Below are 275,350 nucleotides of genomic sequence, written 5' to 3'. Positions count from 1 at the left end.
GCCGCGCCGCGCTGAGCAGAGCCCGCAGCCCGCCCCGGCCGCCCTCCGCCATGGAGCTGGGCAAGGTGGTAAGTGCGCGGCCGCGGGGATCCCCGCACCCCACCACGGGGACACCCCCCCGTCCCCCGAGGACATCCCCCCTCCCCCCCGGCACCCACCTCGGCATCCAGGTTCGTCTCTGGAATAAGGGTTTGCATCCAGCGAAACTCCTTCTTGGGGCAGTTTGGGAGCCATCGGTGTCCCCGGGTGTAAAATCCGGGGGGAGCGGGGGCTGGGTTTGGGGTGGCAGCGGGAGGCGGGAGCCCCCTCCTTCGGTTACCGGGGGACTCATCCTCCCGGTTACCGCCGATCCCCCCCGGTGCCGCTGTAGCCGGGGCCGGGGTTCGCTCCCCCCCCCCCCCCCCCGTTTCACTTGCTTTCCCCACCGGGCTGGGCTCAGGTGGTGCCACGAGCACCCGTGTCCCCGCATGCCGGTGTCCGCACGTGGGCGAATCCCTCACCTGGATAATAGGGATGGAAACAAGTTTGGGGTGAAAAGTGGAGTTTTTAGGGTCCGTTCCTGCAGTTCATCCCCTGCACTGCTCACCTGGGCAGAGGGATTTTGCTGCTCACAGTGCTCCGGCAGAGCCGGGTTCGGGATGGGGAGGTCCCAGGGGTGCAGCGTGGGGCCCGTGGGGTCCTGCCTCTCCTCAACTCCATTGCAGGATCCAGACATCCCGGAGGGAAAAGGGGTGAGGGGCCCCCTGACCTGCTGGTGGGAGCTGCCTCTCGGCAGGAGGCGTTGCATGGAAGGATTTCCACCAAAGCTACCTTGGCTCCGCATCCCCGGGGCATCCCTGCTCCACAAAATTCGGGAGCATCCCGCTAGTGCGATACCCTGCCGGGGTGACACTTTGGTCCTGGGATGGCGGTTGGTCACCCGAATGCGTGTCTGGAGATGAGCTCCTGGGGTCTGCTCCCCACATCCTCCAGCCTCGCTCCTTTATTTCCTCCTGTTCCAAAAAATGCCCGAATATTTGTATTTGCTGGGAAGCAGAAGACTGCAGTCGGGACCATTTGGAACGTTATCAGGACTTTCCTGAGCCACTGACCCTGGAAAACACAGCCATCCTGCCCCCCCCCCCAGACAGGAATCACCGCTGCTGAAAGAGATTATCTTCACATAAAATCCCCACTTAAAATTAAAAGCCTGGCTAACGGGACAGCCTGCAGGAAAGGCTCCGGCTGTGGCCGATCCAGCTGGGCAATGTGGGGCGGGAGTGATGGAGTGCCCGTAGCAATTATTAAAATAGAATAGTAACAAGTGTTTTTTGTAGGGAGCAGGCGTGGAGGGGTGCAGGGGTCCTGGGGAGCCTCCTGGTTTTCTGCCTCTCCTCGGCTCCAGCCACCTGTGCCAGGGGCTGCCACTGCAGGGGGTCCCTGGTTGCAGCAGGTCAGAAGTGTCCGGCAGCAGGAGCTGGGGCCCGTGCTGGCCCTTCATGGTGCTGGAGGTGGCCAAAGCATTCCCCAAGCTCTTCTGCAGCCTCAGTTGACTGCTCTTATGACTGTTGTTTCAGCTGGAGGCTTCAAAGGGATCCGACTTCTGTGTTGTCAGCTTCCCCAGTGGTCATTGGTGAGGTTTGGCTTCTTCTGTAGCCTCTCTTTTTGCCCCGTTCTCCCCAAAATCAGTTTTCTTGCTGCCCTTTTTTTTCCAAAAGGTGTATCTGTGTATTGGAGAAGTCCAGATTCCTTAGACTGGATTTAAAAAATACATGTCCAAGTAGTTAATCTGTATCAATCGTTTATGGCACTGGAGAGATCCAGTGGCCCAACACTTTGGGTACTGGTCCCCTGATGCGTGTGATGTGTTCAATGTAGCAGCCTCTCATCTCTGGCACTGGTGGAACCAAACCCTTCCAGCTGCTGGTGACCAGCCCGAGTCCTTGTCTCACTGGACTCCTTGTTACCCACCAGAAGTCAGTTGGCTGATTGTCTTCATTCTTTGCCTGCTTCAAAGTTGGAGGAGGGATGGTGTTGGCACTGTCTCATCCTGCTCCAGCTCTTGTGATGAAAGGCCAGGAGGAACAGTGGGTTAAGTCCATGCGCATGCAGCTCAAGGGCCCATCATCCTGTGGATCTCAACCTCTGCTTTGATGCCATCCTGCTGCCCTCAGGAGGAGCTGGGAGCTAGTGGGGTGCTCTGTTCAGGTACACTCTAAACGTGTATCCTTCAACTTATTTTCATTTTTCTACCATGGTAATGGTACTGCAGCTCACGAGGCAAAGGCCTTGGTGGGAGTTGGATGGCAGCTGCCATCCTTTTGTGTCTCCTTGTGGGGTGGAGACCTCTGAACATCACATCACCCCTCCCTGGCCTGGCCCAGGTGGTTTCTCCCTTGGAAGCACCATGTGTGCTGGAAGAGCTTCTCCATAACGCTCACATCAAACTTCACCATGCACCAGAGAGCACTGACGGTGGTTAGACCAAGCACGATGTCAGTCTGAAGTCATCATCCTCCCTGAAGTCATCAACCTCAGGCGAGCAGACCCGGAGACACCAATCCCAGGGCAGGTGTCTGCCAAGAAGAGCCTGGTGGCGATGGTGTTGGCTTCCAACATTGCTCACAGATTCTGTGGCTCTCTTCCTGGTGACTCCAGTTTGGGATGTCCCATATGCCATAGGGTGATGGGGGTCCAGCAGGGCAGGATGTGGGGCAAGGTGTCCCCAGACATCCCCCCATGCTGGTGTCCCTTGGCATTCAGCGCTGTCTCTGGTACACCTTGGTCCTCCTTCTCCTGCTGTCATCCGAACTGGTGTCATCAGCATCTCCTAGAGAGGTACCTCTCAAGCCACCATGACTGGGACCAAACCCTGGTGGATGCAGTGAGATTTCAAAGTTTTTAACGTTGGAGGCCAATGTTAGTGTGGGGGAAATGTGATTGTTTTTATGGCCCAAGCAAAGGGAGATGTGAGATCTGTGTCATTTTGGGGATTATTTCTCATCTGGTGGGAGCAGGAGGTGAGAAGGGCAGCAGCGCCTTCAGGTGCTCGCAGGGCTCTGGTGCAGGTGCTTTGTCTGTGTGTGTAGCTTGGTGGGCGAGGAGCACTTTCTAAACTCATGGAGCAGCAGATGCAGCCAAACAGGCGTGATCCAGCTGGCTTCACTTCGGCATTTTGCCGGAGAAAAACCTTTTTCTGAGCCCTGGCGAGGTTGTGGTTTGCTTTTAGCTGCTGTTGGTGAGCGATGTTTAAAGAGAGACCTCTGCCCTCTGAAAAGCTCACCCACACCCCTGTGTCCTGCACACCTCCAGGCCGGAGCGAAGACTTGCTACGCTGGGATTTGTGTTTTAATTAAGCTCACAGATATTTTTTTCCAGGCTTAAAGTCAGGTCTCCCTGCTGCTTGCTTTCCCCGGAGCCCCTGTGTCTGCAGGGCTCAGTTGCGAGCGGTTTTCCGGAGGTATGGTTCATCCCAGCTCTCCATTTATAGAAAGGAATTAAGGAGAAATGAGGGAGCATTACTAAGAGGATTTGCACTGTGACTTACTCAGTTTCTCCAAATAATTTGCAATGGCTCTGGATTCTTTAATCAACACTCATTTCCTTTTGGAAATAAGCGGGAAGGTGCCGTGCAGGTCCTGAGGGGAGCCGGGCTTTTCACTGCCAGACGGGAGATTTGCGATTCAGAGGAGCCTGAGAGCGTAATTTGGGGAGATCTGGTGGGGGGGGTGAGGGGGTGCACGTTTACATGTGCAAGAGAGGAGTGTTTCTGGGTGCTCAGAAAGCCTCTGTCACTCTGTCCCGCCTCTGTCCATGCAGTTTGGAGCACGTTCACACGCCCAGGGAGGTGTTTAAGTTGGTGTGAGCCACGGCTGTGGGGTTCACCCTGGTGTGGAGCTGTTGGCAGCTCCATTCTGGTGTTGCATCTCCCCGTGAGAGTCCCTGGGGGGGGTCCTGCAGGATGTGGTTCAGCTTGCTTCTTGCCAGCAGGATTCCCAGAGTCCCACAGGAACAGCGTGAAATCCCCCTGGGACAGGGATGTGGTGGCTTATCCAGCTACAGGAGAAGAAGCCACCGCTCGGGCAGGTCCCACTGCTCCGGGGCAGAGATACTCAGTTGGATAGTCCCTGGTCTGCATTACCTGACTCTGCTCCTGCTCTGAATGGTCTGAGCCTTTCTCTGCTCATGGCAGTGGGGTGTCCTCGTCCCGCTTGAGAGACGCTTGAAACGCTAACGATGCTCTCAGCGTTCCCGGTGCCCGCAGTGTTCCCGGTGCTGCTTGCCCAGCCTGGGCCGAGCACTCATGGCCAGCGCTGCCCCGCTGCTGCCCCACTGAGTTCTGCCCCCAACCCCAGCCCCATGGCCCTGCCGGGGGGAAGCCGACATGGTGGTGTAACCCCCTTGCAGCTCTCCTTGTCAGAGAGGGTCCTCCCGACCTCTTCTCTCGCTTCCCTCCCAGCCCCGCTGCCGGCAGCGTTGCACAAGAGGAAACCCCAGGGTTTCCTTTCCCAGCAGAGGTGTCAGGGCTGTGGGGCTGGAGGAAGGGCCTGGCTGCTCTACGGAGGCTCCCTGCACCCACCGAGGTCCCCTGCCCGGCTCCCAGCACCTGGGGGGGGCAGCAGGAGAGGAGCCCTTTGGGCACCCACCTGGGTGCGGGGGCTGGGGGCCAGCATCCCTCCATCGGCAAGAAACCGGAGCTGGGCCAGTGGTGCTGCCAAGGATGCGCTCGTGGGCTGGCACGTTAGAAACAGCCCTTGTGGTGTACGAGCTCATAATTAAATTAAAATTAAAATCCCATCAGCTGGATAGAGTTGGGAGGCAGCGCCTGTGAAAGGTTGGGGTGAAAGGCCCTCTCTGTGGCAAAGAAATTTGAGCTTTCTTTCAAGGGAGCCCCAAATTTCGCAGCCAAAACTCATGGGCAGGAGCCTATGCTGCTGTCCCCCTCCCCGACCCCACTTGTCCCTTGGAGGTGACACTTGCAGCCTTGATCCCTCGCTGCTGCCCTGCTCTCCTCCAGTTTGCTTGTGCGGGTGCTGCCGGGGCCACCGGCCGGTGGAGCGCTGGTTTGGGCATCTCCCGAACCCCAGTGCCTGACCCGACCGGCTCCGGGCAGGGGGAGACTGTGCCCTGCCCTCTCCGGGGATGCAGCAGGGGAGGGAGAGGTGTTCCCATGGCACCCGCAAGGACAGAAACGTGGGATCTGGCTTTTCCTTGGAAAACCTTTTTGCCATCCACATGGACATCACCTGTGCTTCAAATGGAGCTGGGGGCTTGGGGATGGAGGGTCCTGGAGGCCACCACCCATCACCCTCCCACTGTGTCTCCCCACTCTGGGGGATCACTGGGGGCCTCTTTGGTTGGAAAAACATGTCCTTGCTTTACCAGGAAAGGCCAGCAGGAAACAGCACTTAAACTGGGAGCTTCATTTCCAGCTTTCCCAGGGATGTGGCAGTCCCTGGCACTGCTTCCCTCCGGATACCACCCCTGTCTGGTCTTTCAAGGACAGCGGGAGCGGACATGTGCCACGGTGAAGCCACCAGCTTCGGGAGAATGGTGGCCCCATCCTGCCTCCAGCTCTGAGCTTCCACTCGCCAGCTTCAGCTTTGCACTTGGCTCGTTGCTTGTTGTCCAGGACTCCCATTTCAAGGCAGGATGTGTTTAAACACCGATCCTTGTGCTCCTCGCCTTGCTGGGTGGCTCGCTGTGACCGTCCTGCCTGTCTGTGGCTGCAGACTGGGATTTTGGAAGTGGACAAGCTGCACTTGGAGCTGGATCCATGGCACATGTCACCAGTGGCTGCTGGGGCGTGAGCATCAATCTCCAGGCTGCCGCCGCTGGCCAAGAGGCACCTTCCTGAGGATTTTGTTGGGATTTTTAGAGAGGAAAACGCTGAATTTTATTTTATGGTTTCATAAGGGAGCCATGGCCACAGGGCTGGGCAGAGCTGCAGAGGTGGCTCCCACCCTTGGTCCTCCTGTGTTGGGAACCTGCTTGTCTCTATTCATGCCCTCGAGAAGGGACATCTGATGGGGTCAGGTTTCTCCACCGCCAGTGTTTCTTTCAGCTCTTCTTAAAACCATGCTATGTTGCAGGTACTGGTCCGTGTCCAGCCCACCACTGGACTGGGATGCTCATGCCTCGCAACTGGTGATCTGCATCCCATGCTACCCTGAAATGAGCTTCTTGCATCTTACTTATGACGTCCATGGTCCTTACTGGTTACCTCCATGGTCACCAGTACGCAGGGACCTGGTGGTGAGCGTGGTGAGCAGCTCGGCACGGCTGGAAACCTACCGTAGTCCCCAGCAGAGCCAGCACCGAAGGGACGGGGCTGCAAATGCCACGGGGCCACATGGACCGGCCCTGCTCGAGAGCAGCCAGCACAGCAGCGTCCCTGCAGCAGAACTGGTTCATACTGGGACACCCCATGTTTCAGTCAAGGGGGTGGGGGTGCTGTTGGCAGCAGAGGGTGAGATCAGAAGCTGTCTCAGCCCTTCAGCACGTTGTCCCCTCTCCAGCTGGCTGATGCTTTGGTGGCAGAGGGACATTCTGGGGACATGGGTTGGGCTCAACGCTGGGGTGCCCGTGGCCATGCCCAGGCATACGTGGGGTGCCCGTGGCTGGTGCCTGTGGCCCCCCAGCCCCGCTCAGCACAGAATCATCGGGGTCGGCCACACTGAAGCCATAACGGGGCAGCCTCGGAGAGGGTGAGCAAGCAGTGGGGCAAGAAGGTTTGCAGTGAGGAAGGCGCTGGGATTAATCCCACTGGTTTAATTGGTTTATATCAGTAATTAGCTACTTCCAGCAGTACTGAGCCAGACGGTTTCTTCCCTCAGCAGTGGGATCCTTGTGGAGCAGGTGCCAGGCTGCCAGGAGTGATGCAGGAGCTTGGGGAGAGAGCGGCCCTGTGCCGGCATCACCCTGCTCCCCACAAACCGTGGCCAAGTAGGAGCAGCCACAGTATCTTCCCACTGCCGGCACAGCTCCCCAGGGGGCAGGAATGGTGTAGGGTTAAAAATCCGGCCCGGCAAACACTTCCAGGGGCTGCCGCTGCCTCTCGGGAGGCTGAATGGCGCACTGGCTCTGCCCAGGCTCCTCAGTGTGGGCTTCCTCCGGTCCCCAGTATCTGCTTCACGAGTCTTGCCTGTCCTGGCTGGGAGCAAAAGGGCAGCTTGTGGGCAGGGTTGTGCCAGGGAGAGGCTGCCAGCCCCTCGGGAGGGTTGTGGCGAGCTGTGGGCGGTGGGGAGTGGTGGTGCCATGGCTGTTGTGCCTAGTGGCAGTGGGGCGGCAGCGGGTGCCAGCCAGGGCAGCTGCCTGCACTGTGAGCAGCAGGTCCATCTCCTGCCCCGCCATGGCTGGGGCCACGTCCTTCACTGCCAGAGCTCTACTCTGTCCTCCGCAGCACACAGTGCTCTCGCTGTCCTGCTACCGGATTCCCTGTGCCCCCCAAAATGCCCTCTCCACTCAGTTCCCCCTGAAAGCGGAGCAGAACCCACCGGCTGCTGCCCATGATCCAGAGGGATTTGCCTTCCCACTGCCCATCCCACGGCTCTGAGGGCAGGAGAGGGTCCTTTGTGGTCACTGCTTTAATTGCGGCGTTATTATGCTGAGTAAATGAGTCCTGGCAGCAGCTGAACTTGGCGGATGCCAACCACATCCCAGAAAGGCATCCGGCAACGGGCAGCATCCAGCTGGCACGAGCAGGGGCTGGGGACCTGGATGGGACCCAGCCACCCACAGGTGCCGGCAGAGTCAGGGGGTCCCAGCGGGTGAGGGGGGACGAAGAGGGGAGCCCAAACCCTTCCCATCTCATCCCCTTCCACCGCTTCTCTTTTGCAGACTGTCAGCATCAATAAGGCTATTAATGCGCAGGAAGTGGCTGTCAAGGAGAAACACGCCAGAAATATCCTTCCCAAAGTTGGCAGTGGGACAAGCGAGCGTGGGAGCGGGGCCGGGGCTGCCCAGAAAAGGGGCAGCGGCGAGGCAGCGCATGGGAAGAGGTGCTGGCACCGCTGGGCCAGCACGGCAAGCTGGCTGCTGGGGTGCTGGGGGCAGCTGGATGGGACCCTGGGGGGCTCTCAATGATGGTTGGGGTTTTTTCAGCACATCACAGGGTCCCTGCTCAAGCTGGAGCGGCATTTGCTCATCAGTGGATGCCCAGCCTTGTGCTCCTGGCTCCACCATCCCATAGGAGGGCAGGAGGAACAGATGCCCACAGCAGGTTATCTGCCTGGGGTGAGGATGCTTAATCCCCAAAGGTGCTTGTGAGCATGCTGCCACTGAAAGCGGATCTCCAGCATCCCGGCAGGGCAGCCGGGAAGGCTCGGGGGAGGCACAGCCCCAGCCCTGAGCATGCCACAGTGCTCCTGGATCGGTGATATAGGGCTGGATCGGAGGATGTAGGGGACAATGTATGCCACCCTTAAGGACAGTGTGTACCCAGGCTTGGCAGTTTATCAGCTCCCCGCGGTGGCCTGGCTCCTCTCGGCTCTGTGGGTACCAGCTGCTTCGGGGTGGCCACTCTCCATCACCGCCAAGATGGAGAAGAGTGTTTCCTTGACCGGCCGCCACCATGCATCCTGGGCACACACCACGAGAAGGGGGCGCAGACCTTCTGGTCGGTGGTGAACCGGCTGCCGCTGTCGGGCAACGCCGTGCTTTGCTGGAAGTTCTGCCACGTCTTCCACAAACTCCTCCGGGACGGACACTCAAACGTGAGTGCCACCAGCTCGGCTCAGCAGCCGCCCCGGGCCCAATTCCTTTCCACAGTGGGGCAGCTTGGGGCGGTGGGAGATGCTGGCGGGTTAGTGCCCTCCTGGGTGGTGATGGGCGCAGGGACCCCTCCCTGCTCGCTCTGCCAGAGCCTTCCCAGCACTGCTCTGCCCACAGCCCCCCTGCGCTGCAGCCCCCAGCGCCGGAGGAAACCACAGGGCATCAACATCAGTGCAGGAGCCATCAGCAAGGAGCCTCCTGCCCCATGTGTGGATGGGGAAACTGAGGCACACTGGGACTGGCAGTAGTGACACCACCAGCAAGCTGCAGGGTTGGGAACACGTCAAGGCCTCCCATTCCTGACCCCAGTTGCCAGCGCCAAGTTTGGCACCACCTTGGTGGTGCTCTGCCTGCTGCCCATGGTGCCTGCTTATGTTCATCGTTCTTCCTCCAGGTGCTGAAAGACTCGGTGAGATACAAGAACGAGCTGAGCGACATGAGCAGGATGTGGGTAAGCAGCTGATCCCACCAGCCGTTGTGGTGGGGACACCCTGGGGGTCCCTTGGCGGCACCCGGTGCCCCGGCTGGGCCAGGGGGGTGCTGGCTTGGACAGTGATCTTGCCCAGGACGAGCCAGGCTCTGAGGGCTGAGCAGATGGTCAGCCGTGCCTGAGCCGTGACGACCAGGACCTCCCTGGGCTGGGTTTGCTGGTTGTGTTTGATATCCCATCAAAATCAAATGCCTCCTTCCTATTTTATAGCAAAACCCAGTAAAACTCAGCTCTGGTGGTCAAACGCAGCATTGAAATCTGTAGAGAAGGTGATGAGAAGGTCTTGACCAAATCCTTTTGGCACATTTGCTGCAAGCCAGCCTGCAGCCTGTGCGTCAGCAAGGAAGGTTTTGGCTGTGGTTTTGGGGGAGATAAGGGAGGGGTGACTCATGCTGCAAGGGGAGAGGGCTTTTCCACAGCCTGCCCCAGGTCTCCACAGCTTTTTGGTGTCCCCAGGGCCACTTGAGCGAGGGCTACGGACAGCTCTGCAGCATCTACCTCAAACTGCTGAGAACCAAGATGGAGTTTCACACCAAGGTGAGCATTTCCTGTCCCCGCGACCACAGCAAGGGGTGGGTGATGGCGCACTGGGGCAAAAGCAGTGGCAGTGCTACGGTGCAGGACAGGGGCTGGCAGAGCCCTCCCGGAGCTCTCACCCCTGAGGGTCCTCTCCTCTGTCATGGCCAATCTGCCACCTCATGCAATATGTCCTAGGCTGCCAGGGTCCATCCTTAGCCTGGATAAAAGGTGGCCCAAGGATCAGTGCCTCAGGGATGGACAGTTTCATGGTGGATCAGGGCTCCTTGGAGGCACCTAGGCCGGGCTGGGAGTTGGAGGGCTACAAGAAGCAGTAAGAGACACTCAGAGTTGGGGTGTCCATCCATTCCCAGGTATCCTAAATGGGCAGAGGTGGAAGAGGCCATGGAGTTCTGGAGTGGGGAGGGCTTGTTGGGGCCATGCCATGCCGCACCATAGGAGACAGCACAGGCAGGGCAGGTGTAAATCACCCCTAAAACCCTGCAGCAGAGCTTGGCTTTTCTGTGTCACCATGAATTGAGGGAGGGAAGCTGGGGATTTGGGCTGGGGGGATGTCCCCGTTGGTGCATGGAGAAGGATGAGCGGCAACCCCTGCTCCGAATGGTGTGCAAGTGTGGAGGATTATTTGCCATGGTCAGCAAAGGAGAAATGAAATAGATGTGTATGGAAGTGTACCTTTGATTGAGACTGAAGTTTGGATGTAAGGCACTAATGCTTTCTGAAACAGGTTTTTATAAGGGCAGGAAAAATGGAGTGGGAGTGACAAGTCAGCCTCAAAATTCAAGAATGGTGGGGAAATAATGATTAACTTAACCTGAGCGCCACTGAGCCTGCACAACTTAATTCTTCTCAGCAGAACTTTAACAGAGTCACAGGTTTAAGGTTTCTTCATGAGCACCCAGTTCATCGCAGACCATAAATCTCACCTAAGATTTACCAGGAAAATCAGGATGAGGTAGCACAGAACAAACCTCTTGGTCCCCAGCAGCCTCAGTGCTCCCAGGGCTTCTGCCCTCCGTCGCCTGCCCCACTTGGTAAACTTCACTGTGCACGGGATGCTGCAGGCTCAGTCCTGGATGGAGTCAGCATGGTGTCCCATCCTGTCCCACTCAGTGCTGTCCCCAGCTTGAAGTAATCAGTGCTGGTCACCGAAATCCATTTTTAATCTCCTCCCTTTGGGCTCTTGGGCCATGGGTGCTCCTGGGCACAAGAGCACCCTGGGGAAATCCCATGGCACCATCCTGGATTGGGTTTTTTCCCCATCATCAGGAGCTTGTTTCCAGCCTCCCGAGCAGCGATGCTGGGCAAGTTCCTTCTTTGGGCTGGCCAAAGGATGCCCCGGCTCCAGGTCTGCTCCATGCTGTGCTGGCTGCCAGGGGTCACGGGGAGCATGTGTGATAGAAAGGGAAAAGTGCCCTCTCCTGCCTCAGGAAGCCATGCTCACATCGACAGAGCTTAGTATTTCGGCAGATGGAATAGAATAGAATAGAATAGAATAGAATAGAATAGAATAGAATAGAATAGAATAGAATAGAATCTCCTGCCAAGAGGAGAATGGGAAGTCACGGTGGGCTTGGAAGCCCTGCATGGCTTCGAGCACCCTCTTCCTTGTGGTAACCGCTGTGGCAGGTTTGGTCCCTGCGGTGTTTCCTTCCTTTCCGAGCTCAGCTGGCAAGAGGTGTTTTCTGAAGGCAGGCTGTACCCATCACCCCGGTTTGGTTTGGAGCCATGATGTGACTTTCCCCGAAACACCTGGGCAGCATGAAGAGGCTTTGCCCCCCGGAGCAGATACTGGCTCTTTCCCACCCCCCAGCTCTCGGTGATGCCATGCACAAGCTGGTGGCCCTGTCTCCTCCCTGCTCAGCAGGTTTCTAAGCCCAGGGAGAACTGGCTTTTCTTGCTGGGGAGAACACAGGCACCATGGACTGGGGATGCTGCAGTCACCCAGGGCTCATGTTAGCCCCCTTTCCTCCCCTCATCACTCCCTTGGCACATCCAAAGTGCCGTCCCAGTCTCTTGTGCTGAAGCCACCAGCTAGATGGGCAACCCTGGTGCTCCCAGTGCCCTGGCCAGAGCAGGAGATCCTCTGGAACCCTTTCCCAACTCTTGTTTCCCCACACAGAATCCCCGCTTCCCTGGCAACCTTCAGATGTCCGACCGGCAGCTTGACGAGGCCGGGGAGAACGATGTCAATAATTTGTGAGTGCGGGGCAGGGGCGGGAGGTGAGAGAGTGGGGCAGATGCAGGCAGAGTGGCAGCAGCGTGGCCGAGCCAGGGATAGGACCCTGCACCTTCTCCCCAGCCCTGCCAGGGAGCCGGGCAGACCCCTGGGCAAGGCTTGTCCCTCTGAGGTGGCACCTGGCACGGGTTGAGGTATCCATAAGGATGCTCCCCAACAATCCTCATCCCTTCTCCTAGTTTCCAGCTGACGGTGGAGATGTTTGACTACCTGGAGTGTGAGCTGAACCTCTTCCAGACGGGTAAGCCCCTGTGCTGCCCTGCCAGCAGTCAGGGTGGGGGTCCACGGGGGCTGAGCCAGCTCCGGGCGGGATGTTGCGGGGAGTCGTTGTGTCTCATCTCTTCTTCCGGGCGCTTCACCTGCGTTATTATTAGCTGCAGTCCCTGCGTGCCAGAGTGGTGCTGCCTTGTGGCAGCCCTTTGGCAGCGCCACAGGGCTGGCTGCACCGCACCACCCACTCCCACCTCTGCAACACCCCTTCCACTGCACCGGCTTTGGGCTCTCCTGCTCCAGCAGCCTCCCTGGGCTGAATTTCTTCTGGTCTTAACTGGTGGGCTCACGACAGGTTTTGACTTTTATTAGCAGTGAGCTCAGGCTGCTGCGAGTGTTTGCGGTGGTGCTGGAGCTGGGGGACACATGGGGCACCCCATCATGCTCCTGCACAAGTGGGCAGGAGGGTAAAAAGAAGCCAGTCTCAACCCTCAGCGCTGTCACACACCTCTGCAGGCTCGAGCAGGACTGGGGTTGGGGTACATTACAGCAATTCTGGGGGGAGCCTTCATCTGCAGCAAGCCATGGGCGCTGGTGGGACAGGGTTGTTTGGAGGGAGCTGGAGCAGCACCCTTGTCTTGGGGCTGTGTGCTGGCACAGCAGGATGGGGCTGTGCCGAGAGCCGAGATGCCACGGCCCCATCCCCAGAGCTCACCTGGGAGCTCTCGCTGCTCTGCCCGTTGGAGGGGAGTTGCTGGATGGAGGGAGGTGGAGCTGCCACCTCCAGCTGCCCTGCCAGGCCGCCTGCTGCCCGAGCATGCGCTGAGGGCAGGTGGCCCACAGCTTGTGGCAGACCTGCAAAGCTGGACCATGAAGTGGTCACTGGACACATCGCCAGCAGCCTGGCATCCCATGCTGCAGGCTGCTCCAGCCCTGCCAGAAATGCCTTCGTGCCCTGGTGTTGTGGGGCACATCCTGCACCCCCGGTATGAGATACAGTTCACCGTCACCTGGACAGAGGAGGCTGTGAGGCGCTCCCACCTGCTTCCGGCCCTTTCTGGAGCATCTCCCCACTGGCACACACGGTGCACCCGAATGCCAGTGGGATGGCAGTGGTGGGCACAGCACAGGGGCTGCTCCTCTGGGGCCGGAGCTCTGCCTGGGGACCCAGCAAAGGCTCAGGACCAGGCACCTCCAGCCCATAGTGCCAGGCTGAAGTGTTCCCAGGCTTGTGTGGGAGTCCTGGGTGGGAATTTGCCCTCCCACTGGGCCAGTAAATGACTATGGGGTGGCGGGCTGGGTCCCTGAGGGCCAGCAGGTGTCTTGCTCCGGGTGAATGGCTCTCACTCCAGGTGAAGTTTGCGGACACAACCAACGCAGCGTGGCACCCTGCGGTGCTGCCGGAGCCTGATCCCGTGCTCGTTCCCCACAGTGTTCAGCTCCCTGGACATGTCACGCTCGGTGTCGGTGACGGCAGCGGGGCAGTGCCGCCTGGCCCCACTCATCCAGGTGATCCTGGACTGCAGCCACCTCTACGACTACACTGTCAAGCTGCTCTTCAAGCTCCACTCCTGTGAGTGTCCCCAGCGCCAACTCGGGCTTGGGGGGGATACAGAAGGGGACACGGGGGTACCTACCCTGCTCGGGCTGGGCCGTTTGCCCCTCAGCTCCTTCTCAGCCTTTCTTTGGGGAGCAGAGGGAGTCAGCAGGGCAGGAGACAAGGAGGTGCAAGCTCTGGGAGACTGAGCTGTCCCAGGAAGCCTGCCCTGCTGAACACCCCTTGGCCATGGGGACGGTGCCCACCAGGAGCTCCCCTGGATTTGGACAGGCACTGGTTGCAAAACCTACATCGCCCAGGACCTTGAGTTGTGGTGGAAGCTGCCTGAAGGCCAGCTCACTGCCTTTGCCTGCTCTGGGCAGGGGATGTGATCCTGTCCTGCAGCCGGACCCTGAGCCCGAAGCATTCATACCCTGGGAGAAGGGTGGCCATCTCTGGGAAAAACCCATCCCCATATGGCCATTCCAATTGGGACACCCTGATCCGTGCTTCTTTCCTAGTGTGGAGACACCTGGTGACGTTTCTGCTTGTTGCTTCTTCCAGGTCTGCCGGCAGATACACTGCAGGGCCACCGGGATCGCTTCCTGGAGCAGTTCAGAAAGTAAGTGCCCAGACGCGGGGCTCTGGCTCTCCCCACTGCCAGCGATGCTCCAGGGGCTCCTGGGGCAGAGGGAGCACGGAGGGACACTGGAGACCCCGTGCTGGGACTCAGTGGCCAAGCCATGGAGACGGAGGAAGGGCAGGAGTCAGTCTTGCTTGGGGCTCTGAAATCCAGCCTGCTTCAACCTCTTGGCTTTCCCTGGGGCTTCCTCCAGGACAGCCGCTCCGCTTGACTAATCCACAGCTATTGAATTACTAGATAACGGCATTATTAATTCTAGCGAGGCATTCGGTCGCTGACAGCACATCCGACGATTTAGAACCCTCAAACCCTTTAATTGCGATTTTAAATGCAATTTGCAGTTGACATGCTGAGATGAAACTTTGGGCAGGGGCTGAGAAGCTGAGTGTGGGGCTGCTGGTGGGGACACCTTGGGGACACCTCGGGCTGGGTGTCGCATGAGCAGGGTGCTCAGCACCCTGAGCAGCGATTTCTGCTTGCGATGGGGCTGTTGGCTCCATCAGGAGAGGGATGCTTTGGTAGGAGAAATGGGGGAGGAGGATGCAAGCAGCATATGGAGACACAAGCCCCGGGGGGGACTCAGTCATGGTGCTGGGGGCATAGGACAGGGAAAAGAGATTTTCCTCCCAATTCTGTTGAAATTTTTAAAAAATGCCAGTTTCACAAACCCAAGGGAACTTGTTAAAAGGGGCAGTCAAAGGATAAAACCTTTGGGTGTTGCAAAGCTGAGGAGGGGTCCATGAAGAGCCTTGCAGAGAGCCTGGGTGCCAGGGATGCTGCTGGGTGGTGCAGTGGAGCAGAGGTGGCTTTTGGGTGGGAAAAGCCATCCTTGGGTGAGGAAAGATACAAATGGTAAAGTTCATTTCACCAGTGTCCACATGTCTGTCCCAAATTAAAATACCAATATGAGATTTTAAAGGCAGGAGATATAAGGTGTAGGAGGAGAAAGCCAGAACTGAGTCGTGGTCACCCAGTTACCCATGACCTTGGACACAAGGGTGGCTGTGATGCTGCTGGAGTATTGCCAGTGCCCAGGGCTGAGAAGTGGTGTGGAGCTGGTTGATAAAAAGGGCTTCAGGGAGAGGGGAGGGAGGCAGCGGAGGGGCTGACCCAGCACCTGGCACTGCAGGGAAATGAGGAGTGGGAGATGGTCTTCATGAAAAAGACAGCATGGGATGGGGTGGGTGCTGCTGTGTGGAAGGGCGTTGGGTTCGTGGGAGGCCATGAGCTGCTGAAGGGTGATACTCAGTGGGAGCAAGGACATTTATTTCCAAAAGCTCTGGACAAAAATGCAACTGTCCTGTGAAATGTGGGTGACACCAAGTTGAGAGGGGCAGTCAATACACTGGAGGGAAAGAGTGGCATCCAGAGGGACCTGGACAGGCTGGAGGAGTGGGTCCATATGAACCTCATGAAGCTCAACCAAGCCAAGCACAAGGTCCTGCACCCAGGTCAGGCAATCCCCAGTACCAGCACATACTGTGGGAGGGAGGGAGGGATGGATGGATGGATGGATGGATGGATGGATGGATGGACAGACGGATTGAGAACACCCTGTGTAAAAAGGACTGGGGCATACTGGTAGGTGACAAATGGGACACAAGCTGGCAATGTACGCTTGCAGCCCAGAAAGCCAAGCATCTCCTGCGCTCCATCCCCAGCAGCGTGGCCAGCAGGACAACAGAGGGGATGCTCCCCCTCTGCTCCGCTCTCCTCACACCCCCTGGAGCACTGCCTCCAGCTCCAGCGTCCCCACCACAAGGCAGACGTGGACCTGGTAGAGCCGCTCCACAGGAGGCCACCAACATGGTCCGAGGGCTGGGACACCTCTGCTGCGGACAAAGGCTGAGAGAGTTGGGGTTGTGCAGCCGGGAGAAGAGAGGGCTCCGGAGAGACCTTCCTGCGGCCGCTCAGTACTTAAAGGGGCTTATAGGAAAGAGGGAGAGAGACTTTTGACCAGGGCCTGCAGTGACAGGACAAGGGGCAGCGGTTTTAAACTGAACGAGGGTGGGCTTAGGTTGGACATAGGGAAGAAATGTTGTACCCTGAGGGTGGTGAGAGCCTGGCCCAGGTTGCCCAGAGAAGCTGTGGCTGCCCCATCCCTGGAGGGGTTCAAGGCCAGGTTGGACGGGGCTTGGAGCAACCTGGTCTGGTGGGAGGTGTCCCTGCCCCCTGAAGGTCCCTTTCAACCCAAACCACTCTGTGAGTCCATGGTCCTGACAGATGTGAGGGCAGGTCTCCCCTGGATTAGTAACTGCACAAAGGAGAGGAGACAAATACCAGCAAGTGTCTCGGGGTGATCCCAGCGACGGTGCTAGAACCAGTCCTCTCGCTGTATTTTAAATGAGATCGAAAAAGAGCAAGCAGTGAAGTTCTGTGGCCTCTGGTACACAATTATTTAGGGTAGTCAAAATGAAAACTGGCCACCAAGAGCAGTGGGATGGTGCCACAGCACTGAGGGACAGTTTGATTCAAGGTCACAAACTGCAAACTAGCGCCTGTGGGAAAAACACTAGGCAGGGACGTCAGCAGATGGCAGGGCTGTCCGTGGGCTCTGACCGCCCAAGGCAGGGACCTTGGGGTGGGTATTGACAGCCGCTGAGATACCAGTTGGGATGCCAGGGTGGCTGGAAGCAGGGGGGAGCCACAAGCGGCACATCCAGAAGCTGCCGCTTCTCCCCAAAACTGGAAATTCTGAAGAAGGGTAGCCCTGCTCCTGGGGGAGATGTTCCTGCGGGGAGCTGAGGGATGCTGCAGAGATGCTGCAGATGTGGCCTCCAGACTGAAAGCCCCCAACCCACTCATGGCCAGGACCATAGTGGGTGCAGTGGTGATGTTTTTCAGCTGTCCCTTCAAGCTTTGGCCATGGTGAGGACAGCACAGAGAGGTGGCTCTACCTCGGTGCGACCCAGTGCAGCAATTCTGCTGTGGTTCGTGGTTTCATAGACTCAGAGTGGTTTGGGTTGGATTACCATGTAGTCCAGCCCCTCTGCCATGGGCAGGGACATCTTCCACTAGATTAGATTCCTCAAGATTCCTTCTCTCTGCTTATCAGATCCTGGGTTTATGGCAGGAAGCCTCCAGCAGGCAGTTCTTGCCCAAGGTGGGAGGCTGGCAATGGAGTCTTCTCAGGATCTGCCATGGGTTTAGTGGCAGCACAAACCAACATCCCCTCCGGCACAGCACAGTGGCCTAGTGACACCCTCCTGGAGCCAGGCGATGGGTTGGAGTTACCCTCATTTGGGGTGGGGTGTCTTGTTTGGTCAAGAGCTGTCCCTAACCATTCCCTGCCCCTTGCAGGCTGAAGGACCTCTTCTACCGCTCCAGCAACCTGCAGTACTTCAAGCGGCTGATTCAGATCCCACAGCTGCCGGAGGTGAGAGCCCACAGTCCCTGGTCCCCACACTCGCTGTCCCTGTGGCTGAGGTTGATGGCAGTAGGAAATGTGTGTCCAAAAAGAGTCGCAGGCCACCTTACACAGCTTCCAGGCGCCAGTGGCAATGCAGGGCTTGTGAGCCTGAGGCTCATCCCTGCATCCCTCCCTGCATGGGGTCCTGCAGGATGGAGCTGCCCCTCCAGCCCGGGGCTGGGATCCCCTCGCTCACCAACCCTCAGCCCTTGCCAGGATCCATCCTCATAGGTCCTGGCTCCAGCCCTGTTGGTCCTGCCTCCCTTCCCACGGGTCTGGGCAAACACTGGGGCAGGATTTTGTCCAACTGTGCCCAAACTCTGCAGCAGTGCCAGTTCCCCCCCAGCCAGCCATGCTCCCCTCCCTCCCCAGAACCCTCCCAATTTCCTGCGTGCCTCAGCGCTGTCAGAGCACATCAGCCCCGTGGTGGTCATCCCTGCTGAGGCATCCTCACCCGACAGCGAGCCCATCACAGACCTGGTGGAGATGGACACAGCATCGCAGGTGAGCCACCGCAGCACTGCTCGTGCCCCTTGGGCTGCAGAGAGGGCGGTGGGTGCCCTTTCAACTCCAAGACTAGGGTTATTTCTCCAAAACCATGCCATGGTGGGGGATGAGACAAGAGGATGGCCTTGGACTGGGGAGCAACTTGGAAGCTGGGGAGCATCGCTGGGGGGAAGGTGTGGGTGCTGTGTGTCACATGTGGATGCTGCTAGATCTGAGCCAGAAGAATCATAGAATGGTTTGGGTTGGAAGGGACCTTAGAGATCATCTAGTTCCCACCCCCTGCCCTGGGCAGGGACACCTCCCACTTGACCAGGTTGCTCCAAGCCCCGTCCAACCTGGCCTTGAACCCCTCCAGGGATGGGGCAGCCACAGCTTCTCTGGGCAACCTGGGCCAGTGTGACAGCAAAGAATTTCTTCCTGAGATCTCGTCTAAATCTCCCCTCTTTCAGTTTAAAACTGTTCCCCCTTGTCCTATCACTTCATCTCACGCTGCTTCCATTAGTGGTTTGCTGCCCTCCAGTGATGGTTGGCTGGAGATGTTTGCCTTCCCAGCATCGCCCCTCAGCTCTGTGTGCTTGTGTTAGGTCTTCACTCCCCCTTTCCACCAAGGGTTGCCCTAGGCACTGGGCATCTCGGAAGGGGAAGGGGCATGTGATGGCATGGCTTTGGGGATCTTCCCCTCCACCTCAGGAATTAGGTGGGGATGGACCAGATGTGCTGCATGTTCAACATGTTCAGTGCTCTGGGAGCAGCAAGGGGGATCCAGCCCTGGTGTCCAGGCAGCACGAGCAGGCAGAGCCCTGCTGGCATGTGGGCTGGCTCACCAGGGACATGGAGGGGATGAGGGCTCCCGAGCGGTGGTGGGTTCACTCCAGGTCCGTGCTCCTTTCCCTGCAGAGCCTGTTTGACAATAAGTTTGACGACATCTTCGGCAGCTCTTTCAGCAACGACCCCTTCAACTTCAACAGCCAGAACGGGATGAACAAGGATGACAAGTGAGCAGACCCAGTGATGCCACAAAGGCGACTGGGGGCTCCCTCCCCAACCCAGCACCAAGGCCACCTGCCAGGCTGCCACAGCACAGCAGCTGCGGTGGCACAGGGGATGCACCCTCTCCCAGGATGTGTCCCCACTGCACCAACACAGCTGGTGGCACTGAGGATAGTACTCCATGTCTCCTTCCCAGGGACCGGTTAATTGAGCAGCTTTATGGGGAGATTGCAGCCCTAAAGGAGGAGCTGGAGAACTTCAAGGCCGAGGTAGGTGACAACCATCCAGTGGTGTCACACAGTGAGCACCCGCGTGGCAGTCCAGGGGCAGGATGAGACCCAGCAGCTCACACTGGGAATGTGGCTGGTGGGGTGGTGGACGTGTCTCTGACTGGGCAAGGTGGTCTGTCTGCCTGTCCTACTCTGTTCCCGAGGGCTTCTGCATCCCTGGAACAGACCATATTGGGTGTCACCAGCAGTGCCAGGGGGAGTGTGTCCCATGCCAGCATTCTCAGTACTGCGTCCTGTTGCACTCGGGGCTCTGCGGGGTGCTACCCACGGGGTGGCCACCAGACGGTACCGGCAAGCATTGTCCAGTGCCGGCAGCCACCGAACGGCACCGGAGCTGCCCTGCCGTCCCCGCAGAGCGCCCGGGGCGCGGTGCAGCTGCGCGGCCGCGCCAGTGAGCTGGAGGCCGAGCTGGCCGAGCAGCGGCACCTGAAGCAGCAGGCGCAGGACGAGAGTGAGTTCCTGCGCACGGAGCTGGAGGAGCTGAAGAAGCAGCGGGAGGACACTGAGAAGGCGCAGAGGAGCCTGACAGAGATCGAAAGTGAGCGGGGAGAGCCGGCACCCAGCTTGGGGCGGGGGTGAGCCTTGGGGTGGGGGTCCCGGGTGCTCACCTCGGTGTCCCTGCGTGCATGGCAGGGCGCGCACAGGCCAACGAGCAGCGGTACAGCAAGCTGAAGGAGAAGTACAGTGAGCTGGTGCAGAACCACGCCGACCTGCTGCGGAAGGTGGGCTCTCCAAAAACCCTCCCAGCATCTGGTTTCCCAGCCATGCCCTCCAACACCGGGGGTTGCTGAGCTCCCTCTCTGCTGTCCCCAGAATGCGGAGGTGACCAAGCAGGTGACGGTGGCCAGGCAGGCCCAGGGGGACATGGAGCGGGAGAAGAAGGAGCTGGAGGACTCCTTCCAGCGGGTGAGCGAGCAGGCCCAGAGGAAGGTGAGTGGGGACATGGGGAACAATCCAGGCTGTCAGGGGGGCACTCCCCCATAGGGCACTGTCAATCTGTCTCCTTGCCCCCAGTCTCAGGAGCAGGCAGAGGTGCTAGACACACTGAAGCGGGAGCTGGCAGCCAGCAGACAGGAGCTGCAGGTTCTGCAGGGCACCCTGGAGTCCAGCGCGCAGGTGAGAGCCCGTGAGTGGCCCCCACCAATCCCACCACCGCCCTGGGCAAGGGGGAGGTCTGCCCACTGCCTTGCTGGATGGGCAATGCATGACCCATCCAGCTGTTACCCACCGTTGGCCTGATAACTAGCTCCCTGTCTTCTCCCTCACCACATCTAGATGGCTTTAGCAATCATACCAGGGGGTTTAACGTTCCTAGGTGCAAGAGCATGTGGAACAACAGCCTCCAGCAGCAGGGGTCGTTGAACAAAATCCCTGCACAGGCAGGCAGTGGGCATCTGCCCACTGTAAAACCCAGGCATGCCATCCCATCACAAGTCTTTGGGCTTGCTGCCCTACCAGAGAGTATCTGATGCTTGTGAAGCTGTAGAGGACAGCAGGCATTTCCAGACTTGTTGATGAAGGCAGAAGCTCGCAGGAAAATGGAGCTGCCCGTTCTTGGGGTGGGCAGACGTGCTGCAGCAGGATGGGCATGGGGCAGAGCTGTCTCCAGGGCCAGCAGCCAGCACCCTTCTTTTACTCCTCCATCAGGATAAAAAGAGTGATAATAAAAGTGAATTTTCGCTGATAAAAGTGAAAGGGCTCCCCAGGGAGCCTTGGCCAGCCTGAGCTGAGGCCATCAGTCCTGCAAGGGTGCTGCTGTGCAGCGGGTGATGCAGGGCATGGTCAGAGTGGCATGAGGCTGGACTGTGAGCCCCAAACTGTAGGGTTCTCCTTCAGCACAGCCCCGACTGCTGTTTTGTGCCCACTCAGGTGGGAGCAGAGCAGAGCACCCGCATCGCCGGCCTGGAGCAGGAGAGGGACAGCCTGAGCCGGGCAGCGGAGCGGCATGGGGAGGAGATGGCCACCCTGCGGGCCGAGCTGCAGCAGCTGCGGGACACGCTCAACCGTGAGCAGGAGAGCAGCAAGATGGAGCTGGAGACGCTGCAGACCCAGCTGAGAGAGAAGGTACCCAGGGGTCATCTCAGCGTCCGCCTCCCTGCCGAGCTGCGGGGGATCGGCAGAGCTGGGGGCAGCGGTGTTGGGGTGTGGGGGTGATTGCCAGCTGGTGTGGTGGGGGCCGTGACGCCTGCACTGGCTCGGCAGGAGAGCGAGGAGCAGGCGCTGCAGCAGCACCTGGCCGAGGAGCACTTGGCCCTGCTGCAGGGCACCGCGCGGGAGGCAGAGCGGATGGTGCAGGATGCCCTCGGTCGCCTGGAGGATCCCGCTCACATCGGCTGCACCGGCTCAGCAGGTGAGTTCCCCGGTGCTCGCCAAACCCAGCATTATCCCAGCCCACCGCCATGCAAAGCCTCGTTCCCTGCTGTCCTATGGGTGGCGGAGAGCAGCTCTGCTGCCGTGTTTGAGTCGTGCCTGCTCTCCGCCTGCAGATTGCCTCCTCTCCAGGACACTGGCAGCCTCTGAGTGCGTGGAGCGCCTGCGGGACGCACACAGCAAATACCTTTCCAATCGTGCAGGTGGGAGCCGGCAGCCCCAGGCGGGGGCTGGGCTGGGGGAAAGGGGCAGCTCGGGCACCCATGGGCTGGGTGGGCATTGCCCACTGGGGCTGAGGCTTGTGCCTGCTCTTCCACCACAGCCGTGGGCTCCCTGCTGCCCTGCCTGGCCCTCTTCGCCCATCTCGTCAGTGATACCCTCCTGCAGGGCAGTGCTACCTCCCACGTGGCCCCCATGGAGCCTGCTGACCGTGAGTGCTGCCCCACGGGGCGGGCAAGGGTCAGGGCAGGCAAGGGCTGGAATGGACAGGGTGATGGGGCAGGCAGGATGCCGGGGCAGACAGGGGCCAAGGTGGGCAGGATTCTGGCTGGGCAGGGACCAAGGCAGACGGTACTATTGATGTACTTTAAGGGGACAACTCTGGGGTGGGCAGGATTTTGGGGCGGGCAAGAGCCAGCACAGGCACAATGCTGGGGCAGGCAGGGGTCAAGGTGGGCAGGATGGTGGGGTAGGCAGGGGTCAGGGCAGGCAGGATTCTGGGGCAGGCAGGGGCTGGGGTAGGCAGTGGTTGTAGTGGGCAGGATGCTGGGGCAGGCAGGGGATGGGGGTCTCTGTCCCCATGTGCAGCACCCTCAGCCACTGGTGCTGCCCCGCAGGTCTGCTGGAGATGTGCAAGCAGTGCGGCAGCGAGGCCTTGAGCTACCTCAGCGCCCTGCAAGACCCGGGGACGGTCGAAGGCGCCGACTGCAGCCCGGTGACGACCTGCCTGGGCCGGATCAGCGCCATCGGGGAGGTGGGTGCCCCGGGAGGGCTGGCAGGACAGGGTTGGGCCTGTGGCAGGCACCACTGGAGGGGCTGTGCCACCCCTGGATGGTCCCTTCCATCCCATCCCCTCCCCAGGAGCTGCGGCCCAGGGGGCTGGACGTCAAGCAGGAGGAGCTGGGTGACCTGGTGGACAAGGAGATGGCAGCAACAGCGGCAGCCATTGAAACGGCGTCCGCCCGCATTGAGGTGAGGGTTGCCGTGTGCCATGTGGCACCCATGGGTGTCGTGCCTGCCGGGACCACCGCCATGAGGCCAGGACGGCACGCAGGGCTCAGCACAGCCTCTCCCCCCTCTACCAGGAGATGCTGAGCAAGGCACGGGCTGGTGACACTGGAGTCAAACTGGAAGTGAACGAGAGGTGAGCGGTGGCTGGAGTGAGCTGGGCAGGCGAGAGGGAGCCTGGCGCCACGGGCAGAGCGGCTGCCCCACACCTCTGGGGTCTCCCTGCCTCAAAAGTGGGGCTCAGTGGGGTTTGTCTCGCAGGATCCTGGGCTCCTGCACAGGTCTCATGCAGGCCATCCACATCCTGGTCCTGGCCTCCAAGGACCTCCAGAGAGAGATCGTGGAGAGCGGCCGGGTGAGCCAGGGGCAGGGCTGCAGGCAGGGTGCGGGCAGGGCATGGGGCAGCGGGTGCTTGGCAGCTGGGGGTCACCGCGCGCTGGCTGGGGACGTGCTGCTCTGAGACTTGGCCTGTTGGGGCATCAATGCTGGCTGGCAGGAGCTCCAGCCCCGGGGTCTCACCCTGGCTCTGGTCCCCGGGGTGTCACAGAGGTCCCTGATCTCCCCACATAGGGGACCCCATGACCCCCCGGGTTGAGTGTCCCCAGCTCCCACGCACATCCGAAATGAAACCCTGACTTACTCCGTTCCCCTGAGAGCAGGGGCTTGGGGGTCCCAGGCCCTGCCACTCCCGTCCCTGATGTGTGACTCTGCCTTTCCCACCGGCAGGGTGCAGCGTCTCCCAAGGAGTTTTACGCCAAGAATTCCCGCTGGACTGAGGGTCTCATCTCGGCCTCCAAGGCTGTGGGCTGGGGTGCCACCGTCATGGTGTAAGTGCCACCATCACCAGAGGGGGGAGAGGATGCCAGGGTCCTGCTGTCCCCACAGGGAGGGGACCGGGGGTGGCGGGAGGATGCTCCAGCCCTTTTCTGCCCTCTTGCAGTGATGCTGCCGACCTGGTGGTGCAAGGCAAGGGGACATTTGAGGAGCTGATGGTCTGTTCCCGGGAGATTGCAGCCAGCACGGCCCAGCTGGTGGCAGCCTCCAAGGTAGGAGCCTGACACCCTGGGAGGCTACATCCCCAAGCAGGCAGCAACGAGACTGCTCCCCTGGCTGTGGTTTGGGGCGACCCTGGGGCACCGCGTGGTCACCCTAAAGCAGGGGCTGGTCTTCTGCTCATGGTGCGGGGTGTAAGCACAGCCCTCTTCACTGCTCTGGCAGGTGAAGGCCGACAAAGACAGCGCCAACCTTTGCAAGCTCCAACAAGCCTCCCGCGGAGTCAACCAGGCAACAGCCAGCGTGGTGGCCTCTACCAAAGCCGGGAAGTCACAGGTGGAGGAGAAAGGTAAGCATGGGGCTGCAGGAACCCCGAAACCTCTGCTCTTCATGCTTACTGTCTTCGGTTGGCTCTGCACTGGTGGTCACTGCCTGTGGCTGCCCTTCACTGCCTGCGGGTCCCGTGGCAGTTGCTGGGGGTCCGAGCTGGAGAATGGAGGTTGAGGGGGGCTGGTGGTGTCTTTCTCCGCAGACAGCATGGACTTCTCCAGCATGACGCTCACCCAGATCAAGCGTCAGGAGATGGACTCGCAGGTAAGAAGTTCCCCTGTGTTTTGGGAAACACGCATGGTGGGTGGGGGCACCCCAGGCAGCACCAGCTGGTGGGGAAAGCCCAAGGTGTGAAGGCAACAGATGGATTTGCCCAGGAGCGGCATGCAGTTGGTCCTCGAGCCTTCCCCAATGCTGTCCCCGTCATGGCACAACAGCCCATGACCTCCCCCCTGCCCCTGCGTGCCTGCCCGGCTGCCCCACAGCACCCACCTCCACCTGGCACGGGGCGTTCACCTGCCTGCACAGGCAGTGCCCACCTGAGCTCAGTTCCCTCCCATCGGAGGCCTCCGAGGCCATCGGAGCACTTGTGGGATGTACCTCGGTGGTCTTTGGGCTTGATGTCAGGGAGGTAACAGGTGTGAGAGGGGGGTGCCCAGCCCAGTACAGCTCCATGCTAGCACCCAGGTGCTGTGCCAGCGTGCAGGGTGGCCATGGCATGCATGATGTCCTTCAGGTGCGGGTGCTGGAGCTGGAAAACCAGCTGCAGAAAGAGCGGCAGAAGCTGGGGGAGCTGCGCAAGAAGCACTACGAGCTGGCAGGAGTGGCGGAGGGCTGGGAGGAGGATGGTGAGTGCATTCCAGTCCTAGTCCAGCCAGGAAGCTGCACCAGGAGTGAGTGGGGCAGGGTGGGGAAGCTCTGCCTGCAGTCCAGGCAACGCACGGGCACGGGTTTCACTCCAGCTGGCACAAGTGAAGCCCGGGGATAGTCGGCACCCGTGGGCAAAACCACGGGGCTCTTGACCTGTGCCGGTGGCACCCACATTGCCCCTGGGCAGGGTGCTCGGGTGCTGCTGGGGCTCTGCCGCCCTGCAAAGCCCTGAGGTCCCAGTGGGATGGGGTGCTGGGGTGCACCGCATTTCCCTGCACCCTCTGACCCTCTCCCCTCTCCAGCTGCAGAGTAACCCGCGGCAGAAGCAGCCCGCAGGGGACACCCCCACGGCGGGCTGGGCCCCAGCTCAGTGCAGCCTTTTGGGAAGATCCACATTAAACTGGTGCAAAAGCCACTCCGAAGCACACGTCCTCCGCTTCCCCCCTGCCAAGAGCTGCCTCCAGCGCCGCAGCACCGAGAGCCACCTGGCAAGACCCTGGGGCTGGGGGCGAGGCCTTGCCGGCCTGACACCAGCCGCAAACCGCACGTGTATTTATTAGAGCTGCTTGGGGTTGGGGGGGTCTCCGGGAGGGGGGTCTTTAACCCTTTAGTTTTGTTTTTGCACAGATTTTCGGAACTCTTTGAGCCGGCTCTGGCTGAGCGAGAACGGTCAGGTTTCTTTCGCCTCTCGCTGCTTCTTCAGCCTTAACCTGGTCCCTGGCTCGGCGCAAACATCCCCCCCTGCGAAGGAGCCTGCCGTGGTGCCAAGGGCCCCGGGGGTGCCGCCGGGTTGGGAGCCAGCTTTTGGGGTGCTGCTGGGCTTGGTGCTAGGTGTGCTCCTCCCTCCTGGAGGGGCACCGAGTGCCTTTAGCTGCTGTAGGGTCGGGGGAAGCGTTCCTGTGGGACAATGCAGCCAGTGACACCGGGGTGCCAGCAGCAGCACTGGGAGCAGCCAGCAGTGAGGAGGGAGTGGGGCGGGTGGTGGGAGGGATGCTGCCATGAGCTCCTGTCCCCCATCCCGTGTCCCAAAATGCCCCCTGTCCCCAGAGCTGGCCTGCCCTGCCCCAACAGATCACTGTGTTCATGCCAGCAATAAACCCTCCACAAGGTGCTGGGCGTGGGTTTGGGCAACTGTGGTGCCACCACATAAGCCACCAGCTCCTGGGGACAGGCATGGCTCTAGGGCAGCAGCACAGAGGGTTTTGGGGGGCAGCCAGGGTGCCCTAAAACCAGAGCACCCCAAAGCTAGAGCGAGCAGCTCCTTGTGCCTGCTCACTCCGGGCTGGTGTCACCCATGGGTCCTCGCCACCCTCTTTGGTGCATGGGGGATTGGTGCTGGCATTGCCATGGGCAAGGGTGGCCATGGGGCTGGCACTGGCCGGGGAACCTTTGTGCCTTGGAGCAGGGGGCTCGGAGGGCAGGGGGGTGTCTGCCAGCTCTGGGCTCCCCAGCTCATCTTGCTGCAGTGGGGACGGTGGTGTCAGACCACACAGTAATGTCCCTGTCCCCAACAGCCGCCCCCATGGTCCTGCTGGTGCCCCTTGCAGGATCAGGGTGTCTTTCCCAGCCTGGCAGCGTCACTGCCTGCACCCTGCCTTCAGGCTGCCGCTTCCTGGGGAGGGAGACAGCCAGACCAGCCCCCTCAGAGTGCTGGGGGTGCAGGATTTGGCCTTTCTCCCTTTAGGAAGTGGTGGCATCGCCCAGAGTGGCTGGGCTGTCACCGCGTGCTTTCCCAGTGATGCCCGTTTGCCCTTGGCTGGCACTCAGAGCAGTGGGACCCGCCTGCATCCCCCTGTCCCACTGGCGCATCACCGTGGCCTCACGGCTGCCACCTCGGGTGCAACTGTCCACCATGCAGGGACCTGGTATCCCCATGTCCTCCAGCCAGCTCTGCTGCCAACGCACCCGCTCCGTGCCCCCAGCCTGCCGCAGGGACCTTGGGGACCTTGGGGCTGCCCCCCTGGGGCTCCCACTCTCTCCCCACGCCACGCCGTGGCCGTACTCTGACCCACGCCGGCTCCCCTCCAGATGCAATACCAACCATCCCCTTCCTGCAGGACATGGGGAGCCCCAAAACCCTCCCTGCTCTTTTGAGGGGGGAGGGTCTTGCCTGCACAGGGTACCCCCAACTACCTCAGGCCTCCAGGCTGGGTCGGGGCTGGGGGGGGGGAGAGGGGATTGCGGTGGCAGTGGGGGCTCGGGGATGGCGGTGGCACCACTTGGCCACTACCACTTCTTTTTGTATCTCGGCCGGGTGCTGGCAGGGAGAAATGTCCCCCACGCAGTCCCTGGCACTGGCAGCTGCTGACAGGGCCGGCGGGGGTGCCCCTCTACTGCAGGTTGGGTTGATTATTTTTTTTTTCATTGTATAATAATAATTACTATGTCATGTGTTTTCGATTTTTCAATAAAGCCTTCAGCCCAGCCCTGGTGGCTCCGGGGTGGCTGGCAGGGGACATGTGTCACCACAAGGGCTCTGGGACTCTGCCCTGTTGCTTTGTACCCCCAGAAAAATAGCTTGGGGAGATGCTGTCGAGGTGACCTGGGTGATATCCTGGTGGTGATGTCCCCCTCCCAGCTCTGTCCCTAGGGCTGCCCTGCATGTCACCTCTGGTTTTCCTTGGGAGTGGCCCAGGGCTTTGTCACTGCTCAGCTCCAAGGGGCAGGGATGGCTTTGGCCTCCTGACTGCCCCAGTCCCTTCCTCGGGAGGTGGCACTGTGGTGGGAGGGCCATGCAGAGCACCCTGCCTTCCCCGGCTGTGCTGTAAGGTCACCATGGCTGGGTGATGGCATGGAAGTCCTGCTGCTGCATGGACCATGGGGACCATGGGCAGAGAGATGCTCAGGGCAGTGTCCCCTCCCAGGCATGATGCTGCAGCCAGGATGTCACCCTCGTGGGGTACCCTCCCACTCTGGGCAGCACCCTGCTTCCCCCAGCTCTGCCAGGGCCATGTGGTCCCCCCTGGGCTGCAAAGTCCTGTGACAGCCTGTACCCACAGCTGTGTTCTGCATGGTCCATGTCATCATCCCTGCCATGGTCCCCTGCTCTGCAGGACACAGCAGGGCTGCAGAACCTGTATCCCCGTGTATCCTGGGGACGTAGTGTCACAGCCAGCCAGGGTCGCCGTTCCACGGTCCCCGGCTCTGCATAGGGTGACTCGTCCCCAGCCCTGCCCGGCAGAGCAGGCTGGTGGCAGGGGCAGCCTTCAGCCGAGGCAGAAGGGTAGGAGCCGGCCGTGCAGGTGACCGGGAAGAGGCGGGTGCCAGACAGTGCCCATGGGTGCCAGCAGCTTTGGGTCACACGTGGGCATGGATGGGGTCAGGATGGGGGACACAGCGGTGACTGTAGGGGCTGGTACGGGGGGACACAGGGGCTGGGAGGGTGCCGGGGGCTGCAGTGACAGGATGGCTACGGCGAGAGGAGGGACACATGGATCGGGATGGCAAGGGGGACACTGGCTTTGGAGTGGGGATGGGGAAATGGCATTCTGGGTGGGGGGGGGCGTGGGGACGGGGGGGCTGGGGATAGGAGGACCCAGTGGCGAGGACGGGAACAGGAAGGTCAGGATGGGGACACGGACACGTGGGCTGGGGCGCGGGGCTGCGGCTGGATATGGGGGACGCTGGTGAGGATGGGGGGGGGGGGCCGGGAGGACGCCGGGGTCCGGGTGGAGCCCCACGGGACGGCGACACGAGGGGACACCCGGGGACGGGGGCACGGCGGGGCGGGCGGCCTTGCGGAGGGCAAGCCCCGCCCCCGCGGTGGGCAGGCCCCGCCCCGCGGCGCGCAGTGCATGCCGGGCGGGCGGCGCGGCGATGGCGGGGGCCGTGCCGGGCGCGGGGCGCGGGCGGCGGCGGGGTGCGGCGGCCATGGCGGCGGCGGCGGCGCTGGCCCTGGCGCTGGCTCTGGCCTGCCTGCTGCTGCGGGGCGCGCTGCTGGGCGCGGCGGCGCTGGGCGCGGCGGGGGCCTGGTGCGCCATGAGGCCCGGCCCGCCCGCGCCGCGCCCGCCCGGTAAAGCCGCCGCTAACGGTGGCCCGGCTACCGCCTCGGGCCGGCCCGTCAGGGCCCCGCCGCGGCGCCTCGGCCTCGGGTAAGCGATGGGGAGGAGGGAGGGAAGGAGGGCGGCGCGGGGGAGAGCCCCGCGGGCCGGCTGCACTGACCCCTCTGTCTCCTCCCGCAGGAGCCCGCCGGCCGTTCCTCGCCGTCGGTACCCGCTGCCGCAGGCCCGCAGCGCGGTGCCGGTCGGCCTGCCCGCCGCTCGCTGGGGGGGCTACTCGCCGCGGAGCGCGCCCTGGTCTCGCCGGGCCGCCCCGCTCCGCAGCCCTGTCACAGTGAGGATCGCCCCGCCGGCCGCCGGCGTGGCCCGCTCCCCAGCGTGAGTACGGGAGTGGCGGCCGCTTCGGCCTCGCCTCGGGCGGGACGGGGTTGAATGGGGAGGGCGGGGGGAACCGGTTACCTGGCCATCAGCAGGTTGTGCTGCCCAGCGCGGTCCCGCGGGAAGAGCACAACGGTCCCGGGCTGACAGTGGTGGCTCCGTCCCTGTCCCGAGCCCTGCGGGGAGGAGTGTGGGATCTGAACCTTCTGGAGACCATAGAATGATAGAATCATTCAGGTTGGAAAAGACCCTTGGCACCATCGAGTCCAACCGTCAACTCCACTCTACAAAGTTCTCCCCTACACTATATCCCCTAATACCACATCTAGATCCTTCACAGGAGAGCCCTCTCCCCACTCCCGTGGGGGCAGCAGGAACACTGGGTGAGGGGTCTCGCTCTGGGGATCCCACCGTTGCCTAACGTCGTGCTTCACTTTGCCACACAGCCTGGAGCAGCTGATCTCGCCTGTGGCCTTCCCGGCCAGCAGCAGCCCGGACCCCTGCGCAAAAGAGACTGTGCTGAACGCCATCAGGGAGAGCAGGAAGAGGGCTGTGGAGGAGGAGGAGGAGGAGGACCAGGCTTTTGGGAACGATCAGGAGAGCAAGAGAAGGTAATAAGCCAGCAGTCCAGGTCGCTGCTAGTGTGTTGGAAACGTCGTAAATGGGGCTTGCGCTTTGGTGGTGACAAATGGGATGTGTCCCCAGAGAGTGTGCCAAGCCCGGTGTGACCAGAAGTGCTGTGGGAAGTGAACCGCAGAGGGGAAGCACAGCCCATCACCCGGCCCTCTGGGCTGTGTCGGAGAGTCCTCGGAGACTTCGTTTTGTCCTTGAGATCAAAGGGATGTGGCTTAGGTTTTTGTCTGGGCAACCTCCGGGTCAGGCGTGTTCCCCTGCCTTGCGGGGGTTGGGAGAGGCAGGGATGTGGGCTGGGGAAGCCTGGCAGGGCTCCCTGCCTGGGAAGTGGCTTCTGTCATCATGGGGGTTTGCAGACTGGGGATGCATGGTGGGAAACGCTGGTATCAGCTGCAGGGTCACCAGCTCTGTCCTTCAGTCAGCCCTAGGCTTCCAGGAGAGACGAGATCCCCAAATCTTACAGCCCCAGTGGAAGCATCACACTAAAAAAAAAACCTGTGTGCTTCCTTGGTGCACTCTAGCAAAAGGAGGTGAAGCACAAGGGTAAACAAGGGAGACTATCTTCTGCTTTCATTAGTCAAGGTCACTGATTTCCCGCTCTGAGCTTGAAGAAATGAGGGTGCAGTGTCTTTGCCAGCGCTCTGGGAAGGACAAGGCATAAATCCTGGGTGCTGAGGTCTGCTGAGGCCTTTTTAACTGCCTGGACACAGTGCTGCCTCCCCGTTCTTCCCTCCTGTTTTTCATCCTTCCCACCTGCCTACGTGGAGGCCGTTCATCACGTTCTCCTCTGCCCCTTGCGTGCTGGGGCTGCCTGCCTGGGCTTGAGCAGGAGCTGAGACCACAGAAGAGCAGTTTGGGCAGTGCCCAGGCGCTTTGTCCCATGTGCTGCGCTGGGGCTGCTGCTTGAGGTGGCCCGGAGAGTGCAGTGGGATGAGTGGCAGTTCACAGCGAGCCACTGGCTGCCTTCCTGCTGCAGCAGGGCATGCTGTCCCCTCTGCCATCGCTGATTTCCCTCAGTCTTTGAACCTTTGCCTCGGCTTGGTGAGTCTGAGCCCCTCAAGAGCCAAGCAGGACAACAACAGGATGGGTGCACAGACAGGATCGGCTTGGTTTTTTTTCTTTATTCTATTTTTTTTAATATGCCATACCCAGCTCTGCCATGAAAGCCAATTTTGAAGGCATTAAAGCCTGGCAAGCACGAAGAATGCTTGTAAGCAGAAATTCCTGTGACCTTTGAGGGAAGAAAGGAGCCTGCATCAGCTGGAGAGTGCTGGATCATCTGTGCAATGGGGTCAGCGTGCTTGAGCTCAGGGGAAGGTTTGGGCTAAGTGACAGGGCTGATCGTACACTTCGGGCTCTGCTTCGCAGCAGGGTTTGCTTTAAGACTTTGAGACTTCAGATCTCCATGAATCATCGTGGGAAGGGGGGGATTCGGTTTCTGAGTCAAACAGTCCAGAGCACTGGCTGGGAAGAGGTAGGAGACCTGAGTTTTGGAGCTCAGATCCATTTCAGAATTGAGCTGCTGAGACTCTCTGAAATATTTTGGCTTAGAATAATGGATTTTGACCTGAGATTTCATTACATCAAAACTACTCTGCCCAGCTTGGTGTGAGAGTCAGTGAGGACGGGACCAGGTAAAGAGAAAATCCCCAGCAGGATGTGGAAAACCTCTGTCCTTGGGTATTGGGTGACAAGAAAAAAGGAAGGTTTGTGCTTTCTCAGTGCTGAGCCCGCCTGGAAGGGGTCTTCTCCCGAGGGCAGCCCCTGTCTGCTGCCTCTGCGCTACCACAGGCTTCTGCCCTCTCTCCCACAGGCGCCACGATAGCAGTGGAAGTGGGCAATCGGCCTTTGAGCCCCTGGTAGCCAACGGTGCCCCTGCCTCTCTCATACCCAAGTAAGTGTCCGTTGGGCCAAAAGCAACTGCTGTGAGCTGGGAGGGGGGTCCGAAAGGCTGCGGGTTCTGGAAAAGGCACTTGGCTTTTGCTTGTGGAGCCCAGCTTCGGGGGACAGCAAGAGAGGCTGTGCCCGTGCCTTTGGGATGTCACCCTGAGCACAGCCTGGAGGCCATAAGGGCTGTGCTGCTGCTGAGGCCTCTTTCCAAGCCCTGTGTTGTGAGAAAGAGCAGGGTTGCTTTCCTCTACCCACCCTGCATTTAAAAGACCTGTGGGCAGAGTGATGGAGAGCTCATAAAATCTTCTTTGATCTCCTCTAGGCCTGGCTCTCTGAAGAGGAGCCTTGTCTCGCACTGCCCAGATGACTGCTCAAATAAGAGGTCACGCACCTCTTCCATGAGCTCCCTCAACAATACGTACGCTGGCGGGATCCCCAGCTCCATCCGCAATGCCATCACCAGCTCCTACAGCTCCAGCCGGGGCCTCTCACAGGTAGGAAACACCCTGCCAAAGGCAGCGCCAGAGCCCAGCGCTTGCGGCTCGACCCTGCACTGGCATCACCGTGTGTAACCCAAACCCTGGGCTCGGAAGGAGAGAGTGGTGTCGCTGGGTGCCTGCAGTGAGCACTGCAGGGAGCCCCAGTGCAGCTCCGCCAGGCAGTTCCATCTCCCCGTGGGTCAGGCAGGTGGCTGGGCAGGCAGCGATGTTACTTGTTCTTCGGTGCGTGCTGCTGGGGCAGTCCCCAGGCTGAGCTGTCCTGCTGCAGTGCTTGTTTTACACCAAAGCAAGAAGGAGGCTGTTTTCCCCTCCCTACTCAGCCTTGGCTGATCTGTGAGGGTGGATAGATCCAGGTGAAAGGAAGAAAAAAAAATCACTTTGCTGCACTGCCACCTTTTCAACTGGAGTCAGCAAGTATTGGAGCTGTGCACTCCTGCTTTGACCCAGGTCTCCTCAGCAGCGGAGCTGTGATGAAACACTGCTCACATCCTGGGTCAGGCTTGCAGATGTGATGGTGAGATGTAGTTGTGACTAATGGAGCTCTGTGGTCTGTGTGAGGAAAGGTTTCCTCTGGAATATACTGGTAGGGAAAGGTTTACTCTGGCTGGGGTGAGTCTAAAATCCTTGAGGTGGGATCCGTCTTCCCTGTGCTTCTGGTGAGGAGGTGGCCTGCTCCTGCCAGAGCAGCCCCACGCATGTGAGGGCGTCTGAGGCAGCCAGGCAGCCATGGTCTGTGCTGCTTGACGGGGAGAGCGAGCAGCATCATCCCTTCCCGTCCTCAGCCAGGCTGTAATGAGCCTGGAGGCCACTCGCTCCCAGAGCAGATTCATTTTGGGGTGGCCAGACTGTGCTCCAGGGAATGTGGAGGGGAGCTAAGCGATGCTGAAGCCAGAGAGACTCTGAACTCATTAGCCACCGCCCTGGGAGATGGGATTTAACCTGCAGGCCAGCAGGAGGATGGGAGGCTGTGCTCCCTGCCAGCCCCCGTACTGAGTTACTGCTGGTCTCTCTCTGCATTCCAGCTGTGGAAGAAAAGTGGTGTGAGTGTGTCCCCGCTGTCCAGCCCAGCGTCCTCCCGCCCCCAGACACCAGAATGGCCTCTCAAGAAAGCCAGGTAATTAGCCGCTCGCCCGGAGAGTGCCTTCTCATTGATGCCAGCCAGGAAGAGAGTAGTCGCCTTCCCAGACATCCCAGTGCCTGAGTCCCGCTCTCCACCAGAGCTGGGACAGCCCAGGCCCCTTTCTGAGACATGGCTGCTGGGTCCCCACTGGTGTGGAAACCCCCTTGTTGTGTTGATTGGCAGCCCTGCTGCCTGCTTACACTGCAGTCCCAGTGGCAGCGCTGAGCTGCACCGTCCCAGCCCTGCTCCCAGGCCTGGTTAGAGAGTTAAGGGCTCAGATTGCTGCAGAGGTGACATTGCCATGTGGCCTGGGTTGCTGGTTGCTGAAATGTTGGGAAGAGACAAGCCCTGATTTTTTTGCCATCTCCTCAAAATCAACTCATGGGAGCTACAGTAGGGCTGTATTTTAGCACTTGCCTTGGAGCACAAGGCTTTGTTCTCCTTTCTGGGCTCAGAGAAGGACCTGAGCTCATGTCAGTACTAAAACCGACACAACCACCCACTCTGGCAACAGGGTGGGTCCAAGCTAGGGACCTGTGAGGGGCAGCAGCTCCTGTCCAGGACCCCCGGCTGCCACCCTGAGGCTGACTTGTCCTGCAGAGGGTGTGCAGGGTCAGTGGCCTGGCTGAGCTAGGGTCTCAAGGAGGGGAGCAGCTCCGCTGCCTGGAGCTGTATTCAGGCTGGTGCTGTGAGGGTAGGGCTGTTGTTCTGAGGTCTGGTGTTTGGTGGAGGCAAAGAAACCCAACAGGATTGCTGGTGGGGGTGCTTGAAGCGTTTGGCCTCATCCTGCTCCCTGGGGATGGGGCCAAGCCTGGGGTTGACCCTAACTGGCTCTCCCCCACTTGCACAGGGAAGAGGAGTTGCATCGCTCCAACACTTCCACTCCAGTGAAATCGGACAAGGAGCCGCAGACAGAGAAAGGTGAGTGTAGGTGGGCCCCAGCTCTGTGCCCGGGTCGGATGGGCCACCGGTGCGAGCAAGTAGTGGTAGCTGAGGTCTGCAGGTGCGTTTGGCTTGAGATGTCACCTGGAAACTAGGAACGTGCTGGTCCCAAGGCAGTGGCATTTCTGCTGGCTTCAGTGACTGCAAAGCATTTCCAGGTGATAAGCAAGGGGTGCCGGCAGTGGTGGGGTGCTAGCAGGTTTCTGGGAGCTGGCTTGCAAGGGGAGCACCAGCTCCCAGCCCAGCATGGGTGCAGATGTCAGCCTTGGGGCAAGATCTGCTGTGGTACAATAGCACCCTGATCAAATTTCAGGCTGAGCTTATTCCAAGGCTTCCTTAGCTAAAATGGAGAGGAGTGCCCATCGCAGGTAGGGTCCTGTGGCACAGCGCTAGATGTGGCTCACGCAGTTTGTGTGGTTTGTGGGTCGGGTAGGCAGTGTGCGAGGACCACCCATGGAGGTGGGAAGGGACCGGTGGCCTGCGGAGCCCCAGCAGGCTCTTGTGACAACAGACTGCCCCGGGATGTGTTGCGGCTAACTGCTCTTCCAGGGCATTGCAGCCTTGTCCTCAACTTAAAGCCATGCCCCTGACTCTGCCCTCTGAGATGGGTCATCGAGAGGGGTCAGAAGGGACAACCCAGCCCTTTGTACAGGCCAAATGCCTCCTCCCTCCAGAGCTGGTCCTGACTTGTCTCCTCCTGTAGTTGTGGAGACGCCCGTGCGGAAGAAGCAGAATTCCCTGAGCCCACCGTCCGTGTCTGGGAGCAGCGGGAAGCGCAAGCGGAAGATCCCATTGCTGTCATCTCGCCCAGGGGACCAGCTGGCGCTGGTACGTCGCTGTCTCACAGCCCCTTTTGCCCTCCTCTGGCGATAGAATGTGCTCACTGCAATTTCTGCAGGGCTGGGGGGAGACTGACCTGCCTGCCCTCAGGAAGGAGGCCCCGTCCTTGGCCGAGTGGGAAGTGACGCTATCCCCAGCCCCAGTGTCTGGTGGGCTGTGCGTGATTGTGCTGCCTGCTGCCGGACCAGGTAATGGCCTGGGGAAGGCCTGCCGTGTGCCCTCAGCGCCAAGCCGGGGGCCAAAATGAATGGGAATCGGAGCTCCGCGGTAGCGTGCTGTGGCAGAACCACCTGCTTCACGGTCTTGCGACGGCCAGCCTTCACCACACGTTCAGAGAGGCTCTGCCGGCTTCCCTGAGAAGGAGCTAAGCTGCTGCTCTCTCTTGGCAGCCCCCACCGCCTCAGCTGGGCTACTCCATCACGTCGGAGGACCTGGATGCGGAGAAGAAGGCAGCGTTGCAGTGGTTCAACAAAGTCTTGGAGGATAAGGCTGGTAAGGATGGATGGGGACCATGGAGGGGACAGCAAGGAGTAGAAACCCAGGGCCAGGGCTGGCAGGGAAGTGGGGTGTCTGTGGTGCAGGCTGGGGAAGGTCTGGGGCCAGTCCTGCCTTGTCCTTGCATCTAGGGATGCTCTTAGTGCCTTCAGATTCAGGAGAGCTCGTGGGTGAGGTTCCCTAGGGCCGGAGCTGTGGGGTGTTGGTGCAGTTTCTGTACCCACTGGGGAGGCTTTGCTAAGGGATTTTCCCCCATAGCGAGCTGCGGAGCCTGATTTCTTGCTCCTTCCCTGTAGATGCAGTCCCCAGCACCACTGCAGAGACTGCACCCATGTCCAGGCCGCTGGCGTTCGCCGTGACCACACCAGGGCCTACGCCTGCCTCGACAGCTCCTGCCCCAGCCAGCAACAGCTCACTCCTGGACAGCCTGAAGAAGATGCAGAGCAGCCAGGCTGCACCCACACCAGCAGGTGAGGAGGAGGAGGGTTGGCACAGCTGGACTTTGGCAGAGCAAGGCAGGCACAGCAGGAGCTCTGCATTGCCTCTGTGAGAGGCAGGTCGCAAAACTCCTTGTTCAAATACTCTGTTGGCAGCAGAACTGGCAGGCAGGTCTTGGGGGGGTAAGTCTGGGGACACTGAGCCCTGTTGGGACCTGCAGGAAGCTTGGAGGGCTGGGTCTGTCTGGTACAGAACGGTGCTGCTCTGGGAGCCTTTGCAGCAGCAGGGTGGGTGCCTGGCAGAAGGGCTGGCCGTAGGTGACCCCCTAAGTAAGTTCTCTGCCCCTTTCCAGACTCCACTGGAGCTGTGGTAGCGTCCCAGCCACCTTCATCAGCCGCACAGCCACCTGCTCCTTCTGTATCACTGGAGTCAAGTTCTCTGCCTGCCACCTCTGCTGACACCAAGCCTGTGCCTGTGTTGAGCACACCTGCCCCTGCTGCCCCCCCTGACTTGGGGGTGCAGGCCCCCAGCAGCCTGGCATCTCCTGTATTCACAGAGCTGGGCCAGACCCCCAGCAAACCTCCCTCCTTTCCGAAGCCAAGCATCCTCCTTGGGATGCTGAACACCCCTCTAGCCAGCCAGTGTGCAACGACCCCAGCCACTGCTGTGCCCACCACGACCCCAGCCACTGCTGCGCCCACCACGACCCCTGCTGTGCCCACCACGACCCCGGTCTTCAAACCTATCTTTGGCGCTTTGCCAAAAAGTGAGAGCACAGCACCCTCTACAGTTGTCGGCTCCACCACAGTCACCGTGTCTGCGAGCTCAGGCCCTTCATCTACATCCTCTACCACCACTATGTTCAAGCCTGTCTTTGGCAGCATCACCACAGCTTCATCTCCAGGGAAGGCCTCTCCTTTTGCCTTCAAACCTGCGTCACAGCCGGCCCCGGGCGCAGATCTGCCAGCAGCCTCCACAACTACTCTGGCAGGCTTCACAGGTCTGCCTAATGTCATCTTCACCACTGCAGCTACGACTGCCACCACACAGAGTTCCTCCACAGATGCCACCATTAAACCCGTCTTCAGCTTTGGACTCAACCCGCCTGCCTCCACTGGCCCCAGCGCCAGCCTGACCGTCACCACTGCCACGTCCTCCAGCACGTCGCAGCCCTTCCTGTTTGGGGGCCCAGCCAGTTCAGCTCCCAGCACAGAAACCAACTTTGCCACCCCAGGGCCCGTGTTCCAGTTTGGAAAGCCACCTCCAGCCACAGTCGCTGCTACCCCCAGTGTCCCAGGAGGCCCTGCCTTTGGCCAAGCACCTTCAAACTCGACGGCTCCTACCACCACTGTGGGCTTCAGTATATTTGGGGGCGCCACGCTGACCTCTTCTACCCCAGCCACCACGGGTCAAGCAACGTTGACATTTGGCTCCGTTTCGGCTTTTGGCAGTTCCTTCAGCACAAGTGCGAAACCACTGCCACCGTATCCCAGTGCAGCAAGTCAGCCCGCCTTCAGTGCCACTGCTGCAGAGAGCCAGCCACCTGCCAGCAAACCCGCTGCCGGCCCCGTTAGCTTTGCCCCCCCGTTCAGCTTTGGAGCCCCCGCAGCCCAGTCTGCAGCTCAGCCAGCATTCGGCAGTGGTGCTCAGCCAGCCTTTGGCACAACCAGCGCCCAGGGCTCCTTTGGCACTGGCAGCACCCAGGCGGCCTTCGGGACCACCACATCTGTCTTCTCTTTTGGGACAGCCACCTCCACCACTGCCAGCTTTGGTTCCACCACCCAGACCACGAGCAGCAGTACCGGCTCTGCCGTCTTTGGCACCACCCCTTCTCCTTTCACCTTTGGGGTGAGCCCCCAGCCGGGCCCCTCCGCCAGCGCCTTCGGGATCGGTGCGCCAGCCCTGAGCACCGGCTCTCCCGCCGTTGCCTTCAGCTTCGGGGCTGGGCAGAGCGGGGCAGCCCCGGCAACGACGCCGTTCGGCTCTTCCCTGACGCAGAGCGCGCTGAGTGCACAGAGCCAGAGCACGCCCTTCGCCTTCACCGTGCCCAGCACACCCAACAACAAGCCTGTGTTCGGAGGTGAGTCGGGGAGGACAGACCTTCTTGGGGGGTGAAGGGCAGGGTGAGATTTAGGCAGCAGCTTTCCTGCCAGACCTTGTTGAACTCCCCGGGCTCAGCAGCCCGAGAGGGGCTGGCACTCATGCTGTGCAGAGCCTTGCCGTGCGCAGGTGCTTCCATCACTCACTGTCCAGGTCCCCAGCCCTCGGTGGTGGAGGGGAATTCTTAAATTCTGCTCCTTGGCCCCTCTGAATGCACCAGCCCCCTGGCTCCATGCGAGTGCTGAGCCCAGCCGGGTGCCCCGTATAAGCCAAGGTCTTGCCAGTGCTTAAAAGCAATCTGGAGCTTCTTGGCGAGTAGAGACGCTGCCAGCCAGCGATTGCAATCGCTTCTTGCTCGCTCTCTGAGGTTTTCCCTACCACTTTGCACCCTTGCTGGGCCAGCTCACCTCCCACAGAGCTGAAACCCACAACTACTTGATCTAGAAAGACAGAGGCCTTTGTTCCTCACTGGCCTCCAAATCCTCCCATGCTGCCCTGCTGGCAGGAGAGTGCAGGGATTACCATGAGAGCACAACTTTTTGCATTAAAAGGGTTTCTTGGGTGAAGAGGCTGGTTGAGGGGGACTGTGGTGCTTCAGCGCCTGGAGGCAGATTTGTGCCTCCTGCGGGTACCACCAGCTCCTGAAGGCCAGGTTCTTCCTCCTTTGCTGACCCCAGCTCATCATGGCATGTTGCTTTTCAGGAACTCCCACACCCACCTTCGGGCAAAGCACGCCCATCCCGGGAGCAGTGGGGAGTGGAAGCAGTAGCCTTTCCTTTGGGACACCCAGCACTCCTGCCTCAGGCTTCGGAGGAGTCGGCACTTCCTTCGGTAAGGAAGGAGTTGGTGCTTTGGCCTTGGGGAGCTGATGGGTCATGTTGCCCCCTCAGGTTGGGGACGGCAGAAGGGCCAGGCTGTGCTCTGGGAGCTGGCTCAGGTGGTACCTGCTGGGCTCTGGGGGATGCGAAACCTTCCATTTCCCCAGGGACGGGGATTATGCTACCCCCCCCATCAGCTCTGAGCGAGGCTGCAGAGACCTGAGCAACCTTTCTGCTTCCAGGTTCCTCCACCCCCGCCTTTTCCATCGGGGCAGGATCCAAGATGGGTGCTCGCCAGCGGCTGCAGGCACGGAGACAGCACATCCGCAAAAAGTAACTTCTGGTGGTGCAGGCCCACACCGCTGGCCTGTGCAGGGAGCCCCTGTGTCCTCCTGGGGGGCTCCGGGCCAGAGTGGTCCCCGTGGTGGAACCAGCGATGATGGGGCCAGAGCCCCGTCTGATGCCAGCTGGAGACCATGCTGGGTGGCAGCAACCAAGGTGGGATGGAATAAACCAAACTCTTGTTACTTGAACAGTTCCACAGCCAAGGCTGGACGGACCTCTGTACATATCCACAGCGTTTCCTCCCCGACTTTATTTTGCCATGTTTCATAATGTGTAAATTTTTCCCCATTTGCTGCTTCTAGCTGTTCCTGTGCACTCCCTCTCAGTCCTCCAGCGCTCAGCCTCCTGCCCCCGTGGCACGACAGCCAGCAGAGCCGCACGCTCCCGCTCAGAGCTCAGCCACCGGTCCCAGGCAGCTGAGGGGTGCCGTCTTCACCAGGTCCTGACATCTTTCCCCAATGTTGCATCCTGTGGCCTGGTGAACACGCTCCCTCCAGAGGGCTCTGCTTCGTTGCCGTCCCTGCAGAACACGAGCCAGGGTTAGTTCCAGCCTGGCGTGGGTGGCTCGGTGCCGTGGGTGACCAACCTGGCTTCTGCAGCTGGGTGATGACCCCTGCGCTGTGACTTAATCTCCCATCAGACCTCCAGCCGAGGATGTGCCGTAGCCTGGGACCTCGGCTGGAGGCACGGGGTGGGGATGGGGGTCCCTCCAGCCCTCTCCTGGCCACCAAGCCGCTCCCCGCCAGGCTGCGGGATCCCCCTGCCCTGCTCGTGTGAAGTCCCCTCTTTTGCTTTATTCGTGCTCCCGTTTCAATGCACTCATTGAATCGAGTTTGGAGGAAGAACTGAACCGTGTGCGTGGCGGCATGTTGGTTATGCCGGATTTGCTGTTTGGAGTTTCTTTTTTTGGGGGGGCTCCCGTCCCTTGGCGGGGGATGCGCCCTGGCTAATTGGGTGTTGACAGTAGCATCACTGCGTGGCTACTCACGCTGGGGGAGTTCTCCTGTCACCGTTGTGACTGAAAGGCAGCCGGGTGGGGGGCAATGGGGCCTGGACCCCCAGGTGCTGGGGGCTCCTGCCCTGGCAGTCTCTCCCCTCCCTTCCCCTCTCTCCTGGTGCCCCTTCCCCACCTCAGGGGGCTCTGGAGCCACTAAAGGAGTCCAGAGTGGATGGGTTTCCTTCCCCCTCCAAATCCAAATATTTTTTTTTTCATTTTTAGCTCATCCCCATCCTTTTTGGGTTTTACCAGCTCCCAGGAGCTATGGTGCTGCCTCCTCTCTCCCCATCCAGCCAGGAGCGGGGCCTGGGAGCTCCTATGGGAAGAGACTACCAGAGATCGGGGTTCACCCGAGAGCTGCCCCCCACCCTGCCCCAGGCGAGGGACAGGCACTTCTGCCCGCAGGCTCCCCACCACTTCCAGGAGTGTTTTGCTGCCGGGTTTTTTACTCTCCAAGCCGTGTGAGTGTGTGTGTCTGCTGAAGTCTAAATTAAAAAAAAAAAAAAAAAAAAAAAAAAAAAAAAAATTGCAAACATATTTAAACGTTTTTTAACAAAATAAAAATTTATTTTTATATTTAAGCTAAATTGCCTTTGAATTCCTTCAAGCTTGGTTCAGTGAGGTTGCCCGCCCCTGCAGCGCTGTTGGTAGAGTTGAGCTGTGCTGTCGGGCCCGGCCATGCCCCGGCTCTGCCCGCGGGACCCTGCTGTGCCGGGGAAAGGCAGCTCTGTCCCACGGGCTCTGCTGCTGCGTGCTCCCCCGGCTGCCACATCAGTTCCTTCGTTTTAAAATGTGGTGTATGTGGATGTGACTAAAACTTTTATTATTTTTTTTTTTTTTTAATTCTTTCTCTGGGGATGAGTGGCGGGAGCTCTTGCACATTACAGTGACAAGCGGTTTTCCAGGAAGGAGGCGTCTCTCCCAGCAGGCTGAAGGGGAGCAGGTGACCAGGCTCTGTGCTGCGCAGAGGGGACACAGCCCCTCAGTGAGGGGGGACAGAGGAGGTTCAGGCAGGCATTGGTGCTGGCAGGGGGTTTCTACCCTTCCCCTCCCAGCGGGCGGTTAGAGCAGGAGCCACCCTGGGCAAATGTATCCCTGGGTGTTTGAGAAAGCAGCTGAAAAGGTCCCCAGCCCTCATGGGTGGCAGTGACACAAGGCAGGACAGTGGCTCTGGGGGTGCTGGAGCCAGAGCTGAGGTCAGGCCAGGTCAGCTCCAGCAAGACCAGTCCAGCAGAGGGTGCTGGGGACAAGCAGAGGAAATGGTGAGGGCCCCCTGGGGAGCACTGGCTGTTGATGCTGCCCCATTTCAGTGCCAAGTGCCCAGCCCTGTGAGGCCCCAGGCTGTGTCCCCTCCCTGCCCAACAGCCCCCCTTGGGAGAGCACCCTGGGCCTGGGCTGCTGTGTGTGGCCGGGGAGGCTGGGTTTTAACTCAGACTGAAGACTTGGATCATTCCTGGTGTGGCTGATACGGATTTTAGTGTGAATGTGCAATTTTTTTTTTCCTTGCTTCTTATGTCCCTGGTTTAAAATAAAAAGACCGTGTTCATGTCTGCTGTCCCCGTGTTTGATTCCTGGGCCCATACTGGGGGTGCAGTACAGGACCTCCTTTTCCAACACCCTTTAGTTTGGGTGTTCTCCCCCCCATTCAAAGCCAGGTGCGTGGGGAAGATCCTTATTATTTCACTTCCCCCCTGCCTTTGCCTCAGCTGCGCGCAGTGGCAATTTCAGGGTAAGACTGCACAAACATGCTGGAAACAACCGAGAGAGAAAATTTAATCTGTTTCATCCCTACAGCCAAAAGGCTTTTCTGAAACCCCGCATCAGGTCAGGGTAAGGATTTTTAGGGAGGGGGAAACACAGTGAAATAACACCCTTAATCCAGCTGGAGCACTGCAGGGTGCAGGAATGGGGGTTGTGCTGAACGCTGGTGCTGTTTGCAGACTGCCCGAGGCTGCCCCAGCCCCAGTCTGGCTGTGAGGGGCAGCCCCAGGTGAGGGGTTCCCCCTCCCGGGCAGTAGGGCTGCCCCAGGAGTTGGCGTTCGGTCCCAGGGGAGCAGGGTGTCACAGAATACCACCACGGCTGCAGCTGGCACAAAAGCTTTACTTGTGTAAAAGGCCCCGCTGTCCTTGGGGCAAGCAGTGGCACTGGAGAAGTGTTCCCCGCCAGCCCCAGCTGGGCGCTACAGTCCTAAAACCGTTATTTCACTCCTTCACCCGCTGCTTTTTCCTCTTCCTCTTCTTGGGAGCTGCTCCCGGCGCCATTCCCTCGCTGTGCTGTGGGTTCTCCTCAGCTGCCACAGGCAAGGAGCTGCAGACAAGAGCCAAAAGCCTGAGCCACACACCCAAGGTCCCACTCGCCGCAATACTGCGGCTCCTGGCCTCTGCCCACACCCACCACAGCCAGACCCTTCCACCTCCCCCCAGCAGCCCTGAGCCTGGCCACGGCCCCCCCCAGGCAAGCTGCTGGGGGCAGGCAGAGCCCCCCAGGCCCTGCTCTCACCTGGGGGCAGCAGCCCCTTCCCCACACGGCTCCAGGACAGCCACAAAGAAGCCGTGGGTGAGCGTGTCTGCAGGAGAGGCGCGGAGGCAGCACTGGGCCCCAGGGAAGGCAGCGAGTCCTCGGCAGGGCCAGGAAGGGAAGGCGTTCACCAGCCTGTGACGTGGGACAAGGGTCAGTGCCGAGCCCCGCAGCGCTTCTGCCCCGTGCCCCCCGAGACGGCGCACCTGAAGGCCGAGCCCCGCTCCTGCAGCACGGCCTGCACCACATCCTCATTCTCCTCCCGGTGCAGCGAGCAGGTGGAGTAGACCAGGCGCTCGAGAGCCGGGAAGCGCAGGGCATGGCTCAAGGCCTTGCGCTGGAAGCCGGCCAGTGCCTGCAGCCGCTCAGCACTCGGGGCAGCCTCCTCCCTCGGCAGCCGGTTCACCATCCCTGCGGGGACAGCAAGCCGTTGCCCAGGGTCCCCGGACCCAGAGACAGCGCCAGGGGGAGCTGCTGGAGCCCCGCGTGTTACCTGAGCCACTGCAGGACGGGTCGAGGAGGATATGGGTCACCTTGCTGTACTTGGGGTCTCCGGGATCCACCGTCAGGAAGTCCTGCTGGGCCAGCTGGAAGCTGGTGACCCCAGCCCGCATCAGCATGGTGTTCATGGTGGCCAGGCGCTTGGTGTCCACATCGAAGGCGAAGATCTGGCTGAAGACAGAGCCCAGCACACAAGAGAGGCATGAACATCATGCCTGGCCCCAGGAACCACACTGACAGCAGCAGGCTGCCCCAGCAGACCCAAACACTGGCTGTCTGCCAACGGGGCAGAGCCTGGGAGCTGCTCGCCCAGGCAGGAGTCAGCCTCAGGCAGAGAGTGGGGACAGGGGCTGGGAAGTGAATCCCAACATGACCTCACGTCCCCTCAGGCCCTTCCAATGGCCCAGCACTATCAGAGCCCCCAACCCACCTAGGGAGAAGCAGGCATCAGCCTGAGTCAGCAGGGCAGGGTGACAGGCTCCTTCCTGCCACCTCCTTGTGCTCTCTGTGGGCTCAGGGGGACCAGGACCACTGCACCCCTTCCCTCCCCCCAGCACACAAACCTGCCCTCACCCCTTGTTCTTCAGGATGGCAGCCAGGTGGCTGGTCTTGTTCCCTGGGGCAGCGCAGGCATCAATGACATGGGAGCCATCGGCCGGGCCGAGGAGGAATGCAGGGAGGCAGCTGGCCTGCAAGAGGGCAAAGCCCCATGAAAGGAGCAGGCAGCAAGCACTCCAGGCCCCACCTTGACATGGGGACAAGTTCACCACCACGACCATCCACCACTGGAAGCCTCTGCCCGGCCCACAGCCCTGTGACCCTCCCAGCTGCAGGTCCCCAGCTCCTACGGGGCGTTTTTACAACCCAGTTCAGAGCAATTCATCCTGTACCTACGGGCTATGGAAGCAAAGCCGGAGGGGAACCCCACAGCTGCAGGCTGCGTTCACAATTTCTGCTTAGAGCTCAAGTGCTGGCCCAAGCCCAGGCCTTGGCAAGTAGGAAGGGGCCAACCCTCCACCCATGTCAGTGGTTTTCCCACCCCTGCGGCCTCCTGGTCCCCAGCTCCCCCACCTTGTCCTGCAGAATTATGTGTCCTGAAGTGTACAGTAGGTTGTCGTGGAAGTCAGTCTGCGGAGGAAAAACCAGCAGCTCCGGGAGATGAAGATCCAACGAGAATTTCTTCCCGGAGAGGGCCCTCAGTTCCTCCATGCTGCCCACAAGGCACAGGGAGGATGAACACAGAGTCCTGCTTCACTGTGCCCACACCAGCACCCAGGCAGAGAAACCCTTTTGTCCCAGGCCTCTTCTCCACTTTGGCACCAGGCAGCACCCAAAGAGGTGGAAAGTAAGAATGGAGAGTGACAGAGACCCCAACCTGCCCTCCACTAGCACCAAGACTAACAACCCTTCTACCCACAGGACCTTGTCCCAAGCCCTTGCTGCTTGCTGACATCCCAGATAAGGTGGGATGGCACAAGGAACCACTCACCTGGCTGCCTTGCCCAGGAAGGAGTAGCCCTGGCGCTTGAAGAAATCAATCACATCATCCACACAAGTCTTCAGGGTGTTGACTCGGACATAGCGCGGTACCTGGGAGGCTGGAGAATCTTGTCAGACACAACCTCTTGCTGCCATCAGCACTGGGCAAGCACCTGGCCCTGAGGCCCACTCACCTCCAGGGCTCGCTGCCTGCACCGGAGCCAGGAGGTCCTCGTTGCGGCTCACTTTCTGCTGCACCTTCAGGCGGGCCAGCTCGGCCTCCAGCCGGGCCCTGTGCCGCCGGGCCAGAGCCTTCCAGCGGCCCCCGCACTTTAGGCCCTTGCCGAAGAGCAGGTCATACACCAGCACCTGTGGGGACATAGGTGAGCCTGGCCCCGCCGTCACAGAGCCACCCCCGGCCCCCTCTTACCTTCGCCAGCTGCGGGGGGAGCTTCTTCTCGGCCTGCAGCAGCGCGGCGCCGGCCAGCAGCTTCTCCAGCACCGGGGAGTAGCGGAGGGTCTCGGACACCAGGGCGTACAGCTGCCGGACATGCTGTGGGGCGGTCAGGGGCTGCCAGGGACAGCAACAGGGCCCGCCACCGGCTCCCCCGGGCCCCCCCACCTCGGGTCTACCCCCTTCGGGCCCACCCTTCCTCGGGCCTACCCCCCCTCGGGTCTCCCCGCTTTGAGCCTCACCCCCCTCGGGCCGCCGCCCTTCCCCTCCCCGGCCCCGCGCCCCCGCACCGGGAAGCGGCTGTTGTACACCAGGCTCTTGATGCCGCCATCGCCGCGCTCCAGCCCCTCCAGGACGGCGGCGGCCGCGCTGTACAGCGCCATCTTCCCACGTGCGCCGCCGCCACTTCCGGCGGGGCCGCCTCCCGCCGACAGGGGGCGCGCGGGCCCGCGGCGGCCTGAGGTGGCGGTCGGGGTTACAGCGGCGCGGAGCGGCTATTAATGTTAATTAATATGTGCTAGTGACGCACTGCGGTGGGGTCGGGCAGTGGGGCTTTACTGGGGGCTCTGGCGTTGTTCATCCTGAGGTAAAGCAAGGTAAAGGGCGGCCCGGGCCTGGCGAAAAGGGCTTTGCTTTGGGGAAGCTCCGAGCTGCCGTGAGGGGTAAAGGATAGCCAGGTCCCCAGAGGTACCGCCGCTGTCCGGGCCTGCCTCCCGGGCCAGCCTCCCGGGCCTGCCTCCCGGGCCAGCCTCCCGGGCCTGCCTCCCGGGCCTCTGACACGTCTTGGAAACTCTCCCGGCATCCTCTGGCGTCCCAGGTGGGTGACTCCAGCCAGAGCGACTCCAGGGATGCCGGGATGAGCAGGCAGCAGCAGGAGCGCTGCAGACAGCATGCTGCTCGCTGAGGAAGTTCGCTCTTGATGCCAAACGGAGCAGGGAAATGGACACTTGGGAAGGGAGAGCCACCCTGCAGGAAGACCTGGATAGGCTGGAAGAGTGGGCTAACAAGAACCTTATGAAGTTCAACCTTATGAAGTTCAAGTGTAAAGTCTTGTACCTGGGAAAACATAATCCAGTTGTGCAGCACGGGCTGGGATCTGCCCAGCTGGGGAGCAGCTCTGTGGAAGGGACCTGGTGGACAACAAGCTCAATACGAGTGCACAGTGTGCTGCTGCAGCAAAGAAAGCCAACAAGATGCTGGGCTGCATCAACGAGGGCATCAGCGGCAGAGGTAAAGAAGTCATTATCCCACTCCACTTAGTGCTTGTGAGGCCACACCTGGAATACAGTGTCCAGTTTTGGTCCCCACTATCCAAAAAAGCTGTGGACAGGCTGCAGAGCATCCAGAGAAGGGCCACCCGATGACCCAAGGACTGGGAAGCCTGGAATGTGAGGAAAGGCTGAGAGAACTGGGTGTTTTCAGCCTTGAGAAAAGAAGGCTTAGGGGAGACCTGATCACCATGTTCCAGTATTTAAAGGGTGGCTACAAAGAAGATGGGGACTCCCTTTTTACAAGGAGTCACATGGGGTGATGGGTACAAGTTATTCCAGGGGAGGTTCCCATTGGACACTAGAAGAAAAATTTTTCACAATGTGAACTGTCAGCCACTGGAATAATCTCCCAGGGAAAGGGTGGATTCCCCAACATTGGACACTTTTAAGAATCAGCTGGACAGGGTGCTGGGCCATCTTGTCTGGACTGTGCTTTTGCCAAGAAAGGTTTTACCAGATTATCCCTGAGGTCTCTTCCAACTTGGGAGTCTATGATTCTGTGAAATACCATTCATTTGCAAAGTTTTACTGTGATTAATAATGGGTGGTGCAGGTGTTAGGGATGATCCAATTGTGTTGTACCCAAACGACTGAAGGGTGTAAGAACCCCATGTAAAACCACATTCAGGTGCCCCGATTTGGTGGTAATGCCTCATGTGCAGGAATAGTCATGGTATATTTTGTGTCCTAGCTTCTCCTCAATCAGCACAGGTCAGTTGTGCCTTTTGGTGAGAAGCCCTAGGAATGGGTCCCCAGTGACTCTGCGGTTAGTGGGAACACCGATGCACCGAGGGGCAGTGCGCAGGGTGGCCAAGCCAGTTGGGCCATGCTCCCCACAGTCTGCAGGTACCCAGCCCTGCTCCCCTCATGCTGCCTCAGCCCCTCACGCTGTCCCCAGATGCAGTGTCCAGGCTGTGGGCATGGTTCCCTGTGCCAGCTCGCATCCCTGAGCCGCTGGAAGAGGCGGTGCCCTGGGCAGGCAGTGTCCTCCTGCCAGAGGCCAAGGAGGCAAACCACGCTCTGCTGCTGCTTTTTTGGCTCCCGTTTTCCCCTCCCAGCAGCCCCTCCGCAGAGCACTGTGCCTGCCCGCTCAGCTCCGGCTGCAGTGGGTTCCTCAGAGGTGGTACCCGTGTTAGCCAGCAACCAGCTCACCTAACACAAACTCTATTTATTCAGAAGACAGACACATGAACAAAGACCCCTGGATGCTCACGGCTCATGCTTTTCAGGCAGGTGCTCCTTTCCATAGGGAGATCTTCGCAGGCCAGCTGTGATTTAGGCTTTTGGATCAGCCTGCCAGATTGGGGATGGGGATTCACAGGTCGAGGCTGACATTAAGCCTAAGGAGAGCCTTCAGCCTGCCATCTCACTTGAAGTGGGAGATGCTGTAAATACTGTAACAAAGGCATGGTCTTGCAGAGAGGGACCGAGATCCCCTGAGACAATAGGGGACAGAAGTGTATTTGGCACAAAACATGTTGGGGGATCAGTGGAGTGCCCCTCTAAGAAGGAGACACAGCCAGCAGACCGACTAAAGTGTCTCTACACCAACGCACGCAGCATGGGAAACAAACAGGAAGAGTTGGAAGCCATCCTGCTACAGGAAAGCTATGACATAGTAGCAATTACGGAAACTTGGTGGGACGAGTCCTACGACTGGAGTGTGGCCATTGATGGCTACAAACTATTCAGAAGGGACAGGAGAGGAAGAAGGGGTGGAGGTGTTGCCCTCTATGTGAAGAAATGGCTAGAGTGTGAAGAGTTGTTGCTAAAGAATAGCCATGAGCAGGTAGAAAGCTTGTGGGTAGGAATTAGAGATCGGGACAACAAAGGGAACCTTGTGGTAGGAGTCTACTACAGGCTTCCTGACCAGGCAGAGCCTGTGGACGATGCCTTCTTACTCCAGCTGGAAGAGGCATCACGATCACAGGCTCTCATCCTGCTGGGTGACTTTAACCACCCTGACATCTGTTGGAAAAGCAACACGGCTGGCTGCAGGCACTCCAGGAAGCTTCTAGAGTGCTTAGACGACAACTTCTTGAGACAAGAAATCACCAGCCCTACTCGAGGAGATGCATTGTTGGACTTGTTGGTCACAAATGCAAGTGAGGCCATCAGGGATATCAAAGTTGAAGGCAGTCTGGGCTGCAGTGATCATGCTCTAGTGCAGTTCACTCTCTTAAGAAGTTTGAAGCCCAAGAGGAACACCATCAGGACGCTAAATTTTAAGAAAGCGAACTTCCAACTCTTCAAGGAGTTAGTAAATAGGACCCCATGGGAAACTGCCCTTAGGGACAAGGGAGCAGAACAAAGCTGGCAGATCTTTAAGGATGCTCTCCATAGAGCACAAAAGATCTCAATCCCAACATGTAGGAAATTGGGTAAGGAAGGCAAGAAACCACCATGGTTGAGCCGGGACCTGCTGGTCAAACTAAGGGGTAAGATGGGGCTACACAGGAAATGGAAGAAGGGACAGGCAACCTGGGAAGAGTATAGGGATGTTGCCCGGCTGTGTAGGAATAAGGTCAGGGAGGCCAAGGCACAGCTAGAATTGGACTTGGCAAGGGACATAAAGAAAAACAAGAAAGGCTTCTACAAGTACATTAACCAGAAAAGGAAGGTTAAAGAAAATGTACCCCCCCTAAAGAGCAGCAATGGGGAACTTGTGTCAACGGAGGAAGAGAAGGCAGAAGTTCTCAATAATTTTTTTGCCTCAGTCTTCACTGGCAACCCCTCTCCTCCTAGCTCTTGTATTGATGGCCCACAAGTTGAGGATCCAGGTGACAAAGTCCATCCCACTATAACTGAAGGCATGGTACGTGATCACCTAAGGAATCTAAAGAACATACAAGTCCATGGGACCTGATGAAATCCATCCCAGAGTCCTGAAGGAACTGGCTGATGAAGTTGCAAAACCACTTTCCATGGTATTCGAAAAGTCATGGCAGTCAGGTGAAGTCCCTGCAGACTGGAAGAAAGGAAACATCACACCCATTTTTAAAAAGGGAAGAAAGGAGGACCCTGGGAACTACCGACCTGTCAGCCTCACCTCTGTGCCTGGGAAGATCATGGAGCAGATCCTTCTGGATGCCATGCTTGAGCACATGGAGGACAGGGGGATGATTCAGGACAGCCAACATGGCTTTACTAGGGGCAAGTCCTGCCTGACTAACCTAGTGGCCTTCTATGATAAAGTGACTAGGTCAGTAGACAAGGGGCGACCTATGGATGTAATCTATCTGGACTTCTGTAAGGCCTTTGACACAGTTCCTCACAACATTCTACTTGCTAAATTGGAGGGATACGGATTTGATGGGTGGACGGTTCGGTGGATAAGGAATTGGCTGAATGGTCGCACCCAGAGGGTGGTACTCAATGGCTTTAAGTCCAGATGGAGAGCAGTGACTAGTGGTGTCCCTCAAGGGTCCGTCCTGGGACCAGTACTGTTTAACATTTTTATCAAAGACATAGACAGAGGGATTGAGAGCACCATCAGCAAGTTTGCAGATGACACCAAGCTGTGTGGTGTTGTCGATACACCGGAGGGACGGGATGTCATTCAGGGGGACCTGGACAGGCTGGAGAGGTGGGCCCAGTTGAACCTCATGAGGTTCAACAAAAGCAAGTGCAGGATTCTGCACCTGGGAAGAAACAATCCTCAGTATAAATACAGCCTGGGGGATGAGGTATTAGAAAGCAGCCCTGAGGAAAGGGACTTGGGGGTGCTGATTGACGAGAAGCTGGACATGAGCAGGCAATGTGCTCTCGCAGCCCAAAAGGCCAATCACATCCTGGGCTGCATCAAAAGAAGTGTTGCCAGCAGATCCAGAGAGGTGATTCTGCCACTTTGCTCTGCTCTGGTGAGACCTCACCTGGAGCACTGTGTGCAGGTCTGGAGCCCTCAATATAGAAAGGACACGGACCTGATGGAGCGGGTCCAGAGGAGGGCCACCAAAATGATCAGGGGGCTGGAGCACCTCTGCTGTGAGGACAGACTGAGGGAGCTGGGGTTGTTTAGCTTGGAGAAAAGGAGGCTCCGGGGAGACCTCATAGCGGCCTTCCAGTACCTGAGGGGGGCTACAGGAAGGCTGGGGAGGGTCTGTTTACAAAGGCCTGCAGTGACAGGACGAGGGGCAATGGTTTTAAGTTGGAGAAGGGGAGATTTAGATTGGATATTAGGAAAAAATTCTTTACCATGAGGGTGGTGGAGCACTGGAACAGGTTGCCCAGGGAGGTGGTTGAGGCCCCTTCCCTTGAGATATTCAAGGTGAAGCTCGACGAGGCCCTGGGCAACCTGGTCTAGTTGGGGGTGTCCCTGCTGACTGCGGGGAGGTCGGACTAGATGACCTTTGGAGGTCCCTTCCGGCCTGGACCAATCTATGAATCTATGAATCTATGAATTTTATGCTCTTGGAGGAGAGGGGAAGGACCCTCCTGTGCTGCTGAAGCTCACTCTGCAGTACCACAGCTTCCACCAGAAGACAATCCTGCACGCAGCCTGACTCTTCTCTGCTGCAGGCCCTCAGGACTCAGCCACAGCCCTCCCCGGCCACAGCCTCATCCTGCCAGCTGGGCTATGGCTTCGTGGGTTCCTCTGGGGCAGGATGGTTGTATGGTGCCCAGGGATGCTGGCTCGCAGTGGGTGCAGGTAGGATGATGGGGGAGGAGTAAGGCCCTCTCTCCGGCCAGCACAGGTCCACGATGGGGTAGAGCTGGCCCTGGAACTCTGCCTGGAAGGTGTAGATGGGGCTGAGCTCATCGGGGTTGTCAGCATTGTAGAAGGTCAGCTCGCCCTTCTCGTAGTGCAGGTAGATGCCGATGCGCTGGGGCCGGGCGGTCAGCGGCAGGGTGGCCCGTGGGGTGCTGAAGGCCTCGTAGACCTTCCCTTCCTTCAGGCCGATGAGCCACACGCCGTTCTCGGGAGACTTGCTGAGCTTCCCTTTGCGGCTGACTGTGCCCTTGATGATGCCAATGCGCCAGTGGTTCCTGGTGCCCACAATCACCTCCCAGTAGTGCTGGCCACAGGAGAAGCCCTTGCAGGTGAGGATGCAGTTGCTGGAGTTGAAACGCTTTGGGTTGCTGTCCCGGCGCTGGTAGAGCCCGCACTGCACCACCGTGTCACCCTGGAAGAGCTCCAGGAGAGGATGCGCTGTCACCGGGTCCAGCTTCAGCGCCTCTGGAGCTAGAAGGAAAGCAGGAAGGCTCCAGGCACAGTAGCAGGCAGGGATCCAGCTCCAGGTGACCCTGGGGGCTGGCACAGCCGGACAAGCTGGCACTGCTGAGCTTTAAGCAGCTGGAGTGTTATGCCAGAGCAGGCTGCTACCGGCACAAGACACGGCCAGTCACTGCTCCAGGAGCTCTCCTGGGGACGAGGAGCACACAAGCAGAGAGCAAGACAGAGGCCAGGGCAGCGTGACACCGGCTGGGCAGCCTGTCCCACATGCCAGTGAGCCAGGGCACCCGGCGCGCTGCCAGTGGGGCAGGTTGGTACAGAATCACAGAATCTTCATGGTTGGAAAGGACCTCTGAGATCACCGAGTCCAACCATACACACACACAAAAGACCCCCACAATCTCGGGCACTAGAGCATGCTCTGAAGTGCCATGTCTACACGTTCCTTAAATACCTCCAGGGATGGTGACTCCACCACCTCCCTGGGCAGGCTGTTCCAGTGCCTGACCACTCTCTCAGTAAAGTAATTCTTCCTAATATCTAATCTAAACCTCCCCTGCCGCAACTTCAGACCATTTCCTCTGGTCCTGTCATTATTCCCTTGGGAGAAGAGGCCAACACCCACCTCTCTACACCCTCCTTTCAGGTAGCTGTAGAGGGCAATAAGGTCCCCCCTCAGCCTCCTCCAAACTAAACATGCCCAGTTCCCTCAGCCTCTCCTCGTATGACTTGTTCTCCAGACCCCTCACCAGCTTGGTGGCTCTCCTCTGGACACGCTCCAGCAGCTCAATGTCCTTCTTGTAGTGAGGGGCCCAGAACTGAACACAGCCCTCGAGGTGAGGCCTCACCAGTGCCCAGTACAGAGGCACCATCGCTGCCCTGCTCCTGCTGGCCACGCTGTTCCTGATACAGGCCAGGATGCCGTTGGCCTTCTTGGCCACTGGCACACTGCTGGCTCCTGTTAAGCCAGCTGTCCACCAACACCCCCAGGTCCTTTTCTGCTGGGCAGCTTTCCAGCCACTCTTCCCCAAGCCTTTAGCATTGCTTGGGGTGGTTGTGACCGAAATGCAGGACCCGGCACATGGTACCTGGCAGGACACGGCGGTGCAGGCGCTTCCACACAGTCATCTTGATGTCGTCTTGGTGGAAACATGGTTTGAAGGACACAGGGCTAAAGATGCCATCGCCTAGGTGCAGGCTGAGAAGCTCTGTCCTGGAAAGACATGGGAAGCTGTGACACAGGTGACGGCGACAGTGTGTGACCTGCTCTCACCTAGCTGCCATGTATGATAGAGCCACTGGTGTCTCACCAGCTGCTCTTGCCCTCTTCTGGGACTGAGTACATGGCCCTGGCTGTGGCAAACCATCACAACAGCAGTTTCCATACAAGGCTGCTCCAGCAATGCTGAGCTGCCCACTGGCCTGGAAATTCTAGCCCTGGTGCAGAGGCTCTGCCATCCATTGCTGCTGGGTCCCACCACTCACCTGAACTGGGAGGAGCCGTATTTCTGGAAAACACAAGAGAAAGAGAGAGTCAGTGGGTGGGAGACTGACAGAACAGCAGCTCCTCTGTGTGGTCACAGCTCCACACATCCGTGCCCTGAGCTGGACAGGGCTCTCCTGGGAGAGCTGCAGGCACTGCCTCTCGTGGACAGCAGGTCTCTCCCACCAAGGGAAGCTCTAGCAGGATAGAGGGCACCTACATCTCACTTCTGTGGTGTCCCAGCTGTGCTTGGTGAGAGTACCCACTGCCCAGGGCAGGGCCCAGGGCTGTGAGCAGCAGCCTCAGGGCTGGAGAGCCTGGCTGACCATTGCCGCCTTCACTAGCAACTGCACTCACCCGGATGAAATCAAGCTGTCTTTCATTGCCAAGGGCCTCCAGAGAACTCTGCATCTCCTTAAGCCTCTGCAGGGTGTCTGATGTCTGCTTGACCTGGAACTCGATGGAGGTGATGAGCTGGGCTGCCTTCCCCTCAATGCTCTCCAAGAAGGTGGCCTTCTCCTCATCGATGTACCTGTGCAGCTCTTGGAACTCCTTCCGGATCACCCACTTGAAGACATCTGCCTCGTTCTGTCGGGAGACAGCAAGCGGCTATGCAGGACTGCCTTGCTCTATCCCCTTCACCCAGTCCTTAGTTTCAGAGTTGACACCAGCAATGTCAACGTGTCCCACCAAGCCACCCTCCACCGGCTTTCCAAATAAAGAGCAGCTCTGTATATCAGGCTAGATGTTGTTTCATCCTGCTGTCCTCAGCAGCTCAGCACCACGGCATCCCTGCCTTACACCTCTCCTCCCCGAGACTTTGATTGCCTGATGTCGCAAGCAGCTTCATCAGGGCTTTGAAAGAGCTCTTGGATCCCTCTGCTCCCAGGGAACAACCTGTGTCCTGCGCTGAGGGGGAGAAAGTGCAGCTCCAGTTGCATTTGGGTTGAGCCCTTCTGAGGAGCCCCACTGGGAAGCTTTAGCCTCAGAAGGGATGCCACAAGGTCCCTTGGAGACGTCTACTGCCTGGGAAATGGACGCACAGCTAAACCAGGCATAAACTCAGTGTGAAGCCACTGGCATTGCTCTGATGGGAAGCCTGCTCCAAGTGGGGCCCTTCCCACCTGTTATCTCCCCACTTCCAAGGACATTCGGTCAAACCAGCTCCAAGTGCTGCTCCTGCCAGGGTGCTTGGGGAGGGTTACATCATCCTTCCGAAAACAGGGCTGTGTCACCAGAGAGGGCTATGTCACCCTTCCCGAAAACAGGTCTATGTTTAATCCTGAGTTTCGTGGAGAATACAAACCTCAGGGAACAGGATGGAAGGTAAGACCTGTTTGCTATCCCCAGGAAGGGGGAAGAGAAGGAGAGGAGTAGAGGAGTGATCTGGGGAGACCCAGGAGCAGAGGTTGCTCCAGGGGCTCTGTGGGACACAGAGGACTCAGGGACACAGGCTCCCTTGAGATGTGACACTCACTGCGATGCGGCTTTTGTTGTTGATGAGCTTGCTGAAGTGTTCATCCAGGTTTTTCTTGTACCGGTGGATGTCGGTCAGCAGCACAGACAGCTCCTCCTGAAAAGACAGCACCTCTGTAGGAGAGATCTCTGCGGCAGCCTCCTCTATTGCAAGCAGTGCTTGTCACCCCTGCGAGGAGCACATGGCCCTCAGAAGTCATGTTCTCCTAAGCTTTCTCTAAGCTTTCTGAGGCCCTGCACATCCTGCTATCTTTACTCTCTTGCTCTAGAGGACTTGGGGTTGCCAGAGGCAGGAGACTGCTCAGAGCATGGCCCCATAGAGTACTAAGTACTCTTGCCAGGAGCACCATGTCTCCACTCCCATTCCCAGCCCTCCATATCTCACACCCTATGGCAGTTCTGCACCAGGAGAGCAGCCACGAGGCAGCACCAGGCCGACAGCACCCTCCCAGTGCTGGGAGCCTGGCTGGGGCAGGAGTGTTTCTGGTGCCTCCTGCTCTTATCTCCCCGGTGTCAGGAGCAGAGGGGACGGGTGGCCCTGTGCTTTTCCATTCCTGGGGCTTTCATGTGGTGCCGGGCAGGGGACACCGGCTGTTTACTCTGCCTGGCTGGGGCTCCTGTTTCCCTGCCTCCCTGCTCTCCTGTGGCACCATGCCTCAGCCCTTATCTCCAGACTTTCTTTGATGGTATTTGGAAACAGTCCTGAAAGACCCCGCCGGCACTCCCCGACACCCAGCTCTCTCCACTGCAGTTCACCCACCAAAACCATGAGCTCACTCAGCCAGGGACATGCTCAGCCTGAGAAACAGCTGCCCCCCAGCCCAGGGACCCTGCCCCACATCTGGCTATGACATGGGACCATGCTCCCCACACTGGCATCGTTGAAGGATGTCCCCTGAGGAGACATTTGACCAGCAAGCATTGCAGGTGCCCTCACCCCCACCCCCGGGGCCCCAGCCAGCTCTGCCTGCCAACCTTCATCCGGCAGTATGCAGTAGAGATGGGGGTGATCTGGTGCTGGCGGTGGTTGCCAATGGTGCCACACAGCCCGCAGATCACCTCTTGGTCGGCCTCGCAGAAGAGGCTGAGGGGGTTTTGGTGCATCGAGCAGGACTCCGGGGTGGGTTCTGCCTCACCCCGGCTCTGCAGTGCCTCAATGACGCGGGCCAGCGTGACATTGGGTGGTGGGGCGCTGCAGTCCACGGTTTGGCGGCACACAGGGCACAGGAACTGCCCATCCAGCTCTCCAGAGAGTGACACTACGCAGGACTTGCAGTACGAATGCCCACACTGCAGCATCAGGGGCTCCTTGAAGACCTCCAAGCAGATGGGACAGAGGAGCTGGTCCTCCAGCTCATTGATGCTCATCCTCCGAGCCATCCTGCCCCTTCCCACGCAACAGCACAGACCTGACCTGGGAAACATGGGTGGGAGATCAGTTCTGTTCCAAGAGCAAGATAAGCAGAGATGGGTGAAGACAGAGAGAAAGTGAAATGAAGAGACACCTCCATCCCCCCAGAAGCAGCGCAGACAGTTGCAAACTCATCATTAGGCTCCAGGCAAAGTCTGAGATGCTTGTTTTACCCCGTGATGGAGACATGAGGCCACACCTGTTGGTGTGGTCCATGCCTGTTGGATCCTACAACACCAATCCAGCCACACCTTGGGCTTTTCCCTGGCAGGGGCATCAGACTGCAGCCCACTTCAGGGCAGACCTGCCTGTGTGTCAGGGCTGGAGACAGAGCCGAGAGGGATTTTCTGCTGAAAAATTCCAATATTGACCCTGACCTGTATGAATTCCTACACATCTCTTTGGGCTTATTGTCTGTCATGGACATCCTCAGAAGGACTGGCACTAGCTCAATGCATCTAAGCAAAAGCAGAAAGAAATTAAAAACCAGCACATTTATCTAGGAGACAGGGACAACCACCACACAGTAAACACCCATGAGGCTGGATTCCACCAATATGAGGGTTGGGAAGCTGAGGCACAGCAAGCAGGGCTGCGACTGCAGCTCACCCCCTTGAAACACACTGTGGTCTCTGGTCCTCCACACTCCAGGCCAGCACTCCCAAGAGACACAAGCCCAAATCCCCCCGGCCCTGGGGATGCACATGGCCAGCCTGTTCAACAGCTATAAGGTCCATGCACACACAGTGCTGTTCCCAGCGCTGTGGGATACAACTACCAAGATCCTGGGAAAATCAAAGGCATGACCTGAAGTTGAAGAAAATAAACCTTCAGTCAGAGACTTAGTAATTTCCCTGGGGAAAGGGAAGGCTGTGACCTGAGCTCAACATTTATCATACATTGCTATAGGAGCTTGGTGAATCAAGGAGAGGTTGAATGTCAGCCTGTGACCCATCAGACACCATAGAACCCTGTACAGGGGAACCAGCTTAGGCTGCTCCCTCTGCTCTCACAGAAACACCTCCTGGAGACCCAAATGACAGCCTCCCGCTTGCCACACCACTCACGTGTCCTGCACTGCTTCCTTCTGGACCTAGCTTGGGCTCTGCTTGTCCCAGTGCACCAAGTCTGACAGACGTCACTCGGCTTCTCCTGATCCAGCTGAAGATTTCCAACCTGTCAGAGGGGTGGATGAGGCAGGTAGTGGGACCGGTGGCCCCTTGGTGGGATGAGGAGCCAAGCCGCTCCCCTCCTGCAGTTTCAGCCCCGCCGCAGACGTCCCTGCCCGCCAGGAAGAGCCCAAGCAGCCTCTTGTCCCCCTCTCCTGCTCTGAGAAGGGCAGGACACACCCCCGTAAAGGGCTGCCCACTGCCCTGCTGCACGGGTATGGGCACACACATCATATGACTGGAGCCTTGATAAGAGCTGGTGGTGTTTGCTTCCTTGAGTGGCCATCTCCCCGAGTCCCGCTGGGGTTTCACCCATCCACACTACTTGGGTCAGCAGGAACGTTCTCAGCAAAAGCACAAATCCAGGCTGGGCAGAGAATGGCTGGAGAGCAGCCCTAAGGAGGACTTGGGGTAGATGAGAAGCTCAACACAACCCGGCAATGTGCACTGGCAGCCCAGAAAACCCCCTGCACCCTGGGCTGCATCCCCAGCAGCGTGGCCAGCAGGACGAGGGGGGGGGATTCTGCCCCTCTGCTCAGCTCTGGGGAGACACCCCACAGAGTGCTGCCTCCAGCTCTGGGGCCACCAACATCAGAAGGACATGGAGCTGTTGGAGCGGGGCCAGAGGAGGCCACGGAGATGCTGGGAGGGCTGGAGCCCCTCTGCTGTGAGGACAGGCTGAGAGAGTTGGGGAGGTTCAGCCTGGAGAAGAGAAGGTGTCAGGGAGACATTACAGCAGCCTTCCAAGTACCTGAAGGAGGCCTACAAGAAAGCTGAGGAGAGACTTTTTACAAGGGCATGTAGTGATAGGACAAGGGGTAATGGCTTCAAGCTGGAAGAGGGGAGATTCAGATGAGATCTCAGGAAGAAATTCTTTGCTGTGAGGGTGGTGAGAGCCTGGCCCAGGTTGCCCAGAGAAGCTGTGGCTGCCCCATCCCTGGAGGGGTTCAAGGCCAGGCTGGATGGGGCTTGGAGCAGCCTGGTCTGGTGGGAGGTGTCCCTGCCCAGGGCAGGGGGGTGGAGATAGGCAATCTTCAAGGTCCCTTCCAACCTAAACCATTCCATGATTGTATGAAAATACTTTCTTATCAACTAAAGCTCTTTTTTTGGTTGGAACAGTAGGGGTTTTTTTGTTGTTTGGAGAAAACCTTTCATTCTTTTGGACAAAGTCCAGAAGAAAACCCAACTCATCGCACCTCCCGCGTGGGGCAGAGCACACACATTTTTGTCGCACTCTGCACAACATGGTTTCTCCTGTAATTACTCTTGGTTCTCGATGTGGGGCCAGCCTGGAGCTTCCCTCTCAGCACCGCCCAGGGGAGCTGGGGCCGAGGAAGGCTTCTCACACGGGAGGGCCCGGCCCTGGGGAGGTCGCGGGGTGCGAGCCAGAGACAAAGGATCAGGGACTGGCCCCGGGCCCACCCAGCCCCGGTCTCAGGCTGCGGGCGCTGGCTTTTCGGGCGCTGTAAAGCGGGGGTGCAGCACCCGCTCCCCTGGGGGGCTGCCGGGAGCGGACGGGGACGTCCCTCCCTCGACGGGGCCTTTCCCGCTGCCGCTTTCCCGCTGCCCAGGGCCCCAGGCGCAGGCCCAGGTCGGGGGAGCGGGCCCAGGCTTGCGGGTGCGGTGCTGGGGCTGCTGCCGGCGGTCCGCGGGGAAAACCCGGCCCCGGCCTGCGAGCATCCATGCCCAGCAGGACCCTCGGGTGTCCCTGAGGGAAACAACGCTCGGAGGAGGGTGCTCAGCCCCACGGGCCCGGTGGAACGGGCGGGGCGGCGCGGCGCGGCACAGCCCGGGGCGGTGCGGACTACATCCCCCAGGATGCACTGCGCAGCCCCGTGAGACCCCCATTGGCCGGTGACTGCGCGGAAACGTGTCCTCCCCGAGCGGCGCAGGCGCGTGGCTCTTAAGTAGCATGTTGGGACGGGATCGCTCCGCGGAGCGTGATTGGCTGAACGCGCAGTGTGGGGTGAGCGGTGATTGGTGAAGAGGGCGCGGGGCATCACGCCGGGGGCGATGGCTGACGGCGGCAGCGGGAACATGGTGGGCGAGGCCCGGGCTAGGCCCGAGGGGAGGGCGCAGCCGGCAGAGCGGGCCGCGGCCGTGTCCCCCTTCCCGTGGCTGGCGCGGGCCCGCGACCTGAGCGGCGACGGCGGGGTGCGCAAGGAGGAGCTGCACCCTGGCTGCGGGCAGGCCGTGCCGCCAGGCGCCTCCGTGGCGGGTATTGTTCGGGCTGCAGGGCCTACGGTTCCGGGCAGACCCAGGGTCCGCTGCTCCCCCGTGGGCCGCAGGAGACCGGGTGGTAGTGGCTGCGCACCCCCCCGGTGACAGGGCCCAGCCTGGCTTTCGCACCTTGCATAGGGCCATGTGTCCGCCATGCCCTGCTGCCAGCCGGGTGTCGCACAGCAAGTGCTGTGTCAGCTCACAGCTCTGCTCCCCGGGGCTTTGGGCGCACTCGGCAGTGACAGCCCTGCTTTGTTGGGACGTGCCTGCAGGCTCCACTGACCATCTCCTGAGCAGCTTTCTTTATAAGTAGCAGTTGTTAAATTTAATCAGGACTAAGAAAACCTAAAATCCTTAGAAGTGTAGACTGAAGTCAGGGTCTCACACTGCTCTATATCATTTATGTCTCTGTGCAAGGTCCGTCCTTTGGTCTGTGTGGCTGGACCTGAAGTGTGAGCTGGGGGAAATGGAGAGGACAGAATCTGTTGTAAAAGATTCCCTGAATCTCTAATGTTGATGTGCTGGTGGCTGGCAAATCTGGGTGCTTTGGGCTTCAGCATGAGATCAGAACAAGAACTTAAAAGTGCTTATATTATACAGTAGTATGTCTTTCTGTTTCAGAGACTGCCCTCCCTTATCAGTGTTTTAGCACTTGGGATACTCTGTTTAACTTCTTGTGGCTGACAGATTAAATGAAAGGGCATCCTGACCTTGAGAAAAGCAGGATTTCCAGGTCCCACCTGTGTTCCGAGTACGGAGTTTGAAGCTGAAAGTACAGTTTGAGGCTGAAAGTGGTTCCTGAATTGCAAGGACCTCATGTCATGTCCAGGGAAGCCCATTACAGTGGGTTTTGTAACTGAGTGAGCACTGGAGTTACCCATACAGCTCTCCAGCGAGTGGCCAAGCTTGGAGGTGTACATTTTCCCTTTGTTTTTCTTTCTAGGGCTCCAGCTTAGATTGAGAAAGGCTTGATTGTGTATTTCTGCAGATAATTAGGGTGTTTTTAATTTCAACAGCTGAAGTTTCCATTCCAATTCTTAGAAACACCAAATCACATCCCTTGATTAGAAAGGCATTGAGACCGTGAAGGAGCTGTTTTATTTGGTGTTGATGTTAAACCATAGCAAACACCACTGGGCTACTTGGACGTGACCAGGTTTTTGGTACAAAGACAAGGTAGTTTCTGCTGCCTCTCTGGTTCTACAGCAGAAGGAAGGAAGAGAAGCAGGATAAAAGGGTGATGTTGCTGTTGCAGAACCAACTCCTGGTCTGCTTCCAATGTTACTGATACTGGATATGAAATCATACTCATGCTTTTCTGTCCTCTCTGTTCCTTGTGTTGGGCTGCAGTGAAGTACTCCGGGTACCTGGAACACTGCGATGAGCCCTTCTGCACAAACTGCTACAGCAAGTCTCCTAGGCTGATGAAACTTGGAAAAGGTAGGTTCCAGCCAAAAAGTTTGTCCTGGGACTGAGGGTTATACAGACCAGCCCATTAATGCATGTTAATTTAAGGGCTTTTTAGTATTTTTAGGTTAGTTGAAACCTTTAAAACTTGTTAATGGAGTCCAAAAGCCTCCTGCTTCATACAGGTGATGGTCAATCTGGAACTGATCACCCTCTGCCCCTCTTGACTGTGGGAGTGAGCAGCGGTTCCAATGCTGTTGGTGGCAGCGGGGGTACTTGCTGCCTACCTTGAGGCAAGCTGCTTGTCTTGGTGTTTTTTAAATCACGTGAGAGGAGATGTCACTGTTTACAGTGTGCTTGGTCCTAACAGCAGACTGCCTTGATAAACCATAACGGGGCAGTTGACCCTTTTCCTCCAGGCTTTTGCAGAAATTGTTGTTTGGAGCCTGAGGGGGTCTCCAGGTTTGTGATTCTCATGACCTTCCATTTCTTGTTGTGACAGACATTACGCTGCTGGGCCTGGAAATTGGCCTGCTGACGATGAAGAAGGGAGAGGCGGCAAGATTTGTCTTCATGCCAGATTACGCCTATGGGCGACAGGGCTGTCCTCCTCTCATCCCCCCAAATGCCACAGTCATGTTTGAAGTGGAGGTGCTGGACTTCCTAGACTCGGAAGAATCTGACGCATTCTTTGAGTTGACCACCGTGAGTTGCCTTAATAGGGTTTGAGACCTAAATCTGGAGGCCAGACCTTTGTTGTCTTTCTTCCAGTTGCTGTTGGTCATGTGTTACATATGCTTAGCTTAAACGCAGGTGCAGCTACCCAGACCCTGGGCTGCCAGCTCCCTGCTGATACAAATGTGTGCCCTCTAAGCTGCCCCTGCGCTTTGTGCTCTGTTTGCACTCCTGTGCAGATGGAGAAGGTGGGGGCTGCCTTTGTTTGCTCCCTTGTGCTGGAGTCAGTGGAACAACTTCCATTTATTTTTAGCTTTACAAGAAACTTCATGGTTTCACTAGAGGGCACAAGCCTCCAGGAATTTCTCTGAAGGAACAGTAACGAGCTGTCTGTAAAAAATCCTGTTCAGTACACAGTGTTCAAGTACCACCCCCCTTGCCCCCCACCCTTTGTCTTTGCTTCTTGGCTGCTCTCCCAAGTGCTCCTTCACTGTTCGCTTTCCTCCCTGGTGAGTTACAGTGTTATTGTTGATTCCCCCTTTTTATGTAAAGGGCTTTGGGCTGTGGTTGTGGGTCAGTGAGTAGGGCACAGGCAGCAGCGTTGGTAGAGGAGGCCTCTGCATTCTCTCCTGCTGCTGCACAGGCCACTTTGTCCGCACGTAGCCCTGTGAGCAAACCACACTTGTTGTAAGAGAGCTTAGTCCCCTTCTTGCCAGTTGCCTGCTGTCTCTGGCTAACTGACGTCTCTCTGTGAGCTGGTTCAAACTTGGAAATCCAGGAGAAAACCTGTCTGTGGATTTTTATCTTTTTTTATTATTATTGGTGGGGTTTTTGTTTGTTTTGCTGGGTTGATGTCCTGTGTGGGTGTCAGGATGGTCCCAGAACTGGCCTGAGGCAGCCACGCTGGGTGGTGCCGAGTCATTAGAGCAATAGAGCCTTTCAATCAGCTTCACCTTTTGTACTAGCAATAGCATTTGTGCAAACTGCTCTGTGCTAAGCAGGTGAGAGAGTTGGGCAGGATTTAAGAATGAATTTCTGCTTTTTTTTTTATCTTCTGCCCTGGAGTCCCTTTGGTCCTGGTGAGCTTCCTGACCTGGTTGGTAGCACTCTTCAGCAGGAGTTATCCGCACAAGAACGGTGGCATGTTTCAGCCTGGTGAAGGGAAATGCCACGTGGTGGTCGCCTGGCTGGACACTGCAGGGGTCTCGGACACAGCCTGGCTCCTCCTCTGCGAACAGAAGGGGACTGCAGGATTCTCCCACTGGAGCTCTCTGCTTGTTTGCTTTTGTTTGGGCTGAAGTTCAGGTATTTCTTTATACAGGAGCAGCAGGATACATTTCCGCTACAAAAGGTGCTGAAAGTGGCAGACACGGAGAGAGAGTTTGGCAACTACCTCTTCCGTAAGCAGCACTTCGAGAGTGCCAAAGACAGATACAAAAGGGTACGATACCAGAAAAAAAAAAAATGTGTTTTCTGTTGTGAAAAGCTCTGCAAGCAGTGATTATTAAGCTGTAGCTTACCATAACAGGTACAATTTAGAGATCAAATGACTTCATTACATTTTCCAGGCATAGTTTGTTATTTAAGAACAGAACTCAAACACCTGCTTTTGTGTGAGTGACAATGGTAAATGAAGGAGGAGAAGCGTTAGCCAAAATAGGCAGAACCCTTTTCTTTCAGGCTTGTTCCCTGTGGGCTGTAGCCGAGACAGAAGGGTACATCTCGGCGGCTGTGAGAGCCCTGAGTGGTTTGAGTGGCTGAGTGCTGCACTGGAGCCTTTCCGGTCACTTTCTGCCGGGAAATGTTATAATACAGCACGGCCTCATATCGCAGCAGCATGCTGGTTAATGCTTTGAGAAGTAGTCTAGAATCCCCATGATCTGGAAATGGGAATATAGCTGGCATCCTGGGCAATCTACTTTTAGCCTTGCAGTTGGGAGTCACACAGTACTTGAGGCTAGTGGGAACCCCTGGAGGTTGTTCCAGACCAGGCCCCCGCTAAAGGAAGGTCAGCTGCAGCAGGAGGCTTCGCAGGATTCTGTCTGTTCAGGTTTTGAGCATCTCCAAGGATGGAGATTCCACGGCCTCTCTAGGCAGGAAAATACTTGGCTATTCCCAAACTGGAAGGCATCTGCCTTTGTTTCAAAACTAGTGAGGTTTTGTGAGATTTTTCTTCCCTCCATTTAGGATTGCTTTTTTCTTGGTGTTTCTTGTAACAAAAATAATGTAAATTGCCCTCTTCTTAGGATTTATTTTCTGTCTTTGGCTTTAAAATCTGGGTGTAGTATTTCTATTCTGCTATTTTCTTCCTTGATAGGATCCTAAACCTGTAGGCTGAGCTGGCTAGTCATGCTGATAATGCCATGCAGTGTATTTAGATTTTTGGTTATTACTATTTTAAACTGACTTAGGTGAACAGGAACATGGGTGTAGCTGGCTGATGAGATGGATTTCTCACTTTCCATAACAGATTTGTTGTGCACTAGTTCTTTTTTCCTGTCTGCTCAGGCGTTCTCCATCCTCAGTCGCAGCCCTTCCAGTGAGGAGGAGCGGTGTCAGATCGATGCTTCCAAGTTGCTGGTGCTCCTCAATCTCTCTCTCTCTTACCTGAAACTGGAACGTCCTGCCCGAGCTTTGGCGTACGGGGAGAAGGCCTTGGAGATTGACCAGAGAAATGCCAAAGCACTGTTCAGGTGTGGCCAGGTGGGTGAAAATAAATTCCTCTGATAGCCACATCAAGGAATACCCTGGTCTGACTGTGGCTGTGGAGAGAGCCTCAAATGAACCGAGGAGAACAACCAAATTCTGGGCCAGGCCTCCTGAGCTGCTGCAGCAGTCAAGGCAGTTTGTCTGCATCTGACCTTTTGGAAAATCTGTCTCTCTGTAAATGTGTCACACAGATCTTTTCATGGGGGATTCCTGAGCTACCTGGATCTGTCTTGGAAATGTTTGTAGCTGCACATGTTTCAGTCCTGAAGGATGGCAGTGAGTCTATATTTATCTTGTGACACATCTGTCTTCTTTCAATGGCAGGCTTGTCTCTGCATGACAGAATATGAAAAAGCACGGGATTTCCTGGTCAGAGCTCAGCACATACAGCCATTTAACCACGATATTAACAATGAGCTGAAAAAGTTGGCAAGGTGAGAGAACTCCTTTCCACCCCTGTGGAAGAGAGAGTGCCTGGAACACCCGCTCAAAAAATATTTAAAATGTTAAAAAACAAAACAAAACTTTTGGGTTAGTAAGTGACTTGGGGAAAATACAGAAGGTTTCTCTTGGTGTGGACACAGCTGGTTCAAACACTTTGCAGACGCAGTGGTTGGTGAGATGCTAGATGGTAGGTGAGAAGCTGAGAGCACCCACTCTTCCCATACAGTTTCTCTGGGGGGATGTGTGTGTTCTGCCCCTTGTGAGGGGGTAGCTCAGGGTGATGGCAGGGAGAACGGGCTGCTGACATGCCTCAAACCCAATGAAATGCAGTAGGCTGGTGCTTGAGCTGGTAATGTTCTGGATTAATAAGTATGACTTTCATTCCCTTTAAGATGTGTTGGTTAATTACAGCAGCATTTTTGCACTGCAAGTGCTTCAGCGTACAATGCTACAAATACTAATGTTTGTTAAAAGTGAATCTTGTGCTGTCTTGGAGGTAACAAGTGAGCAATCCTGAAGGCAAACCTTCCCTGTGCCCACAGGCTTATACAGCACAGTCCTGCCAGCTTTAGTCATGCCCTGGCCCCACCAAAACACGACTAACACCAGTCTGCCCTCATTCTGCTCGACCCTTTGAAACTGGGAAAAGCACCACCTGGTTCCCCAAAGCATGTGCTGTCCTTCTGGTACCATTCACAGACAGAAGGTGATGCTGTCCCCAGCTTCAGAGATCACAAAGCAGCCCTTGAATATGAACCCTTTTTATTTTTTTGTGTGTCGCTGCTAGGCATTTGCAAAAAGGTTTGTAGGCAGCAGTAATGTCTCTTACTAGAGGAATTGGTGCAGCTGGAGGAGCTGGTCTTGTGAGCCGAGTGCCTTTGCCAGGTAGTGGTTTGGTAGAGGGTTGTCCTTGCACATCCGTGTCCTCCATATCCACATTGTCTTTAGTAGTCTGTGATAACACCAAGGCTTCAGACTTGTTCTGCTACTTCTGAAGTAAAAAGAACTTGAAGGCAGTATTAGCTGCTGGTCTGGAAGTCTGAAATAAACCACTTCTATTCATCCTGATCTGCCTCTGGGTCCGTAGCTACCAAATTGCTCGGTGAGCGCAAGTAGTTGTGAAATAGCTCTGGCTGCTCTCGGAGGTGTGGTGTGTGGGTAGCGTCAGAGAGCCCTGGCACAGTGCTAGAAATCCTGATTCTAGAAACCTCATATGTTCTCTTAGACTGGTTTGAAATACGTTGGCAGGTAAAAGAGGAATCTTGCTAATAATGTTGAGGTTGTGCTGCCAGGAAGCACGGAGGCATTGTGCCTCCAGGGGAGCAGCAGGCGGATTTGTCAGCTCTCTGGAGATAGCGGCTGGTACAGCTAACGCTCGTGTCAGTGAGCTGAGTGTGTGTTAAACCACTGTTGTCTTGGAGTTTTTGCTTCAGTGCAGGTTAAAAATGGTGTATTTCTTGCTTTTACTATGACAAAGAGTGGAACTAATATAAAATAGACAAAGGCAATGTTATCAGGTGGTGTTAATTATGCCATACCTCAGCCTAGATGCTGTAATGTTGCCAAACTGCCTTGCCTGAGAAAAACTCAATGTGATCTGGCAAATGCTTCAGAAACGGAATATGAATCAAAATCTTGTTCTTAGAGGCTTTTCACTTCCTTTCTGAGTATATTTATACTTTGCAAAAAGGACTGTTGTGTGTTAATCAACAGCTACCTCCTGCTATCTAAAACAAAACTTTGAAAAGCATCTCTTTAACAGCTGAACCGGGGTTGTGGCAAAATTCACTTCACTGGAGAACAACAGGCAGACTCCAGGGTGAGGATTTTGTGGGACACGTCTGTACTGGCTTTAGTGATCTTGTTGGTGCAAATTTTGCTGCTGAATTTGGCATTTTTATTTGAACGCTTGCATTGCATCAAATCCAGAACAAAATGGGATTGTTCCAACATCTGGCATGAATTTGTGCCTACAAATGAGGGGCTCATGGATTTCCTCTGTGGTAGGTGTGTGAGTGTGCTATCTGTAGTCTGGGTGGGAATCCCTCATCTGCTCCATGCGGACAGTTGTGGCAACATCTGTCTGAGACTTAAAAGACTTGCTGGCTGGGATTCCACTGAACAGTGAAATATTCGTGAAATGCAAAATTTCACACTTTGAGGTTCTGGACCCAAGGGTCTGATGGCAGAGGGCTGAGAGAGCATTAGCCAGTGTCACACTTGTGCTGATTCTGGTGTGTTGCAACAAAAACCTTTGCTTTTGCCCTTATATGGTAGCAGATGCAGGAAAGCCAACTGTGTGGGTGGCCATTGATCCCTGGGATGGTGCCCAAACTGAGTCACCCTCTGGTTCAGGGATTCCTCACCAGTGAGACCTTGGTGCCAGTGAGGTGAGAGCACAGGGTGCAGAGAACATTGTGCTTGGAGAAGCAGCAATTCAAAGGAAATGGTCAGGAAGCTGTTTACCCTGTGATGCTGGGAAGTAAGAATGGAGGAACCATTTATCCTGTATCTGGACACAAACCCCTGCTGTCTCCTACCCATTCTCTGCCCAGATCTGGTGTCAGTGGTAGATATCCTGGAGTAGGGCACTTGGACAATGTCTCTTGCTAGGTGCTGAAGGAGCTCACACAAGGAGTGCCACAAATGAGGAGACACGAAACTAGACTGTGGGATGCAGGTGGAGGTTCATCTGCACTGCCACATGCTTGTAAAACTGGTGCAGAAAGCATCTGGCTACCAAAAGTCGAATGAGCTGCTTAGCTAATCGTCACCAGTGGAGTAGAGACCCAAGGTCTGGGGATGAGGCCCAATGTTTCCAGCTTTCTTTCCCTGACTGGGCAGAAAGAAGGGCTTGGAGGAGCTGCTTCTTTGCTACCAGCACGCTTTTACGTTAGGCTAATGTAGTTATATAGAAAAAATAATATTTGTTTTCTGTTTATGGCAGTGATGGTTGGGTGGGAAGTCCACAGCCCGTGATGCCATGCTGTGCTCTAATTTGCAGCGGCTACAGGGACTACATGGAAAAGGAGAAAGAAATGTGCTGCCGAATGTTTGCCTGTCTCAACTCTTCTTCCGGCTAACCAGAAATAAAGGTAATCAAGTTGTGAAAAAGGCTGAGGTCTCTAAAAACCTCTGTTGTGCCTGAGCTGTGTTTTCAGGTGGGGAACCTCCTCCTCTTCTGCATGAGAGGGTTTTGGAGGCAAAATGTAAGGTAATGGGAGTGGGTGGAGGGGAAGAGGTGGGATGGTGGGGTGAAACTGCTGCGCTGTTGGCTTGGGGAATCTTTCCTGCGAGGCAAGCTGGGATGGGACAGGAACCTGAAACTGGCAGCACTTGAGTAAGTTTGGTTTTGTTGTTTCCTGTGCTGCTCATCCCAGCTATTCCTTGTCAGAGCCAGGGGGAGAAATAGCTGTATAGTCTTGTTTCTCTGCCAATTAAAAGAAACAAAAGAAATTGTTCCTGTCAAACTTAAGAATTGGATTTCCTCCTCCCCTCCAGTGCTCCTGTCTGGAGCTGTTGGAATGCCTCACTTCAGAAAAATCTAAATATTTTATTTCTGGGTTTTTTGAAATATTAAGAAACCTGTTTGTATAGAAAATTTCAAATAGATGTTTTGGACTCTTTAAAGCCTTAAATCTTCTAGCAAAATTGACGGGTTTATAAATGCACAAAGGCTCTTTGATCATTCTTTTTCTTTTTTTTTTTTTTTTTTTGTCAAAACCTTTGAGGGTGTAAGGGGGAGTGGAAATCTTTGCTGGTCTCTTGCCTCAGGGTAAGCCCTAGGGAAAGAGTTGCAGAAAATGACAGCAGCCTTCTGTCAGAAAGCATCACCGGCTCAGGCCCGTCAGAGGTTTCTCTCTCATGCAAAGCAGGCAGAACCTCTTCTACCTGTAGAAGATGAGTACTGGCAGCCTTTCCATCAGCAGCAGTGCAGGTGCAGGTCTGGTATTTTAAGGTGGGCTCTTTGGTCTGTGCTTGTGAGGAAGCTCAGGTGGTATTTGAGGAGGAGGTTTGGTTGAATGGCTGCTTCCTAAAGCAGCACACCCCTCTCCTGCCTGGAGCCTTTGCCCCTCTGCCCGCTCTGAGCCCAGCCTGGTGCTGAACTGCCTGGAGCAGAAATTCTTCTGCCCTGGATTCAGGATGAGACTGATCATGTCTGTTAGCAGGCATCTACCCCCCGGCAAGTAGCTGTGCAAGGGGATTTCAGACTGATGTGTGATCCTGCCAGCGCGGGCAGGAAGTCCGTGGCTACGGACTTGGCAAGGAGGCTCCAATTCTCCACTTGCTGAATTTCAGAGACTTGCAGTTTGGAAGCCTGTAGGACTTGGCTCTTGTGTCTGACAGTCATATGTAGCAGTGCCTGACCTGGGATGCATCTTGTGTTGACCTGGGCATCAGCTGGCCCGGCTTTATGGTGGGAAGTCTGAATGAATGTGGTGGTTTGCTGGTTCTCCAGACAGGTCCTCCACTGGTAAGGTGGTGTAGCCTCTTGTTTCTCAAGTAGCAACTTGCAGAGATGCTGATTTCCACACCGTTGGTGTAATGGCACATAGCTGCTGTTGTAAGTAAAACAGCGTCTTCAGTTAGTAGAGACTGAGAAGGGCAAAGAGGAAGGGAAAAACGGAAACCTCTACTGGAAGCAAGCTTAAAGATTGGGCTGAACTCTTCATCAGCCAGAGTTTCTCCACTGACTCCTACTGATGCACGTGTCCAGCGCTTTCCTGGAGTTCTCCTGCCTTACACAGCAGATGGACAGCTGTCAGTCAAAAAGATTTCTAACCTTCTTTGAAGATGATTTTAGTTACAGTATTAAAATAAACTAAGTGTTCCAGACAAACATAAATCACTGAGACCTACACAAGAATCTACTGTTAATTCATTGCAAGAAAAATCCCTTGCTGGAGGAGGCTCTCGCAGGGCAGAGCCTTGTGCTAGCTGGAGGTTGGTTTGCTGCTGCTGCGTCTTGCTTAAAAACTTCATTACATATTCTGAGAGGAGCAAAGCAGTTCCAACCGGAGCTCCTGCTCTCTATCAAAGGCACTGCTAATTAGTCAGGCTTGAGACAGAGCATTCTTTGGTGTTTTCTGACAACTTTGTACAAGTTCAGTTCAGGGCACAAGCTGTACTGGGTCAGTCTGGCAGCCCTGCTTCATCCTTTCTGTCTTAGGTGTTTAGTGAGTAGATGGCCTGTGTGGAGTAGATGGCTACTGCCTGTAGCTCATGTTTAATGATCCAGTGGAATCACAGCAGTTATGGAAAACTTTCCTATGTACCAGCTGGCAGGTGCTTTTTAAGCGTTGACCTGACCTGTTGTTCAGCTTAACCAGCGAAGTGACTGGGAACTGTAGTTGGGGCATTTTCTCTCTCCTGGCACTGCTACATCCATCCCCCTGCTTCAGAGCTCCTTCCCAGGCGGGTTTGCTGTTCCTTTTGGTGAGTCCTGCAGTGGTTGCTCAGTTACGGGGACAAATGCTTCCTTTCTCTGTACTGAATAATCCAGAGCTGTGTTGTATGTTTTGCATAATGACACTCAAACCCAGACACGCTTGAGTGTCTTCATTCTGCCTGGCACTTCTGTATCCCTCTCGCTTTAGATTCCAATTCTTCTAATTGCCACAAACAGTATCTTGCTCAGAACAAACTGACTTCCTTTTTAACGGAGTTTCAGGTCAGAATAAATCTTCTCTTTGGTGAAATGCAAGGCCACTTGTGATGTTTCCCAGAGGAATTCAGAGATACTCAGAGGTAGGAAATAGAAATGCAAACACTTTTTAAAATCCATCCTGCTCCAGTTCCTTGCAAACACAGTGGCTTGGGTCTTGGTTACCCCTCTTCAGGTTTGGGTTCCTCGTCTGCCTCTGTACACTTTGTGTAGTGCACACATGTCAAGCCAGGTTACCTGGGATGTGCATAGCTGAAAGTCCTCCTCAGTGTGCCCTAAAGTGCAGGATGGATGCACTGAGGACCACTGGCTTATTGGAGCTTTTTGTTCTTTCTTGTTTGAAAGACCTGGCAGAAATTTTAAAAGAAAAAAAAAAGGGGGGGAGGGAATTTCATTGTTGTATTGCTATGGTCCCTCATGACCAAGAGAACTTAATCAGGAGTTGGGGACAAATTCCCTAGAAATGCCTGGACTCTAGTTGAGGGTTCTTGGTGATAGTTTCATCCCAGAAAGATTACTCTCTGAGCTTTTTTTATTAAAGATAAGCCAAAGTTGAAAGCTTGCCTCTAATATGTATATCAGCTCAATACACAGGAGAAGTGGTCTCAGTAGTCGAGAGCACACAGGGACGTGTTCCAGTGAAAACAGACAATGCTGAAATTACAGCAGGAAACTATGACTCTGAGGTCAAACTTGAGATTGCTATGAATAGCAGGGTCTAGCAATTCTGAAGCCATTAATTGGTGAGAACTGGCTGCAGAACTGTGGCTGTGTCACCAGGTAGAAGTGACTATAATTGGGCTTAAAAATCAGCAGCAGTTGCCAGTTAAACTGACCTAATAAGCTGAGAGAGACTTGCAAATAAACTGAGAAATATGTGCATAATAGTCAAAACTCCTGCCTTGGGAAGGCTCCAGACTTTGATTCAACAGCAACTTGCTCCTTCCCCTCCTGCTCTCCCTTATTACTGAGCAAATCTAAAATGTGCCTACTGCTGATACTGTCCCCTACCCACTGCGTGAAGCCCAACAACAGAGAACTGGCAATTTCACTTCTTCCTTTAGAATATGCAAATTATCTTATCACCGAGATGTCCTGTGCTGCGAAGGAAATTGTTAAGTATCTGCTTTATGCTGAGCATTGCTGGAGCAAGGGGGAAGGCTTGAAGGATGACTTAATTAAGCATTCTCCTTGTTAAGCAGAGGAAGGAGAAAAGCTTTAATAAGGTTTGGTTGCGTGGGGTTTTTTTTGTTTGTTTTCCCTCAAGCACTCTCCTCTCCTAGCATCTTCTTTTTACTTTTTTTTTTTTTTTTTTTTTTTTTTTGTTAGGAGTTCATACCTCTCTGGAAGCTTGGTAGGTTCTGGTCTCTTGTAGACACTGTCAGTGGAGAAATGATGGCACCACCTCTGCTGAGGGATGCCCTGCCACATGCTTCCTGATCAGGTGTATAGGACACGTCCCTCATTTGAATGCACGAGGGGTGGCTTTTTCCAGACCAGGAGTTCCAGCCTGGGCTTAGAAGTAAAAAAATGATGTGAAATGGAATGGAGGGAGACCCATGCAATACCTCCGTGCCCTATCCTGCCCATCCTCCAAAGCGTTGGTGAGGCGAGGGTTTTCCAGCCTCATCAGAGCACTGCTGTGGGGCCCAGCCCAGGGACACCCTCTCTAGGACTTAGCAAGTGGCTAAAGCCTGGGGTTCCCATTTGTGTGCTCAAACATGAAGCTCCCAGATCAGGTAGGAGCAGGTTCCTGGCTGTATTTCTCCTCAAGCTCCTGTCTGCCTGCCTGAGGCCACCCAGCACACTTGCCCTGGAAAGGACAGGCTGAGCCCCCGGTGAATACCCTTGTGCAGGGTTTATTTCTCAGAGCTTTTGGCAGCAGCAGGAAGATAAACTACGCCACTGTTATAAATAAGCAGAGAGCGAAAAAGATGCTGGGCTCTTTTCCCATGATAATACTTGGTTTAACATGCAGGTAGAGTTTGAAAAGAACGGGCTGTGTGCAAGATGTGAATTTCTTTAAGAAGAGTTTTGCACAGCATTCAGAGTTACTGGCTGTCACTTTGAGCAGCAAGGAGACGCGTAGTTATTTTAAATATGATACTTCAGAGCAAACCTTAAAGTCTCCTTTCTTCACCCCTCGTGTTTCAGTTGTGATAACCTGTATGAAGTATAAGTAAAAATGTTTTGTTACCTTGATGGGTAAAAAGGCAAATTGGATAAACCTACACCCAAGTAGGTTGTGACCAAACCGATTTTGGGTGGGAGCCTGTTGCGTGTGCACGTGAGTCATGTGCCTGTGGTTCCAGCTTACTTGTGCGAGGAGCTGAGGCACACAAGTCCCTGGTGCCGCTTTTGGTCCTTGTGGCATTACAGTCGGTGGTAAGCAGCTCTCCCTGGGCTCCTGCCAAGCCAGGCAGAACTGGCGTGTCTGGCCACCAGTCCTGCTGGGCTGGGGTGCTCCAGACTTTCTTTCTGAACCAGCAGAAGAAATGTCTTTATCCTGTCTATTTCTCTTAGTCTTAAATTGGGGGATTTTAAAAGGTCATGCCTTGCACAGCAAAACAAAGGGCCCTTTTCCATACTTTGCTGTTGTGCACTTCTTCTAGTCCAGTTCCTCAGAGGAATGTTGAGTTTGGAGAACTGTAACTGTGTCTGTTTGAAGAATCGCATATCCTCTTGGGCTTGGAGGACATTGCCACCTCCAAAGAGTGAAGGATGTTTTTTACTGCCTCACTTCAGAGACATCTTATCCTGAGCAGACACGCTCAATGATTGAAGTCACTGTGCGTGGACGTGAGCCAGCTGTGACCTGGCTGGTGTGCCCACTTATCCTGCCTGCACTGGGGTCAGTGTCACTGAACGTGGGTGTCCCTGTGTCTTCAGTGTGGCACTGCACTGAGGACTCTGCTGCTGGGACCAGGTCTCAGAGCCAACAGCAGCATTTGGAGCAGAGGGGAGCTGGTGCACAGCAGAAGGTGACTTCAACACACAGTTGGGAAGAAAAAAACCTTCGATTATGATGGTGTGAACCATGCCCTCATGGTGGATTTTTCTGGGGTACCTTCCATGGGCTTTTTATGATTATTCCACTTTTTTTTTTTCAAATGAAACTACAAACTTTTAATGACTTGATACCCTAGACTTCAGGTGATCTCCTGATCATGAGAGGATGCTGGTGCTGGTCAGGGTCTTGTGAGCCCATCAGCCTTCTGCTCCAGCAGAGTGAGTGGTGAAACCCTGACAAACTTTGGAAGAGTTTAAAATGCTCTGACTGGACATTGCAGTAGCTGTGATGATACAGAGACAGCTGAGGTTACCAAAAAGAGTGCTAAGTGCTCTCAAAGAGTTCATTGTGGTTTTGGGAAATACTCCTCTGTGCTGCTTGTGAGGTACCCAGCGTTGTTGAATGGCTTTTTGCTTAAGATGCAGGGAGTGTCTCGGCACTGCTGAGAGCTGCTTTGCAGGGCCGCAGTTATTTCCAGCGAGGGTAGACGTGACCTTCACGTGCCTCTCCCACTACCCACCCAGCTTTACTGGGAACCTGTTGATTTGACAGAATGCTGAGTATTATTGACATGAAAGTTATCTGAGCTCTTGAAGGACTGGGAGCTGCTGTAAGGATCAGTTTCATCCCAGACTTGCTGGGTGAAGTCCTTTCTGAGTCAGAAGTGTGTGTTGAAGAGTTGATCCTTTCTTTCACCTTCCCATAATTGTCCCTCTTCTGAGACCTCCTGCTCTCCGAACAAGTTGTTTTGTTGCTTTGTCTGGGTGCTGTTCCAAGGGACTTTTTTTAGATATGCTTGGCAAAGAGCTTTGCTTTCTGTTTTTCCTTTTTGCTTTAGGTATCCTTGTCCTATCAGAGATCTGAGCAGACTTGACAGATCCATCTTCCATCACCTCAGGTTCAGGATGGTAGTGCATGTCATCGGCATTCAGGGTCTTTGGAGTCAAGACTTGTTAAAGATCTCTGGAGAATTCATCCTGCCACTGAGCTGTCTGTCTAGCGTACAGGCAGTGCTTGAAACTCTCTGTGGATCCTTTGCACAGCTGAGGATCATGACAAATTGACTTGCAAAAAAAAAAAACCAAACCCTGAGAAAAACGCATGTAAGTGCAGATCTGCAGATGGTTCATATAGCTTGGCTGTATAAATGAGGAGTAGTGCATCTGCTCCTTGCACCTCCATCTGAATTTGGATGCCTGGTGCACTGGTGACATCGGGTCAGAGCCTGTTCCAGCTTTCAGACACGGGGCATCTCTGCCAGACTGCGTGCTCGTGTGCTGCCGCACGCTGAGGAAAGGCTTCACAGCCGTCTTGGCTATAAAAGTGAGTCCACTTGAAGCACTAACAGCTGGACATCCCCAAACAACACAGCAGAGAGAGAAATGAGGGTATGGCTGACTGCAGAATTACCTCCATAGAGAGCAGATAAGCGGTACCTAATCAGGCAGTTTTCTGAAGGCTTGTCGCATGCTCAGAGATGGGCTCCCTGGGATGGCGAGACGTCGTGTTCCCTCTAATGGTTGTCCAGATAAAACTGACAGCCTGGCGTTGTAAATAGCTGTTTCATCTCCTGGTATCAGGGTGGATTGCCCAGCACATCTCATTATCGGCTCGCTGATAGCACCCTAGCTGTTGCTGGGCTTTCTTCCTGCTATTTGGGAGAGCTGGAGCCTCTCAGTAACCTCTCATGTTGTTCACATGGTGCATTTCAGAAGGAGCTTGTTCACCTCTCGGTAGTGGTGGTTTTTCTCCAAGCTGTCATTTCAAAGTGGCAGTTTCTTTTTGGACTTGTTGGGGTTGGAGTGAAGAGCACTTCTTGGGCAATTGCCGTTGGGAGCAGGGCAGCGATGGTGCCTCTGTACTGGGCGCTGGTGAGGCCTCACCTCGAGGGCTGTGTTCAGTTCTGGGCCCCTCACTACAGGAAGGCCATTGAGCTGCTGGAGCGTGTCCAGAGGAGAGCCACCAAGCTGGTGATGGGTCTGGAGAACAAGTCATACGAGGAGAGGCTGAGGGAACTGGGCATGTTTAGTTTGGAGAAGAGGAGGCTGAGGGGAGACCTCATTGCCCTCTACAGCTACCTGAAAGGAGGGTGTAGAGAGGTGGGTGTTGGCCTCTTCTCCCAAGGGAATAATGACAGGACCAGAAGAAATGGTCTGAAGTTGCGGCAGGGGAGGTTTAGGTTAGATATTAGGAAGAATTACTTTACTGAGAGGGTGGTCAGGCACTGGAACAGCCTGCCCAGGGAGGTGGTGGAGTCGCCATCCCTGGAGGTATTTAAGGAATGTGTAGACATGGCACTTCAGAGCATGCTCTAGTGCCCGAGATTGTTGTTTGTGTCTGTTTGTGGGTGGGTGTGGGGTGGGGTTGTAGGTGTTTGTTTTGGTTTGCTTTTGGTGTTGTGGTTTTTGTTTGGGGGATTTTTCTTTTTTTTGTTGGTTGGGACTCGATCTCAAAGGTCCCTTCCAACCAAGAAGATTCTGTGATTCTGTGATTCAAGAAGGTTTTAGCTCCTTTGCTGATCTGTGCTCCAAGTATCTCCACATAATGTCTCCTTTTCCAGTGTGCTGGTGTGGAGCTGTGGTGTAAGATGGACCATATCCTTCTGACTACCAAGTCAAAACTTTCCTTTCGTTCTTTTCCATGGTCAGTGAGAATCCTATTTAGATTTGAACAGAAGTGTTGAAAAGAAGGCATTCTGTCTCCCGTAAGAGACGTGTGGAGGCTACGTTTCCCTGAACATCCTTTAAAGACACTTCTCTGGGATGTAAAGGCCAGGCCGAGCCTTCCAGGCTGCCCTCCACAGAGCTGATGACTGGAATGCTTCTTGAGTGCTCTTCTCACTGGGGGTTATCTCAGCATCGCGTCAGAGCGTGGGTTTAATGAAGGCTGAACTGGCAGGACCTGCGCTTTTAGTGCACGCTTCTTAATTTCCAGCTTTCCCGAGCTTTGGCAAAAACCTTACCTGCTGCGTTTGGTGCCTACATGGCAATTCCCTGCAGCCCTGCTGGAGGTGGAGGCGGGAAAGGGGGAGCTGGGGAAGACACAGCAACCATTCTTTATGCAAGAAAGCAGCTTGAACAAATTTTAAAGCCTTAGTTAAACATTAACTGTTAATTATGGCTTTAATGCAGAGTAAAGGTGACTGTGATTATAAATGACCTGTGACCTGGTGTGTTGCTTACTGTGAATTGATGATCGGCTGCCTTGTCTTTCTGAAGCGTGAATTAATACAGTGGGTACCAACAGGCTTCTGTCTGAACTTCAAAGCGAGCATGTGCCTTGCTGGGTTTTGTGGCTGAGTTGCTGCCAACCTGCTGTTAAGGGAAGGAAACAAATATTGGAGTGGAGTCCTGGTTGGAACACGCTGTTCTTCTACCTGCAGGAGCAGCAAACGCTTTGAACGTGATCCAGCTCTCTGCGTCTTCAGGGCCGTGTGTTTCCCCTCCGCTTCTCTTTTGATTGTGTAGCCATTAGGTGGAAATGAAAGAGATGAACTGATCAAACACTCCTTGAAATGGCTTTAGGGTTTCAGTTTGAATATTTTTTTAATTAGCTCCATGTAAAGACTTTATTACTTCAAATAGCAGCCATGAAACCAGAAGACTCACGGTTTGATCCTTTGTTTTTATGGTGCACAAGAAGTCTCAGTAGCTGTAGGTTTTATACCCAGCTAGACACCCCAAACCACAACTAACAGCTGCTGGAAGCATCAAGTGATTATCTTTTAAGTATGCCTATCAGGGACACATTAAAGGAAGTGCTGTGTGAGGATAATATTAGACTGACAAGAAGCAGAGTAGAAGTCAGTTGCATTTTAGCAGGAGCAAAGATGCTTTTCTCTAATAATGCGCAGAACACTACAGCGCATCAAGCATAATGATCTCTTTTTCTTCTGTAGAAGCCTTTCTTTCCTCATTCTAGTTGCTAGAACTTTATGCTGTGAACTGGAGAAATGATTTAAGTATTTCTACCTCTGATTCATTTTTGAAGAGAAGAGATCAGCTGAAGTTCCTCCAGTAGTTTTCCTTCTTTAGAAGCTTCCTCTCCCCCTTCTCCTGGTCAGGGTAGGTATCAGAAGGCGCTGCCAGCCTGAAGCTGACTGGGAATATCTTGTATTACAATGAACCCCGTTAACCCCCAGGTTTGGAAGGTTTGGTGGCCTGTTAAATGAGCGTAACATGGGATTTTGTGAGCCTGGGTGAACCAGGACAGTGACTCCGCACTGACTTGTTGCTGTGAATCCTGGTTTGTGCTAGGCTAGAGAAGTCTTTACTTGTGTGCTTCTGGCAGTCTTTAAAGTTGCTTGACTGTTTTGTGCTTTTATTATCCCACACTTTAAATTGGGGGCAGCCCTTGAGAAAGGCACATTGTCCTGATTCAGACTCAGTTTTCTGGCAGGGTGGCAGTTGAGTCACGGGTTTTGTGTGGCTCTGAGCACAGACCGACTGAAACCCGGTGCTTCAGGGTCATCAGGGGAAGATGAGCAATGTGGTTGACCCCATAGCTGACCCTGCTCTGAGCAGGAGATTGGACTAGAGATCTACTGATGTTCCTTGCAGCCCTAATTATCCTGTGATCCTGTGGTGCCATTCAAGGATATAAAATGAATGAGGTGTGGATTTTGACCATCATGTGATGCTTCATCTCCTTATCCTCTAGTCTGTAAAGCGTCTGTTTTCCTCACAACTACCACTTTTTTTGCTTTCTGGTTAGCAGTCTGTAAAGCGATATCGTCTAAGGAGCAGGCTTCCCTGTTTTGCTGCTAGTAATTTGACTTATGTTCGCAGAGATTGCCCCTGTAGCCAAGCCTGCTGACCAAGCTGTAGTGGCCTTGGCTGCTGAAGGACTATCAAAAGTCGGTTTGGGCTCCTGGTATTCTTGAGCTGAGGAGATAGGGCATCTTTTGAACATACCTCCTTTGATCCTCAGAACTTCTGTAGGAGACAGATAATGAGTTATCTTGTGGAAAGGTTTCCAAGGATTTTTCTGATTCTTATTTTTTTTCCTTCTGCTGTTCATCCTATGGATGACGGAGGGAGGAGACTGATTCTTCAGCAGTGTTCTGGTACCATCTGCACTCTGACAAGTCAGGGAAATTCCCTTTGTATCAGTATTCCTCCAGGAGCTTCTCAGGCACCAGTTGTGGCAATGTTGTAAGCAGGCACATCAGAAAGCAGTGTGTGTGCTGAGTGTCTTTTATCCCAGGTGCTTAACGGCTTTGGGGACAAGAAAGAGCTCCACATTGCACTGGCATGTACTCGCAGCTCCACCACAAATCTTGCAGTGTTTGACCAGCACTTGAAAACCAACTCAAACAGCTTGTGAGGGCCAGGGAGGAGAAAGTGCTGGTTCTGTCTGCAGGTGGAGGGGCAGAGGGAAGGCATGAGTGGGAGAGGCACCAAAGGAGCAGGTGAGCTTTTGGCAGCAAGGTCAGTGTAGCCATGTAGAAGGTGAGGCAGGTGATCCAAGACAGGGTTGGAAAAGCACGAGTGATGGGTAGCATGGGTCACCCTGTACAGGAAGGAAGGTTGCCTGAAGGGCATTCTCAGGGTTTCTCTGAGGTGGACTTCCTAATTTTGAGTTCTTAAAATTGTAGAACAGTTAGAGTTGGAAGGGACCTTAAAGATCACCTAGTCCAACCCCCCTGCCCTGGGCAGGGACACCTCCCACCAGACCAGGTTGCTCAAAGCCCCGTCCGACCTGGCCTTGAACCCCTCCAGGGATGGGGCAGCCACAGCTTTTCTGGGCAACCTGGGCCAGGGTCTCACAACCCTCACAGCAAAGAATTTCTTCCTGAGGCTCTAAGGTCTCCCTGGAGCCTTTTGTTCTTCAGGCTGAACCCCCCAACTCTCTCAGCCTGTCCTCACAGCAGAGGGGCTCCAGCCCTCCCAGCATCTCCGTGGCCTCCTCTGGCCCCGCTCCAACAGGTCCATGTCCTTCTGATGTTGGTGGCCCCAGAGCTGGAGGCAGCACTGGGGGAGGTCTCCCCAGAGCCGAGCAGAGGGGCAGAATCCCCCCCTCGCCCTGCTGGCCACGCTGCTGGGGGTGCAGCCCAGGGTGTGGGGGGCTTTCTGGGCTGCCAGTGCACGTTGCCGGCTTGTGTTGAGCTTCTCATCCACCAACACCCCCAAGTCCTTCTCAGGGCTGCTCTCCATCCATTTGTGCTTGGGATTGCCCCAACCCACATGCAGAACTTGTGCTGTTTGAACTTCATGAGGTTGGCATGGTTCCACCTCTCCATCCTGTCCAGGTCCCTCTGGATGGCGTCCCTTCCCTCCAGTGTGTCGACCGCTCCACACAGCTTGGTGTCACTGGCAAACTTGCTGAGGGTGCCCTTGACCCCTCTGTCCATGTCACTGACAAAGATGTTAAACAGCACTAGTCCCAGTACTGACCCCTGAGGAACACCACTCGTTACTCAGTTTCCTCCAGGTCATGTGTGAGGAAGTTGAATGAGTTTACGGGGATTTCACAGCGCCTGTTCCACGTGTGCAGATCCACAAGATTCTGGGTGTTTCTTTTAGGACCACTGTAGATGTGTGCTAGTAATGATTGACCATTTAATGCTAAAATGGCATAAAATGTACAGGTGATCTCTGTGGGACACTGACTGTGGTATTTTGTTATCCTAGGATGTCACCAGCTGACAAAAAGAGCGGATCTTGGACAGGAGGGAGACCCACCTCTGGGCACACGGAGATCTTGGCATCGCATCTATGTTTTGGGAAAAGGGGCAAGAGCACTGTCTGGTTTTGAGAGTGTGAAGTGGAGATGCTGTGGTTATACACAACCTGATTTTCTTGAAGTTGGTTTTGTTTGCCATGTTGTGAGGCTGTTTCCAGAAGAATCAAGTCCTGCTGTAGGAGAGGAAGGTATTCCCCCTGTTCTCCCCTGCACACTTTGAAGAAAACTTTCCTGACACGCTTCCTCTTGCAGGTTCTGGGCTGCTTACAGGGAATCTGTAAGTGGCAGCAGGACGCCATGAAGTTTTGTATTGTTTATACGGGTTGTTCTTTAAAAAAAATTATGCTTGATATTTTTGTTCTGAGAAAATAAACCAACCTGAGAACCAACGCTGGCAGGACTTGTGCCAATTTATTGTGCAAGAGTCCTTTCAGTGTACGGAGCTGGAATTTAGAAATAGGGTCTGGTTTGTTGCTCTATAGCTAGCTCCCTTCTTGGGCAACAGCATGTTGCGCTCTTTGCTTTGGCTGAACATTCCTGTGAGTGTTGATACTCAATTTCAAATTAAGGATACCAGCTTTATCCCCTACAAATATTGCTGACCCCTCTACCTTCATTCAAGTTGGTTTCCTTTTGGAGCAAACTCCACTGTGTACTGCCCATGTCTCTCTGAATGTGCACCTTCCTGCTGTGGCTGGGATTTATTAAATGCACAATCAAGTGCTTCTAAGTGAGACCGTGGCAGGTAGATACAAAACTAGCAAGAAGCCATGAGCAACCTGGTAACATGAAACGATGTTTTCGTGGTATTTGTCCTGCCCCTGTTTGACTAAGATGGATAATGTCTTCTCAACATGATTCAGTGCCTTGTTGTTGACTTGCTGGGCAGGGCACCATGTGATCCAAGGCGGCCCCTTGCCAGGAGAGAAATGTCTGAAGCGTTCTTGTTCTGCCACCATCTTTATGGCTTTTGGATTCCTTACCACCATGCTCTGACAGAGTCTTAAAATAAAATGCCCTTGTGGTAGGATGGCCCAAAGAGGAGGGTGGGGGGAGGTTAGGAAAGCTTTGGGTCGGCAGCACCTTGCAAGCACACTTCTGGAGCCCGCTGCTTGTTCTGGGCCTCTGTGCTTTTGGAGAAAGGACAGCTTGGTCTCCGAGGGGAGGTCAAATCCTGCTGTGCCAATTAGTTTGAAGAAAAGAGACCTAAAGGGCAAGGAGGGTTTGGGTTTTGTCATCTGTCCCCTAAGAACAATCCAGTGATTAGGTTTTTCTGAGATCTGCTTTTTTCCAGAAGATTCCACAAGACTTCTTGATGATCAGAAAGGAAGAAATGGAGTTATATGCTACTAAATCTTAATCGTACACTGTGAGGCTTTGTCCTGATGAATAGCATGCAGTGATAATACGCACTTGAAATGCTTGTGTTCCATGGAAAGTTGTTGGTGAGACTTTCACCTGAACTGGGCTGGAAACTCAAATCACTGACTCTGATTTAAAAGATCCCAAGCATGGGCCCCTGTGTGTCTGCCAGCTGGGCTGCTTGGGCTTGGACTCCCACAGCCATCACAGCCAGGGCTTCCCAGCTGTCCTCCTGTCACAGGCAACCTTGTCCCGTCTGCTCAACATTGCTCTTTTCCAGGAGGGTGTTAAAACTGTCCCCCCAGCAGTCCTGGCTTGGCTGGTGGCAAGGGGAGGTGGGTGTCTTGCCGGGTCCTGTTTCCTGGGCTGACACTAGATGGCAATACCTCCCTCGTAATGGTTTGCTGAAGGCAAGTGGATCAGGGGTTTGTTTCTCATGGGCTTTAAATCTGGCTATTGGTCTTTTTCTGCGCAAATAGTTACAGTAACTTGCTTTGATCGGAAGCTGGTACCTCTTTTCTACAAGAAGCGGAGAACTTCTCAGCAGAATCCTGACCATTGGGATAAGATAGGTCTGAAGACATAAATGTGGCCGAGTTTTCCAGCAGGAGACAGCTGTGCCTTTCGTGGAGGCTCTGCTCTGATGTGGGGCGAGCTGGCATTTCTCTGGCAGCCTTCGGGTGCTTGGTTGAGCCAGCGCGGGCAGCTGGGTCTGCGAATGGAAACTTGGCGCATCCCTGTCTATCAATGACCTTGCAAAGGCTTTCCAAGCTGTAGGGACGACACTCATTGTGGAAGGCTAAATCTGAAATGTAGAAATGCATGTCGGTGGGGTGGCTCGCTGTGGCAGGGTAAGGAGCTTTGTGAGCCTCTGGAAGGTCTGCTCCTGCCGGCAGCTGGCAGCGGTGCAGGCTGCAGAATGGCAACTGCCCTCCCCTCAGCCCCGGCCAGTGACTCGTATTTGACCTAGAGGCTGTCTCCAGGTTGATGGCCAGTTTACTGCTGTGGGAGAGACTTCCTGTGGTTAAGTAGACTTTGTTCATGTGCGTTTTTCAATTTTTCTTTACCAGATAATGGTGAAAAATTACTTTCCTGATTATTTTTTTTTTTTTAATTTAAGAATGAAATGCAAACTTTCAGCCTCTGGGTAAAATCAAAGATGTGTTTGGATCTTGACTTGGCATTAAAAAAGAAATACAAGTCCTTGAGCAAAACAGACAAAAAAACTCTACAGGGAACTTTGCTTTCTGATTGTTAATGAGAAAAATGTGGACCTTTGAGAAGTTTGCTACTGGAATTTTTATTTTTGGCCAAAATGCTGCTTCTTCACCCCCCTCCCCCTCCATTAAATAGTTTGATAAACATCTTCAGTGTGTTCCCTGGAGAAACTGTTCCAAAGGTTGGTTGCAGCTCAAAAGTGGTCTTGTATTTCCAGTTTGGGTTTATCAAATGTCAACTTGCAGCTCCTGAGCTTTCTGAGCGTTCGCTCAATTAAACTATTATCTGCTATCATGTGATGTTTTCCTGGCATCAGTGTTTAAGCAAGAACCTGAGATGTTGTGTACCCTCAACCCATCCCTTCAGCTCCTTGGGCTGCAGGACAAAGATAAATCCTGTGTGAAGAGTGAATCATAACCCCTGTGTGTCACCTGTGGGTCAGGGCTGCCAGCTTGTTGCCCCCCTTGCATCTCTACTCCATGCTGGTGAGCCCCCAAGGGACATGGCGCAGGACATCCGTGTTTCATGGCTCTCCCCTCCAGTGGCAGCTGATGCAGGAACCCTGGAGAGCATTGATGAGTGCTGATGCCCCCACCATGTTGTGGGCTGTGCTCCTGGCGGGGAGGGCAGGCTGACGTCGGCAGGTAACCAAAATGTGGGATGGTAGAGCTAAAGATGGGGCAAGATCTCTAGGGCACATGGGAACCCCCCAGCGGGGTTGGGGATGCTGGAAGGTGCTCCAAGTCTTGGCACCTCTGCTTACAGTCTGATCTCTGCCTTGGGGGCTGGCCATGGGTCTCCTCCCCCAGCACAGGCTGTTGGGGTGGGAGATGCAGCTTCCCCTTCCCCCAACCTCCATGGGATGCGTAGGGCAGCTGAGCCTGGGACGGGACAGGGGACTCATGCCTTTTTATTTTGACGGCTGGCTCTGAAAGTCAGCGGAGCGGAAACCCCTCGGTGCCGGCAGCCGTGGCTGAGCCCAGCCGGGCACAAACGCGCTGGCTCGGGCATGCTCTGCTCCCCTGGCCCCTCGTTTGTGTTGGCACAGGCCGGCGAACGAAGCCAGTTTAATTGGCAGTTGTGCTTGTGGCCAGGGTGTTATGAAAAGGTTTTCTGTCTCCCTCTGTAAGTTACCCTGAATATGTTTTCACTCTTAATATAATATTCACTTCATTATTAGCTGAAAGAGGCTCTTTTCAGAGAGCGCTTTTTTTTTTTTTTTTTTCCCCTCTTCTTCCAAAAATATATTAAACAGCCCCTTCATGCAGTGCTGCACTGAGGGCAGGGATTGTCTGCCGGAGGGGAAGTGAGAAACCCGACGGTAAATGGGATTTACACAGAAATTCCTTTCTTCCCCAGCGTGCCGGCGGCCCGGCAGTGCCCAGCTGAGCGGCTGCGGGTGATGGAGGAGGCATCCATTGCTGAAAGGGTAACTGGGGGTGCACTTGCCTTCCCCCCCCCCCCCTTGCAGTGTGGTCACCAAGGGGCTTCCCCCCCCCCCAGCAGAGCAGAGGCTCCCCAGGGGCTCCTGGCACCTAGGGCTGGCATTTCCAGAGGCAAACCCATCCAGCAGAGTCAGGGAGCCCTGCCTGTGCTATGCCGGTTGCTCGGCTCCTGCCGACGTTCAGTAGCAAAGGTGTTTTCAGCATCTGCAAGGTTTTGGGAGTTTGTGCTCTGTTGGGTGGCTTTGGGGGCATCAGGTGCAGCTGGACCCTCACCTTGTCATCTCGCTGTGCCATTGCTCTTCTGGGCTCTGCAAAATCCATAAGGTTTTGTCTCCAGCTTTGGGAAAAACCCCGTGAGCTGCAGGAGCAGGGAGCTGCTTCTGGGGATAGTCTCGCACACAGAGCATCCAGCCTGGCTCAGCCTTTGTGCTGCTGGGGAAACAGCTCTGCTTCCCTCTGAGGAGCATCCACAGCCCGGGCAAGCCCTTTTTTTGGTTGTTTGACATATTTGGGTTTTGCACGGCCGCAGCCCCTGAGCTCTGTATGTGTGTGGGGTGGCAGGAAGCAGCCGTGCAGCCCCCGGTGTCCTCGCTCAGGTGTCCTCTGGGCCGGGCTGGGTCAGGCTGGTGCTGCCCTTGGGCTTGTGCCGTCCCCTCAGCCCCGGCTCCAGGAGCTGCTGTTTCTGGGGCTGCCCAAAGGCAGCTGGTCACAGCGTGGGGGTGACTGGCTGGGCTGGGGCAGAAGGGACTCCTGGGCTGGCACTTGCGCTGCTGCCAAGGGGTGCTGAGGTCCCTCGGGACCCTCTGTTCCCTGCTCCGTCCCTCACACATTTTCCTTTTCCCTGAAAGCAATGTAAATACAAATCCCTCCCTCAGCAAGGCAGGTGGCGGTGGGACGCCTTCCCCCTGCTCCACTGCCACCATTCCTGCCATCCTGCGAAACGCATTAGGGCTGGTGCCATGTGCTGATGAGTATTCAAGACCTGGCCCTAATTGGGAACAATTAGCAGTTGTTTCAGAAAACGTCCATAATGTATGTCTGTTTACTGTGGTTCCCTGGGGTCAAGCACTGTCTGATGGCTGACATAAGCTTCCCCATCCGCAGTGGGAACAGCAGCCAAGGGGATGCTCCCTATGGATGATGCAGCTCTCACTTAAAGATCCTCTTGGGAGGAGTCTGGCTTGTGCAAGTCTGAGCCCCCCCAGCCCCTCAGCCGGCCCTGCTTTCCCTCTCCAGTGTCTGTTCCCACTGCAGATTCCAGCAGGTCCCTGCTCCATGGCTTGCTCAGATCAGGCTGTCAAGGGAGGTCACGGAAACACTGGTGAAGCTGGATCTGGCTGATGCCACGCCGGAGCCTTGGCTCCTCTCCTCCCTCCCCTGTTCCTATCGTGGCTCTGCCCTGCGGGAGTTTAAGCTGCGCAGGATGCTGCTCTGAGTCAACCAGATGCCAAGGACCAGGCCCATAGCTGGAGGGGGACAACGGTGGTAGAGAGTGCTTTGGGTGGTGGGGATCTTGTGCCCCAGTCACCGACCTGTGCCCCAGTCTGTGGGGCAGCCCCCCAGCCCGGCACCCCCAACAGCTGGGGTCCTGTTCCCCTGCCATAGCACAGGGCTGCTCGCCCCAGCACTGGCAGGAAAGTGGGAGCTCTCTCATGTTCCTGGACTCCTTTTTTCCAGCTTTTGGGAAAAGGTAAATCAGACCTGAACTGTTTTTTCAGGGTCTTGCTGGTCTGTCCCCGCCCTTCCCATGCATACCTCATGTCCAGTGTACCCCAGTGTCTCCCCTGCCTCGTCCCCAGTAAGGAGCATCCTCTTGCATAAAGCCCGACAGGAACCATGCCCGGCAGAAGGTAGTAGAGAAGGTTGTGGAGTGGACAAAAGGAGACTCCAAATTTGCTTTAAAATAGGACTGTAAGCTGAGAGTGGGATCCTGACCCCGCTGGGGACGGAGAAGTGCTGGGTGTGCTGCCCAGCATGGTGCAGGGGGGGACGGTTCCCAGCTCTGCTCCCTGCAGCGAGGCCGGAGGGGGGAGATGCTGGTGCTTCCCTGGCCTCGCATGCACCAGAGGTGCTGCGTGCTGGTGCGGCTGGTCCTGAACGTGGAGGTCACGAAGGCTGGAGCCGATGTACCTACAAAGGACCCAGGCTTGGAGCGACACAGGGAAGGGTGGATGGGGAAACCACAGGGGCTTTGCCAGCAGCGCCAAGCCTTTGTTCATAGAATCTTAGAATGGTTTGGGTGGGAAGGGACCCTTAAAGGTTTCTCATCCAACCCCTCTGCCATGAGCGGGGACATCTTCAACTAGACCAGGTTGCTCAAAGCCCTGTCCAACCTGGCCTGGAATCTTTCCAGGGATGGGGCATTGACCATTACTCTCTGGGCAACCTGGGCCAGTGTCTCACCACTATCATTGTAAAGAATTTCTTCCTTGTATCTAGTCTAAATCTTCCCTCTTTTAGTTTAAAGCCATTACCCCTTGTCCTGTCGCTACAGGCCCTGCTAAAAAGTTTGCCCCCAGCTTTCTTATAAGCCCCCTTTAGGGACTGGAAGGGGCTTTAAGGTCTCCCCGGAGCCTTTTTTTCTCCAGGCTGAACCCCCCCCAACTCTCTCAGCCTGTCCTCACAGCAGAGGGGCTCCAGCCCTCCCAGCATTCCTGAGCACTGAGCACTCCCTCCCTTTGAGCTCTGGCTGCTCCACAAAACCCTCAGTGAGCCCCAAAACTCTCTTTCTGCAGCTTGGGGGGCTCAGGGTCCCCCCCCCGCTGCAGTGTTAGGGGGAGCAGGCATCCCGGCTGGGGTGGGACGCCAGAGATGCCAGGAGCTGGGCAACCTGTGGTCTGTGAGACGAAGGGGCTGAGGAGGAGGAAGGTGGTCCGGCTGCTGGGGAACGGCTTGGTTTTCCATGGCCTCACATTTTCCTGTGCTGGAGAGTTTACAGCGAGGGTGTGAAATGCAACATCCAGAAGGGGAGAGAGGGCGGAAGGGGAGTGGGGCTGGTGGGGAAGGGTTTGTTTGGCTGGGGTGTTTGAGACCTTACTTGCCTGCCACGGCAGGGTCTGTGCTCTGCTGGCAGGGGGGTGGGTGGAACATGGACCCACACCAAATCCCCATGGCTTTGTGGAGCTGCCTGTCCCAGGGAGGATCGGGGAGGGGGTTTGGTGGGAGGCAGGGCAGCACCACAGGCAGAGCCCTGCCTTCCCTTCCCGGCTCCCACAGGACAGGCTGGGAAAGCTTGGAGGGTGCCAGGGGACACCCCAGGCTAGGGAGGACAGGGCCGGGTGCAGGTTTGCTGCCATGCTGCAGCTCCCTGCTGTGCGCCTCAGCGAGGACATGCAGCCATCCCAAATCTCTTTTGCCACCCAAGGCCACCCATCTTGTCATGCAGACATTCCAAATCCCGCGTGGGCACCTTGTTGCTGCTGCTGGGGGGGTTCTAGCAAACTTGGCTTTACTGGGAGCCATGACCTGGGTGCAGAGTGGCTTGAACCCATCCGAGGGGGCACCGGCTTCTGCCCTTTGCACAGCCAGCAAGACGTGTGGGCAGCCACAGGAGTGTGATGGGACATGGTGGTCCCTCAGGCCAGTCTCTGCTGTGTACCTAGAGGCAGGTTTGTTTTCCAGTCCTGGTTCTCAGAAGTATTGAGGGCTGACGGGGCCTTCCGGCTCTGCCTGCCATCACCAGCTCCCTGCCCTTGGTTCTTTGCCCATTGGACGGGATTAGGGATGGAAAAGGGGAAAAAGATAACTCAGGGGAGATAGGGACAAGGCAGAGAGCAGGAACAGGGAGATTGAACATCAGGGGAAGAGACTCAGCTCAGTTTTCATCCTCTGCCACGAGGAGATGGACTCTTGTCTCAATCACAATCTTTCAGCAGTGCAAAGATGCCCTGCCCTGTCTTTAACCCTCTCATTCTTTCCTCTTCTCTCCTGTCCTGTCCCCACAGCCATCTCCGTCTCTTCCCTCCTGCAGGGCTATGGGCTCAGCTCAGCAGCAGCTCTTCTGCCTTCACCGTGTCCAGCAGAAGCAAGCATTTCATGCCAGTTTGGGGAAATCCAGCAGTACCTCAGGAGCTGGGACCCATGGTGTGGCACTGCTCTGGGACAAGGTGTCATCTCCAGATATTGACCTCCCCGATAAGAGCGAGTGAGCCCTTGCCCTTCCCCATCTCCAGCGACCCGGCACGTGCCCAGAGGGTTGGTGCCATTTGCAGGGGTAGGAGAGGGACCAGCTGGGGATGGGGATGGGGATGGGGATAGATCAGAGCCGTCCCACAGCCTACCCCTGGCACTGCTGGAGGAGCCTGGAGGGTGGGTGACCCACCTCACAGACTTGGTGACACATCAAAAAAGCACCTTTTCTTAGCTCAGGACTCCTGCCCAAATGGCAGGAGTTGCCAGCTGGGGCGAGAGCCTTTGCTGCGGTCGCCTGACCTTTAAAGAAAGGTGGTTGGAGAAATGGAGGGAGCAGAAATCCCTGAAAGATTATTTGTTTCTCATGAACTATATTTAGGCGCCATTGGCAAAACGCAAAAGTGCTGAGTTCTGCTAAATAAATACGGGAGCTTTGTGTTTTTTTCCCCCAGAGGAGAACAAGATTAGTAAGTGAACGGTAAATAGTATTTTTGTTTGACATACCTGAGGGTTTCCATTCCAAGTGCTGTCTTGAGCTCTCGATGCTGTGATGCCGATGATGGACCTAAAGCAGCACTGCCCCATCTTGTGAAAATATTTTTTGGAAAAGAAAAGGAGGCAGGCGTCTTACCCACCGTGCTGCTGCTTTTTTTGTGTGTGTTAATCTTTGCATTCTTGAGTATTTTCATAAAAGTTTGCATATTAGGATGTTTTTAGGCTAGAAGTAGGTCATGCTGGTGCCACTTCAGTAGCAAACTCCTTCCCCGGTGGGACTAACACCCCCAGGCTTCTGCCTGCCTGCACCCACCAGTGCTGCCCCGGAGGCACAGGGTGCCTGGGCAGCCACAAGGGTCAGGGTGGTCCTTGGCTGGTCTAAGTGGGGCTGCGGGGGATGGTGAGGAGGTCACCTCGCTTGTCTGGAACACACTTAGGTCATCTTGGGTTTAATTCTTCACTGTTTTGGATTCACCGAGCCTGAAGCCCATCTCCCCAAGGGGTCCCACTGGCCTCGGGTCTGGACCTCCCAGTGGAGGGTTTGCGGGTGGGCTGTGGGTGGGTGCCAGGCAGGTGAGGGGTGTTTGCTGATCACTCTGGGGTGTAAGAGCCCATCTAACTGGCCAGGTGTGCTGAGGAGCAGAGTGACTGACCAGGAAACACCCGTATAGACAAGAAGTCCAAAGCCCGCAGGCGGAGGGAGGCAGTGGGACAGAAGAGCTCCAGATTCATCTTGAACAGAGCAGAAAGTCTATTGCCCCAAAATTCAGCATTCCCTCCAGCTGGCTCTGCTGGAATATCAGTGTCTGTCCTGGGGTAATTCAGGTCCTTATTGCAGCAGCTCGTCTGCAGTAGCTTTTCTCCAGAGAGGGCCAAGTGGAGGTTGCGATGGAAATCGTTGCACAACAGCAACATCCTTGTAAGCATATTAGAGACGCGGCTGAAGAACTTCCCCCTGGAGCTGCTCCTCTGGCCAGGTTAGAGATGATGGTCTCATAGCGTGCTCCATGTGGAGATGAGAAGATGCAGGGACTCAAGGAGGAACCAGGTCAGGGAGGAGGATACTGATGGTTTGTCAAGAGCGAGAAGTGACCCAACCTTGGGTAGGAACCATCAGAAAGAGGACTGTGACCTGAACATGGACTGATTTGGGGCCTGGGAAGAGAAGAAGAAATGCAACACGGTGTTACCCAGCGCTGATGAACTCTGTCCAGTAACAGGGAAGAGGACAGTGAGATCTCAGGTATGTGCAAATACTCAACCAGACATTGCAAAGACGGGGGAGCTTCAGCCTGGGCTCCCCCAGCCTGCTCACTACTCTTGGTCCAAACCTTGCTGGAGAAGTTGAAACCAACCCAACCCAAAAGCACTGGAAATGCCGAAATTCTTCCTGGACCACCCTGATAAGTCCATGCAGCTTGGAGGAAGGCATCTGCATCCATCTACCGTGGCTGTGCTGGACCTTGTAGTGAGCACAAGGTTGACCACAGCACCAACGGTGTTGACAGCAAGTGGGGGCCAGCTAAAGGCCCCCTGTGGTGATGGGGGTACCCAAGGGAGGTGACAGTGCCTCGAGATTGCACTGGAGACCTTTGGTTTGATTTAGCAACCAAATGGGCAGCTTGGCCCACTCAGTAGTATGTTTAAACCCTTTCCAGCCAGTTCCAGTCCTCTGTCTCTGCTGCTGGGGCAGCACAGCGTGGGCTTGGGCTGGGCTCTGCAGGGATGCTCCTGCTCCCCAAGGGATGCTTTGCCTGTGTCCCTGCTGAGGTCCAGCCTGCGAGCCCACACCAGCATGAACCGCTGTGGATGTGCTTGGCCTGTGGCAGCAGAGCAACACGTGAGCCACACACAAGACCAGGCTGGGGACGCAGGAGCTTTCTGCCAGCCCATGTGCAGTGCTGGCCTTGGGGCTGGCAGGGCTCGAGGGTGCTCCCACACTTCCCAAATTGCATGGGAGAAGGTTTGTGTTCCAGCAAAGTAGTGGTGCTGGTGGCCAGGGTCCGTGCCTGGCACAGCAAGCCCCTTGTCGGGCACTTGCCGTGTCCCTGGGTTGCGGAGCTGCCTCCTGGATTGCGTTTGCTGGGATTTGGGCTGCACCTTGGAGAGACACAAGGGACTTGGCGCAGACCAGGGCAGCACAGATGTCCCAGGGGGCACAGCCACCCCGGGGCATCCCAGGACCCCCCCTACTCCCTCCTGGAGTGCTCCCAGCCCCGGTGCCACGGGACTCGGCCCGAGCCCACGTCCTGCCTGGCTCCAGGCTGCCCCATGGTTCTCTCCTTCGCCTCTGGATCGTATTTATTTATTTATACGGTGAATGTAATAAAACTCCAGCAGGAAGCGGAGGCGATTCCCTGCCATTCCCCGCAAGCCGGCCCTGGGCTGGGGTGAACAAGGAGGCGCATTGTGCAGCACAGACCTGCTGCCAGCTCCGAGTCGTGCGCGGGGCCGAGGGGCGAAGAAAGGGCCGTGTGTGTCTGTGCCTGCACCGGGACCCAGTGCCAACACCCTCAGCGGCACCACGGGATGGCGCGTCCTGGGGAAGAAGCTTCACTTTCGGGGGCCAGCGGGGCTGGGGATGAAAGGGCCCCTGTGCTGGCTTGGGATGTTGTCTGGGAGTGCCACAGAGCTGGCTTCCAGCACAGGGTGCCTCCTCTGCCCATCCTTGGGCTGCCAGGAAACAGGGGTGGGCACCGAAAGTCAACTGGGGGGCAGATGGTTGCCCCATGGCCCGGTCTGGCAGCTGTATGACCTGCTCTTCCCAGGGCTGGGCCAGCTGGGAGGGAGCTCCAGCCCTTCACCTACCTCTGTCAGGCAGCTGCTGCAAACTGCAGATGCTGCCATCAGTAGGGTCGAGAGTGAATGCCTGCTGCTGGACTCACCTGGGTCCTGTCCTCCCCCCAGAGGGGTCTGTAGGAGTGAGCGAGGTGGCTGGGGGCAGGACATGGCTCAGTCCAGCTTTCTCTCTGATGGGGAAGGGTACCCCACGGCCAGGGGCATGTGTCCCAGCCCCCTCAGAAGGCTGTAAGCAGCCCGTTGTGCTACCAGCTGTGATGCCAGCTGCGCTTGCCAGCTAAAATACTGCAGGGGAGATGGAGGGGGGGACTGCCAAATGTCTCCACTTGTTCCCTTGCTAACCAGCTCCCCACTGTGCTCCCAGGTGGGGCTCCCTCGGGACCCCCTGTTGCCCTCCTGCCCTGTCCCTTGAGACACATGGCTGCACCTGATCCCCATCCGTGTGCTGGTCCCTCGGGCTCCCAAGGCTCTTGGGGGGTTGGGAACATGCCCCGTGCCATGTGTCTCCTGCCTGCTTCATGTCAATGCTGTGTTGATGGCAGCGTCAAGGCCCAGGGACCCTATGGCGGTGGCCAAGAAGGTGGGCTGACCAGCAGCAGGACTGTCCCTCCATGCCACCCCCAGTTTGCACTGGCCACAGGGTGCCCATGGCTCCCCCCGCTGCAGGGTGATGAGGCTGCAGAGAGGATCTCTGGGGAACTCGTGTCACCCCATGTCCCTGAGCCTTGGCCACAGTGTCCCTACACTAGACGGAAGTTGTCGCTGCAAACACATGCATGGGACTCAAGGCCAGGCAGTGACCTGGGGAGCTCAGGACACGGTGCTGCCTGGGGGATACTGGTGTCACCCCCCACCCCAGGATGGCTGGGGGACCCCACCAGCCGGTCAGAGACCCCAGGAGGTGATGATGGGATGGTGGGGATAAGAAACTCTGAGCTTCTGGAGGAAATGTCTCCACAACCCCCTCAGCGGTGGGGCAGAGACGTGGGCGCTGCTGCCTGTGAGTGGGCAGGTTGTGCTGGGGACAGGCAGGGACATCGTCGCCAGGGCATTCAGGAGGTTTCCTTCCCCAGGATGGTGGGATTGGGTCAGGCCCTGGCAGAGGGTCATACTCTGCAGAGCCTTTGGTATGGCTGGGGATCATGCCAGCCCCTGCTGTGCCAGCCGGGACACTGGGAGCGCAGATGGCAGTGGGGTGAGAGACGGAGGGGACAGTCCTGTCCTTCAGGGGACATGTGCCAGGGTCTGGGTGTCTCAGCAGCAAGTAATGGGGTGTCAGTGCCTCTCTGGGGGCCAGCGGGAACCCCCAGGACACCAGGACATAAGGCCAGGGTGCTCAGTGCTGTGCCCATGGTGCCATCCCAGGAGTGGGTTCCCTGCTGGTGACACGCTGCAGAGCCCCATGAAGCCACCAAAATAGCTGCAGTTGAGTGTACAGTGAGTGAGGCTGGTGATTCTCCTCCACCAGGGTTCTTGCTGCTAAAATTAATGCCAGAATCAGGGAAGAAATGGCTTTTTCCTTATGTTGGCATTGGCTGGGGCTGGGCAGGAGCTGTGCTGCCTGTTCACCCGTCTCCTCCTACCAGCGTCAGGTTTCTCTGTTTGTTTTTTCAGCGTCTGTCCCCCCAAATCCCCATCTTCCCACCTATCTGCCACCTGCCTGTGGTGGGGAGCCTGGCAGGGCACAGAGCATCCCTTGCCCCATGGCATGTGCAGTCTGGTGCACACACGGGTGTGTCTGCATCAGATGGGACCATGCCCAGGGGTAGGAAGCACTGAGGCTTCGGGATCATTCCTGCTGATGCACAGGAAGGTGCCCCAGGGAGATGTCGGCCAGGGCAGGAGGCAGCGACCCCTCCGGCCGGGTGGGTGCCAGCCTGTGGCCCCACGGGATGCCTGGCGTGGGGTGCTCCCAGGATGGACCCCTCCACCTGCTCGCCAGCCCATCTGGCCCTGGCACTGGCATCCCTTTGAAATTAAACCCACAGGCCTTTCACACCAGCTATTCCTGTGAAATACTTCAGGAAGGGAAAATTATCCCCCCGGATCCCTGTGGTGCTGTGCCATCACCCTCCCTCTGGGCTGGCAAGGAGAGCCCAGGGTGCTGTGGAGCCCATGCTCGCTCCTGGGCACGGTCAATGGCCTGTCCTTGCTGTTTGGGCTCTTGCTCCCTGCCGCGGGCCCTGCCTGTGAGCCTGGTGCTGGGGGGAGCTGGGACCACCGAGGGTCTGCGGGCTCAGCAGGGCAGAGCCTGCTGGGCAGGGGGAGGGCAGCATGGTTGGCACCTGGCCCCTCACCTCCCCGCAGCAAGTCCTGCCTGCCCAGCAAAAGCTCAGTGGGATGGTCCCCTCCCCTGCTCCATCACCTTCTCCCCAGCCCCTTCTCCCCCCCCCCCCCCACTTCTATCACCCCCTCCTTGGCTCCATCGCCCTCTCACCAGCTCCATTGCCTCCTCCCCAACACCAGCCAGGGCTGTCCCCACCACTGGTGCCAAGGGGGATCCCCCAAACCCTGCGACCCTGGGAGGACCCATCCTTGGGGGGCCAAGAGTAGCATTGCTGCAGCCTCTCTTTACCCCAGGGCGGCAGCGGGGGCTTTTTCTCCAACTGTGGCCCTTTCTGCTCTCCTTCCCCCTCCCCTCGCTGAGCGCTTGCACAGGTTTGCAGGCGCTGTTGACGGGAAGAAAGGAAATGGGGCAAAGCTGCTGCCAGGAACCACAGGCTCCCAAGCTCCTGCGATATGGCCCCGCTCCGCCAGCCTGGCCGCTTCCCGGGCAGGAATTCTGTGAGCCCTTTCTTCCAGCTATTGATATTGGATTCCCAGCCCAGGGCTACTTCCAAGGCCGTAAATCTGCTGTGTTGCTCTACCTGGTGTTCTTGTTTTCACTGCGAGGCTTCCAGACCTGCTGGAGATCTCGGCTTCTGTGCATGGCCCCGATGTCCCCATCCCGGTGGTGAGCACCATGCTGTCCCCTCCCCGGCGTACCCCAGGGGTGTGCGCACAGGTGGGCAGATCACTTCCCAGCAGTGGTGCAATGAAAGGGCAAGATTTGGCCAAGGGGTGGGATGGTGGGGCACCCCCTGTTACCCTCCTGCTGTAGGTGGTATTGAAGTTCTGGGAAGGGCTCCATGGGTCTTTTGCTGTCCCCACTGCAGATCCCCAAGGTATGGGCAAGGCTTGGACATCCCATGAGGCGCCCAAGGAGGGTGCTGGGGTAGAGGGGAGCACCCCAGGGTGCCACCCCAGGGTGCGGGGCGGAGGTGAGGGGCAGCCGCTCCTCTACATTAAAAGGAGCCCCTTGACTCTGAAAATCCACGTGTTGCTCTTGGCCGGGCTGCAGCGACTCCTGCCAAGAGCAACAGCTTTACATATTAAAGCAAAATTAAATTAAAAGACATTTATTTGTGCGTTTGCCACTCCCCTATCCTCCCATCTCCCCCCCCCCCCCCCCCCCCCCCTTAACCCTTTGCAGCCCAGACAGCAGGGTTGGGAGGTACAAGGGCACCCACGGAGGCAGCCCAGGATAGTGGAGCTGGCAACCCGGGGTCCCATCCAGCCCCTGCCCATGGGCCCTGCCATGCCCCCCCCCACCCAGAGCCCTCGCTCGGCAGCCACAGCTGGATGCAGAGACATCTGGGTGCTTCCAGGTGCTGTTTCCAAGCTTTTCTTAGCAAATGGCTCCCTAAAGACTGGCAGGAGCTGGGCTTTACGGTACCCTGGAGTGATGGCAGTGCCACCCTCGGGTCTCTCACCCTGCACAGGACATGCATCCTGGGGCTGGGGAGGTGGATGGGATGAGAGACCCCAGGGAAAGTTCCCAGTACCTTGCGGTGCCACCTCCATCCCAGCATGGCTGCCGGCTCATCCATGGGTGATGATTTGCCCCCAAACCTGCACCACAGCACAAAATACCCCAAAGCAACCCATTTCTTAGAGTGCAAGAGGAGGAATGTGGCCTTAACCCAGGTGTGAAGCCCCCTGCAGATGGCTGCTGCTCCATGCCACCCGGGCATGTGTTTCTGAGATACCCTGGAGCTGGTGGGCAAGGGGACAAAACCCCCTCCAGCACCCAAAATAACCCCAAATAACCCTTTTCCCAGGGTCCTGGAGTCGGGTGAACAGTCGCCCTATGCTAGAGGGAAATTCCAGGGCAACGGCTTATCTCCCGCACCGTTACAATAACCGATAAGCGGCTCCCATGGAATTTCCTTATAGTGCCGAATTGGGGATGTTTAAATAATGTATGGCTGGGGTGTCAGTGTGTAGCCGGCGATTAGGAGCCGCGTTGACAGGTTGTTATGTTGTTACTAAATAAATCGCAGGGCTGTGGGAACGCCTGGGGATGGCGTGGCACCCGGACCCCCAGGCGCCAGCCTGTGCCTGCAGCCGGCAGGCGCCGGGTGCTGGTTCTCCGGACAGGACCCTGCCCGAATTGGCCCCGGGACGGCTGAGCTGCTGGTCCCCCCGCCCCGTCACAAGCAGGTGCTGGGGATGGCACAGAGCACCCTGCACCGATACCCCAGGGCCAAATGTGGGATTGGCAGCTCCTGGGCACGGGGGACAGGTGGTTGCATCCTGTGATGGTGGCATGGGCAGCAAAGCCTGTCCACAGGAATGCTGGCACCCCCAGCATGTCTTTAACGCTGGCCTGAGCACCCTTGGCTCCTCCAGCTGGGCACCCCAAGCCTCCCCGTGCCCCCAGCACGGGTGACCTGCCACCCTGCAAGTGGGGCACCAGATTTTGGGGACTGGCATCCCAGCTTGGTCATGCTGACTTGTGTCACCACCTGGGAGCTGCCCTGGCCTCACACATCACCAGTGCTGTGTGGCATTGCTGTCCCCCGCCCATGGGCACAGGGCACCCTGCCCTGCTGCCAGCCCTGGGTGACACCTGGGGACAGAGGGTGCCAGGCAGCGATGTGGCTCTCCCAGCCCATGCCGTGGGTGCTGGTGCTGAGCCACTGTCCCGACATGGCCCTCGAGCCCCATGGGCACCATCAACTGGGTGCGCACAGCTGCTCACCCCCGAAACGCCACTGTGCCACTGGGAGTGGGCCAAGGTCCCCTGATGGGGTTGGGAGACCATCAAGGCCACGCGTGTTCCTGTGCCCGGGCGTTGGGAGGTGCAGGGAGCGTGCACACGTGTGTGGGGTTGTGCACACGCGTGTGCCAATGCACACGGCTGGCCCCCTGGGCGTGTGGGGCCGCAGGGGGTGCCGAGCCTGGCTCTGTGCCTGCGTGTGCACGCGTGTGCACGTACCCCCCCGTGTGCCAGCAGGGCTAGGGGTGTGTGGGGGGGTCAGGTGCCGCGCTGGGGTGTTCACCGGCGGGTGCCCCCCGCCCGCGGTGCGGGGGTGGGTGCCGCCTGCGCTGCCGTCCAGCCGCAGCCGCGGGAAGGTTCCCGGTGCGTCGCTCTGTACTGGTCCCGAACGCGGGTCCCGTTCCCGGCGCACGTCCCGGCGCCGGTTCCAGGTGCGGGCTGCGGCTCGGTTCCGGCCCGGTGCGGCTCCCGGTGCCGGTCCGGTGGCGGCTCCCGCCACCGCCTCGCCCCTCCCCTCCCCCGGAGAGGCGTGTCCCCCCGGCCCCGCCCCGGGGGCGTGTCCCGGTGGGCGTGGCGGGGCGCGGCGGGGCCGTCCCGGGCGCTGCGCGGCGCGGCGCTGCCGGGGCTCGGCGGGCGCGGGGCGGTGCGGGGCCGCCGCCGCATGGCGCGCGGGGTGGCGCGGGCCGGGGCCGGGGCCGGGGCCGGGGGGAGCAGCCCCGGCGCGGCGCCGCCGCCGCAGCAGCAGCAGCGATCGGCCGGCCCGGGGGCGCGGGGGCGGCGGGGCCGGGCGATGGCGGCGGCGCTGTAGCCGCGGGGGCCGGGGCCGGGCGATGGCGGCGGCGCGGCTGCGGGTGGCCCTGTGGGTGCTGTGGCAGCTGGCGGTGGCCGGGCGCGGGCTGGAGCTGGGGGGGCTGGAGGGGCCGCGGGGGCGGGCGGCGCGGTGCCAGCCCGTCGACATCCCCATGTGCCGGGGCATCGGGTACAACCTGACCCGCATGCCCAACCTGCTGGGCCACGAGAGCCAGCGCGAGGCCGCCCTGAAGCTGCACGAGTTCGCCCCGCTGGTGGAGTACGGCTGCCACGTCCACCTCCGCTTCTTCCTCTGCTCCCTCTACGCGCCCATGTGCACCGACCAGGTGAGCGCCAGCATCCCCGCCTGCCGCCCCATGTGCGAGCAGGCCCGCCACAAGTGCGTCCCCATCATGGAGCAGTTCAATTTCGGCTGGCCCGAGTCGCTCGACTGCGGCAAGCTGCCCACCAAGAACGACCCCAACGCCCTCTGCATGGAGGCCCCCGAGAACGCCTCAGCTGCCGAGCCCCACAAGGGCCAGGGCATGCTGCCCGTGGCCCCCCGGCCCTGGCCGCCGGGCACTGCTGAGGGCCGGGGACCCAACGGCCTGGGGGCCTGCGACAACCCTGAGAAGTTCCAGTACGTGGAGAAGAGCCTCTCCTGCGCACCCAGGTGCTCCCCCGGGGTGGATGTCTACTGGTCCCGGGAGGACAAGGACTTCGCCTTCATCTGGATGGCCGTCTGGTCCACCCTCTGCTTCGTCTCCACCGCCTTCACTGTCCTCACCTTCCTGCTCGACCCCCACCGCTTTCAGTACCCCGAGAGGCCCATCATCTTCCTCTCCATGTGCTACAATGTCTACTCCGTGGCCTTCATCATCCGCTCGGTGGCAGGGGCCGAGAACATCGCCTGCGACCGGGAGAATGGCGAGCTCTACATCATCCAGGAAGGGCTGGAGAGCACGGGCTGCACAATCGTCTTCCTCATCCTCTACTACTTTGGCATGGCCAGCTCACTCTGGTGGGTTGTCCTCACCCTTACCTGGTTCCTGGCTGCCGGGAAGAAGTGGGGACACGAAGCCATCGAGGCCCACAGCAGCTACTTCCACATGGCCGCCTGGGGCATCCCAGCCATGAAGACCATTGTCATCCTCACTATGCGGAAGGTGGCGGGGGACGAGCTCACGGGGCTGTGCTACGTGGGGAGCATGGACGTCAGCGCTCTGACTGGCTTCGTCCTCATCCCCCTCTCCTGCTACCTGGTCATTGGCACCTCCTTCATCCTCACGGGCTTCGTTGCCCTCTTCCACATCCGGAAGATCATGAAGACGGGCGGAACCAACACGGAGAAGCTGGAGAAGCTGATGGTGAAGATCGGGGTCTTCTCTATTCTCTACACCGTCCCGGCCACCTGTGTCATCGTCTGCTACTTCTATGAGCGGCTGAACGTGGATTACTGGAACCTCAGGGCCCTGGAGCGCGGCTGCCTGCACCTCCCTGGCCGTCGCGCTGCCAACTGCTCCTTGGAGGCCTCGGTGCCCACCGTGGCCGTCTTTATGCTAAAGATTTTCATGTCGCTGGTGGTGGGCATCACCAGCGGGGTGTGGGTGTGGAGCTCCAAGACGCTGCAGACCTGGCAGAGCCTGTGCAACAGAAAGCTGGGTGTGAGGACGAGGGGCAAGCCCTGCAGCGGGGTGAGCTGCGGGGGGGTGCACTGCCACTACAAAGCCCCCACGGTCATGCTGCACATGACCAAGACGGACCCGTATCTGGACAACCCGACACACGTCTAGAGCGGGAGCTGCCCCCTCCCCGGGGACGGCGCGCCGGGGGAAGCCAGCCTCACGGGTAAGGGGCAAGGGGATGCCTGGGGGGACGAGGGCAGGGGCTGAGCGTCGGCAGGAGGGGGGACGCACACTGGTGGGGGACGGTGAGGCATGTGGGACCCTCCTGGCACCACTCGACCCTGACAAGTAGCTGCTTTTTCCTAGGGGTTTTGTTGTTGTTGCTGTTGCCAAATCCAGTGACTCTTCTAATGCTTTCTTTGGGAGGGGGGGGCAGCGGGGATGGGACAGGGAGGGAAATAATCCAGTCCGTGTTTATTTAATTCTGTAATTTATTTTAGACTTTTTTTTTTTTTTTTTTTTTTTTTTTTTTAATCATTAGCTGCGAGGAATGGAAAAAACAATAAACCCTGGATGTGCTATTTCAACCGAGCCTGGTGCTGTTTGGAGGAATTTGAGGGGCTTGCGAGCGGCCCTGCAGGACGCCCCCAAAGCTCAGCGGGTTGGGACTGTGCTCCCTGTGGCGGGTGCATGCGGGGCCCGAGGGGCTCTCCTGCCATCAGAAAGAGGGGCAGTGTGCTGGACCAGGGTGCCACCAGCTGCTGTGGGAGCGTGGTACCAGGGGAATTCCCCCCGTCCGGCTCCCCCCGGTGCTTCTCTGGTATGGGTTCTGTCACTCACTGCCTCCCGGCCGGGGAGGAAGGTTTTCCTGCGCTGTCACACTCATGAATCATCTTTTCTGTTCCGGGCTTTGTAGGTGATTTGTGCTGGTGCCATCAGTGCCGGGCTCGGGCAGGACAGGCCGGGAGCCAGGGTGATGGGCTGGGGGCGCGGGACCTTGGGGCAGAGAGGGCTCAGCTTTGATGTCCCATGCAGGACTCTGTGATGCGGGTAATGGAAACTTCTGGGCAGCTTTTTTTATCCCTTGCTCCGGTTACAATCCCAGCTCGCCTTCCCCATTGTCCGGAGGGAAACCCAAGCCTCAGCTGATCCTTGCCGGGGCCGGGGTGCCAGATGGGCAGTGAGTGCCACCATCCTCCTGGGCAGGGTGGCTCTGCAGGACTCAGCGGTGGGGGCTGCTGCCCACCCTGCCCCAGACACCTTGGTGGGGCGCGGGGGGGCAGCTCGTCTCTGCAGAGAGTGTGTGGGACTGGTTTGCACCCGGGGGTGTGTTTGGTGGGTGCCCAGTGCCAGGGTGGGGGGGGAGATGGGCTCTGCAGGCAGCATGCGACCTATGGCAGGCAGGGGGCTGGAGCAGGGACAGGGGGCAGCCCTAGTGATGCTGACTTGTCCATCATCTAATTGCCCATTAATTAGCCAGCGTGCAGGCTGGGGCAGTGCTGGGCCCCAGTAAGGGTCTCTGGGGCCCCTGTCCCTTTTACCCAGGCAGCAAGAAGCCGGCGAGGGACCGTCCTTTCAGCACGCAAATTAGCACCCGCTGCCCGCCTGCACCCACAGCCCCCGGTCCGCCCCCCCACGGTGAAGGCCTGGCAGCTCTGAGCCCCGGCAGGAGCCCAAGGAGAGTTGTGAGACCCCCCTCCCTGAAGTGATGGTGGCGGCAAGGGCTGGGTTCGGCAGCCCCTCGCCCTCCACCGGGGCTTTGTGCTGCCGTGATTGATGCGGCGAAGTCCTTTCATCCGCCCCCTGGCACCCCCGGGACGGCGGGGTGAAGCTGAGTGACTGATATGAGAAAAGCCTTTGCCTCCCCTGGGAGCCAGCACAGCAGCTGAGGTGCGAAGGTGCCGGTGGCAGGGCGGGGTGGGGGGACACCAAGGGGCTCACGCCTGATTTGGGGTGCTGGGAGGCAGGCATGCCCCTGGTTGATGGCAGTGGTGGTACCAGGGTAGGGACACACCCCCACCCCGGACCCCCACTGCTGGGGGGGGGTGTGTAGCAGCCTCATGGGCTCCCCCAGCTGCCACAAGAGAATTTGTTTGGGCAGATAAAAAGGCCATGACCTGGGGCAGGAGAGTCAATATTGGCTGTGGGACAGGCTCCAAAGTCCAGGGCGGGGAACAGGGCATGGTGCAGGGCTGGGGGTGCCCAGGGAGGGGGGCACGGCCCTGTCCCTCTGCCAGGGATACAGCCTGTGTGCCGGACTCCCCCCAAGGTTGCAGGCAGGCTGAGCCCTGAGCCAGCTCGGTGCACCTTTGGCTCGCAGGTCCAGCCTGCGGCACAGTGATGGTGCCGAGGTGTGTGCGTGTCGCAGCTCATGGCAGGGACAGCCCGCCCTTGAGCACCTTGGCTCCTGCCAACTGCCTCTCGGGCGCTGGCCCAGATCACCAGGCTCCCGCTATTGGGCTGTGGTGGAGCCACAGTGCCTGACCACCACTCACTGTCATCGCCGGTCGCCCGGCCGACTCTGCTGGAGGCATCCAGCCCCGAGACAGCTTTTCCATGGAGCCAGCCCCAAAGCAGAGCTGCCCCTTGAGAGGGCACTGTGCAGGGGACACCGCCTGTCCCCATGTCACAGCCGCTTTCAACCCTGTGCTGGGGAGGCTCAGCTCTCCCCTGTACCTCCCTACCCCAAGCTCATCCCTGCAGCTCGTCTCCATCCTACTCGGTGCAGCCCCACAGCAGCCGAGTCCCCGGCTCCAGCAGGGCTGGGACAGAAGGGCTCATCGCTGCCCCATCCCTGGGGGGGCAGCCCCACAGCTCGGGCACTGCTGCCTGCCCCCATTGCCAGCAGGAGGGATGGATGCAGAGGCTGAGCCGGAGCTTCCGCTGGGCCAGAGTGGGCTCAGGACACCCACAGCCCCGGGCCAGCTCAGGAGGGAGGGGGCCGAGCCTCATGCCCCCCAGCACTCCCTGAGCCGTGGCCATTATTCCCCCTTGCATCCTCCAGGTTTTGAGCTGCAGAAGGAAAGTCGCTGTGCTCTAGGGAAGTGCTACAACTCCCAAGTTAGCCAGACTATTAATTGGTTGATGGTAATGAGAAAGCCGATGGGGGACCAAGCTCAAGACTCCTGCCCGCTGCAGCCCCATGGCCTCCCCTGGGGCTGTGCTGGAGCCCCAGGTGCTCCCCAGGGAGTGTCACAGGCCAGCCGTGGTGACACAGTGGGTGCAGCCAGGCCAGTGAGTGTCCCCCAGTCCCTGGTGTCAGCAGGGCCACGGCTGCCCGCCAGCCCCGCACACCGCCTGCCAGGCGTGGGGACAGCTATTTATAGTCCCTGCACAGGACTCTAGTGCCATGCCGGCGCTGCTATAAAAAGCAAGGCTCCGAAAAGGTCTCGAAGCAGATGCTGGTGTGAGGTCTCCATGCTGAGGCCTGGAAACATCACAGTGTGTGTCACACCCCCATTGCCCCAGGTCCTGTTGCAGGCCCAGCCACCTCTTGTGGAGAGGGGATGCATCTTCTGTGGGGAAGCAGCACCCGTCCATCGCCGAGAGCCTTTGAGCCCTCAAAACTCATCAGGGGGTTCCCTCAGCCCAGCAGAGGTGGACCTGGCTGGAACACTCCCAGCTCAGTTTCTGAGCAAGGAGAACAATGAAGACACCCAGGAAACCATCACCCTCCAGGCAGTGCCAACAGAACTTTGGTCAACACCTTTGTTTCACAGCTGACGGGTTGTATATCAGCACCAGTCCATCGCCTCCTCAGCCCCTGCTGCCTTTGCAGCTCGGTCAGAGCACCCAGCGTGTCCCCGTTGGGCTGCTGGGGACCAGGATGGTGGGTGGGAGACACAGCAAGGTCCCTGCTGAGCTGCAGCTGTAAAACACACATGACCGAACCGAGGAAGGCACTTCTGACGGCTGTGCAGCCAGGCAATGCTGGGGTGAAGGAGCAGAGACATTTCGGCTCCACCATCACCCCCTTGTATTCACTTCAGGAAAGCTACCCAGTGCCACCCAGCATGCTGCAGTATGAGGACAAGCGTCACACTGGCAGCCTGCAGGAGACAAGGGACTGAAAGGGGTGACCAGCGCGTCCCGCAGCCAGTGAGCCTGGCCAGGGGCAGGAGGAGCAGAGCCCTGTCCCTGGATGAAGAGGGCCAGCCCCGAGCAGCCATGGCCAGGCCAGCAGAGCTGGGGAAGGGGGTGTGTGAGGGCAGCGGGAAGGGAAGCAGGACCCAGGGGCTGGTACAAAACCCCGGATCAGAGCACAGGCGAGCAGCCCTCCAGCCGCACTGACCTGGCCCAGACTCGCTGGTCCCAAGCCCTCAACTCCGTGTTCCCTCTGGAGGCAGCGGTTTGATGGGGACCCCGGGGAAGGCAGAGGCGAGACATCCCCGACGGTCCCGCACAAGCACAGGGGGCCTGCAAAGAACTCGCTGCAAGCCAGTTTTACAAACACAAGTACATAATGTTTATTTTTAAGCTTCCAATTTATTACAAGTACAGCCCTTAGCAGACCCCCCCCCCCCGCCCAATGACATTTATTTTTAAAAAACGTACAGTTCCAAAGGTTTCACCGTGTAGGACCTGCAGAAATTGTTCTCTATGAACAGGACAAAACGAAGCCTCTGAAGGGGACGTGCGAAATACAAAAGTCAGTGCTATTCTGTGGGGCAGGGAGCTGAGGCTGGGGAGAGGGGAAGAGGGAAGGGCCTGGAAACCTGCCTCCTCTCTGCAGCCATCAACAGTCCAGAACTGAAACAAATACCTGTTAAAAAAAAAAACAAACAACCCACCCACCCTAAAAAGTTCACAAAGCTCGGCTGCAATTTTTAATCGATGATTCTTTTCTTCTCAAATCACAGGAGCTGCAACAAGCTGCTTTTGCTTTTCTGTTACAAACCAGTATAGAGCAGCCCCACGGCTGGTTTGTTCCAAATTCAAGATTTCAATAATAAAAAGTTCAAGCCCTGATTGTATGATCAAAACCTGTCATGAGGGAGAGGGTGAGGTGATGAAAAAAAACCCACACCCTTTTCTCAGAGAAAAGGCAGCATCTCGGGCAGCAGGACCCTGCTGGGGCCGTGGCAGAGCAGCCTCCAGCAGGATGGGGCTGGTGGGCCGGTCCTCGCTGCGCTGGGGGAGTGCGAGGGAGGTGAGCCAGGGAAGGTATTACTATAAAACATGGTGATAGCGCGGCTGGAGAGGTACTGGGAGACCCCCCGGCCACAAGTCCCCCAGTGTAACTCCAGCTACTGTTAGGAAAATGAGCTTTAAGAGGGGGAAAAATATAAAGCAAACACGATTTCATATAAACTGTACATGTGCCAAAGCAAGACAACAGTATCTTACAGGTGTTCTTTGTACAAGATCACAGCTAGAAACAAGCCACTTTTAACTAGAAAATTAATTTAAAAAGTTACACAGACCATGTTTCTGCTGCTCCCCTTGCCCTGGAGCTCCGTACAGGGCCTGCAGAAAACCATGCTCTCCAGTATGCTTCTGGCACTCAGGTCATCCAATGGGCTACATGATTGTGTGCTGTTCAAGGTGAGCAGGGAAGCCAACCCACTCCTCTTCGCCACGTACACGTGAAGAGCTGTGCTCTTTGGAGTGCAACCTCTAGAGATCGCTCCCCGAGAAGAGAGAGAGGGGAAAAGCAGGAGCACCTCAAAGCCAATTTTGTAGGATGCTGGTGAAAGGCATATCTCCATAAATGTAAGTGCTCGCTCGCCCTATGCAGCCCTTCACTGGGGGCTCAAAATTAACACCATATAAATATATACATACAAGAACTAGCAGCCCATTGGCCTGATCGCAGCCAGTTCTTCCGTAGAGCAATATGATCCCTCCCTGTACTAGCTCAAGGCTGGTTTCACATCGCAGGCAGCAGACGCAGAGGTCCCACCGCGCTCCAGCTGCTCACAGAGGGGAGGAAGTGGCTCATCCCAAGGAAGCCGACAGCACCCAGGCTGGAGAAGGCTTCCTGCTCCCCTGCCCAGCCAGGCTTTGGCCAGGCCTTCCCCTCCCCTCCCACCTTCCCCTCCCAACAGGACAGACTCATTCAGAGCTTTGTGGATTTTGCAGGAAGCAGTAAATCGTCTCTGCTCACTCAATAGATAACAAAATACTTGAGGAAATTGCAGAAAAATTAAAAACTTGGACAGGCCAAAGGGAAGGCTGGATTAACAGAGAAGTGCCTGCTGCTTCCCAGCTCCCTTCGGACAACCCATCTTGCCGCCCAACAGCACCAGAAGGCCTGCTCCAGCTCTGGCTCTCCCCCCAGTCTCCCCATCCCTCATTTCTTCCTTTTCCGCCCCCGGGAATGTTCAAGGGGCTCTGACTCACTGTCCCCTTCTTGCTCCTCCAGTCCCTGGCACCTGACAGAGAGCTTCTTGCATTTCCTGCGTGCATATGTGTGGCCAGGCAGGTGTTTGTGCACCATGTCAATCAAACACTGTTCCGTCTTCTCCACACAGGACAGTACGTGACTCTTGTTCTGGTTGTAGCACTCGGCGTTGGAGAACACTTGCTTGATGTCGGAGAGGAACTCCTGCACCGAGCGGTAATTGCCACAAGAGCACTTGCTCTGCATAGTCTGGAAGTCCATAGGGTTGCTGATGACCTCAAAATAATCTTCGGCTTCCTCCGTGGCCACTGGCTCCCTGCCGAACAAAGAGCCACAAAGACAGGAGGAGAATGATGGCCCCGGCTGCACACTGTGCAGAGCCACAGAGGGGTGAGAATCACCCCCACCCCCTTTGCTGCACCCCCCCTGCATCCCCTTCCCCCCCGCCCCATAACAAACCCAAGCAGCACCTCAACAGCGCTACAGACGTGTCAGACCCACGGCAGCCATGGCACAGTGACGGGAAGGACAGCAGCGTGTCCTTCTGCCCAGAGAGCTGGCCCAGGCACTGGGACTGGCACGTAGCAGGTACGGCTGTGCCTGTCACTGCCCACATAGCGCCCTGCAAACCCTGGGGGCTGCAGAAAGCACCCACCCCGGCCTCCCCTCTTTGGCCCACAGCCTACCACCCTGCCACACCACCTCAGAAGGGCCCCACGTCTTCAGTCCAGCAGAGGACTGACAGCGTGTGGTGGTTTCTTCTGGAGCAGCCTCACTCCCTTTCTTCCCATCTATAACTTGCTTTTGAGCCCCCGGTTTGGCAGCCAGCACGCAGGTCCCGCAGGAGGACAGCATGGCCAACCCACACCAACCCACTGCCTGCGGCCAGTCCTGCGCCCACGGAAGCCACCTGCCCTCACCTGAAGGGCCAGCTGAAGCGGTACTTGATGAGCTTGCTGAGGATTTCCTCACACTTCTGCAACTCGAGGTTTTGGCGACGTGCCATCTTCTTTGTTTGAAGGACCTGCCCACACAAAGGATGCTGTTAAAAGAAGGGGAACCACTACAGGCTTTAGCGTTCAGCAAACAGTTTTGAGGCCAGAGAAGCTGGTTCTTAACAGAACCTTTCAGTCTTCTCACTTACAAGCTAGTGTCTCAAGGGGCAGGGATACATAGTACTGCTGCAGAAACAAAGTTCAAGTCTTTCAAATGCAGCCATCTTTCACAATAATCAAGAGGCAAACTACTCTGCTGTGGGACCTTTGATAGTAACAGCCAAGACATGCAGTGGCAGCTTGAGTTACAGAATGGGAGCCCCATCCAGAAGCTCCGATGGGAATAGCTCACACACAGCCTGCCTTTTCTCCGGGGGCGGTAAGCTTTTTCAAGATCAGTTCAACAACAGCACGGTCAAAACAAGCAGCCAAAGAATAAATGACAGCAAATGGAGAGTGTATACTCCCTCTCCCTGCCTCCTCGAGCCCTGGCAGACAGCACACGAGAGGCAGAGAGCACTGGTGCTGCTGTACTGACCCTGCAGAGCCAACCATGCCATTTTAAATACCAAAGAGCAGCTGATACCTCGAGCGCTGCTGTCCTGTACGCAGGCTGGACACAAGGTCAGCCATTTGCCGGGGACCCACAGCAGGTCAGCCACCAGCACAGGGACATCCCCGCAGCCCTGAGTGCTCGGCTCGCAAGGCATTGCTGCTGAGGGTACATCAGATGATGGGACGGCTCCACAACAAGGGCACTATTCCTGAGCCGGTGCCGGTCTCTTCCCAGGACAAACAGTAAGTGCAAGAGCCCCAGCACAGTCCTCTTCCCTAAGTCAGCATTTTGCAAAGACCCCGACCCAGCTGTTCCAGTGAGACTGTCCTCATTTGAATATCCCTCCAAGCCCATGCTGGGCTTGCTGGTTTGGTTGCTCTGCAATCTGTAACACAGACCAGCTTGAAGATCCACTAGCCAGTGCCTCCACACCCAGCATCAGAAGCAGTGAGCCCAAAGACCACGATCAAGAGTGCTCAGGAAGAGTGGCAGGACACACCAGCACTAGCAGTGCTGCTCAGTGGACAGATGGCAGATCTAGCAGGGGCTTGTGACGTGCCCATGGGGCTGGAGTATCCTCACGTATCCTCTGTGGTGTGTCCCTCCCCAGGACAAACAGCACAGCATGCTGCAGTTCCACCCTGCCTAGCAGGCACACACAGGATTGCTCTGTTCAGGAGCATAAGGTTTTATTCTTTAAATGTCAAGTGAAACTTAAACCACCCAAATTATGTCCTGGAAGTTGGGGAGTGACCATACGGACAACAACTGTCAGAAAACAGCCAAGGCTGGGGAGCAAGGGTCCAACATTGCTGGCATTCTCTGACCATCCAGGAACCCCTCAGTCTCCCCACCTCTCTGCAGAGACATGTGAAGACTATTTAAAACCCTTTTAACAAGCTGCAGGCTGCCTGCTACTCAAGGGGGACAATGTGTGAAAGCGGCTGGGGAAAGATGCCTGGCATATCTGTGCTCCGTTTGTACCGGGCCCTTAAGGATATGCCTCCTTTGTTAACCCGCTCCTAGCCCAGCCAGGGCTTCACAATATGATTCAGGGTATTTCTTTGGGAAGGGGAGGATGCATTACACCTGTTTCCTTTATAACTCCTGATGTGAGCAGCCTCGGGGGAGCAATTTGGCTCTTACCAGCTCATCAATGTCTGCTCCGTTGACAGGCGGAGCCCGCTGCCTTGGTCCCCTGGCAGGGTGCAGCGACTGCTTCTTCCTTTGGTGCCTTCCTTGCCTCGAGGAGTACATGGCTGTGCTCTGCTTGCCCCGGGCTGCCTTCCTGGGTCTCACTGAAACATATAAGCCATGGGCTTAGAGGAATGAATTAACCTGGAAGTGGAGATCACAAGCCCCTTGCCCAGCTGCATGCACCAGGCAGACCCTCGCTCCCAGCACAGAGGAGCCAGTGAGCACCCAGATACTGCAGCGATCCAGCTCCTCGTCAGCCCGTCCTCACCCAGCACACTCTCAAAGCAGCCACTGCCATCTGGCAACAGCTTTCTGCTGAAAGGTGGTCACACGCCACCCAACAGCACCAGCAGACTCTCCAGCTCTGAGGGAGACCTGGGAGTTCCCAGTCCCTCTGCTACAGGTAGGGCTTGCCCAGGGCTGTAAATGCAAGCCCCTCTGCCTGCAGAACCAAGCGCTGAGACCCTGACACACCAAGGCTGGAGGGAGGGCAGGGGAAGCAATGCAAGGACAGACAGTTGTCTCAAATGTAACTGCAACATCCTTTCTGAAAGACCTGGGAGCAGAAACTTGCTGTTTGCCTGGTTTCCTGCTGCCCCTTTGCTCCTCACCACTCTGGGAATGGGTGCTTTTACGAGCATTTACAAGAGCCCCACACAGCGGGATAAGCCAGTTGTTAAGCCCCCCTGAAAAGTGTCGAGTTTCTGCAGCCGGGAGCTGCTCCACGTGCTGCCAGTGGGAAACAATGGGATTTTATTCCCCGAGACCGGGGCTGCTGCATTACATCCCACAGAAAGGCACTTGCCTTAGTCTGCCTGTCAGAGCCTCACACTGATGGAAATGCAGGCGTGCTGACGCGCTCCCTCCTCTTAAGTTTCTCCCATGACCCCTCCGTATCAGGAGAATGTGTTGGTTTTCTTCCCCAGCCAAGCTCCTTCCACCTGGTCACACGTCCTTCAGCAAGCTGTATCCAGTGCTTCATCTGGGGCCTCTAATCCAGCCCTGGCCAATAAATCATCCTGCCGGGCCCCCCGCAGGAGGACTGTGTGTCGGGGCAGTGGGACGTCTGCCTGCTGTTGCTCTGCTTGTGTGTCAAGCGTGCGGCACGTGTTAAATGTCTGACAGTCCAACATTCTAGGTTATATCCCTCAGGATAAACGCCACGAGGATTAATGGGACTTCTCTATTAAAACAAAAGTTTTCCACAGTGACCTTTCCATGTTAATGCTCTTTAAAACCAGGGGTTGCATTTAGCGCTTTATTTTTAGTGACTGTAACCCTCCTTTGCTATTGTTTGGAAACCTTGGCTCAGCTCCTGACTTGGCCAAGCAACACAGGCTGAACACACTCCAAGTGTGGACATGGATACACCACAGAACAACAAGCAGCATACACAGCCAGGGTGTCAGTGAACATCCCTGAAACCAGAATAAAGCAGGGGAATCAGGACTGATTCTAACCATTCTATGATTCTGTGATAGACCTGGATGGAAACCCTTGAAAGAACAGGGGATAATCTTTTGGGTCCCACCATCTGCCCTGGTTAAGATACTCTGAAGTTAATTTTAAGTCAGTCAAGGGCATTTTGACAGAGCGCAAATGCTGGCAGTGTGCCATTCCAAGATTGATCCTTTCAGTGAATCAAGTTGCCCAGATGAGACTGAGTCAAATTCCCCTAAAAAAAAAAAGTGGATACACATACTAAGAAGTGGTTAAGCAGAGAAGCAGTCATTGAGAAGTCTAGAAAATGCTATTTTATTCACTAAGCTGCCCAGGAATGATCCAATTATGCATCCGGAGTGGTCTCTGTACACAGCCAAAGGGTGCTGGCAGCCCAGGCCACATTACACCTCGAGTACTGTCCCTTCCCACAGGAATGGGCAGAAAGTGCTAGTCCTACTACTGGAAAATGCCCCCTTGCCAAATCACTAGAAATCCTGCATTTAAGAGGTTATGAGCCAGTGGGAAGGGAAAAAGCAAGGAGAGGGAATTGTAGTTAAAGCTCCACAAGCATCTATTAGGCACCCAGTCTACCAACAAACCCTGTAGGCACAGAGACTGCCAATACCAGTAACTGAGAATGCTGTTGCCTCACCCTGCCCTGGCCGCCTTGCAGCACTCTTCATGGTCCCAGCAGCGTCCCCAGGGGAGCAAGTGGGCAGCGAGCAAGAGCTCACTGCGGTTTCAATCTTTGCTGGTGCTGACCCTACCACAAAGAAAAGAGAGTTCGCTCCAGCTCCCCAGGTAACGTACAGCACCACCACAGCCTTGCCCTATGACATCTTTTCAAGTAAGAACCCGCTCTGTGCGAGGAAAAGCACAAGTCCCACATAGTGTCCATCCTTTGGACACTGAAGGCAGAGTCGAAATATTTTCTGTTACTTTCCTGCATGGTCAAAGCCTTACATTTCAGTCCAGCAACTTCATAATCTTCTTCCTCTTCTTCTTCCTCCTCAGCATCTGGTTCATCAGAAGCTTCCTCACCTTCTCCATCTTCATCTTCAACAGAATCCTCTGCATAGTTCCTAGAGTAAGGCAGATAAACACATTTGTTGTACCAGAGCCTGGGCATCAGAGTCCCTGGGCCCTCTGTACCGTTTGTTCACAGGCAGAGACTTGCTGAGCACCTCCATGTAAAACAAACATCAGTCTCAAGCTGGAGCAGCTGCGGTACTTCAGATAGTATTGAGTTGTAGCTACAGTTAAAGGACACTTCCTTGCACATCTGGGCTGAAAATCCCCAGCAGCTGAATCTGTATATTTTTTTTTCCTGTTCTAGGCACCTTGGCCACGTGATAATGGATTTTAAGTTTGTCATTGCTATGCAGTGGACGTGCCCTGAGAGGACATGCTGCCATTTTACCCAGGTCTGCAGGCATGGCCTAAGGAGTTTCAAAAAGGGGGCTTTTTTGTTTCTGCTGGAATATTTTCCCATTATGTGTCACACCACTTGCATGTGCACTACAGGAAACTGATCTCATTTACTATTATTCACAGCTAAGCTTGTATTTATTAGTGAGCAGAGAGTCAGACATCTTCTGTGCTGATGTCAGAAGCCACAGAGACTCCCTGCCCAGGACAGTTCTGACTTGTCGCATGTGTCTGTTAAAGCGTTCAAACCATTACAAAAACAGGAAAACAAAACACCATGCATGGGCAAAAGGGGACAAAGGCAAAGCTGTTGTGGGAGTTTCAATCCTCTGGAGAAAGAGGATCTTGAGCAGTCAAAGGACTAAGCATAAGCTCCCACAGTACGGGGAGGGGGGGCAAAAGTGCTCCCAGACAGACATTTTTTTCCTGCCGCAGCTAGGACAAGAGCAGAGAACAGACAACAGGAAAGGTGTTACCCCACCTGATTACACCTGCTGCAAAGTCACTATGATCTCAGGCAAGAACAGCTGCATTGAAGCCCTGTCACACAAGCCTGATGACCAATGGTGCCAAGAGTTTAAGTAATACTTTTAAGGCCATACACCACCTGTATGTTACAAGCTAGTACACCTCTTCTTGTGCTGCTGCTCCGGAACGGAGCTTCTGTTGACTGCTTATGCTTCATACGCCATTTGATAGCCTCACCTCTCTGACAAGCAGGTACGTGCAGCACAGTCACCATCAGCAGAGGACATACATTGCTAACAGAAAAATATATCGCACGTACATTTAACTTCCAGCTTGCAATTCAAAAAACAGTTCAACCCCTTGCTGTCAGAGGAGGCAACTACTAATTTTTGCTGCACAGAACAACGTGGATTCCTCCTCCAATCACATTTCCTCTGTAGTCCTGCCTTAACAAGGCAAGAGTCCTTATCAGGTCCAGAAAGCCATCAGAGGGCATTCTGTAGCCCTATTTTTAATAGCATGGCAGGGGCTCAGCTGCAGCCTGCAGTAATGTCTGCTCTAACTTGACAAGAGCACAACAGTAACTTAGCCCAGTGGATACAGAGCTACAGTGCTACCAACTACATCCCTGTGAAAAAGCAACCCAACCAGCTGCTCAGTCAAAGAAAACAACAGCCCTTAGTGCATCCACTTTTGGCTGATGTTTTGTGTGTGTTTTCACTGCCAAACTGAAGTTAGTCATTAAAACCCCTGAAGTTGTCATGGGTCAGTGCAACACAGGTGTGTTAACATTACAGCCTGAAAAAATTGCTTTTCTATTGTTCCAGTGCCATTGAGTTAACTTGGCTATTTCAAACCTACAAAAAGGGGCTCTGTCTCAGTCTGTTTGTGTCATCTGGTGAGAGCAGGGCTAAAGCTGAGCCTCAGTGGCAGCGCAGAGGAATGGAGGGTCACTCACCTGTCCCGCGAGCTGCGCCTGGCAGTGGAAGGCTGGCACGCTGGGCACTGCCATTCACCATCGGGTATCTCGTAGAGCGCTGGTCGCAGACAGAAGAGGTGGAAGGCTTTGTTACACTCGTCACACAGGATCAGCTTGTCATCCTCACCTAAGAGAGGGCAATGCACTTGTAACTGAGTGCTGCAGCCTCGCTCAACCTGAGAAGCAGAAGCTGCTGCAGTGCTGGAGATCAGGACAAAGCAAGAGAAAGATGCAAAGTGCCCTCTGATGGCAGGGATCCTTCCTTCTCTGTTCCACCATTGCAGTGGAAGCCAAGCAGTGTTTAAAAACAAACAAAACAATGCCAAGTCCCATGCCCTGCAAAGATTTCATTTGAGGCAAAGTTAGAAACCTGCCTAATAGGTTCCACCCAGGCTAAATCTTGAGCCAAACACAGGGAAAGAGAAATTTGCTGCAAAAATGCCCAAGAGCCTAGCAAGAAGCTATAAACACAGCTATTCTTATTCTAGCCTCAATCTGGTCAACCTGCATGGCATCTTCTTTCTACTTAAGGTAGTAAGCTTACAAAGAAAATCAGTATGCAGCAGAACTAGCCTCTCTGTGCTTCTCACTGATGCAGGAAAACGGGGAGACAATCCTGAGCCAGCTATTTCATTTACTGAAGAGGAAAAAAAGCACAGCGCATAGAGCTTGCCAGCATGTCTCTAACATCCCAGTTCTTAAATTCTGTGAAACTACAATCTGTTAGTCTCAGGTGAGCCCTCTCTTACATCTGCCTAGAACCCCCTCTCAACAGCAGACAGGACAGGTATTGCATTGGTTTGGAATATCCCTGAGGCTCCACAGTGAAGAAGGATGTTGTACCAATTCAGTTCTTATTTCTTTGAAGAGGTGAATGGCATAGCCTTCTGGTAAACAAAAGTGGCCCAGCATTCCCCCCGAGGTCTGTCTGCCCTCATTTCCCACCACTGTTTCAGCAAATATAAAAAGTGAGACAAAAGCACATGATGAGTCAGAATGTACCACCAAGCTCTTTTCTCCAGGCTTCCATCCAAAAGCAGAGGTTATGGCAGAACAAATACTAGCACTCCATCACTGGTGACACCCCAGCTGCTTCCCCCTCCACCTGCAACACTCTAAAGCCCTTCATGCTATCATGCATACAAAGAAGGTGGTCCCTTGTCAGCTTTTGGTTACTTCCCCAGCCTTAAAAGAGCAGCAGCCAAAGGCATGTAGCTTCATTTCTCTGCTCGCACACGCGAGGCAAAGAGTTTGCTGCTTCCAGCTCAACAAGCCCACTCTCACCTCAAAGTTGCATCACCCCACCTCACTCCCATGTGGCTACAAAGGATAAAAACCTTCCCAACCTTCCCTTGCTTGTTCCTTCTGTAAAAGATTAACTGACAAGGCTCGGAGACCTGAAAACTCAAAAATGAAATCAGAGAATGGACAGTGGCACAAGTGTTCCCAGAAGGATTTGTAGATGACTTGTGTCCAAGTACCCTGGATATCCAGGGGATAGCAGCTCTGCAATGTTCTGCAAGACTGTGTACTGGTTTTGTAAGAACGGTTTATTGGAGTCAGGGTCAAATGCTTCTGTGAGATCAATGCTTCTGACTGTAAATCCTGACGTCCAAAACTCAAAATACAGCCAAAGACAGAGTGACAGACTACAAAGGCATGTTGCCTAAGCAGGGCATGGAGAGGTGACAGCGTCTGACTGTTACGCAGGCTCGGGGCAGGAATGCATACCTTTCTTGCGACACACTTTGCATCTGGCATTCTCTGCCGACATATCCCACTTGATACAGGCATCCAGCATCCCGAGCAGCACGTGCATACGGGAGAAGGTCTGGGCCTCACGGATTGCTGTCTTCCATTTCTCCATGGCTGAAGCAACCTGCAGACAGACCTAACAACTTACAACGAAGCACACAGACACAGCTTGCTACAGTCTGAAGATGTTTTTATATCCTTTAGCTGGGGCCCTTAATAACCAAAGCTCAACTCTGTATTTCTTTCCTTCTATATAGCCTCAGCAGTGCTATTTGTGGTTTATCCGTAACCAGCCTCGCTGGATCAGAGAGTTTGTTCGTAACTTTTGCAGTTCACAGCCAGGCTGAAACAACCTACGTGAACTCCACTAAATTCTTGCTCTGAAAGTCTAACCCAAATAATCATCAAGGCTAAGAAAATAAAAGGCAGAAATCTAGCACTGTAAAATGCAGGATGAAAGTTTGGAGACAGCTGGCAACACCCCCTGAGCGCGGGGGCTCAGAGCAGCCTGTGCTGCCCTCCAGTGGGTTCTGCAGACATGGAGAGCATCACCAAGACCCACCACACGCTTGGGCCTCCTGGTCCTCCTGCTGCTCGGCTGGCAGAGGGGACCAGGACATCAGCGACAATCAGGTTTGACAGGCAAAGTATTTGGAGCTCCAAATATGAAACTGGCCGCTTTCCTGAGACAAGATGACCTCAGCGCATGTGAAATCCCAGAATCAGCTGCAAGTGAAGATGAAAGCATTAAACCTGAGATTTGCACCGCTGGGCAACTGCTGGAGTCTGCACATAGCGAGCCGCATGCGGAATCTCCAACTCAGCTCCGGAGGTTTAGAAACAACACTGCAGTATATCGGAAATGCACCAGAACAGAGAAGTAATCCAGAGCCACCGCATGGTCAACTCCAACATTAATCCTTTGCTTTACAACAATGAGGTGATGGCCTAGACATGACAGGGACATAATAGGACTCAAGTGAATGTTCTTCTACCCCAGGAGAAAGAAAAAACAAATAGTGAAGTGTCAGATGGGAAAATCTAAACTCTGCAGCTGACAGCAATTTGGGAGCCAAACAAAACCCAGGATTTTTGCAGAGTTGCACATTCTCCTCCCACTGAATCTGAGGAAGCACAGCACATATTAGATGCTTGGAAAAACACACAAACTGTTCTAAAATGCCAACATCCTTGCTGCCATCGCTAGTGGAACCTGGAGCCCAAGACATTCAAGTTAAACGGAAACCTGAACAGCCCACTGTAGCAGATCACACAGCACTGGGCTATTTCTTTGCAGAACATTGTTGAGGTGCTTCACATACTGTGTAATTGATTTTCCAAGTAACTGTTCCATGGGTTTTGCTGTTAACATACTAGGTAACTGCTGGGCCAAGATAAATCTGCAAAAGCTGTTGGCAAGTTTTGCTTAGATTTTTCTCCCCAAGCCTGTGGAATTTAACAGATTTTTAGCCTTGCTTCCCAAGCATCATGAGACTATGGCATTTTAGCAGCACCATTACCAAGGGAGTTCAGACTGCCAACTAGGCAAAACAGGAGACTGAAAGAAATTACTCAAACACCCTCCTGACTGGGAAGGAGCAGTCCAGCAGGAAAAAAACAAACAAAAAAACCAACCCACAAAAATACTAAAGTCGTCATCCTCGGTCACATTTCAACTTCAGAGTGAGAGAAAACACCTGCTTTGGTAAAGGTGGACAAACCTCCAGCTAGAAATCTCTCATCCGGTATCCCACGATGGCAGAGGTAAATCCCTCTGACCAGCTGGAACTGTAATTGCTGGGTTGTGAAGCTGCTCTTTGAGGCTCTGTCTGCAGGTGAGGGCTGACCCCCCCAGCCTTTCCCTTGCAAATGCCCGAGAGCATATCGCAGGGGTGGGACCGCCACCCCCCCCCCCGCCACTGTGCTCAGGCTCTTGTGCTGCGTAGTCACACGAAGAGAGGTCAGATATTCCCTATCCTGTTCAGGGACAGTCCAGAGTGCTACTGCCACTGGAAATGGGAACACAAACACACACACAGAGGTACAGACTCGTTTTTGGAGCAGCCATAACCCTGTCTGCGCTGCAGGCTCTGGCCGCTTGGCAGCGCAGGCTCTGGCGGTGCCGCTGAGCCAGCGGGAACACTTCATGTAGACAATTATGTCAGCAAACGGGTGCCTATTAAGCCATAACTTGTTTCTCACAGGAAAAATGAGACATAACCATGCTGCAGGACTGCAGTTTCGCTCTTATAGTCTGTAAGTACATTAAGTGTGTTTTTCCAGGATGGCTATGCTGTATTTTACCTGCTATGTGCTCCCAGTGCAGTTCTGGCTCTGAAAGACTTCATAAATCTTGGCCTGTGCAGGAGGTTTGTCTTTAAAAGCCTAACAGCCAGGGTTTTTTATTGGATAACTATATCTAAGATCTGGGCTGCTCTTTCAAGGTCATCTAAAAAGGTTTTCTGCTTTGGAAAAATGAAAGCTCATTCCAGGTAAACTGAGGCAACACCCCCCTCACCCCTCTCCAACAAAACCCAAACCCAAACAAACCAACTCCAAAACCCAACAAAGAAGTTGAACATTGCTTGTACCACCACAAATGTCTATAAAACTCTAAGCCAGTTAAAGACGATGCTGCACTGCATAAATAAATGCTCCAGAGACATTAGCACACCACAAAGGCCAGTGCTCTGGGGGGAGCCCTGCAGGAGCAGACACCCGGACCGGCAGGACTGACACCTGCGCCCCTGCACCCACAGGGCTGAGCTCTAGCTCCGTATGGAGTCACATTAGACAAACTGGGTAATACTAGAAAAAAATTATTCAAAGTAACTTGTGATTACAAGTCCAGCAATATTCAGCAATCCTACTGTTCCAGCTGGTTTACAGAGACGAAAGTACAAATGGGGATGTTTCAGTCCCACAGAGCACTTGGTCTCACCAGGCTGCTGTAGCTGAGAGTTCTGCAATGGCTGGAATGAAGCCTGGCCTTGCTGTAACAATGTCCCTGAGTAAGAGAACAATGCTCTAAGGTAGAACAGGGGAGCTAACCAAACATTCATGATCAAATGGCTCAATTCTCAGGAAAAAAAAAAAAAAAAAAAAAAAAAAAGGCTTGGGTTTTAAATCTCATATAGCTTTGGCAATAACAGAAGTGACCAGGGCTCAAATGCAGAGCTTACGGTGCTGAATTACTGTTCATTTAGATATTGCAGTAAATCTGATGTTACCCTTAAAACATACCCTACAGGTATAACTCTTACGGTTACAGTTGTAAGACATACGAGAGTAAGGCACAATAAGGTGTTGCTGTAGATAGAGGAAATGTGATGATCCAGGTCTTTTTTGTCCCAGACAAGTGATTTTTACAGCTCTGCATTCTGCTTATAGCTTTTAGGGTAGGATAGCCTTTTATTCCCTTTGCACTAAAGACTGGAAGATTCAAAGTTAGCAAACTTTAAATACTTCAGGACACCTGAGGAATGTGAAAATTTCTAGTGCCTATCCAAATATCCTGCTAACGGCAATGCCACAGCACAGCAAAGACTTGATGTTCAAACAAGGGTTTGAACATACCACCATACAAGGGCTTGAAAACACCACCATACGCTGACAGGAGCTTTAACCAAAAAACCAGAAAAATAAAACCAAAACCACCCCAACACACCCCAGCAACAGTCAAGCACCTAATATTTCTTTTTTAAGTTGGGAATTTCAAATGCTTCTGTTGATCCAATTCTGATCTTGCTACTTCTGCAAAAGTCAGCGATCAATGAGGGCACAGCACTTTGAAAGAGGCAGTGGGGAAAGTCTTGTCATGAGCCACTAATGTCCCATTCAATTCAGTGCACAGAAATGACCCTAGAACACTACTGTCCCTCTTACTGGTACAGCTCAACTGCCTGTAGGATGCTACCAAATCCTCCATAGCTCTTCTCCATCTCTTCTGAGCTTTGATTTGGAACCCTATCCTCACAATACCACTTTTCTCCTGCAGGCATACACGGCTTGTTTGCCCAGATGTCCAGACAAGCTGCCTGCAACCTCCAGTTTGGCATCTTCTGTGGGTGTCCCCATGCATATGACGATATCTACCTAAACCTAACTCCCTTGCAGTCACCAAGACCTCACCATGGCTCTCCTCCTCTTTCCAAATCAAGGCATTAAGCCTTGATCCATCAGTCCTCTGATGGATATAACTCCCACTAAGTACTCTAAAAATGCCCCCTAATGCTTTTATTAAAGTATCGAACTTGTGTGAGGAACTACACAAAGGAAGTCAAATATTTGACTTGACCCATTTCCTGTTCATAGAGAGAAAATTAACTGTGATTCCACAGTATGATTTTCATTTGGCCAATACCTTTACTCTTCAAAATAACCAGGAAATTCTTGGACCCATAAATAACAAACTCATTGCACTCTGAACTTGGAATGGGGAGAAGCTGCTCAGGATTTAGTACCCAATAAAATGTGTTGTCCCTGCTCAAAGAGTTGTATTACAAGACTGAAACAGAGCCCTGAGTAAACAATACCTTAGCTTCTTCTGCCATTTTCTTATCTTCATCTATCTCCTCAGCCTTGGCAATGTAGTCTTCTCCTTGATGTTTCCTTCTCTTCTGCTTGGGGGCCATGAAACCTTGCAGAAACTTCTTAACAACACCAGCTTGGAGTGCAATCACACACTCTCCAAAATCCTTCAAGCTCTCTAGTGAGTAGACCTGTCAGGAAGAGCATATGATCACATAACGGTTGGAAGTGACTCTCTGGGCTGTTTTAAGCGGGTCTGTCCAGCAAACGGATACATGTGATACTTAATGTAGTGCTGTTATCTACCGTATTTGGTTATGGAACCAGTGTACTGCTGCTGCTTCTGCTAAAGTTCACACATAGCTGATGATCATGCATAGCACCCTTCAGAGCAAAGCATCATGCCTTGAAAAAACAACCAAAATATCAACCTCCCCCCCCAAACCCTAAATCCATGATGACCAAGCACAAAGCAAATTCTTCCACTCCTTTAGTGACTTCACTTTTCCTCTCCTCTTAACACTTACAGTCTCATCTACATGGGAAAGTCTCTGCAGTGACTCGGGACGCATCTTGAACCATTTCAAGCCAGACAATGTCATCCTTTGGTAGGAGGAGCCCGCACTAGTCACAGGAGATTTATCCCCTCCTAAAGACACTCAGTGCCCCAGTAACACTCACGTGAGTTAGGCCGAGTCAGCCAGAGCACTAATAATTCATACTTTAGTTCACTGCACAGTGCTACCTTGTGCTGACATACGCATGAACAGAATATCCTTTAGGTCCTGGAACTGGGACACAATCATTATCCCAACCCTAAGCTGGTCTGAATTTATGAAAAAAAACTCCAAAATGTACAACTGCTGTCTCAACAAGACATGCTTGCTTTGATGCAGAAGCTAAAAATCAGCTACAAAGAGTTCTGTTAATGCTCCATCAAGAACTCTGCTACCAGATGAAAGAAATAGGACAATTTAACAGCTGTGCAGGACACCTAGCTCCAACATTATGACCCACCTACACTAAAAGGACCTTGAGCCAGCAGCTATGTAATCTTGAAATAATAGTTTAGAAAGATAGGACATAGAAGACAACTGATTTTCCTGACCCTCTTGTCTGAGGAGAACAAAAGACTCAAGACCTTCCGCAGAAGGTATCAGCTCATGCTTGTCTGGCTCAGTACTACTTTGCCTGTTCACTCACTCTTGCTTCATATTCTGGTGTCACTTCAACATATCCCAGGCCTCCTTTTTGCAGCCGAGTTGCAACCTCAATTAGATCGCTTCGGAGGTAGTTCAGCAGTTCCTGGTTGCCATCACAGGATTTGAGGCCCAAGTTCTGTTTCCGAGCCAAATGGATAGAATGCGTGATGTCCTGATACCTGGAAAAATCAAAACCAACCTTTGAATACATGCAGGCCACTGCTCTGGGAGCTGTGGGTATCCATCGTGTTCTACGTGCTCCACCAGTGCAGAAAGTTCTTTGAAAGACACTTGAAAGCACATGGTAGCTCTGGCTCTGTAAGTGATACAGCACTGCCTTTGTTTCCAGTTGCAAGGAGCAATTTAAAGACTGACAGAACCTCTTCACAATTTAGAGCATTACTTGTCAAGAACTTGCAGTTACTGCCCAAGAAAAACAGCAATTTCTCATCCTCAGTATCTCTTGAGCACAGGCACGATCAAAGCAAAGCGCAGAATGCTGCCCCAGGAATGGAAAGGCTTGCTGTGACGAGGATTCGCTTTGACTTTGAGAAGGCACACAGAGAGGGAAAAAAAACCCCAAACCAACAAACCACAAAACAAAAAAGAGCAGGCTCACCTTTTCTCCAAACGCTCCTTTAGCTGGCTCTCTCTTACTCCTTGTGGGTGCAGGCAATCCAGCAGCTCATCCAAATCCTTCTGACTGTCACAGAGAAACCTGAAAGATATAACATGTACCAACATCAGCTCACGTACCTCTGTGGCAAGACAATTCCTTCTTCTAAATTTTTCAGAAGTATTAGTAGACAGGGATGACAGTAACCTATATCCCAACCCCATGGAGCAAGGTGAAAAACTTCCAAGTAATGCTGGCATAAGCATTCTGACTCAAACTGGCCTCGTTTCAAGGCCCCCAAATGTAGCCAATCCCATGGTAGGGAAAATAAAAACGAAATAAACACAGAAGTGATTTATACATTTTTCCCCATTAAGTTTATTAAAACATCAGCATTTGAATTTAGTCATCTACCCCAGGGATTAGATTCACTAAGCTGCAGCCAGTTTAAGTAATCTGAATGTCATTTTAGATGCACTAGGAAAGATTAACATGCTATGCACCGCATAGCATGGCAACCTGATCATTCTTTCTGCATAGCCTTCGACTTCTTTCATTAACCCAAGAAGTCCCTAGATTAACAAAGGGTATGTCCTAGCCTATACCACAACTGCTGATGATGGAGATTTGTGACTGTGAAGGCTATGCCCTCTGCAAGTGCAGAATTCCTCCTTTCTCAGAAGTTCGCCATAACTTGACAGCTCAAATGCTGTATGCAAAAACCATACTCATTAGCTCAAAACCCTTCTGCTCAGAAAGCCCTTCAGGACAGCAATGGTAATCGGCATTCAGCAGAATCTAAAAGGGGAAAACTTCTGCAGAGCTCTCTACACAAGGCATTCTCTCTGCAATTCCAAAGTTTTAATGCTGGGCTAAATCTAAATTAGCTTCAAGACAGCCTCAAGTTCTGCTCTTTTCCTTTTCTTTTCCCCAACTCTGTTCTAGGATGCCATGGAGCCCCCTCACCTGATGGGGGCGGGGATTCAATCTGAGCTTCAGAGCTCATTTACAGAAATAAGACTAATTACATATCTTCTAGAAAAGGATTGCTCCTTAGAAGAGGGAAGTGAGGAAATAGCAACATCAACCTTACATGGGAACAACTGAGAAGGACCACTGTGTGATCCTTACCAGCCGCAGGGAAGACTCCAGATCTAATTTTTCTTCTTGGGCACAAGCTCAGATAAACCAAGCAACAACTAGAGAAAGATGCTGTTCTGGCTCCCCTTGGAATTAGCGTATCTGCAATGCTTATTTTCTGGCAGAAACACTGACTATAGATCATCTCTGAAAATAAAATATTTCAGGGTTCTAGTATGCTTATATTAGGGGAATGGCCTCACAATTTGCATTCAGTTAGTAAATTAATTACTCTAATGAAACATAGGACTGATTGTTTAAAAATGAAAGAAAAATAGTTTCTTGCCAGTCAGCTGCTTCAGTATACTCTGACCCTGCAGAGCACCCTCACTTTGCACACCGAGATCAAGCCTTCTGGCCACTGCCATCCTCTGCACACCCTCCCTGCCAGAAACAGGATGAGCAACTACAAGTGTCATTCACCCAGAAGAGCCTGGCACAGGCACTTCAAAAGTAGTAGTGATTAAGGGCTGGTCATGGGATCCAACAGGCATTCACACAAACCTGTAACGATATAACTTGTGTCTTTTTCTTATAGATGCCACTTATGGTGGCTAATTAGCCTTCTGACGGTCACTGAAGGTCTACAGACAGACCAAGGACTAGCATTTCTATGTCTGTCTGGACTTCTGCTAACTAAAGATAAATTTCTCTAGACTATTTGGTATCAAACTGCTTCCAAACCCTTGGGGCAAATCTTGGGATTGGTCCTAAATTGTGTTTGAGCACAAAGAATCTGTCACAATTTGGGAATGGCATAAACCGAGCTTCAAAACAGTTACCCTGCAGATACCCAGCAGAGGACTATTTCTTAGGCACGTGGAGAAGGCTGCCTAGGTCATCATGAAACAACAACCAGTCACTGTTGGTGATACAACACAAGATCCAGTTGGAAAAATATCTGAGAAGATCATGCCCCGGCTTTCTCAGCTTTCCCCTGTGGCTGCAATTCTAAGGGGGAATTCCCTGCACAGTTTTGTCTTACTGTAAAAATGAGAGGGCACTGGAAACAGTTTGCATAAGACTGGAGAATCCGAGTGCCATATGTTGTTTGGTGAAAGACAACACAGGCTGCTGGCCAGCAGGAGAAAGCAGATATTCTTTTAACAAAGCTTGGGTTAAACCCTGGCACAACTTTGCTTCTGCTGAAAAGGAAATGGGACAGGGAAGGGAGAACATCTGCAACAGGTACTTGAGTCTTCCCAATTTGCCCTGAGGGTAAGAACTGGGATTTCTGGGAGAGGGAACTGTTCCATATCAACATGGAAATCAAATGTGCAAAAGATAAACATCTCAAAGAGGCACCTGTGTGAGTTTGTTTGGTGACACTGTGCTGCTCGGTGCAGCCACAGCTCCTGGTTCTCAGCCCAGCTTCATGCGCTCTCCACCACCCAAAGGAACCACCTACACCTCCAACTGGGCACCAGCCCTGGAGCACAGATATGGTAACACAGGGCTGGCATTTTAAACAGGGGAGGCAACAGGGCTATGAGCTTGTGACTCTTGGTAAGAGGGAGGGGAAGGCAATTGGTGCCCTTCATATGGCCTGACATATAGCTTCATAACACAATCCAGAGGGATGAGAAAGGTGCTTTTGGGAGAGTCAAGACCAGATGGAGGTCTTCAAACTGATCTGAAAGGGGGAAATCCTGATTGGGGTCATGGCTTCCCGTATCCCTAAATAACAGCCTAGATTCTCTTCTGGCATTTCTGCAGCACAGGCCAGCAGACTGGTCAGCAATCAAAACAGAAGGGACAAATGGCACAAGCATCAAGTCAAAAGGAGCTCTCAGTATTCACTCAGGCTGAATATTCCTACCCATTCTCAGGCTACGGGCTGCAAGGGACAGAGAAAGGTATAAAACCTGGACTGCAGACTAGGGAATGAAGAAATCAAGAGGACAACATCTAGAGGAGCCCAGGATCAGTACCTGCTCTGGAGGGTTGGTGGAAACAGGGGAACTCCATCTGTAGAATATAGGCGTGAGAATGGAGTCTGTCAGCACCCACTCACGGTTAACTCAAATTGTCTGCTGAGGGGACCCGCCATATCATGGTGTATTCCTAATAGATGAAGAACAACGGGAGTTACTCTGCAGAGATGCCACTGTTTCCAAAAATTCAACTGCTTTCTGACCAGGATGAGCAAGAAGTCTCCTGCATACTAAAATACTGCCAAGGTTGTCATTAACCCGTGGTTCTTGCAGGGAAGACTACTACATACACAGCTCACAAAGCACTATGGTACGGACAAAAGAATTCTTCAGGGACCACATGCCCAGAAGCTTTAAACAGGGAGATTTTTTAATAAGCATCAACATCAGTGAAAGTGGTGCACAATGTTAGAAATGGGACTGGCCCATCTGTCCGGAGAAGACAGACTAAGTGTTTATGATTCTGAGTGAGAACAATGTTTCAGCCACTGCACTTTTAGGACAGAACACTGGGCACTCTTCTTTTTGGGGACAAAGTATGGAAAGCAGAAACCACTTCCCTGAGATACTGTTTCTGTAGCTCTTGGCTATTGGAATATATTTCTCCCTTTATCTGTGCCCATCCAGCTCCCATCCTCAAGGATAAAAGGGGCAAGACTGTGAAATATTCACTGAGTTAATTTGGTGTTCATCTCCAAGTTCCATCAGTCTAGAGGATAAAAGGGTAAAGCTAAAGATGCCCTATGTGCACTGTGAGGCTACTCTGAATCCCACATTAGGTGTAACACTAGGAACAAGAGACAGATGGCAGGAGTTAAAGCAGAACACAAAGAATCAAAACTTCCTATGTACCACATGCTAACAGTATGAATTATAGCTCAACAAGTCCTTGTGTGCAAACAACAGGGGGTGTAGATATCCCAGGACTTCAGTATGGTCTCAGGGCTCCTCAGGGTGTGCAAGGACAAGGTGCAAAAAGCAGCCAAGGAGGAGACTCTTCCATAACCACCTATGGTTATGGGAGTCCTTGAGATTGGAGAGATCAATGGTGATGGCCACAGAAGAAAATGCAGTAATAGAAGTACAGATTTCCTCAGAGGGAAGTTCTAGTTCCTGGCTATCCCCTGAAATAACAGCTCTCAGGCTGTCACTTGTCTTTTTGTGGAAGCCTACCTGTAAATGGCAACAGCTGCCAGGTAAGTTCTTAGTCAACAGGCTTTTTGCAGTTCTACAGCTTTAAAGAAAAGTCTTTCAGCTGAGGAAGCTACTGCTTATCTGCAGAAATGGCTTTAGGTGGCCCTGTCAGTTAGGAGAAAGTCCTGCAGACAGCACAGAAGAATGCTAAGTTAGAAGTGGTTATGTTTTCTTTGAAAAGCCGCCATTGTGCCCCCTGCTCACTTCAAGGGCATGAAAGCCCACATGTGGCTCAGATCTTCCCTTTGCATTGCTTCAGCTCGACACCCCAACACCACCAACCTGCTCGGCAGAACAACGCACACAGGCACCATGCTCTCAGTAAAGTCAGCAAGTGCTGTGACTGTCAGCAGCCCTTCCTAGCAGGTACCAAAAGGGACAGAAATCAAAGACACTGTGGCATAAGAGCCAGGCCAAAAAATCACCCCACCCAGCTCAGTATCTTATTTCCGAGTGGCAAAAGGGCAGAGTAGGCATGCAGTGACATTTCTTTGACCTGACCCTACAGATTTTAGCATCTGCTGGTCCGAGGTCTTCCTTGTGTGCCAGGACAAGAATCTTTGTGCTTAATACTCTTCAATGAACTCCTCTTTCAGTGATTTGTCCAACTGGTGCTTTGAACGGGCACAAATGTGAAGATCCACAGCAGCTGGTAGCAGTGAGTTGCAGACATCAGCAGTATGGTCTCAGGTAGTGCTTTCCTATTTCAAAACTGCTATTTGCTCCTTTAATTTCCTGATCCCTTTTTTCTGTACCAAAAGAAAATCCTCTTTCTTTAGGAGACTTCCCCATTCTCCTCTAATATTACTCTCCATCTCCCCGCTGAACATACGAATTAGAGTATTTCTGTAATTTGCTTAGTATTTCTTAACCAATTATTCACTCATGAGAAGAGCTTCCCTCTTATCCTAAGGCAGGCCCTGTAACAACAGATCTTGTGAAGCAAGATTTTTCCCAGCAAGGAAAAGAAGAAAAGGAAAAAAGAAAGGAAGGAAAGAAGCAAGGAAAAAAGAAACTGTTTTCTTAGAATCATAGAATGGTTAGAGTTGGAAGGGACCTTAAAGATCACCTAGTCCAACCCCCCTGCCCTGGGCAGGGACACCTCCCACTAGAGCAGGTTGCTCAAAGCCCCATCCAGCCTGGCCTTGAACCCCTCCAGGGATGGGGCAGCCACAGCTTCTCTGGGCAACCTGGGCCAGGGTCTCACCACCCTCACAGTAAAGAATTTCCTCCTAATATCTAATCTAAATCTCCCCTCTTCCAATTTAAAACCATTACCCCTTGTCCTGTCACTACGTTTCCTGACAAAGAGTCCCTCTCCAGCGCTCCTGTAGGCTCCCTTCAGATATAGGAAGGCTGCTGTAAGGTCTCCCCGGAGCCTTCTCTTCTCCAGGCTGAACAACCCCAGCTCTCTCAGCCTGGCTTCATAGGGGAGGTGCTCCATCCCTCTGATCATCTTCGTGGCCCTCCGCTGGATCCGTTCCAAAAGGTCCATGTCCTAGGCTGAGGACTCCAGAGCTGGACACAGTACTCCAGGTGGGGTCTCACGAGCACAGAGTAGAGGGGTAGAATCACCTCCCATGACCTGCTGGCCACACTTCTCTTGATGCAGCCCAGGATGCGGTTGGCTTTCTGGGCTGCCAGTGCACCTTGCCAGCTCATGTTGAGCTTCTCATCCACCAACACCCCCAAGTCCTTCTCCTCAGGGCTGCTCTCCAGCCATTCTCCACCCAATCTGTATTTGTGCTTGGGATTGCCATGTCCCAGGTGCAGGACCCTGCACTTGGCCTGGCTGAACTTCAAGAGGTTTGCACGAGCCCACCTCTCAAGCCTGTCCAGGTCCCTCTGGATGGCATCCCTTCCCTCCAGCATGTCAACCACGCCACACAGCTTGGTGTCGTCGGCAAGCTTGCTGAGGGTGCACTCCATCCCACTGTCCATGTCTCTGACAAAGATGTTAAACAGCACTGGTCCCAGTACCCAGTACCGACCCCTGAGGAACACCATTCATCCTTGGCCACCACTTGGACATTGAGCCGTTGACCGCAACCCTTTGAGTGTAGTCATCCAGCCAGTTTCTTATCCACCAAGTGGTCCATCCATCAAATCCATGACTTTCCAATTTTGAGACCAGGGTGTCATGCGGGACAGTGTTGAACGCTTTGCGTAAATCCAGGTAGATGATGTCTGTTGCTCTGCCCTTGTCTACCAAGGCTGTGGCAATATTGTAAAAGGCCACCAAATTTGTCAGGCATGATTTGCCCTTGGTGAAGCCATGTTGGCTGTCACCAATCACCTCCTTATTTTCCATGTGCCTTAGCAGAGATTCCAGGAGGACCTGCTCCATGATCTTGCTAGGCACAGAGGTGAGACTGACTGGCCTGTAGTTCTGTGGGTCTTCCTTTGTTCCCTTTTTGAAGATGGAGGTTATGTTTCCCCTTTTCCAGTCAGCGGGAACTTCACCAGATTGCCCTTAGTCTGTACTTCAGTTTATCATCCTTTTCATTTCCTTCATTTAGACTCAATCACAGTTTTTAAGTAGGCCGCCTTTCTTTTAATAGCTTCCTTATCCTGATATGAACCATACTGAGAATGTTTTGTTATTGTTGCTGCTGTTTCGTTCCCAAGTTTCCTCAAGTCTTTTTTTCAAAGGTAAGAGGCAGCACTTGCTTTGACCATCTAGTATGGGAACTTTAGGACAATCTCTTTGAAAGCATTTCAGGCTTTTGGCTGCCATTTTAAGTTTTTTCTTTTTTCTCAAATAAGCTTTGTAAATCTTTTTGTTGCTCTCTTTTAAAAAAAGAACACTGCATATTATGGTCACTTCATACAAAACAGCTCTTCGTAACAGAATATGATTCAGTCCTGAGTATGCAGGACCTGGTTCAAAGAGCTATGTCTCCTGCACTGTAGCAGTGACTCTAGAAAGCTCTCCTGCCTTTGCAACCACTCTGATCTCCCTCAGCACGTCCTTGAGAGCTGCCAACCTCATTGAGCAATTCAACACTAATATCAAATACTATGCTTTTTCAAGTTCAGCCTGGAATTACAAGCTGCAGGGATTCTGTGTTACTTAACTCATCTGATTTAGCTCTACGTTGTCTTCAGTTTATAGTAATATGCACTACTAATTTAAGCTACTGTTTTCCTTATATAATTTGTCCTTCTACTGGAACACATCTTGCCATCTCTGCTAAACGAAGATCAAGCATTAGAAGAGGCAGCTGGAAAGAGCAGGGAGGACTTCCCTATGCATCATACTGTCTTCTACAACTTCAGTTTAGCACCCATGCCACAGGAAAGCCCAGTTGCTTCAGTTTTGGCCATGTGACAAGATGGACTAGACTGAGAAAGGGGTGGAGATTTGTCATGGCAGTATTTCACTGAATTTTTAGAGTTGAAAGGGACCATAAAGATCATCTAGTCCAACTCTGTATTGCACAGAGGAAACTCTGCCATCTCCTGTGACCTGCTAGCAATGAAAGAGGAGGGGGAGAGCAATAAAGAGTCAGCACTCAACGCTGATGGTTTAGATGAATCAAGACATCCACAATTTTCAGTCTCCCTGACGGGGGAGCAGGAACATCTTCAGTAAAGTAGTTCTGACTTGCAGCAGTGGAACTATGCTTTGGGGCTAAGCTCACAACTGGTGATACTTATCAAAGGTTGAGGAACCTCACTTTGTGTGTCAGCAGTGGAAAACTGGGGAAAAGCCACTGCCCCTGGGGAGCTGCAGGAGCAAGTACTTTGTGACAGTTACTTCTCAGGGTTATCAAAAAAAAAAAAAAAAAAAAAGCAGAGTCACAGGCAGTTTAGTAGGTAAAGCTGTAGCCAGTATTTTCTGGCTCGGGGACACTGCTAATCACTCCTTACCACACAGGGCAACAGGTGACATTGGAGATTTTCTTTAAAGATAAAAGACAATGGTAGGGCCAATTACTGGAGTAAGTCACAATCAAACAAACATTCTCAAAGGCAGAATGTTTAGATTTGATTCACTTAGAAGACATGTTGGTGGCTACTGCTTGGCGCTGGGAAGCACTGAAGGGATAACAGGCTGTCAACATGGAAGAATAGCTTTGCTAAGCTATAATTATCAATAGCAACAAAAAGCAATTCCATGATATGGTGCTATAGGAGAACAAATGGACACCAGCATAGCCCGCTGGGAAGAAGACACTGACAAGTAGCTGGGGATGGCTCTGCACGTCTCGCAGAATACAAGAACACGCAGGATATTGGCCTGTCTCCAAGGATATCAATGAAGACTTTAATGTCATGTGCTCAAGGAACCCAGGTGTCACAATTCAGGTCTGCTGAGATAAACCATGAAAGAAAACCTGGACACACTTAGCTAGGGCACTGCTCCCCTCCTCTCTTTTTTTTTTTTTTTAAAGTATCAATACTGAAAAAAGCGCATAGCAATTCTTTTAAATTAACAATTCTTCTGAATAGAAAATATTTAAAAAGAAATCCATCAAAGTAGCATTTTACCAGCTTAATTTATACTGGCTTTAACTCTGATTGATTAGGTCCGACTGGCTGTCTGATCAGCTGTTCTCTACTAGTAATAATATCAGTAACAGAGGCCTGGGAAGCCACTAAACTAATCCAACAATTAAGTACTGAAAGAGCAATTGGTATATAGTAGGATCTATCAAAAGAAATCCATCTAGTTTCCTTGGCTTGCTTTGAGTACTTTGCAGCTATAAAAGCCTGTGTTACCATAAGTTCTGTCCCTGCTTGGGCACTGTGGTCTCTGTGGGAAGGTCTGCAGCCTGCAGAGACCGGTCCATCTTGCTTGCTCTGCCATCGGCGGCTGCGCTCTTCCGCTTCTCTGCGAAAGAAAAGCACAAGCTCAAGTGTATTTTTATTCATCTCCCTCCTCAGCAAGCGTTTTTATTTTGCAAAAACTAACCTATCTTCAGTTAAGTGTTTACATTCAGCATCTAGGCCAGCAATATATTTGTCAGGGAAAACTAAACCAGCATTAGTTTGCTAGAGCTCACAGTGCATGAATTTACAGAAATACAGAAAAAAGATAATGGATTTTTAAAGAAATTACTGCATCATAAAGCACATAGATAAAATTTGGAAAAGGACTATTTCAAATACATAAAACTAGTTTCACTTTTTAGCTATATACTGATAAAGTACTTTTAGAACTGAATTAATTATAAATAGGATGTATTTCTATTTCTGAACATCTTAGACAATGGTCTGACATGAATTTAAACCTTTGCTTATTTAAGCCTTCGCTTGTTAAGTTTCAAAAGAAACTGAAATCTTGCACATTGGCTGGGTAAATAACAGGCAGCAGTTGAGAATACAGCTGGAAGCTGGAGTACAGGAACATGGCTGTCAGTATCTGAAAAAGTTCACATAAGAAAATATACCCATGGAGGGCCACTGACTGATGCCACCTCCAGCTCAGTAAGTCACCAAGCCACAGACGGCTGGAAAGTTACATGCTGGATGAAGTATCTCGCTGTAGATTTGCCCTGTTCCGTTCTTCTATAGATTCTACTCTGCCCGTTGTCCAAGACAAAACCCCAGCGGGTGAGGGCTGCCTGGCTGAACTCAACACAGCCCCTCGCACCCAGCCTTGGCTGCAGACAGACTCAGCGTCAGCCGACAATGCTTCAAAACCAAGAAATGATCAGGACTGAAACTGCAAGTGGAGTGAGATTACAGCACACTCCTCTAAACCAAGCACTATTTCCACATAGAATTGTTACGTTTTCCTCCTCACAGAATGATTCTTGTGCATGTCCAGGTTCTGCCTGCGAGGCTCTATCACACAGGCTCCAAGTCAGCCTGGCAAAATTACAGAGGAAGCACTAGAACTTCCCCTGGTCGTTGCACCTCCCCTGCATGTTCAGTGCAAGGTGAACAGCAGGCTGAGAGGACATGAGCAAAGGGGGGCTGTTTGCCTCAATCAGCAGAGCTATAGGTTTCTAGAAGACTGTTCTGCTATTATTTCACAGGTTAATCAGGAAGTCTTGTTGCTGATGGAACATTAGCACTGTGATGGATACCCTCACCCTCTGCAGCACACAACTGACCACGTGTCCATGAAGTCTGGCACACTGCGACCCTGCAGGGCCAGAGCAAACCAGAGGGACTAGTCCCCAATGGACATCAACCTCACTGCTTTTAAGGGAGAGGTGATTGTATCCCATGGTCTCTTTGTGGTACATTGCTGGCAGGCTCAAGACCTGCTGCAGCAGCAGGGAGATCATCACAAGCATCAAACTCTCCTGTGTGGAGGCTTCTAGAGTTTAAGGAAGGCTTAAATCAGAGTATCCCCAGGAAAATACTCAGACTAGACAGTTCTGTCTCACATTCATTAATCCATTCTAACAGTTAGACAGCAACAAAGGAAATATCCACAGAGAAGCAGGCTCATACCCCCTGGGCTGTAGTCCTTTTTAAAATTGTCTCTTTTCTGATGGGGAAGGATGAATCTGTAGTCTATACCATCATGGACCCAGCCTTTCTCGATGAACAAGCCAGGAACCTCATCCGAAAACAGCCAATACCTGTAGGAAACATACATGTTAATAGGTACCTGTCTCTTCTTCTGGCTATTTACACATATCTGCCTCAATTTGCATAGAGGGGAGAAGCATTAGCACTGCTGAGAAACATGAAAAGCTTTTATTAGAATCCATTCTAAGAGCGTTCCCGTGCAACAAACATGAAAAAAGAAGATGATATTAATTAGGTTCTTGAGCACTGATGCAAGCACTTGAAGCTCCACCGGCTCAGGGATCCTGACCTCCACAGGAATGCCTCAGAAAGCTGGCCATGTTAACCAGTGAATGATGTTACACTCTATACGCACAAAAAACCTCACTTCTGCTGTCCTCCACAGTTCAATAACAGGGAGGGAGCGCTCTCAACACCCTCCATACCCATCACTTCTTGGGGGCTGTATCTGATAAAGCTCCGCTCAGAGGGGAGAGCTGGCAGCTCAGGATCATTTCTTTTCCTACCTGTTATGATTACGATCGGTGCCAACCGGCGTCCTGCGCATCACCAGCTTTGCTTTGGCAATTCCATCCTGGAAAGTTTTTTCAGCTGCAGCTTTATGCTTCCGGATTCTTTCTTCCTCTGCTTCTTTCTCCATCCTCACTGTTGGAATTAGCACAGAGAAGTATTAGCTTTCTTTTATTGTATCCGGTCATCAATATTTTATTTTATTTTACTACACGATAGGGGTAAAAAAAAAAAATGATTGATTGGTGACTTTGGTTAATATTCTTTTAGCACAGCCATCCACCCTTCATCTTAATTCCCATTCACCATTCTAGAAAACACTCAAGAAGTCAAGGCATAAGGATGAACTAGGCTGAGGAAAGAAGAAAGTCTGGATAAAAATTGTCTGGAGAAATTAGTCCTCATTATTATTTCTCATTCTAGATCAACAAAGTAGCATCCGCTGCTGTGCAATCCCATATAACAACAGGGTCAAAGACCTTTAATGACAGCACAAAGACGTCAGCTCTGGCCAGCTCAAGTGCTGGGAGCAGCCCAGTGTGACACCACAGAGGTTGGTCAGTGTGGCTCACAGACACACCTGCATTTCCACAGCTACATGGGAAAGCTCTCCCCACAGCCGTACCTCTGGGAAAACACATCTGGCACAACAGTTGCAGGCACAACTCTCTCACAACAGCCACCAAGTCACATCTCCTAACACCTCATGCTTTCCCATATACACTATGATGTGGAAGAGCATTATAATGGAAACCTTAGGTTTCCCACTCATGACAGAAGTACTGGAATGTCAGTAGCTCTCAATGTCCATGACTGCTAACAAAAAAAAGAGGGGAAAGAAAAATATGAAGTGCCTAAATTCTGGCATCACAGGCTCCTTGGCAAGAATCACACAGAACAAAACATGTCATTTCACATCTCTAGGTAAGGAGCAAGAAGCAAGGCAGCTTCTGGCAAGAGACAAAACGTTAAGGTCAACAGGATTTATGCTTCTCACAAAGGTTTAGAAGTCTCCTACACCTTTGCCCATCTCTGGAGAATAGGTGTACTTTCACCATGAACTCCCTGAACAAAAAGGAACAAAATGTCAAATGGTGTCATGCTGGCTTTTCAGAGCCTGATCTCCATCTAACAAAAATATCACCCCTTCATGACTTGCAACAAAAGGCTATGGGCAACGTTCTCCCGTGTCCTGAGAAAACTTGAGGAAAAACAGAAAAAGGATGAAGAAATGAAGACTTATCTTTGTGTCACAAAGGAGGCTTTGAAGCAGATAGAATGAGATCATATGGAAGGGGTGAGGTTGGAGTGAGGCAGGTAAAAGCGAGCATATGGAGGTTGTACCTTGGCTGCTGGCTCAGGGAGAAAGCCAACCTCTTGCTAGGACTTCTCCCAGGGCTCCTACCTACCATTTTCTGTGTCACAGTTAAGTTTGATACCAGGTATTAACTAATCAACTGTTAAGTCTCTGAAGTCCTGCCAATGTAATCAATCCCAACTGATTAGAGGAGACATGCTGAAAAATATACTCTTGCATTTGTTACACCAACTTGATAGATCAGCTTTTATATAATAATATACCAACAACATACCAATTTACAGTAATTGCAGCATGGGAAAATTGTCCTGTTAATGCCGACCTGCCAGAAACGTGCAGCTGCACAACCTATATGTCTGTAAACTCCTCCCTGAACCTTATGACCTCTCCCTATGTCACAGTACTGAGATCCCAACAGCCACTCTCACAGTGTCACCCAGTGCCTCGTGTCACCTAACTCTGAGCCCCACAAAGCACCTCAGGAGACCCACGCTAGAGCAAGTGCTGTTTTCACCTTCTACTAGGAGATAGAGACGATGCGATTCCCCCAGGATTTCTCTCCCCGACACCTTCTCAAGACTCGCTGCTGTCACCTGAGGCTTGCACAAGGCCCACTTCCCTCATCCTCAGGACCCTCCCCGCGGGAGGCAAGACTCCAACCAAAACAAGCCCCACTGCCAGCAAACTCGTCACTGCTGACAACATGGGACACCAGGGGCACTCCTGAGACAGGTATTTTTTCTATCCAGCTGTAAAGACCAGTTGCAGCAGGTACCATCAAGTGCCGGAATAAGGAAGAGGCAAGGAAAGAACAGAAATTTAAATTTACCCATATGCCAAAACTGTTCTAACAAAATGAGAACAAAGACACCAAACTGAAGAGTTCCTTCCCAGATCTCATTTTCAATTGTGATGACAAGCTAGTCTCAGTTGGTACTTTCCTCTCTAGCTGCCTTCATTAGCTGTATGAGCTTCCAACTCTTCATTCTCCTCCAACACACCGCACGGGAGCTATTGCTTCATGGAGTGATAAGGCAAGAACAATTAGTAAGTGCCGCAGTAACATGGAAATGGAAGTGATTTGACTTTTACTATCAAGAAAATACAGATATTAATCACATTATCTCAACAGGAAGTTCTGTATTGACTTCTTTTGAAGCCAGAAAGCTGCAACCTTGATAGGTTTAACTTGAAAGAGGTTAGTGCTCCCAGCGTTACAGATGTTACCAGGGTGGTGAAAAAGAAACCTCTGCCTGTGAGATGTATGTCTATAGATATGTAAAAGAGCGGTTGCTGACAAAACACCTGTTGTGCAGTGGTTCATTTATGTGTGTGTATATATATATATATATATATATATATATATATGTGAATACTGAACCGCTGCACAATAGGTGTTCTATCAGCAACTGCTCTTTTACTTCCCCCAGAGATACTAACATTATTAAAAGCAAACGCACCTGAAAGCCAGTACACTGAAGAAGCCCAGAGAGCCTGTGGTGGCAGGAGCACACCAATGCAGTTCTCACTGTGGTTCTGCACAACTATTTTTCACACACTGAAACCACACCAGCCCCCAAGTCTGAAGTCCTGCAGAGATGAGCTCCAAGCTGCTAACCCTGCAGCCCCAACTACTGCCCATCAACGTTAACCCAGAGCTTTGGTTCTCTGAGGGCACCTTTGTACCTGGAAGCACCTGCTGAACAGGTAAGAGAAGCCCTGGATGCCTGAAACGTTGGGGTTTGTTATGTGGAAAGGAAGCAATATGAATTCAAACCTTAACGAAAGGCTTAATCCTTCTGTCTCTGCCAGAGATACCTAGTTTTCCTTCTGGAGTTCAAAAGAACACGTTAAATTTCTTCAGCACACAAGCCAAATGATTCTTTCCTCCATCAATGGAATATTGCTTTTCTTCAAGTGTAACTAGTACAAACTACCAAGTGAGAACAACAAGAAGTATCCCAAGGAGTAATGTCCAAACTGCATTTAATTTTGCAGTAAAATCTTATCATGAACTTGAACTTGCTGTGAAGCAACCAGAACACTACAAGAACTGGGGCCAAGAAGTCACCCACATTAGATATTTGGTATTCTGTTTTTCTGGAGAAGTAGGGCAGCACTCCAGATTTTCAGTAGTTTACCGATACTTCTGAGATTCACAGTTCTTAACAGAAGATCTGGAAGGTCTATTTAACTTTTAAAGTGAGACATGGTTGTATCCAGTCTACTTCCTCCAGACCTTCAGGGTATTCCATGTTATTTACCTATTCTGGGTCTCCTGAATTCTCCCAGATTCCAGCTAAGGCACATAAGTCAGGCTCCCTACTTGATGCTTGTCCCTCAACTATTTCAGAAAGGAAATAACAACCTAGATGAGCTACGCCGTCCACTTACATCTGCCCAGTGCCCACATTTACAACCAAAAAAAAATCCCTGACGTGCAATTCCAGAGTATTTTGCTCTTCATATTCCATACTCCTTAGTAAAAAAGCACTACTTATGCAGAAGCATACAAAGTTTGATATTGCAACTCATGATTTATAGATATTTGAGTGGACAGTTTATATTTATACAACTCCATAACTAATTCTTTAAATTGAGAAACTGAAATTTATTGCCCAAGTCCTTATCTAAGAGATGGGCTGCTGGCATCAACCTGACTATGTGCACGACAGCAAGGCCAGCAGCAGCTGTAGGAACCAGCTTTTAGGCGGGAAATATCTCCTCTGTGCTTAAGAGTCAGAAGATCTTTGGACATAGACAAATATTTTTTTTTGTTTTCTGTCCCCAGAACAGATTTGCTGTTCTCCAACCATTCTGAGCCTGAGAGAATTAGAAAAAGTACTGTACAAAAGGTGCCCACAGATAAAAAACTCGAAGCAGTTATTGCTTTTTCTTAACATTCCAGATTTTGAGCTGCCAGAGGAACCACAGCAGGTAAGTTATACTTCTCTGGTGAGTAAATCCCATAAAACCAGGCAATGCTTTTGAAAATAGACTGCCAATTTCGCCTTTAACTTATTCCCCTCTACTCCACAACACACAAATACTCTACTCTCCTGGTATTTTTCTTACCTCTCATTTGTATTTCTTGTTGCTCCCTCTCTTTTTTAGCTTGGATGGCGAGAAGGCGTCTGCTCTTCACAGCACTGATCATATCATCAGCTTCTACTTCTGCCCGGTGCTCTACTTTCATCATCTCGGGTTTTTTCTTTTCATTTCTTCCCATCATATTCTCATCTTTCCCGTTCTCCTTGTTCTTGGCCACCATTTCTTTTCGCTTCTTTTTTTCTGCCCTCTTCTTGTCATTTTCTTCCTTCAGGATAGCCAGGCGCTCCTTCCACAGCTCAGCTGACGTCTGCTGCTTGGCCTCCACGTGGTCCTGCACCGAGTACGTCATTAGAATCCGGTGGCACAGGGCTCCAAGTATCTGCAATTTCTCTTCAGGAGTCAACTCAAAGAACTCCGATGTCTCCAGTTTCTCCAAAAACTCGTCCTGTACTTCATTATCCTCAAAAGCTGCTGAATCCTTGCTTTCATCTACATTATCTGAGACCTCACTTTCCTCTTGCACATCTGACTTGCGCAGGCACAGGCGAACCAATTCAGAAGCAGAATGCAAAGTAAGTGGTATTTCAGAAAGCTTCATTCCCAGCTCAGCGTAATCTTCAGCAATTTCATCCTGCAGCAGGGTCTGCAAGAGAATGACCAGTACTCGGTTCAAATAAAGGAAGCCTCCCTTTTCTGCACAAAGTGCTTCCATCAGGGAAACTGCCGTAATGGGATATTGACCATCTGGCATCAATAACCCTGAGTAACAGCTCAGGAACTCCACCACCATGGCAACATCCCCAAAGAGCGTATTAGGAAGTCCTTCTGGAGTATCGACCAGTTTAAAAGTAGGCAAGCTCTTCCCTTTAAGGTCTTGGTCCTCGTATCTTTTCTGTTTTTCCAGTTTTTCCTTCATCTCCTTCTCCTTCCGCTCCTTTGCTCTCTCCTTCAGTTTCTCTTTCAGCTTCTCCCTTTTCTTCTTCATGTACTCCTTTCGCTGCTCCTCTGTCATGGTGGCCCATTTCTTCCTGTGCTCTAGAAGCTCGTAGCGTTTCTGTACTAACCCTCGCAAGTCCTCAGGGAGACGGGCACGATCCTCATTTGAGAGTAACCTCGCTGTTTTGGAGATGATGCAGGAAAGAGCACTTTTTTTGTCTTCACGGTCTTTGTTTTCTTTGTAATAGGCAATGAGGTGGAGTGCTGCAGGAGGCAGACGTTTCTGGGGTTTGCTGGAAGACCTAGGGGTGCCTCCAGAATTCCTGGGAGTTCTGGACACCTTAGGGGTACCTTTAGCCATGTCCAGTAGTGTCATTTGTTTCATTTTCATCTTAGGGGTCTTCAAGCCTTTCCTAGGAGACTTTGACTTCCCTGATGACTTCTGCCCATTCAGAACCCTTTTGCCTCTTTGCTTTTTGTCCAAGGATTTGTTGCTGCCCTTCCCCAGTTGGCTCCTCTTTGAAATGTGAAAGTTAGAGTCAAGTTTAGCAGGTGACACAATTTTCATCACCTCTTCCAGCTCCTCTTTAGAACATTTTGAATTCTTAGAGTTTTTCACCTTCAGTGGAGAGTCAATAATAGACTTCTCCAAATGCACATGGCACCACAGAGTCGGGCTCAGTGGATGGCCCAGGGATGATCCATCAGCTTTGGATTTCTTAGAAGGCTTTCTGTCAGGTGATCGAGAGCTCTTCCTCTTGGTTGAGGGGTTGAGAGTCATATACTAAAATTAAAGAAGGAATGATTTTACATTAATATTTAAAGGTAAATAAAGGTTATTTGGATCCTTTTCTGTCAATTATTTTTGTCTATATTTATTTTTCTTGTATTTTTCCAGGAGTACTCAACTCCTGGAGAGAGAAGAACAAGGAGTACTCAATACATTGAGTGTAAGAGGCTTCTGCAATAGCTTTCAATATTTTGCATTGCAGACACTACGTTGGTACTGAGGTCATTGGCCCATTCAAGAAAGTTCCCGTTTAACTTTATAAAATGAAACACTACAAAGAATTTTAAATATTTCCTACTGTATTACATAAAACCACTTTGTTGTTACTTAAAAGGTTGTGTTAAATGCTTGACAAAGACCGAGCCCATGAAAAAGTCATTTTACTAAATGAACAGAATAGTGTGTTTTACAGCCAAAGACTGATTTTAAAACAGCAGATTTCATGATTTGGCATTTACTCAGTTAACAGTATATTTGGCTGGTCATTACAAAGGGCTGGGAAAAAAAAAACCCCATCCCTGCTACTTAGAGCATTCAGTGCAAAGTTTGTGGTATCTGCCGTCACTCAATCCAGCACCACAAAAGAACCATCATGAAGTCAAACACATCCAGCTCTTGCACTGCACCCATGCAAAGGGCCCAGGAACTGGCATGACCAGGCAAGGACTACAGCTCTTCTATTTGTCTTACATCAGGAAACGGTATCTTTACTTGTAGACAAGTAATGTAAACTATTGGAAAAAAATCAAGAAAAGGCAGTTACACCTCAAATTTTCAAAGCAGACCACTGTTTCAAACATTCAAGCTGTGCCGCCTCACAAAGGATCAGTCTTCAGAGGAGTGGGCCTTCCTGCTCTGCATCCCTCTAAGTTGATGTAAGCTTGGGACCACCAAAACCCAACCGGCACACTGAAGTCTCTGCCAAGACTGCTTAAGGCTGGGGAACGGGTGAGAAAGCAAAGGAGAAACTTTTAGGAATTCTTACCTTATGTGGATCAAGCAAGAAGTCACTAAATTTACTGGGGAGAGAGTATTTCTTCACTAACTCATCCTCCACCACCCACGGGGCATTCTCACATGTACCGGCCCGCAGTGCGTTATGACGGATGAAGTACCTCAGGATCTCCTTGTTCGGAGGGCGCTCTGTACGGACTAAGCTGTCTGCTGGTACATTGCTGATGATCTTGGAGATAACACACAGACAGACTGTTAACATTTAACTTCTAACCACATTACAAATACCCATCATATGGCTAAAAGGAGCAAGCACCATTGTACTGCTTCATGTCCACAAATTCTTTGCTCTTTCAAAGCTCTCTTGCAAAGACTCAAACCAAACCAAACGACTTGCGGAGTTGAGATGCATAACAGAGACTGGGAGGAGATTCAATTAGCCAAAAGAGTAAAAAGCGTTAGTTCACGTTGCAGATTTCTTGCCAGAGCCCACTGCTTTATCTCTGACCTTCCTCCTGTGTGTGCTTGCTACTAACTTAAAAGCTTTTACATATTAATGTTTATTTTGTTTTGTTTTTTCTCCCTGAGACCAGAGGAGTAACTCTGCAAGTGGTACTCATTAAATTGAGGTCAGCACTGCCTCTCTTGTCAAACTAGCAAACAGATGACAAACGGCACGCAGCAGTGCTGCAGCTACACAGAGCTTCCGAAGTGCAGCTACCTCCGACTCTCAGCAAAGCTCAGTGAGAACAAGAGCAGCAACTGCCGCTCATGATTTAACTAGTCCTCCTCTGACCAAGTTTCATTAACTGCCTGACCAGAGATTAGCCAATTAACAGCCACAACTCTAAAGCTACTGTAGCACCGTGACTCAGTGTGTGGTCTCAGGAATTATCAGTTGTCTCCATGCGCAAAACCCTATTACATATAGGAACAGCCAGGCTAGTCAGCCTCACAGCCAACCACAGCCATCCACTTCCAACATCACCACTCCAGCAGGAAGTACTACATTGTGCTGTACAGACACACTGACAGTGATTATTTAATTAAACTTGCATGTTCACGTTATAATAGAAAGGATTCAAGCGAACAACTCACCTTATCTTCATTTTTCAGCTTGACATCATATTTGTGTGGCAGGAATTTAGGTGGAACCCACTTCCTTTCTTCCTTCTTCAGAGAAGTGGGAAGCTTCCGAGGAGACCTACGTGCTCGATCATCTGATAAAAGCAAGAGAAGACATTAAGTATCTCAGTATTAGAGTCCAAAAAACATTAAAGAATCCAGACCATCACTGGAGTGGGCACCCCACAGTGCTTGGTTAAACTAGAACATCAGGAAAAAGTCCCAAATCGGGTTTTAGAAATATCCTGAAGATGCAGGCTGGGAACGCAGTCCCTAAACAGCCCTGAAGTAGGAGGCACCACCTATCTTCAAACAGCATCAAGGACCACTTGTAATACTTAAACCCATCTCTCTGCAGATGGTAGCTGCAACTACCCATGCAAAGGGAGAAAATGTCTATAAAATTCATGAAGGGGAGACAGGTTTCATAACCAGTAACCTGCTCAGGGAACGCCTGCCAAGAGCCCTAGCTGTCTCTGCCAGGCCATATTTGAAATAGTTCTACTGCAGAAATTACAGACTCTAAGTTAAAGTAACTTTAAAAATTCATTTTACTTTGGTGGCCATTAAGCGTTTTACAGTTACAAGCACTATGTGTACGGGCTAGTTTAGCTGGAGATCTTAAGCATGCTTATACAAACAGCCTTTTTATTCTCAAGACAGATGGAACTGAAAGAGCCCAAAGGTACCACATCTTCTTGCCAGCTGGTGTTGAGTTTATTATTTCTATATTCAGGTTGCAAACGTTAATGATCACAGGTGCTTTGGGTTCACTGCACCGAGCACACAAACGTGCAGCTGCTTCCCACATTACTGCTACATTTTAGATAATGCAACGTAGAATCCTCCGCTCCAAACATCACTCATTATAGAGGTTTTACTTTAACAAAAACCAAATAACAACTGAATTTCCTAATAGTGATGGTATGTGTAAAAGGAGACTAATCCTCTCATCACAAGTCAGGTTGAGACCAAACTTTTGCCTTCTCTGGTTCCACACTCATATTAAAAATATCTCAGTAAGTTCACAAACACCAAACTATGTTTTTCTGCTCAACAGCACAATGGCAGTCGCATACAAGACACTTCAAGCTCTGTAAAAGATCTGCTTTCAGTGTCTTTGCTGGATGCACGTACCACGCAGAGCAAGTTTATGTGTAAGAAATGTGTTGCTTAGTCCTGGCTCTGACTTTGAAGGACTCCATTACACTGCTGTCTCTCCAACAGGCCTGTAAGCGACCTCTCCTTTTGTGATTTACCTTCTAGATTCTAGAAATAGGGATGACTACACTGAATTCCATCAAACAGCACCTGGATGCTCAGGGGTGGGGAAGAAGAAATCACTGTACATTCCCTCCTGAAGTTATTTTACAAAAAGCATACTTCATTTGTTGTGCATTGTACTGTAATAAACTTACATTCACTACACTACTGGAACCTCATAAACCATCCATATGCTGTTGTCTCCTCCTATTCACCACTTATTTTGGATCTTCCAAAGCAGTATTAGTTCCAAGTACAGCTCCAGCTGCAGAACCTGCCTCCAGTAGTTCACCATCCATTTTCAGGAAAAACTAGCCTTTCCTCTCACTTCTGCAGATTTTTCCAGAGCTCACTCCCTAAGTAACTAGAAATACAAAGCCACTTCAGACTGCAGATATGATGCAATAAAGCTGATATAAAGCCTTATTTTTAGCTTCTGAAGCACAGTAGACTCCTATCCAGAAAGACTGAAGCTCTTTCTCTGCCCCTTTTTTCCTCCAACAAAATCACCAAGTTTGACTTAAGTATCAGTAAAAATGCTGTGGTTAACTCTGCCCCCTCGTGTGCGCACAGAAAGCTACAGCTTGTCCATCACACACTGTTATGCAGAGCCTGTTACGGCTTCTAAATGCTCACTCTTGCACAGTGACCTTGACACCCATTACCAGTGGTCAAGTACGTAAATTATTAGACAGAAGAAGTGGAAGGAGGTGTGGTCCAGGCACCTCCACAAGGCACCCAGCCTCGGGCAGGCACAGGGCAGGGCGCAATGAAAACGAGTCTTCACTACTTCTGTAACACCCTGTATAAATTTAACAAATGCTACAGAGTTATTTTAATGGACTCTGGAATATTGATTCAGGAATAAGTTTACTATGAACCTAAAAGCATTATCAATAAAACATCCTTTTAATAAATGCGTATGTACAAGGAGAGAGTTAAAAGAACGAGCACTTACTGCTTTTATTGATTACGTTATGACTCTGACAGCACCTTTGATTTGAAAATGCTGAGGGCAGCGCCAGTGAGAGCAGAGCTGAACACAGCTGGTTAAATGCTGCATACCAACCAAGAAAATATTATGGTAGACTTGACTAAAGTAGTAAAGTCTATGGTAGACTTTACTAAACACACAAGCCCAAAAATGCTGCTGTAATTTTTGGTTACACATGAGCATTTTTAAAGTAAAAGGTACTTCCCATGACTTCTATGAGGTAGTTTGAGAGAACTACCACTCAAAAACAACCAAAAAAAAAAAATGCATGCATTAGCCCCTCTTCAAACTACTGTTTCAAAGGATGAGTATAAGGCCAGATTTTTTCCGCAACACCTTTTTTTTTTTCCTTCCCAGTTATAGAGAGCACTGCAATGAAATCAAAACAGCTCATAACTTTTTCCAATCAGAAACAGTTGACAATTACTAAGCTTAGTAGAACTTATTTTCCAGCCCAGTTGCTATTAGCTTGCTGGGATGTTTTCTGAGTTTCCTCTTCTCCATACTAGAGGAGGCTGGAGACCTTCCCCAGATGCTGGAGTGGCTATTTACAAATGTAAACAGTTTATTGCATTTCTGTGCCTCTAAAATTAAGCTATCAAGATTGGAGCTATGCTGTGGGGTTGTTTTGTTTTGGGCTTTTTTATTTTAAAGTACTTTTTGAAATCTCTTTTAACGAATTTTATAATTCCATTTTTAAGAAGTTACACAGGGCATAAAACCAGTAATTTATTTTTTTTCCTCTTTCAACAGTACCTTCTAAGAATCACGAAAAGCCTTGGACATCCACTGATTAGTTCTGCAGCACGGAGGAACAGATATGAAAGAGGGGAACAGTGTTTCCAGGCATGTTTTATTTTGAACCGTTGGAAAAAAATTAGCATGCGTTTTTCTGCATTAATTTTGTCTCAAGCATTTGAAAACTGAAAAGGGGATAAACCAAAATTAAAAAAAAAAAAACACCCTTATTTTTTATGTCAACTGGCAACATGAAAGAGAATTAGAGCTTGTTTCTGGCTGCAGAACAACAGGCTTTAGAACTAGAGATGTTTGCTCTGATGCTGTTCATCACAGCAGAACATTACGAATGCATGAACCTTTGCTGTTTACCCCCCGCCCCTTTTTTAAAAAAAATATATTTGTTATACTTTCAAAGCTTATCCTTTTCATGCATAGCTTTTGGTATTACACCTTAGAACAATAGCGCATTTTCTGCTTTAAAACAGGCAAGAAGAGTTGAAAGCCAACAGCGCTGATGCCACCAAAGCTGCACCACTAACAATGACAATCCAGGATTCCCATCCCATAGCACTGTTTAAACATCACATACAACACTCGCAGCCCAGGCCCAAGAGGTACATAAATTCAAATACTCACTTCCAGGAGCTACCTACAGGTATGCTGTCTCACTACTTACTCATACTTTCCCTCCTGTTGTCCTCCTCCTTCAGGATGGCTTCCTTCTGGTTGTCCTGGGCTGCCTGGCTGGAATTCTCCTTGTCACTGGATGGGGAATCACAGGCTCCATCAGATTTCTTTTCTGAGGCCTCTTCATCCACTTTCTCCAGGGGATGGATTTTCACAACTTTCACAGGCAACATTTTCTGCTTACCAACCTGCACAGAAATATTGATGAAAACCAAACCCGAGCAAGACACATGAACTAGTCAGCTTTAGCGCCACGAGGAAGGAAAAAAAAAAAGCAGCTATGACCTACAAACCCTAATTTGGCAAAACACTTAACTGACATCCTCCTTGAGAAAAGCTCATATTCCTTCTCATGAAACAACTACAGGATTACTATCTACTACTCCTACCTGGAAGTTCTGTTCAATTTGCTAAGAAAGAGCGAGCTGTCAACCCAAAAGTTTTTCCAGTGTCTATTAATGCTGCTGTCTCAGCCTAAGGAGAGTGTGTACAAGGTGCAAGTGCACTCTCTCAGCAGCCCCATTGAGAGAATATGTCCTGAACAGATTGTGAACAGGAACAGAGAACATTTTAGAACTTTCCCTTATTTTTAACAATTTTGAGTTCTCCCCATCATTCCCAGTTTTGGAGGGAATTTTCTAATCATTAGAGCATCATTAGAGATTTGAAAGCAGTGAACTTCAAGCTACATTAATTTAAGATTACTGTTCCTTCTGGGAACATGTTGGGTGAAAAGATTACGGCAGATTATATTTTAATTAAAAGCAGTTAAAAATTATGTGGGTTTATATATATTTAAATATATACACAGACCATCCCATATTTAAGCAGTATAACAAGTGTATCTCCATTTCCCTTCGCACACACACAGACCAGTCACTTTTCTCTTGCCATCAGTATGGGTCATCCACAGGCTTCTGCTTATGGAACCATTTTGCATTCAAAAGCAGGTGCTATCCCTGGGATTCTGTGGAAAAGAAGTTCTCACCATCTTTCTGATAACGTAAGTGGCCAATATATTCTTCCCATCTCCTGCCTTTAGATATCCAAAATTAGCTCTGTGCAAAAGCATGAGTTAAAATGGAAAACAGAACCTCACCTCAAAGTCACACTCTTCTCCCACTGCAAATTTGGTCATGATCTCCAGCCAAGCTGCATCCACCAACTTTTCCAAAGATACAGTGTTGTGGTGGACTATTTCCAGTACCAGTTTCTCATACCAGATGGGGAACTCCTCCTTCAAGCTGAGCAAGCACATAAGAAGTTTTCATTATTCATGGAATAAAAGCCAAAATGCAAAGTAGCCTCCCATTTCGCAATTCCGGGAACATGAAGGCCAGGACAATGTTTGAGGCAGATGCCACATTAGCATGCAAACATTCCTGCCCTCCCCCCAGCACCCCCCAAAGTGTTAATTGGCATGACAATACAAATTGTACTTGTCCTTCCCAGAAGGAACACCATAAAGCCTTCTGGAAGAGCAGCACTGACAGTGAACCCTTTCTTGCCGGTTATTGCCGCCTCTCTACTAGATGTTAAATATATACCCAGACCATGTCATCATTCTGGGGCTTGTTTCTTTCACATTCTTGTCTCCAACAATAACACCATGCTTCTTCCCAAACAGACTGCTAGCACAGTAAAGAAGATAGAGATAGGCTTACACAAATTATGTTTCCAGAGAAAAATATTTTGTGTGTTTCAGCATGTCACGGTCTTCAAACTTTTTCATCCAAAGAAGCAAAATGATTGTTACAAATTTACTTGACTGATTTCCTTTCTAAAGGATCAGGTCAGTTAGCAAATAGGGGTACTAAGAAATATATTGCATAAAGCTTTCTGGCTAAAAAGTAAAGTTCCATTTCAAGTTACTGTAAAGAGGAACAAAATAACTCCATTTTTCCAAAACCCTTTTAGCTTGCCAGACTCGGGAATCCATTGCCGACAATCCTCAGCTATATTTGCTGTTCTACAACTGCCATGAACAAATTTATCACTTTAGCAAACTTTTTTTATTCAGGCTAGTGTCAAGTATTAAAGCAGCCAGCAAACTGCCTGGGAAGCTTTTAATTCTGCTTCAAAGAAACAAGACCAAGATCTCATTTCACAGAGTCTTTTTTCCCCACATGTAGAAGGACTATAGTTAAATTTGTTATTGAGAAATCTTCCATTTATATTTCATTTCCATTTCTGAATGTTTTCAGTAGTGGCCAAGCAGTCCAACCAAAAGTAAGCGACACTAGACCAGTGGTTTTTGACTCAGGATTCTAAGCTTATGGGGCTGGCTCTGCACCCTCCTCTCACAGAAGAGCACCAGGGAGGAAAGAGTCAAGGCAGCAGTACCTCAACCCTCATAGACATTAGGACTATTAGAAAATAGGTTTCTTATTTGTTGCCTTTACAGATGTGTTTAACCTCAAATGATGGGGCATTTCTCCTTAGGCTATTAACTCTTTTGCCAATGAATCAGAATCGTGGATTCTTCATGAAAGAGGTAGCACTCAGGTAGTGCTGCTGACAAAGCTCCCCAGTTTAAACCCAGGGAAAAAAAGTCACAGAAGTCCCAGGCATCAGTTCACAGAACCGCGAAACATGCCATTTGTTTTGCATAATTCCTACAATTTGGTAATCACAAAGTGAGTTATAGATGTTGGTAGAGCCACGGACTTGCACCTCTACAGAAAATTCACTTCTACAGCAAAGGTCACGTTGGTCAGCCCAGAGGAACAGGGGTGCTCTGAGCAGAGTAATGACTGCTGCTGGCTTCCCTTTGTTCCTCATTGTTTCAAGTAGAGCAGATCCCCAAAATCTCACTCCAAAGTAATTTTATTTAGTTCAACAACTTATTTCAATGCAGATCTGAAAAAAAATAATTATAGCTGTGAACCTAGCCGATGTGAAACACTTCAACGGCCTCTTTTTACTGTATTTTTACTTTAGCTCCTTGAAGATTTATTTTTTTTTCCCTCTGAAAGATTCCCATTACTCAAGCGGCTTTAAAATATGCCAAGTACCATATGCTGAACTATTTTGGTTCAAGTAATACCAAGATACAGCACTAAATAAGTACATTACTCAAGTGCATTAGTGATGGCATCAAATTTGGACTTCATTTGCTTTCAGCTCGGGAATTCCCACATTTCCTTACAGCCTGTAAAAAGCTCCTTATCTCCCCTCATAAACTAGCAATCCCGTAGCATTCCCAAGTCCACTCTTCTGCCCCAATGCCTAGAGACAGACACACACCAATTTCTTCACTGGTACTTACAGCTCAGCAACTTCCTGCTCCTCCTCCCAAGCCTCCTTGTGCGTCAGTTGGCTGCTTCCCGTGCTCTTGCACGTCCAGATTCGCTCGCTGTATCTCTCCAAACGTGCTTCGTACTCTCTGGAGAAGCGGCAACTCAGGAAAACAGGATTTACACAGTGGAGAGCATAATCACAGGAGCATAAGACAATCAAATTCAACTAAACCCTTACTTCTGGAATGCATAAAGGCTGAGGGTCGCTACGGTACAGTTGGACCCTGTGCCTACCATGGAGATGCTGCATTAAATCAGAGAGGTTTTCAGAGCAGGGTGCACTGGAGCTTCCTGCAGCTGAAATGCCAGTCCTGCTCGGCACCGGCTTACAGAAGGTGCCACACTACTGTCACTTCAGCTGAACGCTTCGTGGCACAGCTAAGTTACTCTTCAGCTTTTCTAGTCTGATTCACTGGATAACAGCACAAACAACATCACAGGCACGTGCAGGAGACGCGGAATGGTCTACTGCTAAATAACTGCTGGGGAACTACTACTACTAGTGCTCTAGGGTAGTGTTGCAAACTCTAAATGCAAATTACCAGTTTACTCAGTACCCCCAATCTTTTGAGAAAAAAATTCCAAAAGCTTTGAAACTGGAATGACTAGAAAGGCCACCTTTCATTTGGTTTCCAACAAGAGCAGCCTCCTGCGTTAGCACAACTTTAGGACCTTTCTCACCAAGTATGTCACCTGCTTCCCACACCACAACCAGCCTCAAGGTTACTCCGGCTGTTGGGATGAACGGGTGCACAGATGAGGCATCCCGGTGCAGGGTTATGAATTACAGCATTAGCTACTCTGCTGTAAGCATCTGTGTCTATGCTCTATCCATTCCACCTAAGCAGTAATTAACTGTCAGGGCAAACAGATATAAGCTACTTCATACTTTCTATGGCTACAACATGTACAGGCACAATGATCAGCCAAGCCAGCACAGTGTAAATCCACACCAGTTTACCCCATGGCAGCCTGCTTAAGTTGCCATATGCTTACCAATGGTAATTTAAGTGCAGAAATTATAACAGAGAGGCAGGAAAAGCATCTTTCCCTTCTCCATCAGCATGCTCTCCAGCAGAAAAGCAGGCAGAGAGTACAAAGCATGCTTGTAACAACTACAGCGGCTCAGCCCGCTGCAGCACAAGTGCTAATTATGAGAGTCTCTGTGGGAAACAAACAGATTGCTCCACGCTCCTGCAAAGGCAGAGTCACCAGCCACAGCAAATCGCTCATCATATCCTGCATATGCTTTGCTTTCAAGAAAACTTTAGTGCAAGTAACATATTTTTATTATTATTATGTTGGCTTTTTGGTTTTTTGTTTTGGTTTGGTTTTTTTTTTTTTTTTTTTAAGATTCCTGTTAGGAAGCCAAATTACAACTCCAACAAAGCCAATTCTCTTGGACATTTCTTCACAGCCCCGAGGTAAAGCACAAGGTACAGAAGCCACACTGTGGATGCTGATACACGGGTATCTCACAGCCACAGCAACTGGTGCTACAGAAGAATAGAAGCCAGGAACAGAACTGCCCCCAGAGGAGCTGCCACTGCTGACAGTGTTCCCTCTGTCTGGAGCAGGTCTCAAAAACAAGGAGAAATCCCGCAGCTCCCCAGCTTGCCCTCCTTGTGCAGTCTCCTGCTCTTCGGCAGATCAACAGCGATCTGACAAGTCATCCCCCAAGTTTTGAGCCCTCTGGCCAGTTCTTACCCCTCCCTGAGGTTTCAAAGTTGCTTCAGTTTGCAGAGGAATGAGAGATGCTACAGGGCAGGCGCAGGAAGCGCCATCACTGTGGTGGGGCAGTGGCAAGGAGTAACCACAGCTTACAGAGGAACTTATCTGCACAGCGCTGCGACCCGACCACAAGTGTGATTTTAACGTATTTCATAGTGATACTAAGCTGGGGGGGGGTGGGGGGGGGTGGGAAGAGGGAAATCAGACAGGAAACGAGGAGTTCTCCTTGTATTTACAGCACTTAACCACTTTAACAACGACTACACTGCAACAACAATAATTCCTCCCTCTGCCATTCCCACAGACAGAAGCGTTAAAAGCAAACCCAACCCTTGCAGTAGGTACAATCAAGAGCCATCTTCAGCTTCCTTCACTTCACCTTCACTCTCCCCCAGCCTTTCCTTCTCATGCATCCATGGACACCACCTAGATAGGAAGGACTTGCAGCTGCCATAACACCAGTGCTAAAAGAAAGACACACTTCTTAAGGGCTCAGCACATTGTCTTAATAAACCTTCAGTAGTCTAAATAAATCCTTGAGATATGGCTGGGAAGTAAAATTATGCTCTACTTCCCTCCTACATTTATCAACTTCCCTTCAGCCCTGTGAGGAGATTCCTTTCCTTCCAGCAAGGAGAGCAAATAAACGCTGATGTCCAGTTGAAAAATAATCAAAAGATGTGATTTCCTAACGCTATTTCCCATATCGAAAGGAAGATCCACAAGAAATTTCCCTATGAGTTTTCCCCTCCTTCTACATACCTATGAGTGCAAACTTAAGCCCACCATATTGGGATCCATATTTTTCAGATCAACACTGAATTTAAAAGGGGCAGGTGTAGCATTTTCTCTGTCCAGCTCAGCTCTGCCTCTCAAATGCAATTTAATTCCACCTGCAGCTGGCCAGCTCATCTGACACTGACCCCTGGCCACGTTCCTTAATCAGCGCTCAAGACTCATGCCCACCCTGCCTTTGTGCTCCCAAGCCAGGTCCTGTTTTGAAACCTTGGAGCCAGCACAAAGCCAAAACACAGAATGTTTTTGCAAAGTTTACTATAGCTCAAACTTTCCAACACACATAAGCTATTTGTCCTTTCCACGCAGACTGGAAACAAACCCAACAAATTGCAGGCTGTTCAGCAGGTCTGATTGAGGACCGTAAGTGAGGGCTTACTGGTATGCCATAACCAACCCATCTCTCTGCATAGCTGGAGCTGCCATTGCCACAAATTCCCAATACAATAATAAAAAACCCTGGTCACCAGCTACTTGTGAACATTCCCAAAAGCCACGAAGAACACACATGTGAAATTAAACAGATGACTACCCACTGTGTAACAGTTAATACATCACATGTTTGCATCACACTGAAGAACACAATGTTGAAAGGCAGAAAACAGTTACATTGAAAACATTTTTTTAAAGAAAAACGTTTCAAAGTAACCAAGCTAACCACTGCACAAGAGGGCTATTAAGTGGGTAGAGTTTGTTTCTTCCTGGGTTATTGATGCTCTCACAGAAACGAGCATCAACTCCAAAATAGCTTTAGAGCATCTTAATTGTTCCCACTTGTATTAGCTAAGGTGGCAAACTTACCAGGAAGGCCGGTACATTTGTAAGATGTTACTCCCTGTTTGGGTGGTAAAGTTTTCCTAGAACTGTGGAGTGTGATATGACTGTGCTTTGGCGCTGCAATCTTTCAGCCAAAATTTAACTGGCTGATATCACACGTGAAGATGTGAACGACTGCCTTTAACCTGCAAGCCACACACGGCCTGATTCCTCGTGTTCTCTGTGCTACTTACCGTACAACAGCACTAACCAAGGACAGAGAGCAAGCTTTTATCTGGGGAGGAAAGAAACATAGCTTCCGAAAACCATACACTGATGGCAGAAAGAAAGTTTTGGCTGGACTACTCCCTTATCCCCAGCCCAGGCTGCTCAGCTCTCTGAACAGAGCACCTCTCTTGAGCTGGCAACACAGCTTCCCAAACCGCAGCCGCTAGAGTGGAACACAAACTGCGGTGATCCTACGCCCTAACGGAAGAGATGACCTGCTCACCAGGGAACAAATTCAGCATTTGGTAGATTCCAAATGCTCAATACGCACGCCACAGACCAGGGGTACAGCTGACATAAACCCGAGAAGAGCGTACCACACGTGAAGCATTCAGCTGACGCTTCACACCTCTCAGAGCAGATCCTACAGTGCTCCTGCAAGGACAGGTCCATCTCAGACTGCCCAGCCATCCACCATCCCCACACAATTGGCAAGGCTCACCGAGTCTGAACCAGAAGCCCAAGGCTTCGCCAGGACACAACAGGCTCTACACAGCATGGTTTCTCTTAGAAGGCTTTAGGGGGATTTGGCATTCAAAAAAAATAGAAAGCTACAAAGCTACACATAAAGCCACAAAGAAATATCAGACCTGCGCTCTGATGACCAGCCTATCCATCTGTCCACTGCTATTCACACACCCATGGGGCAGATGTCTCTCCTCATATACAATACCCCAATCTCCATTTTTTGTTCAACCTAATCTCCAAATCCTAGCCAAAAATATCCAAAACAAACAAATAAAAAGAGTCTTAAGAACTTTGCACATCTTTCAAATACCTCATTCGTTGCTGTGCAGAATAAGAACCTGTACACCCTTTAGGAGAAGAGCTAAACAACAGTTTTTCAAGGTGGAAAAAGAAAAGTTCAGGAGACCATATTCTGGCAGGCCTCAGCATAAATGACACCAAGCACTGCTCTGTGCAAGAACTTGGACACCTCTTGACACACCCCCTCTGCTGCCATTGCCATCCACAAAAGCCATTCCTCTGCACTATTGAGGATAAACAGAAGACACCAAAAAAAACCCCTCCAAACCTTCCTTAGGTAACATCTCCCTTCAACTTACCGACTCATTTGCAATTTTCTGTTCCACTTTTTGCCTAGCTTGTATTATACACAGTCAACAAAACAAGACAGAAACCAAACATTAGTTTCTCTTTTTAGCTTCACGATGTCTATCTGCCAAGATGAACTTTCTAGAACATGCTAGGCTGTCTGCCTCCCACAGCACCCCATGCTGTACTTTCTCCAAGAGAAGAGCACCTCTCTTGAGCCTCAGTGGTTTCCTCTTTCCTTCTGACCCTGCAGCTATCGCCATCCCCTCTGAAGGTGAGAAACCACCACTTTTCTTCCTTAATGTTAATACCATCCAAGTGTCCACAGAAACACGGCCTGCATCTACTCACAGACTCACAACAGCCATACCAACAGACTGGTGCTCTCAGAAGGTGCTCCATAACTCTGCTGTGCTGTTCCTACAAGGTAGATGAACCTTAAGGTTCAAAGCCGCATCTTCTTTTACAAAGCTAGTAACTAGGCTTAAACTCTGTCTTTTAGATCACTGATTGTTTCTCATAGGGAAAGAGAGAGAACAGGTCTTTGCCAGGTCAGATGGATGACTGAGCTACTTTCAGTTTGCACACACCGCAATAGCAGGTTTTTGAGTCACAGGTGCAATGCTTTAAATTAAAATAGTGTTAAAAAGCAAGTACCTAACACTCTACCCAACCTCATTTCAAAGGGCTGAATGCATTAGTAATGCCTATCTGCACTTAGATACACAATTCCTCTTCAAAAGCTACCTAATCCTTCCTAGGGGCTTTCACCAGCTGCTCTGCACACTGAAGTAACAAGACACTCTCCAATACAGAGGTCTGTATAAGTTCTGGAGTTCCTTTGTCTTCCACGTCGCCAAGATTGCCGAGGTATGTTCCTATATTCACGCATTTCCGCCTCCCTTCCAGTCCTTCCTTTGGTCCTCAGTTCCTGAGATTTTGATCCTTGTAACACAAACAACAACCAGCCGCAGTAAGTAGCAGTTTGCAGGTTCCAGCACAGAACTCAGGCCTCTCTGGCCCCACAGGGACCCGAACGGTAGCTCTGCCTTGGTGGCTGCCCATCGCCGGTGACAGTTATCCGCCCAGCCCACCTCTGCTTCCTGCCGCTCAAGGACCGTCACATGCTGACTCTCGTGGAACCATAAAAAACCAGAACGTTTTTCATGCAAACCAGCCCAGAAGAAGATACTGACAGTCAGACTGAAAGCCTGGGCTCACCACAGGCGAGCTGCCTGTGTCACTATTTTATTCTCCTCCTCCCTGTGGGAGTCTCTGGTTTCAGTGCCACCCCTCACCCACGGGACACACGCCACAAATTGGTACCCCGCGGAGAGCTGTTCCTGTGCTAATTGCATTAATCAACCCCTACCTACCGGTACTCGCTGAACACGCAGCCGGCTCCCGTTTCCCGACAGCCTTTACCTGTTAGTCCCTTCCCACCGCCTCAGAGCGCCCCGGCCCCGCGGAGCTGCCGTCCCCGCTCCCCCTGGCTGCCGGCAACCGCTTCCAAACCGGGCCAGAAACTTCGCGGGGAACAGCCGTCCCCCGGCACCAGGGCCAGACCTGGCGGCAGCGCGGACTGGACTCCCCTCAGGGGCCCCGGGCCCCCCCTCACGGAATACCCCCCCCCCCCCCCCAAGAGGCCAGACTCCCCTCTCACGGGCTGCCCCCCCCTCGCCCCCGCTTTGTTCTGCCCCACCGCCCCCCGAGAGGCCGGTTCCGCGCCCGGCGAAGCGGGCCCGCTCGACGCGGGAGCGGCCGCCGCGATAGGTGACAACGGCGCCGCCGGAACCCTACCCGCTGCCCCGGCCCCATCCCCTCAGTCTGGGCGGATACTCGCGGGTGCGGAAGGCCTCCTGTGTGTGGGGGATGACGAACCGCTCCCCCGGCTCCCCCGGCGGCAGCGGCTTGGCCAGCGGGAAGGGCTTGCGGCCCAGCAGCGGCGCCATGGCGGGACGAGGCGGAGGCCCGGCCGCAGCCGGCGGATCCGTGCGACGACCCCAGCGGCAGCGGGACCCGGGCGGGAGGATTGAAAAATGGCGGGAGATTCCCCTCCCCCTCCCGGGCGGGCGGCGAGCCCGGCCGCGCCGCGCGCACCCCGACCTGCCTCCCGCCCCACTGGGCCCGCCCCCACCGCCGCGACCCTGATACCCTACTGGCGGGCCGCAGCCTCTGCCGGCTGCCGATTGGCTGCGCGGCCCGCCAATCGCGCTGCCTCGCCCCGCCTGCCGGCGCGGCAAGCTGCCTTGCCCCGCGCGCGAGGTGAGAGGTCGCGTTATGTAAGTGGCAGAGAGCACGACTCCATTTTGTCTCCCCGTTATCCGCCCGCCCCGCACCCGCCAATCGGGATGCGCCCCCCGCCCTGCGGCGGCCAATCGGGACGCGCCCCCCGCCCATCCGGGTATCGCGGCGGGGCCGCGCGCCTGGCTTTGTCCTTCACCGTCGGCTGGTGCCGCCCACCGCCTCTTAAAGGGGCAGCGGCGCGCGGGGCCTTGTGGGACCGCCCCTCAGGGAGCGTGGTCTCACCGCGGAGTTCGCTTTGTGCGTGGCCTGGCCTGGCCTGGCCTGGCCATCTGCTCCGCACTGCGGCCGGTGAAGCGACGGTTCTGCCGGCCCCGACCCCGGGGCGGGTGAGGAGGGAGGTCGCGGCCTTGGGGCGGGGCGGCACGGCCGGTGCCGGCGGGCCGGGCCGTTTGCCGAGCCGGCGTTGTGCGGCTGCCGAGGCTCGTCCGAGCGTCCCCGACACCATGGCAGCCGGCTTGACTTCCCTTGGCCGCCCCGCGGCGGTGGTGAGGGGCGGGGGGAGGCTCCGGCACGGCGAGGGGTCGGTTGGTGGCAGCAGGCGGTGCTGAGGTGCTGCCGGGGCTCAGGCGCGGTGGGGCGGGAGGCCCGGGCACCCCGCCGGTGTTTGTTCTCTGAAAGGAGGAAAGACATAACGTTCAAAATCGTGGGTTTGTTTCTTTTGTGGGTTTTGTTTTTTTCTTTTTAAGAAACTATGTATGTGGCAATTTTGTATCATCAGCGTTTATTAGGGGTCAGAGAGCTGAAGCGCTGCCTGCCAGAAGCAGGCGCAGCAAAACCACGAGCCCAGCAGTGCTCCCTCTAACCGCTTGCCCGGTGATCAGCACAGCGAACCTGTGCATTGAAGCACTACATCCCGGTGATCCTGGGTCGCAGCTTCTTCACGCACTGAGGAATAGGTCTGCTTTATATTGGCCTGCTGTGGCTGCTTCAGGGGGAAAAGCAGCAGCAGCCTTGGCAAACTAGTTAATGCTGTGTGGGATAAATTCAACTCCCAAACTACCCGTAAAGTTAGGTATGGCCTTTGTACAACCTGGAGTATAAACGTTACGTCCTTCCGTTATGAATCTCCACTGAAAAAGCATAACTACATAAAACATCGGAGTAGGAGTTGCTGCTTTATCCCAAAGGCTTTATCTAGCACTGAAGAGAGTAGGTAACAGAAGAGAGTAGAAACAGCAAACGTTTCTCCCCCCGCCCAGTTCCACCCTGCCTGCCACAGTTAAAGCACAGCGAGAACCTGCTCCCTGGGAGTTAACCAGCAGCAGGAGCTCTACCAGGCCCTGCAGCGTGGGACCTCTCCACCTCTTCCACCAGCAAAATCTCAAGACTCACTGGTTTGGTGTTCAGCCAGCTGACTCCAGCCAAGCCCCTTTCTCCTTAGTATATGGGAAGGGCAGGGAAAAATGTATGAAAAATGTGGTAGAGTGTGATGCTGCTTCATTGGAAGTTAATCTGGCTGTTTTGAAAAGTTCCCTGACTTTTTCAGAGCTGTGTGCCTGAATGATGAGGTAGCTCAGGGCGTTGCTAAATAGAAGATGGCAACTTATTGGAGGGGGATTTGTCGCAGTTTAACTCCAGCCAGCAGCTAGGACCATGCAGCCTCTCACTCACCCCTGCTTCCCTCCCAGGGGTGGGGAGAAGACGGAGGAAAGGAGGGGAAAGGGGAAAAATACAACTCATGGACAGAGATAAAGACAGTTTAATAGAACAATAATGGAAAAGGAAAATGATAATAATGGTAAAAGAATATACAAGACACAAGTCACTCACCACCCAGTGATTTGGTTGCACAGCCCAACCTGAGCAGTGATTGTGGATTCCCTCCCTTGCCCTGGCCAACCCCCATTTCTATATGAAGCATGATGTCTATAGTGTGGAATATTCTACTGGCCATTCTGTTGTTCTGTCTATCCTTCTCAGCTTCTGTGGGAAGCTGAAAAAAGTCCTTGATTAGCGTAAACATCACTTAGCTACAACGAAAAAATATGCGTTATTGGCATTCCTTTCATACCAAATCTGAAAACACGGCAACCACTCAAAAGAAAATTAACTGTATCACAGCTGAAACCAGGACAGGAATTGGGGTGGAGAAAGGTTCATGAGGAATTGGTTTTAGAGAACAACTTAATTCTGTTAATTTATCACGGGGCGTACAAGGTTGGGAGGGTCTGCGAGTACAGAGGAGGGCCCAGGTATAGGACAACTGTGGGGAGTTTCATTCAGAAGAAACAAAGCAGTGCAGAGTAAAAACTCATGCACTGAACGAACTTCTAAGCTGAGAGTTCCTTGGCTGGCAGTAGCAGGAGGAAGAAAGTCCAGGTGTCTTTGTGGATCACAGCATGGCTAGTGCCGTTAATGCGACGTGGTGGTTAAAAAGCCAAATCTGAGCTGGAGTTGTTTTGGATGTGGTATTTCTGCCAGGCTGCGCATGTGGCACTGCTGTCCTTGTGGCTGGTGGAGCCCAGGAGCAGTGAGGTCCGGCTGGGCTCGGGGCAGAGGAGCAAGGAGGAACCTGACAGGAGGAAAGTGAAACAGTGGAGCTGGAAGTTTGCCAGATGTTGCAGCATTTAGGTATGAGAATATGAAAATCCCTCCCTGGGAGACCCTATCTATTCATGCTTAAATCCAGGGACTACACCATTGAACACCAAGTAGCTCCCCTGTATAATTGAGCCAAAATAATTCAATACCATCCTTGTGGGTATCTGCGTGCTTCCTTTTGCCGCAGTCACCTGCAGCAGAGGAGCCCCACAGCCCTCGCTCCTGACTGCCAGCGCCTGCTCCTGCTGCTGCTGCCTTCCTGCTGCCACCGGGGCTGTCACCACCGCTGCTGCTGCGACTCCTGCAGTGCGCTGGGGTGGCTTTGCCTCTGTTGGGTGCTGTGTTTTCTCTCTGTGACTCCTGGGCTGCAGAGCGGGAGCAGAGTGAAGTGTTGTGCCTGAGGACAGCGGAGTGCAGAGTGCGAGGGGGCATCCGCCTTTGAGCAGATCTGGAGAGAAGCCTGACAGCCCATGGGGCTTTCCCTGGAGACAGAGCACCTGCTGCCCAACATTGCCCTTTCCTCAAAAAAAGCTGAATTTGAGCAGAGAGAGAAATAAGTGAATCCCCAGACCTAACAAGCTCATTCTTTTCCACTTATCCATCTCCTAAGTGACCTAGGGATGGACTCCATATCCCTGTCTTTCAGACCAACAGATGCATTCCCTTCTTGCATGATTTTCACTTCTGAAGTCTGTGTTTCCGAGTAGGTTACTAGAAAGACGGGTTCTGTCCTCAGAAAGAGTGAGCAGATGTGAGACAGGGCAAACGCATCGCTGAGCTGTGAGCAGATGCTCTCTCTTCTGCTGTAAAGGGGTCGATCACTCAGCAGCAGTGGAAGTCATACCTCAGGTACACACAGAGCACGTCCAGTTGCCAGTGCCACCGGAGGGGTGCAGTAAACACTGGTTCTCAAATGTCAGCCTCCTTATCTATTCAGCTTATCTAACACGCTGAACCAGAGCTCCAGACGTGACCTCACCCTAGCAGTGCGCAGGCTGGGGAGGCTGGTGAACAGATTTAGGAAGGTGTTGCTGCACAGCTGCGGCTCCAGGATTGGCTTTGGTTCTGGTTTTCCTGGTCTGTTTGGTGGTGACCCTGCAAGTCCCCTGGGAGTGAGAGCGCTGGTGGCTGCTGCACTCAGCCTGCAGAGCTTGGTTCCTGGTTGAGAGCTGGTTTCCATCCCAGCCAGTTTTCAGTGGGTGGACTCTACAGTTACTGTGAAAAGCTGATAGTATGCACTGGCATTTCCTTTCTTTATCATATTTATCTCCAACACTTCACATTCGTACTGGCAGAAAATAACTGATAGTATCTATTCCAGATGTTTCCCTCTGTAGACTCCTGCACCCTGGCCCAGCCTGGAGCCTGGACTAACCCCACTGCAGGCTTCCAGAGCACCTTCTGCAGGAGGCTGAGCTCCCTCCTCTGCGCTGAAGAAATGACACTGTGCTCTGCAATACACACTTTCGAGCAGAAAGGGAAATGCAGCGTGCTGACGGGCCATGCCCTGCTGACTCACACACACATCTCCTGGGTGCGCATCTGCTGGTGCTCAGCTCCTCAGCTTAAGCAGGAAAGTTTATTCTGGGCCTGTTTCCTTTCTGAGAGCAACTGCAGTGCTCTTAAGGCCATCAAGCCAAATGTCCCCTCATTTTCAAGGACAACACCACCTTGTACACTTCTGTACAATATGCCTGAAGTGGTGTATGGCATCTGTGCAGGTCTTAAGGAACAGATAACCCATCAAAGAAGCTACAAACCCCTTGTGTTGGTAGATGGTATCACATCTTGTGAGAGCCTGTGGCATGTTTTTTGCAGCCCTCTAGGTGTAAGCGGGCACCTGGCTGTCTTGCTGCATTGCAAAGAGCCTTCCTGGTTACAGTGGCTGTGAGAGTTGAGCTTCTGATCCCTGCAGTGCCACTTCCCCACATCCTCAGCCGAAGGGAAGATACGCCATTTCCTGTGTGTACCCTGCAGGGTGTGCTTAGCAAGTGCTTTAGCTTCTCACACACTCCCAAAAGCTTTGAAATTGCATTTTATTCCCATATGAAATCACACTGGCAGCTCTCTTGTATTTTTGCTGCACTCTGCAAAGTATGCAGCAAAAAATTCCTCAACCTCTTCACATCCCTGAAGCTGAGGCACGAACAGAGCTTTCTGTTCTTTTTCCATAATTGAACTACCTACAAAATTATTCATTTCTTTCAAAATTTTTCTTAGTAAAATGATTCTCAGCATTCAAGAGTTTTCCTTTTCCAGTTGAAGTCCTTTTATGTGCTTAGGCGAAGCACTTTCCAGGTATACAAAACTCAAACTGTCCTCTAGGATGATGTTTGATATCTCTGACTCTTAGGACAAAAACTCCCTCTTGCTATTGCAGCAGGGAGGATCGGGACCCTCCTACCTGTCCACAATCTCAGTAATTCCACCACTGCTTCTAAAATCAGCTGTAGTGTCAGAAAACCTTTTGGATACCATAGCCAGGAGCCTGGCACTCAGGGAAGTCCTGCCTTATGGACCCAGGGATATGGAGCTGGTTCACACCCTACAGGTTCCAGGTTCCCAGGTAACAGCAGACTCCACCGCTGCACCTTCCCCCTTGCCTTCTCGGCCCCAAAATATTTAGCACAGCTCTGCTGCTCACGCTGCAGTAATGCCACAGGCAGCAATTTGCAGCGTTAGTCAAAGGGAGCCCTGAGGAGCAGGAGGATCTTTGCCAGCCTCCCCCCCTGGCCTGGTAATGATGGGAGACTCGTTGCTATTTATGAGCTTCTATAAATGATGTTGTGTGCTTCCCCAAACACAGGAAAGCCTGAGATAGCCAAGAAACCATTCCTACTGGTTTAATAGCTGGCAAGGGAGGACAGAAACTACATCCAGCCCAGAGACTCCATCAGCTGAAGGTATTAGAAGGCTAAAAAGTTCTCATGGAAATTATAACATCTCATTGCCCTGTTCTTGCGCTTCTCTAGAGACCCATGGCAGCTATCAGAGAGGTGATGCTGGGATAAGTAGACCCTAGATCTGGTTTAGTTCAGCTGGTTTTGTGTTTGAGGGGGCCAGGCAATGAGCTGAGGGCGGAAAGTGGTCTTTATTAGTAATATATATACACCCTCTGCCTTCAGGCTGTACAAAGGACCCAGCAATGGAGTGGTATTGAACTGCCTTCTCGTGCCCGTCCTCCCTTCCCTTCATCCAGTTACCCCCTCGTGATCCCATACCCCACTGCACCCCCTAGATGCACTGGGGGATTGCTTCCTACCCTTCCTATCCTTCTCCACACCTGGATGCTCCTGCCTTAGCAGTTCCCACAGCTTTCACGGGGGCCCTTTCCCCCTATGGCTGGCTGGGAGAAAAGATCACCTCTAGATCCACCTTCCTCACGCCCACCTCGCTGCTCTCTTTGCTCCTGTTGAGGGAGGGCTGAGAGAGGACACCCTGAAGCAGGGTCTGTGCCAGCCTCCAGGCTTCTGCCCTGCTTCTGGGCTGCATAACAACATCTGCCAGGGCAGCAGGGGCTTTGTGGCTGTACTTCACTTCTTTCAAGATCTCTCGCAGCTCAACCTGCCTGTCCTGGCGAGAGGCTCAGCACAGGAAGAAGATGGGTCTGGAAATGAGAGTTGAGAAGATCCCATAGGCAAACCAAGGGCATGAAGTCTGCAGGTGAAGAAAAAGGCATCTTGTCCTCAGCACAGGACTACCTGGGTGACTGCGGTGGGAAGCAGCTGTGCCTGGGGGCTGAAAACAATGTGGTCCACTGGGGACCGGTGCCATGGAAATGCACCAGTTTGGCACTCTTGGCCTGGCAAAAGCCAAAAGGAGGGCCACATGGGAACCAATGCACTGTGGCAGGTTCATATTTCATGCAGAAGTGCCCCTAAATACCTGTGAAATCCAGGACCAGACCGTAATGCACAGAGACAGATCGGTGTCTCCAGTTACTGCTTCAGTTTTTGCATCTTCTAACCTGGGAGGACTTCTCTGCCCATCATGGCATTTTTACTTTAGCTTTTTCTTTCATGTGCCCTAGTTGTGTTAGAAAGAAGGGAAGGTAGATCCATCTGATGTGTGTCCTTTGGCAGCAAGTGGGCCACTGGCAGTCCCAACAGTCCAGCTCCCAGGGAAGGACAGGGAAGGGAATCCAGGATTCAGGACAAGGACTGTGAGTTAAGACAGCTGAGCATTAGATGTTCTGCACCAGAAGAATTGGATATTACACCAGCTCAGCTATGTCACCTGCAAGCTAGAGGGAGAGGTGGCAGTGCTTGATAGGCATATGCATAATTAGGGTTGTCAGTGTCTTGCATTCTGGATCTCCATTCCTGTGGACCCCAATCCCGAGCAGGCTTCTTCTGGTGTCCTCTCCAAGTGACATCCCTGTGTTGCTGGTTTTCTGCTGCCAGAGGCTCAGAAGGCTCAGGGGCTCAGAGGCTCAGGGTGTTGGTGGGTACTGACCATTGCATGGCAGGAATTGTGCTTTGCTACAGCCGTGCATAGCTAGAGCTTGACTGTCCATGTGGAAAAAGGCAAGTTTAGTGCTGTTTGTACTATCACTTCCCAGGAGAGAATCCCCACAGCCCCCAGAGCTCACTGCATTTCCCTCCCTATTCCCAAACTCCACGATGCAGCTCCCTGCGAGAAGCCCAATGGAAATGGCCAGCCATCCCCCAGGCCAGCATGGGTGGCCCCAATGGCCTCATTTACTCTGAGGGTGGTGAGACCCTGGCCCAGGTTGCCAGAGAAGCTGTGGCTGCCCCATCCCTGGAGGGGTTCAAGGCCAGGTTGGATGGGGCTTGGAGCAACCTGATCTGGTGGGAGGTGTCCCTGCCCAGGGCAGGGGGTGGCACTGGGGGGGCTTTAAGGTCCCTTCCAACCTAAACCCTTCTGTGATTCTATGATCCATCATGCGCAAGCAGCCTGGGCTGCCGCTTTTTCTGGGCTTTGGCATTTTTTTGCAGACATGGTGAGGAGCTTCCCTGGCACTAGCACATCACCAGGAGGGCAGGCGAGTTTCTTACCCAGCTCTTCTTGCTTACTGACAATCGTCAGGGCTAGGGATAGCTTGTACTGCTGGTGATCTGCAGTTTTGCAGCTAGCACTGTAAGTGTGCAGGTCTCTGAGCTCTTGACAGCTATTGAGTTAATTAAAGTTTGCACTTTCCCTTTGGCCTGAATGAATGAAAACCCATTCTGGTTTGATGGAGATCTCTTTAGTGGTGCTTAGTTATAGCCTGGTTCTCAGGAACACGAGGGCCTTTTCCCATCACTTTAGCAGTATGAAAGGACCCTAGAGTGTATGTAACTCACCACTACCTTCCCTGGGTGTAATGCAGAAGATGATTAATCAGATATATTGCTGTTTTAAACGGCTGCAGGTACTCTCTCATTGAATCTTCCCATCTCTTTTCTCATGGTTTGTCCCCAGGCCTCAGCTGTAACCCAAGATACCAGGACATATCAATGATATGTTCCTGCAAATATGTATAACAGAAAACTTTATCAGTCCTTAAATACAAATATGCAGCTTTTGTGTTTGACAAATCATGTCACTCTTGAAAAGATCTCTGTTGAGAAACAGTAGCAGGACTTGGCTGATTTTTTTGTTTTCATGTCTTTCCCAGTCACTTTTGGTCCTCAGTGATCCCTTTTATGTATAAATTATGTATTGTTTAAATCCTGAAGCTGTCCCAAAATGAGGTTGAAGCTTATTAAGAAGTACCATTTACTTCAATATAAGTTAGAACAGCTCATAAGACCCATCCCAAGGCAAAGCTCAGGTTCCTGTCCTGTCTCCAGGGAGCTACGGTCCGCTCTGAAGCCCACTTCTTGTCCACGTCACTCTCCCTGCCCCTGCCCCTCTGCTCCTTGTGCTGTCTGCCAGGCACACGTACACTCGTGTTACCCACTTGCCCGGCAGGGGTTGGCATGAGTGGACATACAACCTGGAACCAGCTCTACTCCTGAGCAACAGAGCCAACGGCAGCACTCAGTTAGTTCTGTAGCAGACAGGAGAGTATCTGGATCTTGCACTTAATATTTGTCAGATTGTAAATGTAATTACCAGATTATTACCAATTATTATTACCAAATTACCAATTGGAGTTGGACTAGATGATCTATATGGTCCCTTCCAACTCTAAAAAAATTCAGTGAAATTCAGTGAAATTATTATCGTGTATTTACCAGGTTGCTTTATTAGAAGAAGGATGACATCATTCCTGCTGGTGGAGTAATAAAAACATTTAAGTTCACAGGGCATTTGTTTGTTTGAGGTGTTTGTAATGTCAGAACCAGAGAGGTTTGTGCTCCGAGTACCCCTGTAACACATCAGTTAACGGACCGAACGTAGTGTTTGTTGGTATACAGAAATCACCTGTATTTTCCACAGCATTTTAAATGATTGTTTAACAGGCAGGAGATAGCGGTAATACTGTAACATAAGGATCAAGTTAATTAACAGAATAACAGTGCCTACCAATGGATGCAGCTACAAATGCATCCCTCTCTCTCCCCACGTGCTGCAATGCAGGGATCCAGCACGATGCTTAGAGAGGGGAGGAGATATTTTCCTGACAACCGAAATCAGCTGCACCCTGGAAGCTTCTTCCAAGGTGCTGGAGAGAGCCAGGGGTGTAGACAACTGCTCATTTCATGTTATTTTCCTCTGCAAGTGCCACATTGTGCAGCAAGAAACGACTTCACAAGATCACAGAATCACAGAATCACATGGGGTTGGAAGGGACCTCTGGAGATCATCTAGTCCAACCCCCTGCTAGAACAGGTCCACCTAGAGCGGGTTGCACAGGAACATGTCCAGATGGGTTTTGAATGTCTCCAGAGAAGGAGACATTTAATAGGAGAAATGCAGTCACAGAGTAGCTGGCTTCTCTGACCGTCGGTATAGGGCTGCTGGATACAGACGCACTCTCCGCTTCATTGCTACACTTCGTATCTTTAACCTGGCTTCTACATTTGGACTAAATTTGGGCTTGTCCTTCTTACAGAAAAAGGCACATCGGTGTCCTTTTGTGCGTGGCTTAGTCTCAGCCCAGTCACCTCCACGTTTGCCCATGCGATTAGAGCCTCCTTGACTGCTCCCGTAGTGCATCCTCTGCCTGGCTTTGTCCCAACAAATGCCCTTCCTTGACCTCATTTCTGGGGTGGTTCCTGCCTCCTGCCGTGGTGCTGCCTAAACCGCCCCTGCCCATCCTGCCAGGTGTGTGGCAGGGGCAGGACGTGCCAGGGTCCCCAGCTTCCTGCTGCCATCCCACCACCCCAAGCAACCTGGGATGGGGTGAGCACTGGCTGGCCTGAACGATTCTCTGGAAGTGCTGCCAATGCCCCTGTGTTTTTTCTATTCCAAGTAAGCATCTTCACCTAATGTCTGCGCCCGTACATAGACCATAAAATTAATGCTGAGATATCTAAGCTTTATTATGGTCACACTTGTTCTTTAGTGCTGCTATCAGAACAGAGATTTTAATGCCATAAATCTAGTGGTGGGTTTAAGAGCAGCTGCTGAGGATTCCCGTTACTTCCGTGAGGTGCTGTAGGAGTTATTTCCAAAGCACAGGCAGCTCACAGACAATGACAAAGGATTGCATGTCCTCTTCATAAAGCTTGGCTTCATTACATGTAATTTTGTCAGACCTTAAGCTGCTTGGGGCTGAAATTCCCCATAGCTCATGCCTGCCTCTCTGGGCTGCAGGGGGTGGTGGGGAGGAGAGGGAAAACTGGAGTCTAATGGAAAGAGGAGGGGGCTGGGACTTTGGGGTCAGGTACAGACCTGGGGAGCAGGTCAGGGGAGGGTGGGAGGTGGGTCACCAGAGGCAGGGCAGGGGGCCATGGGGAGAGATGGGGGGTGAGCCCCCTACCTCCCCTACAGCCAGTATGGGCCCATGTGCGTGTCCCTCCAGGCCTCCGAGGCTCAGCGACCCTCTGGCACCAGTGCAGGACTGTCTGGTGAAGGTCTGTTTTCCCCCATTCTTTTTTTAGCCTGAGAAAGGGTGTGCAAGAAACAAAGGTGCCGTGGGATGGCACAGGATGTCTGTTCAGCCCCAGCTGCCTCTCCAGGGACTTTCAGTACACAATGGACGGCTGATTTTTGCATTAGGGCCAAACCGTATTACCCCGTGGTGGGAATTGTGCTCTGTGTAGTGCACAGGTTAAACACACGCTGGCCACAGGTCCTGGAGCTCCTACTGAAGCTGCTTTTGAAGTACCCAAAGGTTAGGTTTGTCTTCATGGGTAGTACCTGCCATCACAGCCTCCGAGTTATTCCGGGATGGCTTTCTGGGGCTGTTGCACACTGAGTCTACCAGCTGCCCAGGAGATGGCAGTCCTGCATTGGGACAATGTGTGCATGCTGCCCCCAGACGGCACCAGAGATTTCCTGAAGAGCTGTTTGAGGCTTGAAAGGAAACCCAAGTCGTACTTAGGCTGTGTGTGGCTCTTAGGAAGGAGAGGACTGTCCTTGCAGTGACTGATGGCCCATCCTATTCTGTGAGATATCAAAACTGGAGTGATGTGCCATCAGCAATGAGGATAGTCTGTGCTCAGCAGACAAGTGTTCCTGGGTATGTATTAATGGTGTGAACCTCAGCAATGGGACAGTGCTGCTGTCAAGGAAGTGTCACCACAGATGACCTGGAGATGGGAGGTCTTTGTGGCTTCAGCTCCTCCAAAATTGAAGGCTTTAATCACAGCCAGGTGAAAGCTTCCTTACGAGGATCAAGCCAACTGTAAAGGAGCTCAACCATCAGCTACCACTTCCCAGTTGGAGCCATGGGCAGTGCCCTTAGCATTCAAGCAGACAGCGTGTGATGGGGTCCGTCCTTCCTTGCCCTCACAGCCAACCCCTGCCCCTATCAGGAGCCCCATCTGTCCCCCTGCTCCCCACTTACAGCCCTCAGTCGCTGTCATGCTTCCCCTCAGTCCCCATCCTTCCTCACCTTCACCAACATCCCCAACTCACCCTTGTCCTACCCAGGGCTCTCCATCCTCTTTTCAGCCTGGCTTAGGGGCTGTATCTTCTCTCCATCTCCCATCCCACACTCATTCACCTTTCTTGCCCTTGGTGAGAGGTGACATTGTAAGTGAGACAGTTTTCTCCTCAAAGGAGGAACAGCAGAGCTGAGCAAGGGGCACAGTTGCTGGAAAGGTGCTAGGAGCCATCCTCAATGCACAGCCCTTCACAGAGGCTGCTGGAGATAACCAGCAACAACTTGGGATCTAATTCTGGGTTACTGCAATCTTGTCTTTGCCATTATAGATCAGGAGGCACATAAAATGACTTTTACACTTGGGATGATGGCCAATGATCTGTTTGCTAAGCAAAACATTGAACCCATTGAGGAAATCCATCATTGAAGCCATCTAGGTTCTATTTCAACGACGGACAAACAACAAACATGTCAGTCGATGCTACCTCCATGGGCACAAGCCGATGTGCATCACCTCTTAGGTGCCTGTCCTGGGCTGCAGCTTCAAAATCCTTCTTCCCTTTGTTGTTCTCCTAGAAAGACAGTCATCAGTGTTAGAGTTAGTGATGTGGTGCTGCGCAGAGACTTCAGGTCACGAATACACTGCAAATAGAGCTTCTAAATCTGGAGACAGCTGGACCCAGAGAGAGTCAACCAAAAAGAGCATCTTCTCAAATGAGAAGATCCCTGGCATGAGAAACCAGCTAGGGAAAGACCTGGCCTTCAAAGCAAGAAAACAAACTTCTTAGGATTATTTTTAGTGTAGAAACAGAACTTTGTAATGGAAAGTGCTGTCACAATGCTCTGCTCAGCGCTCCACAAAATGACAGTCACAGTCGTGTTGCAGAGCCATAAACTCCTTTGGGAAATGAAACCTCTTCATCCCTTTTCTCTTTAAAATCACATAAGCAATTCTAAAAATCCCCCTATTGAAATTCTGTTCTTTAGTAGATGCTTTGTAGTCTTTATTCTTGAAAGTTTGCAAATGTTTATGGTTATATAATACTGTACTGAGGTTATCAGTTATTTCTTGGCCACTTTTCTACTGAAGGATGGAAAACTTTAGTGATCTTCAAACTTTTTCAACTCTAAGAGCTTCTTTTCAAATGTTTCTTTGTGAATGTAGAAGACTGGTGTGTTTACATCATAGCTGCCAGATGCCATCTCAGTATGTACAGAGGCACACCCAAAAACATCCTCAGACTGGATGCCGTAGAAAACCCTTTCAGCATGAAACATTCATATTAGTTGGGGAATTAATTTGTTGTCTTGTGATTCCTTTGCAAACTTAGGACAAGAAGGAAGCCCGCTCTCCTGATCAGCCAGTTGTTGCTTTGATGCCTGTCTCATGCTGAAGGCCATTTAAGAAGCACTAACAGGCTGTTTTGAAGTTGAAAGATGTACATGTAAGAAATAGAAGTGATTGGACTCATTTGAAACAGCCTTCAACTCTTGTTAATCCCTGGTAGAACTAAGGGGATTTATCTGAAAAAATGAATTCAATACAAGGAGGAGATAAAGCTGCCTCTCTGAGGATGTTCTCAGATTTTCCCTCTTCAGAGACAAAAGCAGAAGATTTACAAGTCTGGTACTGTTTGGAGAGGGAGTTTGAGGAGCTGGTGACTCAGAGGAGCAAGGAGCTGGCGAGCAGTGGGAGAGGTGACACGTGGGTCTCACCAGACTGGCTGTGCTGCTGGTCCAGCTCATGGCCAAGCAGTGCAGAGCAGGGGCTTGTGCCCTGGCTAGTCTAGCCTGAGGGCGCCCGGGGAGATGATGCACCAGTGACATTCCTGGCAGCTTCCAAACACACTCTTTGACTCAGAGTCAGTTGACCTGCTGGCTTGCAAAGCCCTTCTTTGGGTCACTTACTCCCTTCCTTGATGGACCTTTAATTACACAGGATCCCTGGCACGGCATCCTGCTGGTCTATTGGCTGTTTTGGGGATCTGCACTTTTCCTATTTCCTCTTGTGTTCCTGCACCTTGAGCAATACTCTTCCTCAGTCAGTTCCCATGACTATTGAGACCTCCCAGTTTCCCTGTCCTACTCTTCCAGGCTGGTGGCAGCGCCATGGCTCTGCTGCCACCACAGACAGTCCTGCTGGACCATGTGTCTTGGTCTTGCGAATGGATGTTGCACCTTGCTGAGATAGGGGTTTGCTGGAATGAAATGCAAGCACAGGAGTAAGGGGGAGCACAAATGGTTTTGCTGATGGAAAGTCCTGCAGCTGCTCTCAGAGCTTGTTTCTGTGCAGGGCTTTGCTTAACTGTGTGCTGATGTAAAATGGAGCATTTTACATCACTCAGACCACTCGGTGGATAAGGAACTGGCTGACTGGCTACACTCAAAGGGTTGTGGTCAATGGTTCAATGTCCAATTGGCGGCCAGTGACGAGTGGTGTTCCTCAGGGATTGGTACGGGGACCAGTGCTGTTTAACATCTTTGTTGGTGACATAGACAGTGGTATAGAGTGCACCCTCAGCAAGTTTGCCGACGACACCAAGTTTGGTGGTATGGTCGACATGCTGGAGGGAAGGGATGCCATCCAGAGGGACCTGGACAGGCTTGAGAGGTGGGCTCGTGCAAATCACATGAAGTTCAACCAGGCCAAGTGCAGGGTCCTGCACCTGGGACATGGCAATCCCAAGCACAAATACAGATTGGGTGGAGAATGGCTGGAGAGCAGCCCTGAGGAGAAGGACTTGGGGGTGTTGGTGGATGAGAAGCTCAACATGAGCTGGCAAGGTGCACTGGCAGCCCAGAAAGCCAACCGCATCCTGGGCTGCATCAAGAGAAGTGTGGCCAGCAGGTCATGGGAGGTGATTCTACCCCTCTACTCTGTGCTCGTGAGACCCCACCTGGAGTACTGTGTCCAGCTTTGGAGCCCTCAACACAGGAAGGACATGGACCTGTTGGAACGGATTCAGCGGAGGGCCACGAAGATGATCAGAGGGATGGAGCACCTCCCCTATGAAGACAGGCTGAGAGAGCTGGGGTTGTTCAGCCTGGAGAAGAGAAGGCTCCGGGGAGACCTTACAGCAGCCTTCCAATATCTGAAGGGAGCCTACAGGAGAGCTGGAGAGGGACTCTTTGTCAGGAAACGTAGTGACAGGACAAAGGGTAATGGTTTTAAATTGGAAGAGGGGAGATTTAGATTAGATATTAGGAGGAAATTCTTTACTGTGAGGGTGGTGAAGCACTGGAACAGGTTGCCCAGGGAAGTTGTGGATGCCCCATCCCTGGAAGTGTTTAAGGCCAGGTTGGATGGGGCTTTGAGCAACCTGCTCTAGTGGGAGGTGTCCCTGCCCAGGGCAGGGGGGTTGGAACTCGATGATCTTTAAGGTCCCTTTCAACTCTAACTATTCTATGATTCTATGATTTTTCTCTGGTTTATGCCTCAGTCATGCATAGTTGGATGACATTTGGGTCCTTGTGGGGCCACTTGGCCTGTTATCCCCCGAGACACAGGTAGCTGAGGTTGCTGTGGGTTTCTTTCAGAAGGACATTTTAGTCCTTCTCTGTGAGTCTCTTTCCTCCTCCTTTCTCCTGCCCTGTGACTCTCTGCAAGCAAGACTTTCTGTTTTGGGGAGGATTCATGGACTAGCAGAAGTCAACCCTGCTCCAAGTTCTTCAAAGTCAGGATGAGCCTGAGTTATGATCCTAAATGTGACTTTGGCCATATGGGTCATGACATGCTTCTCCCCTGCACCCCAGGTAGCTGTCAGGAATCATAATCAGGGCTTGCCCTGCACCGCAGTGCCCACTGGACGACACAGTGCCAGGCTCAATGCCAGCTCCCTGGTCATCATGCAGGCAGGACCCACCATAAATGAAGCAGGACACAGCCCCTGGGTGGGTGGCCAGCTGAAGCTGCTACTGTGCTGTCCCCACTGATGCTCCCCAGAGGGTGATGTGGGCTCCTGCAGTGCTTTGCATTTAGAGCTGCAGGCAGCCGATGGCCTCCTGGCTTTCAGATGAAAAGGAGAGAGCTGATTAATCCTGGAGCCAGAAGAGCCACAAAGAGGGGACTTCAGGGAGGATTTAGTTAGCAGTGGCCCAGATACATCAAACTGTGTCCTGCATAAAGCGATATCCCATTAGTGCTCCTCTCTGTGCGACACGGCTTATGGTACTTATCCTATTAGATGACTGACACTGCTTTGATATATTCCAAGGAGACTGTGCTAAACTTTCTGTCACAGTTTTCCCTGACTGATTTCAGTCAATCAACTCCCACGGAGGCGACCGCCTGTCTGGTGGTGCGGTGATGTCCATGTCCCTGCCAGGCAGGCAGGTTTCTTGTGGGATGGGCTCACATGATGAGCTTGCAGGGGTCCAGCTGTGGGAAAACCCCAGCACCACCACATGCCATGGTTCACACAGGGCTGCCAGGAATGTCCCCAAACAGCACCAGCATCGCTGACCCTCTCCCAGTGTGGCAGCGAGTGCTGCCGGCTCCTGGCCTCTAGCACCTGCGATGGGTGCAGATCCCATGGAGACACCTACAGATGCTCTTTCTCTTTGCTGCTAATGGCAAGGCATCCTCCAGATGTGCCAGTGTCATCCCTCCTTTTCAAGTTCCAACTGGGCATTAACCCAGCTGGACTCTAGTTTCTTTCCAACATCGGCGAGCTGTTGAACTGGACCAAAAGGCTCTGGCTTTACTCAGTACCTGCAAGCCTGGAGCATGTTCTTGGTTTGGCAGTCTTGCTAAAACAGGAGGGACTGCCAGCAGCCTTCCCTCTGAACAGGCATGTCCTGGGGGCAGCACCGTCCTTGGTACCACAGTGCCTCAGGTACAGTTTTGAGGGCGACATCCATAGATGGCCATCCCAGACACAAATATATGTACTTAAATATTTTTCAGTTGCTATTTCACTATTGGAGCCAATAATGCCACACCCGGTACTAGATTTCGGTAGCTCCTGAGCCAAGGGCTCGGGGCTGGCACCACGGCACAGACAGCCACACCGCAGAGGTGTGCGACGGGCAAACCGCGCTCAACAGCTCAACCCCAGCCCTCCCAAATTCCTGGCCAGGAAATATCTGCTGAGCATTGCCAAGGGGAAATCCAACCTTGGGGTCAGCCACAGCTGTGGGGCACCCTGCAGGTGCTGGGGCCTCTTTTGTACCTATGAGGAGAAGAAGTAGAAAGCTGTGGCCACCTCTGCGCCCAAAGGTGGCCTTTGCACCTGACCACAGCACCTTTCCTTTGGCACCCAAGGGTCTCTTTGAGAAGGGGTCCTCTCCCCTCTCTTTGCTGTAGCCAAATTATTAGGACAGGGTAAAAAGAAAAGGCACTTTACTGCCTAACACCTGGGAAGGTATTTCATAAGACAAGTAGCCTTGACCTCAAAATATTTCCTATCTGTGGGCAGAGGGGAGAGGATGCTGTAATGGAGTGTTGTGGCACTGTAAAGTAAATGATGTTCTGCTGAACTGATAAAACCTGGCATCCGTATCGCTGTAGGGCTGCACATGCTGTGAGTGCATATGAAAATTCACTGGCTTGAAAGTAAAAGGGTGTTAGAAGTGCCTCTCCGGAGTCTGGCCCCGGGATGATATGAAGACATTTGTATCATCTTATTTCTTCCATGCTTAGCTTTGGAATATAAAGGATTTGTCTGGTGAGCTGGATTTTACTAATAACACTGGTGAACTCAAATGTCCTTGTGTTTTGTCCCCATGAACCCATCTCCCCGCGGTGACCTTGTGCGCGCTGTTCCAAGGGTGATTATCACGGACCGGGCCAGGAGGCGGCTCAGCCCCGTGCAGGAGAAGAACGGCCAATGTGCAGGTGCTGGGGACACAGCTGAGCGATGCTCTTCCTCAGCCAGTTCCCATGACTGTTCAGACCTCCTAGTTTCCCTCTCCTGCTCTTCCAGGCTGGTGGCAGCACCATGGCCCTGCGGCAGCAAGCTCAGCACAACTGTTATGAATAAGGGTGTAAAAGGGATGTAATTAAAGAATTTCACTAACATTTTTAATCTTAATTCCCGTAAAATTTCCCCTGAACAGTTCTTGTCACATTCAGTACAGTGCCAATACCACCTTTCAAAAGCCATGTTTAAACCCATCTCTGTTAAAGACTGTCCATGTTATCCGTGTCTACACACTTTGAACTCCTTGAGCCTGTTTTCTCAGAGGACTGGCAGTATGTGCAGTGCACAAAGTGGTGATGAGATCAGCAATGACCTGCCCTACCTGCAAAGTGGCTCCTAACAATCCCCAGGCTGAAATTTCACAGACACAGAGTTCCCATGGCAGACCAGGGACTCTCCCTCCCCATCAGGGAAGATCAAGTGTTTAATCATTGCAGTGGTTTAAATGAACAGGGTGGAGGTACAACTGTAAAAGGACTTAATTTTATTCTTGGCTTGCTAATCAATTCATCTGTGGCAATAAAGTCCAGGTTTTGAAAGATGGAAAATAAAGAGCAGCATCCCCGAACCCGCTGCGGCTCTTTGCAGAGTGGGCTCCCAGGTTTCAGCTCGCCGGCGGCTGGCGGCAGCAGATGGCATCACTGCACAACACGTCTGCTCTTGCCAGCAGCCATGAAGCTGTCCAGAGGATTATATTTCTTGGTCCATGTTTGCTAGCGTCATGGTTTAACCCCAGCTGGCAGCCAGAACCACGCAACCACTCCCTCACTCCCCCAGTTTAGATGGGGAGAGAATTGGAAAAGTGAGAAAAAAACTCATGGGTTGAGATAAAGACAGTTGAATAAGTAAAGCAAAAGCCGCATACACAAGCAAAGCAAACAAGGAATTAATTCACCGCTTCCCGTGGGCAGGCAGGTGCTCAGCCATCCCCAGGACAGCAGGGCTCATCACATGCAACGGTGACTTGGGAAGACAAACGCCATCACTCCAAACGTCCCCCCTTTCCTTCTTCTTCCCCAGCTTTATATACTGAGCGTGACGTCCCATGGTATGGAATGTCCCTTTGGTCAGCTGGGGTCAGCTGTCCCGGCCCGTCCCAACTCCTCGTGCCCCCCAGCCCATCGCTGGCAGGGTGGGGTGAGGAGCAGAAAAGGCCTTGAGACCTCAGCAACAACTAAAGCCACCAGTGCGCTATCAACACTATTTCTCATCCCAAATCCAAAACATAGCACTATACCAGCTGCTAGTAAAAAAATTAACCCTATCCCAGCTGGCAGCAAGACAGCTCGCCATTAAATCCCTCCTTTTAAAGCAATTTCTTTCTTGATGAAGAGTTTACACGCTGATCCAGTGCATATCCGTTTTCCTTTTCACTCCTCTGCCAGTCACTGATCGCATTGTGTCTTGAGAGCATTTAGGAGGAAATTGGGACATTGCAGGTGGGTGACATCGTTATATTGTACCTTATGTGTCTCACATTGTCCTTTGGGCTCACAGGGGGACAGAAGACATGCTCTGAAGGGGAGAGAGCAGCTACCTCTGTGCTGGGTTCCCAGAGGAACAAGATGTGGCTCCTGTCTGCGGTGGGAACGGCTGGGGTCAGCTCTCTGGCGTGTTGGGAAGTCTGGTTTCTGGTAGCCGGTTCTCAAGGGGTCCTGCCAGTCTTGCAGGTCCCCTGGCCCCAGGCAGCCATGGGGAAGGGGCTCAGCCTCTTGACAACCGTGACATGTTTCTGTCTTGTAGTACAGACCAGGAGCACTTTGCACAAGGTCCCTCGGCCCATTCCCGCCCCAGCTGCCACTGGGGCTGCAGAGTTGGGTTTTCTGCCAGGTGGGTGTCATCATTGCTCCCCGTGGCACTCCTGATCACTGCTGGGTGCCTCTTCCTGCCCTGCAGAGCACCCTGGTCACAATCAGGAGGGGTGGGATGTGCCACAGGAGCCTTGTTCACATGACGAGGCTTAAACTGCATGGGACAGGGACAAGGACAGTGCAGGGGCTAGTGGTGACCTTGGATTTTTAGTAGGGGAAGAGGTCAGTAGCCTCCTGGTTTAATGGCCAGATGCAACTCTGGGATTTCTGCATGGAAGCAGAAAGTCCATGCAGGGTGGGAAAAGAAAGGCTGGGAGCATCCCGGCCTTTGCGGGGAAATTTTTGTTTGCTTTGTACATGGCAGATTTTAATTGATCCCACACTTCAGAGCACCAGCAGTCGCTGGCAAGGGTCAGGAAGACCCTTTTCACCTGCTCCATCCTCTCTACATGCAGATTTGGGGCCAGGAGGCAGTTTCTCAGGGCAGGTGATTGTTACCAGCTTGTTCTGTTCGGCAGCAAATGTCATCCCAGGCACTGGCTGCTGCTGGAGGGATGCAGGAGAGCATCAGTGTCCTCCTGCTCGCTCTGCCCCGCACCGGTGATCTGTTACCTTGATGGTCTCATTTGTGTCGGTGCGGAGACAGTCCCTGCTCAGGTGAACTATTTGGGGTTCAGCAGTGTTTGTGTGGGTCCCCAAAAGAGGGTGGGAAAGGGGACACATCAGCCACTGGCTCGATCTGACATGGGAAGGGGAAAGCAAAATCCTTGAACAGGCCTGGATAAAGCAAATGGAAGCAGATCAGCCAGGGGCTACCCTCTCACTGCTCAAAATACTGGAAGAGCCTTAAATTCCCCAGCAGTGTCGGAGGAAAGGACGAGGGAGCCGGAGCTCCTGCACGAGCACTGGCAGTGGCGGGGCAGAGCAAACTGGCCAAGCGGCAGAAGGAAAGGATGATGGTCAGAGGAAAGATCACCAACACTGGAGCAAAACCAAATGCAAATACATCAGGAAGGGCCCGGCTTCTGAATTAGGGTTTAGGGAGCAGCGAAATGTTCATAAATGGTGCTTTTTGGTATGTTCACTTGCAGGCATTGAAACCATTGAAACCAGAAAGGAGGAAGAGGTTCCTGTATCAATGAGCTGGAAGCCCAAGGCCCCTTTCTCCTGGTGAATGTGGAGATAAAGTTTATCAGCTATTACAAGAATTTCTTTCTTGCCCGTACTCAGATGATACTAGAATTCAATCTTGCCAGCAGTTAATATTTGCTTTACACAAACTTAATCCTTGTTTATAATGTTAGAAATAGGCACCAAAAGTGACACATTCATTGCAGTAAAATGTTATCTGTGTGCACAGGTACGTGACAGCGTAGATCTTAGTGTTTTCTTTACTCAGGATGTGCTTTGGGATTTCTTCTGGGAAAAGAAAACACCTCTCACACCTCACAGCTGGGAGACAAACACTTCCCATCTTGCAGATGCTCCAGAGGCCAATAAGGAAAAGAAAAAAGTAAGGAGGGGGAGGTAGAAGTATCTGCTTAGGAACAAATATCCATAAAACTGGTGGAGAACAGCCGGCTGGCAGCGTGCACTGGCTCTTCAATAGGCGCACACTGACACAAGGGGGTCCCAGCAGTGCAAGAGCTGCCTCTCGCCCTCTTGCTGCCCAGGCTGCCCCTGCCCCCTGCCTGCACCCTGGGGGGGGACGGGGAGGCTGTGGCTCTGGGGGCTGCTTAATGCCAGCATTAGGGCAGCTCCACACTGCCACAGAGCCGCTTCAGCCACGTCTGGGTGGGCTCCGCTGTCAGGAGGTGCGGGGGAGTTGAAGTCCGGTTCCACCCCGGCAGTGATCAACAGCCGTGGTGTCTGGTCCGTGGTGTCTGCTCAGAGCTCTGAAAGAGCATCGTCTGCCGGCGATACCCCACTTCGCAGGTCAGAGACCCCTGACTTCTCAGACAGGGCTCCTCTGAGCTCAGCATGGCTTCGCAGCCACCTCAGGGACTGCAGTTGTGGCATTTACATGGACTTGTCATGAAACAGAAATGCTGGGAATGGGATAACTTCCCATCCCTCTCAGGATAATGGTCCAAGCATCACATCTCTGCAGAAATAAGTTATGAGAGAAAATGTTTTTGAAACATCATGTAACAAGCATAGTATGTAGGGACAAAAATCACCTATTCTTGATTCACTTCTTAACTTTGTCTGAAATCTGCTCCAATGGTTGAGATGCAAGTTAGTGCCCAAGAGTAACTCTGGAAGAGTCTTGGAGTAACCTGGACTTCTCCATGCAAGCAATACAACTTGTGTTTCACCCTCACATCCATCTCAGCCTTGCTGGGGAAAGGTCCTCCTGTCCTGAAACTCTTGCTCTCTCAGTAGGTGACATTTTGCAGCTGCTGGTATTATTCAGTAATTTTTCAAATGTGAGACTTTGGAAAATGTTTTCTGCAGTATTTTTTTGCAACCATAGCTAAAGCTGGCTTGGGCAAAAAGTGTCATTTGTCACTGTAGGTTGTACTGTAGATAGCAGGGGCCTCGCACAGTGGTGGCTGGTGGCACGCGGCTGCCTCGTGCAGAGGACATGCTGCGACCCCACAGTTTCTGCACTCCCAGTTGGAAGAGGCAGGAGATTTTCCCAGCACCAGATGCTTCCTGGAGTGATACCTGCTTTCATCTGAGACTCAGACAGACATAGTCTCACATTTCAACTTGTCCAGTCCCTTTAGCTCCATTCCTGACATAAGCACTGGACATGACAAGCTGGACAGTTGCCACCATTGCTTAGTTCTGCTTCGTGCCTATGACCACTATTGAGCCACACAGTGTGTTTGCTCCAGAGGAAAGCAGGGACATCCTTAGGGTCTTCCATGGTGCTGGTTTGCTGCATCCAGCTTCTGTCCACCTCATCAGGGATCCATCAGGAGGGACCCCAGACTCTGCTCAGCTCTGTGTGAGCGGGGCTGCGTCTCCAGGGTTGTGCCCTCACAGGAGGGAGCTCAGCAAATGTCTCCATACACCTGTTGGTGACATATCGAGGAAAAGTTCTGCTTGACACATGGGAAGTGTCTGCTCGGCTTTGCCGCTCCTGGGCTGTATTTGCTCAGGTCCTGATAAGGGCTCTTATCAGAGCAGAGGAACATCCCTGCCGCTGGGGAATGCCCATTGAGGTTACAGCCCTATTACCAGCAGCTCATTAACACACCCCGAGATGAGAACAGGATGGGACCAGCAGCAGCAGTGTCAGCTGCACTCCTCCCCTGGCACGGAGCAGCTATAAATCTTGTGACTCAAAGCATATCTACAGTAACTTTCTGAACTTCCAAGTGTCCCTGTGGAGTCAGCATGGGTGAGTATGGGAAGCAGGGTAGGGTGGGTTCCCCGGTCTGTGGGCGCCCAAAAGCAGTGCTGGTGGAGGGGGATGCTGAGAGCCTTTTCCCCTGGCAGAACTGTCCATTTGCTCCTGTGGATGGAGGACTCACCACAGAGGCAGGAGATGGCACGGGCACAAAGCAGGGGCAAACTCAAGGTCTATACTGCTTCTCCCAGGGCAAGTGAGGAGATTTGAGAGGGATAGAGCCCCCAACATCAGAAGGACATAGATCTGTTGGTGCAGGGCCAGAGGAGGCCACAGAGATGCTCCAAGGACTGGAGCCCCTCTGCTGTGAGGACAGGCTGAGAGAGTTGGGGGGGTTCAGCCTGGAGAAGAGAAGGCTCCGGGGAGACCTCAGAGCCCCTTCCAGTCCCTAAAGGGACTCCAGGAAAGCTGGGGAGGGACTCTGGATGAGGGAGGGGAGCCATGGGAGGAGGGGGAAGGGTTTGACACTGAAAGAGGGGAGATCGAGATGAGATCTGGGGAAGAAATTCTTTGCTGTGAGGGTGGTGAGAGCCTGGCCCAGGTTGCCCAGAGAAGCTGTGGCTGCCCCATTCCTGGAGGGGTTCAAGGCCAGGTTGGAGGGGGCTTTGAGCAACCTGGTCTGGTGGGAGGTGTCCCTGCCCAGGGCAGGGGGGTTAAAACGAGATGAGGTCCCTTCCAACCTAGACCATTATTTGATTCTATGAAGTGCAAGTCCGTGGGTCTGCCCTCAGCGCAGCTTGCCAGGCAGCGTCAGGGCAGAGGAAAGCTCAGGAGAGGTCAGGTCAGGGGAGAGGGAACCCTGTCCCAGAGAGCAGGGAGCAGAGAAGGGTCAGACCAGCGCTGGGTCATACTCGATGGGTGCAGACCTGCTGGCCATCCTGCAGACCCAGTCTCTGCACTGTGCTGGCTGGAGCGACAGGGGCTCTCCACACCTCGTGTGGTTACCAGCGCAGCGGGGAGAGCTCCAACAAGGCTCAGGGTCCAGGCAAATCGAGGGCAGGTCACTGCAAACAGGGTCTACCCAGGCTGTTCTCAGGAGCAGGAGGGCAAAAACCTGAAGAGGGAAGGTCAGAGTGACCTTTTCCCATGCAAATGGGTCAGTGGGGGCAGAGAAGATGTTGAACAAAGGAAAACATTGCAGCAACTCATCTCCTTGGAGCACCCCCTTATCCTGGCAGAGCAGAGACAGGTTCAGAGGAAAGGATGGGTTAAAGTCTAGCAGATTGTCACTGCTCATTAGTTTTAGCCCAGCAGAGTCATAAATCTTAGTGTATATATGTGAAAAATGTAAAATTGAAATTACTGGTGTATGAAAAGTGTAGGTTTCCAATTGCTATCAAAGATCCATCATTGTGGGGTGTCCAAAATAGAGGCACAACTGGAAAAGTCAGTCTTTTCCAGGTGTTTTGCAATCCAACACTGCTATAACCCCCAGAGGTGCAGCTGTGATGCCACCTTTAAATGAATGTTCAGATTTTAATCTTGGGATAGCTATTATTACAATTAAGTTGAATAACATTATCTTTGATTACAACTTGGTTTTTTTCTTGGGATTCTCCGGAGTGTAGTGGGAAGTCTGAAGGAATACCATGTAGCTGTTCAGTGAGCTGGAGGGGCAGCAAATACTCCGCAAGGTTTCCACTTAAGTTTGTACTTAAAGACAAACACTTTGGTCAAGTTTCTTCTGATCTGCAAAAGACTCTTTTGTGATTGCTTGATTTTGCTTCACAAATTTCCTGGGCACCTTGGGTTCTGGCACAAACCTTGGGGACAAGGAGTCTGGCTACAAGGTTCATGTCAGAAAGACAACCCCACGGCATCCTCGCAGGTTTGGGGTGACTTGCAGCTATTTCACCTCACTGCAGCTGGTTCCCCGTTACATGTTTTACTCTGACAGTGGAATGCTCTGTTTGACTCTCACCTTGTCCCTTCCTCCCCTAGCTTCCCAGTGCACTCCCCTCCTGCTCCTTGCCTGTGTGTTGGCCCTGCCTGCTCCACATCTCACCGGGACCATCCAAAGACAGTCCCCCTTCAATCAATCTGTCTTGAATAACACCATGTCTGCTCGGCACATGTTAGTGAACGGTAGGTACATGAAGATCTCTGTCTCTGCCAGCAGGACATGGCTAGGACCACCCCAGAGCAGGCTATCAGGGAGGGCATCTTCCAACCCCTCAAGCTTTCAGCAGAGCTCCAGCATCCCTCAAGAGAGATACACGCCCCAGTGTGAGTCACCTGCCCTTCCTCAAACATCTAGTGGGTGCAGACATGGAACCTTGCAGTCCCTGGCCTTTCTGCTCATGTGTAGGTGTGGAGAAGTCCAGAGGGTTTGCTCTGATCCCTTCCCAAAGCCAAAGCTGTCCCTCCCCACATGTCCCCTGCCCCACAGGAGGGCAGTAGGGACAGTCAGTGGGAAGGATGCAGAAGAAAGGAAGGGATCTCCTACCACCAGCTTCCCCGGCTGTTTCGCTTGTCCCAAGGCTAAGAACTAAAGGTGGTCTTCTCCTGTGAAATACCCTTGTCTGAGGGTACTTCACCAGACTGCACCATTCCCTCTGTCACCCTCAGCCTTGCTCTTGCGGTACTTGGGGTCCCACGATGGTGAAACATATTTCCTGTAGTGGCGGGAGAGGATGGCTGATGTTCACTTGGCTGAGGCAACACACAGCAAACTCATGCAAGTCTCTGGGGCAACAAAACCCCAAAAATAGTTGGAAATGGAGACTTCAGAAGACAAAGGCTCCTTTCCCAGCCAGGAATATGATCAGAGGTGTAAAGGCATCTTACTGCATGGACTCCACTTCTTGAGCTGGAAAGTACCTCCTGATCTGGGCTATAGCTGTCTTTGGTGTCATCCCCTGCCATTTCCAAATCTCCTCTCTACTGTTCTTTCCCATGTTCCAGGTCAGCTCCGGCTGGTGAATGGCACCAACCAGTGCTCCGGACGGGTGGAGGTTTGGTACCGCAATGAGTGGGGAACGGTGTGTGATGACAGCTGGGACATGAGAGATGCCTCTGTGGTGTGTAGGCAGCTCGGCTGTGGAGAGGCAGTATCAGCGCCAAGCAATGCCTTTTTTGGGAGCGGATCTGGGACTATCTGGCTGGACGATGTTAATTGCAATGGGGAGGAGAAGCTCCTCACTCAGTGCTCACTGCGGCCTTGGGGAGAGCACAATTGCGTGCATGGTGAGGACGCAGGCGTTGTGTGCTCAGGTGAGGATGGCTTTTGTATGGTCTGTGTTGCTCAGGCAATCCAGGTCTCATTAACATCTTGGACTTGTCTTGCAGAACCAGCCACAGGAGGACTATGGAATGCGCTTCTGTCTTGTTGCACAGGGTCTTATTAAATCATCCTCTCTCCTGCCCCAGGTTGGCCCAAGGACTGCAGTGAGATCCCTGCTGGCAGCCCCAGCGGCATCTACGTCATCCAGCCCAATGGACTGCACCCCATCGTGGTGTACTGCGAAATGAATGTGACGGGTGGGGGCTGGACGGTCATCCAGAGGAACCAGCAGAGCACGGAGATCACCTGGGCCGAGTCCTGGAGCACCTACAAGTACGGCTTTGGGAATGTGCACACCGAGTACTGGCTGGGCACTGAGTACATCCACCAGATCTCCAGGCAGAAGGTCTACCAGGTCAGGTTTGTCATCTGGGATGCTGCAAACAACATGAAGTTTGCAGACTACAACCTCTTCAGCGTGGAAGATGAGTCCCAGGGCTACCGCCTGAGGCTGGGAACATACTCGGGGACAGCGGAGGATGCCATGGCCTCAAAGAGTCCCAGTGCCAACCATGACAACATGAAGTTCTCTGCAAAAGATCGGGATCAGGACACTTACAGTGGGAACTGTGCCTCCAGCTATGGGGGTGGGTGGTGGTACTCGGCGTGTTATTCTGTACGGCTGAATGTGAAGGGGGGCATGACGTGGGGCAGCCTGTGCAACGGGAACTGCAAAGCTTCTGCCATTCTCATCAAACCCACTGCCTACTGCTAGGGCTTTGTCGCTGCCTGTCTGCCCCGGCATGTGGCCAGAGCAGTGCCCTCCCAGGCCCCTTTGCTGGGGGGAGCAGAGCGGTTGGCGGTGGGGACACCCAGGGCTCCCAAGGGATTCTTCTTTCCCCTCTTTTGCAGAGCGCCTCTGCTTCCCTTGCTGGGTTCTTCCCCTTTGAGCTGTTTTTATTTTAACTGCATTATAATCAGACTAACACATTGCAAACCCTGTACTTCTGAAACATACCTGCTCTGGAGAATAAAACGTGCTTTAGAAACATAAAGTCTGGATGAGCACCATGGGAAAATGTCCTTATTCTTAAGTGTATGAATAATCAGTAACTTTCTCTTCAAGGTTTCTGTCACTCCCTTATTAGCTGGGGTGGTGGAAGATTCCTTATTTCCTCGTAAATCTGAATTAACCCCACTTGCTGGAGACGTGGCCTTGACACCTACACTTGGAGAGGTGTCTTCACCCACACTGGCTCTCAGTTCAGCAGTTGTTAAAACCTCTGGTAAAATCCTGTGACTAAAACAACACCTACAACCTGCAAATGCCTTCTCCATATCTCCAGCGTGTTTGTGCAGGCCAATACAGAGCAAGCAGCTGCGCTAGGGCAGTGCCAGGTTTCTTAAGACAAAAAATCTGTGGGGTTGCAGGGAAAATATCAGTGCACAGGGCATCCCCCCGTGCTCCCATAGTGCCCAGTGCTCCCAGTGCCTATCCCGGCAGAGTCCCACCACAGGCACTTGCACGTCGCCACAGGCAGTTGTATGAACACCGTCTGGCTCCCAAGCCCCAGGGGCTCCCTGGCCTCCGGCCAAAATGCAGGTGTGGGTCCCCGTGGCCAGCTGTGTCCTGGTGGGTCCTGGCCACCCAACGTCACCTGCTCCAGAGTGGGGAAGCACTGGCCATGATGCAATGCCCTGCCACCACCAGGAGCCCCACAGCCCCTGGACCTGCTGCAGGGAGCCCAGGCTGAGGTCTGTGGGGCTGCCCTGTTTGCCCTGGGTCTCCCCAACCCACTGGAGTCATGAAGCATCACCCCCCAGCACACAGCCCTGGGCTGTCAAGGGGCCCTGGGGACTGGGGATGGGGCTCTGAGAAACCTGATCTAGTGGAAGGTGTCCCTGCCCATGGCAGAGGGGTTGGACTAGATGGTCCCTTTTGACGCAACTATTTCAACGCAAACTATTCTATGGTTCTATGACCACCCCTGGAATGTATCCCCCATGGAATGAAACACCCTCCTGGTGGCCTGACGCCCCTCAGGGGCACTCTGACACCCCACCCCCCACCCCCTCCCAGCCCTTGCTGCAGGATGGGGATGGGGCTCCAGCTCTCTGCTGTTGTATGGAGCAGAGCAAGGAAAGGGTGAATCTCAGACAGGAGATGCAAAAAATGCCCCCCACCATCCCCCTCCCCAAACACTGCGTCCCCAAGCATGCGCCACTGCCCCGGGGCCTCAGCTCTTCCCGTGTGTGTGCAATGTTGCGGTGGCAGGTAGACACAAGGCAGCAAAGACTGGCTCCAGGGTTTATTGCAGCTGATTTCTCCCACCATGGGTAGCAGAGCTGTGGGGCGTGTGGGGCCCAGGGCCTGAGCAAAGCAGGGATACACCGATCGCACAGGGGAGGGAACTCGCACTGTCTTTCCCTCCCCAGGACAGTGCCTGCGTCCCAGTGCCAGCCAGCACCGCGGCACTGGGCGAAGCTGCCCGCATGCCCGGGGCTCCGGGCGATTGCTCCGGAGCCACTGTGTTTCAGCTGGTGGCGGTGCGGGAGATGCGGGCAGTGCAGGACAGTCACCGGGGCTGGCACAGGGCTGTTGGCAGGCACGGGAGCGGGGCACTGAGCTGGGGACGGGGACGCTCCCACAGGCTCCTGGGAGGCTGGGCACTGCGGCACGGTCAGCACACATCTGTGGGTTTCACCAGGATGAGGGACGATGTGCAGTCACCTCTTGGGCAGATTCCTGGCCAGAAGATGTACCTCTTGCCATTGAGCAGGATGTTTTGGCACTTGTCGTACCACCAGCCCCCATAGCTGTTGGCGCAGTTCCCGCTGTGCTGGTCCTGGTCCCTGTCAGCCGTGCTGAACTTCATGTTGTCGTGTATGCCCCCATACTGGGAGTGATAGCTGGTCAGATAGTCCTCCCCGCTGCCCAGGAACCGGCCCAGCCTCAGCGGGTACCCACTAGCCTCGTTCTCCACACTGAAGATGTCGTACTCGGCGTAATGGGTGATGTTGGCTTTATTCTGCACAATGAAGCGGACCTTGTAGGTGCCCTGCTGCGTCAGCAGGTGCAGGTACTCGGTGCCCAGCCAGTGATCGCCCCGCACGTTCCCGAAGCCATACTTGTAGGTGGTCCAGGACTCCTTCCATGTGATTTCAGTGGTGTAAGTGTTTCTCTGGATAACAGTCCAGCCCTTGCCTTCGGTGTCCATGTCACACCACACCACCCGTGGGGGTGACCCTGCCGGCTGGATGACGTACACCCCGCTGGGGCTGCTGCTGGAGAGCTGGCTGCAGTCTGCAGGGAACCCTGCAGCAGCAGATGAAGCAAGACATGAGGGACCTGTACTGGAGGATGTGCTGGCAGGTTATTGTGGGGCTGTTCTACTGATCCTGCTGATGCTGGATCTCACTGGGTACTCCACAACCAGTGGAACATATTTGGAACACCTCTTATCTGCTGGTGGTGAAAGGGAAGAATTGCCCTGCTTTGCAGGTAGGTTTGAAAGCGGAGATTTGCTGTCTCTGTGGCTGCAGGCAACGGGACGCTTGCACCCAGCACCTTGGAGCCCAGCAATTGGCACCCAAACCTGGCGGCTTGTCAGCTGTGCCCCCAGCATCTCTACTCATAGAATCATAGAATAGTTTGGGTGGGAAAAGGCCTTTAAAGGTCATCTGGTCCAACCCCCCTGCAATGAGCAGGGACATCTTCATCTAGATCAGGTGCTCAGAGCCCTGTCCAACCCACTCACCGCTCTGGTAGCTGGCCACACACGCTGGACTCACACAGAGGAGAAGCATCCCCACCACAGCAGGCAGGATGACAAGGTCCCTGTGGAGCTGACGTGTCCCATCCTCGAGCCCTGGGGAGGAAAGTGCCCATCACTGTCAGGATCCCCAGCACCACCACCCCAGGCCCTTGGGGAGCTTGGACCAGGGGAGGCAGAGCCAGGGGGCACAGGCAGGAGCAGGGGGCTCCTGGGGTGGTGGGAGCTGCAGCTTCAGTGCAGGCTCTGCCCCTGCAGGGGTGAAGCAAGGTGAGAAATGGCTTTGTCCCTTCCCTGCACCAGACAGCAACCTGCAATCACATTTTCTCATGTTTCTCCTAAACGTGGTTTAGGTTTTTTCTACAGGTCTAGAGGCAAAAGGATGTTTTTATGGGAAAAAAAATTAAATCTGTGTTAAGGGCATTCAGAGCAAACAGTTCAAAGCCCTGCGGCTGAATTTGGTGTATAAAACCTGGTGCTCCAGGTGCAGAGGACACGATTCACAGGGATGCAGGAAACAACCCAGCAGCAGCAAAGAACTAGAAAGAAATGGCTGGGTGGAAAGGGGAGGAGTGGGACGGATGCTGGACATTCCCATCAGCTCCCACTCCTACAGTCCCTCACTGATGGCACTTAGCTTGGTTGTCTACCTGCATCCCCCGGAGCTGCAAGTGCTGCAGAAAAGGAGCTGTGAGGAGGAGGACTCACCCATCGCTGCGGTGCTGCTGAGCGGACGCCGGGAGCCGGAGCAGTCAGTCCCGCTGCTCCCAACTCCATGCTGGCCTCTTTATACCTGGGTCTCTCCCTATACACACCTCCTCCATGTGAGGATTGTGGCTCCCCTGTTTGCATGGACAAAGTTAATCATTGTGTGCCCATCTGGTGGCTTCTCTTTGCTCAAGATTACACAAAGAGGCCCTAAGGGGTTTTTTTGTGAGGAAAAATAAAGTACTCCAAACCTCCCAGCTGTGGGGTGTTTATCAACTGCAATATATTGGACCTTCCCAGGAGTTAAATCTTTCTGGGGATCTACCAACTGCTGCAGGGCAATAAAGGAACTGAAGGACAGGAGAAAGGCAAACAGAATGGAAGGAGTGTGAACACCAAGAGCACAGGAAAGATTTGTATCATCCAGAGATCAAAGAGGGTAAAACCTATGGGCAATGGTTTGTCAATAGTTACCAGCTCCCAGCGTGTCACGACATTTCTGCAATGGTCAGGGTCTGTCTTGGCCTCCTTCCCTGTAGAGAGCTGCCAAGAAGTCAGCCCCAAAGCTGGACTGCGAACACTGATGCCTTTTTCTGTCCTTGACCAGTAGAGGCTGAGGGCTGGAGGCAGCAGCCTTTGCTGGGGGCCACCCATGTTGCAGCAGCTCTGAGCAAAACAGGCTGGGGGAGTGTCCTACACCTTCCTTCCTTGGCCCCTATGTCTTGGCGAGAAGAAGCAGGCTCAGGAAGGCTCTGCTGATCTCCTGCTCTTTCCCACTGCATGCGGGGTGTGCATCGCCCTGGCATGGTCCGGGCTGCGTGCTGGCTGGGAGAGTATCTTGAATACACTCGTGGCCAGCTCATCAAGCAGCAGCTACAGCTGTTGGGACCACATCTGTCAGAGGTTTACTTTGTTTCAGGCATTTCTGCAGGGTGTTTCAGCAAACCCTCAAGACTGAGTTGGAGTCTCATCCTTGTTCCCCTCCTCTCTCAGTCCCTCTTTTCCTACAGTGTCTTGGGAGGCGTCAGCAGCACCCATCGCCTGCCGGCTGACTCTGCAGGACCCACATTGTGGGAGGGCTGTTGGGCAGCTTGTACTCCTGTATGTCACCACCCCATGGGTCTTCGTCTGGCTGCAGTACACTGTCTTCTAGGAGGTGATGCTTCCATTGACAGCAGGTCCCACCGGGGCAGTGAGGGCAGGGAAGGGGCAAGGGGGCAGACACCTGTCCCCATCTGCACAGGAGGCTCATTCACCTCCTCTGCCTCTTCTCCCTCACTCCGTAATTCAGCCCCACTTGCCACCTCTGTGGCACCCTCTATATAGGGCCACAAAGATGGTCAGAGGGCTGGAGTACTTCTGGTGTGTGGACAGGCTGAGACAGTTGGGGGTGTTCAGCCTGGAGAAGAGAAGGCTCCAGAAAGACCTTAAAGCCCCTTCCAGTCCCTAAAGGGGGCTTATAAGAAAGACAGGGAAGGAATTTTTAGCAGGGCCTGTTGTGATAGGACAAGGGGTGATGGCTTTAAACTAAAAGAGGGGAGATTCAGAGTAGATGTAAGGAAGAAATGTTGCACGATGAGGGTGGTGAGAGCCTGGCCCAGGTTGCCCAGAGAAGCTGTGGCTGCCCCATCCCTGGAGGGGTTCAAGGCCAGGTTGGAGGGGGCTTTGAGCAACCTGGTCTGGTGGGAGGTGTCCCTGCCCAGGGCAGGGGGTGGCACTGGATGGTCTTTGAAGGTGCCTTCCAACCCAAACCATTCTGTGATTGTATGATTCAACGCCTCAGCCGGACGCACTGCTCCAAGGCTGCCCATGCCCTGTCCCCGCTCCTCTAACGGCTAGCAGTGCAAGGAGAGCTTGCCACAGGGCCCCTGCTGCAGGGACGTTTTTGCAGCCATCAAGTGAGGGCAGGAGGCACAGAAGGGCAACAGTGGGCAGGGCCACCCCAGTGCTCACCAGGGTGACATGCAGGGACAGACAGGGATGTCAGCCATGGCTTGACACTTCAGCTTTGGAGCCGACACGTGGTGCCCCGGTGGGTGTAGGGAGCCAGCCCTGCTCCTGTGCGACGGGAAGCCAGAGGGCATGGGGGGCCTGGCTAAGTGGGCTGGGAAGACCCATTTCATCTTTTTGAAATTTCATTGCCAGAAACGTATCAAAGACAAATGCTACAGCCCCAGGTTATCTGTCAAGGGACTTTGGGAAGCTCTTGTAAAAAGAAAGGTTCTTCATTAAAAGGAAACTGCTGAGGAGCACTCTTGCATCAGGTCTAAGATGTTGTATCCAACAGCACAACAGATATTACTGCAATGTGGAGTTGGCAAAAATCCTTTTTTCTGTGAATACATGTATAATTTTGGAGCTGGCAGTTTTACAAGGGGCTGGTCTAGGTCAGGGGACATCCCTTGGTGAAAAAATGCCCCCCTTGCTGTGTGGAAATGAGAGTCATTTAGTCTTGGAGTAACGCGGAGCAGGGGCTGGGCAGGGCACAGCGAGGCGCTGGCATGTTGACAGGCTGTGCTGGCACTGGGACCTTCACCACCACCTGCCCGTCTCCTGGAGGTCTGCAGCAGTGGCAATGCCACCTGGCGATGCAGGACCTGGGGATGAAGGCAGCATGGGGCAAAGCAGCCAGCACAAGCCTTGGGGCAGCAGAGCCCATGTAGGTCCCCAGCAGTGCTATGGAGCATCCCAGGGTCGGTGCAGAGACATGCTCTGGTGGTGCGGCAACTGCTGGTGTCAAACCATCAATAAATACCTCACCGCAGTCCTATATCGGTGTCCCTGAGCTCTCAGCCAGCATCGCTAGGCTATGCCACTGCTTTTCTTAGCACTCCCCTCCCACTCCTGTGCCATTCACAAGACTGGCATCAGAGTGGACTGCTCAATGTCCATTAAGCATTTATTCCACTTAACCCACAGCCACCTCGTTAATTGAGTCTGCAACCAGATCTGCGATGAGGGCTGCTCCCCAGGTTACCCAGAGCTGTGAAGTCAGAGCTAAATCCTCCAGCAGACCTTGGCTTCAGCACCAGTGCTGGGCCCCCGGGAGGGCTGGGGGACCTGCCCCACACTGGCACTGGGGTGGCAGCACCTCTGCGTGTGTGGCTGCCCCATGGGACCGGTTCACTGCTGGAGGGCCAACACCAAGCCAAGCAGTTGCATCGCTGTTGGGGGGGGGGGGGGCGGGTCAGGGCTGGATGAGGCCCCTTTGCTGCCCTGGTGTGTGTGGAAAGCAGGGTGCAGTGTCAGAGCACGTCTCCCTTTTGGGTGAGGCACCGCGCTAGGGCAGGCAGACACGAGCGGGAAGTCCCCGGAATGGCCCAGGTCACAGGATCAAAACCCGTAAGTAATAACAATCTCAAGAAAAATCCTTATCAGGAGCATTTGTCACTTTGGTGGAATTTTGTGTGAACATCAGGTGCTGTTTGCTGAGGTTCGGTTGGTACCGCTTACCACAGAAGCACAACAGCTGGTGCGTGAGCAGAGGCCTTACGGAAGAGGGCAAACAAACCATAAATTTCCAGCCCTGATGACAAATGGAGGATGAGCGTTGTGGTTTGGGTCAGCCGGCCCCACCTCACCTGCTGAGCCATATATAACAGCGGTGGGGCTGGCCGCCTGCCGTCAGGCCAAACCCCCTCGGCTTCCTGCTCGGCAGGTCCCCGCAGAGACGGCATGGGTGAGTACGGGGTGGGAGGGGAGGGGTCAGCACTGCTGGGCATCCCTGCCTCCTCTGCCTGCCTCTGGCATTCTCTGCTTTTCCCACTGACCGTTTCTGGCCTCGGGATGGTGGGACAACCCTATTCCTGCTGAACCCTCCCCAGTCTCTGTGACCCTCCTGCTCCTCACTCTCCCTCCTCCACTCCTGACAACAGGCAAGACTGTCCTGCTCTGGGTGGTGTTGTAAAGGCAACATTTATTTAACTTACATTTGTGCCAGAGCCCAAAGCACGCACACACACACACACACAAATTGGAATGGAAGCTAATTAATGCATTAATCACCCATCATCCTCATAAGCCCTTCAGGGTACTGACGTTGAGTTGGCAAGCTGTAGACACAAATCTATGGAGCTGGCCACGCTGGGGAATGTCCGGATCTTGTATGGTCTAAAGGGGTCAAATTGCTCAGGTTTCCAGATGCTGGCAGAAACCTTCCTTTAAAGCATAGAGTGTCCTGGACCAGATGTCAGCTGGGATGCACTGTCCCTGGTCATGTCCCTGCAGAAGCACCATTCGCAACACGTAGCAGGGGTCTGATGCTGGATCAATGCTGCTGGCCCCTGTGGGTGCTCTCCTCCCAGCGTTCTCAGGCAGTGGGCAGCCCCCAGCCTTGGCACGGTGCTCTGGTGGGAAGGGGCAGCTCTGGGACAACTGCAGGTGAAGTCACTGACTCTCAGGGTACCATCAGCATGGTGGCCCCAACAACACCTTTCTTTCCAAGATCTCAGGTCCCTGTGCCTTTTTTATCTCTGCTGTAGTAGCTCCTGACTATCTTCAGGTAGCAGCAGTACCTACCAACCAGCGTGCCGTCCCGTATTACCAGGAAACGTTGTTCTCAAGGCATGCACACTGATGCTGGCTTCACATCTCTATTCTGGGGCCCAAACCACAGCCAAAGAGGATGACTCCGCTTTTGGAAGTTGCAAATTTAAACCTGTAGGTTGTAATCAAAGTCTGAGCAAAATTGTTTCTCTCTGGGGATGTATGCCTTTGCAGAATGCTTAAGGTTCTTTATACCTCTGCTGGTCAATAAAGCAAAAGAATAATTAATGTTGATTTGTCTACTCTGTAAGTTTGTTTTAACTTCTGCTGAATTTAGTTAGCCAAGTCTCTTTCAGAGCGTTTGAATTTCCAGATTCACTGTGTGTCTTCTTTCTCCAGCTGGTCATTACTCCAATCTTCTGTTCTTCACCTCCATGCTGGCCCTGCTAGCCCCTCTTCTTGCTCTGGAAATTGAAAACCTGGAAAGATTAAAAGCAAGTTTAGATGACATCACTAATCTCCATTCAGATGAGCTCCATCCTGGTATGTGTTTTCTCTCTTACATCCCTAAACTCTGTTCATCCAGACCTCAGCCTCCTCTCCTCTCTGCACAGAGAGGGAGATGTGGAAAATAAAAATGTTGAGGAAAGGCAGTCACACTCAGAAATAAAAGGAGCCTGATCCAATCTTCCTCCAATTTCAGATCTTAACCAAACATCGTAGGATTTGGTAGTTCAACCTTCTTTGTTATTGACAAGACCATACTTGGTAGCTTTTTCTAGAGAGTTGTAGGTATTCAAAGGAAGACCATTTCTCTTTCTATCTGTAGTCTGTCTGTAGCCCTGAAACTTCAGAGAAATTTTGGATAAGTGGCCAGCCAAAAACGCTCTCTGAAGCTTGCACATGGCTAAATGATGTAATAAACTCGTCACAACACTGATAGAGGTCACGCCACCGGAGGCTCTCGGGGAATGCTGTCTTATGAAGATGAGTGTTGTGATTTCTCTTTAAAGAAAGCATTGCTGTCTTACATGCTTTGAGCTCCTTTTCCTCTCTGACAGTTTCTGAAGCTCTTTATGAATTGAATGAACACAGGAATGCCTTCGGCCACCACTGAAAAGCAATGCAGGTTTACAGCACAATCCCTGTTTAATCTTGGTTTGAAACCACACACAGTCTGTTTTCTTCTCGATACTTCTTCTCTAGCAGCATCTCCTTGTACTCATCACTACTACTCGGACATGCAGTCCACTCCATGGAGCTCTGTAAAGCCATAATAACACTGAGTGGACCGAACAGGCAGCTGCTCAATGACTGCAGTGTTACCCTTCCTAGTACCTTATCCCTTTAAAGAGTTTACAACCAAAAAATACCATATAGGAAGAAAAATGAGCCCAGTAGCATTGTTGAAGTGCCCTACAAAAAACTTAGTGCTGGGAATAACAGCCCATGGAGGCTGGAGTTCCCTCTGTGCTGTGGCACAGGGCTGCTCATCTCACGCTTTCTGTTTTTCCCAATGCAGAGGAAGATGGAGAGAACATGCAGCAGAACAGAGCCAGTGATGCCCAGCGGACAGCACAGCGCAGTGAGTGCCCCCCAACCCCGCAGGGAGCAGGAGCAGGTGTAGGCGAGGAGGGTCCAACAGCAGTGGGCGGGCAAAAAACTTGGGGATAACCCAGCTCCTGGGGGCAAGGCTCAATGTGCATCCTCTAAGCCCACTCAGATATCACTCATTATTAGCGATACCTTCATATTGAACCGGGCCTGACAAGATCCCGAAGGACTTTGCAACCATTACTTACATGCCACAAGTCCTCTTCTCTGTTGTGGAGCTCTACGCAGGGTAGCAGAAGATGTGCTCCCCAAGTAATGCTTGCTGGGGTTTCACAGCTGGCCACAGGGTCCAGAGCCAAGGGAATGAGGTTTCCTCCTTCCATACCCCAGGGATGCAGTGGATCTCAGGTCTGCAGGACCAGCTCACATTCTCAGTTGAACTTCTGCATAACTATGTGATAAGAGCCCTCACCAAGCCAAGCCTGTATCATTATGAGGGAGGACAAACATCTGAACATTGAGAAAGGCTGAGGAAATAGGAGCCTGAGACAGAAGGAGAAGCAAATTTTATGCTTATACCTTCAAAACATGTGCATCTTATCATGCACATGTTAACTTAATCACTGTATTTCCCTTACAGAGATTCTGCTTTTACAATTACAGTAGGAAGCACAGTGGTAGACTTTCTACTACCCTGGCAAAATCCCACATAGCAAAATCTATCTAGAAAAAAGACAGATTTCTTGTTTGTAGAAATCCCTCTCACAGGGCTAGACAAGCAGACAGGGGGGTTGCTCTGCCTGTTGGTCCTCCATGCTCTCTCCTGCCCTAGATTGGCCCAAGGACTGCAGCGAGGTCTCTGCTGGCAGCCCCAGCGGCATCTACGTCATCCAGCCCAATGGACTGCACCCCATCGTGGTGTACTGCGAAATGAATGTGACGGGTGGGGGCTGGACGGTCATCCAGAGGAACCAGCAGAGCACGGAGATCACCTGGGCCGAGTCCTGGAGCACCTACAAGTACGGCTTTGGGAATGTGCACACCGAGTACTGGCTGGGCACTGAGTACATCCACCAGATCTCCAGGCAGAAGGTCTACCAGGTCAGGTTTGTCATCTGGGATGCTGCAAACAACATGAAGTTTGCAGACTACAACCTCTTCAGCGTGGAAGATGAGTCCCAGGGCTACCGCCTGAGGCTGGGAACATACTCGGGGGTGGCAGGAGACTCCATGACCACAAACAGTGCTTCCACCGTGCACGACAACATGAAGTTCTCTGCAAAAGATCGGGATCAGGACACTTACAGTGGGAACTGTGCCTCCAGCTATGGGGGTGGGTGGTGGTACTCGGCGTGTTATTCTGTACGGCTGAATGTGAAGGGGGGCATGACGTGGGGCAGCCTGTGCAACGGGAACTGCAAAGCTTCTGCCATTCTCATCAAACCAGCTTCCTACTGCTAGTTGCATTTTTGTTTCCTTTCTGTCCAACCTGAGGCTAATTCTGGCTCTGCAAAGAGATGAAAAAAGGCAAAACATGTCATGGCCAAACCTAGTGTCCTAGGGGGTCTTTGCTGAGGTTGGTCATATCCTAGCTACCAAAGAAAATAAGGTATCTTCCACTTCTTCTCCCTCTTGTAGATTCCCTCTACTCCTCAACTGTGCCTTTATCTTTTTGTTCAGAGTCAGGTCATTTTAATTATGTTAATAACCAGAGCAGTCTCTTGCAAAATCTAGAGTTTCCAGATCTGTAGTTTGCCTCAGATAAAATGTGAAACAGCCAAACACCAGTGGATCTATATGGCTGTTTAAGTTAATTTACATCCTTAACTTCTGGCAAACCATCCAATTTTCACTTGCTGAAGATCTTGCTCAAGATATTAATGTGCACAGTCAAATTCCCACTCTGTACTTTCTACATTTCAGGCTTAATATTTGTTAAATATTCAAATAAATCTGTATTCAAAAAACTGCCTCAATTGTAAAAGTCTATTTCGTATCTTTGAAGTGCTCACAGAGGTTAATGTGTTAGAAGGTTTCCACCGCTGAAGCTTAGCTTTCCTGTAGGACAGACACTGGGGACAGCAGGGAAAAAGCAATGCATAAATAAAACTTAAAATACTGCATGCAGACTTCTGACTTTGCACACAGTAGTTTTGTGCAAGCTTGGGAAATGTCAAAATGTTTTCACTTTTCTTGGCAACCATGAATTTTAGGTTTTGTTGTCTATGCAACTCGCATCCCTAAGTGCTGTAGAGAGTCCATCTCCTGAGCCACAGCCATGATGACTTTCAAGAGAATACAGTATGGAGGGAAGGCACCACCCTGCCTTTAATATTTCGAAACTGAAAAGAGATTTCAAAGTGCCATAAAATTTTGATGTGGAAAGACCTCCTGTCTCCTGCAGTCCATCCCTCTAGCATCTGCAGAATTGCTCCCCACAGGCGCGGGCTGTTGCTGCTGTACCAGCCAGTGTCATGGTTTGCAGGCAGGAACTGCCATTGCTTACCGCAGGGTGACTTCCACGGTCACCACCTGCAAAGAGAGGAAGCAGGATGAGCCCATCAGTGCCCTAATGTTCCCCTGGCAGGAGGATGTGACCTGGAAGCCCTCAAGCCCAGGGTGAGCAAGGGAAGCAGCCCACTCTCAAAAATGTCTGCATGACCCCTCAATCCTGTGCCTGGTCTTTCTCACAGCACACCCAAACGCTGCCTGGGTTTTCCAAGAGCTGAAGCACACAAAAGGATGCAGGCTTAGCACAATTCATGTATAACTAACACATGCCAGGAAGGGTGATATATGTGAGGTATTTTATGTATTTAGGGATTTTAAGACTGTGCATGAGAGGTCTCATTTGTGAAGGAGGGACTCAGATCTGAGCAAAGTGAGGGAGCATGGGAAGGGCTCAGAAGAGCTCTGGCACAAGGTGTCAGTGGATAAGAGAACAGATAACATTTGCCTTGAGTTATGTCAGGACTCAACATTACAGCTCAGAAAATACAGAAGTCTTCAAGCAGGATCTGTTATCTCTGCCAGGGTCAAGTCTATGGACACACTGATTGTGTCATTGACCTTCAACCCACCAATGCAAAACAACATTTCTCACAAAAATCATGGCTTTATATTTTTCTTTAAAGGTTCAACATGCTCTCTTCTTTGAGGGAACTAGCACATCAGCAGAAACCATCCATTTCAGCTTCCAGCCACTGTGGTGCTAATGTACTAAAAATGCCTACAAAGTCATGTGAATTTTAGAGCGTCTTTGGCTCAGTGAGATGAGAGCTGCCTTCCTTATAAATGGAGAAAAATGGGTTAGCAAATAAAAATTGGTGAAAACAATCCTTTATTATCTTGTTATGTTTGCGTGGGATTTTTTTTACACTATGGTTTTACTGAGTCTGTGTGTCTTCCCCTTTACAGTGGTATTTCTCTCCCTGCCTCCTACCACCTCCTGTTCAGGCCCCCTTTGCAGTGAGTCATGAAGTGCGTGACAGGCAAGAGGAGGCAGCTGCCGGCTCAGAACGAAAACTATACTCGGTGTAGGAGATTATAACTTAAATAAAATGTTCTCAGCTGTCAAACTTGGGAATTTCTTGTTGCATTTAGAAATCTTTTTTTGGCTAACTCTCTTGCCTTAAGATGGACTTGGAGACGTGTGATTAAAGCGACCCTCTGCTAATGCCCCCCCACCCAGGAGCCGATGGGTGCGTACACACCACACACCCCTGGCATGGTGGAGAGCAGCAAAGAGGCAGCAGTGCCCACCCGCACAGTATTCCCATCAGCACCTTCCCCTTCCACAACGGGAAGGAGGATACCACTGGGCATCCCGTCCTCGTGGGGAGTCTCCTTAGCTAGATGTAGAAAAGTCTCTTCTGTACCATATCCTCTTGTTATCCCTAAACAGCGTGACTTCCTTTTTTTACAGACTGTCGTGGTTTCAGCCGAATTTACCAAAACCGGACCAACAGATGGCCCTTTCCCCCCCTTCTTCCCCCCCAAAAAAGAGGAGAGAGGAGGAGAAAGAGATAAGGAGATTCAGAAGTTTAGAATGAACTAAACTACTTTGATGAAGAATTAATATTAAAATAAAAATAAAGAAGAAAATAATGAAATAGATACAATATATACAAAACCGTATCAAGCTCCCAGGATGACAGTCACGTCACCGGCAGGCACTGGGGAAGTCCCAGACTGGACTCAGTGACAAATGGGAACTGGATTCCAGCTCTGGAGTCAGGAACACACGGATCGGGATCAAAGGCAGATGAACAGACAGAGTCCTCTCTGGACGTCGGCCATCGCAGGAAGGGGCTGACCCTTTGATCCCTCAGCCTTTATACTGAGCGTGGGGCAGATGGGATGGAATACCCCAGTTGGTCAGGTTTGGGTCACCTCTCCTGTCCACTCCTCCCCACTGATGTGACCTCTTTACGTTTTTTCTGTTTCCGACCCTCTAAGGGGGCAAATAACGAAATTGGCTGCCCTTGGTTGTTACGGCAATAAGTATAAGCAAGGGCCTCCCTGCTCACCATCCCTTGGCACGGAGCACAAACATTGGGCTGATCATTCTGAGAACGAGCAGTTTTCTCCACAACATGCCGTTAATTTCAGAGAGTTAGAGGAGGCCTAGCTAGGATGTAAAGTTACAGAACAGAAAATTGGTTCGGTTTTACTTCAAACCGGGACACAGACACAAGGGCTGCTGTCCCCCCTAAGGTCTCTTCTGCTCTCTCTGGAGAGGCTCACACATCTTGTCCTGTAGGAACAGAGATGTGGTGTGGAAATCCAGCCCCTTCCAGTAGGGTCCTCTTTCTGAGCAAGCAAGCTAGCACACATCACCATCATGAAATGCACTTAAAATGCAAATGCACTGTGAAAAGAAGTGATTTGAGAACTGTAGAGTCTCATTGCTTACATTTCTCCTGGTCCCCAGAGGGTGCTCTTGCCCCAGGGTTTGCCAGGCAGCTTCCAGCATGAAGGAAGTGTTGCAGGCAAGGAGAGCCCAGAAATACTGCCCAAGGAGTCCAGCTGCAGGCTGCAATTTTCTCTTCCATGTTCGTTGCTCTGTCCTCCTGCTGCAAGGAGTGCTGAGAGCCCATCGGCACAGGCTGTACGCACGGGAGAGCATGAGCAAGGCCAGCTGAGGAAGAAAGCACCAAGAATCTCATTGCATGGATATACAGCAGAAAACTTCTTTCCAGGCAGAGAGAATACAACCAATACAAGCAGAGGAAGCAGAGAAGTGGCACATGTAAGCATGGTATGGCAGCACCACCACAATTGGGGCTGTCACAGCTGCAACAAGTGGCAGCTGGCCTCACTTGCAGAGGAGATAGAAGCAGGGCCAGATCCCCGTGGTGAGTCATGGATCTTCATATTTTAAGAGCAAAAGCCACCAGTGACTCCGACAAAGCGGTTCTCCTTTGCCTGCTAGTTCTCGTTAAGGCCATGTTTCACTTTCACTGCTCGTAATCAGGAGCTCTGTGTTTCTAGCCGGAATGATGTGCTGTATCTGGACCCTATAGCCTTTTTTTTCCAAAGAGTCCCTGGAGCCCTTTCTGGTGATGTGCAAAGATCATGTGAGGTGACCTTTTCACATATCTGGTACTTAGCCACACAAAGGAGAGCTTGCCTTGGCACCTGGATCCTTCAGTGACTTTGGAGTATGTTATAAGAATGTGCCTTAAATCTGACCCCCATAACACAGCACTGAGCCAACAAGCTGCAGTCGTGGTGGCAAAACTGCCCTAGTACTCCTGCTTCCACCTCCTCCAACCCCCATTAATTGAGTTCTGGGATGATAAGGGCTAATGATAGTTATTGACATTTTTTTGGTTACAGAAAATCCTAAGGAACCAGCAACAACAGGCACATTGTGTCTGGTTCTGAGCCGTTTGGGCTGTGCATGGTTTCTTCTGCAGCAATTTGGAGATCCAGCCTTCCCAAATGAACGTTTTCACAGCAAGACAGCAGATGACCATACCATTGTGACACTGGAACTTGCCATCACTTAGGGATCCTCAGCCTTTGAGGTGGAGCTGCACCTCAGCAACACCTCTGTCAGGATTTCCCTCCTGCCACCACCTGTGGCCTCATGCAGCAGCACTGAGGAGGGCTTGGATGTTCCTGGAAATTAAACGATGGTCATGCCAGCTCCTGGTGAAGACCCTCAGCTCCAAAGGGAAATGAGTACAGTGAGCCCATGACAAAAGATCTCCATTATTCAACTGCCTTGATGAAGAAGAGCCAATGACTCCATGGGAAATGTGGCAAGACCACCAGCATGGCATCATCTCCTTCACCCACCCCTGCACACTGCAGGCACTGCTAGTTGGACTGCATCCATGTTTCATGTACCAGCATGCTGCAGTTCAGTCCCTTAGCTTTAATCCAGTCCTTTCTGCTGGTCACCATTTGGTGCCTGGGATGGAGCCTACCTAGAGGAATTTCATCTGCTTCCTGATGGAAAATGTAGGCCTCAGAATCACCTTCTAGGAAATGTGGTGAGCTTGTACAAGCAGGGATGATGGGCTTCAGCAGTACAGATCCTAGGCTATCTTCTATGTTACTAGTAGTATGTCCTACTACTATATTGGGAGGGGAGAGGGGGGAGCGGGTTGCTGGCAGGGAGAGGCAGTGCTACAGCAGCCAAAGCAGGAGATGGAGGAGTGCCTTGCTGCTTGTTCCAGGCATCCACCTCTCTCTGGTGAGGCAGCGAAGGGTGGGAGAAGCTCTGAAGCACCACAGTCTCCACAGCATCGTTACTTGTTCATGTCCTGAGACAGAGGGCAGGTTGCATATCTTCTACAGGGAAAAAGGGAATGATAGAAAAATATAATTTGCATTTTTGCACATCTTTTATGCATCTGAAGCCAAAGAAAGAAAACGCAAAACTTTCTCTGCAGGTTCTTGCATGGGTCTGTGGAACAGATCTCCATGCTCTGGGTGGTCATGACAAGCTGGAGACACCCCTCACTCTGAGAGTTTGGAAGGTCTCATCCTATGCTCACCAACTCTGGTCCAGGCTACAGGAGGCTGAGGGTGAGCTTGTACCTGCGTTCTGAGTTCCACTGGCTCCGCTTTTCTTTGTACACGTAAAGTACGTGGACCATGAATTTTAATAGTTCATCAGTTTATCTAACTCCTTGTTGAGTCCATTTAGATGTCTAGTTTCACAACATCCTGAGATGAACTTCCTGCTGCATCAGTGTCTACAACCCTAGTGCTTTCCACCACATTCAGCTCTTCTCTAACACGGGCAGTGCTGATCTATTCAGCCTTTTCTTGCAGGGATGCTATTCCCACCTCTGATCACCAGGTTCCTCATCTCTGTGACCTTTTCTAGTTCTTCTACATCTTTTCTCAGGCAGGCACCAAAACTACACACAGCTTGAGCACCCTCTGGTTTACACAGTGGCAAGTGATGTTTTCTGTTGGTAGTGCATTCCTTTCCTTGCAATTTCTGAAGTCTTCTTACTTTTTAATTGCTTCTGAACTTTCAGCTGATGTTTCCAGGGAATTGCCTACAATTACGCTCAGATCTGCCTCTTGAATGGTAATAGCTAATTTAGAGTCCACCACTGCGTACAGTTAGGGATGTACTTCACTTTGTTCTTATCAACATTGAATTTCATTTGCCACTTTATCACCTACTCATTCTGCAGCCTGAGAGCCTTCTGCAGCTTCCTCCAGCTACCTTTAGATATTATGACTGCTCTGAACTATTTTCTCCATCAGAAAATGTTGTCACCGTGTTCTCAGTCAATTTTTTCCATCACTTATGAATATGCTGAAAAATCCAGCCCCAGTAGAGATACTTGCAGCATCCAATAGGCAATCTCTCTGCATTGTGGAAATTTGCCAGTTAGTCTTATCTTTCCTTCCCAGCTTTGCAAGTTATTGATCTGTTATAGCTCAGTGTCTTTGAAAACTCTGTGATAGGTCTTCTTAAAAGCTTTTTTGTATTACATTATATTGATCAGATCACTGTTGTCCACGTACACCGCCTCTCCCTCCAACAACTGCAACAGATTTCTGAGCTACTTTCCTCTAAAAAGCTATATTGACTCTCCCTCAGGTTGTTGCATTTATCCATGAGTTCCTACAAATTCCATGTTTATTACAATTTGCTACAACTCTGCTTTGTGCAGAAATGAGACCTCTAACTCTGGAGTTCCTAAGATGAGTGACTGAGCCTTTCAAAAATGGACGCTATCTGTGCCACTTCCCTTGATAGGCAAGTAACAGGTCACAGCCCACTGTCAGCAGGTCTGAAATGTCCTGGTGGAGTTTGGCGAGGGCTCCTGGGCGATGGTCTCTGGTCCTGGAGGTCTGGAGCTATTAATCTGATGGATGAGGTCTGCAACTTCTTTGCGCTGATTTCTCGTATTTAATTCCTGCCACTAACCCCACAGGGGCTCTGCGGTGGAAACCCCCTGCACCGCTGCTCCCGTGGCACGGCAGCACCGTGCTGGGCTCCTGCGGTGCCCCTCCCTCTGCCCCCAGCATCCCTGGTGTGTCTTCCGCAGGGCATACAGATGCTCTGGCAGACTTTCCATTTCTGATAGCTGCGAACAAGGTTTTAATATTAGTTTTTGTCTTTCTCAAATTGCTTGGAAAAATTATTTTTGGCCTGCCTTTTGTGATTTTACATTCCACTTGCTGAAACACGTAATGCTTTCTTTTTTTCCTTTTCTTTGAAGGTGATTTCTACTTTCTGAATGGTATCCAATAGCCTCCTCTCCTCTGTTTGGTGTCCCTTCTGGCTCTTTTGACCCTCTTAGTATTTGGCTGTGGTTAAGTTGATTATATTTATTGCAAACCTTCATCACAGTGTCTGTAAATGTCATCCCTACATTTTATTCTTTTGCTTGCTCCTTTTAACCTCCTCTTAACAAGCTCCCAGTGGATGTTTCCTGCTGTTTCTACCCATTCAGTTCTCTGGTCTCCCTGAACATGACACGTTCAGGCCACCAACTGTGCTCCTTGACTGATAATAAAGCTTTTGCAATATATTTCTCCTCTCTACCTTATTTGGTAGCAATGGTAGCCATTTTCAGTCCTAGTTATTTTTCTTAGGATTTTGAATTTTTAGGACTTCAAAGGATCCCCATCTTGAGGGACTAAGCTGGGACCTGCGTGCCCCTGTGTCTCTGCTGAATACCCTTCAGGTTTGATTCCGACCCATCCCTGTCCATTGCTGTTGTGACTGCACACGCCAGTGTCCCGGATCTGTCTGCATCAAACGGAGATCTCTGCGCTTGTGCAGGTCCCATCGAGTCCCAGTTTCTTCAGCTATTAATAAATCTGACCTTTCTATCCCAACACCGTTCTCCTCCCAGACACAGAGGCTGTTCCTCCCTGCCTCTGTGTGTGGTGTTGGGATCATTTTAGAGAATTGTTCTGGGGACTCTAATCTCTAACCTCCCATGTGACAGCGCATGTTTTGGGACACCTTTGGGACATTCATCTTGCACTGCACTCAGGACCACAACTCCACAACTCCTATGAGACTGCATTGCATCCATACGGCTGTACTTCGCATCACATATTTTGGGATCCAAACAGCCAGTTACAAAATTCCTCATAACTGCAGCTGCCCATAGCTGTGTGGGACCCCTGCACTGGTCCACTGACTGCTGGGGAAGGTTCCTCTGCGGGATCCATCACCTCCTTCCCCAGGCTGGTTGCCCTTTGCCCATGAGATTTCCCTCCTCCACAGCACAAGAGCTGTTGGACCCACAACGAGGGAGTTAGGATGTCCCTAGAAGCCTCACTGATGTATCTCTCTGCTTCCCTCAGACATACGTTGTCCCAGAGGACCAAAGTCTGCCTGCAGCCACTGAACAATGGCAAATGAACCCGGGCAAAACCCTGGAAAGTCCCTTTTGTGCAGCATGGCCCTGCAGAGAAGAGCTCTCCTGTGTATCTCTGATAGCTTTGTTTCTCTTGTGGCTTGCCTAATTCTTCATTTCCCAGGACACCCACCTGCCCATTACTGCTTTAAAACATCTGCAGACAGTACTTTTAAAATTACTTCTCTCTTCAGCATCTTGACAGGCAGCTTGGGACAGGCTGGCATGGTTGTAACGAATCACAGAGTGGGAAAAGGGAGCTACGGAGTAACACAAATCTGGCTGAAGAATGATGTGGTTCCTGAGTGAGGTTTGCACCAATCAATGTGAAAACTATCCAAAACAGTTATTTCTGCATATTCTTCTTCCTGCTCTGAAAAGTACCCTGGCAGGCTGCTCCCAGCAGGACCCACTAGTGTGGTGCAGAGTGTGCTCTGCTCCACCTGCAAACTGGATTAGTGTTCAGATGGCTGCGGCCATTAATGTTAGCTTTATGCCACCTTTTATCCCATGTTCTCATCAGACATGCCTAAAAGCTGCTCCTGGATGCTCTCCAGAAATTAAGAGGGAAACAAAGTGATTTAAGCCTGAAATTATATCCACTTTGTCCCCCTGCGACTCTGGCCAGGGAGGAGATGCTTGGGACACAGGTCTGGATTGGTATCTATTAAAGGTGAGCTGGCACAAAGCAGGGGATGGGGCTGTGTAAAAGAATATGGAATATTAGTTGTTCAGTTTAAATAAAATGAATCGCTTAGTGTTAGGCTGCGTTGGTGTACTACTTACACAGAACTCACCCAGCATTAGTAGCTAAATTTGCTGAAGCCTTAGGCTGCAAGCTACAAACTTTGACCTAGAAAAGCTGAATTTATTTTGAACCCCTCCTTACTTACGCAAAGGAGGGCCCTGAGACCGATGCAAACCAGGAGATAAGGAAGCTACAACCCTCAGTAGAGGCTGCATCCCAACAGGATTAGAACAGTTAGTGGCCATCTGGACACAGAGGAAGAAACCAATGAAGAATAGGAAAACTCCAGACCAGAAATTGCCATTGAGCCAAGGGGGACCTGCAAGGTGCCTGAAAGGCAGGTGCATAGATTTTAAGGGTACCATTGCCCGGGAATTTCTCTGTTCTTGGTCCCTCTTTGGACACACCCAGCTTGAGCTGTAGCGCTATGAATAAAAATGCCTTTATAGCAGAATCTCCTTTTGGCTTATTGATTCAGTGGAAACCAAGGCTGGAACCCTGGTATGGTGGCTGGCACATCAAGCCCTGTCTGCCTGCACCTTTTGGCACACCTCGGAGGTGAGGGTCATCCATCTTAAGGACTGCATGACTACAAGGTGTGCAAACCCCATCGCACCCAAGCTCATTGCTGCATCCCCTCTCCTGCTGGGTTGCACCTCAGAGCAGGCTTTTGCCTGGGCTGTTTCTCAGCTTGGCGCACAGCTCAGTGGCTCGGTGTGCTTTGTGCTGAGCTGGGTGCTCGTTGCTATAATTTTACCTGTTTATATCCCTTAATCTGTATTTGTTCCCTTGGAAGTGCAGGGAGACACATTAGGGCAGAGGCACTAGGTAAATACCGCCTGCTCCTCTCCCCACCGATGAACCCGGGTAAACAGAGCCGACTGCCAGCCAGCCCGTGGCCAGGGCCAGGAGGGGACAGGCAGCCCGCGGCTGCTCCTCCCCGGCTTTGCAGGGAAATAAAAGCCAGGGCCGTCGCATGTTGCAAGAGCAGGACGGCGGCAGGGAGCTGAAGCGCCGGTGGCCGGTGGCTGGGTGCTGTGGCCTGGCTGACGGCACACCATGGGCGGGATCAGCCACCACCACTATAAATAACACCGGTGGAGCCACACCGCCAAAGCGAAAGCTGAACCTCGGAGTGTGGAGGCCACGGCGTGGTGCGGGGTGGGGCGAGCGGCGCCGAGGAGGTGTGGTGTGGGTGTCCTGTGCTGGGGAGCCCCGCAGCATGTGCTCAGCACCAGCACAGCACCCTTAGGACACCGGCACAGCCAGGACGTGGACGACAGCGCTGGGGCAGGCTGATAAGGCGATCCCAGCAGGCGCTGGGCGATGGCAGAAGCTCAGGTGGGGCTGCCGGGACCCTTCCCGGAGCCCTCGGTTGGGCCATGTCACGTCTCTGACTCTGACTCAGACTCCGAGGACACGGCCGTGGGCAGTGCAGGACCTGGTGCCGGGGTGCAGAACCCCTCGCAGGTCATCCACAGTGGCCACTTCATGGTGTCGTCCCCGCACAGCGACTCACTGCCCCGCCGGCGCCACCACCACACTGAGCCCGAACCAGCAGATCCCCGGAGCATCGACCCGACCCTCACCCGGCTCTTTGAGTGCATGAGCCTGGAGTACAGGTGAGTCCCAGATCCCTCTTGCTGGTGTACATCTCACGGACCCCCCAGCTCTTTTAAGGCATGAGGCTGTCCGAGCCCTACTGCCCGTCCAGGAACCTGCTGCTAATTGCCAACTGACATTGTCCTCATCTTCTTGTCTGTTTGGTTGCGATGTGCAATCTGCTCAAAAACCACCATCCTGGAAGGTTTTGGGCAAAAAGAGCTGTGCTGGGTTGTTGGCCATGGAGCCAGATGAGAAGTTCCTCCTCTCTTCATATGTAGCTTAACCCTCCTCCACCTTTCCATGAGATCTGGAGTCACTGCATCCGGCATTAGCATTCTCATGGTCAGGTCCTGCACACTCTGTAGAGTAACAATAACCCTGTGGGCAGCCAACGCTCAGTCTTTGGCAATCCAGCCCAGAGCAGGAGTCCTGTCTTCCCATCCTTGACTCTGCCCACATACCCTGATGTTATCCCAGGCCATGCAGCAGCAGTTTGGGCTGGATGGCTTCACTGGGCTTTGTCCAAGGCCTCCTGAAAGCTTCCCTACTTCCCTCCTGCAAAATCAAGTGGGTGACTGCACTGTTCCCCCAAACACACATCTCACCCAAGCCCAGGATGCTAGGGGCCTGTTCATCCCACAGCTCCTCAGTGACAACAGGAGAGCCTGCATCGTGTCTCTTAGCACCTTGGTCCACACTCTTGGAGGCAGCTCCCCTTTTTTGCCAAGGCTTTGAGTTCTCTCAAAAGCATTAGGGTAGCTTGCTCTTCTGGCATCAGTGCAAAACTGCTTGCATAGCTTTCCCAAAATGTCCAGGTGAAAACCTGGAATGATGATGTCCTACTGATGCCACATGAAAACAAAACCTCAGCAAAACAGCCTTGAAGAGTTGTCCATTGCCTCGTTCCATGCAGGGTCTCATTCAGTTGCTGACCCCTCAGGTATTTGAAGTCCTTGAGTGCTGAACACAGTGGAATACGTGGTCGCTGCCAGAGTAGTCCTGGTGAGGCCAGACTCTGGGACAGCGCTCCAAGGGTACTGGTTGCCACATAGCTGTGTACATTTGGCCCATCGCCACATCCTAGATTGCATGGTTTGCTCACAGCCGGTGTGGCACAGCTCTCCTCTGAGGTGCTGGTGAAGCTAGCTCTGCAGGAGCACAATGAGCTTCAGCATGGGGTGACCCAGCTGAGAGTCATGCTTCCTCATCAGGCAAGTCACCCCTAAGTGCCAGGCACAGGGGACATTGACTCTCTTTTGCTCTCCCAGCCCCAAAGTAGCCTTATTCTGAGCCTTGCGGCTTGGGGCTGGAGGAGCAGACACTGCTCCATCCCAGGGTGCTCAAGATCTTGACTCCTGAGATGCACCACAGCTTCCATGTGCCTCTGAGCTCTGGTTCTCCCCAGGCGGAGGGGAAAGGGACAGGGTGCAAGTGCTTTAGCAGGTGGAATAGACAACAGCAGCTGTATGCCACCCAGGACTGGCCATTATGCTGCAGACAGGGCTCCATCACTCCAGTTCTCTCTGCCCCTTGGACTCTTTCAGGGCCTTGTTTCCCCCCTGCACTGAGCATGACAATGGCCCCAAGCCCAGCACCATGGCAAACTGTAACTGCCCTTGGACAGTAGCCCTCACTGAGGAGGATACACATCAGCTACAAAGCATTAGTGCCACCACTGATGGCCACTCTGGAGTCCAGGGCACTGGAGATGTCTCCTGGCTGGCTTGATGCAAGACTAGGTCTTGTTCAGCACCTATGGGAGCAGTTCTTGGTCTGCCGTGGAGTCAGGGTAGCTGCAGGCCAGGGATGTTGGATTGACATTGGATGTTCTCCAAACTTCATGCTTGGAACATAGGAAGTTCCATTTAAATATGAGGAGAAACTTCTTTCCGGTGAGGGTGACAGAGCCCTGGAACAGGCTGCCCGGGGAGGTTGTGGAGTCCCCTTCTCTGGAGATCTTCAAGACCCGCCTTGATGCAGTCCTGAGTGATGTGCTCTGGGCAACCCTGCTTTAGCAGGGGAGTTGTACTGGATGATCTCTAGAGGTCCCTTCCAACTCTGAGAATTCCGTGATTCCTCTCTCTTGGAGTTCCTTCCATCCTTAGATGTTCTCCCCCTCCACGTCTCAGCTGTCATGCTCTGAAGCTTGCCAGCACCCTAAAAACAGGATGACAAGCATTGATCAGAGATCAGGTTCAAGGGAATCTGGACCTGCGATGCAGTGCTGGATATGCCTCTCCACAGGCGGGATTGGACTCTGGCTCTAGCACTGACCACTCTGCTTTTCTCCGTTTGGAAACCCATAGCAGCTTTGCTGATACATTTTTGACAAACTTGTAAACAGTAGTTGGAGGAAGGTATCAGAGGGGGAAAACTGAGTTTAAAGATACTTGGCGCACCTCTACTTTTAGTTTTATCTGATTTGGTACTTCTCTGCATCATCTTCCATTTCACAGCTTCCCTCCCAGACAAGTTCCTCAGAAGGGGTGTTGGTGCAGCCCAGCCTTAGCTGAAGTGGCCAGCCAAACGTCCTCCAGTCTTCAGGAGGGCATCCGCAGTTATGTTGTAGACTAACTCCCTAACAAAGCAGAAACCACAGAAATGTATCAGCTGGGAGGCACCCCTGGAGTTTGTAGTCCAACCCCTGTGCAGGGCAGGGCTAACTCCAAAGCCAGATCCAGCTGCTCAGAGCTATCACTCTGATGGATGCAGACTGTGGATACTGAGCCCACTACCTGTCCACCCTGTCCCAGGCCTGCACCACCCTCACAGGTCCATGGCTCTAATTGGAGTTTCCCTTGTTCCAGCTTGTGTCCGTTGCCTCTTGTCTATTCTTGGTGCATGTCTGAGAAGTGTCTGGCTCCTTCTCCTCTATAGCCTCCTTTGGGTAGTTGAAGGCAGTAAGTAGATCCTCTCTCCATCTTCTGTTCTTCAGGCTGAACAAACCCATCACTCAGCCTCCTCTTCTGTCATGTACATTAGTCCCCAACCATCTTAACATTCTCTTCCAGGATCACTTAGTTTGTGAACCTCCCTTGTTTATCAGGGGGACCAATCTGGACACAATATCTAGACTGAGTAGAGGGGAATTACCACTTCTCCTCACCTGTTGGCTGAGCTGTGACTGTTGCAGCCGCTCAACCCTTGCTGTCCAGGCTCCCACCATTTCAAAGGCAGTACACTGAACTTTCTCTAAACAGTTTAATTTTTCAGTAGCTGTATCTCAGCAGTCTTTTGGGTAGCTGTAATTCCTCCCCCTCTAGAATTCCTCCACAGCACTTCACAGGTGGTTATGGCAGTCCTGTCTCAGCTTGAGCAATCACTCCCGGGATCTGACGTGTTATACCTCCATGGGCTGGATTGTGCATCACCCCGCCGCTGGGAAAGAAACACTCTCCACATCAAGGTTTGCTTCTAGCAGTAACTTGTTTCTTCAGAGCCCTCAAAGGGAGGCAATTCCCCCCACTGAGGTCCTGCTCCTGGTGCTGGCCGCTGGGATGAAGCAATTCCCCGGCCCTTTGTACCGATTTTCCAGGACACTTCCAGCAGCTCTCCTGCCAAATATTTAATGATTTTCTTCAACTCCTTCTTCTCCTGCAATGTGCTGCGTTTCTTAGACTGCTGTTTCTCCCATGGATGGACTTCCCTGCAGAACACTCGGCCCCCGACATGTTCCCCCAAAAAGCTGAGCATGTGGACCTGAGCTCTCTCAGGAGCTGTTCATAGTTTGGCCTTAGCACAATCTCCCCAGGTGAGCAAGGTCTTTCTCCCCATCACCACAGTGTGACTCCTCAGTGTCCTGCCCTGCAGAGCTTCTGGGCTCGCACACCCTCCTGTGACCCATGGCAAGGAATTGTTGGGTAACCAACCTGGGGAACTGTCCTCCTGAAGGGACAAAAACTGGATGCAGATGGGAACTGCAAACTGCAGCCACTCATAGTCTTCTCTTGCACACATCTCTCTTGTGCTTCAGAAGAAGCCTCCTGCAGCAGTTCCTGGCGTGTCATGTACATTAACCTCCTCTTCTCCCCTGCAAATACCGAGAGGGGAGATTTAGGATTTAGCAGGTAGGGACATCAAACTGACAAATGACATGAAGCATTAACTCTGCCCCTCCTGTGATTTAAAACAAGGCAGGTTTTGATTACATCCTTGCATGCTAATTCCCTACTACTTCATCCTCCAGCCAAGCTGATAGCAGGCTCTGAGACTTTCCTAGAAGTGGGATTGCTGCTACAGCTTTGCCATATGCTCTAATTGATTGTCTAATTCTCAGTGCCTTAAACACTCATGCAGAGGGGCAGAAAGCACCCAGACAGAGGGGCTGACCCTGTCCAAGCAGTGTGCTGAGGAGCTAGGCTGGTGTGCAAGCCTGTTCCCATGCTGACGCACAGTGGGGTCATACCTGCAGAGATCACCAAAATAACAGGTTGTGGAGATGTACCTAGCTTGGCTCACAGCTGTCCAGCTTCACAGACTGGGAAGAGGATTTAAACAACTTTTAATTTGTAAGAGGATTTAGACAACTTCCCTTCTCATCTGGGACACTTGATGCTCACTTTGTATGGTGGTAAACGGCTGCCCGAGAGGCAGAGCTGTAAGGGCAGAGGCACTCCTGTATGCTTGTAAATACACAGAGCGGGTCCCTATCTAATCCCCAGTACAGCCTATTAACACCTTTATTACAACAGCATTACCCCGCATGCCCCCGCATCGGCTGCAGCGCCAGCTGGGGCAGAGCTCATTCCCTCTGGAGGCCCGGCAGCCTTTTCATCAGTGCAAGGCAGTAGAGAAAAAAGCTCAGTCAGATTACAGAGATCTGAAGTTGGTTTTGAACACAGTTTTTGCTTGGGGGCACTTTTCAGGAAAATTGTGGTAAGATTTTTAACTTTCTTTCTCAGACTCTGGATTTTAAAACATAAACAATCAAGAAAAAAACATGAATTTAGTAGCAAAATTTGTAAGAAATCAAATGTGAGCTTTTAGTGCTTCCAGGAAAGGCTGTTCCCTTTCAGCCAGCCCTGGGCCAAGTTGTGTCCTGGCAGCACAGGGGGCAAGGCGGGTTCTGATGTCCTGCGGGGGATCCTGTTCCCGCTGGCCTTGGGAAGGCTGGGCAGGTTTGGACCTGCCAGAGGACCCTCCACTCGGCTGTTCCCCTCCTGCTGCCGCTCGTTTCTCTTTGTGAAGCCCTGCATCTTGCCAGATCATTCCTTCCTCCCTCCTCCTGCTATCGATGAAGAGCAAAATACTCAATTTGCCATGAAAGCAGGGGCCACAACACCTTAATCTAAATGAATCATGGCACAAACAAGGTGCTGCTGGACAAAACAGAGTCAGTGCTGACCCACGCCAGGTTTGGTCCCAGGCGGAGCCCTGGTGCCACCTCACCCCGTGCCACAAAGACCCCTTAGCTGATGGAATGTGTCCCCATTCCTCTGGCAGCTTGGGACAGCAGGGCCTGTTTGGGGCATCCCAAACCTTTCTCATGGCTCAGTGCAGGGTTTGCATCCATCTCCCTGGGGAGATAATTTCAGGGAAGGGTGGGGCCATATCTAAGGCAAACCAGGGAGCAAAGATCAGCCTGATAAGCCCCAAAACTGAAAGAATCGTTAATGGGGGAAAAAGGCGGTTGGTGGCAGAGCCCAAAGGCATCTCCCCTCTGCCTCCAGGTCCCGCGGCAGCTCTGTGGCCACGGCCCCAGCAGCCTCACGTGGGGCCAAGGTACCCGTCTGTGGCCATGAGCCTGCAGCCCATGGGCTCAGGCTGCTCTTTTAAGCTGGCTGCCGGGGCAGGCAGCACCGGTGAGGAGCGTGGCTGTGTAGCCTTGACCGGCAGGATCTGGCCACATGCCCAGGAAACCTGTCCCTTCCATTGGCTCCTCTGCTTCGCACCACTACAGTGTTTGCCTTGTGCTGCCGGGGAAAGTTCAAAATCCTGGTGATAGCAGAGTGGCCAGCGCGCAGCCGAGTCCTTAACTCTCTGCAGGCTGGAGCTGTGGGGACACCGGTCCTTCCCCAGCCCCTAGGGCTGTGGGTCAGGCTGGGTCTCCCTGGGGAGACTGTCCCTGCCACCCCCGGGGGTGGGAGCACGCGCTCCCAGACATGTCCCTGCATCAGGCTCTGGAGATGGATGGGTGTCCTTGTGCCCCACAGCGAGATGGGGCACAGTCAGTGCTCTCCTGTCCCCTCGCCCTGGCAGAACCGTGCAGGACACAGGGCTCTCACTGCCTGCACTGCTTCCTGCTCTGGTCCTGCCTCTAATGGCGAGGACAGCACCCGGTCTGCAACAAGCCACCTGCCCGCTGGGCTGCGGGGAGCTCCGAGCCCCTAGTCAAGCTCCGAGCCACACCAGCACAGCTGCTGAGGGAGGGAGGCCCACTTGCCGTGCCGTGCCGTGCCGTGCCATGCCATGCCATGTTGTGCTGTGCCGTGGGAGGCAGATTTCAAGTCAGGCTAACGTAGAACCAGCCAGAGTCTTTTTCTGAGGGTGTGCGAAGTTTTCACAAGCTTGAATGAATAAGTGTGCGGCTTCTTAAAGCATTAGCCAGGCACTGCTCTCATCCCCAGCACCTCCCCAGGGACATGACCCAATGGCACCTTGGGGTGCGCCCGAGGAGGTGCTGGCAGCAAGGGGATACAGCAGCCCTACACCCAGCCCAGCCTCTACCTTTCCTCCTTCCTGCACATGCCGAGGATAAGTGGGACCCAAAGCAGCCCCAAGATATTTAAGGGACAAACTCTTGGCTGGGAAGGGACATGACCTTCCCTGGAGGGGACACCATGTAGCCTCCAGCCTGCTCTCGAAGCCCCCCCCATGCAGTCAGCATGGCCCAAGTCTGTGCCCTGGTGGGTGGGAGAGCCAGGGCAGCCTCTGGGCTCTCAGGAAGGGTGAAAAGGACCCCAAATGCGGGCAGAGGGATCTCAGTCTCCCCTGAAGAGCTCCTGGGGCATCAGGACTCTCAGGACCTCCCCGGTGGGTGCATGTGAGGGGCTCATGTCCCTCAGCTGGAAGAAAACAAGACTATTAGTGAAATGAGGCTGCCTGCGCTGCACAGGTGGCAGAACAAACACGGCTGCCTCCGGGAGCCAGGAAACGGGATGGAGGAAGCTCAGCTCGGGCTGGGGCCAGGGCGAGGGGCGCAGGTTTGCTTGCTGTCCTGTCTTCCCAGACCCATACAAGATGGCTGCCCCTGCCCCCAGTGGAAGGTAGCTTTTCAAAGCCTTGTCTGGCGTTAAAAGGATGGTCAGAAATAGCTGCCCAAATGCTGCGATGAGGCAAGAGCCACAGCAACGCGTGGCCCCAGACGTCTCACCTGGGTGGGAGGCTTCCCTTCCCGTCCCTTGGGGCCGGGATGCAGCTGGCCTGGTTGGGAGCAGCAGGGTCCCACCTCGGACCAGGGTTTGAGCCTCAATGAATCAATTCTCCCATGTAGTGTGCTTTAATCCCGGGGGCTTGAGAAGCCTCGTGTGCATCTGTGAAGCTCCTGGTTTGGGTCTGTGCTGCTCTCGGGGTAAACAGGAGCTGGGTGTGCTCCCATGGGTGCTCCCATAGATGCCTGACAATCAGCTTGCAGCAGAGCCACATGGCTGCACCTGCTCCAGACTTGCCACCAGGCTGGTGGTCTGGAGTATCTCTCAAGGCTGCCCCCTCAGGAGATCCCGAACTGCGAGGACTCTGGAATGGTGCCCTTCAGCCTCTCCTTTGCTTGGTGTTTTAGTGGGAAGCTGGTGTCTCCAAAGTGGAAGAATTTCAAGGGGCTGCGGCTGCTTTGTCGGGATAAAATTCGTCTCAACAACGCTATCTGGAGAGCGTGGTACATCCAGTGTGAGTATGGGGCCAGACCTTGCTGCATCTGCCGAGTGCCATGTGATGCTGGGAGGAACAGAGCTGGCACCGGGGCAGCGATGTCCAGGGACGGAGCCATGGGTCAAGACAGCTGTGTTTTGCTCTGTGCAGATGTGGAGCGGAGGAAGAACCCTGTGTGCGGCTTCATCACCCCGCTGGAGGGGTCAGAGGCTGACGAGCACCGAAAACCAGAGGTAGGGCATGGTCCCTCACAACTCTCTGGGCCAGGAGCAGGTCTGGGTGGCACAGGTGGGAGCTGGGGACACGCAGGGGGAAAAGCTCATTGTATTTCATAGATTTGATGGGAAAGATGTTTCTGACATGGCACAAGGAAACCAGCCCTGGCTGTGGGGTGCTGGGGCTTGGGTGCTCAGCCATGACCCCCTGTCCTGCCCCCCCAGGCTGTCGTACTGGAGGGCAACTACTGGAAACGCCGCATCGAGGTGGTGATGAGGGAGTACCACAAGTGGAGGATCTACTACAAGAAGCGGGTGAGTGGCTGTGCCCATGCTGCTCCCTGTCCCATGGCAGTGCCAGCATTCAGAGAGGACATCAGCATGCCCAACATGGAGCCATGGCTGACCGGGAATGGGATATGGCAGGCTCTTGGCACTGTGGGAGGGGGATGCTGGCTGCCCTCATGGTGCCAGTGGGGGGGAGTTTGGTGGGGACCCCATCCCCAGCTGCCCATGGTGCTGCAGTGTGCTCTGGCAGCGCAACCTGGGCTGACTGTGCCCTGCCCGGTGTACGATCCTGGGCTGGGTTTGGCAGTGCACCTACAGCACACACATTGGGGTGGGTCAAGCAGATCCACAGCTCACCCACAGCACTCCAGCTGGGCTGGGATTTGCTGGCATGCCACTGGCAGCCACATCGCACCCCGGCAGCACGTGCTGCCAGGCAGGCCGGGTGGCTCTGTGTCACTCCAGGTGCCCGCTCTGGGGCATGCTGGCACCAAAACCTTGGCCGCCTGCCACGCAGGGTGGAGCGTGGTCCAGCCTCCTCCCCAGCCGCTCGCTCAGGACCGATAAAGGCCGGGGGTGCCACGGGCAGGCAGGGTGCTTGCAGCCTCTCACTGCCACACACCACTAGTCCCATCACTGCAGTGGCTGATCAGCCCAGACCCTCTAGAGTAAAGGCAGATGTGAACCACATATGTGGCCACACTGAGCCTCTGAGGGACACCCCTCCTCTGCCCTGCCCCTGGCTCTGCCCTGTGCTGTGCACAGCCTGGCTGGGGAGTGACATAGTCTGTCTTCTCCTTCCAGCTCCGAAAGTCCACCCGGGAGGGAGAGCTCTCCAGCCCAAAGCAGGTGAGTCCGCTGGGGAAATGTGGGGAGGGGGAAAAAGAGGGGTGCAACACAGAACCCTGCAGTGGGCAGCTTGGGAGAAGGGCGGATGAAAGCCCCAGGGCATGACAAACCCAATGGGATGGGATGCCAAGCGCTTGGGATGCCGGATTCACCCTTCTGGAAGCACCAATATGCAAGTTGTGAAGCTTGTGAGCAATAAACACTGCAGGGAGCATGGGAGCTGCCAGAGAGAGCAGGTGGGGAGCCAGGCATGGACCCTACCTACAAGAGGTACCCACGTGGCTCCTTTGCTCCATCTCATGCAGGATGAGGATGTCTGGAGGCCAACAGAGAAATGGTGCAACCAGCTCTTCTGCAACGTTGTGCCCATGCTGCTTGGGGATGAGGAAGAGGAGCCGGGGGGCAGGCAACACTTCGACTTGGACGCTTTCCTCTCAGACATCTCTGACACCCTCTTCACCATGACACAGACACCCAGCACCCACGAGGCACTCCCCAAGGATGGTAGGAGCCCCAGACTGTGCTCTCACTGGAGGTGGAGGAGGAGTCCAGGCGGACAGCATGCCCGGTAGCACCTTGCTGCCTCTTGGCTTCACCCCCGAGAGCTGCTGCCTGTACCCTTTGGGCAGACAGGATCCCCTGGCATCCATCCTGCTCCATTTGGGTAGGGTGGGAGCATCCCTTCCTCTGGTGGCTCCCTACGGACCAACCTGGGCTAGCCCAGGTGGGATGGGCTGAGCTGCTGCAGAAGCGCTAGCCCCACGAAGGACCTTGCACCAGACCCAGGGCAGGGCTGCCAGCCCTGGGTAAGCAACAGGCAGGTCTTGCTGCCAGTCTTTGCTGTCCCTGCCTGCCCAGGTCCCTGGAGCTCCTGCAGCAAGCCTTGTGCCAAGGATCACACTTTCCCTGGGTTCTTGGGGGCTGGATGAGGTCCCAGAGGTGCTGGTGGGCAGAGTGGTGGTGACAGGGAGGTCCTGGGTGTCTGCAGGGTGGGTTCCCATCTCCTTTCCCATGCACGGCTGTGGGGTAGGGTGCAGCAATGCGGGGTGACTCTGGGGTGACATAGAGGGTCAGCAGCCAGGCAGGTGTGAGGGCAGGGTTTTGAGGAGCCCTGAGGAAGGATCTTGGGGGTGCAGTGTCCGAGCCCCAATGTTGCAGCTCTGCCCTCTTCCAGCATATGTTGGGAATGCCGACATGATACAGCCGGACTTGGCACCCCTGCAGCCCAGCCTGGATGATATGGAGATCTCAGGTAAGAGCCAGCCCAGATACGGTACCACATCCCATGCAGCCCAGCACACTCTATACCCCATAGCAGCCAAAAATGGGGGGTCAGAGGGCTGGCCAGGGATCAGCAGAAGCTGCTGGGTCAGCCAGAAAGCACCAGACATCCACTGGCATGGAAAAAGCAGCATGCATGGGTGCTGCGGCAGGCTGTGGGGCAGGAGCCTGGCATGCCTGCCTGCACCCAGGGCAGAGCCATGGCAGGTCAGGAAGGGTCTGGCTGGGAGCTGTGGGAGGGGATTTCTACAAACACAGGGTCTTTCCAGGAGTGCCAAACCACCTCGGTTTTGCTGCAGACGGAGGAAGAACAATTGTCCTGCACAAGAAAGTGGAAACCTCTAGAGAGCAGGTTCTGTGCTGCCGTGTCCCCCTCTCACCCTGCTCCCCAGCCAGCCCCAGGCTGAGCAGCCCAGGGGGCTGGCTCAGAGATGGGACCCCATCCTGCACTCTGCTGTGTCCTCTGGGGACAGGTCACTGTCCCTGCCAGGTTGGCCCAGAGACAAACCTGGCACTGGTGTCCAGCTGCAGCAAGGGGGGACACTGGGAAGCAGACAATGGCAGCCTCCTCCCATGGGGCTGCCACCAGTGCTGCCATGCAGGCTCTGAGCCATTAGTGACTGTGGAGTCAGTTGGGACATGTCCTGGTCCCAGCCATGCTGTGCAGTGTCCTCGTATGCCAGGGCAAGGCACCGCTGGCACATGCTGTGCTGGGGACCAGCTCTGCCCCCGAACATGCCAGAGCTGGTGGCCTGGGCACACTTTGCAGGGTGGGAGCCAGTGTGGGCTGGTGGCTGAAGCCCTCCCAGATAGCTGGTGGCCTCGGGTAGCACCAGCATCTCTAGACCCCTCTGTGCATCTGTGAGCACGCTGTGAGCTCCACAGCTGGTCTCCGCTTCCTTCGGCGGGAGGAAACAAGGGTGCTTGCGCCATTCAGCTGCAGGGTGATGCAAGACCAGATGCTGACAAGGAGCAGGCTGGGCACTCTGATGGGCCAGGGCAGGCAGTGGGATGGGATGGATGGGGGGAAGGCTGTTGCCTGCTCTCCTCAGCTCATTCCCTCCACAGGTCCCATTAGGGTGAGCTCTGCTAGAAAGAGGGTCTGTCCCCACTGCTGGCCCTTTGCCTCCTGTCCCCAGGTGCCCCATGTGGGCATCAGTCGCTGGGAGGTGGGACAGTTCCAAATGGGTCAAATTGACACTTGACAAGTGTCCCTTCCCCTGAGAGGTCCTGCATGGTGCTGGAATGCTGCACGAACCCCTTTCAAGCAGCACCTCGCCACTACAATGTCACAGAAGTAGCCCCAGCACCTCTTTTTGTGGGCCCAGCTGCTGTTTGTGCCACCAGTGCAGCACAGCCTTGTGCTCAGCAGGAGATGGCAAGGGGCATAGCGGTGCCCATCTGAGCCAGTATATTTCTATGACCAGCCAAGCTGTCTTTCCTGGGGAAAAGGTCTGGCTTTTGCTCCAGGTGCTGCCTGGGAATGGGACGGGTCTTACTGCAAGCCACTACATGACAGGAAAGCATCCCTTCCCGCTCTGCCCATGCCCAGCGGCTCTGCATGGGGGGATTTCTGGGGCTGGGGAGGATCTCAAGCCCAGTTAGGGTCAGGGATGGCATCCCAGGTGTGGCTGGTTGTCTGCCCAGGTGCAGGCTGCTGAGCCTTGGAGAGAGTCTTGTGTGCACTGGGGCAGGGCAGCACCCTATGGGGTGCTCAGAGACTTGTGGGTGGGAGTTTTGTCCCAGACATGGCATTTCCCAGGACACTGCACAGAGCAGCTCGCCCTGATGACAAGAGGTTATGATGCTGTGACAGCCAAGCGCTGCGTGCAAGCCATGTGCCCGCTGGTGGGATGCAGGCATGCGGGGCAGAGGTGTAGCTGTAGGGGCAGAGGGGTGCAGACACCATGCGATGGGCAGCGCCGGGGCTGTGTGCCCATGGGGCCATGGGAGGAGTGGGGAGAGGAGATGGGGGGTGAACCCTGGGTGCGGGTGCCAGCCAACACAATTATGTCCCCGAGGTCACTTTTCTAGCAGGGCATGTGATGGCTTTTAGGGGCTCAGGAGCAGGGATGCCCCTGGCAGCCTCATGCAGAGAACCGCAGGCACCACGATGGCCGGGTCACAGGGCTGTCACTGTATCTGGTGGCTGTGGCAGAGCTCAGTGCCTGTCAGTCAGTGCATGCAAACCAATCCCCAAATGAGGAAGCACCTCGTGTCCGCAGCGGGTGCCAGAGCGTGGTGTGGGGCAGATGGAGAAGTCCTGATGGCAGAAGCAAGGCAGCAGCCCAGCCCCGTGCCCTGCTGGCACCATGCTCCAGGTAGGACCTGCACTTAGAACTGGGGAGCTGGGGGCTGGGCTGGCATTCCCATGGGGTGGCATCACCCCGCAGCACTGCAGGGCTCTCCCAGAGCCCAGGGCCAGTGCTGGAGGGTCCTTGGTTTGGGACTGGGATTTGTAGCCCCAACCCCTTTGGAGAGCAGCCCCAGGTTTGAATGGGGTGCCAAAGGCATGGTGTGACAACCTCATGGGCTCTTCTCCCTCGAGAAGCAGCATGCCCTGGCCACACTGCGTGGCCTGGAAGCAAGTCAGGGTGATGTGACGATGGAGAGGAGCATGGGTAAGAGCTGAGGGGTGGGGAAGGGGCAGGAGAAAGGAAGGACAGGGTGACCAGGAGCTATGCTGGGTGGCATCCACCATTCATCCCTGCAGCACAGCGAGAGGCACAAGAGGAATTGAATCTGCAGAGCTGGACACCAGAAATAACTATAAATAGCCACAGAATTTCAGTGCTGGTCGCAGGGGACAGCCTGGCATGGGCACGCTGGAGGGCTGGGGGCAGCGTGGAGCTGGGTGCTGTGCTCTGGGGGGGCTGAGACCCTGCCTGGCAGCACCACGGCCCATGCCGAGTGCCAGGCCATGGAGGGGCAGCGGCGGGTCTGCCATGCTCCCAGGCCTTCACCATGTCCCTGGCAGGGGGAAGGGGCAGTCTGAGAGCTGAGCGGGGCAGCTCAGCAGTGGCACTGCCCTGTCTCGCACTGGTGTTACCATCAGCTGGCAGCACATGGCACTGCTGGAATCATCACTGTGCTCAGCCCCATGACATCCCTCTCTGCTGGCATGTTTGCTCCTCAGGTGTAGATTCAGAAGGGTCTCAGATGTTTGCAGGTCTCAGCCAGGACACCCCAGGGGCTGGAGCCTGTGCCAGAGCCTGGAGGGAGAGCAGAATCCTTGTAGCCCTGCCAGTGCCCGTGGCATGGCTGTGCACACCCGGCAGGGACAGCCAGCATGTGGGCTCGGCTGGGCACTGCTGGCAGCAGCACAGGGCCTGGAGGCAGCGATGCTTGTACCAGTTGAGGGCTTGGGAGCACGGCTGGGTGCTCCCTGGTGGGGATACGAGTGTCTGTGTCCCAGGACGGCTGCTTGGGCACACAGCCTGTGCCAGGGGCTGTTGGGCAGCTGCCTGCAAACCCAGCCAACACTCCTGCTCTATCCTACAGGAAAGCAACCAGCAGCTCCATCCCTATCCCACAATCATCCTCTACAGAGAAAACCCTCCTGGTGGTGATGCCCAAGCCAGGGCTGGCACAGGCAGTGGTAGTGCCAGCACTGAGCTGAGGTGTGCGTGGGGCTGATGTGCCTGGGGAGCCCGTTTCACCAGGGAGGTGGCTGCCTGATGTGTCAGACCAGCCCTTTGTGCTGTGGTGTCTGGGTCTGCGGAAGGAGCAGCGTTGTGGGAAGGGGAGAGGAAGGGAGAGGGAGTCAGTTCGAGGTCACGGGGCTCGACTTCGGGAAGGCCATGGGATGTGGTTAGCCACAGGCTGCACGCACAGCAGCGCCGGGGCAGGGAGACAAACACTTGTCACAACCCCAGGGGACTGTCCCTTGTGGCTCAGGGACATTGTGACACTCCTCCAAGCCCCAGCTGTCGCTGGTGTCGTGGTCCCTGTCCCAGCCCAGGGCCAGTTCAAGAGAAGCAGGATGGCCACACACACCCCTGGGAGCAGCCCTGGCACTGGAGCATATGGTGCCCAGCTGAGTGTCAGGGATGGGGACAGGGTGCCTTGGGTGGCACCCCGGGTGGGTTTTCCTGTCCCCATGCATGTGGCAAGGCTGGTGCCAGGCACGTGGACTGCCTCTTCCCCCCACACTTCAGCGTTTCACAACCCAGGCACCAGATCCATTGGTGAAGCCAGGAGCTGCCCTGGCCCCACAAGGTGAAGGTGAGACTGGCAAGTCTCCGGCAGTGCTGGTGATGGAGTGCATCTCCCCCCAGCATGCCGCAGGACTTGTCACCCCTCTCCAGGAAGGTCCCTTCACGCCTGTCATTCTGTCTCTACTTGGCCCTGCAGATATTTTCACCAACCACCGGCCACCACTATCGCAGACACAACTGGGCTACCAGGAGCCACCCTGCTTCATGCCCATGGCCGAGCCCCTGTTCGACAGCGGGGGGTCCCTGACAGGCATGCGAGGGCTGCCTACCAGCCCTGAGGCTCTGCTCCCACCTGGCACTCTCCTCCAGGTGAGCGGGACCCCAGCCCACGGCCTGCAGCTGCCGGTGCCCCAGCCACCCCGCCTGACCCTCCCATGTCTCCCGCAGCCTGGTGGTGCCTCCCAGCTCAGCCTCCACAGTGCCTTCCTGGCCCCCGAGCTCCTCCCGACCCCTCTGGCCCCCGACCCCCCCGCCACAGCCCCCAGCAGCCTCAGCCCCCAGCTCCGACACAAGTCCCTGCTGCAGTATGGCCTCCCTGGCAAGTGCCCCAGCCTGGAGCCTCCGGGACTCCCCTACACACCCCCCATGCCATCCCCCAGGGTGCCGCTGCTGGGTCCGAGCTCCCCGTTCTCCCCTGCCTCGGCTCCCAAGTTCTCCTGTGCCAGCTCGCCCAGCCCCTCAGTCCTTGCCCACCCTGCCTCCCCCCTCTCAACACCCTGCTCAGCGCCCCCCACCCCGGGGCTGGGCTACCCCGACGGCATGGTGCCCCCGGGGTATCCCGGCCCGACCGCCCCCCAGCTCCTGCCCCCCGCCCTGCTGGGCGACCCCAGGTTTGTCCCCCACAAGGGGCCGCCCCAGGGCGGGGGCGGGAGGCCCAAGGCGAAGCCCGGTGGGACCAAGGCAAAGAGGCTGCCGGGACCCCCCGAACTGCCCAGGCTGGACGTGCCCAACCCCTGCCTGAGCCAGCTGCTGACCACAGGTGAGGGGGCCAGGGGGCACAGGGGGGCACAGGGACGAGCCAGCAGCAGGGGGGATTCTATGGGGGGGGATCAGAGAGGGGGCCTGCTTTCTCCCCAGGGTTGGGACACCGGGGATGCTGGGCAGAGCCAAATCCAGGGGTGAAGCTGTTCCCAGAGGGAGCCGCCCCAGCTCCAGCAGCCGTTGGAGGGGCCCAGGCACCCCCAGGGCTTGGCCATGGGCACTGCTGGAAGGTCCCCGTGTCCCCAGCCTGGTCACCACAGTTCTCCATGGATGGTCTGAGGGGTCACCAGTGTCCTGCCTGTGCATGCTGTCCATGCATGCGATGGGACAGAAGTTGTTGTGTCCAGCCTCATGCTGTGCTGGGGAGGAGCTGGGGGTCCGTGCCTGCACCATGGCTCCCGAGGATGTGCCCACTGCAGAGAGCAAAGGCTCCTCTCCCCAGGGGCTGCATCACCCTTCTCCGGGGCAGATGGGCAGGGAAAGGGATGCAGCAACGCCATTGCTGGCGCTGGCTGTCCCCTGAGGCTGGAAAGGCCACCTGAGCCCTGGCACCCTCACGCAGCAGCACCCTGCTGCTCCCTGCCCTCTTGCAGACAAGCAGAAGCCAGCCCTGGATGCCCCACGCCCAATGGGCGCAGGACTCATGCCCGCGTCCCCGGTCTCCCCGGTAAGTGCTCACCTACCCCCCAGGTCAGGAATTGCCCCCCCCCCCAGCTCAGGAAGTGCCCTCTCCTGCTTGGGGGGACAGGGATATAGATGGGACAGGTGGGGAGATGGGGCTTTGTGGGGTCACCTATTGCAATGTGGGGCTGAACGGGCACGGGGCGAAGGAGTGGCTGGGGTGCCAGGAGTCACCTTGAGTGTTCTCTCCCAAAGAAGAAACCGGGCAGGGGTGGGAAATGCCCTGCTTGCAGGGCCCCTTTTCTGGCGATGCTGCCGGGGGGCGGTGGGGCTGGGGCTGACCCTGCAGATGGTGGGATGCCCCGTGGGGACAGGACTGCACATTCTCCTCCCCGGTCCCCTCACGGGTGTTCAGCCATCAGTGCCCACACACTGACCGGTCAAAGGGGAAGGTCTGGTCCCTGGGCATTTGTGGGACGCTGGCCGCCCAACCTCCCGCTTCCCTCTGCCTTCTCCCAGCAGCAGAGCACTGTCCCCGACGTCCCTGCTGCCTTCCTCTCCGGAATGGACCAGCTGAGCCCAGGGCTGGCTCCTGGCTCCAGCCCTTCCCACACAGTGCCAGTGCTGGTGCCAGTGCCACAGCCGGGCCCACTGCTTGTCCCCAAGGCGGAGCGGCTGTCCCCCACATCAGCTTGCGGTGAGTCTGGGGCACCCCAGAGCTCCACAGGACACTGCGTTCCCTGCAGGGACCTTGGTCCACACTTTGAGTGGAAGTTTCATTTCGGCTTCAACTCCAGCTATTTACATTTACTCAGCCGAGCACAGATGATTTCTTTCCGTGGGGGAGAACACAGCCCCTTCACCTGCCGCCTCCTCCAGGAGCAAAAGCAGAAACGGGAAAAAACAAAAAGGAGCAAAATGTCAGACGGTGGTTTTGAGAACCCGGAGCTTGGCTTTCGAGTGAAAAGCACCCTGGTTTCACCCACAGAAACCAGAGCAGTGGCCGGAAACAAGGCTCTGGTGTCGTTCCCAGTTTCAGTTTGGTGCTACAGACCACAGCCTTGCTGCCCTTGGGACTCTCTCCTGGTGATTCCCACCCTAAGAAACGCTGGGAATTTAAAATGTCACCTCCCAAATGTTCCCATTTTTGAGCAGTTGTAAAAGGAGTGGGATTTGGGATAAGACACAGCGATAAGATGTGGTTGGATGCTGGACCAGAGCATCCCCATCAGCTGAGCGGGTTGGCTGCCCGGGGGTGGGAGCACTGCAGGCTGCTCCTCTCCACCCGTCTCAGTGTGGGACCCTGGTATCAGTCCATCCCGAGGGGCTGCTGCTGCTTCCCCTCTCCCCAGAGCAGCACCTTTCCTTTTCCAGGCAGCGACTGGCCCAAGCCTGGCCACGCTTCCCCGGGACCCGCTGTCGGGCTGGGCACTGGCATCTCCCTGCACCACCCCGTGTCCCATCGGGGCAGGCCTGAGTGCAGCAAGGTACAGCCAGAGCAAGCGCTGCCTTCGCTATGGGAGCACCATCTCCATATGCAGCCCCCTTTCCTGCTGCCCCCCAAGCTGCCCCCCCCAACCCTTGCTGTGAGTTTTGCGCCAGCCCGTCCCCAATGGGGCAGGTGGCCCAGGGCTCTCCCCGCTGCCAGGAGGTGCCTGACAGCGCTTGCCCACAGATGGAGAGCCGCCGCATCACACACATCTCTGCTGAGCAGAAGAGACGCTTCAACATCAAGCTGGGCTTTGACACACTGCACAGCCTGGTGAGCACGCTGAGCGCCCAGCCCAGCATCAAGGTGAGCACCAGTGGGTGTACCAGCCCTGGGCATGCAGGGACACGTTGTGTCATCTGGGGATGCTGCATCCCTGGTCTGCCCCCATGCAGGGGGCTCCTGCCCTGCACCCAGCCAGAGGGGCAGGAGGCTGTGAGCCCACACCAGGCACACGGAGACCTGTCTGGTGCAGCCATGCCAGGGTGGAACACCACACCTTGCACTGCCAGCCCCGCTGCATGAAGCGCTGGGTGCCCCAGACCCTGCCCACGCCGGGGGCTCCCTTCGCCATCTCACCCCTGTGGCCCCACAGGTAAGCAAGGCCACCATCTTGCAGAAGACAGCTGAGTACATCTGCAAGCTGCAGCAGGAGCGGGCGGCCCTGCAGGATGAGGCGCAGCGGCTGCGGGAGCAGATTGAGGAGCTGAACAGCTCCATCAAGTAAGAGGGACACAGCTGGGGAGGCGGGAGGGAGCCACTGTCTGCATTGGGGTAGCCAGGCAGGGCAAGTGGCAGCCATGGGGAGGCAGCAGGACACAGCAGGTCTCCTGAGCACCTCCCAGGACCTGGATTTGGCTCTGTCCCCCCTCAAACCCTGTTTCAGCATGGGGGGAAGCTCAAGAGGCAGTGCTGTGTGGGACCAGAGTGTGCGCCCATGCCCCACAGCTGCCCTGGGAGGGGGACACTGCTTGCCCAGCCCTGCTGAGAGCCGAGGTCCTGCCAGAGCCTCTCCCCACGGGGAAGACCCTGTGGCTCCCAGCATTCTGAACATAGACCCATGGCGCTGCTTGTGCCCCACAGCCTGTGCCAGGAGCAGCTGCCAGCCACAGGGGTGCCCATCACACGCCAGCGCTTTGACCAGATGCGCAGCATGTTCGACGAGTATGTCCGCTCCTCCACGCTGCAGAACTGGAAGTTCTGGATCGTATCCTTTGCGGCCGGCACCTGCTGCTTGCTCTGACCCCTCCACCAAACACTGGGTCCTCTAGTTAACCTGCTCCTCCCAGGTCTGTGGGGTCCCTCTGGCTCCAGAGGCTCTGGGAACCGTGGGGAGATGTTTCCCAGCCAAGGGCACATGGTGAGAACATGCCAAGATGCTGTGGTTAGGAAGAAGCTTAGGAAGAGGTCCTGCTGTTGAGGCAGCAACCATCAACTAGGTATTAGACACAAATCTGGGGACATGATGGCTTGGCTTTCGTGGCCGTGTGGCACACTCTGGAAACCCAAGTGTGCCCATGCCTGGGACACACGTCTGGGATCCCACGCCCTTGGAGGGAACCAAGGGCCAGGGAATGAGTGGTCAGATGGCTGGACCTGCTTCTCCTGCTTCTCCATAAACGGGGACGCTGGGACCATTAAGCCTGCAGAGACTGTGAGGTCTACAAAACCCCAAGGGGCAGAGGGATGGACAAATCCAATCCAGTGCAGGCAGCCCAGGCGAGGCAGAGGTGACTCCTGATGCAGAGTTTGGGAGAGCTGTGGAGTTCCTTCCACAGGACAGTGGGGATGCTAAAGCCAGCATGGGCTCCAGGACATGCTCGTGGTGGAGGCATCTGCTGTGCATTACTACATGCACAAAATCACCAGTCCCCAGCCGTGGTTCCTGCATGTTAGAAGCACCAGGGGAGCACGCTGAACACACTGGTGTCATTCCCTGCTCCTGGGCACTTTAGAGGACACTGAACTAGCTGGCTCCTTGATCTGCTTTGGAAGACTTGCCTTGTGTCTAATCAACCATTTCAGGCAGCCCCAGTCATGATGGGGCTTACACAGCTCTTCCGTTTCCTGCCCCAGGTGACACTCAGGTCCCAATTACCCCATCAGTACGGGCTGGTGCCCAGCGTGGTGCTGTGCTGGGGAAGGCACCCAGCAGGTCTGGTCCATGCCAGGCAGGAAGGTTTGTCCTGCTGCCTGTAGGAGGGTGCTGCCCACACCCAGCAGGTGGGAGACCATAGTCTTGGTGAGGCTGGTCCTTAACTTCTCTGCTCCCATCAGTTCAGTATCATCATCCGGCCCCTCTTTGAGTCATTCAACGGCATGGTCTCCACAGCCAACATGGAGAGCCTCACCCAGACGTCTCTCGCCTGGCTGGACCAGCACTGCTCCCTCCCAGTGCTTCGGCCAAGTAGGTGGCCCTGCTCCTGTCTGTGGCACCTTGAAGAGGCCAGGCTGGCCCAGTGGCACAGACTGACAGAAAAGCAGAGGGGAAAAAAGGACGGGGGCCTCCTGGGGGGGTGGTGGGTCTGGCGCTGCACCACGCTTCTGCCGTATGGGAGGGAAGCACCCACGGGATGTCCTGGGGCTGTGTGCTCGGTGCTTTTCCACACTCCTTCCACACCCACCACACTCCAGCTGAGCTGGCTACTGCTGCCCTAACCCGAGAGCCCATGTCCTCCTGGCTGGGCAGGGCTCAGCCCTCCCCAAAGCCCCACAGGGTGGGATTCCCTTCGCCCTTGCCGCTGGGGCCTGTGGCAGGGAGCTCTCATGTGGTTCTGGGGCTGGAGGGATGGGTTAACCCAGGCCCCTTCCAGCCCCCAAGGCACAGGGGCAGCTGACATGGTCCACGTCTCCCCACAGCCGTCCTGAGCTCCCTCCGGCAGCTGAGCATTTCCACCTCCATCCTGAGCGACCCAGCTTGCATCCCCGAGCAGGCGACACGGGCAGTGGCGGGGATGAGCCATGGCAGAGGCTCCTCTTAGATTTCCCGGCCTTGCCAAGTCCCTCGGTGCTGCCAGACGAGTGCCCACCAACACCAGCGAGGAGCCCCCAGGGACCGCAGGGCCGGCACGGCCAGGCTGCTGGAGCCCAGGATGGCAGGCCAGTGGCAGCCTGAGGCCATGGGGGTCCCGCTCCCTCAGGCAGCAGCTTGGGGGTCCCTGCCTGTGCAGGCCCTGTGCCCCAGGGCCAGTCAAGCCCCAGAACGGCTGGCGCAGCACGGGGCCCTGTCTGCCCTGGGCACTGGGAGCTGTGGAGCAGTGGGGCCCGGCTGTGCTGCCTGATAAAGGACTCGCTCTGCCCAAGGGCTCCAGTGTGGTTCTTCTGCCCTGGGTCTGCTCTGGGGCTGGGCTCTGTGGGCAGGGACAGGGTGAGGACAGGGATGGCCAGGCGAGGGCGGGGATGGCCGGGTGAGGGGATGGCCGGGTGAGGGCGGGCCCGGAGCGGTACCACCCCCCGCCGCCAGGGGCCGCCCTGCGCGGAGCTCGCAGGGGAAGCGGCGCGTGTGCCCCCCCCACCCCCCGCCAGTGCGCACGCGCGCGGGGTCGCGCCGCCGGGGGGGTGCATGCGCAGCCAGCGGTCGGTGCCGCCCAGCTGAGGTGGCGGCGGGAAGATGGAGGTGGCGGCGTTCGGTGGGTCGGTGTTGCCGGGTGCCATCGCCCTCCTCCTCATCCTCCTCCTCCTCCTGCTGCTGGCGGCTGCCCGGCGCCGCTCCGCCCGGCCTGACGGTGAGTACCGCGGGCACGGCGCGGCTGGTCCGGCCCGACCCGACCCGACCCGACCCTACCCTACCCTGCCCTCCGCTTCCCGCAGGCCCCAAGGCGAACGGTGTTCCTGCCGCCGCCAGGCCGGAAGAGCACAGGAAGGCGAAGGTGCCGGCGCGGGCCCGGAGGGACAAGCCGCAGCAGCAGCACAGCTTCGCCCACCGGCTGCTGGTCGCCGCCCTCAAGGTACCGGCTGTGCCCCGGTGCCCCGCCGGCCCGCCCGCGCCCCCTCCCCGCGGTGACCCCGCTCTCTCCGTAGGGGCACAGCGGATCAGTCTCCTGCCTGGACTTCAGCAGCAACGGCAAGTACCTGGCGTCGTGTGCCGATGACCGCACGGTCCGGCTGTGGAGCACCCGGGACTTCACGGCGCGGGAGCACCGCTGTCTGCGTGCCAACGTGCGGCTGGACCATGCCGAGCTTGTCCGCCTCAGCCCCGACTCACGGTAGGGCCAGGCCTCCTGCACTTTATACACCCCCAGCCCAGGGACAGGGACGTCCTGTGGACAGAGCTGCTGGTCGCACAGCCCAAGCCTCGGTTGGGCTCAGTGATGTGTCCTCTGGGCTGCACAGAGGTGACAACGTTCACAGGGTCTTAACGGTACCGCTGATTAATGGTCTCTCATGAAAGCGGCTGGCCCTTTAATGTGGTTCTGAAGGCAAATATGCTAGTGCCCAGCTTGCTGCACCCGTGGAAGGTGCTTGTTAAGGTCTTTGCCAACAGGCGCCCTGCAGCTGGGTTGAGCTGCTGGGCCTGTCTGTGAGGCTGGGGAGAAAGTTCTTGCTGGCTGGGAAGGTTGGTGGAAAAGCATGCCTTGGCACTTTGTGAAGCAGCCTCTTTTAGAGAGAGAAAGGAGTCTTGTTTCCAGATGTGGAGTAATAAATTCTCTTCTTTTCCATTTGGCATTGCAGTTGAGCTAATGCAGGGAGAGAACTTGGTGCCCTTGTAAAACACGCAGCGTTTTGTCTGCCAGTGTATCCCTTTCCCCAGGTGCCACTGTGTGATCTATTAGCTTACCTGTTGTAGCTAGGCTGAGCTGAGGTAGCCTGTTTCTTAACCGTTCAGAGTGTCTGTCCTTCCACAGGGCATTCGTTGTTTGGCTGGCGAATGGCGAAACTATTCGTGTATATAAAATGACTAAGAAGGATGATGACAGCTTCACCTTCACTGCAACTTCTGGGGACTTCCCAAAGAAGCATAAGGCTCCTGTCATTAACATAGGAATTGCAGAGACAGGTATGAAAATGAGCTGCTCACTTCTTGAGGCTATCAAGATCGACTTTGATTTCCTTGTAAAGCAAGAGTTGCTGGGTTGAAAATGCTGGAGTTTTTCCATTTTGCACCAGTACTTGATGCTCTGTTGTCTCTTTGTTGTTACTTTTTAGCCTTTGTTTACTACTGAGTGAACTGAAAGAGGTCATTTTCAGACAGACGGTATTCCTGTAAGCACAGAACTAGCTCTCTGATATGCACAGTCTCTTAATTTGCATTTTCAGGGATGCTGTTGCAAAGAGGTCTGGTTTCAGTATTGAGAGGATTGCTGGCCCACCAGTCTGTCTTTAACCAGTCAAAAATATCTCTAGTGAGTTCATATGATCTGTCTTGGACTTCTGGGATCTTCTAAACCAGAGGCTGGGGTGGGGGGATGTGTTAGTGGTGAGGGCTTGGTGGATTAATGCTACAGGTACATACAGCAGGCAGTTGGAAGTGGGTGGATGTGAGCTCAGTTCTGTAATAGGAGAGCAGAGAAAATGTTAATTGAGACCTTCGTTCAGCTGTGAAAGTGAAAACTTAAACCTGCAACAAGGAGCTGGAAGGTAAGCAGGCAACCTTCTGTCTGGGCTGAGATAGGGAAGGAGAAAGCATTGCAAACAGGAGTCCAAAATGCTGACACAACCAGTAATCACAGGTAATGGTAGTGTGAACTGTAGTCAGCTACCGACTCACAATCTATGACTTGAAAGCTACAGATACCTCAGGGTGTGTTTTAACTGTCTGGGGAAGACGGAGTCTGCTGCATTACTGCAGCTCAGCACTGAGCTCTGCGGTGGGGCCGGAGGGGTGCTGGGGCCACGGACACGTGTGGTCTCAGTGCCTGTCGCCAGCTGGCGGCTGCCGAAGCCAAGGGTGCACTAAGGCACAACCGGGAGCCAAGGCTTCTGATACTGCTCTTCGCTCTGTCCCTGGAGATTGACACTCCTTGAATTTTGGTGCAGCTCTTGGGGTCCTTGACTCTCCAGGTGCAAGGGGAGGTTGCCCTGCTCAGGGACACTTCCAGGCCTTGGATTAGTCTGTGGAAGCATTAGCCTGGGAGCAATCCTGATCGTTGCCTTTTTCCCCCAGGAAAGTTTATCATGACAGCTTCCAGTGACACTACCATCCTGATATGGAGCCCGAAGGGTGAAGTCCTGGCCAGCATTAACACTAACCAGATGAACAATGCCTACGCTGCGGTGTCACCCTGCGGGAGGTGAGGGGGGTGACGTATTCCAGGCTGCTCCTGCCACAGAATGGGAAGCCACAGGAGTAAACAAGAACCTCACTCCTTCGCAGAGGACATCATCAGTTCAGACCATTGGCAGTTAGCTAGTTAGTCATTTTAATGCAATTTTCTGAGGGTTCCACATTCTTGAAAGCAGTTCCAGCCCCCAAGAGTAGCCCCTGAGCGCTGACTTCTGCCTGTGTACACTCGATGGGTTACCGCTGTGCCTCAGCAACACTGTTCCCATTAACCGTCTCCTGAAGAGCTGAGGAGAACAGCATTGGCCTCAGACGAGAGAGGTGGGACAACGCAAGCAGCAAAGCAAGCAGCATTTCTAACTTGTCTGTAACCTTTTAAAGGTTAATTATAGTATTAAAATCTTTATTACTGGGAGATTCATTTATCAGGAAAATCTTGTTCCCCGCTCTGTCTGTTGACTTGCTGCTGCAGGAAGAATTGCCATGCTCCAGGCTCAGTGAGTTTGGGCATCAAAAATATTTAGCTTTTTTGCTTTGGGTTAAAAGTTTCTCATTCCTAAGTTGTTCTGGTCCCCGGTGGCCTTTCTCAGCGTTCCCCTTACCAGCCTGGTTTCAGTGAAAAGTGAAAACTTTTCCAGCTGACCCAAGAGTGGGAGTCTAGGTAGGTTTGCCTTCCTGGAGCCCTGTCATAGGTGCCCCTCTGTGCAGGGCTGGCCCTGGCCCTGTGTGGCTCAGGAGGTCAAAGGAGAGCTCTGTGGGGCTGCCCCCATGGTGGGTGACACGCCCTGTGTCTCTGCTTGTTCGTTCACCCAGGTTTGTGGCATCCTGTGGCTTTACACCTGACGTGAAGGTGTGGGAGGTGTGTTTTGGCAAGAACGGAGACTTCCGGGAGGTGGCCAGGGCTTTTGAGTTGAAAGGCCACACCGCTGGCGTACATGGCTTCTCCTTCTCTAATGACTCGCGGAGGTGAGTGTGTGTTAGCACTGCCTGACGTTGTTCACTCTGGCTCGTCCCAGCACACGTGAGCTCCCTGCTCCTAGTGTGTGCCACAGCTCTCCCGGGAGGCACAACCCTGACCGGCTCCTGCCCCCTGCGTGTTCCCCGTGGATTTCCTCCTGGGGGTGCAGCTGTCCGAGCTCTGGAGAGAGGATGAGGACTGTACATGGGCACTCATGCTTCCCAAAGGAGCACTTGCTCTGCAGAGGATTCTGGGTGAGAAGGGGAAGAGGTGCTGCTGGTTCCCTTGCGCTCACCTGTGCTCTGTCTCCTGGCTGCAGGATGGCCACTATCTCGAAGGACGGGACATGGAAGTTCTGGGACACAGACGTGGAATATAAGAAGCAACAGGATCCGTACCTGCTCCTCACGGGGAAGTGTGAGGTGACAGAGCCGTGTCGCATCGCCCTGTCTCCCGATGCTCACATCGTCGCCATCTCTAGTGGCGCAGACATCCTGGTGTACAACACGAGGCGCGGCGAGGAGGAGGAGCGCTTCCTGGCTGTGCACGGGCAGCCCATCACAGACTTGGCCTTTGACACCAACAGCCACTACCTGGTGTCCTGCGGGGACCGGGCCATCCGCATCTTCCACAATGCTGCTGGTCACCGGGCAGTGGTGGAGGAGATGGAGGCCATGCTGAAAAAAACTAGGAACAAAGCCACCCAGGAGCGGCTGGAGCAGCAGATCTCCAGCGCCCGCAAAGCGCTGGCCACCATATACGGCAAGAAGCACTAGTCCTGCTCTGTGGGTGCAGGCGGCCGCCTTCCGCCTTTGGCGATTGGTTGTTTTTTTAATAACACTGAACAACTTGTAATAAAACCCGTGCCGGGTCCTTCCTTGCCTGTGTCCTGAGGGCAGGGAGGGGAAGCTGGGGCCGCCTCCGCCTGGGGACGGTGGGGGCAACCCAGGGGCCATGCTTGTTTCCTTCCACTGGCTTCCACCCGCTCTCGCAGCGGTACCCAGGGGTGTGATTGCTCGGACAGGGCCATGGGGTTCTTTGGGCTGAGACAGGAGAGGGTTGGGGGTGCTTTCGCGGAGGAGCTGCCTGGGCCCATCGCTGGCGCTGAGCGGGGGGAAGCCGGGTCTCGCCGAACGCTGAACGGGGTTTGCCCCAACTTAAGATGTCGGCGTGGCTCCGCCTTCGCGTCGCCTGCGCGCCCGCGGGAGGGCGGGGCGAGTTGCGCAGGCGCACTGCGCCCCACCGCCTCCCCTTCCTCCGGGCGTGGCGAGCGCGGTGACGCAGTACGCGCAGGGCGTGGGCGGGACGCGCGCATGCGCGAAGGGAAGCAGCGGGTGCTGGCGGAGCCGGGGCTGCCGGGGCTGCGGGCGCCATGTCGGGCCGCTCGGTGCGCGCCGAGACCCGCAGCCGCGCCAAGGATGACATCAAAAAAGTGATGGCGGCCATCGAGCGCGTCCGCAGATGGTGAGAGGCGGGGCCGCGGGGGGGAGGGGTGGGGCCTGCCCGGCGTGCAGCCAATCACCGCACCACACGGGTGCCGGTGGACGTGCTTCGGTGGCGGGTATCCAATCAGCGTGCCGCGTGAGGTAGCGGGCGGGTGTAGCGAGGCAGCGGCCAATTAGCGTCCTCCGTCTGCTCGGGAGTATGGCGGGGGGCGGAAGCGCTGGTGATCAGCGGGCAGCACGACCAATCACAACGAGGCGTGCAGGGTGAGGGGGCGGGTAAGGCGGTGCTCTGGATTGGCGTTCCTTTGGGCCAATCGGAGCCTCGTAGGCGGGCGGGGCTTCCTCCGGGCGGGCCCCGGCGCCGGTAACGGCTGTGTCCGCGCAGGGAGAAGAAGTGGGTGACGGTGGGCGACACCTCCCTGCGGATATTCAAGTGGGTGCCGGTGGCCGACAGCAAGGAGGTGGGTACCGCGCGGGCCGCCGCCTCCCCACGGCGGTTCCCGGCCCGGCTCGGGGATCTGCCGCTTCCCCGGGCTCCCCGGTGGGGCCGGCTGACGGCTGTGCCTCGGTGCGGGCTGGCTCCCCCCTCAGCCTGGGCTGGGATGTCTCCCGCTGATCCCTGCCTGCCATCGCCCTGCCGCTGGGTCTGTGCAGGGTTTCTCCCTTGCCCCTGAGCTCACTGCTCTCGGTGCCTGCAGCCCTTCTCGCCTCAGTCCCCGCGGGACTTGCTGTTATTTGCCGCTACTCCTAGCTAGGCGTCCACCCCTGCTCTTACTCCTGATTCCGCACCTTTCACAGCTGAAGTTTTGCCACTCAGTTAGAAAAATGCTGGAAAAGGAAAAGGTCTGCACCAGCACATCCCTCTGGGCTGCCAGGAGAGGGAGAAGGGAGCGCTTTGGGCGCCCACTTGTCAGTGGTGGGCTCCTCTAACCTCGTGTTTCTGCTTTTATTCCTCTCCTCAAGAAAGAGAAATCCAAATCAAGTAGCAGCACTGCCCGAGAACCCAATGGCTTCCCAGCTGACACCTCTGCCAACTCCTCTCTCCTCCTGGAGTTCCAAGGTGAGTCTGGCTGAGCCCCCTTCAAGCTGGGGAAGGACTCAAAAGCCATAGAGGAGCTGGAATGTTGCTGGCTTATTTATGCGTAAATATACATTTATGCATCTGTCTTCAGCGTGGGGTTGTGCTGATCCAATTCTGGACTGTCCCTGCTGAAGCTGTTCATTTTTGCTGTCAGCAAGAATCGTAATAATTTGCTGCTGGGATCTTACTGTGGAAGTTTCACAGGGAGCTGGAGGGGTGAGGGTTCCTGTCCCCACTTTGCAGTCTGTGCTGGGGAGAGACCAGCAGCTGCTTACAGCTGAGCCCCCTGCTTCCAGCAGTGACTTGTGTGGACCTTAGGATGAAAGGGCAAAGGATCTCCTTGAGTTTCCTCTTGATCCCGGCGGACTGCAGCCAGCCGTAAGCAGGCCGAACTCTGTGGTGGAGCTACACAAGGACTCGCTGCTGGAGCAGGGTGTATGCCTGTCCCCAGGCCCCCCATTCACCTCTCAGGGCAGCCAGGGGAAACTGGGGAGTGTGTTGGCACTTCCAGTAGATGCGGTAAGGATGTTAGCATTGCAGGTCTGTGGTTTGGGGCTGCCACTGGAAAAGACGTGTGCCAGAGTTGCCTCCCCGTCCGGAGGCAGGTTCTGGGTGTTTCTCCTGCTGTTAGATTGCTGCCTCCCAAACACAAGAGGTACAAAATCCTGGTACGTGGGCAAGAGGTCTCCTGCCTTCAAGTGCCTGGGGCCCTCACAAGCTGCAGACATGAGATTTGGCAGTGCTGCAATTTGTACTGCCCCTTGTGCCCTCTGCCCGTTCTTTCTGAGTAGCCCAGGGTCACTCTCTCTCTCTGCTCAGAAGCACCGCCTCTTCCATCTCTGATGCCAGCTGCATCCCAGCTGAGGGTCCCGTACCCAGCAGTGCTTATGTTGGTCGTTGACAGTGAATTCTGGGTTCTCTCACTGCCTCTGATTGTGATCTTTCTTCTCTCTAAGACCCTGGCTCTCAGTGCCGCCCTCGGCTGCCTGTGCCCCTGGGTCAAGGTGCTCTTCTTCACTAGGTGCTGTTTCTGCAGATGAGAACAGCAACCAGAGCTCCCTGTCGGACGTCTACCAGCTCAAGGTGGACAGCAGCCCCAACTCCAGCCCCAGTCCCCAGCAGAGCGAGTCCATGAGTCCTGCCCACACGTCCGACTTCCGCACGGACGACTCACAGCCACCCACACTGGGGCAGGAGACGCTGGAAGGTGGGTGCTGTGCTGGGAAGGGAGGAGGTGATGGCTGAGCCCAAGGAAGGCCCCACTGGAGCCCTTGCTTGTCTGGCAGGTGACTGAGGCACTGCTGGAAGTGGACAGGGCAGCAGGGACTTGGGTCTTCTGCTGGAGGCCGCCTCTTCTGGCTCAGCACTCAGCTGGGCACCGCCAAGCTCCTGGGTCAGCAGTTTCATTAACCCTTCTGTTCTCCCCAGAGCCCTCCCTGCCTTCCTCAGAAGTTGCAGATGAGCCTCCCACTCTCACAAAGGAAGAGCCAGTCCCCCTTGAGACTCAGGTAAGGGAAGGAGGGTTGAAACCACGTCTAAATATGCACGGACCCAGCTTGGCCCTTTTCCTCTCGTTGCTGCTCCTTGTAGCAGAATCATCTCGACAGATGGACTTGCTCTGCAGTCCCAAAGTGCCCTCCAGGAGCTCCCCAAACCTCCTGGCTTCCCAAGCTGTCCCTGGGTCAGTTCAGGTGTTCAAGTGTGACAAAGGGATGCGGAGGTGCAGTAAAACAACAATTCTACCCAACTCTGGGGCTGAAGTGGGTTCCCACTCCCAATCCCCCAGGGGTTCCTCACAGATGAAAGCCCGGTGTGTCCCCACAGTGTGAGACAGCACTGTCTGGGTCCGTGTGCTGAGCTGCTCTTGCTGCCTGTGACCTCTGGCTCTTGCAGGTAACTGAAGAGGAGGAGGACTCTGGTGCGCCGCCTCTGAAGAGATTTTGTGCCGATCAGAACTCTGTGTGCCACACGGCCTCGGAGAGCTAGCCTGCCCGTCCCCGGGGAGAGCGCCTTCGCCAGCCCCTCGCAGAGCCGCCTGCCCCCCCGGGGGGACAGAGTGCTCCCTCCGCCCGCCCGTTCCCTGAGGACGGGCGCTCCCGCCACTCACCATCCCGCCCTGCCCTGCCCGGCACCGGGCAGGAGCCTCCGCCAGCCCCCGGACTTCCCCGGGCACACGGGGCTGCCACCGGCACCTGCAAATCTGCCTCTATTTATTGGCTCCCCCTGTCCCTGCTGAGCTGTACCCTGGCAGGGGGGTCTCCGCGGGGCTCCCGCTCTCCGGGCGCTGGCAGAGGCGGTTCGCCTGCTTCTCGCCGCCCTGGCCGCCCCCCCCCCCCCCCCCCGCCCCGTGCGGGGATGGCCGCCTTCCACCTGCACCGAGTGATTTGCCCTTGTGAGCCGGGGGGAGCGGGCGGGGGGGCCGCTGGGACGCCGTGCAATAAGCTGCTGGTTTAAGCCATGAGCGTCGGGAGAGACGGGAGCGCTCCCCCCGCCCCCACCCCCGGAGCCGGGGGAGCCCCGCCCCGGCCTCGGTACCCCCCCGTCCCCGCACGGGGCAGGAGGCGCAGGGTGCCGGCCCCCTCCCAGGGACCCCCTCCCGCCCCGCTGCTCCCGCCGCCCCCCGGCCCCCCGCCGCCACTGCATGTCCCGCCGAGTCTGTGATCGAGCCTGGCGAAGCCGAAGGCGCGGCCGCGCGTGGAAGTGGAAAGTTATTTTAGCACTGAATAGAATATTTTTAAAATTAAACTATTTGAAATAACAGCGCCCGGTGTCTGCGGGGCGGGGCGGGGCCGCCGCGGGAGGCTCGGAGCGGGGGGCACCGGGACTCGCGGCGCCGGGGGCGGGAGGTGGGACCCGGCCCCCCCGGCAGCGGGCGGAGCGCGGGCCCGGCCGGCGGCAGCGCGCACCGGGGCCGCTCCTCGGGACGGGCGCGACCGAGCCCCGGAGCCGTCTGCCACCGCCAGACCCGGCGGGGGATCGGCCCGGGGTCCCGCGGGGCGGCCCCGGCAGCGCTCGGCGGAGCCGCCCCGGTGCCCGGCCCGCTGCCGCCCGGCGGGAGCGCTGGGATCCGTGTGTAGCTTCGAGAGAACGATTAGAGCCCAATAAATTAACGATAATTAACATGACGTCTGTGGGTATCTTTGCAATACTCCGATTCGCCTGTGCGTTGCAAATAACGATTTTTTATTTTCCCGTGTTACGGTTTGAGGGACCCGCAGCAATTTATTGTCGTTTGGACAATTATTGTCTCACTCGATGACCCCTCCCCACACGGGAAGGGGAATTGGGGAAAGCCAGGAAACACGAGGGCTGAAATATAAATAGGTTTAATAGGATAAGACTAAATAACTCACAGTAACGCTAAAGAACCAGTATTGATCATAGAATCATAGAATGGTTAGAGTTGGAAGGGACCTTAAAGATCACCTAGTCCAACCCCCCTGCCCTGGGCAGGGACACCTCCCACTAGAGCAGGTTGCTCAAAGCCCCATCCAGCCTGGCCTTGAACCCCTCCAGGGATGGGGCAGCCACAACTTCCCTGGGCAACCTGGGCCAGGGTCTCACCACCCTCACTGTAAAGAATTTCTTCCTTATATCTAATCTAAATCTCTTCTCTTCCAATTTAAAACCATTACCCTTTGTCCTGTCACTATGTTTCCTGACAAAGAGTCCCTCTTCAGCTCTTCTGTAGGCTCCCTTCAGGTATTGATAGGCTGTTATAAGGTCTCCCCGGAGCCTTCTCTTCTCCAGGCTGAACAACCCCAGCTCTCTCAGTCTGTCTTCATAGGAGAGGTGCTCCATCCCTCTGATCATCCTCGTGGCCCTCCGCTGGACCCGTTCCAACAGGTCCATGTCCTTTCTGTGTTGAGGACTCCAAAGCTGGACACAGTACTCCAGGAGGGGTCTCACGAGCGCAGAGTAGAGGGGCAGAATCACGTCGCGAGACCTGCTGGCCACACTTCTCCTGATGCAGCCCAGGACACGGTTGGCTCTCTGGGCTGCCAGTGCACACTGCCTGCTCATGTTGAGCTTCTCATCCATAAGCACTCCCAAGTCCTTCTCCTCGGGGCTGCTCTCCAGCCATTCTCCACCCAACTTGTATTTGTGCCTGGGGTTGCCACGTCCCAGGTGCAGGACCCTGCACTTGGCTTGGTTGAACTTCATGCAATTTGCACGAGCCCACCTCTCCAGCCTGTCTAGGTCCCTCTGGATGGCATCCCTTCCCTCCAGCGTGTCAACTGCGCCACCGAGCTTGGTGTCATCAGCAAACTTGCTGAGGGTGCACTCTATCCCACTGTCCATGTCACCGACAAAGATGTTAAACAGTACTGGTCCCAGTACCGACCCCTGCGGAACACCACTCGTTACTGGCCGCCACCTGGACATTGAGCCATTGATTGTAACCCTATCCTGATCCCGATCCTAATGTAAAATATACAAGAATTATATGAGTAGGAAGCCGTGCACTCCCCGCAGGGACAGCCCATGTGGGACCCTGCGAGCGCTGCGGCTTCGGGAGGAAGGGAAGGGCTCAGGGCTCCAGCACTGGGGCAAGGGGTTCTCAGGACCCCAGCCATCAAGGGAGAGAGAATTCCTCAGCAAACTTTCTGATGTGCCAAGCTTTCTGATTTCTCAGCAAACTTGGATGTGCCATTCATGATATGAAATAATCCTGTTGGCAGCTTGGGTCAAGTGCCCGGGTCTCGCTTCTCTTTGTCCCCGCACCTGGGGAGCTCGAAAACACTGAGACCTGGAATCCCACACGGCTTGGGAAAGTCCTTGCTGGTGCTGATCCCTGTGGAGTGAAATCCCCAGTGCTGGGTGCACTAGTGAGGATCAGTCTCCATGCCCTGTTTGATCTGTGTAGATCCAGCATCTTGGCACAAGTCACATGCCAGCACTGAAGTAAAATTATCATTTCAGCTGTAATGGTGGTGTCACACTGACCTGTACTAATAACACCTGTAACGAAGTCAACAACATTTCAGAGATCAGCTTGAAGTAGAGAAAAGCCCTTTCAAGCCTGCAGCGCGGCACGCAGCGCGCACTGTGCAGCAGGTCGCAAACCGCTCCCCCGTTCTGAGGCTCACACACATTTCAGATGTCTACCGGGTCGTCGCCTTGCACAGCCGGTGTGGGTCCATGGTTGTTAAAGGCTGTCTTGAAGTAGCAGGGGTGCAAGGCTTTGCTCGTTTTAAGGCATGTTGTCCCGTTTCATTGTGAAATCTTTCCCCTTCAAAAGCTGTGTCCTGCTTTTCATTCCGCTGCTCCACAACAAGACCTGTGTGGCGAGTCCTAGAGAGTTTATTCCGACCATGGATTTCATAGGATCACAGAATGGTTTTGATTGGAAGGGACCTTTAAGACCATCCAGTGCCACCCCCTGCCCTGGGCAGGGACACCTCCACCACCGTCCAACCTGGCCTTGAACCCCTCCAGGGATGGGGCAGCCACAGCTTCTCTGGGCAACCTGGGCCAGGCTCTCACCACCCTCACAGCAAAGAAGTTCTTCCTGAGTTCTCATCTCAATCTCCCCTCTTTCAGTTTGAGGCCATTACCCCTTGTCCTATCACTACATGCCCTTGTAAAAAGTCCCTCCCCAGCTTTCTTGTAGGCCTCCTTCAGGTACTGGAAGGCTGCTCTAAGGTCTCCCTGGAGCCAGGCTGAACCTCCCCAACTCTCTCAGCCTGTCCTCACAGCAGAGGGGCTCCAGCCCTCCCAGCATCTCCATGGTCTCCTCCGGCCCCTCTCCAGCAGGTTCATGTCCTTCTGCTGTTGGTGGCCCCAGAGCTGGAGGGATCATTAGGTCATAGAATAATTGTCTAAATGACAATAAATTGTTATGGATTTTTTTTAAACCATAACAGGAGGTTTTAAATTAATCATTATAGTTACTCTGTAGGGCTAGGTTTTAAAAGTTCATATGGAAGGATTTAGATGGATGTAACATGCTATTTTCTTCCCCCAAGATCTTTCACATCTGGCTGATCAATTTAAGAATGAGCTCAGTTTGTCAAACGGTCCTCCTCTTATCAGGCCAGTTTATTCAGAAGTTGGTCTCCGGTGTGCGTCCGAGCTCCAAGACTCCCTCTACCCAGGTAAAATGTTTATTCTGCTTTTTTTTTTTTTTTTTTTCTTAATTTAAGATTGTATTTGATAGAACTTCTGGGAAGATAATGTGATACAAAGACAAGATTTTAGGCACACAACTGTTAGGGTATTTAGAAGATGCAGCTGCTCCATGAATGTTGGTTTCCCTGATTTTTCAGGTGTCTCGATTTCTTCTCCCATTTTTGCCACTAAATATAATCCCCAATGCACACAATTGCTGAGAATATACACAGTGTCTCAGGGGTCTGGGCACTGTCTGCCCCCTGTTACACTCAGAAATCTTCCTATGGACACAGAAGAGAGAGAGAATAATTAATTTCTAGCATAATTGAAATCTAAGGAGTCTAATCAAGGAATTATTATTAGTCAAGATGTAATTATTACAGATAAAGAAAGAAAAAGAAAATAAATTAAGACCACTGTGAAAAAAAGTAATAATAATAGCTACCTACATGTTTCCCTGTTCCTGGCTTAGCCTTCCACCGCCATTCAGGATCCTGCTGCTGATGGCTCCGGTCTTCCCAGGGTTGTAAGGGCAGGTCATCAGCATTCCCAGTGCTTTCCTCAGGAGTACAGAGCTGATGCTAATGGATTCTTTTTCCTACTCCAGGATCCGCTTGGGGTCATTTGCTGTAGATTTGCTAATGCACTTTACACCTTGTACTTTCTTACTGGTCTGCGAGTTCACAGCTCCACTGGAGTTTAGGAAACACGGTGTGTTTCAGAGAAGTTAGATAATCGTTCTCCGTTACCCTTAAACCCAGGTTTGTCCAGCTCTGGGGCTGCATTTCTTTATCCGACCACCTGAGAGCTGTTGCTGGCCTTGGGATCTCCTGTGTTCTGTCTCTCACCACCACACGCCTGAATTCAGCCCTGCGTCCTGTATCCCACGTTTCAAGACCTCTGCTGTCCTACCAGACCTGTGTTTCTGCGCCCTGCATCATCGTGTTAGAGGCAGAAAGATCTCACCCTGTGCAGAAGACCTGTTTGTTGCTACTGTCTGTATAAATTGATGGTTATTATCCACAGCCACCTGGTTAGTATAAAAAATGCTACTACAGGAACACCAAATGAAAACAGAGCTCCAGACAGGTCAACAAAAACTCAAACAAAGCAATGAGACAAACCTCCAACCTGAGGCCTTGCAAACTCAGTACGCCCTCCATGACTTGGTATCAGCAATGCCATGGTGCTCGTTTGTCGAGTGCTTCGGTGGGGGATGTCTCATCACCTTAGACACTTGTCTCACCCAGTGGGTGAATCCTGGCACTCTGCTCACTGCCACAAGGGAACTTCAGGCTGGGACACACGCAGGAAAGTAAAGCTCGGTGCTGACCCTGCAGGGGCAGAGAACCTTGCCTTGGTTCTGTTTTCTGGTGAAGACACTGACTATTTCAGACACACCTCAGCTGTAAATGCAGCGATGGTTGCTGAGCAACAGATACTCCCACATACCAAGCCCTGAGAGAGGAGGGAAGAGAAGTAGCCAAAGGCAATGTAAATCCTGCAGTGTCCCTGCAGAGCAGGGCTGGGGCTTTGGGGCCAGCTCTGGGACACGTGGGAGAGACACGGAATTCCAGGTTCTTGCGCAGTATCAGGACCACTCCAATCAGTAGTGAACAGATACTTTTTCATTAAGCATAGTCCAGGGATTACTTTTTTTTCCAAATTCTGACCGATGGAGGTCTGTATTAGTTGCTAATTTTTCTAGTTATTTTTGTAATTTTGGTATCTTTTTGCCCCTGTTTTCAGGATTACTCTCAGGTGGTTGATGCACTGATAGGTTAATCGTGCTTTGGTACAGGATATGCAATTGCTGTTTCTTGGTGAGAATGTGGTTTTTAAATGGGAAGCAGTGACACCGTCAGTGTAACTGTGTGCTTGTATTTGAGATTTGTCTGTGTGTTATGAATGTGCGTAGCTGTAATTTAAGCTGTAAATTTAAGAGACAGTGTGTGTTAATGTTTTTTAAAATTGTTATTTTGGAGGAGCACCACATTTACTGTTGGGATGAAAGGTATCTTCATGTATTTCCCTATATTTAATAGGAATGTGAATCTATACATAAAGAGACCAATCATGCTCCTGGGTGCCTTTTCCCTTGCTATATGCATTGTGTTTTAGTGGTCAGGAGCGTAGGAGACGCTGCAAGTAGGCTGCTCCATCTGGTTCAACCCCAGGTCTCACTGTGGCAGCAACACATATATCAGAGGAATACCTAAATAACAAGAAGGCAGGTAGAAAGGAGGCAGATCCCTCCAATGAGACTTTTTCTTATTCCATTTAGAAGTCAGGCATGCCTGAAGCATGGAGTTTACATCTCTTTTAGTCATATAAAAAATCCTTACAGATTATCCTGGTAATGCTGAATTTTTTACTCACGCTAGATCATTTACTTTGATGACCTGTATTATATTATATGGTATAATATATTCCTCCAGCAGCTGGTGTGATGAGTAAATTATTTGCTGTATTTTTTCTTATAATTTTTTATTTCTTTTTTCTAGTGGGTTCTAATGAAATCAAATGGAAGCCAGAAACCATCTGCACCGACCTGTTCTCAGAGTATCCTGGATTACAGGATTTAATGAAAAAACAGATCCATCCAATTAACAAGGGGGTACTGATATTTTCAAGGAGCTGGGCTGTTGGCACTGGATTGCCAAAAAAACAGGATGTTGTGTGCTGCTCTCTTAGTAGCTGAAAACGTGTATCCAGTATTGTATGCTGTAGTCGAGGATACCTCTTCTGTGAGTTTGAAAACTGGAGAGAAACCGCTTATGCATTAAAGCAGAAACTAGTCAATGTTGGGGGGTATGAGTCAAAAGTGTGTGTGATTCCCCAAATACCGCACCTGAATGGTACAAAGAACCAGATGGAAGTTGCAGAGTATGATGTTCCCCAGCAAGAAAACCAAGAAAACCTGTGTGGTTCTGCTAGCTTGTACCCAGAGAATTACACCCTCACCTCCAGGGACACCCCTGCATTCCTGCGTGCACTTGTGATCCTTGTGCTGAGCTTTAGGTCCTACTTAAGGGACCTCCTCAGCTGTGAGATTTTCAACCTTCTCACTCTCAAACAGTGTGAGCTGCTCTCCAAGAACCTGCACAAAGTCAAGAAGCAATTTGTCCCTGGTCTTCCTGGATTAGGGAAAACAATCGTGGCTTTGAAGGTCATTGAGAAAATACGCATCTACATTTGTGAAAATCAACCCTTGAAGAAGTTTGTGGAGTAAGCAATAATGTGTTTTTCCCCCTTTTTCTTTCATTCCATCCCCTGTACATAGAGCACAAGCCTTGCTGATTTTGCATCTGTTTGCCAAATACATAACCTTGGCTGACACCAACACACAATAATCATCTCAAGAAAGGTGTTAATACCGACGGTATTTTTGAGCTGAGCTCTGGCCCAGACTCGGCGTTCCCTGGCTACAGTGAGAATCCCACGTTCAGTCATTGCTGGGTTGCGTTAGACCATCGAAAGACGATGGCCTTTTAACAGTCTGTTACAGCCAGTGCTGACACCAAAACTACCCAGCTGCCTTTCTTTGTTGCTGCCTCAGATGGAAGCTGGCACTGTCCCACTGGCTGACTGGCCCGGCAGAAGCGCTGCCAGCCCCTGCTCAGCCTGGGGGAATACAGGAGCCCGTCCTTCCTGCGGGAGCTCGGGCACCACGCTGCCTTCCCTGGGGCTGAGGGACACCCCTGGGGAGCCTCGCCATGCAGTCCCTGTGTAGGAAGGGTGGGCTTGAGCATCCTCCTAGGGTAGAGCCACAGCCAGTTGATGGGGGCTGTGCAGGCTGTGCCAATCCACTGGAATAAATGTTTCCATCAGGAAAATGATAATAGCATGCTGCAGCTGAGATGAGATAGGAAGTTTGGCATTTTTAGAAAGTAAGCAGCAGTAGCCCTCCAAGTAAGAACCCACTGAGACACGGAGACAGTCGATACAGAATCATCTGTCACAGCTTCTTTTTATTTACCATAGGGGGGTTTTTGTGTTTTGGTTTGGGTTTTTTTTTCAGAGTCAGATCTGCCAGTCTGTGACGCGTATTGCCTTCAGAAGCAGGTCATTCCCAAAAGTGAAATACATTGTGGTTGATGAAGCTCAGAATTTTTGTCATAGTGGATTGTGGTTTGAATGGGCCTGGAACCTAGTCGAGAGTGAAAGTGGCATTTGCTGGGTCTTCATGGATTTCTTCCAGTCCACTCACCTACATGGTTGTGGGCTTAACTTTTCAAAACTATATCCTCAGGAAGGGTTGACTGAAGTGGTCTGGAATGCCAAGCAAATACATGATGTTGTGTCTGATCTAATGGAGAAAATCCTCCAAGTACCTGAAAACATACTAATGCCCTATGACATGATGGAAAACTTGTTTAGACAGGCTGAATGTGCCCATTCTTTGCCAGGTGACTGGATAGAAAAAAAAATAAAATGGAAACATCTGAAATGGTAGAGTATGTGACCACACAGTGCACCAGCTACATCCAGCAAGGCTATCCCATCAAAGATACTGGAATCCTGCGCAGTACACAGTGTGCAGCCCAGGAGTTCCATCAGATATTGGAACCTGACCTAAGAAGGGAACTGATGAAATGCAGGGTGAGGTTGGTCTTCAGGTCAGCGAGAATGTTTTAGAAAACATCATTGTTCTTGAGCATCCAATGCTTCTCAGGCCTAGAAAGGAGGATTGTATTTTGCATCCACCCTGTCCCTGCAGAAAAGAAGCTATCTCTCCAGTTATTGCTCTGCGCGGCATCCGGAGCCCACACTAAACTCCATTTGCTGTTTCACAAAGACGACAAGTTCTTTAAGAGGCAAGTCTTTAGCCAAGAGTTTACCCTCACATAGACCTCGGGACATGTTTCATTCGTGTTCTGTTCAGTGATGTAGGACAGCTGTAGGATTTTCTTAATGCCTTTTCTGTAGTGTATGCAAAAAAAATAAATAATGCAGGTTCATATATATATTTCATCATGTAGGATGAAATAATAGCCTGTAGGATGTCATAAAATTGATTTTAATTGAAGGACATTGCCACCTGGAGAGAACAAATGGCTGGAAGTGGCAGTTGCAGAAGGAAGTCAACAATTAAAAACTACTTGAATAAATGACAGAACAGTTTGAAGACTTGTGCTTTCAATTTGTCTCTCTTTAAGCTGATTGCATGTTCTGTGTAGTTTCAGCACTAGCAGAGCGGAGCCACAGCTTGCTGTTGGGGGTGGTGGTGACCGTCTTCACCTCCTGGGGATGGGGCTCTGGTTGCCTCTTCACATTGAATCATCTTAAATGCAGGCTTCTGCCCATGAAGGCAGTTCTGTCCCCAGCAGGACAGTCCCAAATCTCTCATAAGCAGGCTTGGGCGTGCAACAGCACAGGGAATTGGGAACCTGAGTGGGGCTTTTTTGGCAAATTAAGTTTTTGGCTTAGATAAGCTCCACCTTGTCACACAGCTGCCCAAGTGCTAGTGCTGGCAGGAGGGACAGCAGGAGCGTGGTCCCTGGAGAAGGAGGCAGCACAGGATCACAGAACGGCTGCCCAGAGAAGCTGTGGCCGCCCCGTCCCTGGAGGGGTTCAAGGCCAGGTTGGACGGGGCTTTGAGCAGCCTGCTCTGGTGGGAGGTGTCCCTGCCCAGGGCAGGGGGTGGCACTGGGGGGGCTTTAAGGTCCCTTCCGACCCAAACCCTTCTGTCATTCTCTGACTCCGTGCTGCGGGACCCGCTGCGCTGCCGCCGCGGTGACCGGGGCCGCACCTCCCCGAGGCCGGGCCAGGACCTGCCGTGCCCGGGGAGGGGGAGCGGGCCCGGCCGCCGCCCCGGCTGGGGAGGGGGAAGGGGGAGCGCGGCCGCCGTGCGCCCTCCGGCCGCCAGGGGGCGCTGTGCCGCCGCCCGCCCGTCTCCACGGTGAGGCGGCGGCGCGGCCATGGCGGAGCCGCTGCGGAGCGCGGACGCGGGCGGTGCCGTCTACCGCTCCCGCGACCCCCTGCGCAACCTGCGCCTCCGGTGAGACGCCGCCCCCCGCTCTGCCCCGGCCCTCGGCCCGTCCTGACCATTCCCCCCCTTTCGCCTCCCCTGCAGGGTCCGCATCCAGCGGGTGGCCTCGGCTGGGCCCCTCCTGCCGCGGGCCCCGCCGCCGCTCGCCGGCCCCGAGCTCTTGGGTCTGGCCGACCGCGCCGCCACCGGTACGTGGGGTCCGGGGGATGGCGGGCGGGGGCAGCGCCGCCGGAGGTGACCAGGCCCTCTCCCGCAGGTGCTCGGCGGCCCCCGCAGGAGGAGGAGGAGGAGGAGGCCGAGGTGGGGTGGCAGGAGAAGCTCTTCAGCCAGGTGGGTGTGCGGCGGCGGGCCGGGGCGCGGCCTGGGGGAGCTCATTCTCCTTGTGCCGCCCGACGGGCCCCCCTGCCCTGCCTCCCCGCAGGGTCTCCTGCTTCGGGGTGAGCTGCTCTCCTCGGGTCCCTCCTGGTAGGCATTGGTGGGTGCTGTCGGCTGCAGCATCCATGAGTGGTGTTGGAGCTGCTCCGGAGCTTGGGCTGTTGGCTGGGATTCCCAGAGCATCTTGTCTCTCTGTGGTGGCTTTGGAAATCTCAACGGTGGTGGTGAAAAGCAGCTTTTGTGCTTTACCTGTGGTGCTCTCAGTTTGAGGTGGATCTGTACCAAAATGAGTCAGCCTGCCAGACTCCCCTGGACCGGCAGTACCATGAGGACATCCTGAAACTGGAAAAGTCTGGAGGTCGGAAGAACTATCGCATCTTCACCTACACTGATCATGACCGATTCACCAACCTAGAGGAGGTACCAGCGCTTAGTTCCGCATAATCTATACAGAAGTGTCTGTCAACACCTCCAGTTCTACTGTAGAGGAAGTGTTTGTCAGTTCTTGGCCATGCAGAAGCAAGCCAGATATCCTGTATGCAGGAGAACATACTGCTTCTGCAAAGCAACTTCACCTGGTGCCCCAGACCTGGCATGAGGTCTCCCTGTTTCAGAATTATGGTCAGAGACAGCTTGGAGGGACTTGGCTTTGTAGCATTGCTCTGTAGGTAACTTGCTAGGTGAGTTTAGCTGTACTTTGCCACAAGAGCAGCAAATGAAATCTACAGTCTTTAAGCAGTTTGTCCTTGCATGTGTGTATGTACGTACCCGTTCTCTCCTCCAAGAGCGGAGCTGTGTTTGGGAAAGATGTCCTGTTATAATTAAGCTGGTTCCCATCTGTTTCTCTCTTCCAGCACTGCCAGAAGGTAACTGACTCAGATCGTGAGGTGCCATCGTATCTGGCAGAGAGGATGGCCAATGTGAGGCGAAGAAGACAAGACCGTAGGCCAATGTGAGCGCAAACTGGGGCTTGGAGTTTGCTAACGCACGTGTCCTGGTGCTGGTGCCCGAGCTGCAGAGCAGCCTGGTCTGTGGAAGTTGGTGGCTTGAGCTGCATTGCGCTTGGAACCCGTCAGTTTGACTCCTCGTCATGGGGGCTTCAGTTCTGCCTGTGCCAGACTGCTGAGTTGAGCTGGCACCTGTGCTGTTCTACTGTTGACAGAGAAGCAAGTTCTCTAAAGTCGAAAATCATCACCTGGGAACCCTCAGAAGAATTTATAAAGAACAATCATGTGATTAACACTCCTGTCCAGACCATGTACATCATGGGAGACTTGGGACCTTATGGGAAGTAAGTAAAATCCTGAAGTGATCTTAAGGAAATGCATCTTCCCTCCTTACTCAAATCTCCTGTTTCTTTCATTAGTTAAGGGGAGAGAATTCCAAGAGCTTAGTAACTCAGGCTTCTGTTTCTTTCTGCCTTTTTCCCCAGTTGGGAGGTAACTGAGAATACCTTTCCAAAGGCTTCTTAAACTACTGTAGGAATATGTAGGAATAATGTATGGGTGTGTTTGTTCCCTTCTGTATCCCAGCTCTGCTGTTCCAGAGCAAGAGAGTGCCCACGTTCTCTATTTAGACTGTGTTTCTTGTTGTCTTCCATTAGGCTTGGTCACAGGGAGTATGAACATGTTCTTTGCACAATCAAGGTGGATGGGAATGGGGTGATCACAGTGAAGCCTGACTTCAGTGGCAGCAAAGGAGCCTACCGGTGAGTGGGACATAGCTGGTACCTCTCGTGGGACTGATAGAGAAGACTGAAATGGCTGTTTCCCCGTCACCCTTCAGGTAGTGGATCAGCGCTTAAATTGAGGGATAGTTTTTAGTTTTATTCCAGAGATTTTTAAGACAAGATTATTGCGTACTTGTGCTTGGTGTCACTGCGTGTGTGATGTGTGGGGTTTGGTGCCAGTCCCTATGGATACAGATTATGCATATGCTGGACACAAGAGACTCTCCCTTTTTGAGTCGTTGATGCTGGCAGGCACTTGGGAACAAGTTAGTGCCCTTGTGTTACTGCACAGGCCTGGTGGAGAGGGGACAGCTGTGTCAGCATGGCACAGTTGATGCTGTTGCTGCCTGTGCCTGTTCTCTGCCTAATGGGGGAGTTTTTCCCATGTGTTTTGGGGCTCTGCAGGATCGAGCTGGATGGAGAGAAGCGAGAGGTGTGGAAGTACACCATTGAGAATGCGTCTGTCCAAGTGCAGCCCGAGGAGGAGGAGCGTGAGCAGTGTGTGTTCAGAGACGTAAGGACCAGCCTCCACTGATCATATTGACTAGTTCTCCTGATTTGACAGAGGGAGCTCAGACCCTCATGTAGATGTAATTGTTAGTGCTGTACACACCTAAAGTTGACAAAATGAATGTTGCTGGCAGTGAGTGTCATCATGACCAGCAATTTGAGTACTCCCTGACCGCTTCATTCATTACTCTAGGTAGAGGCCTCATCTGTTATTAGTTGTGTTGGCCTCTCACTGCGGGGATCTATGTAGTGAGAACTGATGCAAGAAACCACCTAAATTTGTGCCTTTCTAGTATCACCTGCCAATGGTTTTCCTGCCCTTTTGAGCAGTGGGCAAACCCTTTCCTTTTGCTGCCTTTATACTTATTGAATGATTTCTTGTTAACCGTAATGTCCCAGGGTATTTGGAATCCTGTTTTTTGTCTTAATCTTTCTGAATTGCCTGTTGGGCTGTGGCAGTTTATAAAGTTACTTAATGTTTTAGTTTTTCATTTGTTTGTTTCCTTTATTGTTTTTGTGGTCAATAAGGAAATCATGATTTCACTACACTGATCTCCAATCTGTTGACTTAATTAGAATAGTTTATGCCTGTGTTTTTAACATGTCATTTAAGATCTGATTCTTCAGAGCTTCTCTTTTCTTTAGATTGGCCCTTAGGGAGGTCTTCTCTGAAGCTGAAGTTCCATGCAGTGTTAGCAGTTATGCATCTTTGTTTTATTAGACTCTTATATTCTCTATTTCTGCCCTAACAGTTAAGCTAAGCCTGTCAACAATTTAAATTGGTTTTAAGTTATATCCATTACAATTTTTGCAATAAGTAAAAACATACATAATCAAAAAGACGCTTTTTCTAATCCGCTTGTTCTGTGTTTTCAGCTGTACGGTCGGCACAAGGAATATCTCAGTGGTCTCGTAGGCTCAGAATTTGAAATGGTGAGTAGCAGCAGCATTTGGCAGGGACCTGGAGCACTGCTGCCTTTGGAGACTGTTGGCCTGGTTAGCGTGGCTGTGGCTTGTACCACAGTCTCCAAAGACTGTTTCATTCTGGGGGTGTGTTGGCAGCTTTTACCTTGTGGCTTCCAACAGAAAATTGGTTCAAAAGGGACAGGTTGCAATGGACGTGGGGCCTGCAGAGATCCATCCTGTATCTGTTGGACCAGCAGCAGAGCATGCTGAACGCTGCAGTCTCTAGGAGACTGCATGCATTGTCTGAAGGCATTTTACTTAATACTTTAAGAATAAAGGAGGGTTTATATCATTTGGGATAGTGATCGCTGTTAACTTCTTGAATGTCAAACATGTCTTTGTGCCACTTTCTTCAAGTAAACAGCTCCTTCCACCTCCAAACTCATGCACAGTTTCCAGTTTCCCTTCTCACCCAATTACCCAGACTGCAATCTTTTTTGCTCAAATCTTGTTTGCCAAAGTGTGAAAGTTGTACTTTCTTGTACCTCGATGGAGTGTCTCAGCTCGTCTGATGCTTCTCCCTACTCCCCCCACCTTGGGCAAGTGCATGAACACTACAGGAGAAACAGGACTATGATTTCTGCAAGTGACTTCTCACTACATTTTATATCCACCTTGAAGTCTGTAAGAGACTGATTTACAGAATAGTAAACTCCTGCAGTAGAGGAATTTGGTCTCTCTAGAGAGCCTCTCTCCAGAGGGACTGTTCACTTCTGGAAAGTGATATGGGAAGTCGTGACTCCTACCTGGCCAGCAGAGCGAATCATTTACATGCAAACATCTGTGAAGTACCTGGGTGAGACCCTGCTGGGAGGGGATTGTATGAGGTTCCACCAGTGGTCATTGAGCTCTTTTATCTTGTTTATCTGCTCATTCTTACAGACTCTTCCTGGTACACTACGACTTTTTGTGAATGGAGAAATAGGTGAGTCCTTATTATAAACAGTAACTATATGGGCAAATCTATGTCTGCTGGGATGGCTGAGGCTATGAAGGGTCCCAGGATTCTTGGATCACAGGCCAGTCCAGGGCAGGTGATTCTCTCCCTAGAATCCTTTATTTCCTCCTTCTCCTGCCCTGTTTTTACAGACTAACCCCTTGAGTGACATTTACAGATTGGAGGTTACAAATACTGCAGCTGTTCTAGGAAGACATACAGATCTGAAAAAATGGAGAGCAGATTGGGAAGTTAATAGAAATTATAGCAAAGAAAGCAATTAAATGTGTGACCTCCCTAATCTGGTTAGTGATATGGGGACAGGACTAGTCTAGAGAAGGAAATCTTCTCTGAGGGTCATATTCAGTTATTTTGAAGACTGGCTTTTCCCACGTTCCAGCAGTAACTGATTGTCCCTGAGGTTATTGGTGCTGGCTCTCCCAAAAATCTGCAGTGAGTACTGGAGGAGTTTGTGTAGAAGCAAGCAGCTGAAGTTCATTCTCTCTTTTCAGTTTCAGCACAAGGCTATGAGTATGACAACCTTTATGTTCATTTCTTCCTGGAGCTGCCTAGCAGTAAGTATTCACATTTCCAGCCATATCACAGCAGTTTAAGGAATGAAGCATGCTTTGGCTGGTCCATCAGATCAGCTCTGCTGAAGGTCAGTAAATGTTAATGTCCAGGCTGGGATCTAGTCAGAGGTCTTCAGAGTTAAAATTGCAGAACTCGATTGTTTGAACTAAACTCACGTCTGGGAGAAAGTAGCATATTCCCCTCTTGTCTCTTCCAAATCAGGCTAGGACATAGAGGTCCATTGGCTTGTCAACCAGTGGTGATGGTGTCCAGCAATCTACCCAAAGTTCATTCCTTGTACTGCAGAGAATAGCCTTCCTGTCCTCTCCATCTCAGCAGTGACCTTGTCTGATTTCAGTGCTCACCATCACGTTCTCATGTTTTGTGCTCACACTACCATATTAAATTTTGACTGATACATAGGGTTCCCAGCTCTAACACGCACATCCTGCTCCATGTTTAATTCCCCGGAAGTTATGGCTCTGGCTCCCCTCTCTGGTTATCCCCTGATGTTTGTCCAAAGAGGTACAACTTTTGCTACTCGGTACAATTAGATAAGGTTATACTTTTCTCTTAAGATGGAGTTGGTGCGTTTCATCGATAGTTCAGGGCGTTCTGGGGAGCAGCTGTTGCCTGAAACAAGACCAAGATGGGGTGGGACACACCAAGGGAAATATGTGTGGGTGATGTTATGTTATGCCAGTCATCTGGGGCTGACATTCTCCTTTGAGCTGCTCTGGTTTGTGAGTCCTCTCTTGCCCAAAGTATTCACTACTGTGCTCACGTTCTCCTCTTATCCCAGGGTGGTCGAGCCCCACGTTCCAGCAGCTCTCAGGAGTGACACAGACGTGTGCCACCAAGAAGGTGGGCTGGGTAAGGATGCTTTCAGACCTACAGAGCAGTTTAAACAGGTGTTCTCTGAAGTGGAACACATGTAACAAGCTACAGATACATTCGGCAAAGGTCCTGACTTGAGAGCTCCTTTCAAGGGCAGAGCATATTTGGGATTCTCCTCATTCTAGTTATACTTGCCGTTTTTCAGGGTGCCACTGTGTCCAAGTAAAACTGCTTCAGAGCAGTTTCTGGAACCTCACTTTTTAATTCCTTCTGGATGATTGCTTGCCTTTGGAGCTTTGATTTTTGTGTTCTCAAATGCTCAGAGTTAATGAAGCATTGTTGTGGCTTGCCTGGGGCAGGAATGCACGAAGTTCTCTAGATTGATTTCTCAAAATGAACCCCTCCTCCTATCTGGGAAGGTCGTTCCATTGCTGTCTGCTGCTCCTCTCTTAAAAATTTTTCATTTTATCAAATTTTTAATGTATTTTATGTGAGCTAGTTTGCATCTTACAAAAATGATTATCATACAACATTTCAATAATACCATTGTTTGAGGTATTTTGCTTGGCTCCTGTGAAGATCACAGTGCAGTGCAGATCACTACAGTGCAGTAGTTATGCAACTGGCTGAATTGTCATTTGAGATGTGTTGCTCTTTCCCCTTTTTCATTATTTTTAATAGCCTGTTCCATCAACACGGAACTTGGGAGTGTATGCAGGTGTCAGGTGTTTGTTAGTGTGATGTGATTGATCTTGTTTGGGCATCATTACCTCTTTGTCACCATTAGTTCTTTTCTGCCTGCTCTCTGTGCCCCCTGCAATGCTAGTGATGAATTCTCTTGTCCAGGAATCTGATCTCTGTCCTGTTCCTGTTCTAGGATAACGTGGCATACTTCTGCTACCCCTTCACTTTGGAGATGTTTTTCACCCAAGGAGATGAATCAGAAGGTGTGTTTCCTTGTTGCTCTGAAATGGGAAACTCTGAAATCTTTTGATCACACTGTAGGCGTCATGCTGTCTGGCATGTTGCTGGCCCCTCACCAAGATGACATGACGGATTTAAACAAAAGGGAATGTTGCCCGTTCAGCAAATGTTTACCCTATCGCCACACAACCTCTGGACACATACTATATTTGCCCTGCCCAGCAATGCATTAGCATTTGTATGGATTCATTGATGTTGCCTTGCTTCCAGGCTGTATTCAGCTTTATCCGGTTGCAAAACCACTTGGATGGCAGCTTGTCTGTCTCGGAATGCCTGGCGTGCCACCCTGCATCGCCGTGGCCAGTGTACTGCACGGAGCCCCAAGACTCTGCAGCAGAAGAAACAGGCAGCTTTTTTGTACACAACTAAAACTCTTGAGTCTTATGTCTGTAGACACACTCAGTGACCTGTACAATCATTGTATAGTTTATGTCACTTTGAAACTTCCAGCTCTATTTTAAGCTGGGATTCTCTGCTGCCTGTTCCTGCTGCTTCACTACAGTACTGCTGCTTCCTCACCAACCCCCTTGCTCTTTGGATTGTAATTGCTAGGGGCAGCTTTCTGGCATGCCTTGCCACTTGAATCCAATGTTCACATTGTATTTGAGTATTCAACCAACACTAATGAGTTTTCAGCCTAAAATAAACACAATGAGTTTGTTTCACTGTGGAAAAAAGAAAAGCTTGGAGACCTGTAGGAGAATCCAAGTTAATTATCCCCTAGTAATGATGTGAAAGGTCAGAGATAAAAAGGTTCCCCTGTTTGGCATCACATTGTTTGCAAAAGATCGTCTTGTCTGCTTAAAGATGATTGAGGAACCAGTATGGACTTGCTTTCAAAACAAAGAATTTTCCCAAATGTTTAACATCCTATCAATAATTCTGTTTTCATCCTCGAATCTGAGGGTTCAGCTTTTACAGGGGAAAATAGTCGCACGTACATCTAGGTTAGTCATTGTAGAAGAAATACAGAAAGGACTTCCTATGAGTGGAGTTGGTCATTTAGCATTTTTTTTTCCTCTGCAATAGTCTCCCTCACAAAGCTGTGATCTGCTCCTCTTCCTTGCAGACAGTCTCCCTCAATGGCCTGTTCTCTACTTTGAGGTCCTGTCCCTGGATTTCTGGCAGAGGTATCGCGTTGAAGGATATGGTTCTTTGGTGCTGCCAGCATCTCCAGGTAAAACATCCTTGGGGCATAATGTTAATTGGGAGAATGAGTTGAGTGGTTCTCTTGGGAATGGATTCAGCTGGTCCTGGGCTTTGCATACGCACAGAATCAGAATCTTCATGGTTGGAAAAGACCTCTGAGATCACAGAGTCCAACCGTACACACACAAGAGACCCCCACAATCTCGGCATTACTTCAGTGCCACACCTACACATTTCTATAATACCTCCAGGGATGGTGACTCCACCACCTCCCTGGGCAGGCTGTTCCAGTGCCTGACCACTGCTTCAGTAAAGTAATTCTTCCTAATATCTAATCTAAACCTCCCCTGCCGCAACTTCAGACCATTTCCTCTGGTCCTGTCATTATTCCCTTGGGAGAAGAGGCCAACACCCACCTCTCTACACCCTCCTTTCAGGTAGCTGTAGAGGGCAATGAGGTCTCCCCTCAGCCTCCTCTCCTCCAAACTAAACATGCCCAGTTCCCTCAGCCTCTCCTCGTGTGACTTGTTCTCCAGACCCATCACCAGCTTGGTGGCTCTCCTCTGGACACACTCCAGCAGCTCAATGGCCTTCCTGTAGTGAGGGGCCCAGAACTGGACACAGCCCTCGAGGTGAGGCCTCACCAGTGCCCAGTACAGAGGCACCATCACTGCCCTGCTCCTGCTGGCCACGCTGTTCCTGATACAGGCCAGGATGCCGTTGGCCTTCTTGGTCACCTGGGCACACTGCTGGCTCATGTTAAGCCGGCTGTCCACCAACACCCCTAGGTCCTTTTCTGCTGGGCAGCTTTCCAGCCACTCTTCCCCAAGCCTTTAGCATTGCTTGGGGTGGTTGTGACCAAAATGCAGGACCTGGCACTTGGTCTTGTTAAACCTCATACAATTGGCCTTAGCCCATTGATCCAACCTGTCCAGGTCCCACTGCAGAGCCTTCCAACCCTCAAGCAGATCAACACTCTCACCTAGTTTGTTGTCATCTGCAAACTTACTGCAAACTCAAGGGGATAGTTAGCTGTCTGTGAGGTAGCAAAGAAGGATTTGTTGCATGCTGCGCCATTCTGTCTTGTTGCTTAGACGCATAATGTGTTGCTCTCCTTGCTCCTTCTGTGGTTCTGTCATGAAATCTTGTGTGATAAAGCTCTGGGGTGATGCTGCATATCCATGTTTACAATAGCAGTAGCCTGACTACTGAGGGGGGATCTGATCAACACCTATAAATACTTAAAGGGTGGGTGTCAGGAGGATGGGGCTGGTCTTCTTTCAGTGGTGCCCAGTGACACAACAAGAGGAAATGGACACAAACTTGAACGTAAGAAGTTCTATCTAAACATGAGGAGGAACTTCTTCACTTTGAGGGTGGCAGAGCACTGGAAGAGGCTGCCCAGAGAGGTGGTGGAGTCTCCTTCTCTGGAGACATTCAAAACCCTGCCTGGACACGTTCCTGTGCAACCTGCTCTGGGTCGACCTGCTTTGGCAGGGGGTTGGACTAGATGATCTCCGGAGGTCCCTTCCAACCCCATATCATTCTGTGATTCTGTGATACCTGCTAAGCTGTTCTGTTGTCCTGGGTCAGGTCTCCACATGCTCACCATCCCCACCTGGCGCCCTGTGGAGCTGGGGACAATCGCTGAGCTGAGGAGGTTTTTCATTGGGGGATCTCCAGAGCTGGAGGACATCACCTACATCAGGATACCATCAACCTTCAAGGTGGGCTGAGCTGCAGGGCATTGCTCTTGCTGGGAGATGGGAGATTATGCTCTCAGCTTCTGTTGTCTGTGGACAGCATGGACCAGATTTGAACAAGGATGAGCAGTGGTCCTGTCCTCAAGAAATGTCTCTTCTGTGAGGCTTGGGATCATGAACGGAGGTGTGGGCTGAGGCAGAGTGCTGTACCTTCTGAGGCGTGTGCAACTTAGAGAAGTGGGTGAACATGAACTTGACTTACCTTGACTTACACCCACCTTTGCTGGCCCTGTCAGAAAAGTGTCTGTCAGGTCAGCATTTGTAACCAGCTATAGACTTGTCCTGTGTTTTTGTAAGGAATCTGGGCTGTATGGCACCTGGAACAGTTTCCCGAGGCAAGTAGCTGGTGGATGTGAGGCAGGTAGAAATTTCATGTTCCTAAGAAAGCTGCAGAGGTGCTTGCTGGTGTAACGAGCCAGTTGATCTTAGTAGCAGCTTTGTGTGGGAATGAGCCCTGATGCAGTTATTGAAACCTTCCTCCAGCACTGCGCTATCAGTTTGCTAGCGTTTAGGTCCTGCCCTCAGCCCAGCCTGGAACCGTCTGCCCTTTTTCTGACCTCACTTTCTCTGTGCATCAGGGAAGGGAGAGAGTGTGTCCACAGGAGGGCATGCTCCTGGTGGGGCACACTCATTTTCGCCAGGGTCAGCCTGCTGCAGCAGGTTGCAGGCTATGGTTACTCTGACTTATCCCATCTTTGCAGGGAGAGCGTCTGAGCCGCTTTGGTTTTCGCACAGAGACAACAGGGAGCGTCACGTTCCGGCTTTACTGCCTGCAGCAGTCTAAGTAAGCGCAGCAAAGTGAGTATGAGCTCTTGTGTGCTATGTTTTGGAGCCCTGACCTCCTGTTGTACTTCTGCGCAGAGCCTTTCTGGAAAGCAGTGCCCTGAGGCAGCGCATGCAGAGTGTACTGGACCGGCTTGGAGGTTCCAGCCAGCAGAGCTCTGTCTACAACGTTTTGGGTAGGGCTTTCAGTGTCATTCTCCCTGGTGAGCCTTTGGCTCATTTTTGCTGCCAGTTTACAGAGTGGGCAGGATATTTCAGGAGAATCCATTACTGTGGGTATAATTCCAACCCCCATGAGCTCTCTGACTCCATAGCAGAGGTTAAATGTTCTGATTTGAGCTGGAAACTTCAGGAGGCATCAGCTTTCAGCAGGCAGGAGAGTTAACCACTCTGGGAGGGCAAAGCCTAGGCTGGGCTGCCCAGTCTTGCCTGGCACTGAGCATAGCTTGTGGTGCTGATGCACAGGCTCTGTCTCTGATTCCATTATGCACAAAGCAAAGACCGTGCTAGAAATAGGTGACGAGAGCAGTGAGGACCAGATGTTTTGTTAGTGGAACTTAGTAATAGGAAGTGAGGCTCCTGCTCCAGGAGAGATGACGCTCACTGGACAGAGTCATCCCTCCCCTTCCCTCAGGCTGTCTGATGCATTCCGGCTTGCTGTCACCTGCTGTGTTATAGAGGCTTTCCAGAGGGCACGGCGCAGGATGCAGGAAGCACGCAAGAGCCTTCCTCAAGACCTTGTCAGCACCTCTGCCTCCACTGCGCACCAGTCACAGGAGCCATGATTGACCACCTCCGCTGCCTGGCAGCACTCAGCATCTTCTCTCCGACACAAGCTCCCGTTGCTTAGCAGGAGTCACACTGCTGGTGCCTGGAAGCTTTTGAAGCCCTTCCTTTCTCATTTCCCGGGATGGGGGAAGGAGTCTGAAACACATCCAGACCCAGAATGTTTGCATGTCCACAAGTACCTGTGGAAGGAACCCTATTTTTTCAAGGCATTTTATTACCAGGCCTTAATAATATGGCCAGTTATTCATATTTCTACTGAGCAGACTAAAATACTGACATGGGACCTGTGAACCCTTTCACACCTTTTCAGGAATTGAATAGTAAATGATTAGAAAAATTTCAAGTCTACATGACTTGGTAAATTTAGTTTTCTTCTTAAAGAAGAGGGTGATGTTGAAGGTCAGGGCATGAATGCTGTTTGAGATTTAATGAAATGAGTAGATAACTTCTTGAGAAGCGCTGATAATTGTTGTTGGCATTTGTAGCTTTAGGGCAGTCAATAGTAAAATGAATCTGTCCACCTGTGCCTTAAGACTGACTCATTCCAAGAGAGATTGCTCTCTGCCACATGTGATACAAGGAAATACAGAATGTAACCCTTTTCTCCAGTTCTCAATCTGTCAAATGTCATTCCTTTGCTTTGATTTCATGTATGTGCTCATAACATTCCTGGCTCTGCAGTGCTGAGCAGGAAGATTCTTTGTTCAAGAGTACAACTGAAAACACACATTCCCCTTCGTTCATAGCAGAACTTTGGCTGGGGCTGGACAGTTTGCAGACAGCGAGAGCAGATTCTAATATTTGCACAGCAGCTGAACTTTGAACTGCTCAAGCTGCTCATTTGAGCTGTGGCTCATTGTTTGATCTCTGCAGTACACTGCCGTGCTTCCCAGGGAAGCATGTGTGTACCCACTTTTTATCCGCTTTGTCCTGTTCTTTTTTCAGACTTTTTTTTTTTCCCCTGTTTCTGTTCCTGTTTCAAGTTCACAGGAGCAAGACTACCTGCAGACTGACAGTGCTGTGTTGATTTGTCCATGAGTCACATCTCCACATGTTCTCCTCTGCTCCCAACACAAGGGATAGGAAGAAAAATCTCAGGCTGAGATCGTGCAGGTCTGAATGTGTAAATATGAAATAGGAATTGGCCTTTCTCCTTTTGCTCTGCGCGTTTCTCCTTTGCAGGGGACATAAGACTCATGGTCACAGACGTGATTCTAACGATTGTTAGAACATCCTCCTTCCCTGGTGCTCTGTTGTCTTCCTCACTCTCTTCTTGCCATTTTGATCTTCTCCCCGCCTTTAGTGGGAAAACTGAACTCTCGCATTTGTTCCTCCTTGACCTTTGTTGGAATTCCTAGATCTGTCTGGCAGCTTGAATGTGTCTGGCAATTGCAGTAACAAAAGGATTTTTGCTCACCTTCCTCGCCCTCCTTTTTGCTGGAGGAGGCTGCCAGCACGCGTTAGATCGCATGGGCTGTTAAGCAGAGCACAGTGTCCTTGGCCTAGAGCGGGATGATGCATCTTGTGCATGAGTCAGGTCTCCACTGAGGGTGTTGATGTGATGGCTGTGAAGGCACACACCCGCTTCTGGAGTAGCAGAATTGAGGTGTGCGCGCTATCATGGTCTTTAACGATAAAGTCACGTTTCACAGAGGTTGACCCAGGATGAAAAGTGTTCAGTGAGTATGTAGCACTCGCTCTCTCTTTTGGTTTGGTTTTTTTTTTTTTTATCATAATTCACATCATGGCCCTGTATGTTTATTGCATGTTATCTAAGCAATACTTAATTTCCTTCTGGGTGTTTCTGTTGTGCTTATCACTAATAGCTGAATTGCATGTCTCTGAAGCCCTTTTCAGGATTGAATTGCAAGGTTAAGAGAATATTCTTTATGTCAATAAAGTAGCAAAACACCTTTCTGATTGAGGTGATGCCAAAGGCAGGTCCAGTTAGAGAGTGGACTCTTCTGATTAGAAGATAAGGTTCCTGACTTGTGCTTGTTGCTCAGCACATTTACATGGCAGGATTTGGTGTATTGAGTGTTAAGGTTCCAGAGACATGCAGTAAAGTTTACACAATTAGACTCGTTTTGCTAGTTAAAACTCTGAATAGTGTAAAATCTTACAGAAACTCAAGAGCAAAATTTAAAAATAAAAAATTATTATAACTGAAGAAGCACTTCTTCCAAAGTAAGGTGTTGCTAGTTTTTCACCTTTGTACTTGCAGCCTCCTTGGCTTGACTGAACAAAGTGGTGCTTGCAAAAGATGTTCTGGAGAAAGCCTTCAGCAAATGTTCTTTGAATATGCCCTCTTGGAAATGCAACTAGCAAATTTCCGTATACATGCACATGTATGAAAATGTCACTGATCTTTTAATCCAAACTGGCATTTGGTGCAGGGCTTGTGCTCGGAGCTTGCCAAGGAGCCTGGCCAGCTGGCATGGGGGCTGTCCCTCCACCAAGTATGCGCGGATGAACGAGGAAATGGACCATGGGGTCAGGCAGAAGGGGAGGCCAGTGATCTCCCTGGAGCCACGGAGGTTTCCCCTGTACAGAAATGTCCCTATGGCTCGCAGTGGAGGGACACCCTTGCAGTGAAACTCAACGGGAGAAAAGAGAGGAAGGGAGGGTTGTGGGTCCACAAGAGCTTGGGACAGGAGGGGCACCATTAGTGGGACTGGGGAGCCTGGCGGGCTGGGGAACACTGTGAAACAAAGATGGCGGGAGGCTGGAGGGCAGGAGGAGTCCGCAGCAGGCAGTGCTGCAGACTTTTGGGGGGACCAGAGTGGGTCTAGCAGTGAGAGTTGGGGGTCTGTGCTGTCCCTGGAGTGTTGCCAGCAGCCCCCCGGCTCTGGCTACATCAGCTGCAGAAACGTCACTGAGCTTTGTCTGCTTTTTCCTTCAAGGCAGACTGGAGCTGTGATGGTTTTTTGAGTGCCAGCTGAACTTCCAGCTGAACGGCATCTGTCTGAGGCTGAATTCTGCAACCTTACCAGCGATGTGCTCTGCGTCGGGGCAGCAGCCAGCTGAAAGTCCCCAGGGGCCTTCCGGGTGTCTCATTAAATAAACTATGCAAACAAAGGGTAATTGCAGGAACGTTTACTTGGTGGCCGAAAAGGCTGTGGGCAGGGCTTGCATGATGCAAACCAGCAGCCATGAGAAATTCCAGTGTAAATGTAACAGAAAAAGAAAACCTAGAAATGAGTCATTCACGTGACTGGGGGAACAGCTTTCCACCAAAGAAGTCAGACCCCAGGAATAGGTTTTTCTCAACTGAGGAAGATTTGGACTGTGATAACTTCAAACTAGAGCCTTGCCAGCAGACTTCAAATATCTCTTTGGCTTGGTCCTATCCCAGTGCTTGTGATGAACTGGGGACACAGCCTCTCCTGATGTGGCTGCAGGGATATTCTGGCCTGGGAGGGTGGGCTGTGCTCCCTGTCTCCACACTGCCGTCCCAGGGGCTGTGAGCTCGGGAGGTGTGTTTGGGAAGGACGGGAGGTGCATAGGGAAGGACATGGGGCTGCCTGCGAAGCGAAGCTGCTGCCTCTGGGAGAAGGAGCTGCCGCAGGCATGCGTCCTGCAGGGCTTTGTCCAGCACAGTGCGTGGGGAGGGAGAGGTGAGCTTTATCTGTGCTGTGCGGTTTAAGGGGTCATTATTAAAGGACTACTGGAGGCTGCTTGTTGGCTCAATATATTTTAATTTTAGCCACTGGGTTGGAGTGTCAGAGGAAAGCTCCCTGCAGGCCATCTCCTGGCAGTGAAGGGAAGGAGTGGGCTGCTTTGCCTTCCATCCCCAGCTGCCTTTTTGTTAATGCTTATTGTCTTCTCAAGGTGCAGCCTGTGTTCTCTAAAGCTAATGTCAGTATTTCAGTGCAAAGCAGAGTACAGCTGACCTGAGCAAAATCACACTTCATTAGATCGGTCAAAAAAATAAATGTCCGTGTACCCCTTTTCCTGCACTGAAATAATTGCTTTGGTTTGATTGAATTTCTCTCACTGTTTTGGTTTGAGCAGGTTTCTGAAGCGAAGCCTAGTGCCATGTAGATTGGAGGTACTTCCCTTTCATCTGTCAAGATTCTTTTCTAGAGTAACACAAAAAATCAGAAAGGACTGATAGAATCAGACTTCTCTATAATTTATTCACAAGTTCTTAAAAAAATCCACACCTGACTTTCAAAACAGTTGGGAGGATCTCTGCAATGTGTGAAAGAGAAACTTCTCTTGGAGGTATGTGATTCTGGGTTGTTTCAAGCTTTCCAGATCTGAGAATGAGAGGATCGGCCCTTTGGGCAGGTGGGAAAGGGGAATTTCCTGAGATTAATCTGGCCTTGGAAAGCCGGAAAGGTCAAGCTGGATATCAAGATCTAGTCCACTTCTTTCCTTCAGGCAACATCACCTTGACTGAATCAAGGATCAAGAGTTGTTTGCTCAACTGATTCTTTACATGAAGCCGGAGACTACGGATCATCCCTTCCAGATGTTTGGGGTTTTTTTTTGCTGTAGCAAATTTTCTTGTATAGAGCAATTGACAGTGGCAGCTTGTGCATGAGCTGAGCAAAGCCTGTTGTCAGGCTGCTGTTGGAGGCGTGAGGAGGAGGGAGCATGTGATTCCTGCCAGGCGGTTATTGTTTCTCTGGGGGGTTCCTGTCCCACGCTGGCAGTGCCTGTGATAGTGAGTGCTGTGATGCTCTCTTACGGCTCTGGAGGTGGTGTCGGGAGTCTGAGAGATCAGACAAGCTGTAGACCCAAGTGAATGGCCACTTGTCCTGCTGCTGGTAGGAACACCGAGCCCAGCTTGCTTCTCAACGCTTCACTTGCGATGTCCAATGTTTCCTACTGCAGTTGTGCTTGCAAGGGCTCGATTCCTTTGCTCTTCCCATTGGCCACCTCTCCTTCTCCATCCTTTCTCCTCTCCTGACCCATTTTCTTCTTTTGCATGCACGACACACGCAGACCTCTCTATGTGTATGGATCTGCGTGTTTATTCTGTTCTGTAGTTTAATCCTGGAGGTAGTTTAATCCTGGGGGTGGTTTTGGCCCTACTTTCTCTTTGCACAAAGCTGTGCCTCTTGCCCCTCACTATTGGCGCATGAGCTGTTCTGCTCCCTGCAGCCCTTCGCCCTGTGAGAGCGGAGCTGAGCTGTGATACCAGCCTGTGCCATCCCCACCTTCCCGGGGCTCCTGGCCTTGCAGAGCCCCCCTGGGACGGTGGAAGGTGTGCAGAACTGCTGGGAGGTGTGGATGTGCCGTGCCCTACCAACCTCGTCTGGCCAAAACTGCAGCTTGGGGAGAGACCCCTCGTGCACGGGGCACAGCTCTTCCCTTTTGTCCACAACAGTCACGTGCCTTTCTGGGTGCCCTGCCTCAACCTCTGCAAGTCATAGCAGAGTTTCATTTCCCTTCCCTCCTGACTTCATCTCCCTTGTTCACTGACATCACCCACTCCTACGGGGCTCTGCTGGACTCTTGCCCCATGGACAGGAGCCCTGTCCTCAGAAAGGTGATGGCAAAGCATCCTCCTGTCGCTTGGGCACATGAGATTGTAGACAATACTAGCTTTTCAAAAACAACTTTTTAATGACTTGGCATGGAGACAGGCGTTTGGAGTAATCGCTGTTGGCATCGTCTCTGCTCCCCTGGCCTGGGGAGAGGGAACCCACAACCTGTCAGCTGGGTCTGCTCGTGGCTGTGGTCATATGTGCCTGTTCCTGCCCCGCTCCTCCCCTGCCCACCACCTCCCTGGTGGCATGGGTGCAGGGTGCTGGGGGAGGCTCCCAGTGCGGGGAGGTGGAGTGGAGTGGCCCATCTTAATTAGCTTATCCCTGCCTTGCCTCTGAGATCCTGGCTCTCCCCTGCCACAAGACTTGGCCTGTGTTCTTGGCAGCGAGTAAGGCTCCATGGCTCCCTCAGCGCTGCTGCGCCCAGCGGCTCCCTTCTTTGCCCTCACTGAACAGCTTTCCAGTCTATTCCTCGACATATTACTTCTGGCAGCTGCCCCAGGATCTCTGTCCTGTGCCTCCAAAGGGAATAGTGTCCCTGAAGTGGCAGCAGTGGCTGCAAAATGAATGAATGGCTTCGGGTGGTTTCTGAGCCCCAGCCAAGCTGCGAGTCTTGCAGCCCCCGCTCCTCTGTCATGTGGAGCCTGGCTGAGCTCTGGATTTCAGCCATGTCCATGCTGTCAGGCTCACTCAAGGACAAGGGCTTGCTTTTCTCTGCATTTCTGGTGAGGATTCATTCTGCACCTCCTTGTGCACGTCTGAGCTCTTCCTTCCATTGGCAGTCGCAGTCCAGTCTCTCCTGATGGAGCCAAGTCCACAGAAACAGCAGGATCGATCTTAGATCAGCTGCAGACTTCACCAGCCACCCTCCTGCAACCTCTGCTCAAAATGTGTGTGTGACTCCTCAGGCTTCTGTGCTGCGTTTTCAGTTGCTGTCAGCTGCCTGACTCACCTGAAAGCTCGTAAATACATCGAGTGCTGCAGATGCAAGTGCTGTTAAAGCAAAGTGTGGCTCTGACTCTTTTTTTGCAGTCCCACTCGCAGCATGAATGAAGAGCTGCCTGAGCCTCTTCCCCTTAGCCCCTGCATCTCCAGGGCTCTTGGGGAGCCGGACTCCCCACAGCCGTGTCTCGGTTCTTGGGGTCAGAGGCTGCTCTGTCTGATGTCTCCACTCTTGCCACGCTCCTGCAGCCCTCTCTGGTGCCCTGTGTAAGATGCATGGTGGCACCCAGCACTGGAGGGAGGGTGCATGGACGGGGACTGCCTGGAAGGGAGAGGAGACCTGCAGTCCTCACTGGAGGTGAGAAGCTGTTGGGACTGAAAATGGGAAAGGCTGTCGTGTAGCAGGCAGGGAAGTTTGCAAAGTGGGAATGCTGGCTTCCAGGGTGCTCTGTGGAGCTTCAGAGAGCAGGAAAATGTTTATTTGGGAGCCTCTTGATGTGACCTAGCTAGAAAGGGTACTTCAGCTGGAGGTGGGATGGTCCTGCTCAGTGTCTGGCACTGAGGAAGGTGCTGACCTGTCCTGCTAGCAGGGGTCCCTGCTCTGGCAGCCTGATGTTAGTACTGGAGATCTGCCTGGCATGCTGGGCAGTGGCAACATGGAGAGAGCCGAGCCATGGGGGCACAGCGGTACCACGACGGGACAAGCAGGATGAGCTGTTCAGCATTAGCTCTAGCAGGAAAAAAAGGATGCTCCAGTGTGATGATAGACAAAAGCATGGTCAGACCCATCCACAGTCTTAGCTGAGACAGCCAGAGCGTTGTGTCCTGGCTCTGGTGAGAGGTAAGGATGGAGAGCTGGGTCTGGAAGGCTTCATGCTCACCTGCCTCGGGGAAGGGTGAGTGTGGAGAGCGCGGGGCATGTGGAGCCATCCAAGGAAGGCTGCTTCCCTCAGCAGGAGGCAAAGAGGTGTTCGGGGAGGTGGAGGCAGAGGCAGGGATGTGAAACCTTGTGGAGGGCAAGGGGGAGCTGAGCTGGCCTGGTGTGGGAGGACACCAGATATGGGATTTTCCCTGCTGTATTTTGGTGGCTTTGTATGTCCCTCCATGGGTGAGACCATCCTTGGCATTAGAGTGATGTGCACCAATGAGGTCTTCTGTGCCTCCCCCGTGGGGGTGTGGGTGAAGGGAGCCCCTGCCCTAAGAAGCTGCAATAAATAAGTGCAGCACAAATATGAGAAATGCTGCAACAGCTGCCTGGGTCCAGGTAACCCATACAGCTGCGCCCAACACAAGCTCCACCAATGAGACCTCTCCGTGCAGTGAGACACTGCTGAGGTGTCCATGATCGTACCTTGATATCAGAGCTCTTGAAAGGCACCTAGATAGCAGTGGCCCAAAGTCAGCCCCAGATGCCTGTTCCACTTAGTGTGCAAGGAGCTGGTTTTCGAGCTAATACATGTATGTGATGGGAGCTTCAAGTCCTCTGGGACAAAAGCTGGTCCCTTCCCCTGCAGGAACTCTTGACCCAGATGGTTCCAGCTCTTCACAGAAGCCAGCGAGCAGCAGCACACTGAAGGACACTGGTGCTGTCTCAGAGTGATCTGGCCCGTGTCTGCGTGGGGCGGGTGAGCAGAGCTGCCTGGGGAGGGGGGAGGTTGCTCCTAGAGGCACCAGGCTCTGGGGGGGGTGTGTGTCTGTGTGTTTGAGAAACCACCCGCAGCCTGTGGCAGGGGCCGAGAGCTGTCTGTGGGGATCCCGAGGGTGGCTGGAGAAGGTGCCAAGGCTCGAGCACTGATGTGCTGGCACTGGGCATGATTTTGGCCGGTCTGCACCCACTGCTGTTGCTCCTCCTGGATGGGAGGGTGGCTTGTGTGTGCAAGCGTGGGTTTGGGGACAGAATTAGCACTACTCTTCAGCGGGAGCTGGTGGCAGGAGAGACATCTCCTTGACGTGCCTTCCCAGCCTCCCCAAGAGGAGGAGGAGACAGAGGAGAATACAACAGAGCAGGGAGAAGGTGGGCTCCCAGCCTGGGCCATGGAGAGGGCTCATGGGGGCGATGGCAGAGGGGATGACATCTCTTTTGTAATTGCACAGTGCTCTTGTCGCTTGAGTAAATTAAACCCTGTTCATGGTGACAGGAACTCTCCCCTCTGGTGAGGATGATGCAGTAAAGCTCCTCTGCCCACCTGCAAAGGGATATGGGGAGACACTGGTGGGAGGGGGAACCCAAATAACACCTGGCCACATTCCTCCCAGCAGCTACCAACCCATGTGAGTCCCATCTGTATGGGGGACTCTGTGCCTGGGGGAGCACGGAGGCGCAAGGGTGGGTGGGAACCCAAATTAGTGACTCAGAGGAAGGGATATGCTGTCTGGGCCCCTCTGGGCAGAGCCTCAGCCCCAGGCACCTGCTGCAGAGAGGTGGGTTATGTCTGCCTGGGGCATGGGAAACACGTGCGGATGAGCATTTGGGGTTTGCACAGGCTTTGCTATGGGATGTTTAAGAGAGGAAGCGAAGGTGGAGGAAGGGATGAACAAGCATAGGAAAACAGAGGGATAAGGGGACAGAAAGAATGGGTTGCCTGTGAACACTTTGCTGGTCAGTACACCCCTCTGGCCATGCCTTGCACCTCGAGGTCAGCCCAGGCTGACTTATTTTCTTATTAAACTCCTTCTCTAACTCTGCCCTGGGCAAGGGCTCTGCATCCTGTGTGTGTGCATGGGGGTGAGGCAGCAGCCAGAGCCAGGCCATGGTTGGAATGGTTGGATCCAGCCAAGTTCCCCAACATCTGCCTTCTCCTACGGGGTTGGTCAGGCCTTCACCAGATGTCAGGGGGGGATGGAGCTGTGCTTGGGACTGGGAGCTCCTCTGGGCAGGCTGAGCTGGCTGATCTGATGCAGAGCAACAGCACTACGATGGAGACCGGCTCTGTTCCCTTCCTGGTCATAAATGCCAACTTCCTAAAGCAGTAATCACCGTTCTTCTGGCACTGAGTCCTGCCTAGCACAGCCTGGCTCTCACCTGACCCTGTTACTGGTGCCGTGCTCCTGCTGAACTGCCAAACAGGCAAAGAATCCACAAATCCCGGCTGGGCAAAGCCCTCCTGTGTACACCACAGCATAGCAGCAGGTGGGACATAGCCAAAACCAGGAGCTCAGAGCACCCCTCTGTTGCATGAAGATGCAAAATAGTTTTGGCAGAAAATAAACCCCCTTGCGTTCTAACGCTCCTCACCGAGGTGGGAGGCTGGGTGCAGCTGGGTTTAAATTCTGAGCGATGCCCAATTCACCACTATCAGCCCAGTCGCGTTTAATATATTTTAAACTATCACGATTCTGGATACACTAATAGTGGACTGCACCTTCAGTCTAGTCGTGCTCATGAACCAGCACGGCCGCACTTTAGTGTTTGGTCACGTTCAGTGAGAAACCGAAATGGCTAGCTACTTAAACAGCGCAGTTTATTTCAGCAACAGATATAAAGGTTCTTATGGTTTGCCGGTGATAAATACACTGTCTGCAAAGCGCGTGCAAGTAAAAGAAAAAATGTTAATGGTACAAAGCGCACGACAAAGTTCCAAACAATACAGCCTGGCTCTAAATGTCACAGGTAACCCTCTAGGGAGATTTCTGAGTTCCCCGAGGAAGCACTCGGCACAGTCTAAGTCTCACCCACAGGCGTCCCTATGGGGGGGGAAGAAAGGCTCAGCCCCTCAACTGGTCCCGGGAGTCAGAGGCAGTCCCTGATGGGGTCCTCCCTGACTTGTTCACGATGGTGTCTTCCCCAGCATCCCCCCTTTCTCGGGTTATTTTTATATTATTTTTTACCTTCAAGGTGGAGTTTGAGTGACTCTAGTCATAAATACCATTATTATGATTGGTGTAAAATTCTCTCGCCTCACATTTAAAGGTAGAGTTTACAAAAAATTCAGGGCACAGGCTCAAGGAGGAGTGGTCGCACCTTGGAGGTGGGCAGCCTTCGGGCTGGAGGTGTGTTTTGGTGTTAGAATGACATTATAACGAGCAAAGTTGGCACAAAGGACAGCATTTCATCAAAATTTGACAGGCTGTTGGCTGAGGGTAGCAAGCATGCCGCTTATCACTTCCATAGGATCACCTTGTTCCCATTCTGCTGTGTAATCACAGAGCTTGGCCGTGGAATCTTCACTCCACTCCATCCTCCGTGTTGCTTTTGCAAGCAATATTGTTCAGGGAGTCAGAGATGTAGCGGATTCCTCGCACACCAGCTGCTGCTGTGTTCCACCCTGGAAACGTTTCCATTTCATACCTTTCCTTAATGTGTGAACAATGCTATATATTTTTAATAAAAATTATATTTTAGGAATTATTCCACACCCTCAAAACGCAGCCTGGTTGTTCTGCCACCCAAAACTCCCCCTCGCCCCTGCTGCTGAGGAGGCTGGGTCCTGCTCTGCCCGAGGGGTCCCTGACCCTCCTGCTTGGCGGTGTGTCTGCTCGCAGGAGCCACCAGCGCATCCACACGAGCTGGGGGGAGCACAGAGGCACAAGGGAACCCAAATTCGGGGCTTGGAGGAAGGGACACCCTGCCCGTGCCCCTCTGGGCAGAGCTTCAGCCCCAGGGCCCATGTGGGAAGGCACCTGGGGCACCTACGAGGGGAGGAAGAGGGGGTTATATTTCTGCCTGAGGGAATGAGACATGTTTTGGGATGCGGGGGACGGCACGGAACTTTCGTGGGATGTTTAAGAGGGGAAGCAAAGGCGGGGAAAGGGATGGCTGTGGGTGATTCGGGGGAAAAGCAGCACGGGAAAATAGGGGAATAGGTGCGGTTCCCGGCAGCGCCGGGGCGGGGGGTGCCGGCGTCACCCCGGCGGCGGTGGGCGCTCTCCCGGGGGACGGTACAGCTGCCCCCGGCCCCGCTCCGCTGGGTGCCCGCCCGGGGGGGTCCGTCCCCCGCAGGTCCCCCCCGCGGTCGCCAGGGGGCGCCGCGCCCCAGCGCGGGGACCGGCGTGTGGCAGCCGCGGCCCCGTCGGCCGCCATTGCCCAGCGCGGCCCCGGGAACCCGGCGGGCCCTGAGGGGCGGCCCCGAGGGGCCGCGCTGGGCCCCCGGCCGGCTCCCCAGGGCTCCCCGGCCATCCGTCCCCAGCTTTCCGGCTTCCCCTTCCGGAGCGGGCTTGCAGTCCCCGCCGGCCGCGGCTCCTTCCGGCCGCGTCTCACGGCAGTTCGCTCGGCAAACGGCGTCCGGCCATCTGCATCCCCTCAGACGAGTCAGGGTCCCGCCGAGGTTCCATCCAGACGTTTGGAGAGCTGGGCAGTGACCGACCGCACGAAATGTAACGAGAGCAACTGCTGGATTCTCTGGCCGGGAGGGGTTATCCTGGTTACGTGCACAAATGGGGGGACGAGGGGCTGGAGGGCAGCCCCCCGGGGAGAGCTCTGGGGGTCCGGGTGGGTGGAAGCGGAAGGGGAGCCAGCGGTGTGCCCCGGGTGCCTCGAGCCGGAGGGAGGTGACTGTCCCGCCCCGCCCCGCCAGCTCCGTCTGCTGTTTGGGGCGCCTCAACAGGAGAAGGACATCACACTATTGGAGTGTGTCTGGAGGAGAGCGACCAAGATGGTGATGGGTCTCCAGGGCAAGACAGGAGGAGCAGCTGAGGTCACCGGGCTTGTTCAGCCTGGAGAAGAGAAAGCTGAGGGATGCCCTCAGGACAGTTTGTACCTTCCTCACGGGGAGACAGCAGGGGGGTAGGCACTGATCTCCTCTCCCTGGTGGCCAGTGACAGGACATGAGGGAATGGAATGAAGCTGCGCTTGGGGAGGTTCAGCCTGGATGTGAGAAAAAGGTTCTTCACTGAGGGGGTGGTTGGTCTCTGGACCAGGCTCCCCGGGGATGTGGTCACTGCACCAAGCCTGTCAGAGTTCAGGAGCATCTGGAGGATGCTCTTAGCCATATGGCTTAGTGTTAGGCAGTCCTGCGAGGAGCAGGGAGTTGGACTCGGTGATCCTTATGCGTCCCTTCCAACTTGAGATATTCTGTGATTCTACGATTTAAATCTGAGCAGGGTTTGCTCAGGCCAGGCAAGATCTAGGTCCAGTTCCAGGGATTATCTGCTCAGTGTGTGAACCTGGAGGAGCAGAGGGAAGAGGTCTTTGTCACGACACTGAGTTTTGATATCTGGACATTTCAAGGGGAACAAGAGTGGAGTTTCGCTGGGATATTTCTGCTTGACTCTCGCCTGGCTGGTTTAGACACCGAGGGCTGTCCCCCTGAAGAGCCACCCCCTGCACTGGTGGCTCTGGAGCTCCTCCCTGGCAGAGGAGACTTGAGCCTCGGTACCAGGAACACCTGAGCACTAGGCACCCCAGGGCCGCAGGATGTGTCCAGGGCTGCCGGAGCTGCGGCTAGTGGCCCTGAGGCTGGACCAGGTGGCCTGAGGGCAGCCCCAGGATGTGCAGGAACCTGCAGGCACAGGCTGTAGGAGGTGTCCCTGCCCCGGGAAAGGAGGGGGCATAGGGGTGTCTCCCCAACACTGTCAGGTCCCCCAAAAGCAACAATCTGGCACCACCTGTTTGCGCCCTATTGGCACCTCACTGCTCCCTGGTGCTGCTACTGCCCCGGGGACACCCAGGGGTGACCCTGCTGTGTGCCCCCCCCGGAAAGCACCCTGATGTGATGTTCCACCGGTGTGACGCCCCCGGGTGAGACTCCCGAGTGGGACCCCAGGCGGGATCTCCCTTTGACGTTATTCCCGCGTGAGACCTCCTCGTGTGCCCCCCCCCAAGTGTGACACCCCCAGATGTGACTCCCTCGGGTGTGAGATCTCATGTGCGTCCCCGGTGCGCCGCCTCCCCCCACCCCCGGTGACTCCCCCCACTTTCACCCTCCCGCAGCTGTGTCCTCCCCAGCTCTGCCCCCTCTTCGGTGTGCCCTCTCGATACCCGCCCCTCCCCCCCCCAGTATGCCCCGCCGGTGTGCCCCTCCGGTGCCCCCCGAGGTGTGCCCCCCCCCGGCGCCCTCCCGGTAGTAGCCTCCCCCCCCCCCCCCGCGCCGCTCCCCCTCCGCCGGGCTGCGCGCATGTGCCGCGCCCGCCCCTCCCCCGCGCGGCGACCGGACCCAGCGGCGGCGGCGGCGGCGGCCGGGCAGGATGAAGGACCGGACCGGGGAGCTGCGCGCCGTGAGTGGGGGGCGCCGGCCGCAGGGGACGGGTTGGGCAGGGCCTCAGCCCCTGCTCGGGGACCGCCCGGAGCCGCCTTGTTCCCCGTCCCGGGCCGGGGGCCGCCATGCCCCGAGCGGCGGCGGCGGCGGCGGGGGAAGCCGGGCGGGCGGGCTGGGTGGCCGAGCCCCCAACCGGCCCTAGCGGGGGTGTCGGGGCGGCAGCGGGGTCCCCCGGAGTGCGCCCCCTCCCCGTCCCCGCCGGACGCTCTGCTGCCCCCCGGCGCCGGGCGGGCGGTGCGAGGGGCGGGCGCTGCCCCGGGGGACCTCATGTTCCCCGGCACCGGGTGACCGGGGGGCCGAGCCGGCTGAAAGCCTTCACAGCCGGAAAAAAAAAAGAAAAAAAAAAAAAAAAAGTTTATTTTCACATTTCGGAGCAGGGAGGGCAGCGCCCGGCGGGGATGCTGCGGGCATCCGCGGGGTGGCAGGGCCCTGCCCGTGCCGTGTCCCCCTCAGTGCCATCTCCTGCCCCGGCCGCCCTGCTCTGCACCCGTTTTGCTTTTTCATCCTCCGGGCTCTGCTGATGTCATCTGGCCTGGGAAGAGCCCGGGGCCGCGCAGCCCTTTGGGTGCTGCCCGCCCGGGGGTCGCCAGCCGGTTCCCGCTGCCCCCCAGCACCGCCGCTGCCAATAGTGCTGTGACCTGGGGCTCTGCCGAGCCTGCGGGGCTGAGCCCGGGGGTGGGCACCATTAGCGGCTGCAGCCGGTGCCAGGGGCTGCCCAGGCCCAGTGGACCCTGTGCTGCGTCCGGCCGGTCCCGGGGTTTGGCTGGTGGAGTGTGGGCAGCAGCTTCCACGAGTGGCACAGCAGAGCCCCTCGCTGCCCCTTGGCTGCCTGCAGCCCTGCCTGCCGGGGACTGTGTGGGCACCAGCACTCCCCGTCGCACTGGGGTGAGGGTGCAGCATGTGGGGGCTGCGAGGATGCTTGGAAGGGTGAGAGCCTGGAATCCCAGGGTGCTGCTCCAGCATCCAGCCTCCTGTCTGATGCCACCACACCAGCGCTTGCTTTGCTGCTTTTTTTGGGTTTTTTTTTTGTGTTTTTTTTTTTTCTTTCTTTTTTTTAATTATTTCATGATTGGGTCTGCTGAGCCACCTGGGAGGCGAGCAGGGGTCTGGCTGTGTCATCTGTGCTCCATCCTGGAGGGCTGACCCAGACGTGGAGCAAGGAGTGGCAGGGACGACTGTGGGTGCCCAGTCTGGCTGTCCCTGCGGACACCCCACTGGGATCACTTCAGCCGGGAGTTCGGCTTGGTCTGGAAAGCACCAGGAGGATGGAGCTGGGGTGACAACAGCAAGGGGCCAAAGGGGTGGCAGTCGATGCCGAGGGGTGACTGTTGATGCTGGAGAAGGAAGGGACTATATAAAGAACAACTGCATCCCCCCCTCCCCCCCCCCCCCCCCCCGGCTCAGCCAGAATGCCTGGAAAGCACCCAAACAGGGGGCTCTTTCTCTACAGCACAGGCTGTGAAACAGAATTGGAAAATAGGCTTTTTAATAATAATAGTAAAAACCAGCCCCGTGAATGTCCTCTTGGCAGCCGGTGCTGGCTGAGAAGTGATACTGTGGAGTATTTTAAAATCTCTCCATTCCTTTAAATATGTCTGAAGAAAAATAAAACATGTTTTTGCCTCACTCCTGCTGCTGCTGATTATTCATCAGCCTAATGCTGAAGGGTGCAGCATCCTCCCCAGGGCTGCCTGCTGCATCCGGGAGCTCCTGGGGATGGAGAGCCGGTTTGGAGCATCGGGATGCCCTGGAGCTGAGCGGCTGCCCACACTGGGGCAGAGCCTGGCAGGGCGATGGGGAGTCGGGCAACGTGTGTGAGAAATGTGGATTTACAGACTTGGTGGTGGTGGTCACCTGGGAGGAGCGAGATGCTGCAGTGGATGGAGTATAGAGAGTGTTTGGGTTTGTATTTTCTGTGCTGCCAGTAACCAGCCTCATTAATAGCCTGGGCCAGTTTCTTCCTTTTTTAATACAGTGTCTAAATTCTGCCGGGGATGATAAAAAAGAAGAATTAAAAAAACAAGCTGGCATTATTGGAGCTGAGGAGGAGATGCAGGGCTTTCACTGCTGGGTAGAACAAGAGCTTCATGTCTTAACGGGATTTTTAAAATGGTACTTGCAGTGCAAAATGCTGATCCCGTGTCTTCTGTGAACCTTGGCGATCCGGGTTGTGTTGAAACTCACTCAAGCTTATCTAGTGCTCTGGGCGTGGTGGTGCCCCCAGGCCTGCTCTGAACCAGGGAAAAATGTCGTCTTTTTGTGGAGAAAGAGCAGCTGAGGACTGGCCATGAAGGATGCCTGGAACAAGACCAGGAGAGCTGTGCTCTCAGCTGTTTGGGGGTAGGTGCCACGGCTCTGGCCACGGGTGGTGTTTCCTGCCCATCTGGAGCGGGGCTGCAGCTGGTCCCCTTCCCCAAAACCCCCAAAAGCAGCTCCTCCCACTGCATTTGTCCCTCTGCAATGTTAGTGACAGAGCAAGGATGGACAAAAATTATCTGAAAAATAATTTATTTTGCTTTTGGGACAGTCTCTAAGCTGCTGCTCCCTGTGCTCCAGGCACCTAAAATGTCTTTATTTAGGCTCTGCTTGCGTTGTGTCCTCCAAAGCTTGAGGAGAGCTGGTGCTGAGGGTGCTGCATTATAAAGAGCCATCACCCACTGCAGATGGAGGAAGAACCTGAAGCTCTGCTCAAGGCACAAGGACTCTGCTGTCGTGTCTCAGCAGGGCACCGCAGCCAGTGTGCTGCGGGGCCGGGATGAGATTGTGTGTGCGTGCAGGACTGCAAGGGTCCCACACTGCTCCATCCTACCTGGGAGGTGACAGCTCAGTTTGGGTGAGATGTTGGGATTTCCAGGGTGCGAGACAGGTCTAAAGAGTAAAACAATTATGAATGATGTTTTGAGACAGAGCAGGAGGAGGTGAGAGAGATGTGCGAGTGTCATAGGATCAGAGTGGTTTGGGTTGGAATGGACTTTCAGGGGGCAGGGACACCTCCCACCAGACCAGGTGGAGCCCCCTCCAGCCTGGCCTTGAACCCCTCCAGGGATGGGGCAGCCACAGCTTCTCTGGGCAACCTGGGCCAGGCTCTCACCACCCTCAGGGTACAACATTTCTTCCCAATGTCCAACCTAAGCCCACCCTCGTTCAGTTTAAAACCGCTGCCCCTTGTCCTGTCACTGCAGGCCCTGGTCAAAAGTCTCTCTCCCTCTTTCCTATAAGCCCCTTTAAGTACTGAGCGGCCGCAGGAAGGTCTCTCCGGAGCCCTCTCTTCTCCCGGCTGCACAACCCCAACTCTCTCAGCCTTTGTCCACAGCAGAGGTGTCCCAGCCCTCGGACCATGTTGGTGGCCTCCTGTGGAGCGGCTCTACCAGGTCCACGTCTGCCTTGTGGTGGGGACGCCGGAGCTGGAGGCAGTGCTCCAGGGGGTGTGAGGAGAGCGGAGCAGAGGGGGAGCATCCCCTCTGTTGTCCTGCTGGCCACGCTGCTGGGGATGGAGCCCAGGAGACGCTTGGCTTTCTGGTCTGCAAGCGTACATTGCCAGCTTGTGTCCCCTTTGTCACCCACCAGTATGCCCCAGTCCTTCTCCACAGGGTGCTCTCTGTCCGTCCATTCATCCATCCCTCCCCCAGTCTGTACTGGTACTGGGGGTTGTCCTCACCCAGGTGCAGGATCTTGCACTTGGCCTGGTTGAACTTCACGAAGTTCACATGGACCCACTCCTCCAGCCTGTCCAGGTCCCTCTTGATGCCACCCCTTCCCTGCAGCATATTGACTGCCCCACTCAGCTCAGTGTCACCTGCAAACTTGCTGAGGGTGCACTTGATCCTACTGTCTGTGTCACTGATGAAGACGTTGAGCAGGCAAGTGGCATTTGGCAGTTTCTGGTCCCAGAGTGCCACGTTTCCAGCAAAACTCAATTTCCTGCACTTGCTCCCCATTTCTGAAGCAGTGAGATGATGCCCAGGCTCTGCAGGCTGCTGTGAGATGCCTACCCAAGCTAGGAGAGGGGGTTTTGAGGGGACATGGAAGCATGGGGTGCGGGGGTCAGTGGATGGGATGGTTTGGGTCCGGGTTGCTGTCACTGCAGGAACTCCACATGCTTGTCGTTACTGGCCATTAAGAGTCATGATGGGTGATTTTGAGAGGAAGGGACTCTGCTGTCAACATTTCATACAGCCAATTAGCAGAATTTCCAATAGTTATTGATTTTTGGTGACTGTAGCAGTCACTGGGCTCTAATTGGTCTGGGAAAGACCATTTATCACTTGACAGATCCTCTCCCTGTTCCCAACCAGACAGTGCTTGCCTGATGTTTTATCTTACAATTACGTGATGGAAGTGTTCCTTGAGATGCTTGTGTGGATGCTGCCCAAGTTGTGGGTTCAGGTGCTGTGGGGAGAGGTTTGGCAATGCCACTGCGCTTGTGGGATGGTGTCCAGGCCTGGCAGGTTTCAGTGCTGGCAGAAGCTCCCCCAGCATGAGAAAGACCTTCTCTGGAGTGCTGACAGGAGAAAAAGAACAGTTCGGACCTGGAGGTCCCCCAGCACAGACCTTGTGTGGTGGAACCGGTCCTCTGTCTAAGACTGGGTGGCAAAGAGCGTTTGTAGGACTGAAGCCTCAACAGTTGCTTGCGACAAAGCAAGAGTACAAAGTGATGGTCACATTTCTGGTGACATTCCTGTTGGGTCTAAAGGCTTGCCTTGCTCAAATGAGTAGTGTTAATTAAGAATAATCCCTCCGGTGTTTGAAGAGTTGCTCTTTATTTCACGTCTAGCTTTTGTTTCTCATCATACCTCATTTTTGAGTAAGGAGCTGTTTCCCAACCCATGCCAATGGGAGAGGCACAGGTGCAAAACCAGACCTGCTTTTGCAGCTTGCGGAAATGGTCAAAATGGTTTTGCCAGGCCCCTTCCTCCTGCGCCTGTTGCTCCTCTCTGTCAGCTATTTTCAGTCGATTTTCTCCAGCGATGTCCGTGCATTTGTACCGTGCCATTGTCTTCCCCAGCTGGCTGAAACCCCCAGTTCTTGCCTGCCTGCTGTGTCCCTGTTTCGAGCGCTTCTTCATGTCTGTGGGAGTCGTGGGAGGTGTACGTTAAAAATAAAAGGAGAGAGAAAGCAGAGTCAGCTCCAGGTCCAGCTCTGTGGATACCCCTCTTCCCTCCTGTGGCAGCTGAAATCTGCAGTGAGGCCGCCCAAGACTTGCAGCCATGCCTTGCTCCAGCCCTTCTCGTTAATAATCCTGCTGATGATTTCTCTCTCGGGGGCACAAATGTGAAGTCAACCAAAGTTGCTGTTTGCAGCAGGGGTCAGGTCTCGTTGATCTCCATCTGGGCAGCGGGGCTTTTCCGGAGCCACCCCCTGATGCAAAAGTCCCTGCTGACCCCAGAGGTAGATATATTTGCTTATTTAAATCCTGTCACCCTTTCCTTTTTTAACCCTCTTGGTTTCCCAGTGTGCTTTTGAGCTCTTCTATTCAACCAAAAGGGTCACGTAAATAATTCAGCTTTTCTTCTTCCCTCACCCGTGGGGGAGCCGGGGCTGTCACGTGGCAGGTGACAGCCGGTGGCTCCGTATTGCGTGTCCACAGCCCGCACAGCCGCCCGCTCTGACTGTAGTTGGCGGGGTGGGTAACGATGCTGACAAGCTGATTTTCTGGGGGCTGGAAGGAGCTGCTGGGGAAGGCTGCGCACCATGGCTGCCCTTGGAGTACACCTGGCCCGGCTGTCTCCCCACCGTCAGGGTGCCTCTCCAGGGCTGGGAAGCTGCTTCACTCGCTCCCTCGTGGTTTGGAGAGCAGGAGGGGTTGAGGCACGGGTGAGACCTTGCTCCCTGGGGTCTGCCGGGCAAGACAAGATAGTGGAGGTGATGCAGAGTGAACCCGCAACACCTGCCTTGCATGCTCTCCATCTGAGCTGTTCTGCTCCCCAGCAGCTGTGGGGTCCCGGGCGTCCCTGTGCTGCAGGGATGCCAGTAGCAGCAGCTGGCACATCGCTCGAGTAGGGCAAGCCAAAGAAAACGTAACATTGGGAAGACCCTTTGGTGTGCTTTAAACACAGCAGCATGCAAAGCCCAGCCTCTGAGCCAGCTCTGGATGGTGTTTCATGTCCCCACCTCGGGAGGAGACTGGGGTCTGCACGGCAATGGATGGGGGTTTGGAGGCCAGGAGGGCTCAGTGCCCAATGGCACCAGCATTAGAGGGGGAAGCTGAGCCCTGGGATCCTTTGATGTCTGCTGGGGAGCTCAAGGTCGGGTGCGGTGGGGGCTTCAGTGGTCCCACTGAATTCAACCTGAATGCAGAAATACTCTTTGCCTCCTGAAAGCTGGTGCTACGCTGTGGATGCTGAAGACTAATGAGACGTTGTGCTCACAAGCCATGTACATTGACTGCGTGCTGGATGTCTAAAAGGGCTTGAGCCAAAGGGGTTTAGACTGGTTCCTGTTGTTTTGATTGCAAGTGTCTTTGTGCGAGCTGCTCAGAAGCTATACAAATGTTTGTTTTGCTATGTATCTCCCCGTTAACAAGATTTCTTAGGAAATATGCAAAATTATCACTACAGGCAGAACATGTACAGTAAGGCTCATTAAGCTAAGTACTATGATAAATTGCTACTTCCAGAAAATTACGTATATTAGCAAAAAGGAGGAGGGTGAGCCCAAGTGGAAGACCTGGGAAGATGGAATGTGCAGTAACATCCTGGATCCGGGTGGCTGGAGGGTGACTGAGCAAACCCATGGCAGGGGACGGCCGAATGTCCTTGGACTGCGGCGTCTGCAGGATTATCCTTAGAGGAGATGCATGGAGAGAGGAAGGCAAGTGGAGAAGGACGGCATAGAGAACAGAAAGAGCGTGATGCTGTGTCAGGACCAGACCAGGCATAAAGCCAACGGGACTGTCTTTACTTAGAAAAAATAAAAAACGAGGCAACTCTGGAAGCACAAGGAGTAGAAAGTGTTGCTGAACTTGAAGGCAGGAGGAGAGGGCAGGGGCAATGTGCCACAGACTGCCTGTGTCCTTGCTGTCGGTGGCCAGCAGCAGGACTGGTGTCTGAAATGTGGGCACTGCCTTGCCCCCCAAACGGGGGAGCAGACTGATCGCTGTGAGCAGAGGACAGGCATGTGGTGTGTCCTGGGCTCACAGAATGGTTTGGGTTGGAAGGGACCTTCAAAGATCATCCAGTGCCACCCCCTGCCCTGGGCAGGGACACCTCCCACCAGACCAGGTTGCTCCAAGCCCCCTCCAACCTGGCCTTGAACCCCTCCAGGGATGGGGCAGCCACAGCTTCTCTGGGCCACCTGGGCCAGGCTCTCACCACCCTCAGGGTACAACATTTCTTCCCAATGTCCAACCTAAGCCCACCCTCGTTCAGTTTAAAACCGCTGCCCCTTGTCCTGTCACTGCAGGCCCTGGTCAAAAGTCTCTCTCCCTCTTTCCTATAAGCCCCTTTAAGTACTGAGCGGCCGCAGGAAGGTCTCCCCGGAGCCGTCTCTTCTCCCGGCTGCACAACCCCAACTCTCTCAGCCTTTGTCCGCAGCAGAGGTGTCCCAGCCCTCGGACCATGTTGGTGGCCTCCTGTGGAGCGGCTCTACCAGGTCCACGTCTGCCTTGTGGTGGGGACGCCGGAGCTGGAGGCAGTGCTCCAGGGGGTGTGAGGAGAGCGGAGCAGAGGGGGAGCATCCCCTCTGTTGTCCTGCTGGCCACGCTGCTGGGGATGGAGCCCATATGTCTTTTTAGGTGATGCTGGTGATATTTGGGAGGTGATGGTGTAGACCTGGAGACACCCTGCTGCCATTCCTGCAGACCGTGGGCATGGCCCTCCTCTACTGCA

The 275,350-nt window shown here is 53.5% G+C and overlaps 14 protein-coding genes across 19 annotated transcripts in view; 10 read left to right on the top strand and 4 right to left on the bottom strand.

The window, feature by feature from the left end:
- HIP1 (huntingtin interacting protein 1) overlaps positions 1-25,953 on the top strand; it is a 50,954-nt gene extending 25,001 nt beyond the window's left edge. Inside the window, 30 exon segments of the mRNA XM_074160489.1 lie at positions 7,819-7,882; positions 8,551-8,693; positions 9,146-9,202; positions 9,698-9,778; positions 11,901-11,977; positions 12,197-12,258; positions 13,660-13,800; positions 14,329-14,386; positions 17,708-17,783; positions 18,189-18,320; positions 19,221-19,318; positions 19,510-19,582; positions 19,958-20,141; positions 20,237-20,325; positions 20,417-20,533; positions 20,618-20,719; positions 21,473-21,667; positions 21,806-21,953; positions 22,090-22,176; positions 22,296-22,403; positions 22,810-22,946; positions 23,054-23,164; positions 23,278-23,336; positions 23,462-23,555; positions 23,927-24,027; positions 24,141-24,246; positions 24,419-24,542; positions 24,726-24,794; positions 25,704-25,775; positions 25,778-25,953. Coding sequence (XP_074016590.1) covers positions 7,819-7,882; positions 8,551-8,693; positions 9,146-9,202; positions 9,698-9,778; positions 11,901-11,977; positions 12,197-12,258; positions 13,660-13,800; positions 14,329-14,386; positions 17,708-17,783; positions 18,189-18,320; positions 19,221-19,318; positions 19,510-19,582; positions 19,958-20,141; positions 20,237-20,325; positions 20,417-20,533; positions 20,618-20,719; positions 21,473-21,667; positions 21,806-21,953; positions 22,090-22,176; positions 22,296-22,403; positions 22,810-22,946; positions 23,054-23,164; positions 23,278-23,336; positions 23,462-23,555; positions 23,927-24,027; positions 24,141-24,246; positions 24,419-24,542; positions 24,726-24,794; positions 25,704-25,775; positions 25,778-25,953 — 3,141 coding nt within the window.
- A 3,256-nt stretch (positions 25,954-29,209) lies between these two features.
- On the top strand, positions 29,210-40,076 carry POM121 (POM121 transmembrane nucleoporin). Its single transcript, XM_074160488.1, has 13 exons — positions 29,210-29,484; positions 29,575-29,769; positions 30,216-30,380; positions 32,216-32,296; positions 32,615-32,786; positions 33,815-33,906; positions 34,763-34,833; positions 35,558-35,682; positions 36,084-36,186; positions 36,486-36,659; positions 36,980-38,707; positions 39,430-39,558; positions 39,788-40,076. The coding sequence occupies exons 1-13, from the start codon at positions 29,210-29,212 to the stop codon at positions 39,880-39,882; spliced, it is 3,405 nt and encodes a 1,134-aa protein (XP_074016589.1). The 3' UTR covers positions 39,883-40,076.
- Positions 40,077-42,634: 2,558 nt separating this feature from the next.
- NSUN5 (NOP2/Sun RNA methyltransferase 5) lies at positions 42,635-46,240 on the bottom strand. The gene is made up of 10 exons (XM_074160492.1): positions 46,130-46,240; positions 45,816-45,938; positions 45,580-45,754; positions 45,396-45,504; positions 44,978-45,116; positions 44,480-44,595; positions 43,899-44,077; positions 43,612-43,816; positions 43,388-43,540; positions 42,635-43,195 (listed from the first exon to the last, which is right to left on the bottom strand). The coding sequence occupies exons 1-10, from the start codon at positions 46,220-46,222 to the stop codon at positions 43,090-43,092; spliced, it is 1,398 nt and encodes a 465-aa protein (XP_074016593.1). The 5' UTR covers positions 46,223-46,240; the 3' UTR covers positions 42,635-43,089.
- A 5,444-nt stretch (positions 46,241-51,684) lies between these two features.
- Positions 51,685-56,622, bottom strand: TRIM50 (tripartite motif containing 50). Its single transcript, XM_074160875.1, has 6 exons — positions 56,218-56,622; positions 55,244-55,339; positions 54,124-54,354; positions 53,769-53,791; positions 53,372-53,496; positions 51,685-52,292 (listed from the first exon to the last, which is right to left on the bottom strand). The coding sequence occupies exons 1-6, from the start codon at positions 56,620-56,622 to the stop codon at positions 51,685-51,687; spliced, it is 1,488 nt and encodes a 495-aa protein (XP_074016976.1).
- Positions 56,623-59,835: 3,213 nt separating this feature from the next.
- On the top strand, positions 59,836-68,360 carry FKBP6 (FKBP prolyl isomerase family member 6 (inactive)). Its single transcript, XM_074160873.1, has 7 exons — positions 59,836-60,040; positions 61,393-61,482; positions 61,952-62,154; positions 63,446-63,565; positions 64,633-64,827; positions 65,158-65,267; positions 68,282-68,360. Exons 1-7 carry the CDS (start codon positions 59,836-59,838, stop codon positions 68,358-68,360), a joined length of 1,002 nt encoding a protein of 333 aa, XP_074016974.1.
- Positions 68,361-97,957: 29,597 nt separating this feature from the next.
- FZD9 (frizzled class receptor 9) lies at positions 97,958-100,449 on the top strand. Its single transcript, XM_074160494.1, has 2 exons — positions 97,958-99,764; positions 100,083-100,449. The coding sequence occupies exon 1, from the start codon at positions 97,958-97,960 to the stop codon at positions 99,707-99,709; it is 1,752 nt and encodes a 583-aa protein (XP_074016595.1). The 3' UTR covers positions 99,710-99,764; positions 100,083-100,449.
- Positions 100,450-104,015: 3,566 nt separating this feature from the next.
- BAZ1B (bromodomain adjacent to zinc finger domain 1B) lies at positions 104,016-154,224 on the bottom strand. The gene is made up of 19 exons (XM_074160802.1): positions 153,947-154,224; positions 147,451-147,567; positions 145,282-145,426; positions 144,172-144,370; positions 140,471-140,592; positions 139,404-139,601; positions 136,717-138,412; positions 132,320-132,458; positions 131,733-131,863; positions 130,047-130,158; positions 121,057-121,155; positions 120,439-120,616; positions 119,241-119,426; positions 114,682-114,829; positions 112,930-113,077; positions 111,039-111,157; positions 108,582-108,733; positions 106,805-106,908; positions 104,016-106,200 (listed from the first exon to the last, which is right to left on the bottom strand). Exons 1-19 carry the CDS (start codon positions 154,057-154,059, stop codon positions 105,834-105,836), a joined length of 4,473 nt encoding a protein of 1,490 aa, XP_074016903.1. The 5' UTR covers positions 154,060-154,224; the 3' UTR covers positions 104,016-105,833.
- A 22,752-nt stretch (positions 154,225-176,976) lies between these two features.
- On the top strand, positions 176,977-180,987 carry LOC141473399 (fibrinogen-like protein 1-like protein). Its single transcript, XM_074160872.1, has 4 exons — positions 176,977-176,980; positions 178,931-179,074; positions 179,894-180,175; positions 180,356-180,987. The coding sequence occupies exons 1-4, from the start codon at positions 176,977-176,979 to the stop codon at positions 180,985-180,987; spliced, it is 1,062 nt and encodes a 353-aa protein (XP_074016973.1).
- A 1,906-nt stretch (positions 180,988-182,893) lies between these two features.
- On the bottom strand, positions 182,894-184,697 carry LOC141473398 (fibrinogen-like protein 1-like protein). The gene is made up of 3 exons (XM_074160871.1): positions 184,694-184,697; positions 183,994-184,081; positions 182,894-183,566 (listed from the first exon to the last, which is right to left on the bottom strand). The coding sequence occupies exons 1-3, from the start codon at positions 184,695-184,697 to the stop codon at positions 182,894-182,896; spliced, it is 765 nt and encodes a 254-aa protein (XP_074016972.1).
- Positions 184,698-188,368: 3,671 nt separating this feature from the next.
- Positions 188,369-192,193, top strand: LOC141473396 (fibrinogen-like protein 1-like protein). The gene is made up of 4 exons (XM_074160870.1): positions 188,369-188,372; positions 189,578-189,721; positions 190,701-190,763; positions 191,565-192,193. The coding sequence occupies exons 1-4, from the start codon at positions 188,369-188,371 to the stop codon at positions 192,191-192,193; spliced, it is 840 nt and encodes a 279-aa protein (XP_074016971.1).
- A 10,467-nt stretch (positions 192,194-202,660) lies between these two features.
- MLXIPL (MLX interacting protein like) lies at positions 202,661-223,667 on the top strand. Its single transcript, XM_074160663.1, has 16 exons — positions 202,661-202,956; positions 210,657-210,763; positions 210,896-210,978; positions 211,186-211,275; positions 212,053-212,097; positions 212,403-212,601; positions 213,272-213,349; positions 217,732-218,574; positions 219,170-219,243; positions 219,717-219,894; positions 220,572-220,684; positions 220,873-220,992; positions 221,282-221,409; positions 221,770-221,893; positions 222,964-223,093; positions 223,546-223,667. Exons 1-16 carry the CDS (start codon positions 202,661-202,663, stop codon positions 223,665-223,667), a joined length of 2,730 nt encoding a protein of 909 aa, XP_074016764.1.
- A 545-nt stretch (positions 223,668-224,212) lies between these two features.
- Positions 224,213-228,741, top strand: TBL2 (transducin beta like 2). 3 transcript variants are annotated; one of them, XM_074160658.1, is made up of 9 exons: positions 224,297-224,402; positions 224,455-224,633; positions 224,707-224,891; positions 224,956-224,963; positions 225,358-225,391; positions 225,531-225,682; positions 226,790-226,916; positions 227,720-227,872; positions 228,184-228,737. In XM_074160658.1, the coding sequence occupies exons 1-9, from the start codon at positions 224,297-224,299 to the stop codon at positions 228,638-228,640; spliced, it is 1,401 nt and encodes a 466-aa protein (XP_074016759.1). In that variant the 3' UTR covers positions 228,641-228,737. The 3 variants fall into 3 exon arrangements, with proteins under 3 accessions (XP_074016761.1, XP_074016762.1, XP_074016759.1); XM_074160660.1 differs by lacking the exons at positions 224,956-224,963; positions 225,358-225,391 and having other exon boundaries at positions 224,213-224,411; positions 224,497-224,633; positions 228,184-228,741; XM_074160661.1 differs by lacking the exons at positions 224,455-224,633; positions 224,956-224,963; positions 225,358-225,391 and having other exon boundaries at positions 224,245-224,411.
- A 427-nt stretch (positions 228,742-229,168) lies between these two features.
- Positions 229,169-233,142, top strand: BCL7B (BAF chromatin remodeling complex subunit BCL7B). Of its 2 annotated transcripts, XM_074160732.1 has the most exons (6): positions 229,169-229,328; positions 229,695-229,770; positions 230,273-230,369; positions 231,427-231,597; positions 231,819-231,898; positions 232,284-233,142. In XM_074160732.1, the coding sequence occupies exons 1-6, from the start codon at positions 229,237-229,239 to the stop codon at positions 232,374-232,376; spliced, it is 609 nt and encodes a 202-aa protein (XP_074016833.1). In that variant the 5' UTR covers positions 229,169-229,236; the 3' UTR covers positions 232,377-233,142. The 2 variants fall into 2 exon arrangements, with proteins under 2 accessions (XP_074016833.1, XP_074016834.1); XM_074160733.1 differs by lacking the exon at positions 231,427-231,597 and having other exon boundaries at positions 229,237-229,328; positions 232,284-232,376.
- Positions 233,143-242,414: 9,272 nt separating this feature from the next.
- MKS1 (MKS transition zone complex subunit 1) lies at positions 242,415-256,059 on the top strand. Of its 3 annotated transcripts, none has more exons than XM_074160538.1 (18): positions 242,415-242,505; positions 242,581-242,684; positions 242,753-242,826; positions 243,136-243,291; positions 243,726-243,823; positions 244,034-244,162; positions 244,475-244,579; positions 245,006-245,114; positions 245,987-246,043; positions 246,959-247,001; positions 247,526-247,588; positions 248,389-248,459; positions 249,301-249,370; positions 250,477-250,584; positions 252,150-252,283; positions 253,021-253,103; positions 253,181-253,278; positions 253,781-256,059. In XM_074160538.1, the coding sequence occupies exons 1-18, from the start codon at positions 242,426-242,428 to the stop codon at positions 253,885-253,887; spliced, it is 1,689 nt and encodes a 562-aa protein (XP_074016639.1). In that variant the 5' UTR covers positions 242,415-242,425; the 3' UTR covers positions 253,888-256,059. The 3 variants fall into 3 exon arrangements, with proteins under 3 accessions (XP_074016639.1, XP_074016637.1, XP_074016638.1); XM_074160536.1 differs by having other exon boundaries at positions 242,426-242,505; positions 242,720-242,826; XM_074160537.1 differs by having other exon boundaries at positions 242,426-242,505; positions 242,581-242,688; positions 242,739-242,826.
- Positions 256,060-275,350: the final 19,291 nt, after the last annotated feature.

Source organism: Numenius arquata, chromosome 18 (assembly GCF_964106895.1).
Source record: "Numenius arquata chromosome 18, bNumArq3.hap1.1, whole genome shotgun sequence".
In the NCBI taxonomy this organism is placed as follows: domain Eukaryota; kingdom Metazoa; phylum Chordata; class Aves; order Charadriiformes; family Scolopacidae; genus Numenius; species Numenius arquata.
This window is presented reverse-complemented; position numbering and strand designations above follow the sequence as displayed.

Coding starts and splice junctions, on each gene's coding strand:
- POM121 (XM_074160488.1), top strand. CDS start 29,210: ATGGCGGGGGCCGTGCCGGGCGCGGGGCGCGGGCGGCGGCGGGGTGCG. Junction 34,834..35,557: donor GGAGCCGCAGACAGAGAAAG/GTGAGTGTAGGT, acceptor CTCCTCCTGTAG/TTGTGGAGACGCCCGTGCGG. Junction 36,660..36,979: donor GGCTGCACCCACACCAGCAG/GTGAGGAGGAGG, acceptor GCCCCTTTCCAG/ACTCCACTGGAGCTGTGGTA.
- NSUN5 (XM_074160492.1), bottom strand. CDS start 46,222: ATGGCGCTGTACAGCGCGGCCGCCGCCGTCCTGGAGGGGCTGGAGCGC. Junction 43,817..43,898: donor CCCGTCCTGCAGTGGCTCAG/GTAACACGCGGG, acceptor CTGTCCCCGCAG/GGATGGTGAACCGGCTGCCG. Junction 43,541..43,611: donor GAGCGGGGCTCGGCCTTCAG/GTGCGCCGTCTC, acceptor CCCACGTCACAG/GCTGGTGAACGCCTTCCCTT.
- TRIM50 (XM_074160875.1), bottom strand. CDS start 56,622: ATGGCTCGGAGGATGAGCATCAATGAGCTGGAGGACCAGCTCCTCTGT. Junction 55,340..56,217: donor CTGCATACTGCCGGATGAAG/GTTGGCAGGCAG, acceptor CTGTCTTTTCAG/GAGGAGCTGTCTGTGCTGCT. Junction 52,293..53,371: donor GCACCGCCGTGTCCTGCCAG/GTACCATGTGCC, acceptor CTTTCCTTCTAG/CTCCAGAGGCGCTGAAGCTG.
- FKBP6 (XM_074160873.1), top strand. CDS start 59,836: ATGGCTGACGGCGGCAGCGGGAACATGGTGGGCGAGGCCCGGGCTAGG. Junction 61,483..61,951: donor GCTGATGAAACTTGGAAAAG/GTAGGTTCCAGC, acceptor TTGTTGTGACAG/ACATTACGCTGCTGGGCCTG. Junction 64,828..65,157: donor CACTGTTCAGGTGTGGCCAG/GTGGGTGAAAAT, acceptor TTTCAATGGCAG/GCTTGTCTCTGCATGACAGA.
- FZD9 (XM_074160494.1), top strand. CDS start 97,958: ATGGCGGCGGCGCGGCTGCGGGTGGCCCTGTGGGTGCTGTGGCAGCTG.
- BAZ1B (XM_074160802.1), bottom strand. CDS start 154,059: ATGGCGCCGCTGCTGGGCCGCAAGCCCTTCCCGCTGGCCAAGCCGCTG. Junction 131,864..132,319: donor ACCGATCGTAATCATAACAG/GTAGGAAAAGAA, acceptor TGTTTCCTACAG/GTATTGGCTGTTTTCGGATG. Junction 106,201..106,804: donor CGCTTCAGCTGGCCCTTCAG/GTGAGGGCAGGT, acceptor TTTGTTCGGCAG/GGAGCCAGTGGCCACGGAGG.
- LOC141473399 (XM_074160872.1), top strand. Junction 179,075..179,893: donor TCGGCACATGTTAGTGAACG/GTAGGTACATGA, acceptor CCCATGTTCCAG/GTCAGCTCCGGCTGGTGAAT. Junction 180,176..180,355: donor AGAGCACAATTGCGTGCATG/GTGAGGACGCAG, acceptor TCTCTCCTGCCC/CAGGTTGGCCCAAGGACTGC.
- LOC141473398 (XM_074160871.1), bottom strand. Junction 183,567..183,993: donor CTCCTCTGTGTGAGTCCAGC/GTGTGTGGCCAG, acceptor CACATCCTCCAG/TACAGGTCCCTCATGTCTTG.
- LOC141473396 (XM_074160870.1), top strand. Junction 189,722..190,700: donor TTCAGATGAGCTCCATCCTG/GTATGTGTTTTC, acceptor TTCCCAATGCAG/AGGAAGATGGAGAGAACATG. Junction 190,764..191,564: donor CCAGCGGACAGCACAGCGCA/GTGAGTGCCCCC, acceptor CTCCTGCCCTAG/ATTGGCCCAAGGACTGCAGC.
- MLXIPL (XM_074160663.1), top strand. CDS start 202,661: ATGGCAGAAGCTCAGGTGGGGCTGCCGGGACCCTTCCCGGAGCCCTCG. Junction 219,895..220,571: donor GTCCCCCACATCAGCTTGCG/GTGAGTCTGGGG, acceptor TTCCTTTTCCAG/GCAGCGACTGGCCCAAGCCT. Junction 221,894..222,963: donor AGAACTGGAAGTTCTGGATC/GTATCCTTTGCG, acceptor TGCTCCCATCAG/TTCAGTATCATCATCCGGCC.
- TBL2 (XM_074160658.1), top strand. CDS start 224,297: ATGGAGGTGGCGGCGTTCGGTGGGTCGGTGTTGCCGGGTGCCATCGCC. Junction 225,392..225,530: donor GGAGAGAACTTGGTGCCCTT/GTAAAACACGCA, acceptor GTCCTTCCACAG/GGCATTCGTTGTTTGGCTGG. Junction 226,917..227,719: donor GCGGTGTCACCCTGCGGGAG/GTGAGGGGGGTG, acceptor TCGTTCACCCAG/GTTTGTGGCATCCTGTGGCT.
- BCL7B (XM_074160732.1), top strand. CDS start 229,237: ATGTCGGGCCGCTCGGTGCGCGCCGAGACCCGCAGCCGCGCCAAGGAT. Junction 229,329..229,694: donor ATCGAGCGCGTCCGCAGATG/GTGAGAGGCGGG, acceptor GTGTCCGCGCAG/GGAGAAGAAGTGGGTGACGG. Junction 231,598..231,818: donor GGGGCAGGAGACGCTGGAAG/GTGGGTGCTGTG, acceptor TGTTCTCCCCAG/AGCCCTCCCTGCCTTCCTCA.
- MKS1 (XM_074160536.1), top strand. CDS start 242,426: ATGGCGGAGCCGCTGCGGAGCGCGGACGCGGGCGGTGCCGTCTACCGC. Junction 242,685..242,719: donor GGCCGACCGCGCCGCCACCG/GTACGTGGGGTC, acceptor GGGCGGGGGCAG/CGCCGCCGGAGGTGACCAGG. Junction 247,002..247,525: donor TTTTGTGAATGGAGAAATAG/GTGAGTCCTTAT, acceptor CTCTCTTTTCAG/TTTCAGCACAAGGCTATGAG.